At 38.6% G+C, this 288,358-nt stretch overlaps 2 protein-coding genes across 4 annotated transcripts; both read left to right on the top strand.

Annotated features, from left to right (window-relative positions):
* Positions 1-3,615: 3,615 nt before the first annotated feature.
* LOC149262326 (uncharacterized) lies at positions 3,616-9,239 on the top strand. The gene is made up of 2 exons (XM_089377308.1): positions 3,616-4,921; positions 5,134-9,239. Exons 1-2 carry the CDS (start codon positions 3,616-3,618, stop codon positions 9,237-9,239), a joined length of 5,412 nt encoding a protein of 1,803 aa, XP_089233434.1.
* Positions 9,240-136,032: 126,793 nt separating this feature from the next.
* On the top strand, positions 136,033-264,624 carry LOC149262325 (ultraviolet-B receptor UVR8-like). 3 transcript variants are annotated; one of them, XM_089384052.1, is made up of 4 exons: positions 136,033-136,281; positions 136,453-136,671; positions 264,165-264,223; positions 264,418-264,624. In XM_089384052.1, the coding sequence occupies exons 1-4, from the start codon at positions 136,191-136,193 to the stop codon at positions 264,607-264,609; spliced, it is 561 nt and encodes a 186-aa protein (XP_089240178.1). In that variant the 5' UTR covers positions 136,033-136,190; the 3' UTR covers positions 264,610-264,624. The 3 variants fall into 3 exon arrangements, with proteins under 3 accessions (XP_089240178.1, XP_089240188.1, XP_089240197.1); XM_089384062.1 differs by having other exon boundaries at positions 136,041-136,281; positions 264,165-264,200; positions 264,410-264,624; XM_089384071.1 differs by having other exon boundaries at positions 136,042-136,281; positions 264,165-264,200; positions 264,418-264,457.
* Positions 264,625-288,358: the final 23,734 nt, after the last annotated feature.

The following is a 288,358-nucleotide window of genomic DNA, read 5'->3' as shown; positions in this document are numbered from 1 at the left end:
TTAGGCATGGAAATTAAAAGAGATCGGACAAAGAGGAAGCTCTCGTTAAACCAAAGGAAGTATGTCGAGACAATATTGCAGAGGTTTAATACGCAGGATAGTAAACTAGTGAAGGTTCCTATTCCTGTGGGTGTAAAGTTATCTGTTGAACAGTGTCCCAAGACACAAGAAGAGGAAGAGGACATGTCCTGTGTTCCATATGCAAGTGCAGTCGGTAGCCTGATGTATGCAATGGTCTGTACTAGACCAGACATTGCACATGCAGTGGGAGTATTGAGTAGGTTTATGTCAAAACCAAGAAAGGAGCATTGGACAACAGTGAAGCGGGTTTTCAGGTATTTTCATGGCACTAATGATTATGGTTTGTGCTACCAAGGAAGACCAGGATTGGACAAAGTTTTTGATATCTGTGGCTTTTTTGATGCGGACTGGGCTGGAGATTTGGATCAAAGAAGATCTACAAGTGGGTATGTGTTTAACCTATTTGGAGGTGTAGTCAGTTGGATGAGTAAGAAATAATCTGTAGTGGCACTATCAAATACAGAGGTTGAATATATGGCAGCCACTCATGCAAGCAAGGAAGAAGTTTGGTTGTGGAGATTGTGTTTAAGTATGGGGTTAGTACAGGGAGCTATAAGGATAGATTGTGACAACCAAAGTGAAATTTTCTTGGCAAATAACCCTCCTTACCATTCAAAGACAAATCACATTGATGTTCAATATAACTTTGTGAGGGATATGACAGAAGAGAAAAAGGTGTTGCTGGTAAAGGTGGACACTTTGAAGAATATTGCATATGCATTGACAAAATATGTGATCTCTGAGAAGTTCTCTTGGTGTAGGGAAACAATGGGTGTTTCAGGACTAGATAAATGACTAAGCTCTCTTGTGGCCCCCTGTGGAAAGAAAACAACAAGTGGGAGAATGTTCGGTTGTGTTATATTCTTTCCATGACTAGCCCACATAGTTAATCGGGGGGTTAGAAGGGGGGTGGAGCCCCCCCTTCGTTGTGATGATTGCGTAGTAGGGGGAGTCACAGGGGGTTTTAGGGTTGCAAGTAACCCCACTTTATGGTGTCCGGGGCAGCGCCCCGGAAAATTTTGGTTTTGGAACCTATGTTAGGTTAGGTAGACCCACCTATGGTTTTGTGCATGATTTTTGCACATGTTTTTGGACGCGATGGTTTCGGTCCATGATTTTGGACGCAATAGTTTTTGGTCCATGGTATTGGATGCTTCGGAATGTATAAATATGTATTATAACATTGAAAGGAACATAATGAAAAATCAAGCTGGTAGTTCCGGTTTTGGGACCTAGGGGAAAATCTCTGTGTATATGTGTTTTATGTGTTATGCTCTCGCATTGTTTATTTTCTATGTTTTAGAATTTGTATGCAGGTAATTTCTATACGGGGTTAAAACCTATAAACTGTAACAAAGCCCTTTTGCTCTTTTTTCTTCCAATCGTTGTGGTGTCAACCTTGTAGGTTGTGGAAGGCTAGGGGCAACAACACTTCCATATTTATAATTATGAGTGGTAGGCTTCCTGGTTGCCATAATTTTGCTTTCCATTTTTCTTGCTAACCTGAATGCCTTCTCCAATGAATCAGGTTCCCAAAGGAAAACCTCATGTTGGATATTATCCTTTAAAGTCCCTATGAACACATCAATCCTATGCTCCTATAGAATATCTTTTACCCTTATGTTCAATTTTTGGAAGTCCTCAATGTGCTCCATCATTGAACCCTTGTGTTTGAGATTTATCAATTGGCTAAAAAAAGTGTTGTTTTTTGTATCCTCATAATGTGCTATCATTTCTTCCGTAAAAATTTCCCAAGTGACAATTTGTTTACGAGAGCAAAGTCATCGATACCATACAAACTGATTTGGTTCCAAATATAAAGTTGCAATGCGTACCTTTTGTGTGTTTTGCACATTATGGAGATCGAAAAATTGCTCCATTTGTAGTATCCATGTTCCAGGATCCTTGCCATCAAACTTCCTCATATCGATTTTTGGAACATGGTGGGTCTTCAATCCAACATTAGAGTATATGAAATCATGATTAACATTTCTTTTGTTCTCATCATGAGTTTCCTTTACTACCCTTTCACCATTAGCGACCATTTCTTGTAGAAACTTATTCAAATTTATCTTCAATTATTCCATATTATCGTCCATGCCATTCATCTTAGCGTCCATGTCATTCATCTTAGCTTCCATGCCATTCATCTTGGCTTCATTTACCTTTAGTGAGAGTGAAATTTGTTGTACTTGGTCTTGTAATTTTGATATATCATGTTGCATTACTTCCTCTTCTTCATGAGTCATGCTAGAGCTTTCAGGTTGCTTACTAGGTGTTTCCATTTTCTTTCTTCGGGGCATTAATTAATGCTAATAATTCTTCACTATTCCCTTTGAATTCCTTCAAACTGATTTTTCAAACCCATCTTATGCAAAATTTTAAAAAAACTACACACTTTTTTTTTGTAAGATCTCGATATTGAATCTGTTGTATCTCTGTAACTACGGATCTTGAATATCTGAAATCACATCTTGTGAAATCCCTTTGAGTCCTCTTTCAAACCCCGCAAATCTGATCAAGATTGGATTCTCCAAGGAAGCGTTATGCCAAATCTCCCACGGTGACTTGATTATAAACTAGTTCAGTAGAGAGAAATTGTACGACATGCCACATGTCACTGTTTTGACCTTAGTACCTGAACTTAATAAACAGAAACCTACAGGTTGTCCTCTCTTTGAAACTTCTTACGAAATTTCAATCTGATGCTCAAAACAAAAGTTATGACAATTTTCCGCAGGTCACCTGTTTGGAATGTAATTCAGGACTCTACAAAAACCCTAACTTCCTCATATCATATCTCCACAAATATAGAGAGACAAGCTTTGAAATTCATACCTGAAGTTTAAACGATTTCGGCTCAAATGGGTTTTTTTGTAGCTTCTGAAAGGTCGCAGAGAAAAAATTATAGCAAAAATCAATGATGACCTATTTGGAGCAGCAAAACCCTAGAATCCAAAGCTCTGATACCAAATGTTAGGTAACCAGCTCACAAAAAGATAGAAAAGATAGATCAACGCCTTAGAATTCAGCCTCTTCTATGGGGAAACCTCCTTTACATTACACAAATGAACAATTCTTGAATGATACAAATGACTAAACCTCCCTGCTATATATAGGAGTCTAAGGGGTCATAATATAATCAAGCTAACATAACGATAATAACATAAGGGAACAAAAATAACAATAGTGGGTTTCTATGGGGCATACTAATAAAAATATGGGGACAATATGGGCACAATAATAACAATAAGGGATACGGTGAAATTTGGAGCGCGCGCTGGAGAATGGAGCTCTCCCGCCCCTGGACGCCCTGATCGCCTTCGCCCAAGCTTGGCAGCCCTGCTGCCGGGCTTGCAGCCCCCGCTGCGGGCCTCCCCAGCTGTGCTTTTCCTTCCTGCTTCCTGGGCCTCCTGCCCCGTCTCTGGCTGTTCGTGCTGCCCCTGAGGGTAGCCCTCTGCTGCATTTCTTGTTCTCCCGGGCCTCCTGCCCCTCCTTCCCTTTCCTTGCCGCCCGTTGAGCGTCCCAGGCTCGATGGATCCTCCCGCTCCTGATCAGATCGATCTTGAGAAAGCCTTTGCTTCTCTCATCCCAGAGAATATCTCTGAAAGGATCCGACCTACTGCCTCAAAATTTATCAAAAAGCTTGATGAAATTCCGAAAATCCCTCTTCCCCCATCTCTTCCAAGGAGATCTGTTGTAGCCTTGGCTGAACGCGGCCTGGTTGGACAGTTCACGGGGCTATGGCCCTCCCCTCGAACTGTTCAACGTTGGGTGGAAAGAAACTGGAACGCCATGGTCCAGGGGAAAATTGCGATAAGGTTTTGTGGAAGAGGCTTCTTCACCTTCCTCTTCGAAACAGTGGAGGATCGCAATCTAATTTTCAGGAATGGGCCATACTTCATGGACACTAGAGGCCTTTATCTCAATCGTTGGACCCCGGACTTCGACCCTGAAATGGATGTACCCAACGCAGTTCCTGTTTGGGTTCGCCTTCCGCATCTTCCGCTTCACTGCTGGGCCGATGAATCTGTTCGAGCAATTGGAAATGCAATAGGTAAATATGTGGATAGATCAGAGCCAAAAGAAAATATGCATGCATGTGCGAGGATCTGTGTGGAGGTAGACTTGGGCAAAGGTCTACCAGAGGCAGTCAAGCTCAGAGTGGACCAGTGGACGCATATTCAACAGGTGGACTACGAGCAACTCCCCTTCAAGTGTAAGGTATGTCATGAGTACGGTCATTTTGCCAATAGGTGCTCTAAATCTAAACCAGAAGTCAATAATATTTCTGAAACCCCTGAGGAAGCATGGGAAATAGTAAGGAAAAAGAAGAAGTCAAACCCTCCCCCTGAGCCTGAGGTGCCTCACTCCGGAACCCCTCCCTTCCCCTCTTTCATCCCCTCATCCTCCAACCCCTTTGGATCCCTTGCTTCAGAGGATCTCCCATCTCCCCCTCCTTCCCCCAAAGGCCCCAGCATCTCCCCCTCTTCCCCCCTCCAAGCTTCCCCTCCTCACTCAGTGGAAAGGATCTTAACAAGAAACAAATCGAAGGAATCCTATGATGATCCTCAGCCTGATCAACCATCCTTGAATCGGATTGAGCCCCCCTTGATTTCTTCGACCCCATCTCAGCCCGTCATTGGACCTCCCCCCATCAGAACTACTAGAAGTTCCTCCAAGGACTTTGGAGCATCCGGTGATATCCACAAGAAACCTGGACCAGGCAAAAAGTCAGCCAAGCAGCATCGGGAAGAAAGCACGCAAAAGGACATAGCTCTAGGGATCCAAACTCCTATGGATTCTTTTATTACAGGTTCACAAGAGAAAGACACAGCAGGTAAAGAACTTGAGAGGCGAGCACCTCCTCGCTCGAATGCCTCATGATGAAGCTTTTATCCTGGAACAGCAGGGGTATGGGGCACCCCTCTAAATCAGCTGCCCTACGAGATCTTCTTCAAACAGAAAGACCCGAAATTGTTCTGATTCAAGAAACCAAGCAAAGTCAGAGCGAAATGCAAATAATCATAGAAGCCCAAAAAACTTTCTCAGGGGCCAGTAGCAATTCCAGAGGAGCCTCTGGAGGAATCACAACTATGTGGAATAAGCAGCAGTGGGATTGCAAATCCTCTGTCCTCAACCAAAACTGGATCAGGACCAACCTTGTCAACAAGGAAGAGAGCTGTGACTTAATCATTTACAATGTCTATATTCCCAACCATTTCCGGGAAAAGGAACAATGCTGGAAGGAATTGAAGGAAGAAATAGACAAGGAGCAGAATTCAAATGTTATTCTTGCTGGAGACCTCAATTTAATTCTTCATGCGAATGAGAAAAGGGGGGGAACCTTCAACCCCGATCCCTATAGAAGGCAGCTGGAAATGATAATGGTTGAGCATGAACTGATGGATATCATACCAAAAAATAGGAAATATACTTGGAACAATAGAAGAGTGGGACCAGGCAACATTATGGAAAGGTTGGACAGAATACTGATCAATGTTTCCCTTCTTTCGTCCTTTGCTGCAGGCCACACCAAAATTCTCAGCGCCACATCCTCAGATCACTTCCCCATTCTATTGACGTTGGACTCCCACGCTCATTTGGGACCAATTCCGTTCAGGTACAATCCCTTGTGGAGAGATAGCGCTGAGGCAGAGGCTATCATAGAAGAAACATGGAAGAAACACGTCGAAGGTTCCCCAAATCATATTTGGGAAACAAAACTTCGAAACACAAGGAAGGCACTCAAGGATTGGGCAAAAGCCAGCTACCAAGAGCCAGAAAAAATAAAGGAAAAAATGCAGCAGAAATTGGAAGAGATCCACAAACAAATAGAAGATCATGGATTCACTAATCAGCTGAAGAGTAAGGAATGGGAGGTTCAGGGACAGCTAACTCAAATAAAGAGAGCGGAAGAGATCAAATGGAGGCTCAAGTCAAGAGAATTATGGTTAAAGGAAGGTGATAAAAATACGGCATATTTCCATAAGCAGGCCACAGCAAAAAAAACGAGAAACAATGTTACCACTATTACTGATAGTCAAGGCAGCCAGCATAATGACCATGAATCTATTAAAAGAGCTGCCTTCCACCATTATAATTGCCTTCTCACTGAAAATCAAGGAGCCACGGACTACTCGGCTTTCCTTAAGTACCTTCCGGGGAAAATCTCTGCTGAGGAGAATGAGAGGTTAAACAGTGAAATAACAGAGGAAGAGATAAGAAAAGCCATCTGGACTTTACAGCCTGACAAGTCCCCAGGTCCAGACGGTTTCTCTATAAATTTTTACAGAGATCATTGGCACTTGATAAAAAAAGATCTTGTTAAAATGATGAAAGGAATCCAAAGGAAAAAGAAAATGGGGGGCTTCACAAATTCAACTTTTCTCGCCCTCATTCCTAAGGAAACCCGGCCCACTTCCTTCTCCAGATTTAGACCTATTTCTTTGTGTAACACTTCTTATAAGATCTTTGCAAAAATTATAGCAGCCAGGCTCCAGCCTCTACTCCCTTCCCTTATATCTGAAAATCAGGGAGGCTTCATGTCCAATAGGCAAATTCATGATTCCATCACCTTGGTTCAAGAAGCTATCCATTCCAGCACTTCTAGGCAAGAGAAAGGCTTCATTCTTAAGCTTGACTTAGCCAACGCTTTCGATCGAGTAAGACACTCCTTCTTGTTCGCTGTCTTGAGGAAAATGGGCTTTAATTTTGACTTCATTAGCACCATTGCTGCTTGCATCTCTGGACCCTGGATCTCGCCTCTCATAAACGGCCGCCCTTGTGAAGCTTTCCAATCCTCAAGAGGGCTAAGGCAAGGATGTCCTCTTTCCCCCTATCTATTCATCTTGATGGCTGAATCCTTCAGCAGCATCCTCGATCACAACAGAAGAGTTGGTCTCATCTCTGGTATCAAGTTTGGGAACGGAGTGAAAAATATCAATCATTCACAATTTGCTGATGACACTCTGCTTATTGGTGGGGCATCCACTACTATAGCAAGGCGCTTCAAAAGCCTCCTCGATCAATTTATGGCGTGCTCAGGAGGAGAAGTCAACTTTCAAAAAAGTTGCATCTATGGATGGAACATTTCCAATCAAACAGCCCACAGTATTGCTAACATTTTTGGAGTAGCCTTCAAAGCAACCTGGGACCACTTTACCTACCTTGGGATGCCGGTCACCTTGGGCTCTCTTAAAGCCACCACTTGGAATGAAATAATCGACAAAGTCAAAAGGAAGGTTCAGCAATGGGGAACTCAATGGCTTAACCCAGCTGGCAGATTAATTTTGCTCAAATCAGGTATTTCCTCCTTACCTTTATACCGATTCACTCTTTACCAAGCTCCTGCTTCTTTCCACTATAAGCTGGAAGTCGCTCTCCGCAATTTTTTATGGCAAGGAGGGAAAAAAGAAAAAAATAGATACAATTTGGTCAATTGGAAAAGTGTAATACAATCTCCAGACAGAGGTGGGTTGGGAATCAGAGCTCCTAAAATTCTAAATCTCGCTTTTGGGATTAAAATGGCTTGGAGACTAATTAATGAACCAAAAGCCTGGTGGAAACAGGTCATTGAATGCAAATACCTCTCGGACAATAGACAAAGACTTCTTGAATCTGATATTCCCAACAGAGACTCCACCAAAATCTGGCATCTCTGTAAGAAAGCAATCCCCATTCTCATTCAAAATACCTCAAAGATTCCGGGGGAAGGGAGCAGTATAAATTATGCCACTGATAAAATCATGGGTTACCAACCCCTAAACACTGTTGAAGAAGCCATTCCCTTCATCCTCTATCTTAACAGCAAAGGCATTCAGAGGATGGACCAAATTTCAAAATGGGATGCTGAGAATGGTGCTTGGACTAGCTGGGATTTTCCAGTTATTCCCCCACACTTGGATTCAAGCTACCAAGCCCTCCATAAAAATCTTCAAAACAGAGCCCCCATAAAAAAAGGAGCAGTAGATGGGTTTAGATGGGACCCCACGGGCTCATGTTACACCATTAAATCTGGCTATCAATTCATATGCAACAATACTTATCAGACCTCGGTCTGGAATCAATGGAGAATAATATGGAAGTCTGAGGCCATCCCCAAGGTCAAATTTTTCATTTGGCTGTTGTTAAAGGGCAGAATCCTCACTTCGGAAAACCTTAGAAAGAGAGGGGTACATGGACCTTCAATCTGTCCTAACTGCTGCTCCGAGGAGGAAACCATCCACCATTTATTTCTTGACTGCATCTTCGCGAAGAAATGCTGGACCATTATGGCCAACTTGGGCAATATAACATGGCAACCTCAGCAAAACATTGCAGAGACAATCCAAGATTGGACAAGGAATTGCCCTTGGAAAGATAAACGGAGCAAGATAGTCAAAAGAACATGGGATATCATTCCCCACAACCTTCTTTGGAAAATCTGGCTCACAAGAAACAAGAAAATATTTCAAAACAAAGAGGGCAATGTTTGGAAGACATGTAGCAGTGCTCACCTCTTGGCGCAGGAGACGATGGCAGTCAAATACTCAGGAACAATTAAAGCAACAGACTATTCAGTTGAGGAGAGGCTCTTGATCAAGCATATTCTAGGTCGCTCAGGTCAACAACAGAGTATTCGGAGAAATTATAGGCAGCATCAACATAAGACCAAGGATTGGGAAATTAGACTACCAACCCAGGAGTTCAAAAGGTGGATTCTGAGTAACAACTGCTCAACCTTATTCTTTGATGGCGCCTCAAAGTCCAACCCAGGACCAGCAGGCGCAGGAGGTGTTATCATTGATGAATTAGGAGAAGAAATCTGCAACTATGAATGGAGTTTAGGAGAAAAAACAAATAATAATGCAGAGGCTCTTGCTCTGTATCAAGGATTGTTGCAATTAAAAAGCATGGGAATTAGAAAAGCTCTTGTCCTAGGAGACTCCTCAATAATCATTGGCTTCATGAACCATTACAGGAGATCCCCAAACAGTAATCTTCAGCAACATATCCAACGCATCAATCTCCTCACCGAATACTTTGAAAAAATCCGATTCTGTCACATCCTCCGCACACACAATGGGGAAGCGGATAAACATGCAAATAATGCAGTTGGACAACCGGAAGGTGCATTGAGGCACAGTCACAGAGAATTTTTCCAGCCTTTGCCATGAAGCAGGCCGATCCTGACATTGCCCAGGCGCGTAAATCCAGCAAGCGTGTGACGGGCATGGTTACAACAGACTCAGGACAGTCGATTGAGAGTATGAAGTGCACAAACAGTCTCATTCAGGTCTTGATCCAAAGAATAGCTGACATCCCGAGGGAAAATAATCATCTCAGCGATGGACGGAAGAACGGTTTCACTGCTCCAGCGAATCGTCATAGAGATATAGGAAAATATCACAATAATGCAGAGGATCCGATCTCTGTTATGTATTCAGGCTACTGTTGGTCCCGATCCATAAATACGGGCACAGGAAGGCAAATATTTGTCATACACTGCTATGAACAAGAGCAGCCTCGCTGGAACGAAGAAGGCGCTCTTGTCCAGACTCGAAGACGAACTCCATCGCTGGTATCGATTCTTCTTGCTTTGTTTATCTATCCTCTAATCTATATCGTGGTTTTTTTCAGGGCTAGCTTCAGTGGGAAGTTGAGAGCTATAGCGCCTTTCTTTCAACAGTCTCTGCTCTATACTCTGAACCTTTGCTGGCCGTCCCCCATCCTTCCTTCTTGCCCCTTAAGTTCGCCCCTCTCTGGCTCATCCTCTCTAACTTCAAGTTTTTCCCCTTCAATCTTGAGCGCTATCAACCAGACCTCCTTTTATATCCCTGCTCTCATCCAGAAAGCGAGAACTGTAAGCTCGAAACCCTTCTGTTTATTTTCACTAACCTCCAGCTCTCTTCTTTCAACCCCTCGCTTCATCATCCGGCCCCTCTTTTTCTTCTCCCGCAGCAAGGAGGAGTCAGCTGACCATCTCAGTGGATTTGACCCTCATAGAACCCAAGCCCAAATAGTGATGGCTCGTTCTGAGCAATGCTTTCACTGCCGCGACCTTCAGGCCGAATTCGAAGAGGTCAGAGCTCAACAAAGAATACTGGAAGATCAAGTGCGAAATATGGAAGCCAGGCACGCTGAACAGATTCGGAGCCTGGAAGCCAAATTTGATGAGCAGTTCAGAAGTCTTCACGCCAAATACCGCACAGAAATGAACCTGTTTCTCCACCGGGTTCATTCACTTCATGAGCAGTTCAACGGACTCAACAATAGATGCATTCACGCTGAGGAATCGCTGACAATCCTAAGGGAAATCATGGAAGCAAAGCAGAAAGAAAAATCAACATCTTCAAGCGCAAAGCCAATGGAAGCAGATCAACGCCCAGAGGACTCCACAGCGAGAAATATCAGTCGTATTGACATTGATTAACTATGTGCTGTAAATGCAAGTTTTGGTGCCATCAGTATATCCGGATTTATAGTAGCAATAGATGTTTTATAGTCAGAAGTTACAGAAACCAATTCAAGGATAGGAACCTCATGCTCTCTCCTTGGATTTGTAGTGCTCTCGAAGCAACCTATGTATGGCTTCATGCCTTATTACTTTTTTCAATCAATATATAGCAACCGATCTTGTCAAAAAAAAAACAAAAACAAAAAAAAATAACAATAAGGGATACAATGACAATAGTAATGGGGGAATCACTAGTATTATAGGGGCCTAACAGTAGCTCTTCGAGGTACCAACAAAAATTCATCTTTAAACTGCTCTTCTTCCACCTTAGCTCTAATACCATGTTGAGAAATCATGTTTCTTGCATATTAGGGTTGATTTCTCTTACATGAAAATTGCTTGTGAATGTTTGTTGGCTCCTTATTAAAGTTTTATGTTCTTCATCAAGCAATTACCAAAATATAAAACATGAAGATCACAAGAAACAAAGAACACAATAAATTAGGCTCCAAGCCGAGGAAAAACCCCACAAGGGGGAAAACCCAAGAAAATACTCTTCTTATAGAATCAGATCAAAGTGAGATATCCAAGACCCAAGAACAAGACCAAAACAGTCACAAAGAACCCAATTCAACCCTCCTCCAAGTCTCTTCCACCAAATCAAAGTCATCAAAGTCAATGTTGGTCAAATCTTTGAATTTTGGTCATCCCTTAAAAATTTGGGCCCTAAAATTTTGACCATGTAACAGCGCTGAAAAACCACAGAGAATACTCACACATGTGGACAAATTAGTGCAAAAAACAAGACTTTTTTTCTCCTTAGACTTCACTCTCTTTCTCCGTTTACTTCGTTGAATTTTCTTCTTCTTTCTTTCACAAAAATCAAATTGGTAGCTAAAATGTGGAGCACAGTTTCCAATATAGAGTTGTTTGACTATATGAAGGAACACAACTTATGGGTTGGCCGACTTGTTCATCTAGAGGGCTGACTTGGTCTTATGGTGACAAAATTGACTCTTTTGAGCATAAAAAATTAAAAAATAAAAAATAAAAATTATATATATACATCTATATATATATATATATATATATATATATATATATACATATACATATACATATACATATACATATACATATATAATAAATCTTACAAATAGTCCAAATGGGACTTTGATTCATGACAAATTTTCTTGTTGACTCAATAAACCCTAGAAGTATGAAGAACATGTTTTGACTAAATAATAATAATAATAATAATTTATTTTTCTTGTTTTTGTTTTTACATGAAATACATATTGACACAAGTACAATGATAATTATGAAAATTGAACCTAGATACTTTTTTCAACAAGCATATACCCTTGTCCTTGAACATGATCCTCTTCTTTTGGTGGAGGGAGAAAAGGCATAGGTTATGGTAGAGGACATGCACTTCAACCTATAGCTATCCTACCTCTTCTTCATCTTATCTCTATATTTACTTGGCATGAAAAAAAGTATTTGATTTAAATAATTTACTTCTCTTTAATTTAAATAAATAGCAATAACATTAAAATGTGCAAAATAATGCATAGCTCTAAACCCTACCTTATTGAACATAGCTCTAATACCACATGGAACACCCTCCCTTGTGTTAACCTCTCCCATAAGACAATCTCGCAAAAAACATATAATATTTTAATTACACTGACAAAAAATATTGAAAATCATTTTTATCAATTACAAACAATTGTACAAAATTTTGAGTTTTGATATTTTATATATATATATATATATATATAGATATATATATATATATATATATATATATATATATAACATTAACATAAACTTTCTCCACGACACACCATATATTTCAATTTATATATTATAATAATATATTAATACTAATTTAAATATTAATATATTAAATTCCCACCATTATCTAATTACTCAATGTTCGTGTAACAAGAGTAAAGACGATATCTTGAGTGGTAGTTATGTAATTTATCATTTATTTATAGATCACATTGAAATCAAATGAAATTACAGCTTAAAAAGAAAGAAATGTTGATTTTATATTGATATATAAAGTTTAGTAAATGTTTCAAAATATATTAGGATACCCACGATAAAAATGAGGGAGAGAAATAGAGTCTCCATCCACATGAAAATAGAAATAGATAGTCTATATGGTTCCACCAACATCATATATAAAATCCACATTGCAAGACATATAACAAAATTTCCAAGATAGTGTGATATGTAGACACAATAATAACTAAAATGAGAGTTTAGTTGAGTGGAAACACGCCCACCTCTCATATTGTATCTTCCACATCAAAGCTATATCAAAGAACTCTCGATGTTACACATAAACCCTCTTTAGATAGACTATCTTCCACCATGTTCGCTTCCCAAAAGATATGTTGGAAATAAATGCACTAGAATGACTATTTTAGTAGTGTAATACGATCCAAGTAGCAGCTAGCTAACATTAAGGGGGGGCGGGGGGGGGGGGAGAATTGATCTGGCCCATAATGCCATCGATGAGAGCCTTCGAGTCTCCATTTATATAAATGTGATCCAACTGAATCTTCTTCGCAAACAATAGTAAACCGTAGTGTGTTAGGATTTTTGCTCTAATATTGGATCCCGTACCTCCATTCCACTAAAGCTTGTATTGTGAACGAGGGCATATCCTGATCCATGTCCCGCAACCACAGATACCACCCTGAGCAGCCCCATCAAACATCCATCCTAGAAAATGTGTTTTTGTATGATTTGATCGCGCACTAGTCCTTTTTTCAGCCAGAGTATTTCCCACCTGTGTACTCATCCATGCTAGAATGTTGGAACAAATACGAAAAACATTAAGGAATCCCTTCAAAAATGCAATAATTCCTTGCACGTGAGAGCTCCCATAAAATGAATAATGGTGCAGCCTTATGCAGCACATATCTAGATACCCACCATCTAAGACATATATCCACAGTGATAAGCATCCATAGATGCAAGGTCACAGAGAACTACAAAAAAGGATGTAGGATAGTTTCCAAGGATTTTTTGCAGAAAGGACACCAACCCGGTCCCTGATAACCTCTCTTGTTAAAATTATCCCAAGCCAGAATCTTGTTATGCTAGACCAACCAGATGAAAAGGATAATCTTCAACGGCACGTGCCATTTCCAAACTTTCTAAAACCAACAATTGGTTAGTCAAAGAGTAATATGAGCAAAGTATGTACCTGTAAACTTTCACGACCACCACAGAGCCAAGATGTAATTTCCCAAACTAAGTTATATAACCTCCCTTCTCATTCTTATGCACACTAGCCTGTCGAAGACCCTATAAGTAACATTTCCATACAACAGATTGGGGTCTAGCCAAGCCAATATCTAATCACTCCTTCCAAATAAGATAATGACCACTCCATTGTTTAATAACCTGATCCAAATATATGAGACCTCTAGAATGTAGAAAATCAATAATTTCTACTGATATGTTGATAGTGGGACAGACACCAATCAAATGATTGATACCAATCAGAATTTCATTTCCTTTACTAAAGTACCATCTCAGTAAGTGTACAAAAGAAAATTAACCTTGTGCAAGATTAACCAAATATTAAGTCTCAATCTGACACCAATGTTGCCCCTTTTGTACCATTCCATGATGCCCAGCCTCTTCAAGTATTTTACCTTAATAATATCTTGCCATAGTTTGTTGCCATAAAGAGCTCTCTAGAGGGATTTTATGAGAAGCGGTCACTCGAAAAACTGTGTGTCCAATAAGCCCTAGCCACCATACTTTTTAGGCTTAGCAATCGCTTCCCAACAAACCAAGTAAGATTTAAGGTTCTCTCCAGTACCTGGCCAGAGGAAACGAGTAACAATATATTATATCTTCTTGATAACAAACACTGAAAGTGAAAATAGATGAGTCCCATAAATTGATAATTGTTGCAGATGTATGAGAGTATATATCCCTCCTAATGAAATCCACTTGTGAGTCCATTTGTCCAATATGTTATTGAATTTATCCAGGAGCCAAGACCAATCCTGAATCCTATATTTATTCAGCTTCAATCTACATCCCAGGTAGGTCAAACCATCCTCCAACTTTTTGATCTCAACACCAAAAAAATTGGTTATGTATTCGATCTCATCCCTATCACCATTGGAAAATAGAAGGATCAAATTTCTACCATTAGAAACTAGACCTAAAACTTCGCCAAATCTCATAATAATAGAGTGTACTGCAACCTATTGTGTCCAAGAAACCAAACCAAAGGTGAGAACATCATCGACAAAAAACAAGTGTGTGATAGCCACACTGTTAGCCAAATTGAGAGCTTTGAATGTATCCATAGTCCTAGCCTCTGTAGTCTTCGGGATTAAACCATCTATAAAAAGAATGAAGAGAAGAGGTGAAAGAGAGCAGCCCTGAAGAAATTCAATGGGAAACCATTAATCAATATAGAAAAACTTACCATGGTTACACAAGCCATAATCCAATCCACATTGTGCACCGCAAGGGAAACCTTGGTTAATATAAGACCCAGGAAATCCCAATCAATGCAATCATAAGCCTTCCATAGGTCTAATTTCATAACCATGACCTCCAACTTCTTTGAGTGTATGGAATGTACAAACTCATGTGTCATAGCAATACCATTGTGAATCAACCGGTTTGTCAAAAATCCAATTTTTTCACGAGTAATGTGCTCAGAGAGAGTATCCTTGATACAACCTGCAATAACCTTGGAGATAAATTTATAGATAATGTTACAAATAGAAATGCGCCTATAATCCAAGAAGGTGTGAGGATGTGAAGCCTTTAGAATGAGTGCTAAAAAATTGAAATTTATGGCTCCTGAAATGTGTCAATAATTGTGGGATTCCTCAACATGATCCAGTAGATTTTGTCCCATTAGGTCGAAGAAAGGAAGGAACACTTCCATTGTCTAGCCATATGGACTAGGACTTTTGTCCTTCGCAAAGGATTTCAGAACTAGATGGATTTCCTCTAATATCACTGGGAAAAAAATGGCCTCATTATAAGCCTCATAAAACATGATGGGGTAGTCCTCAATCCCCCATAATTGATTTTCGATATTAAACCCAACACAAGCCGAGAAAATACCCTTGAAATATGAGACTGCCTCCCTCTCTATCCCGACAATAGAATATACTTTGTCCCCATTTGCTGCAACAATGGCCCATATAGTGTTAATATTCCTTTTGTTTTTCATGTACTCGTGAAAAAAGCTAGTATTCTAATCGCCCTCTTGAAGCCAAATTGCCCTGCACTTTAGGCACCAAGTGGTCTCTTGGATAGATAAAATTTTCCTATTTTTTTCCTCCAGCACCTTCAACCTCATCAGGGCTGATTGAGTAGGGTATGAATGATCCAATGACATGCCAAGGTTAGGTATCTCCTCTATAATCCCTTGTAGCTCCATTCCCATCTGTAATTTTTTATGATGTTACCAAGTCTTGACCCTACTCTTCAGAATATTAAGTTTCTTCGTAATCAAATCCATAACTGATGTTCCAGGTATAATAGCCACGATCCTCCAAGTAGTATGAGAAGGAGTAGTATTCATCTCTATGCCCTTTGATAGAACCCGCAGCTCCTTCTCATACTTAACACACTTGGAGAGTACCTGCACAAGTACAACAATAGAGAACCATCAAAGCATCGTGATCTATTACAACATAAACATTACAGAATCAGATATATAATGAACAAATGATAGCATCCACAAATGATAACATTCACAATTGCACAATCATATGGAAGAAAACTTAAAGAAATTTATTAATAGAAGGGAGAATTACAACCAAGTTGTCTGATCCAGCATCATCCTCCCAGCTTCAATCCCTCTTCACCTCATCAAATAGCAAGATCACACCAACAATACAATGCTCTTTCCTCAATTACAAACTATCAGCACTTCCTTGCAATTCACAACATTCCAACGTCTGGATCTCTTGGATGAGGGATCCATTTATAGATGTGCGCAAGGGTGTGAGTCATCTCTAGGGTTTTGATTAGTGTCATTCCACTTGTTACAATTGGTTCCACTTGGAGATTTCTTAGATCTCTTACTCATCCCTGGGCGAATTCAGAGAGGCAAGTGGCATAGGAGAAGTTTCTAGAAGATTCCATGAGCAACCACCTAGCAAACTATCTCGGACATTTGTCCATCCTCACCCATCACACCCTATAGAAGGCCCAAATAGTATGCATCGTACCCTGGCAGTGTACCACTCAGTATGCATTGCACTTTGCTAGTGGAGCAGTCAGTATGGTTCAATTTAGGCCATTTCTAGATGGTTTCTCAGGTGGAACTTTTTGGGAATGATGTAATCAGATGACTAAGCTCTTTTAGGGTATGAAACAACTCTTTTAGGGGTTGATGAGCCCTAGTTTATTGACATATAAGTTTGGGGTTGATGTGCCCAAATATGTCTATAACAGTTGCCCCATAAAGCATGAAGTCGTAAATCTTGATGTCGGGTGAAATGCTTTATCATGAGGATCCGAGGTTTTGAACTGGAAGGTGACCTACATAAGTTACAATACAATACACCATCATAATATAATTTTCATGATCTAGATGAGGTAGGCATTCCCATGCTAAGCTTTATAAATTCATTTCATGTACATAGATCAGATAGTAGTTTGTAGATGCAGATTGGTGATTCTTCAGATGTAGAGTCATCATCCGTGGTTAGGATGACCATCTATGTAGTGCCTTTGTACATTTGATGTTTTATATCCCTGAATATATAGCAGTTCAGATGGATGAAACTAGATTTTGGGTCTTCAAACTCGTTCAATCTTCGCCCGATGTACAAATCAATCCATGTGAAGAGATGTTCTGAAGTCGAACATGGAAAGGCATCGTCTGATTACCAGCCAATAATGTGAGCTATTAACAAACGCGAGAGGAATCACCGATAATGTTAATGACCCTCAAGGTACTACAGTAAAATTCACGTGGTGTGAATATATGATCTGATGTCGAACACCACGCAAAATCTTTTGGTCGAAGGCCGTTGATGTCAACCTGTCGCCGGAAGTGAGAAACTTGCCATTGATGTATGCAAGCTTCAAAGAACTGAAAGGGTTGTTTCTAAGTCAACTTCTTGGATAATGAACTGATGTCGATAAGAAGCGACTCGTCGTAGGAGGGCCTTAATGTATCCCACATCTACGACACGAAACGAAGCAAATGATTTCTAGAGGTGAAAATGAACTGACGACACAAGGTTCAGGAATGGCGGTCATGAAAAAAATGAAGGTTGGAGGTATTGTAGTGGATGAGACATTAACTGGATGGTGGTTTCTCAACTGAATGACTTCTCTTGAACATGTTGGCGACACTGAGATGAATTGGTAGCGTTAACCCCAAAAGATGGATGGTATGAAAGACCAATGGTGAGATTACAGGTGAACGGAATAACCCAACCCAAATCAATCATGGTGATGAAGTGAAAGTGTCATGTTCAAGAGCAACCTGCTACCATAAATTATTCAAGTTTTCTTCCCTTTTTCCCCAGTCATTGTTGACCAGTACCTCCTTATTTTTGTCAAGCTTGAGGAGGATAACGTATTCTTGTTCTATAATTTGCCCTTCGGGCAAACCTATCACTATGTTTTAACAAGTCTAGCGATAGTGAAACTCGGTCTCGTCTAGAATGGACAAGCTTGTCGCTATTGTTTTAACGAGTTTAACGACAAGGATAACTCAATCATTTTCATGTTTAGAGAGTTTGAAAAGGGACGAAAAGAAAACTCCATAAGTCCTTTTTCGTAAAATAATCCCTCGGGTCCAAAAAAGGATAAAATAATACCAAAGGGATGACTTTTCCAATCTCTTTAATGAGTTGAAAAAGATAAGCGCTCGACTTTTACGTAAGATAATCCCTCGGGTCTAAAAAAGTATAAAATCATACAGGAGGGATGACATTTCCAATCACTTTAACGAGCTAGAAAGGCCAATTGCTCGACAATCTTTTCATATTTAATGAGTCTGAAAATGGTTTAAAGGAGACTCAGTTTTGAGGAACGAGTGGTGTCTAGGGTAGCAACTGGTTCCAGTGAATTTGGAACTTCTCAAAACATGGTGAATTCTGTGAAGAGGCTAGCTAATAAGACCACTCATCGCAACTGTTCCTCAAAAGGGTAAAACAATCAAGTGAGAGTGTATGATCGGCCAAAGGGATGGTGGTGATGAGAGGTACACAACCAAGGCTCAAAAGGCTGATAGAATGGCAATCACAAAGGTTATTTAGTTGAAGGTGGGTTCATTTTTTTTGACAAGCTTGAACCATGGGGGAACTATGCTTGGTGGGTTCATTTTTTGACAAGCTTGAACCATGGGGGAACTATGCTTGGATTTAGTTTCATTTTTACACAAGCTAGAAATGACAAAACTAAAAATTAAAATGAAATTGAAAAATGGGAATAAAAATGGTTTGCATGCCCCCAGCATGATGAAAAGGAGAGTCTCCTGTAACCAGATGGAAATCACTGTGGTTAGGCAGGACGGTTTCGTCCAGAATAGACAAAACACCTCCTTGGCTTCGTCCAGAATAGACAAAGGTGAATGGTGTGTCAGACCAATCACATAACCTACAGGGAAACTTAACTTTGCAACTAGGTGCGTCCAGAATAGACAAGGGTGCATGCCCCCTAAGCTTTGTTACATTCACCGGACTACTCATGGCAATCGGGTGGATGGAATGAAGATTCAAGCGATATCGTTGATGTAAAAGGACCATTTAGCGATGATGAATGACTTGGAGCTATGCTTGGACCAGGAAATGAAAGTTGGTCAATGGTGACAATCTTGCCTTCATGCGGGAAATGCATCACTCGGAAGAGTGTTGAAACAATAGCTTCCATCTTATAAACATAACCACGCCCAAGAAGTAAATAATCTAACAGTCCTGGGACTATCATCACGTTCAGATGAACGATTTTCCTTCTCAAAGTGATCGGTAACTTAGGAAGGATCCCTAACGGTCGACTAGTTCCTTTGTTAAAACCTAACAGATTCTATGTAACAAGCAAAAGCGATGGTGAACCAAGCGCTTTCCAAGCAGTTAAGGAAAGGATACTCACTGATGCCCCTTCATCTATAATAGTGCCAGAAACGATCATTTTACGAATTTGTACTATGATCCGGAAAGGTACATAAGAAGGAAGGCGGTATCTTGCTAGTTGATTCCAATCAAAGTAAGTGACTAGACTACTTAGAGGGGGTACCGAAAAAACGGGAGAATTAACCCCTTGAGTTACGAGAGCTAGAGGGTTTTCCTCTTATCTAGATGGAACAGGTGGATTTCTCCCAAGTTCATCGGAATCTGAAGTAACAAAAATAATTTGAATGGTATTGTTCTCACTCTCCGGGAAGGGTACGATTATCTGAAGGGGAACTTGGGTCAACTGTCACCTCGACTTGTTGACTTTGGTCGGGTATAGACTCATAACACTCACTTTCAAAGAGAGTGGTTTCGACCGATGGTTGATTTAAATCAGTCGGTTTTTCAACTAGTAAAGGACTTGGGGAGAGTTTCCTGTAGCCAGATGGAAGTCGTTGCGGTGAAGCAGGATGGTTATCCAACACTCTTTTGGCTTCATCCAAAAAGGGACAAAGGTGAAGGGCATGGTTCCCTTCACATAACCTACATGGAAACATAACATTTCTCCTCTATCCATGAACTTTACTATCACTAGTTGAAGGTGTGTTACCAACATGATCTCCAGAAGTTGATGACATAGGATGGTGTGAACGGGGAGACCATTCTTTCAAGATCTGAGGAAAGCAAGGACAGTCTCGAGAAAAATGGTCACCTGCACAAATTATGCATGGAAATTTGGCTTTGGAAAGTTTAATGTGTGGGTTTTCACCAGATTATGCATTCAAATCAATGGTTTCTTGGTTGCCCCCTGTTGAATTGGCTTCTTCTTCTTCTCCTTTCCTTTCTTCTTCTTCTCAGCCACCTGGTTATTAGCATCACTACTTTCACCAAGCGAAGAGGAAGAAGGGGAGGGAGAAACAAATGAAGAAGAAGGCGAAGGGTCAACTTTAGTATCAACTGGAGGTCAATTCGATTGCGGAGGAATCGCGGCATTTTGAACCACAGAGGTTGAGAACAGCCATACTGGCAGGCCAATGGTAATTCCCGGAAGGGACAATGTAGCCATATAAGGAGCACCAATATTTCCCCAAGAAGAAAAAGGACTAGGATTCCCCTCAAAATGGATTCCTTGATTGGTGGATTCCAGATTTGTCTCCATATATCTCAACCTAAGATCAACTAAGGAATAGGGATGTTATTCCAAATTCAATTAATTTTAATGACGCTTTGACACAACTTTGCTTTTCCAGTTCTTAAAAGTCGAGAAAAAGCTAAAGATGACTCTAGTCTCCTTCGATTTTTAATGAGCCTGAAGTGACAGGTGCTCAGATGGACCTTTTCTTTTAAAGAGTCGAAAAGGAACGAAAGTGACTACTCTGAAAAATCTAGACAGAGGGATTACCAAACTAATCGCAAAACTACAAAATACACCTTGGTGATAAATTAAAGAGAAATTACCAAGGACTTATGTATGGCAGTCAATCTTTCTGAATGTTGTGTTCAGTGCATTGCGATCAATAAGGTGGCAGACTCAGCTTCCTATGGATAAAGGATATAATCCTATTGTGGTCTCCCATTATATACGCGACGGTACGGGGACCACAAGTCCATGCTAGCACTTGTCGTATCAAGGAGGAGGAATCACCCAACCTTCAATGAAGACGATAGTTACTAGTTTTAACGATGCCGAAACACGTCTCTAGCCTAGACCTCTAGATATGTTGCGTTAAGTTCCAAAGCGTTGTTATGTTCATTGAAATTTATTTAAATTTGATTTGTTTAAAATTTTCCTTTCAATGGTTCACTACGTGATGATGATTTGAAATTCCTAAAATGCAATCTACAATGATAAACAATCTTTGTTTATTTCGATCAATGAAAATCCTAGCTACTAGGGAAAGAAGATTACAATTCTTTCAACAAAGAGCAAAGAGCACACACTAGTGCATTTTCCTAAATCATTTTTTCGCACACAAACCAAAAATGCTAAATGCAAATGCATGTATTTGTTTTCGTTCTCCTTAATGTGAGAAATGCCAAAAAGGAAAACTAAATGCAGCAAAGATCTGAAATATTTCTTTCAAAATGACATTTTCAACAATTTTTTCTTCAAAAGAGAAAGGAAGACTCAACGACACTTTTCAATTTTGAATAAAAATGCTTTTGACACTTTGAATAAAAACAAATCAAATCAAATACATGAAGAAAAGTCCAATCGACTGTCAAGGGAAGGAAGAATCCACGACACTTCTCTTTTCGACACAAAATGACAATTACGACACTTCTTGTACCAAAGCGACAAATCAATTTAAACAACTTTTCGACAAAGGATTGTAAATGATGAACAAAAACACAAAAAAACATTTACTAATCCTATTCTAATGGAGGCTGATCTATGTGATGGAAGTAGGCTTTAGTAAGGAGGCATTGTTCATAAGCAATAAAACAACCAAACAAAACTGAAAACAAGGTCAAAACCCTCAATTTCTAGAATGGAAAAAGAGTTCACTCAATCATCACAGCTGGGCTTCACAGAATTTGATATTCATCACACCTACTGCACTCGGGACGTGCTATGCATACCGAGTCACAGTGGGAGACAGTGTGATGGTCCAGGGAGCGCAACTGAGATGGGTTTTGGCTCAAATGTGGAGTTGTTTTCAATGAGTTAAGGTGGGTTTTGATGAACAGTAAAGAGCAAAGTATGAAGGAATGTCTTGAGAGGTTACTAAGCTACCAAAAGGGCATCTAGATGTGCTTGCAAGTCAGATGTTCAATTCATAAACTAAACCAGAGATTGACTGAAGCAGCATTCATCTACTATGCAATTGCAAAGCAAGAGCAGTTCAAAGGCTATCTGGTTGACTTCAGGCTCTGTCTATAGCTTATCAAATTGAACATAAAACAAACAACAACAACAAACAAACATCTAATCATTCCCCAATGGAGTCGCCAATTTGTTTCTGGGAAAACTAGTGTCTTGTTGAACTACTAGCCCTCTAGGTTTGGCAGCTACCCTAGAAACAACAGTATAAAGAAATTCAACGATTTCCTCTATGTGTAACAGATAAGAGAAAGATAAAGGAACCAACCTGGAACTTCCGCTTAATCCCTTGCTTGATCTCTCTCCCCTTTGACAAAACCTGCAACTCCTCCCTGTACTTAACACGCTTGGAGAGTACCTGCACAAGTACAGCAACAAAGAACCGTCAAAGCATCATGATCTATTACAACATAAACATTACAGAATCAGATATATAATGAACAAATGATAGCATTCACAAATGATAACATTCACAATTGCACAATCATATGGAAGAAAACTTGAAGAATTTTATTAATATAAGGGAGAATTACAACCTAGTTGTCTGATCCAGCACCATCCTCCCAGCTTCAATCCCTCTTCACCTCATGAAATAGCAAGATCACACCAACAATACAATGCTCTTTCCTTAATTACAAACTATCAGCACTTCCTTGCAATTCACAACATTCCAGCCTCTGGATCTCTTGGATGAGGGATCCATTTATAGATGTGTGCAAGGGTGTGAGTCATCTCTGGGGTTTTGATTAGTGTCATTCCACTTGTTACAATTGGTTCCACTTGGAGATTTCTTGGATCTCTTACTCATCCTTGGGCAAATTCAGAGAGGCAAGTGGCATAGGAGAAGTTTCTAGAAGATTCCATGAGCAACCACCTAGCAAACTGTCTTGGACATTTGTCCATCCTTGCCCATTGCACCCTATAGAAGGCCCAAACAGTATGCATCGCACCCTGGCAGTGTACCACTCAGTATGCATCGCACTTTGCCAGTGGAGCAGTCAGTATGGTTCAGTTTAGGCCATTTCTGGATGGTTTCTCAGGTGGAACTTTTGGGGAATGATGTAATCAGATGACTAAGTTCTTTTAGGGTATGAAACAACTCTTTTAGGGGTTAATGAGTCCTAGTTTATCGACATATAAGTTTGGGGTTGATGTGCCCAATTATGTCTATAACACTTCCAGCTAGACCTAATTGAAGTTGAAAGGGATACCCAAATGTAGATCCTCCCTTCTCCATTAAAGCATTATCGAGATATGGTCTGATATATACATCCTATCCACCCAAGATCTCACATATCCCAAGAGCTCCATTATATTTTCTTGTGCCAAAAAATGGTCCAGTCGTTTACCAATATGTTCTTCCCCTTCTCTGTCATTACTCCAGGTAGGAGGAAGTGGACAAGGGCGAATATCCACAAGATGATTTTCCAAAAAGAGGTCATGAAGACGCCTTACCAATGGATCAGTGTGACTCTGAGTACCCAAACACTCTTCCATCGAAATAGTGGCGTTGAAATACCCCTCAATAATTAATGAGTCAATCTGCAAAATCCCACAGGCCTCCATCCGATCCCAAAAAACTTGTTTGTCTCTACATCGAGTGTATAAATTGAGGAGATGTATATGACTAGAAACACCTCGAATGTGACATGTCAACAGAATGTCTGCAAAAAAATTGTAGGCTACCAAATTAGCCCATCTAGGGTCCCATGGAGCCACAATTCCACCCAATAAACTACAAGAGTCAACTACCACAAGATTTCAATAACCAATGGCTCTTAATTTATGACAGATAGAAAGAAAATAATCGATGGCTCTTAATTTATGACAGAGAGAAATAAAATAATTGATGGCTCTTAATTTATGACAGATAGAAAGAAAATAATCAATGGCTCTTAATTTATTCATCATCGTCTCCTGTATGAGAATGATGAAAGGCCAGACTGATAGGATAAGATGTTTGAGGGATAGTATTTTAGTGGCATCCCCTAGGCCATTAATATTAAGTGAAAGTATATTCATTAGGGGACACCCTCCACAGGCACATCTTCCCTAAGGGCCCGTGAATTAGATGTCGAAATAATGGTAACATCTCTTGTCTCAGAATCTCTATGAAAATATAGAATTTTAGCCAACGGTTTACCCCTAAAATGATGACTTCCCTTCCCCCCCGCCCCACCTTATTCACAGAATAATGTTTAACTTCAATCTAGGGCTAATGCTTGGATTGGAGGAAGGATCCCTAGCCTTGTGAATGGATAAAGTCGACAAGTCCATAAACGGGTTCAACATCAAGAAATCTATGTCACTACCGACAGGGTTGTGGGGGGAGGATTCATGATTGTGATCAAGAAAAGAAGGAGGATAATTAAGGCTCATGGGTGAAATGGAAGTCCCAGTTTGTGTATGTTCCCACCCAAGATCATCGGGAGGAGGACAGTCAGCAAGTCGAGGGTCCACTTGGATACCCAGGAGAATTAGAGGAAGTAATGGAATCTTAGAAGAGGAAGCGGTAGTAGGAGGAAGAAGCGGTTCATGTGACAAAGCCCCGATACGCTGTGACTCACCACCCCCTAAGAACTCAGACCCCAAGACAGTCCCAACCAGTTGAATAGGATAATAGATAAGGGAAGAAGGGGGAGAGGATGAAAAAGAGGAAGGATGAAAAGAACCAAGTAAAGGATCATCATCATTCATAGGGTCAGTGCCTTTTTCATTATGATGCCGAGAAAAATCTGACATCTCTCATCCATGTCATCCCCTCCCACCCAGACGTCTCAAACCATCAGAGTGTGCACTCATTTGCAGAGGGCATCTTTCTAGAAGGTGTCTCGTTTGATGACAAACGAGGTAATGGAAATGAATTCCCCAATAGTCCAAGTGTTTTCTGAGCTTAATCGGTTCCCACTCCAAGTCAATATTTTTGGGAATGCCACCTGTTAGAGTGATCTCACCTAGAATCCATGTAAGACATTTATCTTGAGCACCCAAACAACGTGGGTCCAAATAAGAAAAACAATCAATAGTATTATCAATCTCCTCAAAATCGTGACGCATCCAAAATTCAAGTGGCGGTCCTAGAAGTTTCACCCAGATCAAATTATTGTGTGGGGTGTCCAGAAGAGGATTGAACCCAATATACCAGTGGTTGAGCAGAAGAAAATTGTGCCCTCTCACCCACGGGGTCTGGAGAATGTGCTCTTCATCATCCTTGTGTAAAAAAATAAATCATAACTAGGAATTCAACGACCTGTTGACCTTTGGAGAATAACCAAGAATGGGCGCCCACTTCGATTTAACCCACTCTTACATGTTGCCTTCCATGAGATCCATAAATTCCCAATGCCCTACCAACACTCTCTTCTAAAGACTAACCACGCAATCCCACAAAATGTCATGTCCAAAACTCAATAGTTTTGTTTCTGATGTCATCTTAATAGACTTACCATGATTCCTATAGGGGCGACAACTCTTTGTATGTCGAAAAGGTCGAAAAGTAGCATGATCTAAAAAATACTGGTCACGTGGTTGTTGTTCAAATGTTGGATTTCTCTCATGCAGATTCAATGGTCCCAACAAATCTGAAGGGAAGGAGATTTCGAATATGTCACCTCAACATACATCATGGATTTGATGAAAGCTTCATGTACAGATACATTAGCATCCAAGTTAGCCATCTCCATCCAACTCGATCTGATGCCCAATAAGTTAGAATATCCCAACCACCTACAAAGGGAATGTTGCAAATCTATCCCAAATCTGGCAAGAATAGATGGCAGCTCAAAATACCACCTACCCGGTTAGAATTATCCCAATTCCCAAAAATCCAATAAAGAGTGGAGATCGATCACATGCAACCATTAATCAGTTGTGTTACAATGCTTCGTCTATGTTGAATTAGTCCATACAATTGTTTTCTTAAGGCACCGACTCAAATTTCCATAAGAGGTCATATCTTATTGTTTTAAAATATTTCTAGAATTTTGTATTCATGAAAAATATGATTATTACAGTAACACACTCTCGTCATAATTGTTTGTTAGCAGCTTGAAACTTAGCTTCTATTACATCTTAATAATATTACATTCAAAGTATGAGGGAAGAATGAATTGAATTTTATTGGTGGTAGTTTATTATTTTATTCAACATTATTGGTGGTCAATTATTCCTTTATTCAACATTAATATTATCCCTCATCTAAAATAGATTATCCCTAACCTAAACTCTCTATCCAAACTCTCTATCCAGATAAGCCTTATTGGTAAAAGAATTAAGCACAAAGTGATATCTACAAGTTAATGTAGATATTAGTATTCAGGTTTTGTAAATTTTCTATGATTTTAGTTACAATATTATACTCATAAGAAAATAAATTTTCTTTATGTTATTTTTAATCAAAACCCAAATTTTAATGTCGTGTTAAGATTGTGGGATGTAGTTAGACCTAACATTTAAGATTTATTATGAAGATTAGTTATCAAGTTTCCTCTCTTTTCCTCAATCTTAAATCTTGATTTTCATAATACCATCATCTTCTACTTGACGAGAGCTTTCCAACAATATAAATTTCCACTCATTCTATGATCCAGGCATATTCTAATGGACCTTATTAGGGGTTTTACCCAAATGTAAAGGGATCCAATTGAAATAGTCATTGTAATACTTTCATTGTATATAAAACCTAAGGTGATGGTTATTAGTTATCAATAAAAAGTTGAAGGCATTGTTTTTTCAAAAAGGCAATGTACCTATTTTCCAAATTTAGGGAACACTGTAAAAAGTTCCCCAATTTTGGGAAAATGCCTAACTTGTGCATACCTTGTCAATTGCATCATACACTATCATGCTCAAGTTTTATAGAGAATACTACTCGATGGCACTGAATTTTCAATGGTTGGGAGATGTCAGATCTTTAATCATTGAGTGTGATCATTACTATTGATGTTGTGAGATTGTAGGTGGACATATATATATGATTATTGAAAAGAAAACATTTTATGTTTTTTTGTGTGATGGTTTCTCACAGTATCAATGATGATTGATGTCGACATTATGATTGTGGCATTCTAGGTTGATGTTTCATGTTGTATTTTGGTGCTTTGGAGCTTGGATGCTAGCCCATATAGATGAGAAAATATTTTTTCCAAAAAGAAAGAACTATTTTATTATGACCCAAAAAATTTGATTAATTAAATATCATTGTGAATTATAGAACATTTAACATTAAATCCTAAAGATTATTTGAAATTTAGATACTAATGGTTGTATTTTGGAAATGACCCCAAAATATGATAAAATAATTTTATACCAAAAAAAACTCAAAAGGAATGTCGCAAGTGCAAAGGAGGAGCGCAAATGAAACTAGGAAGGGGCGACATGATTAAAGAATGAACAGGTAGATAGGGAGGGACAGGTTGCGTTAATGCAGCATTAAAAACTGTAAATGCGCGAGGCCGAGTGGCGGTGGTAATGAGCCACGCGCCAAACCCTATAACCGCCCACGTACCATTCGAGCCATTAAACACCCAAATCCGGGATAAAATACTAGCTGTTAAAGTTTGTAGTCAAAAAAATGATAAAATAATTTTTTATGCAAAAGAAAAAAATTAAGTAAAACACAAAATAAACAAGGAAATCCATATTAAATACTTGATAATCAATGTAATTTTTTGAAAACTAAGAATCACCCCAAAGAAATCATTTTCTCTAATAATATATTTTCCATTTTAAAACACATAAACTACCACAGTATCGATAAATAAAAATCAATTTATTAAATAATTCTCATAAACCACTGCCTCGAAAAAAATAAAATGTAATTAATTATAAAATGTACCACATTTAAACAAGAATAAGAGATGAGATAAAATTTAATTAATTATAAAATGTACAACATTTAAACAAGAATAATGAGATGAGATAAATGTTGATCGATTGCTCAACAAACAAAGATTTGTGTGCCCCACCCTTCTATGTCGAAATATTTAAAAAATTAGCTTGCCATAAGAGATGCTCAAATCATACCATAATATATTCCTCAACGCACAAATTATTTATCGAGTAAAGGCACTTGAAATTTTTTCCTTAACAATAATAGTTGTTACAAAACATGAATTTACATTGTCAATGTAATATAAACACTATTGAAGAAAATTGCTTCGTGTTTAACATTTAATTAACTTTCTTTTGAATTCAATTCTAAGTGTTATGGTTAACTAGGGCCCACACAAATTGTAATCGAAGATGGATGCAATGAATTTTCTTCTAAATTTGGTACTTCTTCCAAATAGACTAGTTGTGTTGGCACTTGCAGGGTATTTCTAGTATTCCTTTGTGTTTATAAATGGACTATGTATACCTATACAATTTCTCCGTGTATACCATGTCTTTGTGTTTATAAATGGACCATGTATACCATTTATGATGAGGATATGAAAGGAAGGTAGTGATAATAAAGGTGAGGATGTGAAAGTAAGGTATTAATAATAATCATTTATCTTATAGTTATCATATCATTTGATAGGGTAGATAGTAAGTATTTTTTCATAAGTTTTATTTATTAATGAAATATTTGTTATTTTTATTTTTGAAATGTTTAAAGTGGTATAGTTTCTTTTATTTAATCACTATTGAGTTTTATAGTTTATTGAATGGTAAGTTTGTTTAGAAAAATCTTTGGCGAAATCACATAATTGATCATTTGTCGACGCGTTTCGAACCAACTAGTGTGGTTCAACTTGTCCTAACGATGAACCACACTAGTTGGTTCGAAACGCGTCGACAAATGATCAATTATGTGATTTCGCCAAAGATTTTTCTAAACAAACGTTATGGATCACAGAAGTCTAAATTCCTTGAATGGTAAGTTATTTAAATTTGAAGAAAAAAAATCATTAGTTGCTAAGACTCATAATTAGTGTTAAGAATTCACAATTAACGATTTAAAGAAATGTATAGATAGTTGTAACAAGCATTACAACCATTGTTAATCTTCATGAAATTTTATAGAGGTCAAGTTAGAAGAAAATTAATTAAAATTGCAATTTTTCCTCCACCCATTTACCATTAACACTTGTTTAGTAGTCATGGGAAATGCTAAGCAAAATGATATTGGTATCATTGTAAGTGTTGGGTATGTGTTGCACTCTTTGCACAACTACCCCCACACATTGCACTGTGTATAACGGGTGCCCCCCCAACACAGGTTTGTGGGAGGGGGTTGTAGGTGTGGCAAACACCATCCTACTCGGGGGTTTTGCATGGGTAAAGAGCCCCCCTACACAGGGGCTCAGTGGAAATGCCCTCAAAAAAAGAAATTGGGTGGTTTTTTTCATTCTTTTTTGGTGCTTTTCGGCACATGGTTTTTCTTTTAGCAGTTTTGTGGCACATGATGGTTCAGCTCATGGTTTTGTAATTCCAATTAAGGAACTACAGTTGTATTCTAATCCAAGCTAAATGGATTTATGTAAACACCTCACTTATCCTAATGAAGTGTCCATTGTGTTATCCAAAATTCTCTGAAACTGTTAGAGAAATGGGATAAATTTTATTTTTTTGGGTCAATTCCCCTTTCGATTTCTTAAAATTGTCTATGGATGTCTTCATTATATTTATTTCGACAATAATGGACTCCTAACTCTTGAGTTAGACTCCTAGCCATGTGGCACAGTAGCCTACTACTACTTGACAGAGTCTCTTGGGGGCTCAGGGACACATGTCATTGTGGCTCATTCCAAACAATAACCCTATTTATAGATGTGCATTATAGTTTGGTTTGTAACTATTTATTTATGTATATAGGTAGCTCTATGTATTTAATGTAACTTACAGGCTACCTTTCGTCCACTTTGATTTTTTCCTTTATGGCGTTGTGTCATATTATACACACACACTATCACCCTCCCTCATATGCAGTCACCACAGCTTGATTATATTAATCGACATGCGATGAAGTCAACTGGTGGAACATGAATTGTATATGTGTGTGTGTATGTACACTTCTCAAAGCATATACCGACATAGAGTACATACATTATGGGCTCACGATGGTTACACACCATATGTCAACAACTCCAACCCACCTAACACCTCAAACTAATCCCTTACGTGGATATGCTATATTATATAAAGCCTTCATATTATGTTTTTTCGACATGCGACATAAGTTAGCCCCAACATGCTTAGTTGTGGACACATATATGTTTCAAATGTGCATCGTTCAATATATATATATATATATATATATATATATATATATATATATATATATATATCTATATATATATATATATATATATATCAACCCAACATATATCATGTTTCGTGTTATATGGTTATATTTCCATGACGTTCATATATGACGGTCCCCACCATCCACACACCAACTATCCGACAGCCAGGAATTGAGGAATTAAATCGATGGTGAGTGGAAAAAGTGCCAGCACCCCCTCCTCCATGACGTCATTTGGGGGGGGGCTTCCATATATAATATATATTAAACCTATCTCACTATAAACCTTGCCAAGACGAGTCTCAATTTATGAATCAAATATATAGTTTATAGTCATAGGTCAGCCCTTACCTCAACTCACTCAATAGAGTTGGTCAATATCCCAATAAGGATGTTGAGACTCCCAAGGATGCTAACTTTAATTATCAACCCAGTGTTCGTACAAACTTAGAGGTGATAGTACTATATGCAAATGCGTCAAGTTTTACTCATGTCACCTTCAAGCAATGGATCAAATCAAGGCATACAGAGACCACTCCTTCAACTAGCTTAGAGAAAGAAATTGCATGAAAAGAGAGATTTCTACTCTATTTGCAGGAATGAAAAAATTATTCTAATTGCAAAAATGAAAGTGATATTCATCCAATTGTAAAGACTGACTCTAATTGTAGGAATGTAAAGACTATGCTAATTTCAAAAATGAAAATTGTTATTCTACTTGCAGAATGTAAATCAATACTCTATTTGCAAAATGTGGAAAGTTGCTTTGAAAAAGGAAATTTGATCTTGTAGAGCTGAGGCTTCTGTGATCCATAACAAGTTTGCGAGATATTTTTCAGCAAAAATTACATGAGAAACCATTTGTCGACGCGTTTCAACAACAATGTGTGTGACTAAAATCCTAAGAAAGCATAAACTCAAGAATCAGGTCTAATCTACTTTGCATTGGTGAAACACCCTTTTTATCATTGTGTTCAATGAAACTTAGACTTAGTACTAGAATCCATGTACATTTCATAAGAAACATTCATTGTTATTTAAATGTGGAAAATTTGTCTTCTAATTCTAATTGCATATTTGTACTTTCAATGAAGGAAATGTGGATCTAAAGTGGTCTTTGGTCCTCCCAAATATGGATTCAAAGCCTGGTGGTCATTATTCAATCCCAAGAGGCAAAAATCAAGCTCCTAGAGAAAATCTGGTCAATATTGGACAGTGCTACAGGATGCTACAGGATTGTTACATGATTACTACATGATGATACATGATTGCCATGTTTTTCTACAGGATTGGGTCCGTGAGCATCTTGAGGATAGAAAACGTGTTTGGAAGGTGGATAAATTTAGATGAAGGAGTATGAAAGCTATGTGTAGCATTTTCCAAACTTATCACCCCTAAGAGGCCCATCTTGCACAAAATCAACTGCTCACGGTGTCCTTTAATGACCTAGAAATGTGGTCTTGGTAGCAGAGTTTTGAGGGCGATGTGAGTGGTCAAGGAAGAAGTTGATGATGACAAAAGAGATTTAGGATGAGTATTCCAACCTTGCAAACCACTGATAGTACTTGCAAACCAACAATCAATCCCTTCTTGTTCTTGAAAAGAATGTCAAACTAATGATCAAATTGCAGCAGAACAAACTAAGCAAGAAAGGATGAGTCAAATTTTAGGAAATCAAACAAAGAAGGATTGTATTTTGTTAAGAACTAATTCACCTTACACATACATCTATCCTACATAAATGAAAGCTTGAGAAAGATTATTTTAACTCCTAGATTGCAGAAACAAAGTATGTAAGAGAAGAATGAGATAAAGCCTAGCAATCTGCAAAGGAAGGAAACCACATATTTTTGGCTTGTTGTTGTAGACTCCTCAACCACACTTCCCACAAGAGAGGTGGAAATCAGGTCTGCAACCACAATTTTTCTAGCAAGTAAATTTATACTCAAACAAAGAAGGAAATGTTGCTACTAAAATAATGCATAAATAAGATACATAAAGAGAGACTAGAGCCTTTGGGTTGGGTCCTAACCCAAGGGGGCTCATCCCTCTAAAACAAACTTAGATGTGAAACACCAATAGACCTTTCATTAACATAAAATAGAGTTCAAATACATCATGAAAATAAAAAGGAAATGATAGTCTTAAGCACTTGGCTCTTAGTATCTCTCCTAGCCCCAAAATTTTGAATCCTAGTGAGCCCTTGGGCTTGTTTATTTATACAAATATCATTGAGGGGTAGCCTCCTTGGGAAGAGGATTGCTTCCCTCCAAAATCTCAAGAAAAGTGGATCTAGCTCCCCTAAATCCTTGCAATTACTTGATTTCATCGATTGCTAGTAAACCTCAAGTTTTTTATGAGAGATTCTAGGGATCAAGTCGAGTTGAAGGAGAGAAAATGCAGGGGACAAGCCTCTTACATATCCTCTAGATGCCTCCAATGTGCCTCTACATAGTAAATGCACTCAAAATTGCTCGTTTTCCTACACATTAACCACATTAGGCCACAAAGTATGGCAAATACCCTTTAGTCTTCCTACTAAGCACATTATAACCAAAGAGATGTTCATTAATGTGAGAAAAGAAGAATTTATAGGTTGGAGGATGGAAAAATGTAGAAATTATGGTGTAGATTTGCAATTGTTCATGAAGTTTTAATCAAAATCACAAGACATAAACCTACTCTACTGCTTTTCGGAAGTTAATTCACAATTTAGAACAAAAAATCTCAGACATGCAATAAGAAATCACACACATGCAAATAGTATTTTTCCTGAGGAAAGCAAACTGCTAAAAACCCTAATGCATGCTTGCATTAATCTAATGAATAGAGATGTATTACAATTGTTTTTCTCAATTGAGCACAACCTTCAAGTGAATAACTTATATCTTTGCTCACTGAGAAGCTCTAAACCAAACTTAGTCAATTCTTGACTCTGCTTGAGCCCCTATTTGCTTGCACAATCCTGAGGAAATAAATCCCTATTACTTAGAATTTTCCTCCAAATTGCTTGCACAATTCCTTAGGGTTGATCACCTGATCAATGTAATATCTATACACTCAATCTAGTATATAATTAATTGTACACTACCTTGGAAACTCCACCACAATTGGGAAACTTGTATTCTTTGCACGAATCAGCTAATTATTAGTTGATTGATCAATTAACTGAATGATCTTCAAGTTAGAATGATGTCCCACTACTTAATTGACCATTAACTAGTTCTATTAATAGTGATAAATAGATTAACTGATTACAACTGAAATTAACTCAACCTGTGCTCCTAAAATTTAGGAATCACTACATACAACTGAACTTCATGCCCTTAACTCGAATTAATTGAGCTAAACTCCTATAAAATAGGAATCAGCATAAACAAATTGAACTTCAACTCATTAACTCTAATTGAGTGTTCTTAACTGAGTGAAAAGAGCCATGTCACCTCAGTTAACTCCTCCAAATTGTCTGCTGATGTGGAATTTCGAATTTTCTCAATTTAATCAATGCAAAATTAAATTGAGACTTTCTTGCTACATTTTTCAACCCTCCCTCTCAGCAAGAAAGGGATTATCAACCACCCATATCCCACACCTGTGAAATGTGCTACATGCAACACCTCTCATTGTTGTTGCTTCTACTACAACATCTGCAACTGAGAAGCATAAACAAAAACTAAATCAATTGCGTTTGCAACTATCTACTAGGAAAATTATGTTGTTGTAGACTCTACTACTGAGCCTCCTGCTTTGTTGTCAACACTCCTCTGCACTCCTAAGTATCTTACTAACACCGATCCTCCTGCTACGGAATAATGTGGGCCCCTATATTAAGGTAATGATCCATGAGAATGCCTCAATGGACCCTGCCCAAATTTCTGCACCCCTACGACTAGGGCTCTACATCGCCCCACCTCACACTAAGAGGTATAGTTGCATGAAAAATGAACTCTAATCTACTCATATTGTTGTTGCTACTGCTTTGCTGCTACTTCCGCGCTGTTGCTCCAACTACTGCAATAATGAGTCTGATCTCCCTATATCCTGAAGTACTAGCTTCCACAAGGATGCTCCCTCTGAAATTAGACTTGCTTTGAATCTCGATATCCCTGTGGTATATCTCTCTACTCCTCAATATACCAATGTCAATGATCACAACTCCTTTTTGTGTCACTAAACATTGGCTCACTGATCTTCCCACTAGCAACCTTCTAGATCCATTAAGAAATCTGCACATAAGGTCTTCTGGATCTGCCCTAAACTAGGGCTCCATAACTATGCCTACTAACATCTCATTAGTTTTCAATGATCATTGTACATGAGGACTTCAACGATTGGTTCTAATGTGAATCATGATACGATACCATGTAGAAATTATGGTGTAGATTTGCAACTGCTCATGAATTTTTAATAAAGATCACAAGACACAAACCTACTCTACTGCTTTAGGAAGTTAATTCATAATTTAGAACAAAAATCTCAGACATGCAATAAGAAATCACACACATGAAAATAGTATTTTTCCCAAGGAAAGCAAATTTCTAAAAAACCCAATGCCTACTTGCATTAATCTGGTGAATAAAGATGTATTACAATTTCTTTGCTCAACTGAGCACAACCTGCAAGTGAATAATCTATCTCTCTGCTCACTAAGAAGCTCTGACCCAGACTTAGTCAATTTCTACCTCTACTTGAGCCCCTATTTGCTTGCACAATTCCTGAGGAAATAGGTCCCTATTATTTAGGAATTTCCTCCAAAATTCTTGCGCAATTCCTCAGGGTTGATCACCTGACCAATACAATAGTTATACACTCAATCTAGTATATAATTAATTGTACACTACCTTGGAAACTCCACCACAACTAGGAAACTCATATTCTTTGCATGCATGAGCTAATTATTAGTTGATTGATCAATTAACTAGATGATCTCTGAGTTAGACTAATGTCCCACTACTTAACTAACCACCAACTAGTTCTATTAACAGTTAGAACTAGTTTAACTTATTACAATTGAAATTAACTCAACCTAGGCTCCTAAAATTTAGGAATCACTACATACAACTGAACTTCATGCCCTTAACTTGAATTAACTGAGCTAGACTCCTATAAAATAGGAATCAAAACATGCAAATTGAAATTCAACTCATTAACTTGAATTGAGTGTTCTTAATTGAGTGACAAGAGCCATGTCACCTCAGTTAACTCCTCCAAGTTGTCAGTTGATGTGGAATTTCGAATTTTCTCAATTTAATCAAGTAAAAATCAAATTGAGAATTTCTTGCTGCATTTTTCAACAAAAAATGGCCTTATAATATACCTATTGATGGTACCCATCAAGAGCCATAGGATCAAACCCAACCCGGACCTTGTTCATGAGGATTCTGTCATGCGCTTGGTCACGAAGGCTAATGAAAGGAGCTAGATAAGGATACAGCTCCATATAATGACTCATTTGTGTGTTATTTTCACACTATAACGAAATGTATTAAACTACAAATAGGAGGAGGAAATCCCCCCCTACACGCACATTTTTGTATACTTGGACTATACCATGATGGTTCTACCTAGGACTTCGGTTATATAGGCCACATAGATCCATTTATAGAGAAATCAACCATGGCTCTACAATGTTGGTTCTACAACAGTTTGGACCTGCGCCAAAGTACAACCCTTGCTCCTAAGGTTTTATGAGGCACACACAGGTTCTATCCCTCTTAATCTTATGACTAGATTACCATCCTTAGGTGCTTGATGGAAAAACGACAAGACATTGAATAGGGAGTTGTACATCCAAGCCAAAGACTTGTTTATTCAAAATAGGGACTTGTCCATTCAGGCCAGAGACTTGTCAATTCATCCCTTTAGAGTTCTGCAATCTCCCTTGATGATCAAATTGGCAAGGAAAAACTTATAAAAGGAGTCATATCATAGAAAGAATCCTAACCCATAGGGAATCTAGTTCGTGTCATAGCCACAACATAAAGATAGCATCGTGCCAAACCAAGAAGCATAAAACTAAGTCATCAAAACTCCTTTATGAAATTTCACCTATAACAAAGAATGAAAGGCCTTCTTAGACCTAAGCTTGGAGAAATTCAAAATACTGACCCAAGAACTTGGGTATACACTATTGGAAGGCTTAGAGCATTGTGTATATAAAAATAGACAGGAAAACATGGCCAACATGGAGAGGGGAACCTATATTCAGCTACTCCAAATTGTATGTAGCGTTGAAGCAAGCTTGTAGTCATAAAAAGTTCATGTCACTACAAATTATAAAGGATATTCCACACCAATCATTATCAAAAAATATCCAATATAATTACACACTTCCATAGTTCCATTCGAGCTGAATATCATGACTATATCCATTAATTCAAGCAAAGGTTTGACCCATTATTCTAGCACTAAGACAATTTAAAAATATATAACTCCCAACATTGAGAAAGTTGACATCGCTAGCTTTATAAAAAGGACACAACTAGGGTGTTAAATACAAGAATCATACAATCAATTAATTCAAGTTTATGAGGCAATGCCATTCACAACGCAAAAATATAAGGTCTATTTAGAGATGAGCTTTAACATATGGAAATACAAACTTAGAACCAGGGTATTCATCACCGAAGACTTGGAAATAATTATCCATGTAAAATAAATGGGTCAGTCAGAACTAGAAAGAAGGAAATCATCAGTATTACCCTTAAGGGACATGAATAGTGCTAGAAAAAATTTGCCATAAAAAATAAATTCAAATCACTGTAGTAATAAAAGACTCCCATACTAGTTATTTTTGAACCATAACCATTACAATCACATGCTATGTTCTAGCACCCTTGTAACAGTCACAACAACACATTAGTCACTCATATGGACATTAGATCATAGCCATTCCTCACACATTAATACTACCATTTCAGACCATAAACGTAACACACATTCATTATCATTAAGAATACATGAGGAACACTTATTGTTGGGTCTAAAATGCGAACGCAAATTAGAGTTTCATTTACTATCAATCCAGGTAAGTAAACTTCGAGGATCATCCAATATATATGGACTTAGAGACAAACTAAACTAAGCTAGGTGAAGAAATATTAAAGCCCCCTTACAGGAGACTGTTAATTAATATTTCTAATCAACTATTTAAACTAATGAAATTAAAGATCTTAAACATAGTTCTGATTGATTGCATGAAATATTAAAGCTCTCTTACAAGAGACTATTCGTTTATATATCAAGCATATAAATCAGAAACTTAAACTAATGAAATCAAACATTAAATAACAAATGAGATTCATTGAAGGAAACATTAATACTTTCTTACGAAAGGTCATTCATTAACATTTCAAACATATGAACCTAATAATTTAATCTAATGAAATTCACAAACATAAAATAAAAGCTTACCAAAACTAGTGTACTTGCTAGGCAATGGGGATCCTTCCAAGGATTCACAAGCACACCAAGAGAGAAGTCAAATGTAGAGGATCAAAGAAGCTCCATTTTATTCATCATAATTTTCAAAGTACAATGGCTATAAGCTCATATGATCCTAACCAAAACTATTCTAAATTCTATCTAGATTAACATTACTAGATTACAATGAAGGACTATGTTCGAAGATTCTAAAAATTAAGATTACAAAAAATGAAGATTACAAATGCAGGAGATAACACTCCTATTTATACAAAAGCTATGATAACAAACTCATAAATGTAGACCCACTATTCCCTCCTTTGATCCACATATTTCTCAACCAATGGTGACACATAACCCTATCCTCCATGATCTCCTCCATGAGGTCCATGATCTTCTATATGAGGTCCGTGATCTCCTCAAATTAGAATTTGAACATAGAGTGCCACATACGGATGCCTTGGAAGCTTCCTTTGTACCTACACATGTCAACAAACTCATTCTAATTGTTAGGTATAAGTATATGGATATTATTTTCTAAAGTTTAACCACAAATTCACTTAAAAATACTAAGAATTAATAATGTTTTGGAAAACACAATGGTATCCCATTTAATGATGAAAATGAAGCTGATGTGGTGACATAGTGGTGGAATAGAGGTGAGAAAATGTGTGAATGGAGTGAAAGTGGATGTATTTTAAGGATAATTCTTAGGCCCAACATACCCCCAAACTGAAGGTATTGCATGTCCTCATGTAATCTATTACATTACCTTTTGATACTTGAGCTTTGGCTTAAAATTTGCATGATATCTTTTACTTAACGTTTGCAAAGTGTTTTTGATGAATTGCAACTTGGTTGGTTCTTGTGTTTCAACCATATTTTGTTTGTTGCATACAATTTTAATGTATGAACTTTGCATAATGATAATTTGATTTTTATTGCAAAGTATTTTTGTTGGAATGCGTCATGGTTGGTTCTTGTGTAGCAATCATGATTGTGTTGCATCCAATTAGCTTTTTAAGTACTTTTTACAAAGCCATTTATATGTTCATGTAATAGTGAATATATTTTAAAGGTATACGGGTTTTAGAATGTGATATATGAATATGGAAATATATGAATGTGACAAAGTATGAATGTAAATGTATCCCCCCCAAAACTGATGGTTTTGGCAATTTTATGAAATGAGTAAAGGAAGTTTTTCCAAAAATTATCATTCTAGCCTTCAAGGAATTAAATGGTTAAAAGTTAGAAAATATCATACCTCAACTTACCCTTTCAAAAATGGATGAGAGTTGTGCATGTGTGGCTAAAAAATTCTGATCATAATCTACTTCACTTGGCTGTGAAAATGGTGGATGAAGTCGAAAAAGTGAATCTTTTATTGTTGTTGCATCTGCTGCTAAATCTGCTGCTGGATCTTCTGTTGAATGTTCAGAATTTGCTATTGAATGCGGTTGAAAATGTATAAGGCTTGGAAGGTTTACAAATTTTAGAATTTACACTTCCCCCCAGCCTTATTTATTGACATGTCCTCGAGTCATTTACATCAAAAACTGAAAAGCTTCCTCTTCTACAAAATGATGGATCTTCAAGTCTTCAACCCTTGTTGGCACAATTCTTGTCATGTTAATAAATGTTTCGGTGTCGAACATAACAAGAAATTGTTAACTTAGTGGCCATTAATGGATGCCACTAATCAACACGAGAGCTCCCATCTTTGGTGTGGATGAGAGTCAAGATGCCCCTAACACATCATTCTAAGTATGAATGAATTTGTTGTTGTCGAATACTTAGAAGTTCCGATGAACAAGGGATGTTGATGTATTCCCTTTGTTTATCGCCATGATAGCTTGCCCTTAAGGCATGCAAGCTTCAAGGTGTTTTTAGAAAAATATTTAGACTCAAGGACTATGGACTCAATGGTGTATGGAAGCAAGGTTTTATTTACAAGGGTAGAAAAAAGGATACCAGATAATGAGAAATGGATAATGACTCTTGCTAGCAAAAGTGAATTATGGCATGCAAATTCTCAAAAATTTCAATTCTGCTCCTTGATTCTGGAATTTCTGCTAAAATAGATGAGTTTGACTTGCGTTAACCAGTCTCCTGTAGACTTTGAATTCAAGAGTGGATATGTATTTCACCATCTTTGTTCATTTAGGAACAACTCTCAAGTCTTCGAATTTTTTAATCTGTCCTGCAACATATCGAACCATTAAACCTTTAAAGGAAGTTACAAGAACTTGTAATTTTTTGGAAATTTCGTTCTTATGAACATGGTCTTGTTATTTAGAATTTCTCATGAAAATATTCTTTTGAAGACCAATTTTCATCACAATTTAATCTCCTTAATGATCAGTTGATCTTCTGAAAACTGCTAAAAAACTTGGCATAAAGAACATAAGTTTGTTCAAGAAGATATGGCCATTCCCTTCTTGATTCTTACGCAAAAATTGTATGCCAAAATGAAATAGATTAAGGTATATCAAAAGCATAATTTTAGTCCAGTTCATGATGTTAATAATAATCTATTTTTAATCAAAATAACCATGAAAAGTAAATCAACTCCCTGTTTGCGTCCAATGACTCATAGAAGGTGCATGTAAAAGATTGGCATTATAGATTTGTTGTGTCTTGCAGATTAGTATGCTACATATAGCAGCCAAGTAATTAAATCCTAGTGTAAATGTGGAAATGTTTCAACCCTTACGCTTGATTTCGATTTAGATATAAACTCGCTGCTCATCGTTGGTCTTCGCTTTCTCTGAGTCTTGCATAGGTGGTGCAATTATATGATTATGAAATCCATCACTTAAGAGTAAAACTGACATACCAGTGCCTATGATTGTGAGTCTTTGGTTCCAATTTTCCCGCAATGAGTGTTGTCCAATATGAACCAGCTTGTTGAAACAAGACCCCAACATTGTTTGCATCACCATCAATGCAACTGAAAGCTACGGAAAATTGTGCTAACGGAATATCATCATCAATCATATAGACCTCGGATCTAGTGTAGATAGTTGGCTCTTTCTCTATAAGCTAAGTTGTAGTTACAGTATCTGTTGAAAGGTTTGTAAACAATTTCTTAGACAACTCCACTATATCCTTCTGCTTAACAGCACCAACTGCAGATACAACCTGTATTATTCATCACAAATAACATAATGGTCATTAAAATCTACCAAATTAATCAGCATGTGTAAATGATATCTTATGCTGCCCAAGACAACCAAGAATGCATATCTCATATGTGCTGCAATTTCACATTAATTAACATGATCATATACTTATGCAGCTACCTTACATTGAGAAAAAAAAATTACCTGATTTGATCCATCAATAAGAGTGAATATAAATATTATTATAGACACACATTTGGGTGAATGAAATGAAACCAACAAAAAAAACCATCCTTACCATTCTCGGGCCTGTATAGTGAGTGGAAATATACTGCTGCAAAGACCATCTTTACCATTCTTCTTCATGCAATGTTTCAACAACTCGCAGTACTTGTTTCTTTATTTTTCATCTCATTTTTATTGCTATTTGTTTTTTTATATAATAGATTTTAGGAATGTTTCGGAATATTACGACTATTTCAAGTTCAAATAATCATTTTACTTCGTTTCTTATCTATGTAATTCCAAAAATTCCCAAAATCTACAATAAAAACCAGCTAGGAAGACAATGACACCTCTTCATCGATCTATGTCATCAGATTTGACAAATCCATGGACAAAGTAGTGGATTCTGCCAAGCACTCTATTGTTTATGTAAAGCCTATTAGTGGTTCATTAATGGAATAGGTAAAGGCGACGACAGTGTCATTTGAAGAGAAAAATGTTAGAAGAAACCTGATAATACCACTTTCTGTTGACACAGTCAAACTGAAATGCTGACTTAACTGAAAGAAGAACGTTGTTTTGTTGTGCTTATCGAAGCTTCCAATAATGTCAAAAAATTAAAATTATTCATTATTGCCAGTAATATCATTTTTCTATTTGTTGAGAGGTCATCATGCCTATTTTTATCTCTTTGTCATCTATTTGATTCCTTATGGAGCCTATGCGATATGGTTTTATCCAGATCTTTTTTTAGGAACCCCTCTTATTAAAGTGTTGGTCTCCTCGCAAGCGTGGAATATTCTATTTCTCTTCATTCAGAATAAGTGATTTCAGGTTTTTTTCCACCAATATAAAATGCAATTTAGCACAAGCAATAACAATGACGAATCATGTTAATAATTTTCACTTAGAAAACATGTCCTCTAACTACTTCCAATTGTATCCCATCTCGTACCTGTAGCAATAAACATTGATCAAAATAAGCAATGATGAATAACTACTGAATAAGGAGTTTCATGACAGTAATAGTCGTCCATTTAACTCTCATTACTTGAACGTAAACACCTTGCCTGGTTACATAACATGGCGCCGCATGATGGTCTTTCTCTGAATTATGAAATAGAAACATTTTTTTCTTTTCGGCATAGAATATATCACAATGAGTTACACTCAACCTTTCATTCACTCTAACGCCTTCCCTTACAAATAGGTACTGGTGCAACACGTGGCCTTTGAGGCTTCAAGAAGATAAAGCCTAGTCCCGCTAGTTCGACGCAAATCTAACATGTCCCACTGGTTCGATGCAAATCGCTCAAATCGTGCCCCAAAATTTGCATGCTCAAATCGCTCAAATAGAATGTTGTAGGTTAGATTGATTCATGTAAGAGTGATTGTGCAAGCTGGGATAGCATGATGGAGAGAGTGCATCGAGGAAAGAACGATGTGAAAGAGTCGAGCTGGAACAAGTTGGGACAGTTACAAGCTCAAAGGTGTTGAGTTCATCGAATGGGGCTTGAAATCCTCATTAAAACACCTTTATTTCAAGATTCTGAATACAATATGGCATAAATAAACCATTAGCGGAAGGTTCAAGCTTCCTCTTGCGGCCTTGCTCCCTCAAAAGAATCGTTTTCTATGGAGAGTTCTTCAAGATTGGAAAAACGGCTAAGTACTGCGAGAGAAGGCACGTGAGTACTCAACCCACGAAGGGTAATTTTTTTCACAGAGCTCTTGTTAGAAAGACCTTTAAGTACATGAAGCTCTGTTGTGGAAAAATGCAGTTCTCGGCAAGAATTTAGCTCCAATTTCAACCTTGAGGGACAGTTATGAATTGTCACAATCCGCAACTTCGGACAATTCACTGTCAGTGTCAATGAGTTTTCATGGCGATTTCCCGAAAAATTGAAGTACTTGAGAGACGGAGCAGAAATTTTCAAATTATTCAGGGGCATAGAACACGATAGAACCCTCAATTTTTCAAGAAGAGGGCATTTTGTTGCAAGCTGCTCAAGCATATCATCAATAATATGGACATCAGTTAGAAAACAGGTTCTAAGGTATCTGAAACCAGAAAAGTATGAAGGTAATTTAAATTCAAAACGCGTGAGGTCCAAAAAAATGAGGCAGTCGCAGGAAAACAGAGAAGTTGGAATATGCAGAGAAATTGGAAGACTCAAAGTAATTTGTTTCACTCTCTTTACAGATGCAGCCAAAACCGATTTGCGTATTAACTTGTCATTCGGTGACCACTTTCCATATCTCAAATACCAATAGCTTACTGAAATTTCCAAACTTTCAAGATCTTCATTGTGAAAACGCATGATGTTAGTGACGTCGGCATTCAAAAACTTGAGATGGGGTAACAAAGTCCAGATTGATCGCCATCTGTGTGAAAGAATTGAGCATATCTAATCAAGCAAATACCCCACAAGCTTCTCATCATAATCTGATTGTGAGAGATCCATTTGTCTTGATTTTAATTGATCTCCCTAACACCAATCTTGGCTTTTTTTCAAAAAAAAAAAAACCAATCTGGGTCTTTGTTGTTTGATCTCATTCAGCATACCATTCTGCATAGCAAGAGATTCTTATTTAATTTTAAAAATAAATCAAGAGATTTTATGATCTTCCTGATCGCTCGAAGTGCAAGAAGAGAGCATACTAACCTATTGATTTTTTTATTTTTTTATTTTTTTGCAGGTTAGCATCGATGAAGTGGCTCTTACCTAAATTTATTCATGAGAAATGTGGATGATTTTTTTTTTGGCTATCTTTTGAAAACAAGACTAAAGGAAAACTTTATGAGATCTCATTTTATTTTTTCTAGTCTATTCTACCTTTAACTTGAAAGATTTTTTTTTATTATTTCCTAGGTAAAAGAATGCTTCCAGTGAAGCCATCTATGGACTAAAAATTCAAAAATGCTCACATCTAGATTTAAAGTTTTTACCTGATTATTTGCAAGCGTGTGAGTTACATGTCTTATTCTTGGAGTTGGCGCAAGGTTCTTTTGAAACCAATCTTCAATATTGTTCTTGCTCTCCAAGAAGTACATGTTCAACATTTTCAATTTTTTCATCCATAGATGGATTAGTAAGAAATGGGGGGTTTAAAACCTGAATTTGAAACTAACTAAGTACGAAAAAAAAAAAGGCTCAAACTTGAACTCCGTTATGAAGATCCTGTTGTCACCAGGTTTCACAAGTTAGTCCATAAAAAGAAATAAATTGCAATAAAAATAACTTCCTAAGTCTATCTCCAAATCGTCCTCCTCAGCAACGATGCCAAAATGTTCGATCTAAAATTTGGATGCAAATTAGAGTTTCATTTACCATCAACCCAGGTAAGTAAACTTCGAGGATCATCCAATATATATGGACTTAGAGACAAACTAAACTAAGCTAGGTGAAGAAATATTAAAGCTCCCTTATAGAAGACTATTCATTAATATTTCTAATCAACTATTTAAACTAATGAAATTAAAGATCTTAAACATAATTCTGATTGATTGCATGAAATATTAAAGCTCTCTTACAAGAGACTATTCGTTTATATATCAAGCATATAAATCAAAAACTTAAACTAATGAAATCAAACATTAAATAACAAATGAGATTCATTGAAGGAAACATTAATACTTTCTTACGAAAGGTCATTCATTAATATTTCAAACATATGAACCTAATAATTTAATCTAATGAAATTCACAAACATAAAATAAAATCTTACCAAAACAAAAGTGTACTTGCTAGGCAATGGGGATCCTTCCAAGGATTCATAAGCACACCAAGAGAGAAGTCAAATGTAGAGGATCAAAGAAGCCCCATTTTATTCATCATAATTTTTAAAGTACAATGGCTATAAGCTCATATGATCCTAACCAAAACTATTCTAAATTCTATCTAGATTAACATTACTAGATTACAATGAAGGACTAGGTTCTAAGATTCTAAAAATTAAGATTACAAATGAAGGAGATAACACTCCTATTTATACAAAAGTTATGATAACAAACTCATAAATGTAGACCCACTATTCCCTCCTTTGATCCGCATATTTCTCAACCAATGGTGACACATAACCCTATCCTCCATGAACTCCTCCATGAGGTCCATGATCTCCTCAAATTTGAATTTAAACATAGAGTGCCTCCATGAGGTCCATGATCTCCTCAAATTCGAATTTGAACATAGAGTGCCTCCATGAGGTCCATGATCTCCTCAAATTCGAATTTGAACATAGAGTGCCACATACAGATGCCTTGGAAGCTTCCTTTGTACCTACACATGTCAACAAGCTCATTCTAATTGTTAGGTATAAATATATGGATATTATTTTCTAAAGTTTAACCACAAATTCACTTAAAAATACTAAGAATTAATAATGTTTTGGAAAACACAATGGTAACCCATTTAATGATGAAAGTGAAGTTGATGTGGTGACATCGTGCTGGAATAGAGGTGATAAAATGTGTGAATGGAGTGAAATTGGATGTATTTTAAGGATAATTCTTAGGCCCAACACTTATTTTTAAAGATTTTAGGAAACTGATTTTGGGACAATGACTCTCCACCCAATCATAGATAGTTGATGCCAGCCATCACTTGCAGCTATCGCCCCTAAGCTAGATTTAAGAGACTAAGTGGTCTTTTACTCATGGATTTAAGCACAACTTCTAGTTGAACCAGGGATTCCTGATATTTTTCCACCTCCTCCCACCAATTGAGATGTAATCAACTAGTGCATAGGGAACGCAACTTGGGAACTCCAAAACCAAAACAAAATCAAACGTACAACGGGGAAGCCTTCAAAAATATTCCAAGAATTTTCCCAAGAGTAATTCCTCCACCCTAGTTCTCAAGCATTTCTAAGAAAAATTGTCTCCGCCCTCTAGTCCATGGAGATTCGGGAGGCAATTACTTACTCACCTAAAAGTGTTTTCTTCCTAACTTCTTGCCAATCAAAAGTTGTCCCTCTGCTCCCATTCAAATGTTGTTCTCCCTAGATCGAATTTCTCTATCTTCTCTTCATCAATTTGAATCTTAGTCTTCCTTATCAATAGTTTGAATTTATGTCTACACCTTAGCAGTTCGATACTCTCTTTTCCAGCTCGAATTTTCCTCTTTCTTCCCTTGTGCACCTCCTCGACAAATCAAAGTTTCTCCCTTAGTTTTTGTGGTTTCCCCCAGCAAAGAAAATTGGTTTTTCCTTATGTAACCTTCAGATAATGACCCTACCAACAAAATATTGTTAGACAATGACAACTGTGCCACTAGTCTATTTGTTCCTAGTTTGTTAAATGTTGTTTAATTTCCTGTAGTGGGTGACCAACACACCACACCAGTTGGAAACTCGCCCTTTTCCTTTTTAAAAAAATCATGTTATTATTTTTTATCCACTACTATAAAATCACAATAGATAATAAAATTCACATTTTCCCTTTTTTCCCAGTTATTACTTGTTATGTACTAGCTCAGAATTTTCTGATGTAAAGAACAATTTGGAATTTTCCCAGCAAGTAACCTCCCTATCCGAACCTGTTTCTTATTCCTCAACATTTTTTTTTGCAAAAAAAATTACATTACATATATGAGAGAAAAATGGTTGGGTTTGTCACAAACCCCTCCTCCTTGGGGGAACATTGTCTTCAATGTTCTCTATCCAAATGCAACACATAAAACATATAAAAAACAACACACTATTTTGTGGAGCTTTATATGTACAACTCTATAAATTATTTTCAAATTTATACACATTTGCTTCAACTAGAAAACAATAAAATATATATTGCCCTCATTGAATCAACCACTTCCCAAGTGGCTTCCGCGGGCCCAAAATCCCTCCATTTCACTTTGACTTGATTTGTTGCTCGATTTCAAAGCATGATGCTCCTTCAATCTAGGATGCATAGTGGCTCTGGTTGGAACTCTCATATGGTTCCACCTGTAGCATAGACCGATCAATCACGTGATTAGAATCCTCTACATATCTCTTAAGTAAAGAAACATGGAAAAAATCATGGACTTCTACTGATGGAGGTAAGGCCAGCTTATAGGCCACTAGTCCAATCCTTTCAAGGATCTCAAAAGTCCCACAATATCATGGTGTCAACTTCGCACATGACCCAATTTTCAAGGAAATTTTCTTGGGTCTAATTCTCAAGTAGACATGTTCCCCAACTTGGAACTCTTTATGCACCCTATGTTGATCCACATAGATTTTATGTTTGTCTTGTGCCACCTTCAAATTCTACTTGATGATTTGAATTTGTTGCTCCATGTCTTTGAACATATCAAGCGCAATGAGGACCCTATTCACTATGTCACTCCAGATGATAGGATCATTGCAACTCTTCCCATACAATACCTCAAATGGGCTCATATTTATAGATTCTTGGTACCCAATATTGTATTCAAACTCTACAAGTGGAAGATACTCGTCCCAGTTCTTGGGTTGGTGCATGACATACATCCTCAAAATGCCTTCGAGGATTCTGTTTATCCTCTCTGCTTTCCCATCCATCTTTGGATGAGTTATACTAAATGCCAATTTTGTCCCCAAAACTGAAAATAGTTCCTTCCAAAATTTTGGAGTGAACTTGGCATCTCTATTTGAGATGATTTTCTTGGGAATTCCATGCAACGTCACAATATCCTTTATGAAAATTTGAGCCACCTTGCTCAACTTGTCAATCACCACTATAATTGCATCATGTTGCCTGGAAGTTCTTAGCAAACCTATAATGAAATCCATGGATATCACCTCCCACTTCTATTATGGAACGAGAATGGATTTCAATAATCTTGTTGGATGTTTACATTCATTCTTCACTTGCTGAAATTCTATGCATTTAGCAACAAAATTAGCCAATTCTTTCTTCAAATTTGGCTAATAATAAAACTTTTTGAATGGTTGTGAAAGTCTTTTGGTATCCACGATGGTCAAAATATGGCTTGACATGGAACTCTCTCATTATGAGCCTCTTCAAATCATCATTATTTGGCACATATATTCACTTCTTCAATGCAATTAAACCCTCACTTTTGATATCATATTCCTCATTCTCAACATCTTCTTGTAGTTTTTCCTTCACTTGTTGATATTTTTCATCATGTTGTCTTGTGTTTTTTACCCTTTTCACCAGGTCCAATTCATAAGAGCTTATGGCTTCCAGGTGCTTCTGTTGAATACTTCTATTGAGTGCATCAACAACCATGTTCTATTTTCCTTTGATGTACTTAATCTCAAAGTCAAACTCACTAAGTTTGGATAGCCATCTAGCTTGTCTCGCATTCAACTTAAGTTTACCAGACAAATACTTGAGTCCACTATGATCTGTCATGAGTGTGAATCTCGAATTGAGGGGGTAATATCTCCACATTTTCAGTGCATGGATAATGGCAACTAACTCCAAATCATGAGTCATATCATTTGCCTCATGTTCATTTAATTTTCGAGACTCATATAAAACTACATGTCCTTCTTGCATCAAGACTTCACCGATTCCTTCTTTGCACGCATCCATACAAACCACAAAATCCTTGTCTGGATTTGTAATACTCAATATTGGTGCATTAGTTAGCAACTACTTCAACTGCTCGAAGCTTGTTGCACATTCAACTATCCATTCAAATTTATTTCCCTTTCTTTGCAACAATGTGATAGGGTGACCTATCTTAGAGAAGTTCTTGCTGAACCTCTTATAGTAACCTACCAATCCCATGAATTATCTAACCTCATTCACATTCTTCAGTGTTGGCCACTCCATTATGGCCTTGATCTTTTCTAGATCAATTGACATCCCCTCCTTGGAGACAATGTGCCCCAAATAATGTATATGTGACCAAAAGACGTCACACATGCTGAGATTTGCATAAAGCTTGTGTTCCCTCAGCAATTGTAGCACAGCAGCTAGGTGTTTTTCATTCTCTTCTTCATTCCTCGAGTACACCCATATGTCATCGATAAAGACAATCACAAATTTGTCCAAATAAGGACACAACACACTATTCCTTAAATTTGGTGGGGCATTAGTAAGCCCAAAAGGTACAACTACAAACTCATAGTGCATGTCTCTTATTTAGAATGCATTTCTATGGATATATTCTTCTTTGGTGTGCACTAGATGATACTCGGACCTCAAATCAATCTTGGATCAGACTGTTGCTCCTCTTAGATGATCGAACAAATCATAAATCTATGGTAACGGATATCGAGTTTTGAAGGTCACTTTATTTAATTTAATGTAATCAATAAAGATTTAGAGTGTACCATCCTTTTTCTTCACAAATAATACTAGAGCTTCCCACAGTGACACACTTGACCGAATATATCCTTTATCTAGAATCTCCTTAAGCTGTAATTATAGCTCGCCCAATTCAAGAGTACTCATCATGTAAGGTGCCTTTGACGTTGGTGTTGCTCCAGACACCAATTTGATGGGGATATTGACTTCCCTAAGAAGAGGTCAACCCAGGATGTCAGCTATAAATACATCATCATATTGTTGCAACACTGAATACTTCTTCAGCTTATCGATTTCCTCTTGACCAACATTGTCCCTAGCTTCCTTGTTGCTAGAAATTTGAACAATAAATAAGATACAACCCTTCTGATAATTGTGTTCAACTTGCATTGTTGTGATCAACCTCACTGAAATTGGCTTTCACTTTCCTTGCAATTTTTTCTTTCTCGAGCATCATCCAGGAATTCAATTGCTTTTGAAAAACAATGCACTTTAGTTTTGCGCATGTATATTCAACCCATGCCCAACAATATGTTGTACGCACCCAATGGCAGAAAAATTAAATGTGTTGTTGTGGGCACGTCATTGAGTTCATGTGCACACGATTCCACCCAATGAATAATTAATCTCTTTGTTCTTGTTTCTAATTGAACCAACCATGGATTTGTGTGTAATTTCTTGGAAAAGTTGAATTTTTCCATGAGCTTCGAACTAATATAGTTGCAATTAGAGTCGAGATTAATTAAAATGGAAACAAATTGATTGCACAACTTACCTTCCATCTCAATGATGGATGCTTGGTGGTCCGTTTGAAAATTGTCTGTGACTGTATAAATTTTGGGTAAACTCTAAGCCATATACCCTACAGTTTGATCTTCCTGGGCACTATAGATCTAATATTTTAATTGTTCGTTTGCCTTAGCTCTACGCTGTTCTATTTGCAGTTGATGTGCATTTATTTTAGGAGTTGGACTGATTTTCTAGTGATGTCAATTTATGTTCACTGCGTGCTTGCTTTCCTTTTTATCTGTGAATTTCTTAGTTCACTTTTTTTTCCAATGCCACTCTTTGCTTTCCAATCGGCTTTAATTTTTGTCTTGCACTTTGTTTGCTTGTAGCAGTGTTTAAGTTTCTTGATGGTATCATTTAATGTCCAAGGGTCCATAAATTTAAATCAATCTCTAAATGGCATAAGCAACCCAATGATAAACCTTTGGATTTTGGCCTTCTCATCTTGAGATATGGCACGTATCTTAGTAATTCTAGGAACTTGGTGACATAATCATCATTCTTAATTTGTCCCATATTGAGTTCATAGAACTATTTTTATTAGTATCATTCTGACAAATATTGAATTCTGAAGAACTTCTCAAATTCATTCCAAGTCAATTCTTCTTCAACAATGCCCCTGACATTCTTCGAATATTCCCACCATATGTTTTCTTTTCCCTTTAAACTATAGGTGGAAATCTTTGCCTTCATGTTCTTAGAATAATCATGGATTCTAAAAAAATTCTTCATGCCAAGTAACTAAGCTTTTTCATCTTCATATTTCTTCATGTCTCCATCAAATGTGGTAGCTTGGATTTCTTAAATTTCTCGGGCATATAGCCCTTTTCTCTCCTTCTCCGATGATGATGGTGATGGGAGTGATGATGGTGCCTCCTAGTAGTAGAGATAGCATACCTACTAGAATGATGTACATAAGTGTTTTTCTTTCCTTATGGGGTACTCAATGGTGCATTTTCTTTCATAGTTTCTTTACTCTCCTGCCTATGTCTTTTCCTAGAACTGCTACCATTTGCCCCATTTGTTCTCTCTTCTAAGTCTCGAAGGCTTATCCTGTCTCTATGACTAGTTCCTTGCTCATGTTGTCTTTGTCTCTGTAAGTCGAAGAGACTTTGCAAAATGATTGCATGTATCTCAGCTTGCCTCTTTTTAGATCTTACTATCTTTTTATTATCTTCCTTGAACCTTCTAACCTCAACCCTAGGCTTCTCAAGGTATCCATATAATCAGGAGAGTTTTCCCCTCCCCCTTGGCTAATCAATATTTCCTCTTCATTTGTCATGGCTTCTTCATTTCCATGTTGTGACTAATAAGAGTTATATTGCACCATTTTAGTCCTCATTCCTACATCTTTCACTATGTTTTGATACTTATGATATGTTGTCATTCACACACCACTGTTAGACACATAAAATATAATTAATTAACAAGAAATCCTTCCCATGATCCTTCTTTTGCAAAGTTTTTATGGAAAGCTTGGCTAAAACAAACAATCCATATCATCACACTAATATCAGTAATCAACAAATTACTAGCATCAATATATATAGTCCTGCATAGCCAACAACATACATGTCTGTTGGGATAGTTGTTAGCTTATCTATGGCAGATAAAACATATCAATTGCTAGTTCATGTTGCATAAACAAATCATAGAGTGATCACATCAGTTATGCATGCAATCAAATAATGTAGATCATATTTTAACACCTAAAAGTTTATTTATTTAATTCTCTAAAAATCAACATAAGATCCCTTTGCAGAAGCTTGCTACTACTTGCCCATGATAAAGCCCATCCAGTTCAAGTGTTGAACTTGGATGCCTTGACACCACTTGTAAACACCTCACTTATCCCAATGAAGATTCCGCTATGTTATACAAAATTTTCAGGTACTGTTAGAGAAATGAGATAAATTTTATTTTATTTTTCAATCCTCCTTTTGGTTATAGAAATTATGTTGTATATTTGTAACTTCTCATGAATTTTTAATCAAAATCACAAGACACAAACCTACTCTACTTCTCTATGGAAGTTAATTCCCAATCTATAAAAAAATTCAGACATGAAATAAGATATAACACACATGCACACAAATATGCTAAATACCCCAATGCTTGCTTACATTAGTCTGATGAATAGAGATGTATTACAATTGCTTTGCTCAACTGAGCACAACCTGCAAGTGCATAACCTATCTCTCTTCTCACTGAGAAGATCTGACCCAGACTTAGTCAAATTTTTCCTCTACTTGAGCCTTTATTTCCTTACGTAATTCCTTGAGAAATTAGGCCCCTGTTATTTAGGAATTTCTCCAAAATGGATTGCGCAATTCTCAAGGTTTATCATCTGACTGCATGCAACACCTATACACTCAAGACTAGTCTACAACTGATGTTACACTTCCTTGGAATCTCCACCACAGCTAAGGAAATCGAATTCTCTGCATGCACTAGCTATTTTGGGTTGATTGATTAGTTAACTGGATGAGCACTGAGTTTGACTGAAGTCCCACTACACAATTGACCTTCCACTAGTTCCTCCAACAGTTGGAACTAGTTTAAATGATTCCTACAAATTAGAAATCCCACATGATTAATTGAACTCTAACTCCTCCAATTCTAATTTACTGAGTAAACTGGGTAACACAACCCATGTCACACAAGTTGACTGCATCCAAGTTGTTTGCTAATGTGGAAATTCAAATTTTGTCAATTTAATCAAGGCAAAATCAAATTGAGAATTTCTTTCTGCATTTTTAAACATCGGTTTCTTCAAAATCTCTATGGATGTCTTGTTTATATTTATTTTGATAATAATTTCATCCATATGGACTCCCTCTTGAGTTACACTCTTTAAAAAAAATGTTTATTTAAAATTTAGCGTTTTCCTCTTTTTTCTGCCATGTGGCACCCATGTGGTCTCCACGTGGCACAGTAGCCTATTGTTGCTTGATAGAGTCTCTTGGGGGCTCAAGGACACATGTCGTTATGGCTTGTTTCAAAAAATACCCCTTTTTATACCTATGCATTATAGTTCGGTTCATAACTATTTATTTATGTATATATGTAGCTCTGTGTATTTAATGCAACTTATAGGCTACCTTTCATCAACTTTGATCTTTTCCTTTATGGAGTTGTGTCATATATATGCATGTATAAACATGGGTATTGCTTGGATATATATATATCTATATATATCTATATATATATATATATATTCAGTGTCCCTGGGGGGCTCAAGGACACATGTCATTATGTCTCATTCCAAACAATACCCATGTTTATACATGTGCATTATAGTTTGGTTCGTAATTATTTATTTATGTATTTAATGCAACTTACAGGCTACCTTTCATCCACTTTGATATTTTCCTTTATGGCGTTGTGTCACACACACACACACACACACTCCCTCATATACATTTACCGCAACTTGATTATATTAATCGACATGCAATGAAGTCAACCTGTGGAACATGAATTTATGTGTGTGTGTGTACACTTCTCGAAGCATATACCAACACAATGTGCATACATTATGGGCTCATGATGGTTTTACACCATTTGTAAACCACTCCAACTCGCTCGACACCTCGAACTAATCCATATTATGCATTCTCAATTTGCGACAGGCGTTAACTCAAACATGCTTAGTTGTGTACATATATATGTTTCAAATGCACATTGTTATATATATATATATATATATATATATATATATATATATATATATATATATATATATATATATATATAGATATAGATATATATCACCCCAACATATGTCATTTTTAGTGTTATATGGTTCTATTTCCATGATGTTCATATATAAAGAACCCCACTGTCCACACACCAACTATCTAATGGCCAGGAATTGGGGAATTAAATCGACAATGAATCAAATATATAGTTTATAGTTGGAGGTCGGAGTGACACTCTAGTAATAAATATCACTTCCATTGCGTTGGCCCAACCCCAACTTCCGCTCACTCATAAGGACATGAGGTCAGCCCTGACCTCAACTCACTCAACAGAGCCATAGAATCATCCCTGACCCCGACCTTGTTCATGAGGACTCAATAATGTGCCTAGTCATTAAGGTTAAGGGAAGGAGCTAGATAAGGATAAGGCTCCATATAATGACTCATTTGTGGATAATTTTCACACTGTAACGAAATGTATTTAATTGTGAATAGGATGAGGAAATCCCCCCTATGCGCATAATTTAGTATACCTGGATGTGACCATGATGGTTCTACCCGGTACTTGGGTTATATAGGCCACACAGAGCCATTTGTAGAGAACTCAAACTTGGCTCTACCACAGTGGTTCTATAACAGTTTGGATTTGCACTAAAGTTCAACCCTTGCCCCTAGGTTTTTGAGAAGCACGCACAGGTGTTATCCTACTTGTTTTTATGGCTATATTACCATACCTGAGTGTTCTATAGAAAAAATACAAGACACAAACAAAGAGTTTTCCATCCATGCCAAAGACTTGTCCATTCAGGATAGGGACTTGTCCATTCAGGCTAGGGACTTGTTGATTCAGCCCTTCAAAGGTATGTGGTCTCCCTTGATGATCAAATCAGCAAGCAAAAACCTATAAAGGAACCAAATCACATAAAGGAGTCTGGCCTATAAGGAAACTGGTTCTCGTCATGTCCACTGCATAAAGACAACATCATGTCAAACTAAGAAGCATAAAATTGAGTCATCAAAACTCCTTGAGGAAATTTCACCTACAACAAAGAACAAAATGCCTTCTTAGACCTAAGCTTGGATAAACTAAAAATACTGACCCAAGAACCTGGGTCTACACTACTAGAATGCTTGGAGAACTGTGTATATAAAAATAGATAGGTTAATAGGACCAACAAGGAGAGGGGAACCTATATTCGGCTACTCCAAACTGTATCTAGGGCTAAAGTGTGCTTGTAGTCAGAACAAGTTCATGTTACTGCAATTTATAAAGAAGATTCCACACCGATCATTATAAAAAAATATCCAATATAATTATACACTACCAGAGTGTCATTCAAGCTGAATATCATGACTATATCCAGTCATTCAAGTAGGGGTTTGACCCATTATTCCAGCAGCGAGACAATGTAAAAAAAAATAACTCCCAGCATTAAGTAATTTCACATCACTAGGTGTATAACAAGGACAAAACCAAAGTGTTAAATACAGGAATCATATGACTAGGTCATTCAAGTTTATGAGGCACTGCCAACCACAATGAAAAATTATAAGGTCTATTTAGATCTGAGCTTTAATTATATGGAAATTCATACCCATAACTAGGGTATTCATTATCGATGTAAAGCCCCACCTTAACAATCATCAATATAATAGAGATGTAAATGTCCCATTGAACAAAGGACTCCAAATACGATTTTTTTTTGTGGTTGTGCTTTCAATAATGTTTAATATTCAATACAAATGGTGTCAACAACAAAATTACATCAAAATCCTCCCATGGACTATTATGAGTAACCATGTGAACTAAAAGTTATACTTCAAGGATAAACCACAACCCTTTCACCAATGTTATCACAATACTTTAAGTTTTATTCCAAACAAAATTGATAAGCACTAAGTCAAATATTATGATGATTCTTATAACCAATATTTAAAATCAAGAGCTATTAGCCTTGGATCTGCAATTCATTTTATATGTATGAACTTCACATTAACCCTGGAGCCCGATTAACACTATACATATAGTCCCATTGTAACTTTTGTACAAATAGCCCTAGATTATTGGGTTATAATACCACAAATTTGAACTTCACTAGATTGATTTGAGCTTTTTAAACTATCCACGGAGCTATGGAAACAAATAAGATATCAAACCCCTTCCATGTATAGGCCAACAATCAACTTTTCATGGACTATTGTTCTCTAAATAGGATTGACTTCTCCTGACAATAAATTGAAAACAAACAAAATATTTCTCCTACATTCATTAATCTATAGATCATTCAAGTACTCCATGTTATCCCTTTCCTTGGAAACTATAACAATGTGAGGTCATAATGATTCAAACAAAACACAGGTATATACACATAAAGGTTATATTATATCAAAATAGAGTATGGGCTTCGTCTATATCCTTCATTATTTATTTAAAGTATCTATTTTAATTTGATATATCTGATAGACAAGTAAATAATATATATACCTGCCACAAACAAAGTTAATTTTTGTAGATATAGATAGTTCATGCAATAATTTCTCTTAACTGAAAACTTTGTGTCTTGATTCTCTTTATGTTATGTTTACATAAGTTAAAAAAAAAAAATATAAAGGTGGAATTCCAATAGGATTTAACCTTGTTGATCATTCAACCTTTAAATTCCATACATACATTGATTAGATTGATTCAACCAAGTTACACCACTGTAACACAACTTGGACAATATCAACAGACATTAATTCCATGCTTAAAACAAAGTATTATATCTACAAACATCTAATTTCATATTTAATCTAGAGATTAAATATACATTAGCATCTACATATGTAGAGTTGGAAGGAAATTGCCGCACATCAATTCCATTAAAAAAAAACTAAAAAAATAATACATAGAAAAATAATTTTGGCTAGTTGCACATTTTCTTTTACTACATAGCTCGAATACTCTTCTTGAATTATTTCCTCTCTATCTCACCCCTTCTCATACTCCAAGAATTACACTTTTATATAATTATACATTTGTACTCTTGAATTTATGAAATTTAAACAAACTCTTAATTTACCTACTTTATCTAACATACCCTCTCAAATATCATATTACTTAATTACATGGAAAAGAAATGTGGGAATGTTTGAGAGACATTAATAGCATCATAGTCCAAATTTATACAATGTGACAAAGAAGACTAATATCACAAGTCAACAGTGGGAAAAATATGTTTTAGCCATAGTAAATTACACACACAGAGATTGCATCAATTAAACAAATAAAAACATTATTACCATTGCAAGTTAAAAGTAGGAAAAAAAATTACCCATAGTAAATTAAACATGCCCAGATTGTACTAATTAAACAAATAAAAACATTAGTAATCATTGCAAGTCAACAGTAGGACAAATGCATTTTAACCATTGTAAATTAAACATTACCAACATACTAGTATTCCAAGAGTAAGTTGGTCTCAAATAAATATTTAGATCACGAATTATACCAATACTCTAGACATTAGCATTCATAATAACCAATAAAATTTTAGAATCTTGGCGTGAGACAAGACCACCAAGACGTTAAAATGTTATAGGTTAATATTATCTTATCGAGGCATTTTAACCATAACTACACCTCTCCATTCGATCCATCGTTCAACTTTCTAGAAAAATTTAAGCCATGTGTTGATCCGTTCACTAAGAATAAGGCTACAGGAAATATTCAAACATATTGTTAACACAATAATATGATAATTAGGCCGATAAGTCTTTATTTTGAATCAATTCACCTTAAGGTTTCATCTACTTTTTTCCTCAACATGTGACATGTGTGCACCACATGACCACGTTTATGTTTTTTCCTCAACATGTGACATGTGTGCACCACATGACCACATTTATGTCTCACATTTGTGCACCACAATGTCCTCCTCTTGTACAAAATCTTCATGTTGGGTCGTTGAACGCACATCCTCCCAAGCGTTTCCAACCCGCAACGGCTTTGAGATTTTCCAATATCTGGCACATTCTCCTCCACCGACATCTGGGGCCATGATCAAGTGGATTGGGTACGTGACGACCATCTTGGTGTAGGCCATTGTCGGGAACAATTACACCTTCTCTAACTATTTCATGGCGCTTAAATCAATTCTTGACCTAAACCAGGTTCAGTTGAATAACCTCAACATCGCCAAGGATGTCGGGAAGGCCTTCGGTCTTGTGGCACGGTTTGCTTTTGATTATTTAGCTGCTTATCTCATTTTTATCATCGATTCTCTCAAAGGGTTTCTAGGTTATGGTGCACAATGGCTTGTGCTCAGCCAGAGGATTTGACCCCTACCCTATTGGCAAGTGAGATTTCTTGATTTTCTTTTTCATTTAGGTTTTGTTCTTGGTTTTCTTGATTTCATTTCTCTTCATGTAAAGGATTGTTTCTTACTATAAATTTCATGTGGACATATGTGCATATTTCTATGCATGGATGAACACAACGTGCTTGTGACGTGCGTGAGGAATTTTTGCAGGAACATGGGCCCTGTTGTGGGAATACTCAAGTGTTACATCGGTCTCAACACCACCATTTTCACCACCCTCTTTGCTAGCATCCCATCTTCTTTCATGCTTATGCTCACCCTTATCCCAGGAATCATTTATATAATTTATTTATATTTCAACCTCTGAAATAGTGGGATTGCTTTTTCGTTGCAAGGATTATATCCATTTTTTTACAGTTGATACACCAATTATAGTTAAGAAATGTGTTCGACATCATATGCAATGTCATTTCATTAACCAGTAACACGAAATGATCGGATGGAACTTAATTAAACTGACGATGTAGATGGGCACAGTCAGATACTTGTAAGAATCAATGGGCACATGAAGTCAGATAATTTTATCACAATAATGGATTTCAACTACCAATTTGCGTGGAATAGTTTTTCTATCTTTGTCAATTTTACAATATTCCTTCCATCACAATCCAAATGGGGTTTGAAGTTTTGATTTCCATTCCTGAGTTCGATTCTCTGCCTAGTTTGATCCAATCCAGCTCTAGCTGCAAGTCGGGTGTTTCAGTTTGGATTTCTAGTGAGAATTCTAGCTTCCACTCTAAATTGGGTGTTAAGTTTGGATTTCCTCTAAGAATTATTTGTGGGAAACTCTGCTTGAAGAGTTGTGTTTTGGGGAAAATAATTTGGTGATGGGGAAAGGGAAGGGACCCAAGTGTGAGCTTTGCTGCAACGAGGCCACATTGCAATGTGAAGCAAATTCGGCAAATCTATGTTACAAATGCGATGCTAATGTCTATGGAGTTAATTTCTTGGGGCAATACAAGTTAGGGTGGTTTTATGCTCCAAATGTTATCAATACACTAAAAGAAATGTGTCTCGGCCCAAACATTGATCAGTCCTTTTGTTGTGCCTTTTGCAAGTCACAAGAAATTGAACAAACCTCACCCTATAATTCCACAGTGGAATCTACCTTTGCTAGGCCTATTTTTGTTGCATCTTCTAATCATAGTAAGGAACTTGATGTCGGTATTGATATCCTTGTCCATGGTTCCAAAATTACTTGTGCTTTTCTAGTTGTAAAGGATTTGATTAAATCTATTTTTTTGTAGTTTTCAAAATGGAAAAGTAGGCTAACAATTTGTTCGATGATCTCTTTGACCTCATATGCTAGATGAGCTCTCATTTGTTAAGATCCTTTACGTTTTCCCAACTACTGCCTACAATTACGGAAGTAAACTGCAGTCATTTCCTTAATTTCTAGAAACCAACTGCAGTAATTTCCTTAAATTACGGAAATCAACTGCAGTTAATTAATTTCTTGTTGGGAGCTTCTGGAGTGGTCCATTACTCCCTCTGGAGTTCTCTACCATGATCTGTGGAACACTTGACACATAGCCAACAGAAGCTTGATGGAAGTGTTGGCATTATGGCACAGGTTTGGAGCTATGGCACAGGTGTTGTCATTGATGGCAACTCTCTTTGGTAACAGATCTCAGTTTAGGCTTTCAGAATGAAGGAAAAGACATATACGCAGGTTCACCTAGACGAAGACGCGTATACACGTGGGTTAGTCGTTTCAAAGGCGCGTGTGCGTACACACGCACTTTCATGCAAGGAAAAGCACGTATATGTTGGAGAACTTACCTCTGGTCCGTGGTAGTTAGTCCTTGGTATTTGAACCTATGGTTTTGGACCATGGTACCTCGTCAGACGTGTTGATCCCAAGTATTGGGTCTGTGGTATTGGTTTATTATGGTTTTGGACCGTGGTATTGTGGAAGGCCTAAAACTATAAAAGAGGAAGGAGATCATGTGGCAAGGAATCATCTGAATTGTTATTGAATATCTGATAAAGTGCTAGATCTGGAATACTGGTAATTGGGTTATGGTGCAGATCTGGATCTGAATGAAGGAGGAACCTTAGCACAAAGAGATGGATAAGTTCCATTGATGGATCATAATCCTTAAGCTTGAATGATAGTATTTTTGTATGATTTTGATCTGTTATATGTGGCGCTTGCTTGATCTATAAAACTGATGATCTGGGTGAATTAGTGTTTGAATATCTAAAAGAGCGAATTATCCTTTATAGATCTGTACGCAGGTTCAGTGAAGCGAAGGCGCGTATACACGCTGGCTCAGTGAAGTAAAACAGCGTATACGCAGGTTGTTCCATACGCAGAAGCGTATGCACGCAGGTTTCAGGCTATTAAAGTAGCGTATATATTTTGAGTTGTGATTTTGCTGCTTTTGTTTATTGCTGCAGTGTTCTGGGTTCAGATTTGGTGTGTGGTTACTGTTACTATGATCTGGGTACAGTCGTCAGAAAAGTGGTTATTTTGATTCAGTTTTGATTGGTGAAAAGGTGATTGGTTGATGCAGAAATTCTTGATGTTTGATTGATGCTATTTGTGGATCCAGTCTGAAAATTCATGAAACGTGGTCCCTGAAAGAAAGAAAAGGTTGTAGCCTTCTGTAGGCCAGCACCTACGTACTAGTATCTTGGCTAGTGCAAGAGCTAAGGGGGTTGTAGCTCCCTTCCAGAAGAAGCTGGAAAACGAGAGAGGGTTGTAGCTCTCTACAGGTTGCAGCCTGCGTACTGGTAAAGGACTGCACCAGTACAATTGTAAAAAGAAGTTTCTAATTAAAGATAAGATAGAGACGAATTGCAGCAAGTGGTTTTCACCCACATTGGGTTTCCACCTTATATTTTGTGTTCTTGTGTGTGATTGTCTTTCTGCTCTGTTTTACTATTTCTGGTTACTGGTTATTTGATTCTCAAACACAGATTAATAATCAACATCAGGAAGATAAAGTCATTTAAAAGTTTGCATTGTATACGCGGGTTTCCTTCTCCATAGTTGCGTATATACGCGGGTTTAATTAATTGAAGTAGCGTATATCATTTGATTTTGAAAAAGGAATATTTGACTTGATAATACTGATTCACCCCCCCTCTCAGTGTTATTTCCAACAATTGGTATCAGAGCAGGTCCTTTAGAAGAAGCTTGATCTCTTGAAGGAAGATCGTTCATCATGAGCAACTATGAGAGGGAAGCATCAATCAGGCCACCGATTTTTGATGGGACAAACTTCGTATATTGGAAGGTAAGTGTTGCTGCCTATCTTCAATCTCTTGGTACAGAAGTCTGGGATATCATAGAAACAGGGTATACTTTTCCATCAGCAACTCCTACAGATCCGGCTGAGAAGAAGAAATATGAAACAAATGGAAAGGCGGTCAATACTCTATTAGGATGCCTATCTCAATCAGAATTTGTCAAGGTTATGCAGTTTAAATCCGCAAAATAAATATGGGACAAGATTGTACTGAGCTATGAAGGAGATGATTAGGTAAAACGAGCAAAACTACAAACCCTCAGAATTCAGTATGAAAATCTCAGAATGTACAATGATGAAAGTGTGGCTAACTATTTTCTTCGTGTAGATGATATTGTTAATTGTATGAAAAACTTGGGTGAAGAAATAAAAGAGGCTGTTGTGGTTGAAAAAGTTCTAAGATCTTTGTCACCTAGGTTTGAATCTAAAGTTTCTGCAATAGAAGAAAAAGAGAATCTACAAAACCTTAAAATGTCACAGCTGCATGGAATTCTAACTGCTTATGAAATGAGAAAAGGAGGTCCATCAGACAGGAGAGAAGTTGCCTTCAAGGCTTCTGGCAAAGGAGATTACTATGAGTCAGGACACGTGTCAGAAGAAGAAGAAGAATCAAATTTTGTCAAAAATCTTCAACGGGGTGCTGGACGATTCCGAGGTAAGTTACCTTTCAAATGCTTTGCTTGTGGAAGAGTCGGTCACTATGCTGCCAAATGTCCTCATAAGGATAAGATTGACAAGGGGAAGGAACCTATTAGATGGAACAAGAAACAGAATGCAAACAAGAAAAGCTATTACACTCATGAAGATAGTGATGGACTTTCAAATAGTGACGAAGATGAACGAGGTAATGATTATAAACTTTTAATGGCTTTTGAAGATGATGATTACATGGATGCTATAGATGAAGAAGGTTTTTATGAAGAGATTTCTAATCTCAAAATTTGCTTAGAAGAGAAAAATGTGATTATTGATTCTCTGCAATGTCAACTGGCTGAAAGGGAAAAACATCTTGAAAAATTGGAATGTGAAATTGTTGGTCTTAGAAAAGAGATTGAGAAAACAAAAGCTCTTAATCTCAAATTTGTTAAAGGATCTGAAACTTTGGATGAGATTATCAATGTGCTGCGTTCTCCACTAATCAAGACAGGTCTGGGATATAATGGAGAAGCATCTCAAGCATCCACCTCCAAAAGTTATCTTGATGCAGCAAGGAGGAGCGAGCAAAGGCCTAATAGAAATCATCAGGTAAATCAGGGACAGTTTACCTCAAGAACGAACAAAGACTATCAAGAAAATCGGGGGAAAACTACCTTAAGGACAAACAGAAGCTACAACCAGCCACAGGTAAAATCTTCCCAATTTGCCTCAAGAATGGATGTTGGTAGAAACTACAATCAGTTGGATGATAGATTTGATAAGCGCAAAAGTTTCTTCAATGGGATATGTTTCTCTTGCCATAACTTTGGTCACAAAGCAGCTCAATGCGTTGCCTATAAGACAATCATGACTAGAGAAGCTCAAAAACAAAGAAGTATGTCTGGAATCACAAAGAGGACCTATAACAATTTTTCCACCCTTGAAAGTGAAATTGAATGTTCTATTTGTAATAACTTCGGTCATGAAGAGTCTGAATGCAGGAGCAGGTTACGGAAGACAACTCAGAAGGAACAAACCCCGAATGCCAGAACATGGAGAATGAAGGAACCACAACCAGAAAGATGTGGGATAGCTTTTTATGCAAAAGGACAGGAAAATCTATGGTACATCGACAGTGGATGTTCGAAGCATATGACAGGTGATAAAGAAAAACTTGAATCATATAGTATTTTAGAAAATGGAAAGAAAGTCTCGTTTGGAAATGATACCCCTGCAGTCATAAAAGGAAAAGGCACTGCTCATTTGAAAGAAAGGGTCAAAGCTGGAAACGTTTTGTATGTTGATGGCTTGAAACATAATCTCCTGAGTGTCAGTCAGATGTGCGATCAAGGAACCGAGGTAATATTTTGATCAAATGGATGTAGTGTTCGTGATCTTGATATAGGAAAAACAGTGATCAAAGGCAGAAGAACTCCAAATAACTTATACATATTTGAAGAAGGAAAACAACTATGCTATTTGAGAAAGGATGATGAACACTGGTTATGGCACCAGAGGTTGGGGCATCTAAGCTTTTCAAAAATAAGGAAAGCATGCAAATATCAAGCAGTTCGTGGTCTCCCAGATATCAAAATTCCAGACAACACCATATGCAAATCATGTTAGTTTGGTAAGCAAACCAGAACCAACTTCCCTGAGAAGGAAGGCTCAGCCAGCAGGCCTCTTGAACTAGTCCATACAGATGTATGTGGTCCATTTAGGACAAGGTCACCTCGAGGAGAAGAATACTTTATATTATTCATTGACGACTTCTCCAGGATGGTTTGGTTAGGACTTATGAAACACAAGGACGAAGCATTCGAAAAATTCAAATCTTTCAAAGCCTTGGCTGAAAATGAATCAGATCACAAAATTAAGTGTCTCAGGTCTGACAGAGGTGGGGAGTTTACCTCAAATGAATTTTTCGATTTCTGTGAAGAACATGGAATAAGAAGGGAATTTTCTACGGCTAGGACTCCTCAGCAAAATGGAGTGGTGGAAAGGATGAACAGAACGGTCCAACAAATGGCTCGTGCTATGCTTGATGAATCTGGAACTCCCGCAACCTTCTGGGGTGAAGCTGCATTTGTTGCGGTTGTTATTCTCAACAAAACAAATGTTCGAGTGAACAGCACTCAAACTCCTCATGAGCTCTGGTATGGTGAGACTCCTTCGGTAAAGCATTTCAAAATTTTTGGAAGCAAATGCTATATTAAGAACAATGATGAATAGCTTGGAAAACTTGAACCTAGAGCAGATGAAGGCATTCTCCTTGGTTATTCTCCCCACAGCAAGGCATATAAGTGTTACAATAAAAGACTTGGAAGAATTGTTGACAGCATTGATGTAGTGGTTGATGAAAAAGGATACATTCCTAGGCAAGTAAATTATGAAAATATCGAAGAGGATGAAGACTACTCTCCAAATCAGACTGATAATGAAGAAGAACCTCAAGAGGCATCAGAGGAATAGATAAGGATAGAAGAAAAGACTCCATCCAGGTACGTTCAGAAGAATCATCCAGAATCTCAAATTTTGGGGCAGAAAGAGGCAGGTGTACAAACAAGAAGAACAATTGCAGAAGCCTCAAGCTATTTGGCATTGCTCTCCTCCACTGAGCCACAAAATGTAAAAGAGGCATGCAAAGATGAATGCTGGGTCAAGGCAATGGATGAATAACTTGAGCAGATCGAAAAGAACAACACTTGGGAGTTGGTTCCTAGACCAAAAGATAAGAATATCATAGGGACAAAATGGATCTTTAAAAATAAGTTGAATGAAAATGGAGAAGTAATAAGAAACAAGGCCAGACTTGTGTGTAAAGGGTATGCTCAACAAGAAGGAATAGACTTTGAAGAAACTTTTTCTCCTGTTGCAAGACTTGAGGCCATCTGAATGTTCCTTGCTCTCTCAAGCTTTCAGAAGTTCAAAGTATTTCAAATGGACATGAAATCAACCTTTCTGAATGGAGATTTAGAAGAAGAAGTATACATTGAGCAGCCAGATGGTTTCATTCTTGGGAATGATCCAAATCTTGTATGCAAACTGAAAAAGGCACTCTATGGTCTTAAACAGGCTCCAAGGGCTTGGTACTACCGTTTGGACAAATACCTTCATCAACAAGGTTTTTCAAAAGGATCAGCAGATAGCAATCTTTATATGAAAATTGAAAATGACAAATTGCTAATACTTGTTGTGTATGTAGATGATATTATCTTTGGCAGAAATGAAGAAGCTATGAGTCAAAGCTTTGCCTTGGTGATGCAGAAAGAATTCAAAATGTCTTTGCTTGGAGAACTAACATACTTTCTTGGATTGCAAATCCAACAAAATGAAGGCGGTATCTTCTTGTCTCAAACCAAGTACATCAAGCAGATTCTGAAGAAGTATGGCATGGAAGATTCGAAACCAGTATGTACTCCTATGGTTACAGGATGCAGTCTCAGTGCAAATGACGAATCAGCAGCAGTACATCAACCAACCTATAGATCTATGATTGGAAGTCTACTTTATTTGATAGGTACCCGACCAGACATCATGCATGTAGTGGGAATAGTTGGAAGATTTCAGGCAAATCCAAAGGAAACTCATCTTCAGGCAGTGAAGAGAATTTTCAAGTATCTTCAAGGAACTCAAAGCTATGGCTTATGGTATCCTAGAGATACTTATACAGATGCAGATTAGGCTGGAAGCGTGGATGATAGGAAGAGCACAAGTGGTGGTGCATTCTTTATGGGTTCCAGATTAGTATCTTGGTTCAGCAAGAAACAGAGTTCGATTGCTTTATCTACAGCTAAAGCGGAATATGTGGCTGCTGCATCTTGTTGCACTCAACTTCTTTGGATGATGCAAACCTTGCAGGAATTTCAAATCACTTGTACACCACCTATCTCCATCTTGTGTGATAATACAAGTGCAATCAACATTTCAAAGAACCCAACCATGCATTCAAAGACCAAGCACATACCGATCAAGTATCACTTTCTTCAGGAACAAGTGTTGGAACAAAAGGTCAAATTGGAGTATGTTCCTTCTAAGGAACAAGTTGTTGATATTCTCACCAAACCACTGCCCAGGGAGACATTTGAATACCTCAGACAGAAGCTGGGAGTAGTTGATGCATCATCTTGCTGTTAAAACTCATCTGTTTCAAAGAAAAATGGGTGTACGCGAGTTGCCTGAGGAGGATCCGCGTACATACGTCGGTTTGTGCAGAGACAGTCGCGTATATGGAGGTTTGATGGATATTAGTAGGGACAGGCTCTGGTTGAAGATATTCTGATATGGGTCTGACAAAGACCATCCGGCACAGGTTCAGGGGGAGCAGATAATCTTCTAATAATGCATTGTTGGCATTATCTTAGAAGCTTTTGGTTCTAGTTCACAGCTGTTGTTGGTTTCAGATGGAACAGAGGCAGAGGGAGAATAGAAGGAAATATTGATTGCTAATCTGAATGGTGAATGACAGATGTTGCTGCTATCAGTTATTGGTGACTTTCATAAGTCTTGTTCTAGATATTTGGTCTCTATGTTATGTATCTCTTTTGTCGTATCTCTTTTATGGTGTCAAGGTCATGTAACGACCTATTTTGGTTTCCCCACTATGCCTGGGATGAACATGTAATGAACTTGTTTGTCATATGTAAATTTCTGATGTATCCCCACTTGGTTGGGTGAATGATCCCCACTTGGTTGGGTGATGGATGTATGTATTGAGTCTTTTGGTGATAGGAAGGTCTTTTATGATGTATAAGTCATGGTTCTTCTTGAAGAACATCTTTTGCAGATCTTGCCTACAGTCAGGGGGAGCATGGTCAGCACAGCAGGGCAGAAATTTCAGCATGTACTCAAGGGGAGCACAACCCTTTGCCCTTGATGACAAAGGGGGAGAATGACTTTGAGGATTTTGGGTTGCCATCAAGTCCAAAGGGGGAGATTGTTGGCATTATGGCACAGGTTTGGAGCTATGGCACAGGTGTTGTCCTTGATGGCAACTCTCTTTGGTAACAGATCTCAGTTCAGGCTTTCAGAATGAAGGAAAAGACATATACGCAGGTTCATCTAGATGAAGACGCGTATACACACGGGTTAGTCGTTTCAAAGGCACGTGTGCATATACACGTACTTTCATGCAAGGAAAAGCGTGTATATGTTGGAGAACTTACCTCTGGTCCATGGTAGTTAATCCTTGGTATTTGAACCTATGGTTTTGGACCATGGTACCTCGTAAGACGTGTTGATCCCAAGTATTGGGTCCGTGGTATTGGTTTATTATGGTTTTGGACCGTGGTATTGTGGAAGACCTAAAACTATAAAAGAGGGAGGAGATCATGTGGCAAGGAATCATCTGAATTGTTTTTGAATATCTGATAAAGTGCTAGATCTGGAATACTGGTAATTGGGTTATGGTGCAGATCTGGATCTGAATGAAGGAGGAACCTTAGCGCAAAGAGATGGATAAGTTCCATTGATGGATCATAATCCTTAAGCTTGAATGATAGTATTTTTGTATGATTTTGATCTGTTATATGTGGCGCTTGCTTGATCTATAAAACTGATGATCTGGGTGAATTAGTGTTTGAATATCTGAAAGAGCGAATTATCCTTTATAGATTTGTACACAGGTTCAGTGAAGCGAAGGCGTGTATACACGCTGGCTCAGTGAAGTAAAACAGCGTATACGCAGGTTGTTCCATACGCAGAAGCGTATGCATGCAGGTTTCAAGCTATTAAAGTAGCGTATATATTTTGAGTTGTGATTTTGTTGCTCTGTTTATTGCTGCAATGTTCTGGGTTCAGATTTGGTGTGTGGTTGCTGTTACTGTGATCTGGGTACATTCGTCAGAAAAGTGGTTATTTTGATTCAGTTTTGATTGGTGAAAAGGTGATTGGTTGATGCAGAAATTCTTGATGTTAGATTGATGCTATTTGTGGATCCAGTCTGAAAATTCATGAAACGTGGTCCCTGAAAGAAAGAGAAGGTTGTAGCCTTCTGTAGGCTAGCACCTACGTACTAGTATCTTGGCTAGTGCAAGAGCTAAGGGGGTTGTAGCTCCCTTCCAGAAGAAGCTGGAAAACGAGAGAGGGTTGTAGCTCTCTGCAGGTTGCAGCCCGCGTACTGGTAAAGGACTGCACCAGTACAATTGTAAAAAGAAGTTTCTAATTAAAGAGAAGATAGAGACGAATTGCAGCAGGTGGTTTTCACCCACATTAGGTTTCCACCTTATATCTTGTGTTCTTGTGTGCAATTATCTTTATGCTCTGTTTTATTGTTTCTGGTTACTAGTTATTTGATTCTCAAACACAGATTAATAATCAACATCAGGAAGATAAAGTCATTTAAAAGTTTGCATTGTATACGCAGGTTTCCTTCTGCATAGTTGCGTATATACGTGCGTTTAATTAACTGAAGTAGCGTATATCATTTGATTTTGAAAAAGGAATATTTGACTTGATAATACTGATTCACCCCCCCTCTCAGTATTATTTCCAACAGGAAGGTTGGCTATATATACTTTTGTTTGGTCCCTAAGCTCACAAACTCAATCCCCTTTAGTCTTACACCATCTAGTTAGAGTTAGCAGAGCTTGGAAGAGCCAAACAAGATTTGGGAACAATTTGTTTAGTTCCTCTTTAATTTGCTTTCCTCACACCTTCGTCCGAATAATTCCATGCATTACAATAATGACAGGGACAGTCAGTTTTGAAGCTCCCGTAACTTTTCCTAAAGTCTTCCATTTGTAAAAGGGGTTGGACGACTCATAATATTACACCTTCACTGCGATTTATCAAATGACCTGCAGCTCATGTGGTGTTGTATAAGCTAATTCCTAGGATTTGTCTAGCCTACATGTGATACGCAGTGTGCCCAAGGCATAGAGCTCATGGGTATTGTGATGCATTAATATTTGAATGCAGCTCAGCAAGCAGTATCTAAAGTCGCATGCAGAAATTTAATTGACTCTTCGTCAATTTCCTCAAGCGCCAGGTGAAGGTCTGAGCAGTTTATTTCGGCATCCCGTATAGCAGCAAATTGGGAGTGTGAGCAAGCATCAATGGCTGGAGGTATTTCTTCTTGGGTATTAAAGTTTATTGTGATTCTTTTAAGTGTTTATTCCGCATTATAGAATCATATTTAAGCTTACATTTGGTATCAGAGCAATTTTTATCTCTGCCTTGGTGTTTATAGACATGCTCTATTTTGCTAATGCCATATTTAGAGAATTTTCTGAATTAAGGCATTTATTTGGAAATATGTTTAATTTTTGCTCAATTTTTATGCTTATAATATTGGTTTAATTATATGCAATTTGAATAATTATTGTGCAAAATTTATTAACTATGCTCGTTATTTAATTTGCATGAATTGATTATTTCTGTTTTAAATTAAAACATGTTGTTTTGGATGAGTATACGAGATCCATCATTAAATATTATGCATGAATTTTATAGTTTTGATTATGCAAATTATCATTATTTTCATATCAAGTTAATTTTTATGCATAAAAGAAATAATGTCTAGTGATCCATATAATTGTAATTGATTAGAGGATAGCCACAACGTCTCTAATTAAATAATATTATATATTATGATTGGTTAGGATCACATAAAGATTATTTAGACATTAAATTGTAATTAATTATAATAAATATAATAAATTTTATTCCACGAGAATTTTTATTATATTTATATAATTAATTAGGATAAAATATTCATAACTTACCCACAGGAATTATGAATTAATAGTTTTATCATAAAGTTCAAAACTAAGATAGAATTTATATCAAATTATAATCATAATATACCCTTAGAATTATGAATTAAGTGAATAATTTGATAAATTCTATTATAAAGAATAATTGAATCTGCTTGAATTGAAAATTTAGCCCACATGAAATTTTATGTCATTAGATTCAATTTTAAGCATGGTTTACATTGGTAAAGCATGAAATTTTATTTAGGCCTCAAATTTAACATAAGCATGTGATCTTTAATTTTATGCAGTTGTACAACTTGCAAATTTCTCTGAAATTCGTTGTGATATCCCTGAACTTAAGGGAGATAACTATAAGGTTTGGAAGGAGAGGGTTCTCCTTCATTTGGGGTGGATGGACATAGACTATGCTATTAGGAAAGATGAACCACCGGCACTCACTAATACCAGCACTGCAACGAACATCACGCTTTATGAACGATGGGAGCGATCCAATCGCCTAAGCACGATGTTCATTAAGACTAAAATTTCAGCTCGTATTTGTGGTTCTGTTGATCAGCATGAAAAGGTCTGAGACTTGCTGAAAGCCATTGATGATCAATTCGTCACTTCAGACAAGGCACTAGCAAGCACCCTAATCATGAAGTTCTCATCCCTAAGGCTCACCAGTGTGAAAGGTGTGCGCGAGCACATCATGCAAATGAGGGACACTGTGGCTCAATTGAAGAAACTCGAGGTTGAAATATTGGAGTCTTTCCTGGTGCACTACATCCTGAACACCCTTCCGCACCAATATGGACCCTTCAAAATCTCATACAACACACATAAGGATAAATGGTAAATTAATGAACTCGTGACCATGTGTGTTAAAGAGGAAGAGAGACTGGTGATGGAACTGGGAGAAAGTGCAATGCTAGCAACGCATGGAAAGGGAAAATCTCAAGCCAATCGGAAAGGGAAAGGTAAAGTACCTCCCCAAGCTGATATCAAGAAGGATTCCAAGTGTTTATTCTGTAAAAAGAAGGGACACATGAAGAAGGAATGCGCCAAATTTCAGAAATGGCTTGCGGACAAAGGTAATCCAACCTCGTTTGTTTGTTATGAATCTAATATGGTGGATGTCAATATTAACACATGGTGGATTGATTCTGGATCAACAATTCACATTTCAAATTTCTTGCAGGGTTTGAAAAACCTAAGGAAGCTAGTGGGAAGTGAGCAAAGCATCTTATTAGGAAACAAGATGGGCTTGCATGTGGAAGCTATAGGAACATACTATTTAACTTTAAATAGTGGCTTTGTTTTAGAACTAGAAAAGACCTTTTATGTTCCAAGTTTTTCTAGAAACTTGATTTCAGTTTCAAGGCTTGTACCTTTTGAATATTCCTTTAACTTTTCAGAAACATCCTTCAGTTTATTTTATAAATCTGATTATGTTGGGAATGGTATTTTGTCTAATGGTCTTCACTGCATTAATTTACAAAACAATGTCACTTATGATTCAATGCATGTTCACACTGGCACTAAAGGATGTGTTATTAATGAAGATTCCTCTAAATTATGGCACGAAGACTAGGTCATATCTCCATAGAAAGAATTAAAAGATTGGTAAATGAAGGGGTGCTTAATACTCTGGATTTTACTGATTTTGAGACTTGTGTGGACTGCATAAAGGGAAAGCAGACCAACAAGTCAAAGAAAGGTGCCAATAGGAGTTTGAACATATTAGAGATCATACATATTGATATATGTAGTCTAAACATGGACTGACATGGTCAGAGATACTTCATCTCCTTTATAGATGATTACTCACGATATATGTATCTCTACATGCTTCATAAAAAGAGTGAAGCATTAGATGCCTTTAAGATCTTTAAGGCTGAAGTAGAGAAACAATGCGGCAAGCAAATTAAGATTGTGAGATTAGATAGAGGTGGAGAATATTATGGTAGATACACAGAAGATGGACAAGCACCTGGGCCATTTGCAAAATTTCTTCAAGAGCATGGGATTGTTGCCCAATACACAATGCCTGGTTCACCAGACCAAAATGGTGTGGCAGAAAGAAGAAACCGAACATTACTGGACATGGTGCGGAGTATGCTTAGCAGCTCCAATCTTCCTAAATCCTTGTGGATTGAAACACTTAAGACGACAGTGTATATATTAAACCGAGTTCCAACCAAGGCTATTCCTAAAATTCCATTTGAATTATGGAAAGGTTGGAAACCAAGTTTGCGACATATGCGTGTTTGGGGATGCCCGTCTGAAGTGAGAATTTATAATCCACAAGAGAAGAAGCTAGACCCAAGGACCATTAGTGGGTATTTCATTGGATATGCTGAAAGGTCTAAAGGTTACAGATTTTATTGTCCATCTCACAGCACTAGGATTGAGGAATCAAGAAATGCAAAGTTTCTTGAAAATGACTTGATCAGTGGGAGCGATCAAACCAAAAACATAGTTTTTGAGAAGGATTATTCAGAATCTCAACCTTCTAACTCAAGTGATAGATTGGTTATTGTTCACAGCACCCCTCAAGTACAAACTGGTGTTGAACAACCAATTGTTGAAGTTCCACAAGCTGCTGATGACATTCCAGTAGATCAGGTAGTTCAAGAGTTTCCAAGAACTTTTGAACAACGAGTTGAACCACATACTTCTCAAGAAGATGATGGTACAACATTAAGAAGATCTACTAGACCAAAGAGATCAGCAATTCCCGATGATTATGTTGTGTATCTCCAAGAATCTGACTACAACATTAGAGCCGAAAATGATCCCGAGTCTTTTTCACAAGCCATGAGTTGCAAAGAATCAGAATTATGGTACGATGCCATGAAGGAAGAGATGAATTCTATAAAGAGTAACGAAGTCTGGGATCTTGTTGAGTTTCCTAATGGTGCAAAAGCCATTGGATGTAAATGGGTCTTTAAGACAAAGAAAGACTCATTAGGCAACATTGAGAGATACAAGGCAAGACTTGTTGCTAAGGGATTCACTTAGAAAGAAGGAATCGACTACACAAAGACTTTCTCTCCTGTATCTAAGAAAGATTCCTTGCGTGTTATTATGGCATTAGTAGCCCATTTTGACTTGGAGTTGCATCAAATGGATGTGAAAACGACATTTCTCAATGGAGATCTAGAGGAGGAGGTTTACATGAAACAACCTGAATGATTCCTCTCTAGTGATGGTGAGCAATTGGTTTGCAAGCTCAAGAAATCCTTATATGGTTTAAAACAAGCATCCCGCCAATGGTATTTGAAATTCCATAATGCAATTTCTTCATTCGGTTTTGTAGAAAATATTATGGATCAATGTATATACCTGAAAGTTAGTGGGAGTAAAATATGTTTTCTTGTTTTATATGTGGATGACATTTTGCTAGCAACCAATGATAAGGGTTTGCTGCATGAGGTGAAACAATTCCTCTCTAAAAATTTTGATATGAAGGATATGCGTGAGGCATATTATGTCATTGGCATTAAGATCCATAGAGACAGATTTCGAGGCGTCTTGGGTATGTCTCAGGAAACCTATATTAATAAAATTTTAGAGAGATTTTGGATGAAGGATTGTTCACCAAATGTAGCTCCCATTGTGAAGGGTGATAGGCTCAATTTGAACCAATGCCCGAAGAACAACTTTGAAAGAGAACAAATGAAGAACATTCCATATGCTTCTGCTGTCGGAAGCCTAATGTATTCTTAGGTATGCACAAGACCTGACATTGCATTTGTTGTGGGAATGTTGGGACGATATCAAAGTGATCCAGGTTTAGACCACTAGAGGGTTGCAAAGAAAGTAATGGGGTACCTTCAAGGAACCAAAAACTACATGCTTATGTATAAACAGACGAACAATTTGGAAGTAATTGGCTACTCAGATTCTGACTTTTCTAGATGTGTTGATTCACACAAATCAACATCAAGATACATTTTTATGATGGCCGGTGGAGCTGTATCATGGAGGAGTGCCAAGCAGACCTTGATTTCCACTTCCACTATGGAAGCCGAGTTCGTCTCCTGTTTTGAGGCTACTTTACATGGTGTATGGCTTAAGAATTATGGATTATATATCTAAGCCATTGAGAAATTATTGCGACAATTCAGCTGCTATTTTTATGGCTAAAAACAACAAAAGTGGGAGTCAAAATAAACACATTGACATTAAGTATTTAGCTATAAGGGAATGTGTTAAAGAAAAGACAGTGGTCATTGAGCACTTTAGCACTGAGTTGATGATCGTTGATCCTTTGACTAAGGGTATGCCACCGTTTAAATTCAAGGATCGTGTAGTGAATATGGGACTTGGTTCCATTATGTAGTTTCTCATTGTATGGACAATGTTATTTTAATGAAATTCTTAATTATTGTGATGTTTTTTCTCATATTTATGTGCACCTTAATTTGATTTGAGAAAATTCATCTGTGTAGGACCAAGAATAAACATAAGGTTTATTCATTAAGAAATTGTTGCTACATAAATTATAATAAGAATAAATACATAGTAATACATGGAAGATAATACTCGTCATTGGAGGACTTATAACCATGATTCATGTATCTATTACTTAATACAAATTACCAATGGGTTTTAAGATGAGACATTAAGATTGGAAGTATGGACCAAGTGGGAAAATGTTAAGCTCCTTTACGTTTTCCAACTACTGCCTACAATTACGGAAGTAAACTGCAGTCATTTCCTTAATTTATGGAAACCAACTGTAGTAATTTCCTTAAATTGCGGAAATCAACTGCAAGTTAATTAATTTCTTGTTGGGAGCTTCTGGAGTGGTCCATTACTCCCTCTGGAGTTCTCTACCATGATCTGTGGAACACTTGACACATAGCCAACAGAAGCTTGATGGAAGCTTGGCTATATATACTTCTGTTTGGTCCCCAAGCTCACTAACTCAATCCCCTTCAGTCTTACACCATCTAGTTAGAGTGAGCAGAGCTTGGAAGAGCCAAACAAGATCTAGGAACAATTTGTTTAGTTCCTCTTTTATTTGTTTTCCCCACACCTTCGTCCAAATAATTCCATGCATTACAATAGTGACAGGGACAGTCGGTTTTGAAGCTCCCGTAACTTTTCCTAAAGTCTTCCATTTGTAAAAAGGGTTGGACGACTCATAATATTACACCTTCACTGCGATTTATCAAAGGACCTGCAGCTCATGTGGTGTTGTATTAGCTAAGTCATAGGATTTGTCTAGCCTACATGTGATACGCAGTGTGCCCAAGGCATAGAGCTCATGGGTATTGTGATGTATTAATATTTTAATGCAGCTCAGCAGGCGGTATCTGAAGTCGCATGCAGAAATTTAATTGACTCTTCGTCAATTTCTTCAAGCGCCAGGTGAAGGTCTGAGCAGTTTATTTCGGCATCCTATACAGCAGCAAATTGGGAGTGTGAGCAAGCATCAATGGCTGGAGGTATTTCTTCTTGGGTATTAAAGTTTATTGTGATTCTTTTAAGTGTTTATTCCGCATTATAGAATCGTATTTAAGCTTACATCATCTTCTCATCATATATAGAGTAGTCCTTACCATTATTTTCACTTTCCAAATAAATAAGCAATTTAAAACAACGACCAAAGGAGGAGAGTGGACAATTTCATAAACAAAACTACAAATATATTTGTATACAAGGAAAACTGACAAATTAGAAAATTAAATTCACTATGATGCCAAGATAAATTTATCCATTAAATTACCATTTACCAGCTCATTTTTTTCTATCATAAGTTCAGTTAGTGGTGACTTGAAGGTCCGATCTCCAAAGGTTGTAACAAATTTCTTGCCAACCTCAATAGATACTTCATATCCAATAAGATCTTGCAATCTGCAGGTAATAAAATAAATCCATCTCACTCTGTCGTGCAAATAACAAGTTGCTCTATATGGTTAAAATATCCAGGTCATTGTTTTCTCATTGACATGGAACATTTTACTTTGCCAAAATATTTCTTACTCTAGATATGCACACAAGCACATGCTCTCAGAAGATACCTCAATGGACCCATTGGCATTCCAAAACTTGTGATGACTCTGTCTATTCTATAAATATCTACACCAAGATTTTCCAACATATGAGTTGATTGAGTGTATGGGAAGAACATTCGATTGACAGCAAAGCCGGTGCAATTTCCCACCACTACAAAGATCAAGTATGTTTAAGATATCTGGAGTTCATCTATTTTTATTTCACCATTAAAATATTCTTGTTCAGCTAAATGCAACTAGAAATTTAAAATCATTGCAAGCATAGAGCATTGGATTTTCATTGTTTCTACAAAAGTATGATGGTGGCGTCTTTAAATTTGTTTGCATATTTTTGGCATGGCAGAGCAAGAAATGGAGTACAAAGTTGAGCTTTTCAATAAGTACTTCATTATTCCTTACATTTCCTTTTAAATGCTTGTAGAGCAATAGATTTAAAATTGGACTCTAGATCAAATGGACATTTTCGAAAGTTAGTGCAATCCACAATCTCTCTAGGTGTTTAAGGAAAATTCTTCAGGCCACAATGGATATGGTGGGTCCACTAGAGGCTTGTTGGAACGTGCTTCTCCAAAGTGCCATTGAAGAATGATTAATGTGGAATTCATGAAAAAGGGTAGAGTCCTGGACCAATATTTGTTTTAATGGCCATGACATTGGAGTAGCTCAGTGTTTTGGATATGGAAATTTTGATTGGTTTACATATGTTGTTTTTCCAATAGTGTCGGGGGAATTGTTTCAAGGAAAAATTGAAACTTGAACATCGTCAAATTAGTTATTTCAATTTTTTTCCATATCCATTTATTGTTTGGGTGTGAGTTGGTAAAGCTCAGGGTTCAACAAATGTAACATTTTGTGTGATAGTTCTTGATCAGTTACACTCTGCATGTTTACGATTAGGTTCATAATGACCTAGTGACCTGGGCCTCTCTCCATGTAGTATGTTGTACTCCTAAATCCCTTTTAAGATCAATTACAGTTTGCACGTTTATGATAAAGTCATAGTGGCTTGGTCACCTGGGGTACTCTCGACCAAGTCACTGCCCCAAAGGATCCAACAAGGTTGTTGGGTTTAATGGTAAAATCTCACAATTCTATTCGGCACCTTCCCTTAGGGAAGGGTAGGCCTGCCTTACCTATATGGTTGTAGACAGTTGGCTTATTCTTACATTAGTTTTTTTATTAGTTGTTGGAAATCTTTCTTGGAGGAATTATTGGAATAGAGTTTAAGTTAGATTCTGAATGACAAGCAGAGAATTACTATATTACTTATTTATAATTTCATAGTTTCATTCACATTGAGGAAGAGCCAAATTCATTGTATCACTTTTGTTTTCCCTTCCCCACTTATATAGCCACATTGCAGCTCTGGATTTATTTTTTCCATTCTACTTTTTCTCTCTGAGATTGAATTTAAAGTCTCGAGTACTTAGCAAATCCTTTTTCTCTTTTGTCATAAGATGCATGTGTGTGTAAACCTATGTAGTTGATGAGATAAGTTTGAAGTGGATTGAAACATTGAAATTTTACTATGGTGGTGAGGAATCATTTTTTTTCAATTGAGCATAACATATCTATATAATATAATGTAGAAAAAATGAAAACGAAGTAACATTTATAAAAGTTGTATTGAGCTGCTTTCTTTTGGCTATTCATCTCCAATTGTGTTGAATGTTAGAAATAGGTTTCAACTGCAAAATGGTTTTTCTTTAATGAGATTGCAAAAATCAGTCTCCAAATGAATTGAAAATGTCCTGGTGCACTTTGGGTTATTCTACCACTAGTCTTACATGGGATGTTTGTATTCAGTTCATTCAATTTATTATTTTTTGAAGTTATTATGTGATGTCCAACTGTGTGGGACCTTCTATGAGGGTAAATTTCACTTGGGTATCATGGATAATTGAGTTCTCAATTATTTGTTGTGCTTTGCCTTTCACTACAGGGTCTTTAACATTCATTATTGTTTGATACACTGAGCATTTGATTCTCGTATATTTGATGGGTGATGGCACTAAGTTTTCTAATCTATTTCTTTTATTGAGATATATGTGTTTGATAGGCTGAGAAATGTGTGCTTCTGATCCAAGAGGTATTTTAAGGTGAATGGTATATGATTTTTTGCAAATTTGCCTTGACAAAGTAAGTGCTTCTCTTTGAAGATATGTGAAGGGCAGATGATATTTAATTTCCAATTGATTTTTTTATAAAAGAAAAAGTAAGTGTCTATTTAAAAGTTTGAAAAGAAAAAATTCATAGCAAAGTGTTGATTGCACTACAAATGCCATATCCTTTCCATATATAGTTTACAAAGAGGAAAAGTAGACAACTTGCTTGCCATTTTTCACTCACTTTTATATAGAATTTTATCTATAAACTTTTTTGAAAGTTGAAATAGCTAGAGGCAAAAAGAAAAAAAATTATGTGAATCACCACAGTTACATATTAAAAGATATAAATATATATTTAATTCTTTGAGAACACAAGTTTCAAAGTTGCATCGTATCACCCAAATGACTTTCTAGAAGTATCCCTGTCTAAAGGAAAATAAATAGCACAATGATATAGATCAAAAGAGAGGCTAGTCCTGGCCAAAGATTTCCAATTTATTGTGTTGAGAAACTTATATCTATATATATATATATATATATATATATATATATATATATATATATATAGATATATATATATATCTTTTCTTTTGTTTTTTTTTTCAACAATATTGATTGACATTGAAGGGTGCATTTTCTACAAGCAGATAGTACGTGATTGTTTGAAATATTATTGACCATGCTGAAACTTTTTCACTAGCAGTTTGCCTTAGGTTTTCTCATTGGTTGAATTTAAGATTCATCTAGAAAGAACATGACTGTGGGGAAGGGAATTGACAATTTCTGTCAACATAAATCATTACAACAGACAACCTTCCTGTTTGCAAGAATGACCTGCTAACCATAAAAATGTAAAGCCAAGATGGGCCAGATTTTATGAAGAAAGCCTTTTAACTTCTTTCAGAAGTGGGTATGGCCCCTCAAAGTTCAAAATACATGGGAAAGCTCATAAGAGAGAAAAGTGTTCACCTGGTCAAAAATGTCTAGACTGTCATTGATATTTGAATTATGAAAATTTATTGCTTGTTCTCAAATTATGAGTTATAGCTATTTGTATACTCAATTAAGTTAAATTTAAACTATATGATTTACTCTACATATTACATCACAGTGAAATTCATAAATCCCAATCTTTAAATTCATTTTATAAAGTAATTTATTTGTAATATAAATGCAATTTTAATTAAAGGAGTAAAATATATTTAATATAATAAGCTTTTGGTTCTTTATTTTTTACGAGTGAGAACTTAATTTTAACATATTCTCTATAATTATTTTAGTTATTTTTATAGTTTAACATTATTATGCATGTTTCATAAATATAATTTAATAGATTAAATTAATAGTTTTTCGTGAATCTATTTCTATGCAATAAATGGTTACTCTCTCTTTTTAATTTATCAGTGACAAGATACTTTGTAGAATTTTGCCAATTACAAAATCTGTTGTAATGACAAACTTAGTGACTAAATTTAACTGATGTGGCAAAACTTTTTGTTTGCTCAATAATTATAATCAATACATTGACACTTTCTTGGCAAACCAAATTAATATTGTATTAGATACCCATAAGATTATTAAACTCATGGATTGAATTTTTTGTGTTATTTTTCTACATAAATGAACTAGGGTTTGTAAAGAGCGCTTGGAGGGTTTGTAGGTGACAAGAAGATTTCATTTCTCATTAGTAAAAAAAGTTTGCATATGGCACCAAGCATGTTTGATACGTATAGACAAACTATGGGACTCCATGGAAATGGGGCAATGTATTGTTTATGAGTTACTCCACAAATGCATATGTAGAATGTTATGCATTATGAAAGAACATATGGCAACTGACTATGGTCCATTAAGCAAAGATCTATTTAAGCAAACAATGTCATCCAAACCTACCATTAAAGAAACCAATATACAACAATAGTAGGGTTCTTCTAATTTGTCATCCTTTGGGTCTAGTTCAACTTGATGCAGAGTAATAATACATTGTCTTGACCAACAAAAATTATAGATAATTTTCTAAATGAGATAATCATCAATAATAGAGAATACAAATGAGAATAAGAATACAACATACATTTTGAATGCCACCATATCAGACATAGGCAAAAAAAATATTAAATGCCCTTCATAAAACAACATAGAACGCCTAAAATGAGGCAAAAGTAATTTGTACTTCTTGTTTCCTCTTAGTAGAAATTGTCCATTCTAGAAAATCAATATTTCTTAACAATGGTTTTAAATATTTCATTTGTAAAATAAGTGGTAAATTATATCTCAAAGCAACTTTCATCATCTCAATATTTCAATTATTATTTTAATTGTGTATTACCAACTTAACACAAACACACTAAACAACCTAAATCTAATACAACAATTATTATTTCAAATCAAAGTACAACTTTTCCAATTCAACAATTCCAATTTAACAATCTTATTAGCCTCTCTGTACACCTTTTGGGGCAATTGCTAGTATAAATCATTGTCAAATTTAAGATATATTATTGTCATCTCCTGTAGAAAAAAATGTGAACATGAAATTCTATCGTAAAAATGGGAATGTGAAATTCTATCGTAAAAATAACTAATTACCCCAAAACATGAAGAATAGTAAATTTAGAAAATGTGGGAGATAGTGTTGAAATTTATATAAGGGGAAAAGGAAAAGGCAATAAAAATAGGCATATTAATAACTCTTGCAAAAGAGTTATGCTGACTCAATAATTCCTCCAGGTATGCTGCAAGTTAGCATTTTTTCACGCATAATTATTCATATATAATAAAAATAATAGCATTATTCATTCAAGAATTTTGCCAAACACTTTACAAATATACCCTGAAACCCTTTATAAAAATGCATCTATTTACCTATTTCAATTAAAATGAAACAAAACCATAAATTATGAGACTCTTACCCAATCACTTTGGTAATTCTCTATTGTAATTATTTTTAGCAGTATTTGGCTTTTCTTCCTTAATTTGCTACAATAACAAGGTTAGTACAATAAACTACACCAATAATTATTCCAACTTGAGGTCTAAAAATCCATACATATAGACTACTCTTAGTATGCACTATCAACTTAGCCAATAAGTTTTCAAATAACATAAGATTAAACCAAAATTACATGCATACAACAATTTAAATTTCTACAATACTTTATGCTAATACTATACTAAAATTTCAAGATGATTAAATTTATACCTGATGAGATATTCAACTCCAATAGCTGAAAATATGCTCCATCTCAGATTCCTTAACCAACTCATTTGAACCACCAATTTTCCACCCCATATCCAGGGAGAACTTCTGCCCTAGAACCCCCGAGCTCTAAGAGCTCACAAGCAGTACCAAGATATAGTAATAGAGAGATAACTCAGGTAAGGAAGACAAAATCTTAATACCACTCATGTATAACTCAACTAAGTAAGGCTACTTAGGAATTTAGTTCATTAAATTTTAGAGACATTTTAACATCATCTTATTGCTCTCCAGGTCTCCCCTACTATGGAAAAATACTTCAATATTTATAGGCACTGAGTGGGGTGACACATCACCCCTCTCATGCAAAATTAATTTATTTTTAATTTGTAAAATTTCCTATTATTCATCACCCTCCTCTGAGGTGGAAAACACTCAATTTTTTTAATTATTAATTACATTAATTATCTAATATTCATCACTCCATGTGTCCTTTCTAGGTAATTTGTTATTATCAATTTTTCCTAAATAAATAATCTTCCTTTTTATTAAAATAATATTTAACTTAAGATCCCATTAAAAGTGGGTAAATTTGGAATTAGATTAATTCAAGGATAATATAGGTAGGCTTACCCTGTTGATTTATGCCCATGAGTGGTATTTTTTCTACTAGAGGATAGGGATTCCACACCCCTATTGCATTCCTCTCCGAATTGATTATTACTACACACCCTTTTCCTTACACCTAGGACTTTGCACCCTCATCTATTTATTATATCTAAGACTCTACATCTTAATCTTTCAAAGATTTAGAACTTCACGCCCTAATCTTTTTCATAGATCCAAGACTCCATATCTTGATCTTCCATGGATTTAGGACTCCATGTCCTAACCTCTATGGCTTCTCATCTATTATCTTGAAACTCCACCTTCACCTCAAGGTACTGGTTGTGAGCTCATACCCATCTGATGGTTCATTAGCAAGGTCTTATGTCAAGGCCTGCACAAATCACAATTTTCATAGATTAAAAACATCTAATGAATTTCATAATGAAATTAACGTAATCACATTTTACTCAGAGGTGTACATGACTTCCATAGCCATTTTGATTTGAAGAAATGACTTCCACAGTCATCTTTGATTTGAGCATCCTCATTGGAAAGTGACCAAGTTCCCTGTCACATCCTTCTCATTACAAAGTTAAGCACACATAATCATACAAATTATGCATCATAAATAGAACTATAATCAACCATAGATCTATTTTTCACAATCATATATCATCATTCATGTCATGCACCAAAGTCAAAACTAGGATACTAAAAGAGAAACATTGATGATATGTACTTAACCAAAATCAGTCTTTTACACACAACCATAGATATTATCATAAGCATGCAGCAACCATGTGACCAAACTAGGTCTATAGCTTACAAACATATATATAAGATTGACATACATAATCTTTATATCATTCCATGAAAAACACCCTCTCCAAGTGTCACCAAAACTAACTAACCAAGAAGGGACACTACATACTCCCCCTCTTGGGCTAAACTTGGCCCGATGTTTTCCTACAGTCATAAGATACTTGGTTCTTTTGATTCTCTTATCAATAGGATGTTAACCTTATGTATATGTATTTGATATCTTTTTGTTCATGCCAATTCATAATTTAATGTTTTGCTAAAGTGAAAAAAATCTCCATAAAAACCAAAACATACAATTCTTAATCAAGTAGCAAATATATCCATACTATATTAGATATGTTTCAATATATAAAATGCCAAATATTTCTATATCAAAACTAGCCATACAATTTATAATACCATATCAAGATACTATTTTATGTAATTGATATGACATCTATGTAAGTTATCTATAATAACTTGACATTCCACATGTTTTTCTTCCCATAGTAGGCATTAATCCTTCATGTGTCACCTTTTTTGTTGTATAGTATATTTAGCTTGCCAAGCTATAAATAGCTCCCACATTAGTTGTATAACAATATTGATGGTCCATCCTATCATATAATCAAACTTACATGACAAGAGGTAGCAAATCATACATACACAATTGTTTGTCAATCTAGTTACCAAAACATGATGTAGTATTTATAAGTAATGACTTGTGTTTTCACACTCTAATTTTACCCTTTTCATTTCACAAGAAATATATGCAATCACAAATCTTAGGAACCAATTACTATTTTTACCAAAAGTTTAATCTTAAGAATAAAAACAATTTGAAGATCAAAGCACAATTATTTTAACTTATCAGGGTAAAGTGGTAAACACCTACTTTGTACCACTGACTTTTCCTTGAATTCCACAACCATTGATGTTATTCACTTTCATTACTTGAGAACCAATTCAATCTTGGTTTAGATGAATTTCATTCCAACATATCAATTTGCAATCTTCCAATCCAAGACAACTCATAAAGTAGGTTATCTATAACATTATATCAACACCCATTTCCCAATTACTCATGATTTCTATTCAATAACTAGGTAATTCATTTGGTTTCAGGCCTTATTTCTTAACATTAATACATATAAGAAAACCTTAAACAAGGCTATGAAAACCATACATTTCTCAAACTATGAATAATCCTATTGATTTTACATAATATTTACATTATCACAATGGCATATCTAGCCTAAAGCTAAGATTCATTTCATATATATATATATATATATATAAAGAATAATTACTACCCTCTCAAAAGATTACAACCTTTTGTAAGACTACTAACTACTCATACAACTATACATCCCAACACAAATTCCTAAATCCAACAATCTCTTCCATTCCACATACAATACAATCATCTTAGGTTTCTAAATCATGCATCAATTCCAATTCATCAAAATGTGATCTCACTCTTCTTCAAATTTTCCCTCAAAAATATCACAAGCACATATTCTTGTAAAATAAGTACTCAAATCAGCTTTTCATTAATCTCATACCTTATCCTTTAAGCTTAAATAAAACAAATTTCCAATCGCAGAAAAGATTTATCTCTAAACATGCTATTCTCTTAATAATTACGTGCTAATCAAATTTCAAGAAAGTAATTCATGAAGTTCATAAACAACAAGAATTTTAAATCTATCAACTAATAAAAATAGTTTTGAGAAGTTTGTGAGTTCAATCATCATAATTTCTCTAATTAATTTAGTTAAATACAATTCAATCAATATGCAATCCTTAAATTCATTAAGGAGACTATCATGGATTTCCTAGGCACAACAATATGAAATATTTTTTAAATATGCTAGAGTTAATTTGTCTTAAGCTAATAGAAAAAATATACATTCATATTATCACAATAATCTCTTTCTACATTTTCAAGCATTTAAAACTCAATTTAATTCTACCTCAATCAAGCACATACAAAAAGAATTATAATTGGAGTATAAATACGTAGTCCACATTTGACTACATATATCAAGTTCAACTATTACAAACATTCTAAACCACTTCATGGTGCACACTTTACCAATTTTCTTTTCTTCGTTTGTAATCAAAATAAAATAATGCATTTAAATCTCAAACAAATTCTTGTTACCAATATTTATTCCACTAAATTCAAAGTATGCATAATCAACCCTACTTAATCATGTGTATGATATTTCATCAAAATTAATTATTCCTTATATACACAAATAAATACTTACCTTATAGATATAAGTTAGTATATATTCTACGCTCATACATAACATAGCAATCACATCCTTCAACTTTCCCTAAAATGGTTTCCACAACCATTCACACCTGTTAGCGCTCGAATTTGCCTCAGGCTGAGGAAGGCAAAACTCAAGGCAACATCAAACCAAGCTCAGCCTCGTAGCTAGCCCTACGAGGACAGGAGAGGGCTCTCTCCGGGTCTATCTCGGCAAAAGGTCTTCAAAGGGGCTGAGATGACCGATATGAATACTGATTTTAGGCTAGTAAATTGATAAAAATAGTTTGATTTAAGATTTTTAGGGTTTTGTTGGAAAACAGGGAAAGGCAATTTTGGGTGCGGGGATGTGACACAGTTTTTGCAGAGGTCTTTTTGGGGCAAGGTAGGAGATTGTCATGATGCCTTTGATTTAATTGAATGGATAGGAATGACCAGTGAGGAGCTAAAGAGAGCAAGAAACCTTCAAGAGTTCTCTTTAGACAGACGAAAACATAGATATTAAGCAAACTTAAAGGCAGAGCATATAAATTATGAATTCTACCTTAACACTTCATTTACTTAATGTGGAGAAAAGAGGAGTAGGAAAATGATACACATAAACAAACTTACAAGTACATGAGAGAAACACACCATCAACACAAAACACCACAGGAATCCCAAATAGTGCTGCAAAACCCTGGTCTTTCCTTTGCCAAAATTGCAGAGATACAAAGAGTAAAACAGTCTAAGCTTATCCCTCAAGAGTCCAACCTCTCCAACCTCTGAAAATGATTGAGAAAATACATAATATAGACCATGCCAACCCATTCCCTAGCCTCTAGGGGTCGAGCTCATCCTTCTAGGAGTTGTTTCAACCAATTCTAAACTGAGCACTAAAATCTAGGCAGTCAAAACAACTTGCCTCTATAAGCTAGGAAACCAATTCAGTCATTAAATTTTTGACTTTTTATGAATGAATCTTCTAGGAGAGATAAATAAGTGCCATGACATCATAAAATTACATCAATTACATCAAGGAGGATGAAAAATCACTCCAAAAAGTCAAAACTAGTCAAATCTACGTTTTGCTGAGCTGTAGGTGAAAATCTGGCAAATTTCCCTGATGCGTAGCGCCCCAATTCTCAACGTGTAGCGAGCCTTTGAGCCAACTTTTGAGGCACTTCTCGGCATTCAAATGAGGCAAACGTAGGCTTGTTGGAAAGTTCTGGATGTCTACTTTCCAACCCAAGTGGAATTTCTCAATTTGGTGTCCATTTTCCCCTCCAAAATTGCAATCTCCCAAGACTGCTTCCTGTGTGTCCAAAAAGTGGCAGAAAGTCATTTTTTGCATGTTTTTTGACCTTCTGAGGGCTCAAAACCTGATGAAATGTCTTGGTAATTGCTGAGCAAGTGTAATTTGTCATGACAAATCCAAAAATGCGGAGTTTTTGAGAAATGGACTTGCCCATCTTTAGGGTAGCGCGCGGCGCGCTACGCGTTGAGGGCAAAAACCTGTTTTTTGACCAAAAAATTCAAAAATGACCAAAATTGGTCCAAATTCTCTGAAATTTGAGCTGAAGGTGTGTCATTTAGTACCATGCTCCTTCAAGGAAGCCTCAGCCAAAATATGAAGGGGATCGGGCCTTTTTCTCCGTTTTAGTGCCTTGACCAACCGTCCTTTGAGTATCTTCATTCTTGCTTTGCACACATGCATGCGAGCCTAATAATGATGTTTCAAGTGATTGGCCTTCGCCAACAACTTCTCTAAATGGATGTTGACCCTCTCAAGATTAGCTTCTCGATCCTTACTGACCTGTTGCTAATGAAATTGCTTCCGGTGTAAGAGTAACATTGACTCCAGCTAAGGTAACTTGGTCTCCATGTAAATGCAAGACAAAGAGACGAGCCAATTCATGATGAAACTGGACCTCCGTCACCTTTGTGATACCTCCTTGGCACACTTACCTCCGGTGTAGAATCACTATCAAAATCCTGCTCATAATCTGTTTCGGTTTCTGACATAGTTTTGAAGGCAAGATAGCTAAACTTTATATGTTGACTATGCACACAATTAACTGCTTTTTGACTTTTGCAAATGCTGTTACCAAAGGGACATAAATACAAGGGAATTGTTAGGGAAAGGGAACATGAGGGAATTAAGGGACAATAAAAATAAACAAGGAGTTTAGGGAGGGGAAAAACATATGAAATTATGATATTGTAGGGTTTTGAGATGAAGTAGGGTTTGGGAATTGAGTAGGGTTTGGGATTTTTGTAGAGTGATATTATAGGATTTTATGGGACATCTTTAGGAGAATGCTGGTGAATATGGGTAAAAAAAGAAGGATTAAAATGGTAAACCTTGGGCAGCATTCACTGTTTGAAACCCTAGTAGAAACTTGGACTTTAAATTTCTCACAGCAATTTAGGGTTTTTACTTTTAATTTGCATGGCATCTTTATCACATTTCTTTCATATTCATCTTGGAAAACTGAAACTGGCCATGGAAAGAAGCTTACTTGTATTGTCTTGAACTAAGAGAGGATTTTGAGAGCTTGCAGGCAGGTGACTGGGCGAAAAACCCAATGCGTAGCGTGCCTTGCCCAACGCGTAGCGCCCCTCTGATGCGTATCGCACTTGTAATTTTGCACTGAGAAATGTGCCCTGATGCGTAGCGCGCTCCTGATGCGTAGCGCGCCTGGTTCAACGCGTAGCGCGACTTTCAGATGACTTTTGGAGGCCTTCCCGGTGTCAAAATCGGGCGCAGGATAGCTCGTTGGAAAGGTATTTGAGCCTACTTTCCAACCCAACTAGAATTTTTCAATTTGGAGTTCATTTTCCTTGCCAAAAACCAAATCTCCCAAGACTGGTCAAAATGTGCCAAATGAGGCTGCCTCAAGGCAGAGTGTTGTTGCAGTCAACTTTTGAATGCCTTCCTCAACTCCAAATTGAGCTCATGATAGCTCATTGGAAAGCTATTTGTGTCTATTTATCATTTGACTCATCAAGAAAATCATTTGGCCAACCAAGCTAGGAGAAAACTTGATTTTCCCAAGGTCACTTCAAAGGTGCATTCGATTCTCCTGAGGCAATTGTATTTTTGACATTTCCCTAAAACCATGACACCTGTGTAAAAATTGAAGGATTTTTTTCTTCCTTGGCATGTTTTGGACAAAAAAAAAATTTAGTTTTCCCAAATTCATCTTTGATTGCTCAGAAACATCATTTGAGTAAAACTTACCCCGATGTGTGGAACAAGAGATTTTGTCGAAATGAAGCGAAATGAAGGGGATAAGGGGCTTCTAAATTCTTGGGGAAATTTTTGGAAGTAGGGAGGGATGTTTGGAAGTAGGGGAAAGTGGAATTTCAGATATTGAGTGAGGGGAAGGGGTCCAAAAAGGCAAAACACAGGCCAAACCTAGAAAATTGCCAGGTTGTAGCAAGAAACTAGGGTTTGTGAAAAAATGAGGAATTTGGGGGATATCAGTGATGGGAAGCATTTGATAAGGTACATGAAGGATAGCGGAAGGTGTATGAACATCTGGATACAAGTTTTTCTAATGATTTGGCCATCCAAGAGAAATTACCTCCAAAACCCTAGGAGAGGGAAATGGACCTTACCAAGGCACAACTGAAGCATGGATAAGCTGTAAAATGACCCTATGGAACTTGACATGATGATGACAACCCTCTGAATGATGATACACTCAGCTGAATGATGACATGGACTGCCATTTAGACAACTTTGAAAAGAGTGAAAACAAACCCTAGACCTAATGCCTAGTGACCAAATTTTGCTTGAAGACTCACTGAAATGACAAAATTTGACCTTGACACTCTGAGACCACTTTGTAAGAGCATATTTGATCACTGGAGGAAGGCTGGAAAGACTGACACTAACAACACCTACAAGTCTTTTGAATCCCTTCTTTATTAGGCATGACATACCTCAACCTAGTCTTAGACTAATTGCAATTTATCTCATGAAGAAAACCAACCCAAAATCCTCAATTAATAAGATCATAAAATTAGATAAAAGAAAACACAAAAATTTTGTTATTAACCATTAAAAAGGCCTTCATAAAACATATTTTAACTCTTTACTTTAATGTCTGTGCATTACTCGTGCACTTACATTCATAGTTAAAAATGACTAGTTGGAGATAACTTACATTGAGTTCTATTGAGCATAGATAATTTAAGAACCAAGATTAATATGATGAACTCAATCATTAAATTAATGACATTTCAGCCTCATACTTCACAATACCAATTCATACACACTAAGTCTTCATTCCATACTAAGCCATGGTTTTTCTTGGCATATGTGATTTCATTTGGAAAATATGGTTGTTTAAACCATACTATGTCGTTAACAACACATTAAGTACATAAGAAACACATACTCACACATTACATATACATCCATTGCGCATTCAAACCATTCACAAAAGTGTTTAATCCCAACTATTTAATCACAATCTTTCATAACACCTCTTAAATGTTTTAGCAATTTTTCACAATTGGATTTAACAAAAAAAACCAAGAATATAAGGAATTATTCCTTCTTTTCTCCGTCTCTCTTTTTCAAAGGAGCCTACTGTAGAAATTCCTTGTAGATTCAAACTACCAATTGTAATTTACTAAAATAATAGACTTGAATATACTCTACTCACCCGGATGCGGGTGATTACTCTGGTAATTAATATGATTAGACGGTCAGTCGGAGGACGGGATGGCCACATGGCCACCTGCATCATCCCCCATGCCAACCTCTGGCGCATTCAAACCACCTTGCAAGATCCATTAATTGTGTTCGAAGGCCGAGACACCTCCACAACCCTCATAGCTATGGAATCTATAGAGCATCATGCAATTCTTGCCCCCTTGCTCCACTGTGTTTTCCCTCCATAAGCCGCAGAACCCTGCTCTCGCACTGTGACAGGAAGCCGATGCTGGTTACTAAGTTGTCTTGATCTGGGCAATGGATTTCATTACTCTCATTCCAGTCTCTGCAACTTAAACCAGGCTCAAACCTCCCCTGTTCATTCTCTGCATCAAAATTCCACCAACCCCTCTGCTGCCAACCTTGCTCTCAACCCTGCCATGGCTCGCATCAGACATCGAATGCGAAGCAGACGTGGAGGCACTCGCAGAGGCATCATTCGCCCACCGGCATCGACTAGCTCTGCCACTGCCTCCCCTGACTCCTCCACTGATAATCCCAATCCTCTCAGCTCTCTCTATGGCCGTTACCCAGACACCCGAAGTGGAAGGGGACGCGCCAGGCTCCAAGGCACAGAAGGGAGGGACGTTGCAGTTCACTCAGCGGATTTCCCCCTTCCTCTGCATCCAGCTCCCCATGTCACTCAATTCCGTTTTTGCAACACCTTAACCCGGCCTGTAATCACTGCCACTGTGACCATTTCTTTCTCGGAAGAAATTGATCCGCAGGCACCTCCGCCTGAGCACAAGGACGAGCAGAACAGAGTGGCTCCAAGCAACCGCAGTATTAGCATCCCTGGTAATCAGCAGCATGACGATGGTAAAGCAGCCCTGCATGGCAAAGCGGTAGCTGGCAGTCAACCAGCTGCAGATAGCAAACATGGTGACATGAAGGCCTCGGGAAGCCAACAAGGCGACACGGCTACAATGCAGGTGGGCACAGGTAGCACTGAGGCCGTTCCTCCAGCTCAGGGACGTGGCATGCCTGACGAAGATGATGATTGGTACAAATACACGTGTCAGTTCGAGGAGGAACCGACCCCGGAGAATCTCTAGTATTGATGTGTGGCAGCCAAATACTCGTGGCAGCCAAATACTCCTTTTTTTGCCAGGTGGATGATTCTTACTTTGAATGGTTTTTTTTTTTTTCTTCGGCTAACTGTTTATGGTTCTAGCTATGCAATGTCTCTCTCTGTTTGTTTTTTTGGACAACACTGATAACCCCTGTGTGGGTTCTTCCTGGTTTCATGGACTGGTTTCCCCTATGTTGGGGCAGTAAAAAACAGACAGCTTTATTTTTTGGTGATGTTTGATGCTCAGTAATTTTGAGATCAAGCTTTTCTGTAACAACTTTTTTGTATCATATTAATAGAACAATATTACTTAGAAAAAAAAATCTACTCTACTCATTAGCGGAAACAATTAAACGATTGTGCAATCACGAAGCATATAAAAGAAAGAATTCAATCAACACATTACACAATGATTTCTTGAGGAAAGCCACAACTAAAAACCCCTATTATTTGTATATTGCATTAGTCAGAAAATATGAGAAGATTACAATGCTTTGCTCAAGCTCGAGCAACCTTTGCACTATCTCTATATGTCTCACAGCTTCCTAGACAAGCCTAGGCCAATACTTAACCAAATTCTTGATTTCCCAAGTCCCTATTTCCTTGCATTGTTTCCTTGGGAATTAGCCCCTATTAATTAGGGAAATTCCTCAATTGGAGTTGCGCAATCCTCATAGGCCTTCCTCTCGCTGAATGCACCACTTGTACAATTCAAATGATTATGCAACTAATAATACATTGTCCCTGAACTCCAACCTCAACTAGGTAATTCTCATATCTGACATGAAAGATTTATTTATGAGTGAATCATTAGTTAATTGGTTGACCACATGAAGCAACCACCCAATATTTGACCTCCTGCTAGTTCCTCCATCAGTTGGAACTAGTTTAACTTACTTTAACTCAGTTAAACTGAATTAATTAATTACAACTCAAAATAAACTCAACTAGGGCTCCTATAATGTATGAGACACTCCACATGACTCAAGTTAGACCCTCAAATCGAATTAACTAAGCCAACTAAGTCAAATTAACTTAGTTAACTAATATAAGTTGTCATGTGATGTGGAATTACAATTTTATTCCTAATTTAATTCAAGGAGAATTAAATTAGGATTTTTAGGTTGCATTTTCAACACTCCTTCTCAACAAGAAAGGGATTATCTACTACCTCGATCCTACCTCTATGAAACTCGAATTTGCATCTTGACAGTGCCTTTGCCAAAATATTTGCATCATGTTCCTCTGTAGGAATGCACTCCAACAACATGATTCTCCTCTACACACAATCTCGTAGATGGTGATACCAGATGTCGATATGCTTGGACTAATCATGAAAAATTGGATTCTCAGAGAGTTTGATACAACTTTGATTTTCACAATAAATCATAATATGATCCATTTGCTGACCAAATAACCCAACAAGGATCTTCCTCATCTAGATAGCCTCATAGTTTCTTGACTAGCAACCATGTATTATGTGTTTGTTGAAATGAGTGCAACTTATCTCTGCTTCTTTGTTGTTGTTTGGTAACTTAATTGACCTTAAATTACTTACATGAATTATCAACCAGGGCTAGTAAATTGATGCAGTGTATGTGCACTGTATGTGCTAGAAGTCTTTTATTACTCACACAAATTCTAAATTAAATTGAGTTATTGAGATGCGCGTGTCTTCTGTGAGTAAATTAGTTATTCCTAGAAAATAAGATTAACTCTACAATGATTATCACACTCTCTTGCTTTCAAGCAAAACTACTTTTGCTTATAAAATTCCACAATTTGCTTTGAAATAAAAACCTCACACTTTTGCATAAATATAAATCAATCCCATGCTTTGCATAAATGAAAATTATATACACACTCATTTGCAGAGGTGAAAATTACTCTTAATCTCATACTTGAAGAAAATCACACATCTCCATAACACACATGCATGAAAATAAAATGAAACAAACTCTTGCTTAAACACACTCACATCTGCTTAAATTAAAGATCACACATGTTGGAATTTAATAATTAATTCTGCAAATGAATCTACTATCTATAAGAAAGATGAAATTATGTCTATTTGGCTAAAATGTAAAACTATGTCACTATTGCTATGCTCTATCCATGTGCATTTGAAATCTGAACATTAGAAATGATTAGCAAAATGATCTTGACTCAAATCTAAAAGAAATCGAAAATGTAAATACTCAATTGAATAAACAAAAATCTATGAAGCTAATTACTAACTGCAAAAATGGAAATCCTTATTGTCTCGAGGGGGCCTTCCACGAGACGCAGGAAATCACTAGGTTATCAATCAAGAACTTAACCACACATGAATGTTTATTGAGAAAATGAAATGATTCTTTAAAAATAGATTATTAATAACATAATTTCAGTCTTGATGTTATGTCGTCACAACTATTTTCATTTCTGCCGAGAAGCATATTTATAGAGTTCATGGCAATTAATTGTTTAGATCTATATGCCTAATCCCTATCAACATAAACTAAATTTAACTTGAAAATATAACATCATATAATTCGTTCATGATTTTCTATCATCAAAGCAAATCATGAGGCACAAATCTCGTTCTCACTCGCCTGTTGCCGACTACAGAGGTTGAATTCACCTTTGACCGCATTACTAGGACCTGTTTCCATCGATCTGGCTCATGAGAGTAGGAGGAAATCATTGAGTGCATCAATTGCCACCTACCCATATATTTCACTTCCCAGCTGGCACCTTGGAACCTGTCAAACCACAGACTTGGCTGCAGAATCATGTATTAGCTACAAAATCATTGTAATTCGGTAGCTAAGGTAAACATTAAACTAAATAATAAAGAACATTATCATTTTATGAAATAAAAGACAATTGTATACCTGCCATGTCATAATTCCTGTAACTCGATGCCCAATGTGTTGTTATGAAGATAAAAATAAATAAATGGGGTGAAAAAGGATGTCAAAAAGAAGCAATTGTGAGGTTCAAAGTTGTACCAAGAAACTATTGGTTACCCAATACTGAATATTTCCCCTGATGTGCTCTTCCTGTCAGATGGATTCCCCGCCCAATCTGCATCTGTGAATCCTTGAAGCTTCACTCCCTCTATCTATTTGTACCAAATACCAAACTGAGTGATGCCTCTGAGGTATCTCAACACATGTTTAGTTGCCTTCCAATAAATTTTGGTTGGCTTAACCATTGCTTGAATAAGTTGGTTAATTGCAAAACAAATGTTCAGTCACGTTTTCACCAAATACATAAGTGAACCCACAAGCTTCCTTTAGATAGTAGCCTCCACTACTTCACCTGAAGTAGCATCTTCCTTCCTCCAATTCCTTGCTAGAAGAGTCTTCATGGGTTTGTTTCTCTCCATGTGGAACTTCTTCAGTATCTCATTGGAATACTTGTCATGGGAGACAAACAACTCCTCATATCCTTGCCATACTCCCAAACCAAGGAAATAATGTATGAAATTCTCAAACATTGTTACAGATAATGGATTCATACTCCTATACCATGGAACCAACCCATACTGGTTTCTGCACTTATTCCTCGAATGAGGATGGCTCAATCTCTACACTCTCGCTCATCAGAGCCATGTAACCAATGTACTGATCTAGTGATTTCCTCTGCCTGTGATGTGATGTGGGTGCTCCCACATTCTCTCTAGCATCATGCATCTTTTAGCCTCTCTGATGTGATTCCTTCCATCTTTGGAAGTCTCTGCATGAGTGGGTTCTTCCACTCCCTGCTCCTCTGCATATGGATGCTCCACATCATCCTGAGGTTCTTCCTTTGGAGCTAAAATCTCCTCATCTACATGTAATTGAAGCTCCCTCTCAAGGTAACATCTCATGGCCTTCTCTTCATCGAACTTCACATCTCTATGAACCATTGTCATCTTATGAGATGGCAAGTACACCCGATAGTTGTGAGGTGTATCAATATACCCCACAAATATGCCCAACTCAGCTATTGGATCTAGATTTTTCCTTGCATCCTTGGTAACATGACAGTAAACTAATGAAGCAAAGATCTTAAAGTGTGCCACATCTGGTTTCTTACCTGAAAAATCTTCTTCTGGTGTACTCATCCTGTGAATATGATGAGGCCTTATGTTCTGCACATATACAGGTTGTGTTCCATGCTTCAGCCCACAAATGCAATGGTAGGCCCTGATCATGTAACATTGTCCGTGCAGCTCCCATAATACTTACGTTCTTCCTTTTAGCCACCACATTCTGTTGTGGTTTATGGGGTGCTATTAATTCCTGTTGAATGCCTTATGAGGCACACAAGTAATTGAATTCATTCGACACATATTCTCTGCATGTATCGCTCCTGAGAGCCTTCACGTTTTTGCTAGTGCCTTTCTCAAGAAGTGCTTTAAATTCACAAAATTTAGAAAATGTTTGATCTTTCTTCTTCATGAAGAAAATCCAACACTTACGTGAGAAATCATCTACAAATATTAGATAATACGTGTTTGGCCGTGAAGAATATAGAAAACAGTCCACACACATCTGAGTGAACTCTTTCAAGGATCGCTTGCTCTCGATTGTCCTTATCATGAAAGATGGCTTTGGTGTACTTCCCCAATGTACACCCTTTGCATATATCTCTTTGCTTTAGTGTACCCTTGGGAAGTCTTGTAGAAATTTGATGCATGATATTCAAATCTTTGTGGTGCAAGTGACTCAATCTTCTATGCCACAACTCACCGATGTCTCGGCTTTGCACCTTCTCTTCTTTTGTGCTCAAGGCAACACAATCTTCTACATCCAATTTGTAGAGGTTCTTCACCCGAACCTTGATCTGCTTCACTTGTCCTAAGGTTATGTGACGAAGGAAATCCTTTCCTTTTCTAAATATCACATCGTATCCATGGTCCTCCAACATAGCAATTGAAACCAAATTCTTCTTCAAACCTGGAACATACATGACATCTTTTAATGTGAGAGGAGAACCATACTCCCTCTGAAAAGTAACAATATCGATGTCGGTCGTGTTATACCTTCCATCATCTCCCATTTTGATGTGCATCTAGAGGTTCTTCTCCTCCAAGTGACTGAATAATTATTTGTTGTCGATCATATGGAATGAGGCTCCACTATCCAGATACCACACACTACCCATCACCGTTGTCACCATGCAAGCAATGAGGGTGAAATCTAACTCGAATTTTGAAGCAAGAGCTTCACCTAGCGCTCCTCCTGAGGGCTTCTTGTCGACCTTCTTGTGCGGACACTTCGTGGCATAATGTCCCAGCTCATGACAATGAAAACATTTAAACTTCGACAAGTCCTTCTTCTTGCTACCTTGACTATAATCTAATTTTGAATGGGATGATTTCACTTTCCCTTTCTTTTCCTTTCTAGCTAAGGCATAGTTCTCCTCGTCATCATGCTCGTATGAGGATCCATCTCTAGTGTTCTCCTGAATCTATTCTTGCAAAGTCGAACCACAAATGCTCCCACTATGGTAGATTCTCCCTCCCATTAACTAAATCATGGTAGTTGTGCTAGCCCTTGGGAAGGCCTAGAAGTTCTAAGTTTACCAGATCATATTCAACAATTGTAACACTAACACTTCCAAGTTCATCTTGACATTGGGTGAACTTGGTTAAGTACTTTGGTATTTTTTCGCCCTTCTTCATCTTGATTTTTCTAAGCTTGTCCTTCAATGCCGGCATCTTGTGGTCACTACTGTTTTGAAACAGGTCTGTCAAGGCCTTCCACATTGCATATGGAGTCTCCTCACCTTGGAGGTTCGAGATAATTTGGTCTCAAACTCCTTCTAGGATAATCCTTCTTGCCTTTGCAACACACTTTATCCACTTTGCCAGATCTTGAGCATCAGTTGTTGGAGGCTTAGGAATGCCTTTGTCTATGAATTCCTTAAGCTCAATGTCTTCCAACACTACCTCCATCATGTCCTTCCAAGCAATATAGTTTGAACTACCCTCAAGGGCATATTCGAGTCTCAATCCGTAGAAGAACATCCTATTGGCTCTGAAGTGTGATATTTCAAATTCGATTTCACCTGTAAAAGACAAACTCGTATTCGCCTCTTCTAGAGTGATTTATGCTCTGATACCATGTATATATTCCTTGTAGATTTAAATTGATAATTGTAATTTACTAAAGCAATAGACTTGAATCTACTCTACTCATCAGCAAAAACAATTAAATGATTGCGGAATCATGAAGCATATAAGAGAAAAAATTCAATCAACATATTACACATGATTTTCTGGGGAAAGCCACGGCTAAAAACCCCTGCTATCTATATATTGCATTAGTCATAAAATATGAGAAGATTACAATGCGTTGCTCAAGCTCGAGCAATCTTTGTGTTATCTCTATTTGTCTCACAACTTCCTAGACAAGCCTAGATTAATACTTAACCAATTTCTCGCTTTCCCAAGTCCCTATTTCCTTTCATTGTTTCCCTACGAATTAGCCCCTATTAATTAGGGAAATTACTCAATTGGAATTGTGAAATCCTCATAGGCCTTCCTCTGACTACATGCACCACCTGTACAATTCAAATGATTATACAACTGATAGTACATTGTCTTTGAACTCCAATCTCAATCGGGTAACTCTCAGATATGACATGCATGAGTTATTTATGAGTGAATCATCATTTAACTGGTTGACCACATGAAGCAACACCCCATTGTTTGACCTCCTACTAGTTCCTCCATCAGTTGGAACTAGTTTAATTGACTTTAACCCAGTTAAAATGAATTAATTACTTACAACTCAAAATAAACTCAACAGGGTTCCTATAATGTAGGAGACACTCTACATGACTCAAGTTAGACCCTCATCTTGAATTCACTGAGCCAACTAAGTAAAATTAACTTAGTTAACTAATACAAGTTGTCATGTGATGTGGAATTACAATTTTATTCCTCATTTAATTCAAGGAAAAAAATTAAATTAGGGTTTTCTTGTTGCATTTTCAACAACTACAAATAGATAAGTCTAAAACAATTCATTTGCAACTAATCTCCTCGCAAATTCTGATAAAACCCCTCAAGAAGACTAGTATAAAAATAGGAAGTGAATTCTATGGTTTTCAATTTTTCTTTGAAAATAGCAAAAGAGCAATTTTCCAAAACTAGTTCAAATATAACTTCGAGATTATTAGTTTGAAGATTCCAAATTTGAACTCCATGTGAATTTGTAGAAATTATTCCAAAAAATTAATGTTAAACCAATAAGAAAACGAAAATGTTTTCCAATATAATTATCCACATTAATTCTCTGTAATAATTTCAATATTATGACTTTAATGCAGAAACTACAAGGAAAAAAATTGCATTTAGATTTGCTTGACTTTTTTTAGTAATAAACCAAAAGATACGGGATAAAAATTGAACTTGTACTAATAAAATTAAAATATGAAGTTGAAACCTAAAACAAATCTACCATAGTAATCTCAAAATTATAACTTTAATTGGAATAAGAAGAAAGGAAGAGAAACTCCAAACTTAGTTTCCTTGAATTTTACAAAATTATATCCTTAAACCAGAAAATAGGAAGATGAATTTCAAGCTAAATCTCCTTGCAAATTAAAACTTAACTACGAAAAGTATAGAAACATGAAGTGCAAGTTTTGTGCTAAAGTGTCATAATATTTTCAAAATTAAGGATAAGCTCTATGCTAAACTCTTGTAATATTTTTAAAATTACATTTTTTCAAAATTATATCCTTAAACCTGAAAATAAGAAGATGAATTCCAAACTAAATCTCCTTGCAAATTAAAATTTAACAATGAAAAGTATAGAAATATGAAGTACAATGAAGTACAAGATTTGTGCTAAAGTGTCGTAATATTTTCAAAATTACAGCCTTTAACTAGGATATAAATAAATTGGAGAGGATAATTAGTTTAGAAATTACCTATATATTTTCCAAAATTTTAACAAAAATAAACAAGAAAATGAACTTGGAGATTTGTGTCAATTTTTTTTGTCTTTTTCTCAAAATTTAGCCTCAACCCAAAAAGAGTTTACAAACAAAAAATAAACAAATAGATAAATTCAAAACTAAACAACAAAATGAAATTTTATCCTTAAACCTTCAAAAAAAAATAGTAATCCAAATTAAGCTTATTCCAAGAACAAACAATCAAATACACACATAATAATTAACATATATCCAAAATTGCCCACAGGGCTTTGGATTGATGGTGAATGGGTGCACTGTTAAGGCACTCCTTGCGATAGGTCACCGGTTCAAATCCCCCGTGGGTACTTAGGTTAGTCTTAACTAGAAAAAAAAAAAACATATATCCAAAATTAGCGTTCATATATTACTCTACCAATAACCATGTATGCCCATTAGGCGCTAGTGTTGTAGTTGGTTTTGATACCATGTGTAAAGTCTCACCTTACCAACCATCAATATAATAGAGATGTAAAGGTCCCATTGAACAAATGACTCCAAATATGATAATAATAATAATAAATGTCATGCTTTCAATAATGTTTAATATTCAATACAAATGGTGTCAACAACAATGTTTAATATCCAATAAAAATGATGTCAACAACAACATTATGTCAAAATCCTCCCATGAACTATTATGAGTAACCATGTGAACTAAAAGTTATAGGTTAAACCACAACCCCTTTCACCAATGCTATCACAATACTTTGAGTTTTATTCCAAACAAAATTTATAATCGCTAAGTCAAATACTATGATGATTCTTGTAACTAATATTTAAAATCAAGAGTTATTAGCTTTGGCTATGCAGTTCATTTTATATGTATGGACTTCACATTAACCTTGGTGATCCAGGTTCGGGTGTGACAAAGGACCCTTCCAAGACCTTTTACTTTCGTGATGTGTTAAATTTCATTTTTAAAAGAACATAAATGAATACATCAGCGTGTTGTAAAGAAGAGGAACATGACAATCATCAACACATGAAAACATAAGCTGTTGATAACGGAGTTCGTCCAAGAGGGACTATGTCTCTGGGCCCTGGTGTCAAGATGGTGTAGGCCGCTGCATTAAGTGTTGTTAATAGTGATGATGTACATAAGAGGTGATGTTTCTATCATACAAGGAAAATTCCCTCACACAGGAGTGGCTCCAAGAGATGTTCCGCTACATGAATTCTCAGTCAAAAGGACTCCTATTAGTATGACATAAACTCATGCATGATGAGCATCCCACCAACATGGCATAAAAGGAATCTCAATGCAAACATACATGACGACAACATGATTATCCCATCAACATACAACAAAGGGATCTCAAAACACAACATGATGAATCATGACAACAAGTACATCACACAGATGATTCTGCATCACATCACGCAGGAACCATGAAAACGAGTAAGAAACAAGATCCCACATCAAGCATCAAATAGCGGTATGTGTAGCACAATGCATAGCAAAAGAACTACATGAACACACTGCATATACCTCACATCCAGGGGCCATCTGAAGAAGAGGATGTCAAACTGCTGAAGTTGTCCGGGCCATTGATCTCACAGCATCAAATCACATGGAAATGATTGCTCGCACATGAATGCTGACACCTGCACTCCACTTAGAAAAGCTGCCAAAAAATAGAATGAGAAAATGGAAAATCTGTTCACACCATCAGATTTGTGGTGTCGAATAGTGCAAAATCAACTATCAAATTTATGAATTCTGAGAAAGTGAGAATCTGGGGCTCAAGGAATCTTTTAGATTCCCCTTGGATTCCTCAAAGATTCCCTCCTCCGGGTCCTCTGCAAATCTCTTGCTCAGATCAGGAAAACTGACTACGCCATCGAGTTCGTGTCGCTGAGAGGTGTAAGATTGACATAAAGTTTGTCCAATTTGGACACTACAAAAATTTCACCCTCTTGGAAATTTTGCTCAGTCATGGTTCTACCTGCATTAAAAATTAATTAAAAAATTATTGCCTCGAATTTTGTGCCCACTCCTAGTTCCTCCATTCCTGGGCGTACTATGAAAATGAAGGTTTATATTAAATTTTGAAGGTAGAATTTACAAAAAGGTCATTTGGACGATTGGTATGGAGTTCAATTAATAAGGAGGAGGTCGGGTGGTCAAACCCCAACCTCTCCATTTTAATATATTTATTGTTTTATAAACTGCATTGATTCGATTTGGGGGGGTCGGGTCCACATTGGGTGGCCCGCCCCATATCCTCCGTAACACCTCACAAAAGGGCACATTAATGTTTTTTTTTTTGGAGGCGCATTGAATGGATGGTCGTTGCGTTGGTTATGTTTGGAGGACGTTACGTGTGAGGGTACCCGGGAGGCAGGCTGGCCACACCGGCCAGGCGAGTTCGAGCCCCACCACCCTCGCTCTATCACATGGTAAGTGAGGTGGGGCATGGGTTGGGTCCACCGGAGGTGGCCCGCCCACCGCCCTTGTAATAAATGGTGCGTATATGGGAGGGCTCGGCAGGGTAATGGCCGCCAAGCCATATAATTAAACTTTTTTTGTTAACATCGTTTTGGGGATAGCGAGGGTGGTGGCCCGCCACCACTATATATATATATATATATATATATATATATATATATATATATATATATATATATATATATATATAGTGGTGATTTTCAAATCTTTAGAAAATAAGGGATATTGGGCAAATTAACGAGGCCACAATTTCGACCGCTTTCGGAGCTAGGTTTCATGCCCCGGCGTCAGTCAAATTGTAGGACACTTAAACCTGGCCCACGGCCCAACTTTGAACAGAACTTTTACTGGCTCGTTCTCCCTCATACGAGCTCGGATTGACGAACTGTTTGCATCACCACGATCAGGACGACGAGATCTACGCTCTGGTCCTGATTCGAAAGCATTCTGATCACTTTGATTTTCGAGCTTTCATAAGCCCTCTTTGTCTTGTGTGTGTCTCTGGAGTCACCTGGATCAATCCTCCCCATTGAGGAGTTTTTGCCCCTCCAAAAGCATGAAAAATAATCTGCAACTTCTCTGTACCTTGTTTGCATCACAAGCATCCTGAAAGGCCTCGCTTCCATCTCATTCACCTTTGTTCTTCAGAGCTTTAAGCAATGAGCCGACACCTGCAACCTCTGCAACCTGTAGTACATTGTTTCACAAATTACATGCTTGACTTTCATGACCAACTAATGACCCAAGCTTCCAATACTTGCCACGAGTTTATAACACATACTCGGTGGCCAAGTTCACATTAGGATGGGCACAATACCCCAGCTATGAAAACAAGGCCAACATATCATTGTTGCTTCAACAAGTGATGGAAAACACGTCATCACTGAAACACATGATTTACAACAATAAGGCCAATAACTATTTGCTTTGACAAGTGATGGAAACACAACATCACTTTCAGAGTGTGAAAATGCAACTCAAAATAAGACCAGACATCATGGTTGTTGAACAAGTGATGGAAAACACATCATCACTTTTACATTTTAAAATGCAACAAATGATTTACAAAAGCATGACCATGATTATTTAACATATCTAGAAACCATTTTTCACTTATCAATGTGAATGGGTCACCCCCTTGTGGCGCATTCGATGGTCGAACAACTGCTTCACCTGGTTCATGCACCGACACTTTGTCTTTAAGGCACTACTCTAGATGGAGCCTCCAACAAGTAGCTCTTTGATGGCCACTTCTGTTGTAACGATTGCAATACATCTTCTTCCTCCATATTTGCTTAACATGTTTCTTTACCTATTGTTGAGAGGGTCTTTCATGCCTCATCCTTTTGTGTGCTGCCATTCTTTTCCAACACTTAGAAAATGTATGGTTATGTAATCCACAAAAGGTACATGTTTTTCGATGACATGTCTTACGCTCATCATTAACAACATGATTATAGTCAAAATGAATATTCGAATATCAAAACTGGTTATACCTTTCCTTGCCATCTCTGGTGTAAGTATGGCGATGAGAGCTTGCCTCAGCTCTTTCCCTGCAATGGGCACTGCCATGGGATGATGGGGATGTGTTCCCATCATTCTCTTTCCTCGACGATTTCGATGATGTATCAGAAGAATTTGACACCTTTGAGCATTCTCCCTTGGTGTATCTCAAGCCTACAAATTGAGGTCTCTGCACAACCTCTAATGGTTGAGTTATGTCTTGGTTATTAACACCAAGTTCTTTTTCCTCCTCATGCCTCGTCTTGGTAAGGAGCCTCATGTTTGTCCCTATAATTGGGATCTCCACATCTCCAACAGAAATCATACTATGTGAAGACGAAACCGAAAGGAAATCAACATCTTTTACCTCTTCCATCGATTTGGAAAGAACTGATGAGGGCTGCTCATCATCTGTTGTTGGTGGTTCGCTAGTTGTCTCGGTGCATACCCCAACTTCCTTTCAGACATACCCAAGTCCTGCTTGACGGGGTAATTCTTCTACTTTGATGGGGTTTACAATGCCTTGGCCATTAACGTCCAAGCCTTTTCCTTCATACCCCATTCTCTTCAACAATTTGGAGCCAATTCCTGTGGTATGATTTTCAAAAATAGCAAAATCATCATCAGGAAACATACATGAAGATGGAGAACTACTTTTTACCTCACATGGGTCACGCTGCAGAGTTATGTCTTGGTTATTAACACCAAGTTCTTTTTCCTCCTCATGCCTCATCTTGGTAAGGAGCCTCATGTTTGTCCCTATAATTGGGATCTCCACATCTCCAACAGAAATCATACTATGTGAAGACGAAATCGAAAGGAAATCAACATCTTTTACCCCTTCCATCAATTTGGAAAGAACTGATGAGCGTTGCTCATCATCTGTTGTTGGTGGTTCGCTAGTTGTCTCGGTGCATACCCCAACTTCCTTTCTGACATACCCAAGTCCTGCTTGACGGGGTAATTCTTCTACTTTGATGGGGTTTACAATGCCTTGGCCATTAACGTCCAAGCCTTTTCCTCATACCCCATTCTCTTCAACAATTTGGAGCCAATTTCTGTGGTATGATTTTCAAAAATAGCGAAACCATCATCAGGAAACATACATGAAGATGGAGAACTACTTTTTACCTCACATGGGTCACGCTGCAGCTTTTCCAAGGCTTCATCCTTAGCTTGCAGCTGTCATAGCAAACTTTGTTTTTCCTTTTTCTCTTCTTGTAGACGCATCTTTAATTCAGCATTATTTGTTTGAAGACATTGGTTGTTGTGCTTTAGTTCTTCCCGGGCCTCTTCCGTGGCTCGCAACTGAAGCTGCAATCGCTCCTTTTCCTCTGTCTCTTTCTGTAGAGTTTCATACATTATCTCCACCCTTTTGGAAATTTTGAGCATGGTCTCGTACATCGCTTTCATCCTCTGTTGTTGCATGTTCCATTGTTCATGCTTGCAATTCACATTCACGCAAATACCACTTGATCCAGGTCTGGGTGTGACAAAGGACCCTTCCAAGACCTTTTACTTTCATGATGTGTTAAATTGCATTTTTAAAAGAACATAAATGAATACATCTGCATGTTGTAAAGAAGAGGAACATGACAATCATCAACACATGAAAACATAAGCCGTTGATAATGGAGTTCGTCCAGGAGGGACTACGTCTCCGGGCCCCGGTGTCAATATGGTGTAGGTCGCTGCATTAAGTGTTGTCAATAGTGATGATGTACATAAGAGGTGATGTTGCTACCATACAAGGAAAATGCCCTCACACAAGAGTGGCTCCAAGAGAGGTTTCGCTACATGAACTCTCAGTCAAAAGGACTCCTATTAGTATGACATAAACTCATGCATGATGAGCATCCTGCCAACATGGCATAAAAGGAATCTCAATGCAAACATACATGACGACAACATGAGTATCCCATCAACATACAACAAAGGGATCTCAAAACACAACATGACGAATCATGACAACAAGTACATCACACAGATGATTCCACATCACATCAAGCAGGAATCATGAAAATGAGTAAGAAACAAGATCCCACATCAAGCATTAAACAAGGATCTGTGCAGCACAATGCATAGCGAAAGAAGTACATGAACACACTGCATATACCTCACATCTAGGGGCCATCTGAAGAAGAGGATGTCAAACTATTGAAGTTGTTCGGACCATTGATCTCACGGCATCGAATCACATGGAAATGACTGCTCGCACATGAATGATGACACTTACACTCCACTTAGAAAAGTGGCCAAAAAATAGAATGAGCAAATGGAAAATATGAACACAAGATCTGTGGCATCGAGTAGTGCAAAATCGACTGTCAAAGTTCTAAATTCTGAGAAAGTGAGAATCTGGGGCTCAAGGAATATTTTAGATTCTCCTTAGATTCCTCAAAGATTCCCTCCTCCGGGTCCTTTGCAAATCTGCTGCTCAGATCAGGGAAACTGACTGCGCCATCGAGTTCATGTCACTGAGAGGTGTAAGATCGACATAAAGTTTGTCCAATTTGGACACTGCAAAAATTTCACCCTCTTGGAAATTTTGATCAGTCATGGTTCCACCTCCATTAAAAATTAATTAAAAAAATATTGCCTCAAATTCTGTGCCTGCTCCTGGTTCCTCCATGCCTGGGCACACTGTGCAAATGAAGGTTTATATTAAATTTTGAGGGCAGAATTTACAAAAAGGCCATTTGGAGGATTGGTATGAAGTTCAATTAATAAGGGGGAGGTTGGGTGGTCAAACCCTGACCTCTCCATTTTAATACATTTATTGTTTTATAAACTGCATTGATTCGATTTGGGGGGGTTGGGTCCGCATTGGGTGGCCCACCCCATATCCTCTGTAACACCTCACAAAAGGGCGCATTAATGTTTTTTTTTTTTTAGGCACATTGAATGGATGGCCATTACATTGGTTATGTTTGAAGGACGTTACATGTGAGGGTACCCGGGATGTCAGCTGGACGCAACGGCCAGGCAGGTTCGAGCCCCACCACCCTCGATCTATCACATGGTAAGTGAGGTGGGGCATGGGTCAGGTCCACTGGAGGTGGCTCGGCCAACGCCCTTGTAATAAATGGTGCGTATATGGGAGGGCTCAACGGGGTAATGGCCGCCAAGCCATATAATTAAACATTTTTTGTTAACATCGTTTTGGGGGTGGCGTGGGTGGTGGCCCGCCAACACAATATATATCTATATATATATATATATATATATATATATATATAGTGGTGATTTTCAAATCTTTAGAAAATAAGGGATATTGGGCAAATTAACAAGGCCACAATTTCGACCGCTTTCGGGAGCTAGGTTTCATGCCTCGGGGTTGGTCAAATTGTAGGACACTTAAACCTGGCCCACAACCCAACTTTGACCAGAACTTTGATTGGCTCATTCTCCCTCATACAAGCTCGGATTGACGAACCGTTCACACCACCGCGATCAGGATGACGAGATCTACGCTCTGGTCCTAATTCAAAATCATTCTGATCACTTTGATTTTCGAGCTTTCATAAGCCATCTTTGACCTATGTGTATCTCTAGAGTCACCTGGATCACTTAGAGCCCAATTAACACTATACATATAACCTCATTGTAACTTATGTACAAATAGCCCTAAATTATTGGGTTATAATACCACAAATTTGAACTTCACTAGATTGATTTGAGATTTTTAAACTATCCACAAAGTTATGGAAACAAACAAGATTTCAAACCCATTCCATCCAGAGGCCAACGAACAACTTTTCATGGACTATTGTTCTCTAAATAGGAATGACTTCTCATGGCAAGAAATTGAAAACAAACAAAATATTTCTCCTACATTCTTTAATCTACAAATCGATTCAAATACTCCATGCTATCCCTTTCCTTAGAAATTATAACAATGTGAGGTCATAATAATTCAAGCAAAACACGGGAATATACACAAAGGTTATATTAGATCAAAATAGGGTGTGGGCTCTAGCTATATCCTTCATTATTTATTTAAAGTATGTATTTTAATTTGATATATATACCAGTCACAATAAGTTAATTTCTCTAGATATAGATACTTCATGCATTAATTTCTCTTAACTGAAAATTCTATGTCTTGATTCTCTTGATGTTATGTGTACACAAGTTAAAAAAATATAAAGGTGGAATTCCAATAGGATTTAACCTTGTTGAGCATTCAACCATTAAATTACATATGTACATTGATTAGATTGATTCAACCAAGTTCCACAATTGTAACACAACTTGGACCATATTAGTAGACATTAATTTCATGCTTAAAATAAAGTATTATATATACAAACATATAATTTCATAATTACTCTAGAGATTAAATATACATTAGCGTCTACATATGCAGAGTTGGAAGGAAATGGTCCCACATCAATTCCATTAAAAAATAAAATAAAATAAAAATAATACATGCAATAATAATTTCAACACATTTTCTTTTAGCTCACATACTCTTCTTGAAATTATTTCCTCTCTATCTTACCCCTTTTCATACTCCAAGAATTACACTTTTATATAATTATACATTTGTGCTCTTGAATTAAAGGAAAAAACAAAAAAGCTCTTAATTTACCTACTTTGTCTAATGTGTTTTAACTATAGTAAATTAAACACATTGAGATTGCACCAATTAAACAAATAAAAACATTATTAACCATTACAAGTCAACATAAGGAAAATGATTTTTACCCATAATAAAGTAAACACATTGCACTAATTAAACAAATAAAAACATTACTAACATTGCAAATCCACGTTAAGAAAAAAGCATCTTAACCATTGTAAATTAAACATTACCAACATACCAGTATTCCAAAAATAAGTTGGTCTCAAATAAATATTTAGCTCACGAATTATATCAACACTGTGGACATTAGCACTCACAATAACCAATAAGAATTTAGAATCTTGGCATGGGACAAGACCACCAAGACGTTAAAACTTTATAGGTTAATATTATTTTATAGAAGCATTTTAACGATAACTACACCTCTCCATTGGATCTGTTGTTCAGCTCTGTTCATCTGCTCACCAAGCATAAGGCTAGAGAAAATATTCAAATATGTTGTTAACACACTAATATGGTAATATAAATCATTGTAAAATTAAAGATATATTGTTGCTATATATTGTAGTGAAAAATGTGAACGTGAAATTCTATTGTAAATATGGGAATGTGAAGTTATATCGTAAAAATAATTAATTTTTCAAGAACATCAAGAATAGTAAATTTAGAAAAGGTGCGAGATAGTGTAAAAGAGATAGGGAGAGAAGGGGAGAAGGAAAAGGCAAAAAAATGGATGGATTAATAACTCGTGCAAAAGAGTTATGCTGACTCAATAATTTCTCCAAGTATGCTGCAAGTTATCACAATTATTTATGTAAAATAAAAATAATAGCATTATTCATTCACTGATTTTTCCAACACTTTGCAGATATACCCTAAAACCCTTCCTAAAAATGCATCTATTTACCTATTTCAATTAAAATGAAACAAAACCATAAATTATGAGACTCTTACCCAAGAACTTTGGCAATTCTCTATTGTGATTATTGCTTTTATTCCTTAATTTGCTACAATAACAAGGTTAGGACAGTAAACTACACCAATAATTATTCCAACTTGAGGTCTATAAATCCATACATATAGACTACTCTCATTATGCATTATCAATTTAGCCAATAAGCTTTAATATAACATAAAATTAAACCAAAATTATATGCATAAAATAATTTAGATTTCTACAATACTTTATGTTAATACTATACTAAAATTTCAAGATGATTAAATTTATACCTGATGAGATATTCAACTCCAATAGTTGAAAATATGCTCCATCTTTGATTCCTTAACCAATTCATTTAAACCATCCGGTTTTCCACCCAACCATATCCACGGAGAACTTCTCCACAGGCCTAGAATTTGACGTCCTGTAGGATGTATTTTGCGTTCCGGGATGTATTTGACGGTCACTAAAAAAATTTCCACGTCAGGTTTGACGTGTCCTATACAGCTACAACCCGTCATTTTGATGTCTAATTTCAAAGTTAAACCGTCAAAAACTATGATACCTATATTGGGAGTAGGGGCTTGGTATGAGTACACAAGACAGTTCGAATTTAATGCTATTTAAATGCTCCATGCTCCAGCCTCTGACTGCCTCCTAGCATAGTACGTAATAGTAGTAACTCTCTCATCTACCATATGCTAGTACCTAATAGGAGTAACTCTCTCAGCTACCATCTGTAGCTCTGCCCAAATGAATGATATGTGTAAATTTAATCTAGAGCTACCATTACCATTTGCTATTGGTTTGTACTCAGTGAAGAGTAGTAAATGAATGTAGTTCTAAAGTTTGCTTTGACGCTACGCTAAACCTAACACGCGCAAATTTCAATCTTAACTATTTGTCACCCAGGTGCCAAGGACTGCGTGTCAGCAAGCTCATTTTCATTTTCATGAAAATGTTCACTATCCAGGCCATTGATAGCTCATTAGTGTCAACCATCTATGAACAACCTGCATGAATTTGAAGCTATCTGCATGATTGCGCAAGAAAATGGAATGGTGGCTTTGTTCCATGATCCATCCATTAGAATGGAGGAAGTACAATTACAGGCAAGGAAGAAATAGACAATGGGCATGTTCATGTGTCATCACTGAGGTAATACACTTTCATCCTTGCCTTGGCCATTACCCGAAGGCTTATTTTTGCAAGTTGTTGTCGTAATCTCACATAAGCGAAATCCTTGTATTCTGATTAGCTTGGATGTTTCTTTTTGGACATGCGGCTCTGGTGCTCCCTGGCAGATTGAAGATCTCAGGTTGTAATTTGATAGCAGGCCTGGATGCTCAACAAGGTTAATTTATTCGCCAATAACCCAACTCGCCATTTCAACTAGCTTTGTAAAAAACAATTCGATAAGTTTCTCAGGTCAAATGATAACACTAAATTGTTTTTTGAGTAGAGTTTAGTTCGAGTGTTTGATTATTGCATGAAGAACTTTATAATGATGTATAAATTTTATTACCTCACCAGAATCCTTCCTGATCATAAATATATAACATAGACTTGCAATCACATCTCTACAACAACCTAGAACCTGGGAACATGCTTCAGCACTGTGAGACAATGTAATACTTTGAGGTAGAGCTAAGTGAAAGATTTATGTCTTGGTCCTTAACCCTAGATAAATCTTCGACTAAATCACACCCATTTTCTATGAATATCAGGGATGTACAAGAATACCACTTAAAACATTTGGGTGGTTTTGAGAGAATAGGTTTCTCTCATCCAATGTTTTGCAAGCCTCGTCTATAAAACCACGGGTGATTCTTTTATGTCTGGAGTTTGTTAAAAGGTCCACTTGGTTTATTATTTTATTCTCAACTCGTTGAAAGGATCCCTACAATATAGCTGCATGCCACAAAGTGATCCACAACTCTTTAGGTTGCAGTAATTGTATTTAGCATGGTTTTATCTTTGACTGTAATGTAATGTTTTGAGCATGAAATCAATACATAAATTAGAGAGACTTGTGTTGAGCAAATGAATGTAAACCGTGTAATTTTTTTATTACAATCACATGAGTGGATTCTACCTGGTTTTCTTGATATTGTACAGAGTAAAATGAATAATAGTTTGTGTTTATATTTGGATTTGTTGTAGCCTTTTTGAGAGAGTATCTTAAGCATAAGAACAACCTGCAACGTGAACTCTTTTGACTGAATTGCAATTATTATTCGGCTTTGCTAATTGACGAATGAAGAGTTTCACCAAACCAGTTGTTTCTTTTAATATAAATATTTCAAAAATGGAAAATGTATGTACAATTTTTCATTATAAATGATTATGGAGAAAATTATCATCACCTCTCCAAGCTACGAAAACTCTGCCAACTCTTTCATCGTAAAGGATTATAATTGGTTTTCTTGATAAAGTTGTAGATTTTCTCACATAACAACAATGATTAAACACAGAGGTTAGCTACTTGAGCAAGGACCGAGTTTCAACAAACGAGTGTTTTTTTTCCCTTCAACTACATATATTTTTCAAAAATAAAAAACCATTGTACAATCGTTGAATATAAACTTTGACTCGGAAGGAAGTTGTGATCAGTTTTCCAACTGAAGAAAATTTTTCCAACCTTTCCAAATCATTATTATATTCCAGTAAATGTATAACTTGAATATAAACTTTGACTCGGAAGGAAGTTGTCACCATCCTTCGAGAGAAAATTCTGCCAACTTTTCCAAATCATTATTATACTCCAGTAAATGTATAACAACCAATGGAATGGATGGCAATGAAAATATCGTCAATGGCTTGCCTCGTAGACTGTCATGGTTGACTTTGTCAGAATCTCAATGAACATAATGATTCCAATACTAACTTTCTAACCTAATGGATGCTTGTCTTATTAGAGAAACAATAGGTTTAAAATCCTTAAATATGGGAAAACTTTGAAATGAATAGAGTCTAAGAATACTATACATTCATAGTTTAAATATTAGATTGTAGTGATAATAATATATTTCAATGAAAAACAAATTGTGATATTGCTTAATTACAGTTTGGAAAATAAATAAATAAAAAGTTGATTCTTTTTAAAATTATTAATCACTTAATTTTATTTTATTTTAAGTTATAATAAATATAAAAGAAATTTCAAATATTTATTTTGTTTTGTTTAATTTAATGAGATTGATTTTATCTTTTTAATTAATAATATAATTTTTCATAAAAATACAATGTTTGATTAAGATAGGAGCAGGCCAAGAATTTCAAATCAACCATAGAGGAGTCTATCGGGATCCCCATAAAATAGGGTTATTTCCACATTCATTTCGAGTAGTGAACTACTATGGTGATTATAGTTGTGGATAGAAATCCTGCCTTTTTGGATACGATAAATTTTCACATTCAGTTCTTCATTCGTCTGAGAAATGAATTATGGTGATTGTCGTTATGGATAGCAATCCTGCCCTTTTGGATACAATAAAAAATTGTGTTGAGAAAATGTGAGAAAGTGTACATAAAAATATTATAAAGAGATAAGTTATAATCTCCATTAGGGTGTGAATGTTTTCATGTAGTATGAGATAGATGAGTGTTTTATTCCTTAGTTGTTATATTTCTTTTTGTAAAAGAGGAGTTGTTATTTTGAGTACCTCAATTTCATGGAGTGGTGGTTGTTGACCTTTAATTCATTTCACTTTAATTTTTGCACCCCTCCCTTAGATTTTTTTCCTCATATATTGTACTTTTCAATTGTGAACAATCAAAATACACATTTTCCCGGTTATTGCTATCTAGCATGTAGAATTTGGCAAAGCCTTTGTTAAGATAAGAGTCTTCTTGTGTCACACACATGGAATTTTAAGATGGAGTTTGACAACCGTCATTTCCCAAAGAGGCTACAAAACTGTACTAAGGTATACATGGTGGATGGGAATTAGCTTCCTATCCTTCATCAAATTATTAAGCATCAACAAATATGATCCTCTTTTTTGAGTAAAATATAAATCCAATATTAAGATATGAATAATATCTCGAAACCCATGTTAATTTAGTAAAAAAAATAAAGCACCATTTTTTGAGGGAGATTAATGAAAGTAGAGATGCAAAAGTAGTAGAAAAAGAGTTTGTAGATAAGGGAGGTTGACACTCACAATTTTGAGTAGAATGTAAAATGAAGGGCATGAAAAATGTAAAAACGTCATGAAATTTTTGTTTGACGGACAAAGAAGATTTGAAATTCCAAGCCTGCTTCTCCACCTGGAACCCCCGAGTTGTAAGAGCTCACAAGCAGTACCTAGAAACATTAATATAGTGATAACTCAGACAAAGAAGACACAATCTCAATACCACTTATGTATAACTCAATTAAGGCTACTTAGGAACTTAGTTCATGAAATTTTAAAGACATTTTAGCAGCATCTTATTACTCTCCAAATCTCCCCTACTATGGAAAAATACTTTAATATTTATAGGCACTGAGTGAGGTGAGACATCACCCCTCATGCAAAATTAATTTATTTTTAATTTGTTAAATTTCCTATTATTCATCACCCTCCCCTAAGGTAGCAAACACTCAAATTTTCTTAATTATTAATTACATTGTTTATCTAATATTTATCACTCCATGTGTCCTTTCTAGGTAAATTGTTATTACCAAATTTTCCTAGATAAATATTTTTTCTTTTTATTAAAATAATATTTAAATTAAGAGCCCATTAAAAGTGGGTAAATTTGGAATTAGACCAATTCAAGTATAATCTATGTAGGCTTACCCTATTGATTTATGCCCATGATTGGTATTTTTCTATTGGAGGATACAGATTCCACACCCCTATTGCATTCCTCTCCAGATTTATTAGGGCTACATGCCCTTTTCCTTGCACCTAGGATTCCATGCCCTAGGATATTCAGGATTCTAGGCCTTGATGTATTCAACAAATCGAAGATTATGCATCTTGATCTTTCAAAGGTTTAGGACTCTGCGCCCTAATTTTTTTCATAGATCCAAGACTCCATGTCTTGATCTTCCATTGATTTAGGACTCCATGTCCTAACCTCCAGGGATTCTCATCTATTATTCTTGAAACTCAATGCTTCACCTCAAGGTACTGGTTGTGAGCTCATACCCATTTGATGATTCATTGGCAAGGTCTTATGCCAAGGCCTGCACAAATCACAATTTTCATAGATTAAAAGCATATAATGAATTTCATAATGTAATTAACGAAATCACTTTTGACTTAGAGCTGTACATAACTTCCGTAGCCATTTTGTTTTGAAGGAATGACTTCCACATACATATTTGATTTCAGCACCCTTATTGGAAAGTGACCAAGTTCCCTGTCACATCCTTCTCATTAAAAAGTTAATCACACATAATCATACAAATTATGCGTCATGAAAAGAATTATAATCAACCATAGATCTATTTTTCATAATCATATATCATCATTCATGACATGTACCAAAGTCAAAACTAGGATATTGAAAGAGAAACATTAATGATATGTACTTTAACCAAAATAAGTCTTTTACACACAACCATAGATATTATCATAAGCATGTAGCAACCATGTGACCAAACCAAGTCTATATCTTACAAACATATATATAAGACTCACATACATAATCTTTATATAATTCCATCAAAATCACCCTCTCCAAGTGTCACCAAAAGTAGTTAACCAAGAAGGGACACTACAACCGAATGTTAATTCGGCATCTTAGTGACAAATTCCAACCATGGGACGAGATTCCTATTTTCAAGAGGACCAATTTTAACTATTGAAGTGATCAATTTGGACAAGGGAAAGTGTATTTTTGAATTAAATCCCACATGTTCATATTTGATTAGGTCGGCCCTAGACACCAATAAATACAAGTGACATCAACCTCATTTGGACATGATCATGGAGAATTATTCTATTTTCTTCTTTGGTTTGGCTCGCACAGGTTTGAGGCAAGTTCACGGAGATTGGTTGGCACAAGTCCAAACTTACAAGGTTTGAAGCTCGCATCTATGTTTTTAGGGTTTTTGGCCTCAGTCGTAGGCATGTCATGGAGAAATTTAGACTACAATTGTAGGCATGTTATGGAGAAATTTTGATCGAAGCCTTTTAGCCGCATGCATGACATATCTTCCTTGTGAATGGAACCAAAAGGTTCAATTTTTTAGTTGACCAAAGATTTCACCAGTTGATCGCAAAGTTCAGCAGCTGACCACTGCCAGTAATAATTGATCACAGGTTTTTGAATCATTGGTTTGGATTATGGGCATGGTTAGGTTCATCTCATGGATATTGTCTAGTTGATTTTGTTGGATATGTTTATGATGAAAGATATGGATCATTGTACTCTCTCTTTATTGAATCATTTAATGACAATCTAATAAGAAGAAGATTTTGAAAGGGTTTTTCCCGTAATGGGTTTTTCCATGGTCTCTGACCAATCCTAGTGTCTCTATGTGTGAATGTTTTTATTCTATTGTTCCTTTTTGTTCCGTTACATTGATGATGATATTTTTCTTTCTACATAGTTGAATATATTGTTGAATAATGATGTAAATTTGAGTAATGATATGATTTTATGGGGTGAATAAAAAATGGAAATAATGAAATGCAATTATCAAAGCAAAGAACAATATAGCCCTAAGAAAAATTAACATAGTATCAAAGCTAGGTTGAAGAAAAGTCATTGAAGATCACCCCTATAAAGACACCATTGATGGAAGCAAGAGAATATGGTGGAGACTTAAAAGAATATTAGGGAATATGGAAATAATGAAATGTAATTATCAAAGCAAAGAAAAATATAGCCCTAAGAAAAATTAACATGGTATCAGAGCTAGGTTGAAGAAAAGTCATTGAATATCACCCCTATAAAGACACCATTGATGGAAGCAAGATAATATGGTGGAGACCTAAAATAATAGTAGGGTTTGAAGGAAACCCTAAGCAATTTGTGTATTAGGGTTTAATGGATATCATGAGGTTAGGGTTTGAAAGAAACCCTGGATTATGACAAATATTGGAGATATGCACTTTAGAAACCCTAGCATGATCAATGTGAAGATGTTCAAGCACTTGTGACAGATTTGTTGAAGCCCTAGATGGGATAGTCTCTATTAGGCATGGTTGTTGATAAAGTTGGTTGAAATATTGTCATATGGACAATGGACAGTGATGGCTCTTGAAGACTGGTTCAAGAGGGAGATTATCACCTCTCATTTAAGATAAGTACTTTTCGATTTATGGTGCTCCTTATGTCTTTGCTTTTGTTTAAATTTATTGATTTGATTATTGTTTTGATTATTACTTATACTTCCTGCATGTATATTTTATTATTTGGATGCTTCTAACCTCCTGATGAGTTGTGATAAGTGGATCATTCTTGAGGATCATGGCTAGTGCAAGAAGAGAAGAACTAGCATTGGAAAATGTAAAGAGACACTTGATAAAAAGTTGGCAAAGTGCTCCAAGCTGCCAATGTCAAGGCACACAAGTATATAAATACTACAAGGTATATATGATGCATTGTTTCAATGTTATGTTTCAGCTGCAAATATTGGATGGCAAGGTAAGCCTTAAGGTATGATGAATGAATCATGTTGTATTTGAAAGTAGGTTTGATTCATGGTACTTATGATGAGATGGTGCACTTGGTATTGAACAAGTATCTTACATTATATTAAGTCATGGTAAAGATATATAGAAACATTGATTTTTGATATATAGGTGCTCTTTATATTTGGCAAGCATATTTCATTTTTTAGACATGATGGATTTCCCAACCTCATAAAGAAGGCTATCACATCGACTCTTATATATGGTATCTTGATAGTATTGATAATGTTTGTGATAAGCATGATAACCAAGATGCTGGAAGTGTAACAATAATTATTGCTCAAGATCTCCTTGTTGACCATGGCTTAAGGATTATGACACATGATAAAATTGGATGCCTTGATTTGATGATTGAATAAATGTAAATAAAGTGATGAAGTGATCATGATCTTTAAAGTATGATGAATCTCTTAATAGTTTCCCTAATCATAAGACTCTAACCCTTGATGAAAGTTTGATGGCATAGTCATATGCGATGATGAAGTAGTTGATGCTAACATAATGAATATGTGTTTTATAACTTTATATAGTTTGATTTCATGATCTATTAGTTCTATTGATGCATGATAGTATTATTATAAACAGGTTGATGAAATCTAAAGTGGTTGCTCATTAAGAGAGAGACTCTTCATAAGATCCCTACACTTATTATCATTTGAATTAAATATATGGAAGATTCTTTACTATTGAAATAAGTTTTATGGACATAAATAGACAAATATATAACATTGTTGGTCTGCAGCAAGTTCTGGTCTGAGAAGAGAGGGTTTCCCTTAGTCTAAGCCCCAACTGCATGGAAGCAATCTTATCAGTGTGGTTATTATCACAATCGTATGAAAGGAGGTATATGGGTGTGGTTATGCCTGTAGGTAACAAAATATGAATCTTTATGAATAAAATCAGGAATGTACCAGGAATATGAAATTCCTACACATGTGGAGCATACATCATAATGTCCATTGAGCAGGAAATTTTAAATTTATGGCCTACTAAAGAGAATGAAAACGTGTTGACTAAACTTGTGTTTGTAGGGGGACCGAAATATGCATATTAGTATGTTATTTTGATTTGATCATTGAAGTTAGTATACGACAATATTTGATAACTATTGCAAGGGTTTGACAAGATTTGGCTTATTGATTTAACTTAGTTGGCTTGGATAATTGATGATGCCTTAGAAATTTGACATGATGCTTGATGGTTCATAAACATGTTTTGGCTTATGGATTGTTTGAATTCACAGTGATAACAAGTTAGAGTTTTGGATCTGATTTGATATTTGATGACTGATGATTTGCCTTGATGACAGTGCTATGTGGGCATAGTGACTTTTAGTGATTGATGTTGAAATTGATTTTGTATTGGCTTCATTGGATTTGGCACATTGGTTGAAGTATAAACAATTGTGACTTATCCTTGATATATGCATTCACATCTAGTGACAAAAATAATTCATATTATGATTATGTGGATGGCCTAATGGAATTTGACCTTGCTTAAATTTATTGACATGACAATAGATGAAGTCATGACTTGCTATTTGGATATGAGCTCTACCTGTCACCTGGTCCAAAGAGTTTATTACAGTGATATTGGTAGAAACTTTTATGATTTTGATATTAGTTTTGATCTATCATCTAAGGCTTGATAAGCTGACTTGGTTGGTTTGATTGCACAATATTGATTTGTGTAAGGCTAAACATATTGGTTTGGTCAAGTGTTATGTTTGTAGAAATCATTGTATGAAGCAAGCTCCCTATGTATGGTATGTCCGCATTGACAGTTATATGGTGAAGTGATCTGATTTAGAATATTAGTTTGCAGTGCTAAGATCTTCCTCAGACTATTAACAAAATGCTTTCATTGTGCCTAAGGATCAATGAATTTTTGCAAGTGAAATCAAGAGTTTTTATGTTAATTTTATGAGCAATTTAACATAAATCAGAAACTGAATAGTAGCATAAACATGTATATAACATCATCAAAAACACATTACAACAAGAACATGATAAAGGAGTTCACCCCTCCTGGGCTACGTCTCCTCGGTCCAACTTCCAATGGTTTGGGCCTCTCTATTATGCTCAAAAGTATAAAAATATGTGTTTATAATGCTCAAGTGCTTCTAAAACCTGCTCCAATGAGTCCAAAATACTCAAAAGATGGCTAACTAGCCTATTTTTGCCACCAATTTGGTGAAAAACTGAAGAAGTTATGACTTCCCCTTCTTTTCCCATTATTCGCTCCACAGATTGTCCACATCCGATAGGAACCCACAATTTCACTCCAAAAATCTATTAACAGAGCCAGAATTTTTCCGCGCGGCGGGCCATAATCCGTTGGCACTGATTGTCCATCGCAAATCACAATCGACGGAGTCCCGCGGTCTTATGGACTGTGAACCAAGCAGGAGATATGTGATTGCGCTTCTAGGGACCCGACGTAACTCTTAAATGGAGCTTATAAATGTATCGCGTTAGGGATCCTTTCGCAATCAGCGGATAAACCAATCCATGCTTCAAGCACTCTGCGATACGTCGGGCCCGTTGGGAGTATTAAACATAACATCTAAATTATCGCATCTGAGAACCCCATCACAAATTGCAATTGGTGCTTTCCATAGACGGATACCAAATCCCATACAACTACGGACCCGTCGGGATTATCAAAACTAGTCCATAAAATATTTGGTCAAGAGCCCCTCAGCGTATCAACCCAACTTGTGTTTTGTGATACACGGACCCGCCGGGATTATAAATCACAATGGATAAAATATTGGGTTCAGAACATTTTCGTAATCGTAACCGGGATTACTGTCGGGGCCACTTCGTAAACACTAGCCCCTCTGCGATTGTGATATGCAATACATCGCATCGCAACTTAGTACCTACCGTGGGCTGATTTTGTAACACCTCCCTTTGTCGATGTGCGATTTGCGAAATGCGGGGACCAATGGCGGCCTACCACTTGGCGCCTCTTGATTCGCTGATGGAACCTGCCATGTCATCAAATCCTGCCATGTGAGCAAGTCAAACCTAAATTTGATTTGCTCTAACTTCAGCATACGAGATCGGATTTGAGTGTCGTTCACATCGTTGGAATAAGAATGATGAGCTCTTCGATATGAAGCTAAGTTTAACAAGATTCTGACACTGATTTTTGAGCCTAATTTTGAGCACCTGATCACTCCTCCCACTGGAAGCCTTTTGAACCCCAAAATGATCACTTTCAATTATTCAGCAGGTGAGGGTACAGTTCCCTCACCTTTCCAACCTCCATCCATTTGGCTTTTGAAGGAATTGTACCCTTGAGCCCCACTCGAAGATAATTGATACTTCCCCTTTTTGTTGTCCTTGTTCTTCTGTCAAGTATAGTGTCTTGCTGAAGAACATCAAAGAATTCTGGAGAAAAGTCTTCAATATATGGAATTTTAATATTCTCTCCTTAATCTTCAATCAAAGGAGGATCATACAACCATAAATTCTCAACATTAACAACAACAAAAATTTGCATATATGAAAGCAAATCGAACTTGAAGGCATTGTTACCAATCTTTTTCAAAATTCCGAATGGACCATATCTAATTGGTTTGAGCTTTTTATCTTCTCCTTGGAGCCTCTCTTTAATAATGTGAAGCCAAACTTCATCACCAACTTGGAACTTGTGATCTTGACGATGCTTTTCGTGCCTTGCTTTGTACTTGCCTTGACTTTTCTCAAGTTGTTGTTGAACCTTTTGGTGCACTAATTGGATTTCTTCAATGAAATTTCTTGCTTTTCCTATGTCGCTATGACCTTCAATAGCAACATCTTTGCCAAAAATAAAATCCAAAGGAGATTTAGGCAAGTATCCCATGCGTGCCTCAAATGGCGAAGTTTGAGTAGAAGAATTCTTGGCTCAGTTGCAAGCATGCTGAATATAGTGCAACTGTTCATGCCACAACTTAGGATCCTTGCTATAATACCCACGCAGAAGATGTATCATTGTTCTGTTCACTACCTCTGTTTGACAATCTATTTGTGGATGAAAGGTTGTACTCTTTTTCAATTTGGTGTCCATGAATCCCCACGAGCTTGACCAAAAATTCCCAACAAAGCGAGAATCTCGATCACTAACAATGGATGTGGGAAATCCAAAATGCACCCAAACATTCTGAAAGAATAACTAGGCAATTTGTTCAGCTGTAACTTTCTTTTTACATGGCATTAAAATACACATTTTTTTGAACCTATCCATAACTACATACAAATAATCATGACTTCTTTTTGACAATGGAAGACCTCCTACGAAATCCATAGAAACACTCTCCCACGGTCGTGCAAGAATCAAAAGTGGTGTGTACAATCCTAACTTCCTATTGCTAGGCTTAATGATTGCACATAATGAACATCCTTTAATAAAACGAGACACACTTTCAAGAATATGAGGCCAATAACAATACCTCTATAGATGTGCCACCATCTTACTTACACTAAAATGACCAACAATTTAAGTATGTGCCTCTCTTATGATGTTAACTCTTTCTCCCTATGGAATACAAAGCTTGCCAAGATGGTACTACAAGTTATCATGCAAATGATAATCTAATTCATCCACTTGGTTACCCTAACTCAAGATTGCATAAACATCTTGAAAGTCATTATATGATGCATATTGCTCAATATAACTTTCATGTAAAACAAAATTGTGCTTGAGTAAAGTAGCTTCATTAACAATAGGCCTAGAAAGCATATCAACAACTTTATTGTAGATGCCTTTCTTATACTTGATTACCAAGTGGAATTGTTGAAAAAAAACCCATCCATCGGAAGTGCCTTGATTGCTGTAACTTTGATTGTGATTGCATGTATTGCAATGGTTGATGATTAGTGTGAATGACTATTTCCTTACCCATCAAATAGTGTTTCCATTTTTTCACACTTTGCATCAATGCATACAATTCCTTCTCATATGTAGGATAGTTAATCACTACACCATTAAAAGTTTCTGAATGAAAACAGATAGGCTTACCATGCTACATGAGGGCTGCACCCATATCGTAGTCACTAGCATCTATTTGAATCTCAAATGGTTGTCTCAAGTCTAGGAGTGCGAGTATGAGAGTTGTACTGATCTTTTCCTTCAACGCATCAAAGGCCTTTTGTTGTTTTCCTCCCCACTGAAAAACCTTTTTCACGCTTGTCAACGCATGCAAAGGAGTTGCTATAAGAGAGAGATTAGCAATGAATTTCCTCCAATAATGGGTTGCTCCCATAAAACTTCTTGTCTCTATAACTGTCTTGGGCCTTGGCCAATTTACAATGACATCAGCATTTGAGGGATCTATTTTCAACTCACCTCCTCCAACAATATGACCCAAGTAAACTAAAGAAGTCTTTCCAAACTCGCACTTTGACATCTTAAGATACAACTGTTCTTTTTTCAAGACATCAAGTACTTTTCTTACATGCATGACATGTTCATCACGAGATTTACTAAAAATTAAGATGTCATCTAAGTAGACTATGACAAATTCATCAAGAAATTGCCTCAACACATCATTCATCACACGCATGAATGTAGCAGGAGCATTACATAAACCAAACGGCATAACTAGCCATTCAAACAAACCCTGTTTTGTTTTGAACATTGTCTTCCAAATGTCTCCTTCAACTATTCTAATTTGATTGTGGCCACTTCTTAAGTCCAGCTAAGTAAACTACTTTGCATCTTTCAATTGATCCAGTAAATCATCTATTCGAGGCAATGGGTAATGATTTTTTACTATAATTTTGTTTAATGCACGAACGTCCACACACATGTGCCATGTTCCATTCTTCTTTGGCACCAAGATAATAGGTGAACCACAAGGTGAGGAAGATGGTCTGATGATCCCTTTATTCAACAACTCTTGGATTTGCATCTCAATTACTGCGCTTTCGATCACTGACATCCTGCACATGCCAATGTTAGGAAGAGGACAATCTTGCTGCAACTGTATCTCGTGTTGGATTCCTCTCTTGGGAGGTAATCCCTTTGGTTCCTAAAACATTTTGTCATATTGGTTAACTACGTCAACCAATTCAGATTTCAAATTCGAATCACAACCTTTAAAAGCTTCATTACCAACATCATTTTTGGCTTTGATCATGAGAAGCACAAAATTCTTGCTCGAATTCACCAGTCTTTTCATCTGCCCTGCATTAACAAGCGAAAGATTTGTTTTCTTGTTGTGAGCTCTCACAATATATTCTACTCCATTTTTTAATAAATGATATTTATTTTCATGTCGATGGAAGATAGATAATCTGTCATAAAGGTACGGGTTGCCCAAAACGGTGCCACAGATATCTAACGACACAACATCAAGCTCCATTCATCTATGAATTTTGCAGTGATAGCGAATTTCAGTTTACACTTTCTCGTAACTTGGAATTGCACATTGTCACATACCCATTCAAGTGGATATGGCTTATGATGTGGAATAGTTTCTAGATTTAAACTCTTGACAATGTTTTCAGAGATAAGATTGGTTTGAGAGCCTCTATTGAACAACGTATCAATCTTGTTATGTTTTGAGATCACCCTTATGTGAAACAGTTCTATTCTCTTCTTTTCATTTGGAGTTTCATTTTACGATTCTGAAGAACTAGTGTTGGCAATGGATTCTTTTCCTTTTAACCCTATGGCTATGATTTTAGTTTCATCACCCGAATCGGATCCCAAATCCTGTTGAGTGGTTGCAGTTGTCTTATGTTTTCCCTTGTTGTTGTTTTTTTTTTCGGTCTCATTTCGAGATGAAGCTTCCAACAGTGAGCTTCCTCATGACCCTCTCTGGAACAGTGTTTGCATGTAATTTTCTCTCCTTCTTTTTCGATAGACACACTTTTCTTTGCCTTCCCTTTGAAAGCCTTTTCTTTTCCTTTACTCTTAAATGGATTTTTACTACCTTCTTTTGGGGTGTTTTTCCCTCTTGCCTCAAGATGAGTGGCTTGCACACACACATCATCTAGATTATTGGGATTAAACATTAAGATAGTATGCCTAACTATGTAAACCCCCTATGTACTTCAACAAAGTGTCCTGTGATTGCAAATCTACACCTAACATCAAAGACCTTTTTTTTCTGAATTCTTGGGTGTAATATTGCACATTTTGATCTTTAAGTTGTCTAAAGTTATGCCAATTCATGATGGATTTCTGCATATAAGCTAGAGGGTAGAATTGTCTTTTAATTGCAGCAATGAAATCATTCCAAGAAATTGAGATCTTACCATGTTTTTTAATCTCCTCTTAGGTCTTTGATTCCCACCATAATAGTGTTGCACCCTCCATTCTCAAGGAAGCTAACTGAATCTTTATGTCATCCTCTTGAAGGTTTTGAATCCTGCAATAGACCTCCAATTGACGAATCCAATTATCAAGCTTCTCTGCATTCACTTCACCATTATACATGGGCAACTCGAATTTAACATCAAGTTTTAAAAAAGGTGATTTACCAGTTCCTTTTGAAGAATGATGATGAGTATGAGTAAGGGTTGTGTTAGTGGAAGAGGGTGAAGATGCTTGTGAAGAAGAAGATGAAGAAGATGGTGGAGAGGGTGGAGGTTTGTCTCCATTTCCATTACCTCCTTTTCCATTACCTCCTCCTGAAGAGCCTTCACTATTGGGAGGTTTGGAACTTTCTCCTTTCAACCTGGTATTCCTCTCTTCATAGAGGACCTTCACCATCTCTGTCATATCAAAGAAAGCCTTTCTGAAAGTCTTCTCATCTTCTGTCATGTTTGTAGGTTATCCTTCATGAGACATGATCTCTAGAGTCTCAACTGCAACTTGAGGCTGAACTAGTGTTGGAGATTGTGGCAACCTTGCTCTCCTTCCCCTTGACCCAACTTCAGGGCTTCCAACCAACTTTCCTTCACCTCTTTTGAGTTTTAACCTTGTAAGCATGACATAAACTTGCAAACAATTAAATCCTTCTTTCACAAAGAAAACCTAGTGCTCTGATACCAAATTGATCTGATTTAGAATATTAGTTTGCAGTGCTAAGATCTTCCTCAGATTATTAACAAAATGCTTTCATTGTGCTTAAGGATTCATGAATTTTTGCAAGTGAAATGAAGAGTTTTTATGTTAATTTTATGAGCAATTTAACATAAATAAGAAACTGAACAATAAAATAAACATGTACAAAACATCATCAAAAACACATTACAACAAGCACATGATAAAGGAGTTCACCCCTCCTGGGCTACATCTCTTTGGTCCAGCTTCCAATGGCTTGGGCCTCTCTATTATGCTCAAAAGTATAAAAATATGTGTTCACAATGCTCTAATGCTTCTAAAACCTGCTCCAATGAGTCAAGAATACTCAAAAAATGGTTATCTAGCCTATCTTTTCCACCAATTTGGTGGAAAACTGAAGAAGTTATGGCTTCCCCTTATTTTCCCATTATTCACTCCACAAATTTCTCCACATCCGACAGGAACCCACAATTTTGCTCCAAAAAATCGCTAACCGAGCGAGAATTTTGCCACATGGTGGGCCATAATCCGCCGGCACCGACTGTCCATCACAAATCACAATCGGTGGAGTCTCGCATTCTTATGGAATGTGAACCAGGCGGGTGATATGTGATTGCGATTCGATGGACCCGACGAAACTCTTAAATGGAGCTTATAAATGTATTACATTTAGGATCCTTTTGCAATCAGTGGATAAACCAACCCATGCTTCAAGTGCTCTGCTATACGGCGGAGCCGCCGGGAATATTAAACATAACATATAAATTATCGCATCCGGGAACCCCATCACAAATCGCAATGGGCGCTTTCCATCGGCGGATACCAAATCCCATACAACTGTGGACCTGCTGGGATTATCAAACCTAGTCCATAAAATATCAAGTCCGAAGCCCCATCAGCGTATCAACCCAACTTGTGTTCTGCGATAACACGAACTTGTTAGGATTCTAAATCACAATGGATAAAATATCGGGTCGAGAACCCTGTCGCAATTGCAACCGAGATTACTGCCGGGGCCACTTCATAAACACTAGCCCCTTTGCGATTGCGATATGTGATACATCACATCGCAACCTAGTACCTGTTGGGGGCCGATTATGTAACACCTCCCTTTGTTGATGTGCAATTTACGAAATGCGGGGACCAATGGCGGCTTGCCTCTTGGCGCCTCCCGATTCGCTGATGGAACCTGCGATGTTATCAAATCCTGCCATGTGAGCAAGTCAAACCTGAACTTTGACTTGCTCTAACTTCTACATACGAGCTCAGGTTTGAGTGTCATTCACACCATTGGAATCAGAATGACGAGCTCTTCAATCTTAAGCTAAGTTTAAAAAGATTCTAATACTTTGATTTTTGAGCACCCAATCATGAAGCCAGTAAGATGTGTTGATCTGAACATCTACTTCAAAAGAGGTCCAAGGTATGACTTTGATTTTGGTTTTATAACTGATAGTCTATTTTTGGCATGTAATGAGCCTCTGATGATAAAAGTAATAGGGAGTTGGCTTCTGAAGCTCGAAATAATGAATCATGGCATGATGAATCACTTTCTGAAGTTTGGAAAAGAAAGTCTATATCGTGAAGCTATTGAAGAGTTTTTTGAAAAGTGGAAATGAAAATCCTTGGACACTTTAATTGAATTTAAAGAAGTTATGAAGAGATATTGTTGAACCTGCCTTGGAAATCGACAATCGATTGAAGCATTGATGTTTCATGTGAACACCCATCCATATGTGTGTGTGTGCGTGTTTGTGTCTTGAATAGATCAACTTGAGTGTTCATGATTGAGCCTCTTCATACACATTGAGCTGTCGTCGAGCACATGTCGAGATATTTGCATGGGATGATCGATTTTGTTATGAGCCATTCTTCCTGTGATATGTGACTACATAGATATGTTGATGTTGTTTGGATCGTTATTAATGAGGTGAGAACATCTGGGTACTGCCTTAGTATGAGTGTTTCCATGATATTTTTGATGAGAAGTTTGTAGATTTAATCATGACTAAGGTTGAATATGATGTTGTTGGCATAGCTAGCTATGAGGCAGGTTGAAGAAGCTCTTTGGAGAGTTTTTTTAGCAGGTTTTGGATATGATAGGGATACACTATTATAATAATGAGTGGGATCCGAATGGCAGAGAATCTCGTATATAGTTAGGACTGAGATCTCTTCATATATTGCGACATCGTTGTTGTACGAGACAAGCTTAAACTTGTGGTTGCTTCCTCTATGAGAGGGAGGATGAATAAGTATCATTTTTGTGATATATATATGATTTGATTGTGACATGATGATTAAGCAGGTACCAGATATGAGCACAATGATCTGTTTTTGATCTACAAAGAGCAGGATTGATCAAGAAAACTGAGCCAACTCTTCCCCCTTGTTTGAGCTCCCAGGGTGATGAATTGAGATGGGGGGCTCCTGGGGTTAAGGGATCTCTGGACAATAGATGTTGATTCATTATCCTCCACCCATAGGGTGTGTGTGATCCTTGTCTGATTTAACAAGTCAGGTATCTCCCCCTATCTTGGTTTATGAAAAATATACCCCAGTTGGCATCATACCCACAAGTTGGTCTTGTTGGGATTGTCCCTCCCCATCTGGCCAATGGGTTAATGAGGTTTGGGGTTGTGTGATCCTTACCTTTGGTAAGTCGGGTATCTCACCCAAGCTCATATTATGATGTAGGTTTTCTACCACACGACAATCGAGTGTCATTATTGGGAAGACCAGTGGGAAATATGATGGGTTGAGATGTGCTCCCCTATATCACCTATTGCTCAATATGGGGTTGGATATATTTTTCTCCCCCATGAGATTTTGGGTTGAGACTAAGCTCCCCGATGTGATTTGAGGTTGATGCACTCGTTGATGTTGTTTTGAATTGAGCTAGGCTCTTCGATGTTGATGTGGGTCGTAGAATTGGCTCCATGCTGATGTTTCCTAAGTAGTAGCATTAGGCTCCCCGCTGGCAGTGATTCTGGGTGGTAGAGGTGGCTCCCTGATGAATAGAGGGTGGTAGCTTAGGCTCCCCTCCAATATCAAATTCTTTTTCTTTTAGATTCGAGAATGTTCAGCATATGAGCAGGGAAAATCAAGAGATAAGCAGGAATACGTAGAGATGAGCAGTGAGGACATTTGATGATGAGATACTTGAGATTGGATATGATTTGATGACAGGATTCTTGCGATTATTACATGAAGTAGTTGGATTTTTTCCCTAGCTGAGAGGGGGTGTTAATTTGACAGCTCAGTGACAAATTCCAACCATGGGATGAGATTCCTCTCTTTGAGAGGACCAATTTTGACTATTGAAGTGCTCAATTTGGATAAAGGAAAGTGTATTTTTGAATTAAATCCCACATGGGCATATTTGAATAGGTCGACCCTAAAACAAATTGGACACCTTTGGAAGGATATAGATACAAGTGAACTCAACCTCATTTGGACATGATCATGGAGAATTCTTCTATTCTCTTCTTTGGTCTGCCTCACATAGGTCTGAGGCAAGTTCGCGGAGATTGGTTGGCATAGGTCCGAAATTGGAGGGTCTGAAGCTCGCATCTCTATTTTTAGTGTTTTGGGTCTCAATTGCAAGCATGTCATAGATAAATTTCCACTACAATCATAGGCATGTCATGGAGAAATTTTTATCGAAGCCTTTCAACTGCATGCATGACATCTCTTCCTTGCGACTGGAACCTAAATGTTGAATTTTTCAGTTGACCGAAGATTTCACCAGTTGAGCAAAAAACTCGGCAGCTGGCCTCTGTCATTAACAATTGATCACATGCTTCTGAATTAGGGTTTTGGATTCTTGGCATGGTTGGGTTCATCTCATGGATATTGTCTAGTTGATTTTTCTGGATAGGCTTATGATGAAAGATATGGATCATTGTATTTTCTCTTTATTGAATCATTCAATGACAATCTAATAAGAAGAATTTGAAAGGGTTTTCCCATGGTCTCTGACCAATCTTGGTGTTTCTATGTGTGAACTATTTTCTTCTATTGTTCCTTTATGTTCCGCTACGTTGATGATGATATTGTTCTTTCTACATAGTTATGTATGTTATTGAATAATGATATGACGATATGGGGTGAATTTAAATATGAAAATAATGAAATGCAATTATCAAAGCAAAGAATAATATATCCTTAAGAAAAATTAACATCGAAGACTTGGAAAAAGTTATCGATGTAAAATAAACAGGTCAGTTAGAGCCAAAAAGAAGGAAATCATCAATATTACCCTTAAAGGATATGAACAGTGATAGAATTTTTTTGCCATCAAAATAAATTCAAACCATTGTAATAATAAAAGACTCCCATGCTAGTTATTTCTGATACATAGCCATTACGATCACAAGCTTCGTTCTAGTACCCTTGCAACAATTACAAAAGCGCATTAGTCACTCATGTAGACATTAGATCACAAGTATTCCTGACACAGTAATACCACCATTTCAGACCAAAAATGTAACACACATTCATTATCATTGAGAATACATGAGGAACACTTATCTTTAAAGATTTTGGGCAACTTATTGTAGGACAATGACTCTCCACCCAACCGTAGATAGTTGTAACCAATTCTCACTTGCAACTATCACCCTCAAGCTAGATTATGAAGACTAAGGGGTCTTTTTCTCGGGGATTTAATCACAATTACCAATTGAACCAGGGATTCTTGAGATTTTTCCACCTCCTCCCACCAATTGAGATGCAATCAACTAGTGCATAGGGACATTGTGAACAATGTAAACTTTGAAACGGGAACTGATACGATTACCCGTTTCGTAGAGGTAGCAAAAAAATGACCCGATTTTGAAAAGTGGTGATGCATAATACACTTATTTTTTTCGAAGTATATTTTTGACACTTTAAATAACTGATACGATTACCCATTTCGTAGAGGTAGCAAAAAAGTGACCCGATTTTGAAAAGTGGTGATGCAGAATACACTTCTTTTTTCTCGAAACATATTTTTAACACATAAATTTTCTTATGTATCAAATATAAATATTTGTTTTTAAATGTTAGTGATTTTCGTGCTGATTTTGAAACGTGTTGATGTAGCGTACTTTTTTTTTAGAGGGCTTATTTTTCACACTTTAAAATTTATTATGTCCAATTTTTTTGAAATCATGATTACAACGAATTTTCAAATTGTTGTTGTTGGTGTTTTTTTTTTTTAAATGTTGATTACTAAAAAAAATAAAATAAAAAAATAAAAAATCTTGTAAACCATAAAAGAATTTGGAAAAAAAACAGAAATTTAAAAAATACTATAAAATTAAGTAAATAAAAATAGAAAAAAAAAAAACAAACAAACAAACTAGATTTTAAAAAAAGAAGAAGAAAATTAGCCAAAAAAAAATTAAAAACATTTAAAAAAAAACTAAAAACACAAAAATATACTCAAATTAAATATATATATATATATATATATATATATATATATATTCAATTTAAAAAAAAAAAATCATAAAACATTTAAAATTTAAAAACAAATATCTATTTTTAATTGAAAAAAACATTTCATTTTTTTATTAAACCCTATATTTTTATTTAACAAAAAAATTTACAATTAAAACAAAAACCTACATATATATATATATATAATTTTTTTTAAACAAAAAAATTTAAATTAACACTTTTTGTTTCGAGGGTGTTTTTTGCACAAATTTTACCTTTGAAAAAAAATGTTATTCGAACATTAACACTTTTTGTTTTGAGGGTGTTTTTTGGACAATTTTTGCACAAAAAAATGGTTTTCACCGCCATTTTTAAAACATGTTGAAAATTTACCATAGAAAAAAAAAGTGTTATTCCAGCATCAACACTTTTCGTTTTAACACGGTTTTTCATGTTTTTCTGGGGTTTTTTGGCCAAAGTTCCCGTTTTGAGTTTATAGTTCATGTTTCAAAGTTTACATTGTTTGTGGTTCCACCCAACTTTGGGACACCATAACTAAAATAAAATCAAACATATAACAAGGAAGCCTTCATAAATATTCCAGGAATTTTCTGAGGAGTAATTCCTCCACCCCAACCCTTAGGGATTTTTGAGAAATACTGTCTCTACTCTCTGGTCCATGGGGATTCGAGAGGAAATTACTTCCTCACCTGGAATTGTTTTCTTCTTGACTTCTTTCCAACTGAAAAATGTTCCTCCGCTCCCATTCAAATGATGTTCTCCCCAGCTCAAATTTCTTTGTCTTCTCTTTAGTAGTTGAAATCCTAGTGTTCCTTCTTAGAAGTTCAAATTTCCATCTGCACCTTAGCAATTTGAGCCTCTTTTTTCTAGCTTGAATTTCCTCTTTCTTCCCCTACGTTGCTCCCAAGAAAATTGAAGTTTCTCCCTTGGTTGTTGCGTTTTCCCCAAACAAATCGAATTGTGTTTTCCTTGTGTAGCCTTCAGACAATGAACCTGTCAACAAAGTCTTCTTATCCAATGACATGTGTGCCACCTACTTGTCTGTTCCCAATTTGTTAAATGATGTTTAATTGGTTGTAATGGGTGGCTAGCACACCACACCAGCTAGAAAACTCAGCCTTTTCTTTTTAATTTTTTTTCCTTGGTTTCTTTTCCACTGCTATAAAAGCATAACCAATAAGAAAATTCACATTTTCCCTTTTTTCCTAGTTATCAGTTGTTATGTACCAACTCAAATTTACATTACATACATGAGAGAAAAATGGTTTCGTATTTTATGGATGTCACAAGAAATACATACTTTATTGTAATATCATAAAGGAAAAATATACTGAAAAACATTTCTAGATTTCCTAGTTTGAATTTCTACGGTAAAAAGCTTTGTGTTATTGTGTGTGTGTGTGTGTTTGTGTTCCATTGCACTTTTCTATTTTACTAAGAATATGTTTGCAACAATTAACTATATAGGGTGAAAACCTACACTTGGTATCAGAGCATTTTTTGCTTCAAGGGGATGCTTTTGTGGCCAAAGGGTTCGGCTTGAGCATGTGGTACACCACATTACAATGGGAGATACATAGAATTGATTCTTGTGGTGAAAGGAAATGGTGATTAATTTGAATATAAATATTGAGAAATTCAATGGGAAAAGTTTTGAGCTATGAAAGCTAAAAATGGAAGATCTATTGGTGGGCAAAGATCAGTGGATCATTCTAGATTGGGGTTCTACATCGATGAGGATGTCGATGGAAGACTAGAATAAGTTCGATCAAAAGGAAAAGAGCATAAGACAATTATGTATCTTATATTCATTATTACTAAATGTTTCAGAAGTAACTATAGTGAAGGCATTGTGGAACAAGTTAGATACTTTGTATCAATCTGTCCCCAGTGAACAAATTGTTCCTACATAAAAAGTTGTATAACCTAAGGATGAAGGATGGAAACTCAATGACAGAGCATTTGAACACCTTCAATACTATCATAAGTCAATTATTATCTATCAATATTAAGATTACATATGAAGATACATTTATCGGTTTGTTTTGTTCTTTACTAGACTCATTGGATAGTTTGGCCATTACCATTTGTAGTAATGTAACTAATTTAAGTTTTGACAGCCTTTATATCAATACCATTGAATGAATGGAAATTTTAATAAAGATATATAAATATTGTGCCTCAAAATCTTATGATCATGTCATGTGGCATACTAGAAATCAATAATACATAGTGGGAAAATGTTAGAACTGATGATGCTAACCAAATTTATGTATGAAGTAAGAGGCATCCGCACACGACAATGTGTCTAGATATCTAAGCCATGTGTTTTTGATACGATTATAGATCAATATTTGTTTTTGGGCTCACCTTCTGTGGAGCAATACAACTTACTCTTTTATGTTTGCATTTGCGCACATACTTTAGTTCTGCACGTCTTTGTTTGTAATAGATTTTAGTTATGCACCTCTTTGTTTCGTACAAACTAAATGCATACAAAGTCTAGCTAGAGTGATACAGTAATATTTCATGCTAGAGATTCATGCATTCTTAGGTAAATGCATTAGATATGGTAATATTTTTCAAAGTGGAAGACTTATGATGCGAGTCCAAGGAACAAACTAAAACTTTGTCGTAGAACAACAAATTTTATGTTTATCATGAGACTTTGCCATCTTTGGCTTCCCATCAACTAGGTCTCATTGTATTATTTTAAAGGTGTAAGTACTTATATGCACTAACGCAATGTGACATCAATATTTCTGTTAAATGACATAGAAATCTGCGCCTCGCAGCTTGGTCACATGGTCTCAAACTCCACGTTGGCACCAAGAGGTACCCTAGAACAATGCCAAACAAGAGGTATCCACACACAACAATGTGTTTAGATATTTGAACTACATTTTCCAATATGATTATAGATTCAATATTTGTTTTTGGGCTCACCTTCTACGAAGAAAAAAAACTTACCCTTTTATGTCTACACTTGCGCACATACTTTAGTTCCACATGTCTTAGTTTCCAACATATTTCAATTATGTCCCTCTTTGTTCCATACAGACAAATTGCATACAAAGTTTAGCTAGAGTGATATTGTAACCTTCTATGCTAAAGATTCATGCATTCTTAGGTAAGACTCGGTAAGATTCTTTGAAGCATAAGACTTACGGTGCAAGTCCGAGGAACACACTAAATATTTATCGTGAGACATCAAATTTTTCGTTATTGTGAGACTTCGTCGTCTTTGGCTTCTCGTCAGCGGCGACCCCCTGTATTACTCTAAAGGAGTAAGTACTTATATGTAATAGCATGGCGTAACATCAATCTTTCTGTTAAATGACATAGAAATCCATGCCTTGCAACTTGGTCATGTGTTCTCAAACTCCGCGTTAGCACTAGGAGGTGCCCTAGAATAGTGCCACTTGTCAATTGACATATTGATGTGTATCAATCACATTTAGTAATATAGCCAATAACATTATTAACAACAATAAAAATGGATAAATATTAAGTGTTGCAATGCATGTGCACACCAAGGAACACGATTTTTCTTCCGCACAAATGAAATTTGGCAAAGAACTCTTAATAGAGCAATCTCCATGGTCATGCACAAGGCATTTTCTAGGAGCTAACATCTACATGAGAATCCATGTGTGGAGGAAATGCATATGTGGACCAAGGAAGACAAACTTTCTTCCGAACAAATGAAATCTGCACTTGGAAACTATACAAGCACTTGGCATAGCAATTTCTCGAGTCAAGATGCACAAAATTCATCAAATTTTCTGCCATCATGAGAATTTACCATCTTTGACTTCCCATGAATTGTGACCCACTGTCTTACTCTAAAAAAATCACAAATAATTATAACCTGTCACTCATGCGTGTGACTTTCCTTGGATGTGGTAGGTTAATAAATAGAAACTTAATACCTTAACATTGTCATTTATGAGAGATATGGGCAATAAACCTTGAAGTTTTAAAACCATTTCGTCCATTTAATTGTTATCAGTATCGTTGAATGACAAACAAAGTTAATGACACAGGATAAATATTGTGCAACAAAACCTCGTAACCATGACAAGTGAGAATGTATGAGAAGTGACAAATGCAAAAAAATATAGTTGCACGAAACAAAAGGTTTGTGGTCATGTCCAGAATAGCAACTATGCACACGAGAACTTATGTAGAGACAATCTATATGCAGACCAAGCAACATAAACTTTCTTTCACACACATGAAATTTGTCTAAGTATAAAAATAATTAAGAACAATCCCAAACTTCAATCTTGAACATCATGCATTGTCTGAAACTAGATTTTATGAATATCATTTAAAAGAAAGAAAACCTCAGCGTAAAGAGTCCCTCATGGAAAATTACCAATAGTATGAAGCAAACACTTGATCAAGTTGCCAAAAGGCTCCCATATAGGAGGAGAAGCACATCCGTGTTTATAAATACACAAAACCTAAAAAATTGCCCCAGATAAAAGAAACCAACAACTATTACTAATTCTCGTGAATTAACAATGTAACATCCATAACCTCATGCAGTGTCTGAAACTAGATTTTATGGATATCATTTAAAAAAACAAAATCTCAATGTGAAAAGCCCCTCGTGGAAAATTACAAACAACATGAAGCAAACACTTGATCAAGTTTCTAGGACTCTCCCATATAGCAAGAGAAGCACATCCATGTTTATAAATACATACAAAACTTTAAAATTGCCTCTAATGAAAGAAATCAACCACTATTACTAATTTTCCTTTGAATTAACAATGTTACATCCACAAACTCTTTTGTTTTTTCTCTTATTTAGATTACATCTTCCTTTCTACTGAAAAAACAAGAGACAATTGTTGTTTTACAATTACTATAAACTGTCATCATCTTTATGCAATAACTATGCAATTTAATCAAACACAAATTCATCACACAAGCAACTCAAAAACTTGGTAGAAATGTTGTAAAGATAATCATCAAATTTACAAACTTGTTAAAATCATTATACAAATAAAACCTTAGCCTATCCACAATCCTTGCTATTAATCAGCAACAAACTTGGCAATTTGAAACAAGAAACCAAGTACAACGAATACTAATATATGTAATCTAACAAAGGATACAACGAAATGTAAAACAAGTAGACAATGATCTGAAATTAAAAAATTCCATATTCTGACCTCTGAAGCTTTACAAAAAACTATGGGACCAAGTAATGATATATTTAAAAAAGAACAAAGAACAATCTAAAACACTTCCAAAAATAATATAACAATGATAATTTCCATCTTCAAACTCTATCGACACTCACGTGAATACGACGAATTAGAAAAAGCAATTCGAATTTTATATCCACTTAAAAAATCTATATTAAATGATAACACTAGAGCTTGTATATATTCAATCAGTATCTGTCTCTACAAGTGAAACAATGACAAAGGCAATGCAACAATTAACAGATAATGAAACATCTGCATCCTTGTATATATTTTTCCATAGTTCACATACAATAAATTGAATCAATGAGTGTGCCTCTACATGTGAAATGATGACAAAGACAATGCAACACTTAACAATAAATGTCTTTATATGAACATGTCCCACTTACCAAATTGGTAGCCACACTTCAACATAATATATTTATTTGCTTAGCTCCTATATCAATGACATATCAAAATGTGCATTTCATTTGCCAAATTGAACCATTCAAGATTTGAAAAAGGGTACAACACATTTTGCTCAAGATTTGAAGAAGGGTACAACATAATATGTGTCACATTCAAAGAGGAAATGTGTGCGACATACATCGAACCAACTCTTTTCTTAAATGTGATACACATGAAACTGAAGTGTGCTTCTTGCACTTAATGTTATTATGATTATGACACAATGTTTCACACTCAAAATTAGTTTAATCATAACATATTAAGTCATATCTTATCGATGTGAGATATTACAATTTTTCAAACATTACTTCATCCCAACAAAGAAAATTTCTATTCTTTCCTTTTTTCATTACTGTCTTCTTAGACTACTAAACCAATTTAAAAAATAAAACATTTTAATGTTTTTCCCTCACGACACCTTATAAGCAATTACAAATATAATTTATTCCATATTATTCATTTTGACAATATATCATATAAAACTAAAATATATTTTATAATAAAAATAATTTCAAAAAAATCTCAAAATATACATTACTCACACAATTATGATGATATTTTAAAGTTACGTAATTAAAAATAGTCTTATGAGACCATTAGTTGGTGTAAATCTTTTTTTTATTGAAATTGATGATGAGGTGGCCCAACCTTCCAACAATCCCCTAGCTGAAAAAACAATACGAAAAAACTAATGCTAACATATTCCCATAACTTTATAGAAAAATAACTTTACAAAGCAAACTCTCACACCCTCTCTTTCCTCTATTCGGTAATCCCACTAAAAAGACAATGATAAGAAACCAGTACTCACCTATTCCCATAACTTTATAAAAAAATAACTTTATCCCAAAAGAACACCCTCATCACTTAGCCGAACCCTCTGCTCTTTCGTATCATTGGTCGATAAATGTGACTCGTGAAGTTCCCGTTTCTTATTAAAACTTCCTGTCATCTAAACTCTGTCTTGCTAAGACTTGGTGGTAGTAATTCAGTCGGGCATCTGCTTACAAAGATGGATGTTGTTGGAAGGACAGGAGCTGAACGTTCTGCTACGAAAGTTAAACAGATATCGGTGGGAGAATCTCACAATCTGGTACTAACTGGTACATCAATCTACCCCGTCAAAATCTATGTTTCTTTTTTTCAATGTAATGTTTTGTCAGATTGCTGCAATTCTAGAGGCGGGTCATTAAATTATCCGGGCGAATTCACTGGTTTGACACACACATGATAAAATTGTGATTTGGGTTGCTTTTTCTCATGTTGGGTGGCAGGGGATGGATGTGTTTATGCATGGGGAAAAGGTATGTTTGGGCGTCTAGGGACCGGTAGGGTTACAGATGAGCTTTTCCCTGTAAAGGTTCCTATAGAAATGGATGGAAGAGAGAAAGAAAATCCATCCGGCAATACAAATTTTGATAACGTAAAACAACATCAAGACGTGAAAATTACTGCAATTGCAGCTGGGGCGTACCACAACCTTGCATTGTCAGGTAGGACCTGTTTCCTCGCATGCATAAAATCTCGAGCTTCAGCTTTGTTGTGTTCTTATTTTGATTATGACTATAAATACATGTTGGTACGTACACATAGCCCTACGCATTGAGGCCGAGGTTCTCCATTTCAACGAGTATATATTTTATTTATTTTGAGTGGGTGAAGCTCAGGCATCAAACCCAACTCCCTGATTATTATTATTAGGTACCATATTCTCGCTGTGGGGTGCAAGCTTGTATGCCACATTATCATCTTACAGATTTTCAATCATCATGGTCTACCTTATTAGTCATAATAGTCAATACACTCTCCAAATCATCATATTTTATTTATTTTGAGTGGGGGAAGCTCAGGCATCAAACCCAACTCCCTGATTATTATTATTAGGTACCATATTCTCGCTGTGGGGTGCAAGCTTGTATGCCACATTATCATCTTACAGATTTTCAATCATCATGGTCTACCTTTTTAGTCATAATAGTCAATACACTCTCCAAATCATCTGTGGAGCCGAAAAGAGATGTGAGTAAAATGCTTTTATCACATCCACAGGGCTAAATGGCGTATGGCACCAATTGTATTTAGGCTAAAATGTTTGTCTATAAGAAAATCATAATTTAGATATAGATATGCAATTCAATGAAGGTGGATACCATGGCATTGGAATAATCAATAGTGACTCGATATGATATTTCAAAGTTCTGTTTAGCTTTCGTTCTACAATTGATGGTTGTAGTTTCTTTACCTTTACATGCATGTTTGCTTGTTTTAGTCTCTCAAGAATCATAGGCTTGACATAGTTTTTTATTCTATTCAGTTGCCGTCTGTTCCATCTTCCTACTTTATAATGAAGTTGGCAAGAACCTGTCTCTTTTGTTTCATTCTTTCTTGGCCATTTGTATAACACTACTTTGCAACAAATTCAATGAGATTTTGTTCTCATTTGTGTCATAGACTTGACATTTTTGGTCATTACTTTAGGGACAAGCAAAGTAGTTGGGTGTTTTGGCTTCTATAGAAATTTCAGATGCTTTACAATTAATGCAAATTCAGAAATTTCATCTCAAAATTGAGGTTTCCTAGATCTATTTTCTATGAACTTTCAACCTTATGACTGAATCTGAAATATTAATTTACAGTGGCAAATACTTCACTTCTATTCAACCAAATAAACAAGGCAGCCCAAGAAAGTGAACACCGAATAAGTGTACTTCATTGCAACAATGTTTGGAATATCTTTTAGGTATTTGGTACATGAGAGGGATAAGTTTTTACATCTGAGAGGGATGTGATGAATTCGAAGAGAAGGACCCTGGTTAGGGTTTCAAAGGAGCAACTCATTGGGAATGCCGAGGTCCTGTGGAAGGTGTACGAATGGCGGCCGTAGCCAGCCACCTAGTGCCTTTCTGAAACACTTGGACATTCCTCCCCTGCTTGGAGATCCTCGCTTTCTTGTTTTGCATATTCACTGCTTGCTCGACAGTTGTGGCATCTCCCTTCAAGGTTCTCGCGCACAGGCATCTTTCAATAGCAGTGAGTAGTTTAGTGGTTTTCCCGTTTACCCTTTCAGTTACTGTTACCATTTCAGTTACCGGACAAGCACTATGGTCAAACTTATGGAGTTTGTCAATCTGGAGGCGGAGGCAGAGGATATTCTAACAGTTTGGGGTCTGGAGCCAACTAAGCACAACCTGGCCAAGGTGTCTCTTCCAGCTAGATCTCTAGATGGCAAGAGGGGAGTCAAAAGGCTGTCGTGGAGTCCGATGGATGGATTTGGGTCTTTGGGCACTGTTGAGTCCAGTGGTTTTGGAGCGGTTTCTTGTGGTCCTGACATCAGCGTGTAGGAAGGCTTGAAGGTTGCTGATTTCGCAGCGGTTCAGACTGATGAGAGAACTGTGGTATCCCATATAAGTACTGCAAACTCTTTGCAAACCCATGCCTTTGGTTTCTTGTCGGGAGGGTTGGAGGACATTGTCTTCAGTAGTGGATTGGGAAAGAATGTAGGGTTGAAAGCTTGTTTGAATCATTGTGGGAGGTTGAACGAGTTGGTTATGGGGAAAAACTACAACTGTGCTTTTTCCAGCCAGGGTTTGGAATGCCATCCATCATCCTCGAGGTCTTTCGCTGAGCAAACACATGATTTGGAAGCATCACAAGGTGGAGCCTACCCTCAGGGAGAATGGTCTCAACAAGGAGGCATTACTAGTGTCTTGCCAAGTGTGGAAGAGGGGGAACAAAACAACTCGCATACAACCTTCAAAGGCTTCATTAACGAAATTCCTATTCAACTATCAGCCCAGGAGGTGGGGGTTTTCCTACAGGGCTTTGCCTTAGAGCCTGAGGAGCTTCTACAGGCACCTAGGGCTTCACCTATCGGTTAGGAACAGGTAGAGAAGAGGAGGAAGATCATGACCGGGAGGTGTTGTCCCTCACAAGCTCAGCAGAGAATGGACGACACCCGGGCATAAAGTGAAAGAAAAGTAAAATCATTAAAAAGAAATTAGAATGCCCAAATCTGGTACTAGGGGTAGACATTCAGATTGATCGGGCTATGGCGGCCTCCGAGTGCATTTTGGTGGGCAGAGCGCGAGGAAAATTCTTTTCAGCTCAATATATCTATGAATGGATTGAGAAATCATGGGGCGAGGCACTAGACAAAGAGGTGGAGGTGATCACTTTGACCAAGGGGTGGCTTATGGTCAGGTTTACCAATAGTGAGACCCTTAAATGGGTTTTAGCCCGAAATGGGGGATTTGGTATTGCGCTGATTCTCTTTAAGCGATGGACGCCCCTTTTTGACGACAACGTGAAAGGGTGGAAGAGATCCCGGTCTGGGTGCGATTTCCAGCATTACCTTCACATCTATGGACAAAGGATGTCTTCAGGGCTATCGGGGGCAACTTGGGTCTCTATTTGGAAGCGGACATGTCCTTTCAGGCAACAAAGTGCAAGAAAATGGCTCGTATCCTGGTACGTTTAGACCCAAGGGAAGGTTTGGTAGATAAAATTCAGTCGCAGATCGACATACACTCTTACTACCAGATTATTGATTATGAACACTTGCCCTTTAGGTGCCATAGATGCCACAAACATGGTAATCTGGCTAGAGATTGTCCTTTGGGCATTAAGAGGAGGCGTAGGCAAAGGGGAAACTTCAGGAATGAAGGCCAGACATAGTTTGAAGGGGAAGAACAGGTTCAAATGGAAGAGGCAGAGCTTAAGCAGGACGTGGCGCTGCTGCCGATGGAGGGGATCGTGGAACATATGCTCATCAGGAGCCCCACTAAGTGCCGGAGGTGATCCACTCTCAGGACCTTCAGGGATCTATGAATATTGCACCAGTCTTGGTGGGTACTGTTACTCGAGCCCCAACCTCTTTTCATGATTCTCTACATTTTTTATTAAATGCTATTCCTAAGCTTGGTCCCTCCAAGCCTCTTGTGAATGAGTCTGCTTGCTTAGACAATCTCTCCCTGGCAATGGACAACGTTATAACCTCCATCCCTGCCTTATCAATTGAAAAAATTCCCTACAACCTCCGTCTGAGGGACAAAAAGGCCCTGTCTGTCGAGCCCTTGGGTAGATTGGGATGTCTCCCTGAGCCTGACAGGCCTAGGAAAACTAGGGGAAGGAAGATTGATTTGTCAAAGGCCCAATTAAAAGCTAAGATAGACATAGCTCATGGGAAGCAATTATCCCTTAAAGGGGCGCTTAGAGCAGTGCAGATCCCTGCCACTGTTTCAAAATGATCTTGTTGTCCTCCAGTTGTCGAGGGTTTGCTAGCACCCATAGAAGCTAGCTCTAAAATCCCTTTTTCTTAAATACAAACCTGAAGTGATTATGCTCCAAGAGACATTGGGTCCGGGTGAACCTGTTATGAATTCTCTTAAGAAAATGCTGTCAGGTTGGACTTTTGTGACTGCCGATGCAAAAGGAAGATTAGAGGGTCTAGCACTGGGTCTCAAAGACATTGTCCTAAAATTGGATAATTCCTGGGGATCTGATCTGGTTTCAGGAGTTGAGGCGTTCTCGATTGAATTAGCTACTGATCTCACTCTTGTTAATATCTTTGGCTTGTCCCAGGAGAGGATACCTTTCTGGAATAATTTATTCTCTAAGTCTTTTATGCATGCCCCCAATTCGGTGGTGCGAGGTGATTTCAGCTTCTCTTTAGGCGTGTCTGAAACCTGGGGCCCCTTGGCTCAAGCAGACCCCCATGCTGACTTTTTAGTGAACAAACTTAGAGAAGGCCGCCTCATTGGTTCCAATTTAATAAAAAACTCCTCCACGTGGAGGAACAGGAGAGTAGGGGAGGCTAGGGTGGCCAAGGGACTGGACCAGTTTCTTCTGAATGAAGGTTTTGCAAGCCAAAACATAGGTTTTAGGCAATGGGTGGGTTATGGGGGAGATCAAATCGTTTCCCCATTTTAATGGAGTTGTTGGGACCCAACAGGAAGCCAGGATCCCCTTTCAAATTTAACCCTGGATGGCTTAAGGACCCTGGCTTTATTAGCTTAGTAAATGAAACCTGGAGACCACTGGATAGGACCGATTATTTCTCATATGCTCAGTCCCTTATGAATAATCTGAAAAGATCGAAAAAGGAGACCATTACCTGGGCCAAAGAGAAACAAATAAGGGAAGAAGCTGATCTCCGTGGGATTGGGGAGGAACTGGAAAGTTTGGAAAGTCCGGAAGAAGATGGTTATGAGACAGAGGAGAAGAGGGACAGGATAAAAATTATGGAAACTAGGAGGAGGGAGATTTTAAATGATATTGAAGAACAATGGAGAATAAAAAGCCGAGCCATTTGGCTCTCAGCCGGGGATGAAAACACTAAAGTTTTTCAAAACTATGCAAAGGGGAGAAAAAACTCAAATACCATTTGGAAATTGCCTAGGCCTGATGGGGGTATGGGTAAATCTTTTAATGAACTGGATGCTACGGGAAGGGATCATTTCAAAAACTTATTCAAAGTCCTGAGGATGCAACAATAGCTGAGGTGATCTAGGTGGCCCAACTCTATCCCAGATATGTTGAGGAGGAAGAAAATGAGAGGATAATGGCCCCTATTTCGAAATTTGAAGTTGAAAATGCTTTAAAGACTATGCAAAAAGATAAGAGTTCAGGGTCTGATGGTTGGACAGTGGAGTTCTTCCAACACTTTTTTGATCTGTTTGGGGAAGAGATAGTTGGGGTGGTGGAAGATTTCAAGGATCAGAGGTTTTATCCATGAACCTTTTAATACAACCTTTCTTGCTCTAATCCCAAAAGCAGACTCCCCAGCATCTTTTGAAGATTTCAGACCTATCTCCCTGTGCAACTGTATTTACAAAATCATAGCAAAAACTATTGCTATTAGGTTGAAACCTATACTCTCTAGCAACATCCCAAAAGAACAGTTTGGCTTTCTGGATGGCAGGCAAATTCATGAAGCTATTGGGGTGGCCCAAGAATCAATGCACGGTATAAAGAAGTCAAAGAAGAAAGGCATGATTGTAAAAATTGACTTGTCAAAAGCATATGATAGGATCAGTTGGATATACCTGAGACTCTTGTTAACACATCTGGGTTTCAATATTGGCTTTATCAACTGGATTATGGGCTGCATCTCTAATGTGTCCTTTGCTGTTCTCATCAATGGGGCGGCCTCTCCCTTTTTCCACAGTTAGAGAGGGCTTAGGCAAGGTTGTCCCCTATCCCCTCTCTTGTTCCTATTAGCTGCGGAAGGGCTAAGTCAGTTACTTATTTCGGCCAAGAGAAGAGGAGACCTCAAAGGAATTGAAATAGCAACAAACCTGTTCATCTCCCACTTGCTCTTTGTGGATGATATTCTTCTTTTCAGTAACGGGTCACGGGAAGATGTCCACTAGCTGAAGTGCTCTTTGGACCTGTTTCTAGAGGCTACTGGAATGAGCATAAACTCCCAAAAATCCTCAATAGCCTATGAAGGACTCTCAGGCACTGACTTGGAAAGAATCACTACCCTTCTCCCCTATGAAGTCCTTCCTAAGGGGGAAAATCTAAAATACTTTGGATTCTATCTGAAACCTGACTCCTACAAAAAACAGGACTGGAATTGGTTGTTGTCAAAAATTGAGAAACGTATTAATCTTTGGAGTTTCAAATGGTTGTCCAGAGAAGGAAGATCAAATCAGTCCTAATTGCCATCCCTGTGTACTGGATTGCTCTCACTTGGGCTCCTAAAGGCATCTTGTCCAACATTAGAAAACTTTGTAGCCGATTCCTCTGGGCAGGGTCAAAGGAGGATGTTGTCCTTCCATGGGTTGCATGGGACAGAATTGCTCGGCCAAAGGAGTGGGGGGGATGGGGTATAAAGGACCTACAACTTTTTGCTTCCTCCCTAGCAGCAAAATCCGGGTGGAGGCTCCTGACAGAATACAACCTATGGACAGTGGTGGTAAAAAGGAAATACATTGATCCGATCCCCTTGGATGAATGGATCCGTAGGCCTGGGAAAGACTTTTCAAAAGCATCTGCCATCTGGAAGGCAGCAATTGATTCCTTCAAGATTGTGGAAGAAGGTCTTGCTTGGCAGGTTGGCAACGGGGAAAAATGTAAAATCGGCATTGATCCATGGGTGGGGTGCAATGAGGCATATGCTCTCTCTAGAGGGATTATGGACTCTTTACATGCAAAAGGATTTGTCTTCATTAACCAGATATCAAAGATTGAGACAACTACAATTTGGCATCAGGGGTGGAAATTGGCTGAGGATATGCAAATTGAACCCCAATGGTGGCATGAGTGGCATAACTACTTACAGGAGCTCCACCATATAAATGTCAGGATTAAGGGCTGCCCAGACACCCTTCGATGGGTACATGCTCAGACAGGGTATTACTCCCCAAAGTTTGGCTATGACTTCTTGATGAATCGAAGGGGATGGGGGGCCCAGGATTGGTGGAGCAAGTCTCTCTGGAAACTGAATTGTCCAGCAAAAACCAGATTGTTTTTCTGGTGTATACGAAAGAACAAAGTGCCTACATGGGACAATTTACAAAGGAGGAATAAACATGGGCCTGGATGGTGTATCTTGTGCAAAGACTCTGAAGAATCTTCTTGCCACTTATTCCTCAAATGTCGTTTCTCTCTCAAAGTTTGGGAATTTACTCTGTCCCTATTAGGCATAAGAACAATATGGAATGGGGAAAGTTGCGGGGAAGCTTGGAAAAGTTGGTGGACTTCTGCTTCAGAGGAAAACATTAGGAACTTGCCCTTGATTATCTCTTGGGGGATCTGGCTAGCAAGGAATAAAGGTATTTTTAAGGAAGTATCCTCCTCCCCCTCTCTGATTGCTGCAAAATGTGCTTTGATCTACTCTCTTCTCCCCTCCTCTGATCACACTCAGACAATCAGAAACATCAATACTGAACAGATTAGACATGATATCCCATGGGCTTATTTTGACGGGGCCTTGCATGCACAGAACAGGTGTGGTTCAGGACTGGTTATCCATATAAACGACAACAGATCCTTAAAATCTTCAGTGGGCATTGGTTCTGGAACAAACAACTTTGCTGAGTTACTCTCACTAAAATATCTTTTATGCTGGCTCATTCACTTGGGAATTGGTTCAGTTCAAATTTTCGGTGACTCCATGAATGTCATTAACTGGTTCAACAACACTCAGAGATGTCGAAGTCATGTTTTGATCCCTATCCTAGAAGAAATTCAATTATTAAAATTATCATTTGTTCTTATTAATGTGTGCCATATCTACAGGGAACGGAACACTACAGCGGACCTCCTATCTAAGGAGGGCCTTCAGCAGGATCTGGACTCGTGGCGCATAACTGAGACAGAGGATGGTGCAGTCCGTGTGTTGGACAACAGGCCTTACAATTTATAAAATCTGCTTTTTCTTGACATCTTTTTGGTTTACTCCTCTTATATCAGCAGCTCATGTTGTACTTGGTATACTTTTGTTACTATCTGGTGATTATGCTCTGTATATGTTTATTTTTGAGACAGCCTTATAACTTTTGGCATATTATGGGCTGTTTTCTCCCTGCATGGGGAGGTCTTTGGTACTGGACACTCTATATTTTTGTGACTATGTCTGTGGCTGAATGCACAGGTTGCTTTTGGACAGTCTTGCCCTCATGGGTGATCTTTCTGCTTCTGGAATGCTTTATGCATATGCTATGTAACTTTTTATATACTTCATAAAAAGTTCGATTTTTCCTTTGGAAAAAAAATTGCAACAATGTTTCATTCCTTAGGGCATACTTCCCTATTAAATTACAGATCTGAAAATGACTTATAACAACAGATTATCGCAGCATTAAATCTGCTTGCTTAGCTTCTAGGTGTTTGTTAGTTTACTTACCAAATTCTGTTCAATTTTATGTCAAATCAGCAAAGAATAAAGAGCACTAGAAACTGTTTAATCATGAAGCTAATATAAGCTGAAATTCAAATCTGTAAGTACACAAAATTTGGACAGCTAGAACACTTTTATATATAGATAAGATGAAGTACAAGTACATACCATGTAACATACCCCACCACCCCCTTAACACTGTTGAGGTGGTAGAGTATCTAAATTGCTTCCACTAACTTAAAATTATGATCTCATATCATTCTGAAACGTAGCTAGTCAATGGTCATCAAATTGGCTTGAAATCAACATTCTAATGCTATGATACCAATTTCTTCGTTGCCCTGTCATTAATTTATGAATCCATGTAGACATAACAATGCAAGCTTGTGCATACACATTTAAATCATTCATAGTTATAGATGCAAGCTTAGGTGTGTAAATAGACTAAAATGTTTGTCTATAACAAAAGAATAATTTAAATCGTTCATATTTTCCTTGCCGTGCCCTCACTAACCCACAACCCTTGGTCTCTTCGCGGCTTGTCTAGTGACCAGATAGCCATTGCCACCACTTCGACTTGTGACAACTTGCGTTGCCTTGACGGATCCCCGTTTCACCTTCACCTTGTGGGTTGACTGTCTGGCAACGATGACTATGAGATTCTTTCGACGACTCTTGTTGCTCGCTTTGTTGTCCTTGTCGGCTAACTGCTTCAATTAGCGCTGTGCCCTGTCCTACCACTGAGCACTTGCTTTCGCTAATCACTTCTTTGACACTTGGCTGAAAAATTACTTGGCGGCCAGTTACTCGACCTGATCATTGATGGTTTCCCTAACAACCCTTACGATTGCCACCTGCTTCCTCACATTCACTTTTGGCTAGCCTGTGACTGACCTCACACTCGTGTTGTTCCCTCTTGTGGCAATGGCTTGGTTGTGTCCGTTGGTTTCTCCACCTCTACCTCTACCTGGAAACCCTGTCAGCCCCGACTCCTCTACGACCTCACCTATCGAGCCATAAACCTATGCTATGCCAACCTCCATGACACAACTCAGACTGCTTTTCGTTGTTGTCGGTTTCTCTGCTCCCTTTGTGGCTTGTTGCTCGATCTCTACCCTCGACGGCCTCTGCAATTATTGCCGATTGCTACTGGCTTGTCTGTTTGACTTTGGCGGCTGGTTGACTAGTAGCCGTTCCCCCTGCGGGTTGGTCGGTTTGGCAACTGTTGGTTACTTCGGTGGCTGGGTGGGTCGTTAGACCTATTGGCCCTCTCAGATCTCCTTTTTTTGTTTTTGTTTTTAAATTGTGCTAAAAAAATTTCGTACTGTAAAAAAAAATTTGCTCTCAACCATTCGACTGATTTACTTTGACCCTTAAATTTTTTTTCCTTCTTACAATTTTGGCTGAAATTGGCTCCGGTGATTCAATATGAACTGACATTTGTGATTCCAAGATCAATTTAGAGTTTCAACTCTGATACCATGTTATTTTTTCCAAAGCCCAACACTCGATATTTAATTCCCAGTAAAAGATCACTGAATAAACACATGGCTAGAATCTTAACAATTTTTTTTAGCAAAAGCAATTAACGATCTGAATCACATGAATCACAAACAAATTTCTGCCCAATAAATCAATTCATCATTAATAAAACTCGAAACCTACTTGGGCTCCCATCCTGGGTTAATGGCCCAACTGAGAAAATACAGATACAAAAATAACCCTTGATCTGATCCAACAGATCTACCCTAAATCAATGTTTATCTCCCTGCAGATCTAGATCTCTATCCTCTTTGTACTCTCTCGCACCCAACACACACTCACTAAGATGCTACTCTCAGTCTTGTACTGTTGTTGTATGTCTTCTCCCTCTCCTTGGCTTTTACTTTTAGAACTTTGCATTGAGCCAAAACCCTAACCCTAACCCTAATCTCAAAGTGATTGATGGTGGAGACTAGATCTCGCCTCACTTGAGATCAATGGCTAAGATTAAAACTTATTAAAGTAAATTACTTTACTTTTCCTTAGTTTTATTAGCTCAAGAAGCCAACATGTTTATTATGTCCTTTTTCCTAAGTTAAACTTAGGCTAAGCTACATGAGCAACTTGCTCAACCTAGAGCAAGTGTTTGAAGGAGATGTGGGCGAATTTTGCATGCCTATACACAAGCCCTGTGCAGAAGTACTTGCCCGAGCTACAAATTACAAACTCGAGATGTGTCAAAATATTTCCTTGATGAAGAGGGCTAGGCATATTTGGTCAGGATATTGGAAGAAGGTAGAGAGGAATCCTTCAAAATCTTTGTATAAGCAATGATATCATCTTCTGATATCATAGTATATGGGGCATCGAAAAATGAGGTGCATCTCGGTCTCTGGCTCTTGTACGTGGCACAACTAGAAGACCCTATCAGATCATGGTATATGGTGATCTATCTCCACTCAAAGTTGATGGGACCCAACTTGAAACTACCCCAGTGGCATCCTAAGTGAGTGCATCTAGGGCTTGCGAGTATAAGGGGGGCGAACGATGAGGCCAATCTTGCAGCTCCAAAAATTGCTATAGGTAGATGGACATCTTTGAGCCAAGGCTCACCAAGGGGGATGTCTAAGTGACTTGAATGTATAATTTATAGATATCCTCTCTGATGGCCTGATTCAGTGTTTTCCAAGTCAATAAGAGATGTGCTGGTCCGTCAAGGGAGAAACTAAATGGAGGAAGGTGCTCTGGGGAGATGGTTATTGATTGAAGGAGCTGAGATGCTTCTGCGAACCATCCATGAGCACAACCTGAGTGGGTAGCCAAAGTGATGGCCTCCAAAGTTCAAGATAGGGGTATCTCTCTCTCTTGGTGGTAGAATATCTGTAAGCCCTAACTTGATGGAGGAAAGAGACCAAGCGGAAAAGGACCTTAAGGCGAAATGGGTGGACATCGAACTTTGCCTGAGTAATGGGTTGCAGAACTCTGCATTTGAGCAGGGTTTGGATTGTCTCCATCGAGGCACAATCTGATTGTAGTAAACTGGGTCCCCAGAGCTCAAAGCCATAGAGGATCATGGGTCTAATAATGGCCTCCATGAGGTGGATCTTGGATGCGATGTCTTGGAACTGTGTTTTGAAGCATTGTCGCTTGATGAGGGCTAGGGCATTGTAACCTTTGCTAAGTCGAGGTCCAAGCGTGTGCTGCATTCCAAATCTGGGCCCTGTGAATAGTACCCCCAAGTAGGTGTAAGATGTGGTGATCTCAATCCCTGTCCTGCAACAATAAAAGTGTAGGTCTACAATAGAATTCTTTGAGGCATTGAAGATTAAAACCTTGGTTCTCCCAAATTGACCTTAAGTTGTTGAAGGTCACAGAAACTGGCCAACATGTCAATCTGTCTCTATAATCCTTTAGGAGTAAAGGCCAAAAAGACTAAGTCATTAGCGAAGAGGAGTAAGGAGATCGAAACATGGTGCAGTAGGTAGCCATCACCCTCCTGTATGTGCTCATGGAGGAAAGATTTAAGCTCATCAATATAAATCCCAAAGAGAGTTAGAGAGGGAATACCCCTGCTTCACTCTAATGGTACTTTGAATGAAGTTTTAGAGACCATGGGCCATCTTGAGTGGCCCCAACATTGACTCATAGAATCTCATGATAGTTGTTAAGAGTGTCTCTGATATGCCAATGTCGTGGAGTCTTTGGAATAATGCCTCCCTCAAAACTATGTCAAAAGCTTTATGAAAATCTACAAAGCAACTATAAACCCATGAAGAGTGATGACAGGCCTCCTCAATGATGGATCTGAGTGTGGAGATGTGTTCAATCGTATGCTAGTCTGGGCGAAAGTCTGCTTGTCCTCTAGCTCGAGATGTCGATTCTCTAGTTCCTCAGAAAGCCATTGGTGTAGAATTGTGGCATAAAGCTTGGAGAATGTGTGGTCCACCATGATAGTTATGTAGTTATTTGGATCAACATTGCTCCTAGATTTGTGGATCGGATGGATAATGTGTCTTGTCTAGGAGGGGATGAATCATGAACAAACCACATGGTTAAAAATATTTGCAATATATGAGTCAAGCGATTGAATGGCATGCTTGAGGAATTTGGCTTGAAACCCATCCTCGTCAACTGCTTTGCATTACTCAAAGCTCTAGTTGCTTTCCTAATTGCCATTTCAGAGAAGAGGTGGCATAAAGTGGAATGGGAGGGGATACAGGTGGGGGTTGTCAAGGGATATTGTAAAGGTAGGTGGTGTGGGAGAACATGGTATGGGGGTTAAGGGTGAGAGAGATGGCGTGATGTCTAGGAAAGAGGGCATGCCAAAAAGCTTTCGCAGTGTGGCAGAGAGTGTCACAAAGTTCCCGTCTTTCTTGGGGGAGGAATGTTTGTTTTGTGTGCCAAAGTAGTCTATGGTAAGCTTTGTGCAGGTTAGGGGAGGAAGATGGGTCATGCGTAAGCGTGAGGCATAGACGTTTATGCAAGATTTGCACTCATCATCAAACCAACGATTTACAAGTCTCGAGGGTAGTTTGAGGGCGAGACTTGTGAGTGGAATGGGAGTAGGAGTCGAGGGCTACTTCCATGAGGGCCTTGGAAAGTGTCGTATTTAGTTGTGGTTGTGTCTAAGGATCTAAAGTTAGAGATGGGAGGGAGGAACGCCTTGAGGTGAGTATTGTATGCATTCGCATAATCTCTATCAAAAAGGAAGGTGGTATGGTGGATAAAGGGGTGGGAGTGGTTACGAGGAGAGGAGAAGGGGATGTAGAGAGGGAGAAGGCGAGGAGAGTGTGGTTAGCCAAAGTGAGGCGGGAGACTAAGAAGTGTTGGATTTGGGGGAGGAGGTCTTGGTTGGCCAAGACATACTCAACTACACTAGCTCCACTGCTATGAGAAAAGCAGGGCAAATCACCTGAATCAGGGAAACAAGGAGCCCGTTCAAGATCAGTAGCCCATGAGATTCCCCTAGCTATAAGAAGTATCTCTCGTAACTTGTGAGGGGTCTATGTCTATCCTGCGAGCTCCTATGAACCTATAGAATTTCCACGAGATCCTAATCTACTAATAAGAACAATCTGAAAAACACTTTCTTTTCTTACAAACACAAAATTTTTCTACTCAATTTGCAGCGGAATTAGGAACATAAATAAAAGCATAGTCACACAATAAAACACATTGTATTTCTAGGGAACTCAACTGGGAAAATCCTTTGCTTGATGAGAATTTTATTGATAGCAAAAATTGAGCAATTGATCTCTTACAATACACTGTTTCAATAGAGAATACAACCTTCTCTCAGCCTTAAACTAGGCTTGAAAACATCTGCAAGAATACTGATCTCTGCTCCTCTATCAATCTTGTGCACAAGCTTCTCTTGCACACTCTTCCTCTCACAAGATCCACGCACAAACTTGTGCTTCCTATTGCTTGGTCTCACCAACTTGTGCTCACCAAAACAATGATTAAACTTGTGCCTTCATTCCTCCTTTTAAAGGCAATTTGAATGGTTAAAATTAGTGAGTTTTCTAATTAAGGAATAATTTTGTGATTAATTGAGTTAGCACGAGTTAATTGCTCATGCAACTCGTCCTATTTCAAGTCAACCACTTGAAACTCAACCACTTGTGTTTTTCCTCATTTAACTCACACTAGAAAATTAAGAACTTGACCTTCAATTTCAAACACATGATTTAAGTGCAACCTAAATTATCCTAATTTTTAGGGACACTCCTAAATTTTAGGAACTCGAGCATGCACAAAAAAGGAACTCGACTTTGACTCCTTGAATTAAGGCACAAATCAAGGAATCACTTTTCTTGCTAATTTCAACAGACCCACTGATGCTAGCTTCAACTCCTGAATGAAAAGTGCATCATTTGCTCTATCATGGATGGGTATCTACAAGTCTTTGGTGCGTGCGTTAAAATCTCCTAGAAGGATGATGTCTTCGAGAGAGGAGTAGTGGGAGATGTCTGCATTGAGGTCAAGGAAAGGTTATCCCTCAGTGTCCTAATGAGTTGTGAAGTGCGATGTGGCAGGTGGAAAGTAGCAAACTGCAATGTATTTGCCCAAGAGTAGGGGGTTTCTTTGATGGATCCACACCCATAGAAATCTGGCGTGGTCATTTGAAGAAACCAATGTGACTTGGCTCTAGAGGTAGTCTTGTTTAAAACACGTCACATCCCCCGAGCCTCTGACATTATTGGACCTTGTCTCCTGTCTGCAAGACCATGCCTAGTGGTACCCATGAATTAGGGGTGGGCTCTGCATAGTACTCGCATGTGTCTTTATCTGGAAAAGGAGGTCATGGGACCCGATCGCGTCATGAAGCATGCTTGGGGAAGACCAAAATACACCTTTACAATTCTAGCAACCAATGGAGTGTGAAATTTCCACGATTGCAATCACTTGGAATTTAATCTTCTATCTACTGGTGATTATTTGTCTTCTGTAATTTACTTTACGACAAATAATGATTTAATGAATATTGCAATCTTCACAAATGAAATACGCTGTGAAAGATAATATACGGAACAGAGAAAATAATGCACACGCACATAAAAATATGACATCGTTAATTTTGGACAATAGTCCTTGGAAAAACCTCGAAGGGAAAACCAGTGCAATAGATGAGGGTTTATTATTATTCAATAATTGAGGAGAATTACAACTAGTTGTCGTAGAATGGCAAACCTCTGAGAAATATTGATCTCCATTGGCAAAATAATTTGGAGATTAACTGTCTCCCTTTGCGACTCGATCCGGTCATCTCCAGGCAACTCACACTCCTCTAGGCTATTTGCATTGCCTTTGGGAAATGCACACTGCTACTCTCTGGAAATTCATCTAGCCTCGAAATCTTGTTACTGCAAGTTGTCCTGCCTCCCGGACTGCTCAAGGCCCTCTCGCTTTGCCTCCGAAGATGTACCTAGCTTTGCTTGGAAAGATGTACCTAGCTGAAGAGGATCCAATGGAGCCACTGGAGGGGGCAACCCATGTACTGTTAGATTAAGCTCTCGGGTATGACAGAGGCACTCCTTGTTCAATTTTGCTTGTACAACCCCCTCAACCATTGTGAGCTGGGGGTGGGGGGTTGTTCTCTTGTTTCTCTTTTACGAACAACTTCAACACAAGAGTTAAGTGCCGATGCTGTGTTTTTGCGTCCTGTTCAAAAAGTGTCTATTGTGACTGCATTTCATTTTGTAGGTTCTTGATGTGGGAGAGTCTATCAATGGGTTTTGTAAATGGATATTTTCGTTTTGTTTCATCTCAGAGACCAATTGTTTGAGGTCTACCACCTTGGCTCGGAGTTCTGTATTTTCATGCTCAAACAGGTCAACCCACTACAATAAATTTTTGACCTGGGACATCCAAAATGTGAAGTCCTTATCCATAGCTATAATTGCAAAGCTATACTTTGTTCTAGGTTATTATCACTTGTGGAGGAAAAATATGGAGCTCCAAAAAATATTTCTTTGCAATGATTAGCCGTCCCACTTGCAACTTTCAGTTCAAAATCCTTCAAAACCTTTCGTGGGTATGTTGAGAATGGCAAATTTTAGGCCAGAAAAACTCAGGTAAGAAAACCCTTTGCATAAATGGCAAACTTGGGCATAGAAAACCCCTTCGTGGAAATGTTGAGAAAGATAAAGGTCTGTAGAGTAGAGTCAATGGCCATGGCTTATTGCATGAAGCTCGAGATGCAAAGGATTGGGGCGTAGACACAGGGCTTAGGAGCTCAAGTTGCAAACGCCCAAGCTGCAGAGGCTTGAGAGCTCATGATGCTGGCACTCAAGATGCAAAGGCTTGGGAGCTTGGGGCGTGGCAGGGTTAGTTTATTGTATTGTAGCTTGCAAATGGCCCCAAGAGAATGATTTGTGGCCAAGTTACGTCGCGAGCAGAGATGGTTGTAACTCGCGGATTGAAAAAATTAGCGATAAATTGATCTTTTTTTTAAAAATCATAGTTTTTTCAGCAAAATGATGAATCCCCTCTTAAAAATCACGAATTTTTCCAATTTATCGCTACTTGATAGGAAAAATCACCATGTCGGCGTGAAGGGTGGATTAAAGAGCCCGATTTGTCTTTTCTCTCCTTCATTTTTTTCTAAGCTATTGGAGAAGGGAGGATAAGGGTTCGCGGGCATCCTTGTTGATTTTGGAGGAATCGAAGGAGTGAGCTTCATTTGCCAAAATTGTGGTGAAGTTTCCATTGACAAATATGCATCTAAACCTCACTATCTTAATGCTTTCTTTTCATCGATTTTTGTTTGCTTGCTTGCCTACATTTTGCCATGATTTTCATGCCCATAAAACAATGTAAGGGTTTTTAATTTTTTTATAGAAATGGGATAGCCAGCTTGAATCAATTTGTTTTCCACCCTCCTATTGTCATTTTTAGTTGTTAATGATCTAATATAATTTTCTAAATATTTGATAATTGATTTATTAAATCAATAGATTATTTTTTTTCTAGTGGGGGTTTAATGTCATTTTCTTGTGTTTGTTGTGCCTTAGGTTTGAATTTTGAAGTTATCCACTTCCATTGCAAATATGCCAAAGGCTTTGGACCCATTTTGGCTGGGGAACTTGTAGGTGACAATCGACAAAAACTACATTGCAAATTATGTGGCCAATACATGACAAGAGGGGTTTTGAGGTTGAAATTCCATTTAGCTAAAATCTATAGCAGAGAAGTTAGGATTTGTAAAAAATTTAGCCCAAAGATTATGAGAGTTGTACATGATGCAATTAATGCAAATGAAATAAAGAAAGCAAAGGCAGTTGCAAATAAGGCCAAACAAGCAGATAAATCTTCAGGGTTATCTACCATTGAGGGTAGTGGGAGGCGCTCCATGACTACCCTTGTCGAGAGGTCCTCATGTTTCTTGTTCCACGAACCGGAGTTGGAGCACAACCTTCCATCAAATTAGTGATAAAAAAGGGAGAAGCAAAAAACAGACAAGGTTATGGGGAGGTGTCTTTTTTGGAGTGACTTACCTCTCAACATCACAAGAAACAATCCATTTTGGCAGTCGATTTGTGATGCCATTGCTATTGTTGGCCCTGTTACCCACCAAAAGTGGGTGACCCTTAGGAGATTTTTTTTTCTTATTCTTCTCTTCCAGCTAGTAGCCAACAACTTCTGACAACCACCTTGTAGCTAATGTGATGTGCCATTCATGTCACTGCCACTTGCATCAATCATATTTCCCCTCACCCATTTGCCAAGAGCACATGTTGGAAGGTGGGCTTCTAATCAAAAGGTACTTTATTCATTTTGCAATCGGGTGCTTATGCTTGTTTGTATTTCGGCATTTTGACATGGATTATGGGGTAACTTGGAAGAAAGAAAGGTCTTGGTCATGATCTTGTTCTGTCACCTTAAATGGGGGGTTAATTTTCAATCCTAGTCCATTGGGACCTCCTTTAATGGCCTAATGGGTATAGGAGGGGCACTACATGGAAAGCCATGATTGAGATAGCATAGCCCCATCTCTCCCTATTCCATACTTATCGCTTTCCATCTTACATTACAAGCTCCCATTCCACCTCCCTTCTTCGGGTTCAACTGACCATTAGTTCTCTGGGATTTGGCACCCACACACCCTCATACCCGGATAGGGCCTAGAAATGCACCTTAGGAGGTTGATGCAACTAAAAGAAACTAAAAGAGCATATGATGGCCACAAGAAAAACAAAAGGAAAATCAAAATGCAAAAGATGGCTGGGACATACAAATTAGCACGTGGGAAAAAGCCAAGCATGAGCTATACCTCATTCATATGGCCATCACTCGATTCTTGGGCCAATGTTGCCCTATCTCATAGATGACAAGGAACCCTTGCAAGTCTCGACTCCTAATGGGTGATGAACTGCCCCATCCTTAAGTGGGTAATAACTGCTCTACATCATACAAAGCAAGTTCTCACTCCTTGAGCTACGAGTAGTAATACAAAGAAAAATCAAGAAAAAACAAAAGACATTTAGAGGGTTGGAAAGACAAAGGCCGAGGTAACTCATGCATCCATGATTGTTCCTTCCTCAAATCTAAATACCCAAGATGAGGAACTCCATCATAGCCAGTCCTTTTGACCATGGCACGTGGACATGAAGTCTTTTCCCTCTTTTCCATCATTATTTACATGGAACCTATCGATTGAAGGGTGGACCAAAGACATGTCATTTTCCCTTGGGGGTTGAGAACACCTAATAGGATCTTCTATTAACCACTCCTACCTAGGGAGCTTACACCATTACGTGACTAAGGCCCCAATTTTGGACGAGAAGTTTTATATGAAGTGTTAATTTTCCCATTTATTTCAAGCTTGGTTCACTTACATGCAATAATGATAAATGTACCTAATGGTGAAAGTTGTAGCACTAGATATTGTGTGTAATTGGTAGGTGGTTCCATCTATAGGTCTTAACAAGTTAACTGGGGTCCAGGTCCTCTAGAGGGACATATTGACACCCACATGTGATGTGTTGAGAGCCATGGGACTCCGGACAGTTGCAGAGCATCATTCATATCCATGGGCACCTTCAACACCCACAAAATTCTTGCTCTTTGCCCTATATCATTTATGGGATGATGCACCTGGACCATCATGCCCCCAACTGGCTTAACAATACTACAGGGTCAGGCAGTTGATCCAGGGCCCATATGAGGTTTGTCTCATGCCTTGAGACATGGGAGGGCCAACACCATCTTCAGTGCCCTCAACCTTGGAGAAAAATCAAGATTATTCACCACCTAAAGACCCATGAGACCCATGTTTGTGCCCCAAGCGCAAAACTGGGGACCACAGAGGATTTTACTAGAGATCTATGGGCCAACCCCTAGAGCACGATCTTAGAGGGCCTCTACATTTATCATGGCTCTCAAGACCCCCAACACAAGCCCTAGAATGGGAATTTGATAGCAGGACATCAAAAATTACGTCACTTTGGCTCACAAGTGTGGAGATATTTATGTTTTTATGAGATCTACAAGGTCAACTTGTGACCTTTCTTGTAGTTTGCCCATTGTTTTATTATTTTAGGGGCTTATAGGTTAAATAGGCCTTAGTAGAACACATATGAATAAGAGATCATGTCATTATGATCTCTCATCTTCCCATATTGGAATTTTGGCCTCCTTAGAGGAACTCGCACTTAATTTTTTTGTGAATGTTTGACGATATTTGGATGAATTTTGTTTTTTGGAGTTTATTTTGGATGTTCTTTGGAGCTATTCTTTGGTCTAATGGATGGAAATCTTGCATGTTATTTTGTAAGTGTAGTTTATTGTTGAATATCTATTTTTTGAATGTCTAATGTATGAAATTATTGATTCTAGGCTATGCTAAATTGTGCCCTAATTTGTTGAAGATAATTTTGAAATGTTATCTATGTGAAAATTCGGAATCCCTGAATCACTACTGCAGCAACTGATTATATTTCTCCTACTCACTCAAGTTATTTACAGTGTTATATGCTAAACGTCAAAATAAATGCAACTGCAACCTTCACAACTTAAATAATATGCGGAAACAAGAACCTAGCAAGAAAGAAATAACACACACAAGTGACATTGTTGTTTTTGGACAAATGTCCCCGAAAAAATCCAATGTGGGAAAATTGGTGGAACAATTGAGGGTTTATATTATTATGTAGTAATTTCTGAGTACAATTCTTTGGATGCCCAAACTGGCAATCCTATACAGAGATCTAACTGGACAAAAAGATAGTGAGATGATCTCACCTTGTCACTGGGAAATCCGACACTAATTTGCGTTGGAGATGAGCCTCTGCACTGCCTTTGCGTAGTACTGCATCACACCCACGTAGTTACTGTGTCACTTCTGATGGGACTGCGTTGCACCTCCTCTCGATCCTCTACACACTGGAAACTTCGGCCCTCTGGACTCCCAGTTTCACACCTCGGCTCTGGCACTAGATCCCGACTGTTCCCCAACAAAAATACAAACTCCCTCTGAAGCTCTGCGTTGCCACAGCGTAGCTCTATGTTGCCTCTGTGTGGCCCAGCGTTGCCTCTCCGAACTACTCTTTGCCCTCTCTGCGTTGCACTCTCCAGATTATGAAAACTTCCTTTGGAAAATTATTTCTGCCCCCCACTGCAAGAAATCTCCTCGATCACCTTCTCCGACAACTGCTGCGCTGCTCTCTTGAGAAAATCGATCTCTAATCTCTCACTCGATGTGTTTTCCAATTGCCCTTCGAAGTATTTATAATCTTCTCGTTGAGTAATCAACGGCCCAAATTATATTCTAATCAATGGATCATATCATTTTGACTTGATCCTCGTCTTCTTCTAGAAGTTTCATCCCCAGTTTAATTAATACCCTTTAATTATTTTAATTTCGTAAGTTTAGACTTAGGCATCCATTAAAAATAATTAATTATTTTAATAAAACTGTCTCCGGGTGGAATTTTCCAAAATGATTTCTGGGTATTCTGGAATACATGTGTCCTACTATCACTGCAAATTTTGAGGCTTAGAGCACATTCGATGCTACTAGAAATCAACACTCCCTCTTAGCGAGGAATGTGCTCTAGTAATGCAACTTGCTGAAGCATCACCCTGACTCTATAACATCTCCCTCTGCGCTGCTGATGTCTGACATCACTGCCCACCAACTACTGCGCAAATGCTGCATCTGTGCTGCTGCTGACTCTGCATGCTGCTGTCAACTGCATCTGCACTACAACTCTGCTGTTGTTGCAACAAAAAAACATCCAAAATACTGAACCAAAGGTGTTCAACATGATGCATCTGTTGTTGGAGTTCTGACTGCTGCTAGTCTCTACGCTGACCCGTTGAAGTCTCTGCGTCGCTGTTGACTCTGCACTGTACCAACTGCACTGCTGCCAACTCTGCCCTGCACTGCTTAGTCTTTGGTGCTCCTAGCCACTGTAACTGTCACTTCGACATCTTTTTCACCAACTGACATTGGTCCATCCTGCTACTTCTGTTATGGGCTCCCGTAGCAAGGTATTGATCCATGAGGTGGACTCCTCAATGGACCCTGCCCATCTGCAGTTCTTTCGAACTACAGTACTAGATCACCCCACCTCTCCCCTGGAGGTATCTGGGCAATCGTGGGAAACTCCTCCTCGATCTTTGTGGTTGCAGCCTGTGGATCATGTTTCTCGTCCTTGTCCTTCTTCTTGCGAGGACACTGCGTAGTGTAGTGACCAAATTCACCACACTAGAAACATTTGATCTTAGAAACATCCTTCTTCTTCCGCTGGTCCTGCTGCCCCTTTGATGCAAGGGTTGCGGAACATGTTTCTGTCCTCATCATTCTTCTTGCAAGGACACTGCATAGCGTAGTGACCAAATTCACCACACCATAAACATTTGATCTTAGAAATGTCCTTCTTCTTCTTCTTCCGCTGCTCCTGCTGTCCCTTTGATGCAAGGGCTGCATTCTCCTCCTCCTCTTTGGGCTTAGTCCCACTGTTGCTGTTGCCATCAAGTTTGCACTTGACTAAGTCTCGCCTCACCTCTTCCTGTTGAAGAGCGACCCACATTCCTTCCCAATCCAACAATTTCTCTCTGCTCAGGATACTTTGGACAAATACTTGCCATTCTTCAGAGATTGAATTCAGGGCTAACCTCACCATCTCTGTAGGCTGAGGTGATGATCCTACAACTGTCAACTGATCTTAGAATTCCTTAAGCTTTGATAGGAACAGATGAATGCGTTCCCCTTTCTGCATACTCGCTGATCTCATCTTCTCCTCTAGGTACATCTTCCATTGCTCAGAAGATCCTTGATATAACGTAGCCAAGGCATCCCACATCTCTTTGGCTGTCCCTTTGCCAACAATGTGACATACAACGTGATCCCTTACTCCGTCGAGCATCAACTGCTTGGCCTTCACCATCTTAGCCTTGTACTTCTTGAGCGGATTTGCAACAACGGGTACAACTACCACACTATCGACATACATCTTGAGATCATGCTCATCTAGAAGGCATGAGATCTTAGCCTTCCAGATAACATCGCTGGATGCTCCGTCCCACTGATCTTGATCTCTCAGCGCATTGGCTACCATTTCAGGCAACAAAAAGTCAAACTGCTCCCTCTCTCCTCTGCGTAGCTGCTAGGCTGGCCTACGCAGTCCCTGCTAGAGTTAGTAGATCTACTCCTCTCTACAGTTGCACAACAATTGAGAAATCGAATTCCCTGGCTAGCAATTCTTTGAGGAAGAAATTCCCTCAAAAAGTGTCTCCATCCTTCTTCTGACGTTTTTTCGTTGCAGCAACTACTGCAGAAAATTGCGTCTCACCTGAAGACTGCTCTGTGCTGAAGCTTCTGCTATGTTGCTCCCTCTGCCGCTGACAAACCTCGATCTGGAAATCTTACCTCTTTGTCAACTCACTCAAAGAGAGATCTTCCTTGAGAATCTTGCCCTCTTGGCCTGAACAGGGCAATCCCTCTCGAGATTTGATCTGTTGCCTACGCAGCACTTTGATCTCCCTCCTCTTCAATGCTCGACTCTTCCAGTCTGCTCTCTTGCTTCATCTGTGCTACGATACCATGTGAAAATTCAGAATCCTCGAATCACTACTGCAACAACTGATTATATTTCTCCTACTGACTCGAGTTATTTACAGTGTTATATGGTAAACATCGAAATAAATACACTTGCAACATTCACAACTTAAATAATATGCGGAAACAAGAACTGAGCAAGAAAGAAATAGCACACATAAGTGACACCATTGTTTTTGGACAAATGTCCCCAGAAAAACCCAATGTGGGAAAACTGGTGCAACAACTGAGGGTTTGTATTATTATGCAGTAATTTTTGAGTACAATTCTTCGGATGCCCAAACTGGCAATCCTATACAGAGATTTAACTGGACAAAAATATAGTGAGATGATCTCACGTGTCACTGGGAAATTCGACACTGATCTGCGCTGGATATGAACCTCTGCACTGTCTCTGCGCAGTATAGCGTCACTGCCGCTGAGACTGCGCTACACCTCCTCTCGATCCTCTGCTCGCTGGAATCTTCGGCCCTTTGGCCTCCCGGTCTTACACCTCGGCTCCGGCACTAGATCCTGACTGTTCCCCAACAAAAATACGGATTCCCTCTGAAGCTTTGTGTTGCCACAACGTAGCTCAACGCTGCCTTTGTGTGGCCCAGCGCTTCCTCTCCGGACTACTCTTTGCCCTCTCTGCTTTGCACTCTTCGGATCAGGAAAACTTCCTCTCGGAAATTATCTTTGCCCCCCCATTGCAAGAAATCTCCTCGATCACTTTCTCCGGCAACTGCTGGGCTGCTCTCTTGAGAAAATCGATCTCTGATCTCTCATTGGATGTGTTTTCCAAATGCCCTTCGAAGTCCTTATAATCTTCTTGTTGAGTAATCAATGACCTAGATTATGTTCTAATCAATGTCTCAGATCATTTTGACTTGATCCTCGTCTTCTTTTGGAAGTTTCACCCCCAGTTTAATTAATACCCTTTAATTATTTTAATTTCCTAAGTTTAGACTTAGGCATCCATTAAAAATAATTAAAGGCATCCATTAAAAATAATTAATTATTTTAATAAAACTGTCTTCGGGTGGAATTTCCCAAAACGATTTCTGGGTATTCTAGAATACATGTGTCCTAGCCTCCTTGCAAATTTTGAGGCTTAGAGCACATTTGATGCTACCAGAAATCAACAATCTAGATGAATGTTGCGTGCATTACTCATACATAACATGTGATGAATTGTCATAGTGGTGAACTCCTAGTAGCTCTCCCATAAAACTCCATTTTCCATTGAGTGGGTAAATGTTTGAAATTTGATTACTAGGGCATCAAATTTTGGCCTCCTTAGGAACAAATTGGGCTAATATTTATCATTCTTAAATTGTTGGTGATCATTCTTAAATTTTCTCCATATTTTCTCTCTCTCAAATTCAACCCTTTCAAGGCTAAGTTAGGAAACTAGGGCTTGGTGCGAATCCCTAGGAAAGAGGAATTTTGGTGTTTGGAGAGCCTAAACATCAAGAGGATAGTATTAGCCTCAAAATCTATCCTTTTAATGGGTATCCACTTCAATTTCATTCATAAATTTCCTTGCTCTAGTTGCTTGCCCAAGAGGGAAACCCTAGTTCTCCTTCCTTCAACTTAAGGGCTTCCTTGAAGGTTTCATGAGCCTTAGCATAACTAGTATACATTGTAAGAAACTTTTTCTCCTAGCCTTGACCTTTGGTTGCTCCAACACTTGTCAAATTTATCAAACCCTAGGTCTTGTGCCCTTATTTCTAGGTCTCTTCATAGAAAGCGAATTGCTTCCTTGTGAAGCCTTGAACCTAAATTGTCTTTCTTGAAGAGTTCCTAGTGAGATCATTTCACACATTAACCCTAGAATATCTATTATAAGTGATCTCTTTCCTATCGGGACTCCTCCCATCAGTGAAAGTCCGTAAAGAGCAGGGGGTTTTAGCTGTGGTGACAATGGGCCACTACCCCATTGTTGCTTCTTGGTCTAGTTTATACCTTGTAGGGTTTCCCTCTCCAAGGTCTGCTAGATTTTGTAGCAACATGGCCAAGGTATAAAAGCGCTACATATGATGAGTCGCAGGGGCCAATTCTCAAGTAGAAAAGAAGAACATCAACTCTAGATTGGTGGAGTTGAAGCAGTGATGGGAGTTCATTGGATGCATAGCCATGTCTGATGGATGGACAAATAGGAAGGGTAGGATTGTTCTAAATTTCTTGGTACATTGTCCCAAGGGTACTATGCCTATCAAATTTGTGGATGCATCTACTGATGTAAAAGATGCAACATTGCTATGTGAGTTGTTGAATGGGTCCCTCTAGGAGATCGATTTGTCCAATGTGGTGCAAATCATAACCGATGAAACTAATTATGTGGATGCTGGTAGGATGCATATGGATATGTATTGTTCAGTATTTTGGACTCCATGTGCTGCACATTGTATTGATTTGATGCTTGAGGATATGGCGAAACTTTCCTTCATCAAGGAGGTGAATGATTAGGTTAGGAGCATCCCCAAGTTCACATATAACCTTGCTTGCGTTCTTAGCCTCACGAGGAAATGCACCAGAACAGGGAGTTGCAGTGTCCTACAAACACACGCTTTGCAACCAATTTCCTTACTCTTCAGTCTTTGCTTCAAAGTCAGTTTGAGTTTAAGCAAATGTTTGTTTGTGATGAGTTCCATGCATGTACAAATAACATGAGAGATAATGGTAGAACCATTGCTAAATTGGTATACATTGACCACTTCTGGGAAGGAATGGAAGAAGTGTGCTCAGTTAGTGAACCTTTAGTAAAAGTTTTGAGATTGGTTGATGGTGACAAGCTTGCAATGGGCTATCTGTATGAATTCATTGATAGAGCCAAAGAAACTATAAGATCTTATTATGTGGGCAATGTTACCCATGGGTTTAATAGATAGATGATGTTGTGGGATTTGATGGATTAGGATGCTCCATCGACCCATTCATGCAACAACGCTTTTCCTCAACCCTACATTTTCCTACAAATGCAACTTTGATTTTGATGTCGAGGTGATGGAAGGGCTACATACTTGTCTTTATAGGATGGTACCTCATGTCGAGGTGCACATTTCAATAAATCACGAGATAAAAGGTATTGAGAGGGTACTGAACTATTTGGCTTTGATGATGCTATTAGTGGAAGAACCACTTTGATGCCATGTAAGTCATTAAAATTTAGAACTTTAGATTTTTAAAACTCACTTATGTTTTATTTGAAAGTTTAATTATGTTTTATTTATTTATTATTTTCCATGTTAATGAAATTTAATTCACTTTGCTTTCTTTCTTATTTGTTATAGATGTTTGGTGGTGAAACTATGGTACAAGGGCACCAAATTTACAGAAATTTGCCATTAGAATCCTCAGTCAAACCTGTAGAGCTTTGGGATGTGAGCACAATTGTAGTGTATTTGAAAAATAATACTCAAAGAAATGCAACAAGTTAGAACTCCGAATTTGAACAAAGCAATTACATTTATTGTAATTTATGACCCTCTAATATACTATAGTCTATGACCCTCAAGTCTCATTATATTTTTTATGACCCTCTTACAAGTTGGAGTTCTCGTGTCTCAATGATTTGGTGTATGTCCATTACAACCTCCTATTGATTTTTCATAGGTCTTTTATTTGATAATTATATTTAATGATATTCACTCTAGATTCTTTCATATTCACATTAATCATTAAGCAATTACACAGAGGATCTTCAACAATAGACATTAGGATCATAAAGGGACAACTAAATCAGGAACACAAGCATTTACCCAAGGAAAACCCACATGGCGGAAAAACCCAACAACCTTTTCCTTAGAGGAATTCTTCAATTCAACAAGAGACACACTTAGATCATCTAGTCAAACCTGGTCCGTTGTCTCTTATTCAAGTCATAAGTCTGCCTAACAATCTTTGATTGATCTGATCTGCTTGGGCATAAATTCGTTCTACTGCCTTTCCTCATAAATTTGTGCTTGTACCACCTCAAAAGTTCAGTTTGCTGTCTTTCCTTAGAAATTCGGTCTTGCACCTTCCTTAGAGATTCAGTGTTCTACTTCATCAAATAATCTTCTTCTTTGCCTTAGAATCGACTTCCTCTTTTGCCTCAGATTCGACGCTTTGATTTGTCTTAGAAGGTCCGAGTTGCTTGCTTGGAAAGGAGGTCAAATGCCTCATATATATAGTTAGATTGACTGATTGAATGGGTGCCTTTATGACTGGGCCACTTGACTAGTAGGAGGGCCGACTTGGCTTCTTTGGAGCCAAAATTCAAATATCAAAAAGTTCAATTTTTCTCTCTTAAAAACTGACATGAAGAACATGTCATATATTTTCTCTTATGACAAGGTCATGAAGAACATGCCTTATTTATCATTTCAAATACATCAAGAGTTAAAATATTAATTATGAAGACCGATTATACGTACAAAATTCAACACTCCCTCTTAGCTAGGGAGGTATTCATAATGATTATCTAGATGTTCACATGTTGGCAAATTTATCTAAGAAAAGGTTATAACATTTCATCAACATCAACATCATTCGATTACCATAATCTAGTCAACAATTGTGACACATGGTAAATCAACAACATCAATCGGTCATCGTAATCTAGTAGACACCTGTGACACATGGTAAACCAACAACATCAACAAGTTACCATAATCTGGTCAACAATTGTGACACATGGTACATCATTAACATCAACTAGTTGTTGATTTTTGTAGCTTGGGAGGTACTCCAAGCCTTGTGGATCGAGGGTTTGGAGGAAGGAGCTCCACAAGTGGCGTTGTGGGCTTGAAACCCAAGCTTGGGGTTTTGCACCCATCATGATTTGGGACAAACCATGAGCACATTTCGACATGTGATGGATGAGGATGATAGCTCTCGTCGAGACGAATCTAATGTAACGAAGATCATCCGATTCCGAGTTGTAGAAATGGAGATCTGAATTTTTGAAGTTATGGAGTGGGTTTGCACCAAATGAGTTAAGGTCGGCTTAAGTTTAGTAAGCCTCTTGATAGCTGGATAAGCCCATGGAGGACGTTGGAAGGAGCACTTCTTATGTGTATAAGAAGGTGATGGAGAGTCATTTCTCACATCCATTTGGTGCAACACATCACAAGCAAGAAGCTCGTTGAGGAGAAAGATATCCATGTTTTGGTCGCAACAAGAGGAGGGCAACCTGCGTGGAGGTGAAAGGGTTGTTTTAGGGCCTAATTCAGGTGGCCAAGTTGTTGTTAGGAGGGCCGAGGAGAATTGCTAGAAGGTTGAGGCAGGGAAGGACTGTTTGAGGGCCGTTTGAGGGTGGGCAAACCCTTAACAAGGCTGTGTGGAGGGTTGCTGTAGCATGCTGCAGGGAATTAAGGGCAGGCCGAGGAGGTTGTGAGAGCTAGAATAGCCCATCATCACAGCAAGGGGTCTAATCCCCTTAAGGAAGGGCAACCGTACTCCTTAAGTGCAATTCTGGGCAGAATTAAGGCTGGATAAGGGACTGTGTTTTGTGCCCTAACCAGGCCTAGATTGCAGCAGTGGAGCAGACCTCAAACAGTGAGCTTAAGGTATGTATTTCAGTGCATTCTTGTAGGTGTTGGATCCGTGTTTTGGATCAATTTGGATGGGATTAATTTGCAACCTGTAGTAGCCAAAGTGGAGGAGCAGACTTGGTGGTTAGATGCTCTAACCAGTGGCAGTTTCTACAGTGATTGTTCATCGATGTATTAGACACTTGGAGAAGTTTGTTAGTAACCATGTGTAAGGGTTTTCCTAGGTGTTGGATACCCTAACTAAGAGCTAATGCTACAATGAGGATTGGTCACTCGTGGTTTGTTGGAGGGCAGCATGAGTGGACCAAGTGTGGATAGTGATTGGGCATTTATGGTCTCCTGGAGGACAACATGATAGTGCCCAAGTTGGAATCCGATGTGCAACTCGTTGATGGACAAAAGTAGTTGCTAGAGTGGTAGTTGTTGAGCTCAAGGGTCTGATCAACCAGGAGCACTGTGTGGAGCCCTAGACTTGTGTGTGGAGGACTTCTACAACAGATGTTGTGCAGTCCTCCTAACCCATGTTCATTGTGGGAGATGGACATCTTGCAGTGATAGGTGGTAGCCCTCCGTGCCCTATGTTGGTCCTCATTGGAGCAACGCAGGAAGACCATAGTGGGCTGAAGTCCCTGAGTAGCTGAGGAGCAGTAGTGGGTAGATCGAGAGTTGTTTACAAGTGGAGCTGTGAAGAGTCTCGATGTGTTGTGGCCTTGATGGATGAAGGCACAACTAGAGAGCAGATTGGATAACCGAGATTTAGTGGCTAGATGGACTTGGAGCATTGATAGAGGCAGGAGTTGTGGATTGGGAGCTGAAGGACCGGGCAGGTACAGGGTACGACTGAGGGGAGTTGAGAGAGCACATGATAGCCAGATGGTCAAAGTATCTTGTTGAGGGTAGATTGGTCGTCGATGGACTGACACCAAGCCCCAGTTTGTATCTTGTACTAGTGGATGTATGCCATTATGCTTGGCACGAGAGCCCTAGACTGTTGTATTATATGTTGTTAATATAATGAAGTTGGGTTGAAAAATTAAAAAGTTGTCTACGTTTTGTGCATGTGTGATTTACTACTTTATATTTCCGCTATGCAAAGTAGTTTATGGTTGAGATTCTTGGTTTGGTAGCGAAAGTGATTTTAAGACTCTAACCTAGACCCAAAGTTGTGGAAATTCAACACTAGGCACCATGATTTTGGTCTGCACCTTTGACCCATGGTATATCGACTAGTCCTGGTTCACCATCATCCTGGTCAATCTCTTTGACACACTCAATCCATTTGAGTAATCCAATCCCAAATCCAAAGGCCTCATTATAAGCTATGATTCTAAACGAGCTCACTCACATATTTGGAGAGTAATCAGAGCTTGATGCTGAAAGGCACCCACTCAACTGATTGATCCTGGGCCTCTAAAACCATTCTTCCTAATTCTGGTCAACATACTTGACATAGGAAGAATGACTGTCCTTTGTCGGACCATTCTTCTTAATTCAGGTCAGTATACTTGACATAAGAAGAATGTCTGTCCATGATGCTATCAATACTTTGGACCATTTTCCCTAATCTAGTCATATTTGACACAGGGAGAATGACTGTCCTTGATGCTATAATTTCATTACTCCCTCATGCTGAGAGAGACATACTAAATCACTTCAAGCTTGACATCGAAGTATAAAGACTTCATCCTGGGATAGAGGCTTTGTCAACATCTGCTGGATTGTAGAATAATATTGGAGCCACACTGCTTCCTCCTGTACTTTTGCTTCGATTTGTCATCATGGTCGTCACCTGCACCTGATGAAGACAATCCTGCAAGTAGCCTCTGAAGGCATACTGCTTCTCAACTTGCAATATATTCGGCCTCTGAGTGCAACGGATGTCTACTCTTGCTTATCCAAGAAATCATCACGAAGCCCAAACTAAAGCAATATCTTGATGAACTCTTTTTGTCTTCTACACTCTCTGCCCAATTTGAATCTGTGTATCCCTGCAAGTGTACTTCACTGTTTGAAACATTCAAACCATAATTGAATGTGTTGTGACAAATTGTACCATGTTGAGCTTCATGCCTTAGTTCAACCATAAGTTGATCGACTACTTTCTAGTTACCCTCTGCCATTGTTGCTTTTTAGCATATCAGATATCTAGCCTGACAATGTCAATGATAGTCCATCAACTTGAACTCAGAGGTCAACTTCCTCTGAAGCTAAACAAGGGTTCTTAACTGCTCTCTCTAGAAGCAAATATTTCTGCCACAATTGCTCCCTTTGACACATGAATTCTTCTACTTCTGTCAAAGACAAATCATATAGGATCAACCAAGACTCATCAAATATTTGTCAATCAAGCCCAATGTGTCTGTGTATGATCGTACAAAGACATGTTCAATCATGAGACTTTTTCTTATGTACCTCAAAGCCCTGAGGTAGCTCTTATGTACACTTCTTCCTCATGTACTTTATTGAGAAAAACAATCTCTGCATCCTCCTGGTGCAACTTTGAAAGCAATGATAATACTTCTAACAGAGGTGTATTTGACAATTGGATCAAACATCTTGTCATGATCCTCTCCCTCTTTCTAGGAGAACCTTCTATTCTCAACTCTTGCTTTGTATTTGTCTATGCTTCCACCTGCTGTATGCTAGATCTTGTAGATCCATTTGGAAGTCACCATTGACTTCTCTTCGGCACAATCAAGGTATACTTCAAACTTGTTGATCTACTTACTCCCTCTGAGCTTAGATCTCATCTAGTACAATATTTCTCAACACAAATCATCGATTCTGGGAAAGTCCTCTTGTCACAAGCTTTGCTTCGTTCTTCCACTACTTCCATCTGTTGCCTTGACGACCTTCATTATGTACCTGCAATCCTCACTAGTAGGTCATAGAAGAATAATTATAACCAAGCAAAGGCTACAAGACACTAATTAATAGTAAAACAACAACAATAATAATAATTAAAGAGGAGATAATACTTATCTTTTGAGCATTCTAGGGAAATGTCAGCTCCCTCTTAGTCTTAGCCTTCTTGCATCCAACTTGCAAATTTATCAACCTCGTCCTCATCATTAGCATAATGTCATTCTGTTCTTGTATAGGCTGGGGTTTCTTCTTTAAGCGGAAACGTTAATCTAGGTTTTTATCAATAAACCCCAAGGCTTTCTTATTAAAAGCACCTTTTAGCTGGCTAGGGTTTTCAAACCCTAGATTTCCAATTTTCATATCCAAATGTCAAAAACCTAGAATTGATATGTTCTTTACATATGAGATGAACTTCATCACTGCCATCAATCAATCAAGGATGTTTCATCTAATGAATATCCTTGGTCTTTTCGGTTTCCTCAAAAACATTGCAATAACAATATTTTGTCTTTGATCTTCATTTCATTGTGAAAGGAATGTACTTCATCATTCTTAGCACCCAAACACCCATAGCAATGGATGCAAGATTTTCCATGGCAGTACAAATGGCATCAATACTATAGACATTTAGAACTTTGCAACAATAGGTTTGATCAAATACTTCAATCCAAAATGTCTTCAATCATTTACATTCTTGGCCTGCTTGTATTATATCTGTAAGATTTAAACTTTTCAATATAGCTTAGGTCTAAGCCTCTTTTTCACTGTGTGGTTTCTTCAAAGGCATACTAGTGACAATAATCCCTTTTTCTTTCTTGCCTGATGTGCGAAGAACATATTTCAAGATTGAGAGTCCATAAAAGATTTACATACCTTGTCAGCGTATGAAATGAGTCTTCTAGGACTTTTAAAAGGCTTGAAGTTTCAATATCCTGCTTTTGAGCACAATGCAACATCTTTCAAAAACACACAGGTCAGTTATTCTGTAATATCCCCAATTTCGATTTTCAGCGTTATAGATGAGTTTGGGGATATGATGCAATTTCGACACTGGGACTTAGGAGGAAAATATTGTGACTCTAGTGGGAAGTGGGGACCACAAGAAAGAGAAATTCGGCCCAAGGAGGGAACTCGAACTCTTGGAAGAGAGAGGAAGAGAAGGGAGTGTGAATTAGGAAGAGAGAGAGAGTGGGGACCACAAGGAGAGAAGGGGCCACAAATTATAAATAGAGCAAGAGGCACTCATTTTGGGCATTCATTCATCTATTCAGAAATTTTGTCTTTGACATAGCACGCTTGAGATGAAGCCAATTCTGCAGTGTTGTTTAGTACATGAGTGTCTCCGAGCAGAGATCTCAACCCTTGCTTTGGTGGACTTCGAGTGCTAGCCCAAGGAGGGAGTTTCACCTTGACTTTTTGCACTACTAGTAGGAGGGTCGATATTTTTAGGAGTATAGAGGGCAACTATAGACAAGAGGGCCATCCTACACGCAACTCTCATTTCATCACACGCAGGACTGTGTCATCTCCCCCATGACTGCGCAGTCATTGGAGTGAGACTCTTTGGGGTAGCACTATTCAGGGGAGTTTGGAACTATAGTATTGGGAGATCATTTGGGGGGCCATTTGAGGAGGATTGCTGGAGTTGGGATAACAGAGATTGACAGGGTCAGCGACAACAACAAAATTCGAAATTGGAGGAGGGCCAAGCTGTGAAGGGTCAATTTTTGAAGCTTGGAACTAAGGGAAACCCTTTTTGGGTTTTTTTTGGGTTTTGGGCAAGGATCATAATCCTAAATTCCTAGAATTTTCTGGGCAGCTTTGAGGGGTCAAATAGGGGTCCCAATTCGAAATAGAGCCAAATTTCTGAAGTCAAGCATTGGCCAATTCCTTCGTGGGTTTTTGTGGGTTATTGGTGGAGAGCCTGAGGTTAATTTCCCGGAATTTTCTGAGCACCCGAGGAGGCCCTAACAACAGTTCCATTTCAGCCAGTAGCGTATTTCTGGGCATTGGCAACGTAGTACTTGAGTAGCATAGAAGCAGATTGGAGGAGGGTGTCTTACTTGTCATTTTGGGCTTTGCTAGCTTGCCTTGAGCAAGCCCAGGTGCACTCATTCCAACACCTCATTGTACATCCATTTTCATTAATAAAGAGTACAACAGCGCAATTTTGGTGCCAATTTGTGGTCTAGTTGTTTGTTACTATTTTATGGTGTTTTTGTCATGGTTTGCTTGCATATTTACTGTTATTTTCCCTAAGGGATATTACATATTCATTATTGGCCTTATCTTGCACAGATTATGATGCTGTCATCAAGAATATTTTCGTATGACCGAAGACTATAAGTGAGTGAAGGAACTTCTTCAATCATAACTGTCCTTAGAGGTTTCTTCATGGATTCTTTACAGTCCCGTGACTAATTCACAATGAGTTTTTGATTATTGAGATTTAGCCTTATGAATAGTTCCAAAGAAAACTCTGATACAAGTCTTACTACAAACTTTCAACTAGACCTATACTTGGTCCTTATTGTTGACAAATGTTTTCAAGGGAACTTGATCTCAAAATTACTAAATGTAACTTGATGACACATACCTTTCATTGCAACATCAAATCACAAACTTATAGCTTTTCAAATCTCTTTACATGTCAGACTTGTCAGTCCTCTTACTCTTCTTTGATCATCACTGTAATGTGCTTATGGAAACAATGTTTTTAAATAGTATGAATTGTATCTTGTATTAGACCTGGTAGCCAGATGCATGAGTTATTTTACTAAAATATCAATCCTTCTTATACAATAGGTATTGTATCTTGTAGTCTTATCAGATCTTCAAGGGAAATGAGATTTATGAAACACTTTTAGAATTGTTATTAAGACACCAGTTCAGTCCCTTCTTTATTGCCTTCCATGACTCTAGGGATAGATGTTAGATAAAAATTAGTTAGTTAAGTAGTTATTAGGCAAAGGGCATGATCAAATATCATGCCCATTCACCAAGAGGCACCTAGGGCAGTATAAAGCTAGGGGCCTCCCACAAATTGTAATCATCTTCTATCTTTTAATAATAATAAATATGAATTTTCTGAGTATTTGAATGCGTTTGTGCCATTTGGTATCAGAGCGGGTTCATTCCTTCGCCCAGGGTCATCAAGATTGTGTTAATCGGTTCTGTGAAGTTGTCTTCTGCTTTTCCACTACACAGATCGTCGTCCCTCTCCGTTGTGCTCCGCCCTTGATTTCCGCCGCTGTCTTCCTCTCCGTTGGCTTACGGTGCCTCCTCGTTCGTGCTCCCTATCTCCGTCAACGCTTTCCCTTTCGTTATCCCCGCAACCACGACCACTCTACGTCCGCACCATCTCGCTCGTCCGCTGCAACCCCGTTGACAGCGAGCCCCCGGACTCGACTTTCACCCTCGTACTCCACCGCCCTCAACGTCCGTCGTCCATCCCCGCGTCCGTTTCCCACGCCATCTAGCCCCCGCACTCGACTTTCACTGTTGTACTCCACTGCCCTCGACATCTGCCGTCCATCCCCGCGTCCGTTTCCCATGCCACCGAGCCCCCGCACTCGACCTTCACCGACTCTACCAACTGCCACCGTTAACCTTTTTGCTTGCCGTCTGTTTTCGTCGTCTAGTCATAGAATTATATTAATATTTGTAATATTAATGTTTGGTTATATATACATATAGTTTTAAAAAATTAAAAATAATATAATAATAATAATTATTATTATTTAAAAAATAAAGAAATAATTATTATTTAAAAAATAAAATAAAATTAGTTCAAGTTAGGAAAGGAATTTTAAACTAGTGGACAAATATACACCCCCACAAACCCATTCAATGTCATCTATGACAATGACCGATTTCAACAAAAAACTGATTGATCTTGAGAATAGGATTACTAGCCACTCCGATGACTTCAACCAAAAATTAGTCGATCTTGAGAGTAAGGTTATTGGACATTCTGACGATAGCAAGCCCCGAAAGTGATGATTGAAAATTAAATCCCAAAAAAATGATATCTGATATCAAGAAGCTTCAGGATATGAGAAATCGGATAGAACTACAGCTCGGGTAGAACCATATCAAATCCGAAATGAATCATAATCAGACAATGTCATCACTGAGCATTTTGTGTGACACGATGAAGGTTACACCCAAGCAACTACACCAAGATGATGGAGGTAACCAACAACACAATTCGTCAGATTCAACAAATTCAGCAGATTCTCATGAAAAAGCGGAGTCTCCAAAAAAATCATCCATGCACTATCAAGGAAATAGTAATGTGACTTTGTCAAATAAGCAGCTTTGGAATACATTCAACAATTAATACCCTCTTTTCACTCCATCATTAGCGACGTATCAACGAAGAGCAAAAATCGAGCTACCCAAATTCGATGGTAACGAAAAATGCAGCGTTGTGTGGTTGAATAAAGATAAGAATATTTCGAGATTTACGATATTGACAATGATGATGAAAAGATTAGACACGTTTCCATGAAAATGGAAGGCGAAGCATATAATTGGTATATGTGGTGGAAGAAGACGACAATCGTGATTAGTTGGAGAAAATTTAAGGATGCATTCTTTAAAAGATTCCAAGGTGTAAAGGAAGAAGAGTCCTTTTCAACACTCATCAGATTGCGACAAAAAGGCAATGTGGATGAGTATACTCGAGAATGGGAGACCTTAGCAACATGAGTACCTAGGTTATCAAAATCTCATCTAATTCAATCATACATCTTCGGACTTAAAACTCATCTACGAGTAGAACTTGAGCTTTATGACATTACGTCAATAGAAGTAGCAAGACAAAAAGCAAAAGCCGCTGAAAAGAAATTTGAACAGATACTGTGGTCAAAACTGGAAAAAGTATATTCAAGACAAAGAATGCCCCAGTCTGTGAATATGGATAATACAAGATATGTTCCACCACATCTTCGCGAAGGTGAAAAATCTAACGTGGAAATGCAAAGGATAAAAGAAGGCAAATGCAAACGCTGTGGCGAGAAGTGGGACCCTAAACATAGGTGTGCTAAAGGAAAAAAATCAAAGAACCTATATAACTGTGAAGCAACTAATGATTCAAACAGTGATGAATCAGACATAGAAGGAATAGAAGATATCCCAGAATTCTCTCTAAAATTAGATGACGGAAGTATTCTGCAAGTGTCACTATCAGCTATGACAGGTATATCACAACCCCAGACTTTAAAATTAAAAGGACATATAAAGAAGAACAACGTAGTGGTTCTCATCGACTCTAGTAGCACCCACAATTTTTTAGATGCAACCATGGCAAAGAGACTCAACATTTTCTCATTCCCCTTGCCCAACATGAAGGTGATGGTAGCCGACGGTAAGAAGATTGAAAAGGTAGGGAAATGCCATAAGGTCAAATTGCAGATTCAAGACTTTAATTTAGAATCCCCGTTCTTCACGGTACCATTAGGAGGAGTAGATGTGGTCTTAGGTATCCAATGGCTACGAACCCTAGGCACTTACTCTGCCAACCATCAAGAGCAGTTCATAAGCTTTAACTAGGAAGGGCAGAGGTACAAGTTATACGGATTCCAAGCACCAGAGAATCAAATCGTGTCGTCATCCCAGATGATGAAGATGATTCGAAAAGGAGCACCAACTTATGTAGTACAATGTCACCAATTAGAAATGTTATCTGCAAACATGATCAACGAAGAGTCACCAGAAGTACAAGAGCTAATTCAGAAGCATGAAAAGGTATTCCAAGACTTGCCCATGAAAATGCCTCCTAATAGGGAAATTGAGCATACAATAGAAGTCAAAGCAGGATCAGAACCTGTCAACATCAAGCCGTATCGATATCCACATCACCAAAAGACTGAAATTGAGAGATTAATCCAAGACCTTTTAAAATGTGGGATCATCTCGAAAAGTAAGAGTCTGTATGTTGCTCCAGTGGTATTGGTAAGGAAGAAGGATGGATCATTCAGGCTATGCATTGATTATAGAGGATTAAACAAAATAACGATTAAAAACAAATTCCCAATTCCCTTTATCGACGAAATGTTGGATGAACTACATGGTGCAAAATACTTCTCAAAATTGGACTTAAGGTCAGGCTATTACCAAATCAGAATCAGGTTGGAAGACATACCAAAAACTGTGTTCCGAACACACGAAGGTCACTACGAATTTAAAGTAATGCCCTTTGGGTTAACCAATGCACCAACAACATTCCAAGCCACTATGAACGAGTTATTCCGTCCATATCTTAGGAAGTTTGTATTAGTATTCTTTGATGATATTTTAATTTACAGTAAAACTTGGAAGGAGCACCTACAACATCTGGATAAAGTTCTTACACTACTGAAAGAGCATCAGTTCTACGCCAAGAAATCCAAATGCACCTTTGGGAAGGAAGAAGTAGAATATCTCAGACACATAATATCCCATGAAGGAGTAAAAGTGGACCCTAATAAAATCAAAGCTATAAAGGAATGGACCAAACCAGTTAATATATCCAAGCTAAGAGGGTTCTTAGGATTGACTGGATATTACCGAAGATTTATTAAAAACTATGCACATATAACTGCACCTCTAACAAACCTTTTAAAGAAGAATTCATTTCAATGGAATGAGGAAGCAGGAAGGTGTTTTGAAGAATTGAAGGAAGTTATGTCTAACGCTAAGTTATTGGCAACTCCAGATTTCTCTTAACCAATTATCATTGAGTGTGATGCTTCCAGGTTTGGTATAGGTGCAGTGTTAATGCAAGAGGGGCATCCAATAGCTTTTGAAAGCAGGAAGCTCAATAAAAGAGAACGTCTTAAGTCCACATACAAGAAGGAAATGCTCGCTATTATGCACGCACTGGCTAAGTGGAGACAATATCTTTTGGGAAGTAAGTTCTCCATTCGAACAGACCATAACGGTGTCCAACACCTCCTTCAACAAAAAACACTTTCCAAAGAACAACAAAAATGGATTGAAAAAATTGCCGCCTTTTACATGGAGATACTACATAAAAGGGGAAAGACAATATAGTAGCAGATGCCCTGTCTAGGAAGGATGAAGAACCAACATTACTTGCAGTCTCGGTTGTTGTTCTTGAATGGCTTAATGAGATTTGAAGTGAGTATGCCAAGGATCCAGAAATAACTGCGATAATCAATAACCTTTCAGACAACTCAAAATTTGAATGGAAGAATGATATTCTATGGTACAAAGGAAGAATATATCTGAATTCAAACTCCAAGTTTAAATCCAAGATACTCAAGGAGTCACATGATTCATTGTCAGTCAGACATGTAGGATTCTTTAAAACTTACTAAAATGCACGACAATCATTCTTTTGGAAGGGGATGAGTCGCGATATTCATAAATATGTAGCAGAATGTGACAAATGTCGAAGAAATAAAAGTGAAAATATTACGACACCTGGATTACTTCACCCCTTAAACATTCCGAATCAGAAATGGAAAGAAATATCGATGGACTTTATTGAGGGATTACCTGTATCTGAAGGCAAGGATAAGTTTTTCGTAGTAGTCGATAGACTCACCAAATATGCTCAGTTTATTGCAATGAAGAAATCAGACTCAGCGAAACAAATCGCTGATATATTTTGCAAAAATATTTATAAATTACACGGTTTTCCGAAAGCCATTGTGAGTGATAGAGATGCCAAATTTAAGGGTAATTTTTGGAAGGAATTGTTCAACCATATAGGAACCTACCTAAATATGAGTTCCGCTTACCACCCTCAAACAGATGGACAAACAAAATTTGTCAATAAATGTTTGGAAGCCTACCTACGTTGTTATGCTACAGAAAAACAAAATAAGTGGGTTCAGTGGTTGCATCTCACTGAATGGTGGTATAATTTTACTTATCATATGTCAGTAAAAATGACTCCATTCCAAAATGGAAGGATCTAGCTACTGTATAGACAAATATACTAGCTGTTAAAAACCAACTAGAAGAAACCCAAAAAATCGTCCAAACCTAAAAGAAAATTTAAATAATGCAAGAAACGTATGAAACAACAAGCTGATCGAAACAGAACCGAGAGAGAATTTGAAGTTGGAGAATGGGTATTTGTCAAGCTCCAGCGATACAAACAATTGTCCTTGAAACAAAAAGGAAAAAATAAATTGGCACCAAAGTTCTATGGACCATACCAAATCAACAAAAAGATGAACCAAGTTGCATATAGTTTAAGCCTTATGGATAAAAGTCGTGTTCACAACGTCTTCCATGTATCCTACCTTAAAAGGGCACTGGGCGACCATCAATCAACACAAACAACGCTTCCATCCTTAGATGATGAAGGAAGGGTCATTTTAGAACCAGAAGGTATCATATCCACCAGAGAAAAGAAGCTTCGATTTCGTGTAATCAAGGAATACTTAATCAAGTGGAAGGACTTACCAGAAGAAGAAGCTTCTTGGGAGACTGAAGCATTTCGTCAACAACATCCGTCGTTATGTATGCTTTGAGGACAAAGCATTTTCTGGGAGGAAGGCAATGTTATATAAAAATTAGTTAGTTAAGTAGTTATTAGGCAAAGGGCATGATCAAAGATCATGCCCATTCACCAAGAGGCACCCAGGGCAGTATAAAGCCAGGGGCCTCCCACAATTGTAATCATCTTCTATCTTTTAATAATAATAAATATGAATTTGCTGAGTATCTGAGTGCGTTTGTGCCAATAGAAGTAAACAAGAGATGACTTTGCTGGCTTGTTCTCAGATCAGCTTGTCTCCTTAAGAAATCAAGTGGCTTGGCTTGAGTTATGTCTTTCAACAATCACTGTACCAACAATTTGTTATTCTTCAAGAGCTCACACAATAGAAGTGTAACCCTTTGTTGGAAATACTGAGAGGGGGGGTGAATCAGTATTCCTTAGCAATTAGCACTTTTAAATCTTTTCAGAGCATTAGTTAATCTTCAATTATTATTAATGTTTATGCAGTAATAATAGTAAATAAAAGAACACAGTAGGCACAAGAATTTTAGGTGGAAAACCCCCTTCGGGTCAAAAACCACCGAACGCTTTTCTAATAAATTCTTTAATCTTCAGCCTTAACTGAAATGAAAGCAACAACTTCCTAGAACTCTAGAAAAGCATTCTTCTCCAGCTCCCACTGGAAGTACACCCCAATGCTCTGGTTTCTTCAATTATCAACTGAATGGATGCCCCAACACCCTAGTGAGCCACAACTCGCCCTAGTAGCACCCTACCAGCACCTCCCTGCCACCCTATAATGACTGAAATAAGACAAGAATGTGGATTCCCAAACCAGGGACAACAATCCACGATACAATAAGATGTACAATGATTTTCGTGTACTTGACCAAATACCCAATCACTCTATGACCTGCAACCCAACCATGACATCATCCCAACAGAGACTCCTATACTTCCCAATAATGCCTTTTCGAATCTAGGCAGATTGACTCTTTTACAATAATGACTCTTCCAATGATGACACTTTTACAAATGACTCTTTTACAACTTTACAATGATGACTCTTTGCCTTGACACTTCTTCACAATGTACGGATGGCTATCATGTCTTCAAAGGATGTTTCGCTGCAATGCTTCCTTTGATTTGATACTTCTGTTCTTGAATTCTTGCTTGAAGTTGTACTTGAATCTTCTTCTACCTGCATGCAAAATTTTCTTGGCGAGACCAATCCCAAAACAAAACAAAATACCCTTCAACTTACCTTTGGCTGCAAAACACATGTAAGTGCATAGTAATGAATAAATACAAATTAAAATTACATTGCGTACCTAAAGTGTGCTTGTGACTTTTGTTGTTGACTTGTTGCAACAGTAGACAAAGACTCCCACTTTTGATATAGGCCTGGACTCCATGCAAGACTATATCGAAAACTGACCTAAAGATATATACTATAAAAACTGATGACAGACCCTAGACTTGTGAAGGACCAAGTTCTAAGTACAATAACAGAGACCATTCTATCAACTATGACAAGACGTTCTAAGTACAATAACAGAGACCATTCTATCAACTATGACAAGACAAGTAACATGAACTTACAACATCATATAGATTTAGCAAATTTGGTGTAGCATCAAGAATATGTAGCATAAAATGTGTAGTATCAAGAATAGGACATCCGAAAAACTAATTGTGACATATAGAGACAGAGATATAACCAAGACACTGTATATACTTACGTTGTCCTGCAAAAACATATGTCAGAGATGATACTCAAAATTCAAATGTAAACACTAATCATACATACCTTGCTGTAGGAGACTTACCCTTCACTGTTGATGTGTGGTCACTACAGTGATCCTTGAATGCATGCTGTTTCTTGCCTTCTAGGAGCTCAATATTGAATCTGTTGTATCTATGTAATGTTGGATTTCCAGGGTCTAAAATTTCGTCCTATGATAGCCTTCTGAGTCCTCTTTCCAACCCCACAGGTTTGATCAAGATTGGATTCTTCAAGAAAGAGTTATGCCCAATCTCCCATGATGACTTGATTATAGATTGGTTCAGTAGAGCGAACTTGTACGAAGTGCCACGTTTCACTGTTGCGACCTTCAGCCCTGAAAATGGTACTCAACAAACTACAGCCCTTCCTCTTTCTGTGACTATTTACGAAATTTGAATCAAATGCTTAGAGATATTCCCAATGTCACCTGTTTGACGTGGAATTCGGGAGCCTGCAAAAACCCTAACTTCTTCGGATCATATCTTCGAAAACATAGCGAACCAAGATCTGAAATTCGGTCACGAGGTTCATCAAGATTTCAGCTCAAATGGGTTTTAGTTTCAGCTTCTAAAGCTTTGCAGAAAAAAAATTTATAGCGAAAAGGTCATGATGACCTGTTTGAAGCCACAAAATCCCTACTAGAGGAGGATATGAGGGTCATTATTTGTTAATTTTAGGTATGTTCTATGCTAGAGCAATTTATTTCAATTTTCACAATTAGCTCAATATCTTTTCTAGATTAGCAATCACATCAACATTAAGGTAGACTGCAGATAGAACATAAATATAAATCGCAAAAGACAAGCCAAGACAAGAGGACACAAGATGTGGCGCTAGCCAGGGACAAACCCCAATGTGGGGAAACCCTTGATCAATTCTTCTTATATGTTCTTCAATTGTTCAGCAGAGAGAGAGAGAGATAGTACATTTACAATAGAAGTCAACACTTTGACTTATCTAGATAAGAGCATAGATCATCTCTTAGAAGATGAAGACATGCTGCTTTAACTAATTCTCCAAGGTGACTCCTTTACCTATTGTTGTGCTGCATTTCGTCATCATGTTGCACCTCACCGCGCTGCACCATGCTGCACCCATCATCACTATGCTGCATCTCATCTCGCTTCATTAATCATGACTGTACCAATCACTGTACTGCATTATGTGCCATTGCTGCACCATGTTGCCAACCTGACCTGTGTTGACTGCACCTTGCTTGCTTGTTGTCCCTAACATGCTTGTTGTCCTTAGCGTGCTAGTTGTCCCTTGCATGCTAGCTATAACATTGCATGCTTGGTGTATTTGCTGCTAAGTACCATACAATTGTCCCAATGTTAGTTAGCTGTCCCTTGCATGCTGCTCTCCTTCGGAGACAGATGCTCCGGCTGTTTTGGCAGTTCCCGGCAGTTCCGACTATTCCTGGCAGTTTCGGTTGTTCCTGGCAGTTTCGACCGTCCTGACTTTTCTGGCAGTTCCGGCTTTTCCGGCAGTTCCAACTTTTCCGGCAGTTCCGACATTTCCAGCAGTTCCGGTAGTTCCGACTTTTCTGGCATTTCTGACTTTTTCGGCAGTTTCGGCTTTTCTGGATTTTCTAGCAGTTTCGGCTTTTCCGGCAGTTCCGGCGTTTCCGGATTTTTGAGCAACGTAGAGTTTATTCTCCCATGACTGCATTTAGATCTAGGGCATGTTATCTAGAGCAGCGTATACCCTAGGGCACTCCCTCTAGCTCTCATCTTCATCAAACCCAAAACAGGATGAAGTGAGATCACAAGAGTGAGTGTGTGTGTGACAAATGACTTCAAGTCCTCTTTTATTTATACTAAAACGTAGAGGTTGAATAGACATAACTGTTGGGCTTCTGAGCCTACATAAGTTGCTGGCCGACTTGACAATTTGTCCATAATCAAAATAAATTCATATCTTCATAAATACTTATTGGAATCAGATGATCTTTAGATCAATCCTACACCTCTCAATGAGAGGGATCCAAGAAAAATATCAGCTGCCATAAATAAGATGATCCACATCGAGTTTGACCCTAGTTGCCAATTTTAACACTCCCTCTCAACTAGGGAGAACTCCATCCGCTGATCCATATGTCCGACTGTACTATCTCTGCTATTAGTGCCCTGCACTGCTCTGCTGTGCTCTGATCTGCTGAGCTGAGCTCTGATCTGCGCTGCTTTGCTTTGCTCTTCTCTGCTCTGTTGAACCATGAAGAAGAAGAATTGATCGAGAATGTCTCATACCATTCTCTACTGACCCGAAGTCAGTTTCATCTGAAGAGAGTGTGTCACATCACTCTTACTGACCCGAAGTTAGTTTCATCTGAAGCGAGTGTGTCACATCACTCTTACTGACCCGAAGTCAGTTTTATTGATCCCAGATCAATATCACAAGAGAGTGTCTCAAACCACTCATACTGATCCCAGATCAGTGTCATTGATCCCAGATCAATATCACAAGTGAGTGTCTCAAACCACTCATACTGATCCCAGATTAGTTTCATTGATCCCAGATCAATGGAGGTCATCCTAGAATACCTCGACAGGAGAATGAATCATCCTGTCCACAGGAGAACGAATCATCCTGTCAGTGGATGCCACGGAGAACAAATCATCCTGGCCCACAGTCGCCACAAAGAACGAATCATCTTGGCCCGCAGGAGAACGAATCATCCTGTTCCACAGTCGCCACAGAGAACGAATCATCCTGTTCCATCCTGGCCCACAGGAGAACGAATCATCCTGGCCCACAGGAGAACGAATCATCCTGTTCCACAGTCGCCACGGAGAACAAATCATCCTGGCCCATAGGAGAACGAATCATCTTGTTCCACAGTCGCCACGGAGAACGAATCATCCTGGCCCACAGGAGAACGAATCATCCTGTTCCACAGTGGCCACGGAGAACGAATCATCCTGGCCCACAGGAGAACGAATCATCCTGTTACACAGTCGCCACTGAGAACGAATCATCCTGGCCCATAGGAGAACGAATCATCCTATTCCACAGTCGACACGGAGAACGAATCATCCTGGCCCACAAGAGAACGAATCATCCTGTTCCACAGCACACCACCAGGGGAGGGTGAGTCGCCCTGTGGTCGTATGTTGCTCTAGTATGTTCTCCATCCCCCCAGAGCTCAATGCATGCAACATGTAGGACCCTTATAAGAAGGTCTCTCAATGACTCCAAGTTGTTCAGGAAAGTTACAGATTTGACCTTTCCTCGGGGCTTTGACAAAAAATGTCCGCAACCTGTACATCAGTCTCAATGTGATGGAGCCTCCTCGCTCATGGACTTACCATATCCTAGATAAGGCAGTATCTGATGTCTATCTGCTGGAGCAATCATCGAATACGGGATTCCTCAATAATCGAATCCCACCTCTGGTTGTCACAAAGAATCACAGTGGTATTCATCATGTGTACAAACAATTCACTTAAGAGCTTCTGCGACCATGCAGCTTCATACGAGATCATACTTGTAGCTGTGTATTCAGTCTCGGCGGTGCTTATAGCCACTGATTTTTGCTTCCTGCTCATCCATGATATCGAAGCAGAATCCAAAGAGAACCAGCTCTAAGAAGTGCTCTAGTGATCCTCCACACTGCCTGGCCACTCAGCATTTGAATAATCATGCAGTTTCATATTTTCGACAGTGTATCTCAATCCATGAGAGATTGTGCCCCGAAGGTATCTCAGAAGATTCTTGGCACCAATCCAGTGAGGCTCAAACAAATATGAGCTCACCATGCTAACTGCAAAACATATGTTCGGATGGAAGTTCACCAAGAATCAACGTGAATGAGTTTATGAAACTCAGAGGCATTTCCCAAATTTGGTCCGACATCACTACCATATAACTTCTGAAAGTTAATATCCTCGAGGTAGTCACAGGCTTGCAGTTAATCATTCCACATTCGGAAGCCAATTCCCTCTTACTTCTGCAAATGAGAGGGTCTGCACCTGTCACAAATAGGTCGTCCTCATAAGGTGCCGGTATGAGAGGTCTATCATCCACAACCTTCGGGTAATGGTTTGGATTGGTTTCACTCCTAGTGAATCTCAGCTTCATCTGACAGCTATCAATCCTCTCATACTATGCCCAGGGAGTTTTGCTTCAAGCCATAGAGGGCTTTCTTCCACCTGTATACATGAGATTCCCGATCATGAATCTCAAACTCCTCGGGTTGTTCCAAACCTGTGGACCTGCTACATGAGGGGAATGGTCCCCTTGTAAGATTTTCCTTTGGTACATCTCAGACATGTACTTTCATGCTCTTTTTGAATTCAGGCATCCCTGTCACCATCTGACTCACAGACCTTGGTGCCATGTGTCAATGGACATGGTCCCCGGTGGACTCCCTGCAATTTGATACAACCCTGAACTCAAAAACATCTTTGAAAATTCTATTTTCAAACACATACCGTTGCATCGATGAGTGCCACCCTGAAACCTTTGACTTCCATTGCTGAAATGGACACCAGGTTCTTCTTGCGATCAGGTACATAAAAGAGATTCTGTAAATGAATTGAGTTACCCTCATTCAGTTGAGGGATAAAATTCTCTACACCCTTTTCGGGATAGGTGGCATCGGCTCCAAGTATAATCCCACGATTGTTTCCATCTCTACCAAATTAGAGAGTGCACCCATCTATCCGATGAAGTGCCTTGAAGCACTACAATCAATAAGCCAGATTCCCAAAGAATCTGAAGGAGAGGGCCAATACAAGATAACGCTTCTTTATCTTATCAGAAACAACATTTGATTCTTCATACCTGGGGTTCCTTGCTTTCTTTGAAGAGTCGACCATTTCCTTGATGACCTGCATTACCTGTCATTCCTTTGATCATTGAAGATGTCCTTGGAATGATTGTTATCTTCATCAAGAGATGTGTCTCTGCCATTCGGACACTCCTTCGCATAATGGCCGAACTTATTGCAACCAAGGCATCCGCCTTTCCTTCCACCCTTAGATCCGAACTTCCCAATGAAGTGATCTTTAGGTAGGCCATCAAAAACTTCCGCTGCGCCATTCTGATAATATTCTCTGCTTCGACTTCACCCTCGGTGAATTTGAAGAGGGACGAGGAATCCACTGATTCTTTTGTCCTTTCCCGAATGTCTTCGGTGATTGCTCTTTCACTCTTGCTTGGGCATTGTCTTCACCTCAGCTCTGATACCATTTTAAGTTTAGGTATGTTCTATGCTAGAGCAATTTATTTCAATTTTCACAGTTAGCTCAATATCTTTTCTAGATTGGCAATCACATTAGCATTAAAGTAAACTGCAGATAGAACATAAATATAAATCGCAAAATACAAGCCAAGACAAGAGGACACAAGATGTGGCGCTAGCCAAGGACAAACCCCAATGTGGGGAAACCCTTGATCAATTCTTCTTATATGTTCTTCAATAGTTCAACAGAGAGAGAGAGAGATAGTACATTTACAACAAAAGTCAACACTTTGACTTATCTAGATAAGAGAATAGATCATCTCTAAGAAGATGATACATGAGATCAGTTGAAAGCATGCTGCTTCAACTAATTCTCCAAGGTGACTCCTTTACCTATCGTTGTGCTACATTTCGTCATCATGTTGCACCTCACCACGCTGCACCATGCTGCACCCATCATCACTATGCTGCATCTCATCACGCTTCATTAATCATGACTATACCCATCACTGTACTGCATTATGTGCCATCGCTGCACCATGTTGCCATCCTGACCTATGTGTTGGCTGCACCTTGCTTGCTTGTTGTCCCTAGCATGGTTGTTGTCCTTAGCATGCTAGTTGTCCCTTGCATGCTAGCTGTAACATTGCATGCTTGGTGTATTTGCTGCTAAGTACCATACAGTTGTCCCAATGTTAGTTAGCTGTCCCTTGCATGCTGCTCTCCTTCGAAGACGGATGCTCCGGTTATTTTGACAGTTCCTGACAGTTCTGGCAGTTCCAGCTTTTTCGGCATTTCTGGCATTTCCGACATTTCCAACAGTTCCGAGATTTCCGACATTTCCGACAGTTTCGACATTTTTGGCTTTTCTGATAGTTCCAGTAGTTTCGGCTTTTCCGACTTTTCTAGCAGTTCCAGCAGTTCCGGCTTTTCCGACTTTTTCGACAATTCCAGCTTTTTCCGGCAGTTCCAGCTTTTCCGGCTTTTCCGGCCTTTTGAGCGACATAGAGCTTATTCTCCCATGACTGCATTTAGATCTAGAGCATGTTATCTAGAGCAGCGTATACCCTAGGGCACCCCCTCTAGCACTCATTTTCATCAAACCCAAAACAGGATGAAGTGAGATCACAAGAGTGAGTGTGTGTGTGACAAATGACCTCAAGTTCTCTTCTATTTATACTAAAACGTAGAGGTTGAATAGACATGATTGTTGGGCTTTTGAGCTTACACAAGTTGCTGGTTGACTTGACAATCTGTCCATAATCAAAATAAATTCATATCTTCATAAATACTTATTGGAATCGGATATGATCTTTAGATCAATCCTACACCTCTCGATGAGAGGAATCCAAGAAAAATATCAGCTGCCATAAATAAGATGACCCACATGGAGTTTGGCCCTAGTTGCCAATTTTAACATTATTTATATGAATGTCTTGAGTTGAGAGGGTCCTCAACAGGTGAACATTGGAGGGATTTTAGGAGCAAAAATAAATTTATTAATTATTAACTATTCAATGACCACAACCAATTATGAGTGCCATGCCACAACCCCATAGGGTTTTAGCCCACTAACTAGGGTTACTAACTTCAAACATGAATATCTCTCAAACCGTGAAGAATTACTTGGCGTGCCATATATCAACGGAAACATCTCGACGAGTAGAATCCATCTAGAAGATCCTTGACTCAGAATAGAGTAAGTTGTCAAGTCAAAATGCCCATGCAAGATCGGGGTAGCCCCTAGTGCTGCTTGGGTTGACTTCAATGCCAACCACTGATCAACACCCTTTTCATGTCTGAGGCTTCTTTGGTGATTGAGGATGCTAGACTGAGGCTATTCTGCCTTCCTGTGGTTATCTTGAGGCATACTTGGCCTTCCTGAAATCATCCTAAGGCTTCCTCTGTTATAGTCCTATGGTCTTTTTGGACCTCTATCACAAATTTTGAGGCTTATAGACTGAGGTTTATTTCGGCCTAACTTCACTAAGATTTCGATCTTCCTCCAAGTATGCTTTGGCCTTCTCACAAGCTTAAGAATGGATCAGAATCGAGGCAAATATGAAATTCACAGTCTTATTAAATTCACATTGCAATATATAGACATCGACCCTTCTACTTAACCATCACAGAGATCCTTTGATCTTGTCTCAAGATATTTTAGGGCACAAACAGGTCTTGGTTTCCTCTAGGTATATTTGTGTTCTCCTTACAACCAGAGATGGACTAGGGCAAGAACAAACCATAAAGATTAACTTGAAACAATCTAGCTACCCTTCTAACCAATGCTCTAATACCATGTTGATTTTTCGTAGGTCTTCTATCTGATAATTACTTCTAATGATATTCACTTTAGGTTCTTTCATATTCATATTAATCATTAAGCAATTACATAGAAGATCTTCAACAATAGACATTAGGATCATAAAGAGACAACCAAATCAAGAACACAAGCATTTACCCTAGGAAAACCCACATGGGGAAAAATCCCAACAACCTTTTCCTTAGAGAAATTCTTCAATTCAACAAGAGACACATCTAAATCATCTAGTCAAACCTGGTCCATTGCCTCCTAGTCAAGTCATAAGTCCGCCCAACAATCTTTGACTGATTTGATCATCTAGGGCATCGTTCTGCTGCCTTTCCTCAGAAATCCGGTCTTGTACCACCTCAAAAGTTCGGTTTGCTGCCTTTCTTGAGAAATTCAGGCCTGCACCTTCCTTAGAGATTTGGTCTTCTTCTTCATCAGATAATCTTCTTCTCTGCCTTAGACCTGACTTCCTATTTTGCCTCAAATTTGGCCTTTTGATTTTCCTCAGAAGGTCTGAGTTGCTTACTTGGAAAGGAGGTCAAATGCCTCATATATATAGTAGATTGGCTGGCCAAATGGGCGCCTTTATGACTGGGCTAACTTGACTAGGAGGATGGCCAACTTGCCTTCTTTGGAGCCAAAAAATCATTTTTTCTCTCTTCAAAACCGACTTGAAGAACATGTCATATATTTTCTCTTTTGACAAGGTCATGAAGAACATGCCTTATTTATCATTTCAAATATATCAAGAGTTAAAATATTAATTATGAAGACTGACCATAGCTACAAAATTCAACACCTCCGACTACGGGTGAGGCAAATCAACAAAACATTGGATGTTGATGCTATTTCCTTAGACAATATTGATGTATTGTCTAGGTGGAGGGTGGAGTTTGAACAACCTATCGTGGAGGAGGCACTTGGATGGTTTGAGGAGGGACAAGCAAAACATGAGGAGGATGAGGAGGGGGAGGCATGGGAGGAGGATGAGCGAGAGGAGGATGTGGTAGTATCAACACCACCTTTTAGAGACACTGATGAGCCTAGTTCTACACCCACTAGTCACCATCAAACACTTGTTGCAATGCTAGGGCCTTCTGCTGTTAAGGGCAGGGTTGGCAAACAGTCCATCATCGTTTCCCATAAAAGAGGGAGAGGGCATTAGCTAACATCTAGTTTTGTTTTGTCATTGTACATCTACCTCATTATGATGAAATTCCTTTATATATGTCATGTCATTTTGTATTGGTTCTCTATTTTTGTGCCCTTGATTGGACAACTATTAGACCTTAGGATTCAATACCGACTATGATGGATCATTTTTGTTTTGGCATCCACTAGATATATATATATATATATATATATATATATCAATGCTTTTTCCACATTTATGTTCCAAGGTGTTTATCTGATGTTGTTGCTTCGTTATATGTTTACAATTTTTAAAAAATGAATATATTATGTATATATTTATTTATTTTTTTTTCGCCTTTTTTTTTCACAAAATTTTTGCCAATTTTTCCAAAACAATGTTTTTTCGACCTTCGTTGATATTTTGCTGATTCCGATTTTCAACATTGCCTAATACTAGTTCAAGGACATCCTTTTAGTTTCCCAATTTAGAATAACCCATTTGTTAAATATGTTCTCATTTGGTATTTTGTGAAGAAAAGGGGATAATTCCCTATATTCAAGGCAATGTTGTAGATATTGTGTCGACGAATAAATCATCGAGGGTTTAGAAAGAAACTTGTTAGCAACAATGTGGAAAATATTAACAAACTTAAAAAATATACAAATGTTAATTTTTTCAAACATTTAAAGCAATTCTCTCCCTTTGGCCCTTTTATGAGCAAATATAATAGTGAATACCCCTTTGTTCTTAATCCCTTGCTTTCCATCTTCCAAATGTGCCTAAAGTCCAAAAAAATTTAAAATCTATTGATTGACCTGATATTTACCAATTTCTCGATGATATTTTGTCAAATGTATCACAATATTTTCAAATTATCACGATATATTCAAAATTTGAAAAAATTGCAATTTTATTGCTGATAGTATCATTGAGTTGAGAGAGAATTGCAATATATCGCCAATATTTCCAACATTGGTTTGAGGTTCTTGACGACCTTGTTATGATTCATGGAAAAAATGAAATCTCCATCATGTCAAAAGGTTTCTCTTGAGAAACACTTTGATTTTGAACTAGGGATTGATGAACATTCACAAAGGTGTTCATAGGAAGCTCTAAATGTGTCATCTATACGGTGGAAGGTGAAACAACACCTCATCGACTTTCTGGGATTCGAGTGTATCAATGCACATCCCTACTCTTCTAGTAGCGGGTGGATCTTGAGAGACCTCACTCGGAAGGTCTATTAAGACTATGTTAGGAATATCAGAAGGCTGAGCTATATGGATCCTTGAATCTTGCTCAATGCTTACTTTTGAAGCACAATTCATAAAGAAACCAAAAATAGGAGATCCTCCACCACCATGGGTATGACAACCTAATCAACTAGAAACGAGTCAAACCTAGGTATGCATTGATATAAAGAGTTGATTTCTCCTTGATTAGTGGTCTCTAGTTTGTCATTATCAATCTCAGGGGATTGAGCATGGTGTAAGCTCCCATTTAGAGAACAAGCTGCAGTGCTCTCCTCCTCATTAGCTAAAGGAATGTATTCATGAATGTGACTCTTTCCATGAAATTCGCTATGCTTTGTATGTATTTACAAGTTACAACTCATATATGGGGTTTGAATTTGGAACAATCTGACCTGATCAAAGTTAACCTCACCAATGGAAGGGATCTAGGAGATGGGTTGTTAGGGAGGTCGTGCTCCCTCTTCTTTGTAGAGCCTCCATCACGTGCTATCCTAGACTCTTCCTTACTATCACTCTCTAGTACCTCGGTATCACGGTCTCTGCCATAGCTGTCGCTATCGCTAAATGGGCCTTGCTATCACAAATCTAGCACCTTAGTGCAAAGCCCTTCATAAGGGCTAAGACACATGTAACATCATAATTGCTACTGATGTCACCTCAATAATCACTTACCTCGTTTTAGTGAAGAATGAATTCAATACAAGGGAGGCTTCCTTAGTTCATTGAAAGCAATTTCTAGATTTGTATGAAGCATTCAACACAATTTATGATATCTATCAAGTTGAAATGATTGAAAATTTGAAAATTGGCAGCTCAGGGAGAAATTCGCTCCTTGGGGAAGCCCTTCTCACCCTAAGGTGACCCTACTAGCCCTCGAAAGAATTTAATTTGCACATGGGAAAATTATTATTTTAATGCTAGTCCTTGTCACATCAAAATGTACAAGTCGACCTAGAAGAGGAAATTTGACCCGCAAGACCACATATAAATGCACATCACTTGGCATCAATTGGAGGCATCACATCACTCATTCATTCATCTTCTATTGGTTTGATTTGGTCTGAAATTGCAAGGTCCAAGTTCACATGCGAAGGAGAGAGAGGGTAATTATGTTGACCAACATTGACTTTTGTTTTGGTACTGTTTCACTAGCGTTCACTTGGGGAAGTTTGACTTGGATTTGGACTTGTTTTGGAGGGCTGAGTTGACTGGGACTTTAACCGAATTTTTTTGGGCATCTTGACTGGCGTTGACTGTAGTTTTTGAGCTAGGGTTTTTGCATGTCAAACTTTGACTTTGACCAAATTTTGTGGGCATACTTTTGGGACCATTTTGACCGATTTTGACCAAGCAAGGAAGGTTGTATTCTTTGATAGGTTGATGAACTTTTTGGAGCAGATTTGACCATTGATTTTGGACTGGTTAGGGTTGTGTTGGTTGTTGTTGACTTTGACTGAAAATTGCATAATTGAAGATTGACCATATTTGACTTTTATGTTCAAAATTGATTGGATATTGGTTGTTTGACTTGGTTGGTCAAGGATTTGACCTTTGACTATTTGTTGATGTACTTGGACTATGTATCTCTCTGCTGAACATTTGATGACAAACTAATAGAAAAAGAATTTGGAAAGAGTTTTCCCCCTTGTGGGGTTTTCCCTTGGTCTTTGACCAAATCTCTGTGTCTCTATTGTTCTTGCATGTCTTCTATTGTGCATATGGTTTTATGTTCTATCCACAATTGCTTATTGTCATTGGGTGATTGAAAATATATTGGATGATTGACTGCTATTGGAAGAAGATTTGTTATAAGTGATTGTTACAGCATAGAACTTTGAAAAATTAATATGATATCAGAGCCGAGGTGAAGATAAGGTCAAGGAGACAAGAGTAACCTTCCTTTGAAGATATCTTATTAGCTGTTGAAGATCACTTGACTTGGTCAAGAATACTACTTCATACTTCAAAATCAAAGAGACGCTAAATGACTCATCTAACTACGCTGTTTGGAGAGCTAGAGTTGATTTGATTTTGGAGGAGAACGATGTTTTGGAATATGTTGAAGGAAAGGTACTTGAGCCTCCGGAGAATGCTTCTGTTGCTACCATGTCTAAGTACAAGAAAGGTGAGGTCAAAGCTAAGAAAATTATTATTTATTCTTTGGGAGACCATTTGATCACTTATGTTGCGGAATTGAAAAAGTCCAAGGAAATGTATGATAAGCTAGTTGGAATGTATGAAGTTGACAACTTGAATCATATTTTATCTTTGAAGAATCAACTCAAGGACATCAAAATGAATAAGGGGGAGATTGTGCAATCATACTTTATGAGGATATCCCAACTCAAGGATCAGTTGTTGTCTGCTGGAGAAATTACATCTGACGGAGAGCTAGTACTAATTGCACTTGGAGGTCTTCCTTTGATTTGGGAGACATTCTCTACAACTATTAGCAACAATGACAGGTTTCCTTGATTTGATGAGCCACTAGGCAAGTGCACTCAAGAGGAGACCGTGATGATTTCTAGAGGGAGAATTCAAAAGCATGAAGAAGGAGAACCCACTGCATTTGTTGCTCAAGACAAGAAGAGGAAAGGAAGAGGAGGACCATCTAATTCAAGGAAGCCTGCACCAACATCTAGAGATTCCAATAGAAGATTTAAAAGGGACAAAATTCAATGTTACAATTGCCACAAATATGGTCATTATGCTCAAGATTGCCCAAAGAATGGTAACGCTCAAGGAACTCAGGTTATGAAAATAATGCCTTTGCTACTCAATCTGAATAATTTTTTATTTTTTCTCTTTCTAGTGCCTCTCCTCTAGATTCGTTTGATAGTTGGTTGGTAGATAGTGGGGCTTTTATGTTGAAATTTCTAAGTCTAAACCGTTAGACATTTTCCTGCACTATCTGGTTTATTTCACTTGTTTAATTACTGAACAAGTTATTTAACCATATAAATACTGAAATAAACACAATGCAGTCTCAACCATCTACAGATCATCAACTGAAAGAAATAGACAAACACACAAGGGACACCGTTATTTTTGGACAATCGTCCCCGAAAAAGCGCAATTTGGGAAAACCGATGCAACAGTTCCAAGGGTTTTATTGTTAAGAAAATTTTGTTGAGTACAACTGGGTGCCAAACTGGCTCACCCTACAGAGAAATCTATCTGGTAGTAATACCTCTCTTCGAAAGCAGATATTCGGCAAGTTTGCTCCACGAAACTCTCTCCAACGCCTCTCTGGGGCTCTGCGTCAGCCCTCTTGGCCTCTGCGTTAGCCTAAAACCCTCTGCGTCAGCCTACAGATGCTCTGAGCTGCCTCTCTGGCCCTCTGTGCCACCCACGCAGGCCCTCTGGCCCTCTGCGCAATCACTCTGGCCCTCTGTGTGGCTTCTGCTGGCTTTGCATCTGCCTCTCTGCCTCTGCACTGGTCTTCCGAAACTATCTTTGCCTTTCTGCTATGCACTCACTGCCCCTTGCTGCAACTTTGATCACTGGTTCAATTTATCTCAGCAAACCTCGCTCCAGAAAATCGAACTGACTGATCAACTTGGTGTATCTCCAACTGACCCTCAAGCCTCCTCTTATACTTTTTCTGTTGAGTCTTCAACAACCGATATTAAATCTCTAATCAATGGCTAAGATTAGATTTGGCTTGATCCATGTCATTTAGAACCTTTTAACCTAGTTTTATATTAATACCCATTAATATTTTTATTTTCCTAAGTTTAGACTTAGGAACCCATTAAAAATATTAATTATTTTAATATTTCTCTCATCGGGTAGGATTTCCCCAAACCATTTCTGGGTCTTGGAGATTTCATGTGCTTTAGCCTCTTCACCAATTTTTACGGCTAGAGCACATCCGATGCTACCCCAAATCAACAGTTGAGACACTTCACTAGTTACCGTGAAGTCCTTTCAGACCTAGTTGAGAGGGAGACTAATTCGAAGATCATTCTTGGGGACAATTCTACTTATCCGGTGAAAGGGTTTGGTTGTATTTCATTTCATTTGGATTATGATCAAACTATACATCTACAGGATGTTCTATATGTGCCGAAATTGAAAAAGAATCTTGTGTCTAAATCTGCCTTGGAGGACAAAGGAATGAAAGTTGCTTTTATAATTAGAAAGGTCCTTACTTGGCTAATGGAATCTAGCTTGAGGGATGCCTTCACTTTGGAGTCAAGAATTGAAGGCCTTTATACGGCCAATGGAAGACTAATTTGAGCATTAGTTCATGATAGTAATCATCAATGTGAGCTGTGGCACCGAAGATTCGCTCACCTTCATTATGAAGCCTTGCATAAGGTGAGGAAGATGGTTGTTTCTAGAATGCTTGAGGTTCGAGTAAATCATAATGGAGTTTGTCCAGGATGTGCAAGTGGAAAGAAGGCGAAGGGACCATTCCCTTCAAGCAAAAGCAGGACCAATGGAATACTTCAACTAATTCATTCTGATCTATGTGGACCCATGTTGGTGACATCTCTTGGTGGCTACCTATACTATATAATCTTTGTGGATGACTTCTCCCACAATACGTGGATTTTCTTCTTGAAGCATAAGGACCAAGCATTTGACATGTTCAAGAACTTCAAGGCACTGATAGAAAATCAAACAAGAAAGAGGATAAAAATATTTAGGCTTGATAATGGAGGAGAATTCATTTCAAATGAGTTCATTGACTTTTGCAAGAAATCAAGAATCAAGAAGGAGACCATCGTACCTTATAACCTTGAGCAAAATGGAGTAGTTGAAAGGAAGAACAAGACTAATCATGGAAACTGCCCGAGCTATGTTGCATGATCAAAAGTTGCCGAAGTTTCTATGGGGAGAAGCCGCAAACACTACTGTTTATATTCAAAATAGGACTCCTCGTCAAGCCTTGGGTGACAAGACTCTCGAAGAAGTTTTCATAGGTGTTAGGCTTGATGTTGGACACTTGAGGATCTTTGGTTGCCTCGTCTACTTTCATGTGCCGAAGGACAAAACGAACAAGTGAGAAGCTACAGGAAAGAAAGGTATGTTTGTTGGCTACTTGTTAGAATATTTCGACACAGGAAATAGTTAAGTATAACTTGGGTCTTGTGTATAGTTAGGTAAGTGTGTTTCTTTAGTATGTACTTTCTGTAAGTTATAATCCAACGGGCATGATATGTTCTAGACATGAAGTGATCCGACGGTTCATTTTCTCCTCGGTATTACTAACACTTGATCTGTGGCTTAACACCCGATTGGTCCATGATCTCATTTAAAGAGCATGGAGGGTCATTTGTAAGGTGACCGTTCATGAGAGAAGCTTATGTAAATTTTCTTTCTTTTACATTAATAAATTGCTTGAAGTGGCCGCGTTGGCTCATGTTGTGGACTGTTTCCCTCTTTGAGAGTTTTAACCACGTCAAGAATACTGCTGTACTAATTTGTGATCTGTTTGTGAGCGGTGTCCTTTGGTGTTCTATCTGAGGAACTTACCCTGTAAATTCCTACATGGTATCAGAGCTATTTGAGGGTTGCATCCGTTGGTGATCCAAATCCGAAGTCGGTACAACTGCATTCGACTGTCGTTTCCTAAATCTACTGTTTCTGACTGCTTTCGGGCTGAGAGCACTGCTCTATTGTGTTAGGAGCATTTGTTTCAGTGAGGAACCCCTTTCATTTCACGCGAAAAGGTTTCAGTAGCCCTAGCTACGTCATTTTTAAGATCTGGAGGTATACAGTCTTTATTTGCAGTTTTAGTTATTTATCTCTCTGTTTATTTCGGTTTATTTATCTCTCTGTTTTTTATTACTGGATCCATACCTTTCATTTCTGCGTATGCTCTTTGCCTTGTGACTCTGTGCGATCTCGGCGAATCAGAAACAGAAAGGAAGGTTTTTCCTCATGCGTATGCTCTTTCCCGACGCACGTTAGTGTGATCTTGGAAAATCAGGAACATTGAGGAAAATATTTAGTTTTCGGCGAAATCTAACTTCAAGTCGTAAGGTTTGGTTTTTTTTGCATGTCCGTTTTGGGTTGTGTGGTTTTTTGGTTGGTAGGCAAAAATGGCTTTCTCAAGCAAGCACACACTCCAAAGCTTCAATGACTAAAAAAAAACCTTCCTCTTTTCCAAAAATTACTAACCTTTTAAATTAGCTCACTTGGTCCAAAGTTACTTTATAAGAATAGAGGTATTGGGTTCAAATCTTTCTTTTTGTTGAGTTACTTTTTCAAAAAGCACATGTAACTTATGTTTTAAAGTGATTTTATGTAAAAGTGTTCTCACCCATTATAAAAGGTAAGTCACTTATAATTCTAAAGTCTCTTTATTTTTTATTTAAGTTATAATTTAGTGGGTAGTTCATAAAGTACCATTGTAAAAATGACTAATTAGATTAAGTTTGGAGGGGGGGGGATTTAAAAAAAAATATGACATTATCATTCACTTCTGCACATTCACGTACTTTGTCAGCGTCTTTAACAACTTTTCTTCAAAAAGCCATAACTTCTTCGTTCGGAAGCCGTTTTTGGAGCTGTTTTTTTTGAATCGACCTAGTTTTCCGTGATCTTTCCATTCGATCACTTAGTTTCAACATCTACAACTTCAGTTTCTATTAAAATGGAAAGTCCATGCCAAATTATTCTTGACAACACCAAGTACTTCCAATGGTTGTCCTACATTGAGGATTTATATAGAAGTAAAGGTCTTTATAGAATAGTTCAGGCCAAGAGGCTAAACCTAAAGATGAAGATAAGCAAGCCAAATGGGAAAATAGGCAAGATCAAGCACGTGGGTTGATAAGAATGTCTATTTCTCTAGACCTTAGATTTCATATTGCAGAACTTGATACCCCTGATGAAGCAATGAAACAACACAATAAAGTTTTTGGAATTAAAAATGAAATTAGAGCCCATCAACTCAAAAATGAGTTGCGTACGTTGGACCCCAATAATTTTTCTTTCATTGAAGATTTTTTGTCCAAGTTCAAGACCCTTAGACTTCTCTTGGAAGGTGTTAAGGTTAAGAAAGAAGATGATAGCCTTATCTATTCCATTCTTACTAAGTTGGGACCAACTTTCACTTTCCATTCTACAAGAGAAACTTTATTTCTCAGGGACAAGACTACAAGTCTCCCTCTTTTGATGCCTTTTGTGATTCTTTAATAAGAGAATAAGAAAAACTCTTACATCTTAGTCTTCTTAATATTGGAAACTCTTTTAAGAAAGTCTTAGTAGCCCAACGACAACCAAATTCAAAGAATCCTAAGAAACAACATCCTAAAAAGAATGGTCCTAAACCAAACAAGGTCCGTATGCAATTTCAGTCTCAAAATGAAAAATTAGTTCAACAAAATGATAAGGCAAATAAAAACAAAGGGAAGAAGACTGATAGACATTGCAATTTTTGTAATCGTGATGGCCAATTAGAATCCAAATGCTTTAAAAAGATGGCAGCCTTGGAAGCAACAATGAAGAAATATAACATCCATTTGGAGCACTCTTCAACTTCAACTTCATCTTCAAGAATAGCACTTTCTGCATGTGGTTGAGAAACAATCTGAACATCAAATTCTTAAGCTAAGATCTGATAATGGCGGAGAATATGTTAACAACAAATTCATCAACTTTTGCGCTGAGCATGGAATTCAATTGTAACATACTGTTCCATATACTCCACAACAAAATGGTGTAGATGAAAGGAAGAATCGCACCTTAAAGGAAATGGCTAATTGTATGCTTCAACCTAAAGGGCTTAGTCTTAATTTTTGGGCAGAAGCAATTAACTGTGCAAATTACATAGTAAATCGCACTCCTACTAAGGTTTTAAATAATATCACTCCAGAAGAAGCATGGAGCTCAATTAAACCAGATTTAAGTCACTTTCGTTTTTTTGGATGTGAAGCATGGGTCCATATTCCTGATGAGAAACATAAAGCCTTAGAACCTAAGAGTGAAAAATGTATTTTTGTTGGATATTCTGAAGATGTCAAAGGATATAGACTTCTTCCACTTAAATCCAAAAATGTTATCATTAGAAGAGATGTAAAGTTTGCTGAAAATATATCGGCCTACTAGCCTGGTTCGACGGATGTGCCACCTCTCTTTATCCTTTCTACTTCTGAAAATATTTCTTCTTCAGATGATGACAACAAGGATGACAATCCTCGCCCACTTTCTCGGGATCCTCCTTTAGCTCCTCAACTTCCAAAATGGGTCCGTGCTACTCGGGATGCAACAGGTGCTCTTGCGGGTGATCCTATAGAGTAGCGACGTACACGTTCTCAGTTCGATAGAGCCTCTTCTTTCTTGGTTCAAGTTTCAACGAATTATGATCTTGACACCTTTGTAGAAGCTTCAGACCATCTAGATTGGGATGCAACTATGAATGAATAATATCGTTCATTATTGGCAAATGATACATGGGATCTTGTTCCTCTTCCAAAGGGACAAAAACTTGTTAGATGCAAATGGGTTTACAGAACCAAGTTTGGACCAAATGGAAAAGTTAATAAACATAAAGCTCGTCTTGTTGCTAAGGATTTTTCATAATTTGAAGGCATTGATTATACTGAAACCTTCTCCCCTGTTGCCAAAATGAACTCTATCCGACTTGTTCTTTCCTTTGCTACCTCTTTCAAATGGGAAGTCCATCAGATGGATGTTAAATCTGCCTTCTTGCATGGGGACTTGCATGAGGAAATCTGTATGGAACAACCTCCTGGCTTTATACAAACAGACTCCAGCCTTGTATGTCAGCATAAGAAATCCCTTTATGGTCTCAAGCAAGCCCCTCGGGCTTGATATGCCAAAATGGATAGCTTTCTTTTAGATACTGTCTTTTCTAGGTGTCATTTTGACAATATTGTCTACACCAAGAAAGTGGGTAAGTCTCTTATCATTCTTGTTCTTTATGTTGATGATCTTATCCTTACTAGTAGTGATCCCAACCTTATAAACTATGTGAAGTCTAGCCTTAAAAAGCAGTTTGAAATGATAGACTTAGGACACTTGCATTATTTTCTTGGTCTTCAAGCCTTGCAATCCAAGGAAGGTATTTCCCTTTCCCAGTCCAAGTATGCGTGTGATCTTCTACGCCACTTTCACATGGAAGACTGTAAGCCAGCCCCTTCTCCCTTTCAGTGTGGAGCCAAACTTTTAGTCACTTGTACTTCCCCTGAAGTTGATGCTACGTTATACCGTCAGCTTGTAGGAAAACTTTTGTATTTGACCTATACCCATCTTGACCTTTCCTTTGTTATTGGCCTTATTGCTTAGTTTATGCAAAACCCACATGAAAGTCATTGGAAAGCAGCTAAAAGAATACTTCGTTATGTTTGAGGTACAATTTAGTTTGGGATTCATTACAGTGCATAAGCATCTCCTCTATTGGTTGGTTTCACTGATTCCGATTGCGCTGGTGACCTTGATGATCGGAAGTCTACTATAGGTTATGTCTTTACTCTTGGTTCTGGACCTATTACATGGGCTTGCAAGAAACAAAGTGCCATTTCTCTTTCTTCAGCAGAAGCAGAGTATTGTGGCGCTGTAGAAGCTAGTAAGGAAGCCCTGTGGCTTCGTCAAATCCTGTCAGAGTTTGGCTTTCAACAACAGCATCCGACTACACTTTGGTGTGATAATCAAAGTGCCATTCAACTATGCAAAGATCTAGTCCAAAATCAACACAACAAACACATTGAACTACACATGCACTTCATCAGAAAGCTCATTCATGGCCATGTTCTTGAAGTGCAATATTGTTCAACCGATGATTAAGTTGTAGACATTTTTACAAAGGCTCTCATAGAGGCAATGTTTACCAAACTTCGATTTATGGTTGGAGTTCGGAAAGTCGTCACTAAGGGGGGATAGGCTCTAATGCCTCCTTCCTTCTCCTATTGTGTCATATTTGTACATCCTTCAATCCTATCCCAAGTTGTTCTTAAGGGGGGATGTTAGGATATTCCGACACATAGGAAATAGTTAAGTATAACTTGGTCTAATGTATAGTTAGCTAAAGTGTGTTTCTTCAGTATGTACTTTTGTAACTTACAATACGACAGTCACGATATGTTCTAGACATGAAGTGATTTGACGGTTCATTCTCTCCTCGGTATTACGAAACTTGATCCGTGACTTAACACCCGATTGGTCCATGATCTCTATTTAAAGAGCATAGAGGTTCATTTGTAAGGTGACCGTTCATGAGAGAAGCTTATGTAAATTTTATTTCTTTTACATTAATAAATTGCCTGAAGTGGCCGCGTTGGCTCAGGCCGTGGATTGTTTCCCTCTTTGAGGGTTTAGCCACGTCAAGAATACTGGTGTATTGATCTGTGATCTGTTTGTGAGCGACGTCCTTTGGTGTTCTATCTGAGGAACTTACCCTATAAATTCCTACACTATTGTGAAAATTCTAAAGCTTGTAAAATATATGTACGTGGTCAAAGGAATACAGAGTTTAGTAGGGATGTGACATTTGACGAAGATGTTGCCCTTGGGAAAGCAAGGGACACTCCTCCCCCTGCCAATGTTGGAAGAAGGGATGATGACTTGGATGTACAAGAAGACTCTCCCATCCCTGAGCCAAAGATTGATGTTGCTGATGATTCCATGGAACTCATGGACCCATTGGATCCCCCTTCGTGTGATCCTCCTACCAGGGAGTGACCACTATGGCTTCGTGACACTTTATAGGATGTTGAAAGGCATGTTGCTGCTAGTGGAACCTTCAGCGAAAGCAAGAAGCCATGCCGATATTAGGGATATGTTGTAGCAATGAGCAACATTATACAGGCTGAACCACACACTTTTGAAGAAGCAATGAAAGAACAAGTATGGAAGGATGCTATGGCCGAGGAATATGAGTCCATTATGAAGAAAGATATGTGGGAAGTGGTTTTGCGACTCGAAGGAAAGTCTATTCTAACTTCTAAATGGTTGTACAAAATTAAGCATGGTGTGGATGGATGTATCGAGAAATACAAGGTGAGATTCATGTTTAGAGGTTTCTCCTAGAATGAAGGGGAGGACTATGATGAAATTTTTGCATCGGTTGCTCGCTATACTACCAATCAATCTATTGTTGCTCTTGTTGCTAGTCAGGGATGGACACTTCACACCAGGTGGATGTGAAGATTGTGTTTCTACATGGCATTTTTAAGGAAGAATTATATGTTGAGCAACCACAGGGCTTTGGAGCACGATAGGAAGACTCATGTGTGCCGACTGAAGAAAGCACTTTATGGATTGAAGTAGGCCCCCAAGGCTTTGTATGCTTGCGTTGATAGCTACCTAATGAAGCTTGCATTTACGGGAAACAATGCCAATCCAAATCTCTATTTCAAAGTCTTCCAAGGTATGCCCTTGATTTTGGTATTATATGTTGATGATTTATTCTTGACAGGTGGAGAGCCTCTTCTTCTCGAGTGTAAGAGGGAGATGGCCTCTAAGTTCGAAATGAAAGACCTTGGTTTGATGCACTACTTCTTGGGTTTAGAGGTGTGGTAGAGACCTGATAGGATTATCCTTTCTCAAAAAAATATGTTGTCAAAATATTGGAGAGATTTGGAATGGTGGAATGCAAGTCCATGGCCACATCGATGTAGATGAACTTTAAAAAGTTAGATGGAGAAGCTGCGGGACCTGATCAACCAAATCCCTCTGAGTAGGACAGTTGATTGGGGCACTAATGTTCTTAGTGAACTCTAGACCGGACATATGTTTTGCTATCAACACTTTGAGTCAATTTATGACTGAGCCTCTACATGCACACTGGGTCGCTGCTAAGCATGTGCTGAGATACCTACATGGGACTATCAATCTTGGACTGAGATATATTGTTGGAGATGTGAGACTACATGGATACACTGATGCTGACTGGGTTGAAAATGTTGTTGACAGGAAGAACACATCAGGGTGCTGTTTTAGTTTGGGGTCTACCATTATATCTTGGATGAGCAGGAAGCAAAAGTTCATTGCTCTTAGCATGGCTTAGGCTGACTATATTGCTGCTAGCATGGCTAGCTCTGAGGCAGTATGGGAGGAAGTTCTTTGGAGAGCTATTTGTATAGGTACCGAATATGACTGTGATATACTGCGACAACAAGAGTGGGATTTGACTTTCAGAGAATCTCGTGTTCCACAAGAGGTCCTGTTGATTTGGGGTAGCATCGGATGTGCTCTAGGCCTCAAAAATTGCAAGAACGCTTAGACACATGCATTCTCCAATACCCAGAAATCGTTTTGGGAAATTCCACCCAGAGATAGTTTTATTAAAATAATTAATTATTTTTAATGGGTCCCTAAGTCTAAACTTGGGAAATTAAAATAATTAATGGGTATTAATCTAAATTGTGGGTAAAACTTTTAGAAGGAGGCAGAGATCAAGTCAAATGATTCTAACCATTGATTAGAATCTAATCTGGGTCGTTGATTGATCAACGAGAGGATTATAAGAGGTGACTTGATGGGCACTTGGAGAACACACTAGAGGCAGATACTCAGTTACCCGAGTAAGATAGTTTTCTCACTGGTCGAAGTTCGGCAAGAGAAAATCGAATCAGAGGGAGAGTTGTAGGTGAGAAAGGAAGAGAGAGCATCAACACATTCAAAGAGTGCAAGGCAGCAAGATGCAGAGCAGGAAGAGGGTGACACAGAAAGAGGCAGCGTAGAGGTAGATTGACACAGAGCCTACGTGGGCAGCTTGACGCTGAGCATGGGTGAGAAGTTTGATGGAGAGAGACACAAAAGGATTTTGGGGAAGAAGAAGTTATTCATCCGAGGTAGAACCTTGTCAAGAAGTGTCTGTAAAATTTCTCATTCCTATTTCGCTGGTTGTAATTTGTACAGGAGAATTTGCTGAAGAATAATAAAACCCTCATCTGTTGCACCGGTTTTCCCACATTGGGTTTTTCTGAGGATGATTGTCCAAACATAATTGTGTCATTGTGATTGTATTTGTGTCAGTATTTTCCTTACATTTACTTTCTACAATGTTTTAATTGTGAAGGCTTCAGTAGAATATATTCGATATTTGTTGTAAGAATACCGTGAATAATTTATTTATGAGATAATAAGTGGAAGAAATAATATTAATCACTGCAGTAGGATTTCTATTTAGAAATTTTCATAGGTCCAAGCATATTGAGATCAAATATCACTATATCCAAGATATGGTGCAGAGAGGAGCCATAAGACTACATCACATTTCAATTGATGAGCAAATAGTAGACATTCTTACCAAGCCTTTGTCGAAAGGAAAGTTCTTGGTTTTCAGAGAGCAGCTTGGATTGGTGGATGTGACCCTCTCGGGAAAGGGTCACGACTGCTCGAGGACACCAAGCTATGCTCTTCTCCCCTATTTGAGCTTGCATTCAGAGAGCTCTTGGGGTTGAGGGAACTTTGGACAATATGATAGACTGTGATCCTTACCTCCCGTGGTAAGTAGTATCTTGCCTATTGTCACTGTAGGGTGTCTGTGATCCTTGTCACTTATGGCAAGTAGAGGTATCCTCCCCTACCATCAAGTTTGGGACTTGACTATGTATACCCCAGTATGCATCCTACCCACAAGTTGGGCTTGTTGGGATTGCCACCCATCTGGCCAATGGGTGAGGAGAGACTTGGGTGTGTGTGATCCTTACCATTGGTAAGTAGAGGTATCCTCCCCAAGTTAAAGGATGCAGGTGTTCTACCACTTGACTCTTTAGGGTCAAGGTGGGAAGATCAATGGACAATAGGGTAGACTATGATCCTTACTTTTCATGGTAAGTGGTATCTTGCTTATTGTCATTGGATATAGGGTGGCAAATTTATCTCCACTATGATGATTCTTCTTCTTTAGATCGAGAGTATTCAACAGATGAGCAAAGATGAGCAGGGATGAGACATAATATGATACAACGATGGTGATGACGAGACATGTAGTCGAAATTCCTCCCTAGCTGAGAGGGAGTGTTGAAAATTGGCAGCTCAAGGAAAAATTTCCTCCTTGGGGAAGCCCTTCTCACCCTAAGGAGACCCTACTAGCCCTTGGAAGAATTTAATTTGCACATGGGAAAATTATTATTTTAACGCTGGTCCATGTCACATCAAAAAAGTGCAAGTCGGCCTGGAAGAGGAAATTCGACCTCCAAGACCACATATAAATGCACATCACTTGGCATAATTTGGAGGCATCACATTACTCATTCATTCATCTTCTATTGGTTCGATTTGGTCTGAAATTTCAGGGTTCGAGTTCACATGTGTAAAGGAGAGAGGGGGTAATTATGTTGACCAATGTTGACTTCTGTTTTGGCACTGTTTGTCTAGTGTTGACTTGGGGAAGTTTGACTTCATTTGACTTGGATTTGGATATATTTTGGAGGGCCGAGTTGACTGGGACTTTGATTGAATTTTTTTGGGCATCTTGACCAATGTTCGCTGTAGTTTCTAAGCTAGGATTTTCGCAAGTCAAACTTTGACTAGATTTTGTGGGCAGAGTTTTGAGACAGTTTTGACCGATTTTGACCAAGCAAGGAAGGTCACATTCTTTAACAAGTTGACTGAAATTTTTGGAGCAGATTTGACCATTAACTTTGGACCTTGTAGGGTTGTGTTAATTGCTGTTGAGCTTGACTGAAAATTGCAGAATTGAAGTTTGACCATATTTGACTTTATGCTCAAAATTGATTGGATATTGGTTGGTTGACTTGGTTGATCAAGGCTTTGACCTTTGACTAGTTGTTGATGTACTTGGACTATGTATTTATCTGCTAAACATTTGATGACAATCTAATAAAAGAAGAATTTGGAAAGAGTTTTCCCCCTTGTGGGGTTTTTCCCTGGTCTTTAACCAAATCTCTGTGTCTCTATTGTTCTTGGCTGTCTTCTATTGTGCATATAGTTTTATGTTCTATCTACAATTGCTTATTGTAATTGGGTGATTGAAAATATACTGGATGATTGATTGCTATTGGAAGGAGATTTGTTATAAGTGATTGTTACATTGAAAAATTAACCAAATAGGTCAAGAGGGTACCCCAAACACTACAAATAAAAGAAAAGTCTATGGCTGTTGTGAAATTGGTGTAAAAGATGATAAAGTTCAATAATATATTGAGTTGCAACAACATTAAATAATTCAGCCCTTGAACAAGTTAATAAGCAATGAAAGTTAGGGCTGAAAATGCAAGTTAAACTTGGGTTTATGCAACAAGTTACTAAATATTAAATGATATATAACAACCTTAGATGAAAGACATCCAACCCTAGAAAGGTTGGGAAACAAATCAACCATGCGATTAATTAAAAATAAGGTGAATTTTTAATCATATAAAATGGTCAATAACCCTAAATGTCTCGCTATCTATGGCTAGAAATGCATATTTTTCTATTACAAACCGTAATTTAACCCTAAAACATAAAAGACAAAGTAAAATGTTTTAAATGATTAACTATTTAGGAGTTAGACTAGTGCCTACTATTTTTTGGGCTAATGAAGTCAAAACCATGGACTTTCTTGAAGGTCATGGATGGATATTGAGGTTGTCCACTACTAACCTTAGGAAATCCTCCTATAGGGTGATATCTAGGGTTGTGCACTACTAACCCTAGAAGATACTCCTATCTTCTTGTTATAGCAAAATCGTGCACCTTAGTGCAAAGTCTCACTAGGTGACCAAGACAATGAGCAACATGGGAGATTCACCATTGTTACCTTAGTAACTAATGTTGAGCTATGGTAGCTTGGGAGGTGTTCTTCACTAGCTCGTGGAGAACATTAATCAACGTTGTGGATGCTTACGTATGTGGAGTAAGTTATTATTAAGCTCCTTCCTAAATTTTAACTTGGAAAAGTACATTTGATGTGTTATATTCTTTTGTTGACTTATTGGGCCAAAGTCTAAGGTTATGGAGATAAATAATTCAAGTGACCCAGATCTAATCTGATTAAATGTACTCAAGAGAGAGATGAAAGATGATCTCCACCCTCCATCTCTTTGGAGTGTTAGGGTTTGATTAGGAGGCTCAAAGGAGTTTGATATAAGTGATACCGATGAGGTGAAGGCACAATTTTGAGACGAAGCTATTTGGGTAGATCGATTTGCTAAGAGAGTGACTTGTTGGTGGAAGATGGAGGAATTTATTGGGAGAAGTATCAGCAGCCAAGCCAAGTGAATCAAAGGTGCATCAACGGGTTGTCTTAGGCCGCACAAATAGTGATGCAGGCATTGCGAGTTGGGTGATGCAGGCATTGTGAGCTGAGTGATGCAGGCTGCACGCATAGGCTGAAGCAGACCACGTGCGGGGTGATGCAGGCATTGCGAGTTGGGTGATGCAGGCATTGTGAGTTGAGTGATGCAGGCTGCACGCATAGGTTGAAGCAGACCACGTGTGGGGTGATGCAGGGACTGTATAAGGTTCAATTTTTGTAGGGTTTGGTGAGGTCATATCGACTTTGTATTTGCTATTGGAGTTTCTCTCATGAAGCGTTGTATTTTTGTAAGAAAATTCCATATCTTCCTGAGCCAATAAGAACAAACTCATTGTTGGTTTTCCCCTTTGTGGGTTTCCAAGGTAAAATTGTGTCAATTGTGTGATTGTTGTTCCTATTGTTTCTGCTGTGCATTTTATTTGTAAAGAGCCTAGTAGTGGTTAGTTTACAAATTCAAAGTTATTGATGGTTGCAATTTATTTTTGGGTATAATTTTTCTTGAGAACTAATTCTTATGCTGGGCCTAAGGAAATTTACATGGTATCAGAGAGTCCTTGAAGAGGATGGAACAAATTTATCGCATTATTTAGAGGTTAGCTTGTTTTTGTGCAACACAATGATCTATAGTTAGTGCATAGGTTAAGTGAAGAAGAGATTTTTAGTCATGGCCATAAGGTTGCGCTTTGATGACAGTCTAGAGTGTGCATCGAACTCCACAACTTGGAGAGAGCACATTGCTCTCGTGTTGGAGGAGAACGAGATCTGGGATCTTGTTGACTAGTGCAAAATCTTCTGGTTGATCCAACATAGCTTGTCGTGTACAAGAAACGAGATGTGAAGGCTAGGTGCATCATCTTGGACAGGTTGAAGAACCATATAATCCCTCACCTTTCCGGGAAGAAGTTTGCTAGAGAAATGTGGGAGTTTCTCACAAAGCTCTATTAGAGTGACAACTAGAGAAAAAGATGGTACTCCGAGAGAAATTGAGGAGTACCAAGATGGCCAGGGCAGAAGGAGTTGCTTCATTCCTCACTTGTCTTACTCAGATAAGGGACGATCTTGCAGCCTTGGGAAAGACCGTACAAGACCTAGAATTGGGGCACATAATATTTGTTAAAATTGGCAGCGAGGGCCAAATTCCCCTTTAGACAACACATTTGATGAAGATGATTATTGCATTAAATTACTCTTTTCGAGATGACCAAAATTGACCTAAAGATCATCAAATTTGGACAAGCAGAAATGTGTTTTTGATTTTATGCCCACACGTGTAAATTGTTTAGGTCGGCCACATCATCATGTAGGCTCATGAAGCCCAAGAGACGTCACTTCACCATCAACGACTTGTATAAATACAAGTGCCTCTCACCTCATTTGGCATCATCATCACTCACACGTTCTTCTCTCTCCTTCTCTCATTGGTTCGTACAACTATTGGGCATTCTCTTTCTCACACATATGTGGCAAGGAGGACGAATTTTAGATTGAAGTATAGGGCCAAAAGTTTTAGGAGTTGACTGAAGTTTGACAAGTGTTAACCAGGGACTGTTTGACCAAAGTTTGACTATGATATTGGAGGGTTTGACTCTGTTTGACTAGGCTGCATTGATTGGCTCAGAAATCAAGATTTTTTTAGCTATTTGACCTGTGTTGACCATAGGGTTGACCAAGTTTGACCATAGATTTTATCACTGTTTTGGGTTGACTTTGACCACTGATGGAGGCCGAGTTTGACTTCCTTTGACCGAACTTCAAAGGGGAAGTTTTGCTGTTGTGTTGACCATCTTTAACTTTTTGGGTAGGGCTGAATTTCACTGCAGATTTGACAGGGCTATTTTGAGTTTGATTTGGCAAGTCTACTTTGACTTTTTGTACTCTCTCTCTCTTTGTTGAACATTTGATATAATAATAAGAAGAATTTATCAAAGGGTTTTCCCCGCATTGGGGTTTTTCCTTGGCATCCGCCAAATCTAGTGTCCTCTTGTCTTGTCTTGTCTTCTACATTTTATTTTATGTTCTATCTACAATTACTGTCAATGTGATTTATGGTTAATGTGATTGCTATTGGAAACTAAATTGGAAATTGTCATTGGGCTATTAAAGGAACATTGAAGTAATTGCACTAAGCATAGAACATACCATTGTTAACAAAATTTAACATGATATCAGAGCATAGGTGAGACAAAGCCCAAACAAGAAAGGTGAGGTCAAAGCTAAAAGAATTATCATAGAATCCATTCAAAAGCATTTGGTTGCCTATATTTTTGATTTGAGAACATCTAAGGAGATGTATGTTAAGCTGGTTGGAATGTACAAAGTAAATAATACAAATCAAATCCTCTTTCTTAAGAACAAGTTGAAGGACCGATGGATAAAGGGGAGTCTATCCAATCCTACTTTATGAGAATAACACAAATCAAGAATGACTTACTATCTTAGATATTGTTTTTTTGGGATTCAACTGCGTTAAGTAAGTCATTAATGTATGACCATTTCCATGAGAGGTAGCCGTAACTGACTAACTTCTCATGATTTTTGAATTGTTCACTTAGCACTCATTGCATCGGGTGATGCTCACAGGGGTGAAGAAGTGGGATTGAAACTAGTGAAATGAATCACATAGCGTCAATCGTCACTTCCGGGGCTTGCACTCGGTAACCAGGACTTCCCGGGAGGTCACCCATCCCAGATCTCCTCTGGCTCAAGCGCGCTTAACTGTGGAGTTTTCCCCACAATCAAGCCTGTTAGCGTTTGAATTTGGCCTCAGGCTGAAAAAGACAAAATCCAAGGCAACATCAAACCACTTAGCCTCGTAGCTAGCCCTACGGGGCAGGAGAGGGCTCTCTCCGGGTCTATCTCGACAAAATATCTTCAAAGGGCGGAGATGACCAATAAGAACACTGATTTTAGGCTAGTAAACTGATTGAGAAGGTTTGATTTCAGATTTTTAGGGTTTTGGTGGAAAACAGGGGGAGAGCAATTTTGGGTGCGGGGATGGGACACAGCTTTTGCAGAGGTCTTTTTGGGGCAAGGTAGGAGATTGTCTTGATGCCTTTGATTTAAGTGAATGGATAGGAATGACCGGTGAGGAGCTAAAGAGAGCAAGAAACCATCGAGAGTTCTCTTTAGACAGAGGAAAACATAGATATTAAGCAAACTTAAAGGCAGAGCATATAAATTATGAATTCTACCTTAACACTTCATTTACTTAATGTGCAGAAAAGAGAAATAGGAAATTGATACACATAACAAATCTTACAAGTACATGAGAGAACACAGCATCAACACAAATAACCACAGGAATCCCAAATAGTGCTGCAAAACCCTGGTCTTTCCTTTGCCAAAATTGCAGAGATACAAAGTGTAATACAATAGAAGCTAATCCCTCCAGAGTCCAACCATGAAAATGACTAAGAAAATACATAATATAGGCAAGCTAACACCTTTCCTTGCCTCTAGGGGTCGAGCTCATCATCCTAGGAGCTGTTTCAACCAATTCTAAACTGAGCACTACAATCTAGGCAATCAAAATAACTTGCCTCTATAAGCTAGGAAACCAATTCATTCATTAAATTTTTGACTTTTTATTAATGAATCTTCTAGAAGAGATAAATAAGTGCCATGACATCATAAAATTACATCAATTACATCAAGGAGGATGAAAAACCACTCCAAAAAGTCAAAACTAGTCAAATCTGTGTTTTGCTGAGCTGTAGGTGAAAATCTGGCAAACTTCCCTGATGCGTAGCGCCCCAATCCTCAACGCGTAGCGCGCCTTTGAGCCAACTTTTGAGGCACTTCCCGGCATCCAAATGAGGCAAAAGTAGGCTTGTTGGAAAGGTCTGGATGTCTACTTTCCAGCCCAAGTGGAATTTCTCAATTTGGTGGTCATTTGCCCCTCCAAAATTGCAATCTCCCAAGACTGCTCCCTGTGTGTCCAAAAAGTGGCAGAAAGTCATTTTTTGCATGTTTTTTGACCTTCCGAGGGCTCAAAACCTGATGAAATGTCTTGGTAATTGCTGAGCAAGTGTAATTTGTCATGACAAATCTAAAAATGCTGAGTTTTTGAGGAATGGACTTGCCCATCTTCAGGGTAGCGCGCCGCGCGCTACGCGTTGAGAGCAAAAACCTGTGTGGGGCACAAAAAAGTCAAAATTGACCAAAATTGCTCAAAATTCTCTGAAATTTGAGCTGAGGGTGTATCATTGAGTGCCATGCTCCTTCAAGGAGGCTTCAGCCAAAATATGAAGTGGATCGGGCCTTTTCCTCCATTTTAGTGCCTTGGCCAACCGTCCTTTGAGTACCTTCATTCTTGCTTTACACACATGCATTCGAGCCCAATAGTGATTCTTCATGTGTCGGAGCATGTCTTTGTCCCTGTTTGCCTTTGCTATCAACCTCTCTAGATGTGTGTTCACTTGAATGAGCATGGAGCTTTGCTCCTTAGGTGTCAAATCACCGGGTCTCTTGCGAGCCAATTTCCGGTCCTCTCGGATCCTTCGCAACTCATCAAGAGAGTGTTCATCCTCTAATTGCTTGTTGCGCTGCTCCAAATAAGTAATTGTCCAATTTGCCATCTCCAATTTTTGCTGCAACAAGTCATTTTTAGCTCTTAGCTGCTGGATGAACTCCTTTGACTCTAGGCTAGGAGAAATGATATCAAGGTCAACGACATCTATGCCTGGAACACCTGATGGCCCCTCATCAATCTTGGGCTGCTTGCCTCTCTCTGGTACCTGTGCTGCTGTCGAAAGCGAGGCCCCTTCCACCTGATGTGGAGATAACACTCGCTGTGCTGATGAAGAAGGCGAGACCCCTTCCACCTGATGTGGAGATAATACTCGCCGTGCAGATGCAAATAAGACCCTGTGGCCTCTCTGATATGTAACATAAGGAGGAGTGCTGACATGCTCGGGCTCTGGAATATCAAACTGATGTGAAGGCCCTCCCTCATCACGGACAACCTCAGGAGGTGGCTGTGGCACTGTGAACAAGTCACGAGAAATGAAATCCTCCCATGGAATACCCTGTTGTGCCAACTGATGCATGACCACAATCTTGATCAGTGCATAATGATAGATGCTCTTGTGTTGCTGTGCTGGGCTCTTTCTTTGCACCAAGGGCACCATCCTCTCTATATTTCGGCACATGAAGAATGGAATGTTTATCATTCGTACCTGTGTGAAATGCATCAACAAACGGATATGGTACGAATACAAACGTGAAAATCTGCCCTCACAAGTGAAATAGCGAATGATGATCCTCATCAAAGGTGCATACTCGTCTCTTAAGAATCTGAAGGGAAAAACACCAGTTAGGTACCTCATATATGCAGGTTTGATATATGGATCATAATGAAATCTGTCCAACTGCTGGCGCTTGTTCCATTCTTCTCCAATATTGGGTATCCCTGTTGCTTGAGCAACAATCTCAGGTGACAATGTGAAGTCAACTCCTGCAAGATTCACATGCCCATTGTGCAAATGTAGGACAAACAAGCGGGCCAATTCCTTGTGGTGTTGAATTTGGGAGATTCTCTCACAATATTCATAGCATGATAGATATCGGAAACATGACACTGCAAGTGGACAAGCTTGTATATAAGCCAAAGAGGTGGGTTCCTCCCTGACATGCTGACCACCCTTACCACCCCTGTGATGCCTCCTTGGCACCTCTACCTCTGGCGTTGATTCACGGTCATCACTTTGCTCATAATCTGTTTCGGTTTCTGACATGGTTTTGGAGGCAAGTGACTGAAAAATAATGCTGACTGTGCACAAAATGAACTGCTGTTTTGACTTGTTTAAATGCTGTTACCAAGGGGACAAACACACATGGGAAATGTTAGGGAAAAGGGAAAATTGAGGGGATTAGGGAAAACAAATGTGAAAGGAAATTTTAGGAAAGGAACATGGAACATATACAATCATAATTTGTAGGATTGTAATGGGAAGTGGGGTTTAGGAAATTTACATAGGATTTTAGGAATTAGTAGGGTTCGAGGATTTTAATGATTTTTAGTAGGGAAATTATATGATTTGCATGGAAAATGTCAAGGAAAATGGTGAGAAAAATATGGGGAAAGAGGAATGGGAAAATGGGTAACCTTGGGCAGCAAATTTCAATGAAACCCTAGCACATTTGCAATTTTAATATTTGATACAGCAAGGTAGGGTTTTACTCCATATTAGCATGGCATTTTTGCATTTTCATCGCTCATTCATCTTAGCCAAACCAAAACCACCATGGATTAGAGGCCTACCTGAAAAAATTTGGAGAGAGAAGCAGCTTTGATGGCTTGCTGGCGATTTCCTGAGCAAAAAACCTAACGCGTAGCGCACCCAGCCTGATGCATAGCGTGCCTTCAATGCGTAGCGCCTGAGTTAATTTGAACTGGAAAATGCGCGCTGATGCGTAGCGCGCCTCCTCTGATGCGTAGCGCGCCTCCTCTGATGTGTAGCGCGCTGCTGCAACTGCTCAATTCGCCCAATGAACTTTGAAATCGACTTGACAACTATTCTCTTGGAGTGTCGAGAGGCAAATGAATTACCAATGAGGGATGGCATGCTTTTATAGGCTTCCTTTTAATTTTTTACTTGCCCAAAACCCACTTTGTAATGTTTGAATGTTGACACTTTTTGCTTTAATTGGCTCTGACCTTTAATTTCATTTCTTTGAAAAATTGGTTGAAATGATGATTTCTTCTGAAAATTTTTGCAGGGATAGCTTCTGGGATGCTCTGGCAAAGGAGACCAAGGCTGCACTTCGACATTTGAAGAATTTGAAATTTTGATAATTTTTACAAAAATGAGATAATGACCTTGTTTTCAAAAACAGAGTTTTTGAGAACAAGGTAAAAATTTAGCTGTACAATGATGAGAAATGTTTAATGAAGGACATCCCTCTAGCCTGCTGGTCCTTGATGACCTCTCAAGACAAAATTAGGCTCAACCCTAGACCTAAAACCTAAAAACTTAAAGCAAAATGAATGACCCTTTGAGGACTTTATTTATTTGAACAAACCTGAACCAGCAGTGCCAAACAAGAGGGGAATAACGACATAAACTCCTTCCACCGAGATTATGGCATGCCTAACCGAATGCAACATGATCACACTGATGAGACACCTAACTATGAAATGCAAAGAGCTTTTGATCTCTGGTGGAGGGCTACTAGACCGACTCTAACAAAGCCCACTTAGCTTGCTACCCCATTTGCAAAACCTTAGCAAGTATTGTGCCTCATGAACCATTCAAGTAGAGATCCCTTCACTCTTTTTGAATTTAAGTATTAGGGGTTTACGCAGTGCATTATATTAGATATCGTTTTTTTGCACTTACTATCTGTTGGAGAAGTTATTCCTGACAGCGAGCTCATTCTCATTGCACTTGGAGGTCTTTCAAGAGCATGGGATGTGTTTAACACCACCATTCTCAACAATGACAAGATTCCTAGTTTCGATGAATTATTGGCTAGATGCACTCAAGAAGAGACAAGGATGATGGAGAGAGACAAGCCTTAAAATATAAATGAACCTACTACTTTCTCCGTTCATGCTAAGAAGAAAAATAATGTTGGTCCAAGAAGACAGGGTCAAGGATTCAAGCAGGGATTCAAAGAAGGAAGAAAAGGAAGGTGCTACAATTGTAACAGGTTCGACCACTATGCTAGAGAGTGTCCTCACAAGAATAATTCTCCAAGGGATGACGACAACAACAACAACAATTTCAAAGGCAATGGCAATCAAAGGAACAACAGGTTCAACAATAAAGGAAAGAGGAATGCTCCCGTTGCTCGATATGGAAATGGTCGACCTCCCAAAAGGACGAGAAATTCCAGGTATGAGGAAAGTAATGTTGTAGAAAAACAAAATGAGTTTTATCTTATTTCCGCTCTATCTACTGCCTCTCCTCCAGATACCTTGGATCATTGGTTGATTGATAGTAGAGCCTTAAGGCACTTCACTAGGTACAAGGAAACCCTCTCAAAATTGGTTGAAAAGAAATCATACTTGGAGACAATGCCACCTACCCCATGAAGGGGATAGGTACTGTCACTCTTCACTTGAATCAAGGTTAAACCATTAATCTACAAGAAGTATTGTATGTGCCCGATTTGAAGAAGAACCTGGTGTCTATTTTTACGATGGAAGATAAAGGCTTCAAGGTAGCATTCATTGATGGAAAGGTACGTATTTGGAAAAGAAACCCTAAAGATGCATTTACACTTGGATTTAGGGTTGGTGGTCTCTATGAAGTTGGAGGAAGTCCTTTTGGAGCCTTCACTTGTGATACTTTTCTTCAATCTGAATTATGGCATCGGAGATTTGCCCACCTTCATTACAAAGCCTTACTTGGGGTAAGGAAGATGGTCACAGGTATGCCCGAGTTCAACATAAACCATGAAGGAGTTTGATAGGGTTGTGCAATTGGGAAACTTACAAGGGGACCATTCCCTTTTAGTGAAATTCAAACTATCAATATTCTTCAATTAGTCCATTCTGACCTATTTGGTATGTTGCCTATAACATCATTGGGAGGATACTTATACTATGCAATCTTTGTAGATGACTCTTCATGCAAAACATGGATCTATTTCTTGAAGAAGAAGGATGAAGTGTTCAAATGGTTTTGTTCTTTCAAAACATTGGTGGAAAATCAAACAGGGAATAAAATCAAGATATTGAGGAACGACAATGAAACCAAATATTAATCAAATGGATTCAATGACTTTCGTAGAGAGGCTGGCATTAAGGGCGAGACAACTGTTCCATACACTCCTGAGCAAAATGGTGTTGCTAAAAGGAAGAACCGAACAATCATGAAAGCCACTCGTGCCATGCTCCATGATTAAGGCTTACCGAAATTCTTATGGGGAGAAGCCACTAACACTGCCGTGTATGTTCAAAATAGGAACCCGCATCAAGATTTGGATTTCAAGCCTCCCAAGGATGTCTTCATTGGTAAAAAACATGATGTTTCTCATTTTAAAATTTTTTGTTGTCCTGTGTATTTTCATGTGCATAAAGAGAAAAGAAACAAGTTGGAAGCATTTGGGAAGAAAGGTATATTTGTGGGCTATAGTGAAAATTCAAAGGCATATAGAATCTATGTGCTTGGTCAAAGAAATGTGGAAGTAAACCATGGTGTCACCTTCGATGAAGACACAACCCTTGGGAAAGCCAGAGATCTCCCTATCCCTAGGAAGGACAATGATGATGTTGCGGAAAAACAAGATGAAACTCCAATAGATGAGCCTATGCTTAATGTTGAAGGCCCAATGGATCCCATTGATCCACCTCCTGGTGATCCCTCTACCTCAAGGAAAAGACCTTTGTGGCTCAAAGATACTTTCGAAGATGCTGAAAGACATATTGCTCCAAGAGGGACATTTAGCGAATGTAAGAAGCCAAACAGGTATCAAGGGTACTTAAATGCTATGAGTACTATTGTTCAAACTAAGCCATGTACGTTCGAAGAAGCTGTAAAGCACCAAGTTTGGAAGGATGCGATGAATGAGGAATATGAATCTATCATGAAAAATGATGTCTGGGATGTGGTGCCTAGACCGAAAGACAAGTTCGTAGTCACCTCAAAATGGCTATACAAAATTAAACATGGCACTGATGAGAGTGCTAAAAAATATAAGGCCAGGTTCGTTGCTTGAGGCATCTCTCAAAAGGAAGGAGTGGACTATGACGATATATTTGCATCGATGGCCTGATATACCACTATCCAATCTATTATTGCTCTCACTGCCTCTCAAGGATGGAGCCTACATCAAATGGATGTTAAGACTGCTTTCTTGCATGGCTCGCTTAAGGAGGAAGTCTACTTGGAACAACCTCAGGGGTTCAAAGTACAAGATCGAAGGACACACATATGCAGGTTGAAGAAAGCCCTCTATGGGTTGAAGCAAGCCCTTAGGGCTTGGTATGAGAGGATTGATAGCTATCTTATGAAGCTGAGATTTACAAGGAGCGATGCTGATCCTAATCTATACTTCAAGGTTGAAAAGGACATGCCTCTCATTTTGGTCCTTTATGTAGATGATCTCTTTCTGACAGGTGCAGACCCTCTCATTTATCAATGCAAGATAGAATTGGCTTCCGAGTTCGAGATGAAGGACCTAGGATTGATGCACTACTTCCTAGGCCTGGAGGTCTAGCAAAAGCCAGGTGAGATTTTCCTTTCTCAAGGAAAATACATTGTGAAGCTGCTCGAGAGATGTGGGATGGTGGATTGCAAGTCTGTGTCTACTCCGATGGAACTCAACTTCAAGAAGCTATGTGGTAGTGCTGCTGGGCCCAAATTGGCAAACCCTTCTGAATATAGACAACTTGTGGGGGCCCTGATGTTCTTGGTAAACTCCTGTCTGGACATATGCTTCACTGTGAATACATTGAGTCAATTTATGGTTGAGCCTCATCACATACATTGGATTGCTGCTAAGAATCTCTTGAGATATCTCTGTGGCACAATCAACTATGGACTAAGATACACTACCAACAATTTGAGGCTACATGGATATACTGATGTTCACTCGGCTGGTAGTGTAGTGGATCGAAAAAGCATGTTTGGATGTTGCTTCTCATTGGGGTTTGCTTCAATTTCTTGGATGAGCTAGAAGCAAAAATAGGTTGTTCTAAGAATCGCTGAGGCCAAATACATTGTAGCTAATATGACTTGTTGTGAGGTTGTTTGGTTGAGGAAGCTCTTTAGTGAGCTATTTGAGCATGTGCTGGATACCACTGTGATCTTTTGCGACAACCAGGTTGGGATTCGCCTTTCAGAGAATCTCGTGTTCCATGACGGCTCCAGGCACATTGATATTATGTATCACTTTATTTGGGATATGGTACAATGGGTAGCAATAAAGCTCCAACACATTAGGACTAATGAGTAGGTCATAGACATCCTCACGAAGCCCTTAGGGAAGGTCAAATTCTTAGCCTTCTGAGAAAGACTTGGAGTCATGGAAAGGCCCTCCCATGAGGGTTCTGCTTGAGTTAGACATTAAGCTCTAGGAGCTCCTGGGGGCTTGGGGTACTTCTTGGAGCTATGATCAACCATAGGGTGATTGGTTCACCTTCCCCTATTGGTGAGTTGTGTACAGGGTGAGTGGTTCACCTTCCCCTATGATACCCCATGATGGTTGACATGTGTGTAGGGTGAGTGGCTCACCTTCCCCTACAATTGACATATGCATAGTATGAGTGGTTCACCTTCTCCTATGGCATATGAGCAGGATGAGTGGTTTACCTTCTCTTGCTGATGTTCCAACATACATTCTACCCATGTAGTCCGAGACTCATGGGAAGTGCTTCTCATTTGGCCAATGAGTTGGGAAATGTGGATAGGGACCATAACACTACTTATGGACGCATCGTGTACTACCGTACTCCCTATGTGTAGGATGCATGGTGTTGAACAACTTGATCTTGGATCAAGTTTGATTGAGGTTCTACCTCTGGACTGACTTTTGTTAGTGGAGAGTGGTAAGGTCTTGTGACTCACTCTCGATTGATTCTTCTTCATTATTCATATCAGTTTTCAGCAGAGTAGAGATGAGATGAGATACAAAGATGGTACATGATGACAAGATGGCATGATGATCGATGATGATGGATGGATTGGTAGGTGGAATTCTCCCTAGTTGAGAGGGAGTGTTAAAATTGGAAACTAGGGCCAAATTCCACTTTAGACAACTCATTTGATGGAGATGATTATTGCATTAAATTCCTCTTTTCGAGAGGACCAAAATTGATCTAAAGATCATCAAATTTGGACAAGCAGAAATGTGTTTTTGAATTTATGCCCACACGTGTAAATTGTTCAAGTCGACCACATCATCATGTAGGCTCATGAAGCCCAAGAGACATGTCACTTCACCCTCAATGACTTGTATAAATACAAGTGACCTCTCACCTCATTTGGCATCATCATCACTCACATTCTTCTCTCTCCTTCTCTCATTGGTTCATACAACTATTGGGAATTCTCTTTCTCTCACACGTGGCAAGGAGGATGAATTTCAGACTGAAGTACAGGGCCGAAAATTTCAGGAGTTGGCTGAAGTTTGACAAGCGTTGACCAAGGACTGTTTGACCAAGTTTGATTGCGATTTTGGAGGGTTTCACTCTATTTGACTAGGATGCATTGATTGGCACAAAAACCAAGATTTTCTAAGCTGTTTGACCTGTGTTGACCACAGGGTTGACTTCAGGTTGACCAAGTTTGGCCACAGATTTTATGACTGTTTTGCGCTGGTTTTGACCACTGCTCGAGGCCGAGTTTGACTGCCTTTGATTGAGCTTGAAAGGGGAAGTTTTGTTGCTGCGTTAACCATCCTTGACTTTCTGGTTAGGGTTGAATTTCACTACAGATTTGACAGGGCTATTTTGACTTTGATTTGGCAAATCTACTTTGACTTTTTGTACTCTCTGTGTTGAACATTTGATATAATAATAAGAAGAATTGATCAAAGGGTTTTCCCCACATTGGGGTTTTTCCCTGGCATCTGCCAAATCTGGTGTCCTCTTGTCTTGGTTTGTCTTCTACATTTTATTTTATGTTCTATCTACAGTTACTGTGAATGTGATTTATGGTTAATGTGATTGCTATCGGAAAACTAAATTGGAAATTGTCATTGGGCTACTAAAGGAACATTGAAGTAATTGCACTAAGCATAGAAGATACTATTATTAACAAAATTTAACAGCATTGCATGCATTCAAGAAGCAGTGGGATGTTTTTGTGAAGGGGATTGTGACGAGAGAGCATGTCCCTAACTTGGAGCAGTTGTGGGATGACTTCATCCAAGAAGAAACAAGAGTGGGAGCTTAGTAGAGTATTCCATCTAAGAATGAGGATGAGGAGAACTTGGTGCTTGTAGGTAATGGCAAGAGTAAGTCGAAGAAGGACTCCAACAATAGTGGAGTGGACTCCAAGGGAAAGAAGGATGTGGACTTCAGTAAAGTGAAGTGCTTTACACTATCACAAGGTGGGACATTTTGCGAGTCAATGTCCCAAGAAGAAGAAGAAGAAGAAGAAGACCAAGTCACAGGTGGTGGCCTCAACAAAGATTGAGGTGTTCTTGAGCATATTTGAGGAAGACTTCAGCCTCATTGCATGTCTATCGAGCTTGGTGACTACATGAGTGTGGTACATAGATAGTGGCGCCTCATGCCATATGACAAGGGTGCGTGAGTTCTTTAGCAGGTTGCGGGAGGAGGACATTGATCTCCACATCGAATTGGGTAATGATGCTAAGTACAAGGTAGCATGCCATGGTACTATCATGTTTCAAAGGGAGTCTGGCAAACCCCTCAAAGTGACAGAGGTGCTCCATGTTCCAGGATTAACCTGGAATCTCTTGTTATTATCAACCTTGGAGGACAAAGAGTATGTGGTGACTTTCTATCAAGGGAAAGTCTACATTCCACTGAAGGGCGTGAAGGGCAAGTGCGCAAGGGAACACTGTACATATTGCAGCTTGAGCTAGCGAGAACATTGGTAAGCACAAGTTGTGATTTGGGGGGAGTTATGGCACAGGGGAATGGCACATCTTCATCATGGAGAGCTTAATGTGCTCAAACATACGGTCATAGGGTTACTAGAGTTTAATGTGGAGAAGCATGACCCATGCAAAGGTTGCGCTATGGGAAAATATGCCAAGACAGTTTTCCCACCCAGTGACAACAAATCCAAGGGCATGTTGGATCTTATACATTTGGACGTATGTTGGCCTATGTCTTTTGTATCCCTCAGCAGATGCAGTTACTACATCACATTTATTGATGACTACTCCAAGAAGACCTAGATTTATTTTCTCAAAACGAAGGACGAAGACTTTGGCAAATTCCAAGATTTGATAGCTCTTGTGGAGAATTAGATGGGGAGAAATATTTGGGTGTTCTGATTAGACAATGGGGGCGAGTACACCTCAAATGCCTTCATTGAGTTTTATGTGAATGTGGGGATTAAAAAAGAGCTGTTTGTTCCTTATTATCCTTAATAGAACATAGTAGCGGAGAGGAAGAATAGGGCTATTGTTGGGTTGCGTAGGCTGTTGCATGATCGGGGGCTTCCCATGTTTTTTGTGGGCTGAGGCTTGCAATACCAGTGTACATTCAAAGCAAGAGTCCCCATAAGGTTTTGGGGAGGATGACTCCTAAGGAGGCATACTCGGGCAATAAACCGGATGTGGGGTAGTTCAGGATATTTGGGTGTCTAGTGTACTGTCACGTTCCTTTTGAGAAAAGAACAAAATTGGAATCAATTGCAGAGAAGGGGATTTTTGTTGGTTATAGCGAGACTTCCAAAGCTTACCATGTATACATACTAGCGCTTAGGAAGATAATGGTGCGCAGGGATGTGCAGTTTGAGGAAGAGAGGGCTTTAAGAAAATCCACATAAGGTGGTGTTCCAACACATGCAAGAGGTCAAGACTCGCAGTGACAAAAGGAGGAGGGGAGACATGATCCAAATCCATAGGTATATGGTATGGGTACTAATACACAGGCTATTCAGGAGGATGAGGAAGAGTAGGCATATCCTGTTCCATAGGACAAGCCTTCTGCATCAGGCAGGGAGCCTAGGTGGGTTGTGCAAACACTTAGAGATGCTAGGGATGTGGGACATGTTACCCACCAAATGTGGGTACCCCTAGGAGAGCGTTTCTCCATTAATCTTCTTCCAGCTGGCAGCTAGTAGCCCTTCATAGCCACCTTGTAGCCGATGTGATGTGCTACTTTATCTCCACTCCCTGCATTAGTTGTATGTTTCCTCGCCCATTTGTCGAGAGGATACGTTAGAAGGTGGGCAATCCGACCCAAAAGGTTGTGCAATCAAGTGCTTATGCTTGTTTTTCATTTGGGTATTTTGGTCATGGATTATCAGGTGGCTTGGAAGAAGGAAGGGCTTTGACAATGGTTTTGTTCCCTCACCTTAAACGGGGGGTTAATCCTCAATCCTAGTTCCGTGGGATCTCCCCTATTGACCTATGGCTTTAGGAAGTGCACTACTTGGGAAATCCCGATTTTGGTAGCATGGTCCCGTTTTCCCATTTCCCATTTTTCATTCCCTTTCCAACATTACGAGTCTTATTTCATGTTTTTATTTCTCTGGATCCACATGACCACCGATTCCATATGGCACTGGCAATCCCCCAACCCTTGTCCACATATCTGGGTCGGGCCTGGTAACGATGCCCTCGAGGTTGATGCAACTAAAAGAAAGTTAAAAGCATATCATGGCCACAGGCAAGAAACAAAAAAAAAAAGAAAATCACAAAATGCAAAGGGTGACTGGGATATTTAATAATCAAACATGGGAAAAAGCCAAACATGAGCTCTGTCCCTTATCATTATGGCTATCACCTTGGTTTTTATGGCCCATGAGTACCCCTACCATCATTAAAGGAACCCAAGCATGTCCCAACCTTTGGTGGGCGAAGACTTGCCCCACCTCAAGGAGGTAATAATTGCTTTACATCATTCACAACATGCTCTCATTTCTTGGAGCCCCGAGCAGTAATAGAAAGAAAAATCAAGAAAGGGAAATAGGCAAATAAAGAGGGGTGGAAAAGTGTAATGTCCCTTCCTAAATTAAATTTATCTTAAGTTTAATTCCACAATTTTGGCATTTTTGGTGACCATGGGACCCACAAATTTTTGGAAAAAGAATTAGGAGAAAAAGGGAGCCTGAAATGTTTTGCTAGTGGAGCGTGGGGGCCATACGCATGGGGAAAACGCACTTGCTAAGGAAGGAATTCGAATAGCCAAGGAAAGGGGGTTGAAGAGCTTGTTGGAGGGGCCCACGTGGGAGAAGAGAACTCACAAATTATAAATAGGAGAAGCTCAACCACATTTGGGGTCTTTTGCTAATCGAACTTTCTATTGTTGCTCGAGCTACTTAGCTGGGTCACATTGCTATTCAACACCGAGTTTTCCAAGCGGAGAGCTCACCCTATCTTCCGGGGACTTTGAGTACCACCCTAGGGAGGTCAGATCATACCAATTTGGAGAGGAGTTTGGAGGGATTCAAAGGTAAACACAGACACTCACTCAACTAGTGCATATTCTAGGAGGACGCAAGAGGGGATAACACTTGACTCATTTCAGCTGTCTTCTGGGTAGTGTTTGCCGGGAGAAATTTGGCATAGGAGCTTCAGGGAGAGATCAGCCTAATTGAGGAGTTTTGGGGCAGGAGGTTGCTGATTGAAGGCAACACGAATTGGTGCATCTAGGGCCAACACAGAAGCTATTTTTTGGGCACACGTGGGAGTTTGTGGGAAGAGTTTTGGAGCTGGGTTTTGTTGGGAGAAATAAGGAGAACTTTGGGGTAGTGAGACTCAACATTTTGGGAGTGATTGGAGGGCTTTTTCAGGGAGTTTGTAGGCAGGCCATATTTCCCAGCTGTTGGAGGAGGACGTGGTAATTGGGGCCGAATTTCGGGGGTCAGAACCAGACCAAACCCTTTCTGGGTTTTGGTGGGTTATTTGTGAGGAGCTTGGGGCTAATTTTATAGAATTTTCTAAGCATTGGAGGTGGGGTTTCTAGCAATATCTTTCCAGCAGACAATGTAGTTTTATGGGGCAGTGCAGGGCATCATTGGAGCAACTCGTTCTTTCATTTGGGCTTTCTATTTTATCACTTGGGTCTTGTCAAGCTTGCCATTAAGGCAAGCCCAGGTGAACTCCGTCCACACCATTGTACTCTTGCCCCAATTATTTAATAAAATGCTCAAATGGTTGACATTTTTGGAGTTTTCATGGGTGTTCACTGAATGTCTGAAATTTTGTGTTGCATGTATTGTTTTCCTTTGCATATCACTATTTTTCCTAATTAGGAACATTACAGTGGTATCAAAGCTTCGATATTGGCTCAGCTGTGGGGGAACTTTCCTGTGAACAAGAAGGTTAGGCAGAACGTGACATACCGAAGATAGAGGTACCAGAGCAGGGAGAGGGAGTTGGAGGTTACACCTGATACTGGGACACGTGGGAAGGCAATAGTAGTATCAAATATGGGGGAGCCAAAGAGTAAGGAGGAAGCAACATTTGATAACCTTTTTAAGGCCCTGAATGATTTGGCTAAGGGGCATAAGGAGATGGTGGAGGAGATCAAGCAGCAAAATAGGGACAAGAGCATCCATCGTGAGTTCTATTTGGATAGACTTCAGGGGCCTCACGACAATACAACCACCCTTCACCAACCACTAACCCACCAGCTTTCAGTGGGCCAAACAGGACCTCGCTACCTACTTTTCTACCATCAACACCTAGTGAGCAAGGTGGGTCGGATGACTAGATGCCCATGGGAGATTATTTTAGGGAGTGGTAATCCATGGGTGAAGATTTCAAGGCAGCCTTGTCCTTTAGAGATTATTGCCAGCTCAAATAGAATAAGAAGGGCAGGTACAATGAGGGACCGAGCACACAGAGTTTAGAGCTGCAATGTACTATTGGGAGGATGTATTTCCCCACATACGATGGCTCCACCAAGTGCACAACTCGAGATTGGGTGGAGAAGTTGGATACCTATTTCCAGCTTAATCGAATGACAGAGGTGGAAGTCATCAAAATGGCTACCTTGTACCTGGAGGGGGAGGCACATGATTGGTGGTTTCATGGCTTGTCCACACTAGGGCATGCTAGCGTGACCTCCTATGAGGACTTCACACGGAGAGTGGTGGAGCATTGTCATAGGAGGGACCCAGAGGCTCACTTCAGGGAGTTGACCCAACTCAGGCAAACTGGTCACCTAGAGCATTACATATCGGAATTTTTGAGGGTTTTAGTCATGGTGCCAGACTTGTTCGATGCTAGGAGAGTGTACACATTTATAGAGGTGTTACTTGAGCTGTTGCGTGGAATGGTGAAGTCTCGCAGACCCACTACCTTGCAAGAGGCTGTGACTTGTGCCAGGGATTTACAGGGGGCAATCCCCAAGACTAGAGCACCCATTCCATCACGGACTCCCTACCCACAGAAGGGGAATGACACTAGGCCCCCACCACAATGAGTAGTCCAGGGCGTGGGCAGTTAGATGAGGAGACCAGGAGAGATCTCCGAAGGAGGAAACTATATTTTACTTGTCGGGAGCCATGGGTACCAGGCCACTGGTGCACAACGGGCAAGGCCCACTACATCGAGGTCTTCTCGAATAGTGACCAGGAGGATGATGTGGAGTTGGAGATTGGCGAGGGAGATAGCGAGGGTCAGGCAGAGTGGGGACTGCCACCACCACCACCACCACCCAGGGGAGCACCTTTCGCATCATCTGGGGGAGTCCTCGCTTCTTTGCGTGGAATTGCCAAATTTTTGACCTTGAAGATCTGAGGTACAATGCAGGGACAACGTGTCTCAGTTTTGGTAAATAGTGAGGCCACCCACAATTTCATTGATGCCCAGATGGTTCAGAGGCGGGGTATCACTACAGAGGAGTTTGAGGGGTTCTCAGTTCTGGTGTTGGGGGACAGGACTATGCAGTGCACCCGATATGTTCCCGCTTTGACAGTGACCATGGGGAACTACTCAGTGATAGATCATTTCTTTGTTGTGGATGTGTTAGACACCAACGTGGTGATGGGTGTCCAGTGGCTCTACTCCCTTGCCCGGGTCACTACGGATTAGAGGATACTGGAGATGGAGTTTATCGGGCCAGATGGCAAGCTAGTGGTTCTTTGAGGCATCCATTCATTTCGTCCATAGACAGTTTCAGCGCACAGGATGGAGGCTGACTTGAGGCATGGGGACATAGCATGGGCAGTGGAGTTGAGGATTTTGGAGGTTGGGGGATAGCCCAAGCCACCACACCAAGACAAATATGCCATTTTAGACAGGTACCCGTGAGTGTTTGGGGACATACCACCAAGGCAGCCACTTGATAGAGGATTTAAGCACACGATTGAGTTGGAGCATGGGGTGTAGACAATTATCGCCACTCCTCATAGGCATCCCAAGGTCTACAAGGATGAGATTGAGCGTGCCATTAAGGAGTTGTTGGCGTTGGGGCACATTAGGCCGAGCTCTAGTCCCTTCGCTTCATCAGTTGTTCTAGTGAAGAAGAAGGATGGGACTTTGCGCATGTGCATTGATCATAGGGCGCTCAACAAGAAGACTTTGAAGAACTGCTACCTCATTGTACACATTGATGAGTTGATGGATGAGCTTAGAGGAGCCAAGTACTTCTCCAAGATAGATTTGTGCTCGGGGTACCACCAGATCAGGACATCTCCAAGACGACTTTCAGGTGCCACTATGGGCATTTTGAGTTTTTGGTCATGCCCTTTGGGCTGACCAACACACCTGCCACTTTTCAGTTGTGCATGAATCATGTATTCTGTGGGCAGTTGTGAAAGTTTGTATTGGTGTTCTTTGAGGATATTTTGATTTATAACCGGACGTGGGAGGAGCATTTGCAGCACCTGGAGATGGTGTTGTGCATCTTAGAGGAGCAATAGTTTTATGCCAAGTTGTCCAAGTGTGAGTTTGGGCTGACAAAGATGCTCTACTTGGGGCACATCATTGGTGCAGATGGAGTGAGGGTGCATGAGGAGAAGATTAGGGCCATCCAGGATTGGCCAGAGCCCCGGAATATGACCGAGTTAAGGGGATTTATAGGCATATGCACTTATTATAGGAAGTTCATGAAGGGCTTCTCACAACAAGCAACTACCTTCACAGGTCTGACGAAGAAGGGGGCTTTTGCATGGACAGATAGAGCGCAGTCGACATTTGATTGCCTCAAGGAGGCGATGAGTAGTTGCCCAGTTTTGGCACACTCCTGGATTTTACTCAGCCGTTCACCTTGGAGTGCGATGCATCAAGTGAGGGGGTTGGTGCAATTTTATCTCAAGAGCGACACCCCATCGCTTTTGAGAGCTGGAAGCTCCTTCCGCAGAGACGTATTCTATTTATGACAAGGAGATGTTGGTCATCATGCATGCGTTGGCCAAATTCTGACAGTATCTGGTGGGCAACAGATTTCGGGTGAAGACTGATCACAATAGTCTTTGCCATTTTATGGGGCAGCAGGGCCTCAGTGATAGGCAGTAGAGGTGGGTCAGCAAGGTGCAGGTCTATGACTTTGATATTGAGTATGTCAAGGGAAAACACAATGTGGTAGCAGATGCATTATCCAAAAGGCTCACGATGCTTTCACTCATGAGCATTTGCCATGATTGGAAGGCGCAGTTGTTGGTGGAGTACTCCAAGGATTGGCGGGCATGTGAGATTCTAGAGGGTATTCACACTGATGAGCGTTACAGGGTGATGGCTGACGTCATATACTACAAAGGGCACATATTTTTGGTGTCGGGTTCACAGTTGAGGGAGAGGATTCTCCACGCAGCTCATGACTCTCCACTATCAGGGCACCAGGGGTTCCACAAGACATATATGATGGTTAGAGAGCGGTTCACATGGAAATGCCTCAAGGGGGATGTATTGAGATATTTGCAGGAGTGTGAGGCTTGCCAAAGGAATAAGGGGGAGTTGACCCATCCAGTTGGGTTGTTGTAGCCACTTCCCATCCCCGAGGGGAAATGGGAGAGTATCTCCATGGATTTTATCACTGGGATCCCTACAGTGTAGGGCAAAGGTTGTATTTATGTGGTGGTGGATCGGTTGACCAAAAATGCTCACTTCTTCGCCATTCTCACACAGTACTCAACATCACAGGTGTCCGAGTTGTTCTTTAGGGAGGTCTTTCTCTTGCATGGACTTTCTAAGACCATAGTTAGTAACAGAGATAGTTGGTTCATAGGGGCATTCTGGCAGGAGCTTTTCAGATTAGTGGGTAATGAACTTACCCCTAACACTAGTTATCACCTGCAGACCAACAATCAAACTGAGAGGGTCAACAAATGGTTGGAGGGTTATCTTCGGAACTATGTGACCGGGCAACAAAGAGCATGGATTCGGTGGTTACATTTGGGCGAGTATTGCTACAACACCACCCATCACATGTCCATTGGTATGTCACCTTTCCGTGCCTTGTATGGTTATGATGCTTTGTCTTTTGCTGACATTGTTTTTGGAGACAACCGGGCCCCAAAGGCCAAAGATTGGATCCAAGAGAGCCAAGATATCCTCAAGGCTCTCAAGGATAACTTATTGACAACCTAGAATCAATAGAAGATGTATGCAAATAAACACAGGATTGAGAGGAAGTTTGAGGAGGGGGACTTGGTCTTCCTGTAGCTACAACGATATCGCTAGTCTACATTGAAGCAGAAGGGGGACGAGAAGTTACAACCACATTTTTATGGGCCATACAGGGTGACTAGGAGAGTTGGGGAGGTGGCCTATGAGTTGGAGCTTCCGCCAGGGAGCAAGATTCACAACGTCTTTCATGTCTCATGCCTCAAAAAGGTGTTGGGGCAGCAGGTGACAACAACTATGAAGTTGCCTCCACTTGATGATGAGGGGCATCTGGTTCTAGAGCCGGAAACCATTTTGGAGACTAGGGAGAGGAAGTTGAGGAGAAAAACTATTAGGGAGTACATAGTATGCTGGAGGAGCTTGTCGGATGAGGATGCCAATTGGGAAGGTGAGCACATACTTGAGCATCCAATGCTGAAGTTGCTTCGGGATTGTTGACCACTACGTGTCAACGACCCATGGGAGTACACCCCCTTTTTCACAAAAGGGATAGCGCCCGATCGATGTGTCCTTGCTGTTCAACTATCATCATCAGCCTGATCATCATGTTATAATGTAAACCCATTCTGCATATATATGATGTAAATAATCTCAGCAGAACCATGTCATGTATGTAATGGCCTAGGTAAACCTACTTTTCTGGTGACGATCTACATTTTGGGAGGTTTTTTGTCTCGCTGATCCATTCTCGGATGGTCGGCAGAGTTTTCTTTTAGTCTCACCCCAAAGCCAGAATGTATTTTGTCACTGGGATCTTAGGGGAGTCCTAGTGTTATAGATCGAGTCTATGTAAAAGTGATTTGGGAATAATCCAAACTATTTGGTTAGGGTATTTGATTACAAATTGCTTGCTCTGCTAGATTATATTTGTGTCGCAGAAATGGGTAGTCTGTGAAGGTCTATTACAGATGGGTTTTCCCCCTTATGATGTAAAAAATATGAAAATTATGATGTTGAGTGTTTTGAGAGTTGGAAAAATAATTTATCCCCTCATAGGTTAATTAATTAATTTTTTTGGCCAAAAATTAATTAAATCCTAAGCCATAAATTTAATTAATTCTAGGTCCTAGGTAAATTTAAATTCTCCAAAGGAAAAATTCGTGGGTCCTTAAAAATCAAATTTTAAAAAGTCCCGGGACTAAGGTAAATTAATTATTTTGCTAAATTTTAAGCCTTTGGTCCCTGGGGGTTAAGTGAAAGTCAAAATTTTGAGGAAATTAATTCAATTTTTTTATTTTTTATTTTTATTTTTTGAGTTAATTAAAATGCATTTAATTGAAAAATTCAAATTTCCTCAATAATTTAATATTTTGACGGATAAGATTAAAAGAAATTTTAATTCTCATCAATGGTCAAGATTGTTTTGACGAGGATCACTCGAACTAGCGGTTGGAGGATTTATCTTTAAATAGGAAGTCATTTGTCAATTGATCCATTCGATCTTTGAGTTGTGTGCTATAAACGAAAAGCGCGTGTAATCTTTTTCCGAATAATAAAGAAAGACTTTGGGGTTAATTTTCGCTGGTGTTACTCTTCATAGAAACACTGTAAGATGTGTCATTTTCATGCGTAATTTTTTTTTTAGCCATTGATGATAGCTTTTGAAAGAGTGATTTGAGTACAGGTATCTTACTCAGTCACTAGGGTTTAAATGATAATTTCAATTTTGAATGTAATAGCAGGTATCTCTATTTATTGGAATTTTATTATTGTTTTCTCGCTCTATTTTGATGGCTGAATTGAGTTTTCAGTTGGACCAGCCAACTCCCAATCCTTGTTTTCTGAAGAACCCAGCTAAATTTAATCCTGGGCTTATCATACGATTTTTATTGGTGATGCATGAAGGGTTTCAAGCTAAACGCCTTTAAAATTTAATTTTTATGTACAAAATTGATAAATCTGGCTGTTGAGAGCCTTAGATTATCAGATCTGGGAGCAGAGTTGGACTCACACTCCTCAGATTTGATAGATCTGTAATTTTTTTTTGGGTTTTCTGACATGGGTTTCTTGGATTTTATTTATTTTTTGTATATCTATGTTCTAGGTGTCTTTGTTTTCAGGTGCAAGTTGCATATCTGAAGGTGAAGTTTGATTCGAAGCCAAATCTAGGCCCTGGAGGGTAATATTTGGCCTCAAAATCATTTTTTGCAGGAGCATTATTTTTGCAGTCCAAGGGTTTTATTTATTTTTTAAAGATGGAAATAATTTTACAGGGGTTTCAGTGATAAATCTGAAGCATTAAAAAACATTGGTGTGAAATTCGTTTTTCTGGGTTTATCTTGAGTTTGGGCTACAGTTCTCTGTTGCTTGGGGTTTTTTGACAGAAAATTTTGAATTTGTTTTTACTGTCTACATCTCGGGGTTTTCTGGAAATTTTAGATTTCTTGTTCCTTGTCCTCACTGTCCTCCATTATACTAAATCCTTAATGCGTTTTCTCTTGGTTGCATCCTCCTATCCTCTTCTCCATACGCTGCCCACTGTCTTCCTTCATTAACCCGCAGTTGCAAACCCTGTGATTTCCTGTCACCTCTCCCTTCCACTCAAATATGCCAGCCCCACTTCTCTCTTCTCAAGTTTCGAGCTTGAAGCTCTTTCCACCATCGCAACTTAATTTTCGCTGTTCCGCAGTCTTTAGATCTCCTTCCTCGAGCTCTTTCCACGCTGTCCCTTCCGTCGTTGCTGCGATACCCCTGCAAACAATTCCGCTTCCTCTCCTGTTGCCATTTCCCCTCAGCCCTGCATTCCTCATTGCTGTCGTAACCCTCTATTCGGAGCTGCCTCATTTGTGTTAAAATTGGCAACTAGGGTCAAACTCCATGCGGGTCTTCTTATTCATGGCTGATAATATTTTTATTAGATTCTTTTCATTGAGAGGTGTAGGATTTATCTAAATATCATCCGATTCTGATAAGTATTTATGGAGATATGAATTTATTTTGATTATGGAATTATTATCAAGCCTACCAACAACTCATGTAGGCTCAGAAGCCCAATAGTCGCATCTATTCAAATGTCATCAGATGTGTATAAATACAGGAGGACTTTTCCTCATTTGGACTCACTCAACTCATCACATCTCTCTCTCTCTCCAGTGCAGTAAAGAGTCTCTTCTCTCCTGCGCAGTAGGTGACTCTCTCTCACATAGGTGGAAGGAAGGATGCATAATTTAGTGCTGCAACTGCAGAACCAAAGTTTGACCAGCGTTGACCTGAAGATCCCCTCCTTAGAACTGCGCTGTAGGTCCAGGTGGAAGGAAGGACGTAGAATTTAGTGTTGCAACTGCAGAACCAAAGTTTGACCAGCGTTGACCTGAAGATCCCCTCCTCAGAACTGCGCTGTAGGTCCATTTGGACCTCCTCTGAAGGCCACATTTTTTGGTGGTGGAATCAAGCCGATCTGACGGTCGGTTTGCGAGATATCGACTGCCCTAGTTTTGATGATGAAGCCGCTAATGCTGATGCTGCTGATCTAGGGTTTGCTACTACTGATACAAATTAGATTTTTGTACTATTTCTCTCTACTGAATTATTGAAGATAAAAGAAGATTTGATCAAAGGGTTTCCCCATATTGGGGTTTGTCCCTGGCTAGCCACCACATCTTGTGTCTCTTGTCTTGGCTTGTTTTCTGTTGATCGTTTAATGTTCTATCTGCACTTTACTTATGCACATGTGATTGCTAATCTGTGAATAATAATAAGAAAGAGAAGTAAATTGCTCTAAGCATAGAACATTATCATAAATTAACAATTTGGCTGCCCTATACGCAAGCTCCTTAGCCAACGCCATTCCAACCTGCAAACACAACATAACGTTCGACCTTTTTTTTGTTGAGGTTTCTTTTGTTTATATTTTTTAGTGTTCATGGTTAAGGTTTAGGTTAGTTTTCCTTTTTATATATATAATCCGATTTCTTTTGAAATGTTTTTTTTTTCCACTGGAAAAATCCGTAACTTTCATTATATAGAAAATTACATATTGAAGATGCTATGCGCATATGCCTGAGGTCACTATACACAGTGTGCCTGTTAGTTACAAAAAGGATTCTGTTCATATATATCAGATCAGATGTACCTCGCAGGGTCATCTTCCAATATTCTATAAAATACCTGTTTACAAAAATGCCTTCCGGCTTGCCTAGCTGTTCAAAACATGTTTAAATATTAACAAAAAACTGTTTCTGATATGTACAAAAATTCATCAGATGATTTATTGCTCAGGTGCATGCTGATATCTCGGATCAATGTATGGACGATGGTAGTATTTGTACTCCTGTTGGCCTTGAACCTCTGTGATCTCCCATACTCCTCTGTCCATCATCGAGGCCTCCTTGGATAGTTTGTCAGCACTCTCGTTATGTTCCCTGTAGATGTGTGAACATGTGATGTTGTTAAAAGCTGCTTTGAGTTCAAGAACTTCATTCAATATAATGCTGAGTGTGTGAATGTGACAAATAGATATGTTGTTGAACCAATTTATGATGATTTTTGAATCCCCGAAGATGTTTATGCAAGAGATATGATGACTCAAAGCAAAATGAAGTAAATGACGGAGGGTAATGAGCTCTGCAAAATTGTTTGTTCCCATTCCCAGGCCTGCTTTTATTCTGTAATAATGTTGTTCGGATTTGTATATGATGAATCCGCCCCCACAACTCTGCTGGTTTGCGGCCCCATCAAAATATGCCCACGGGGTGTTTTGATCTATTCGGGGAGGTGGGTGAGGGTGACGCACTTGCGGGGGCGGGGGTTCTGGTAGTTCACTATAAGCAGCGATAATGCCGGCCTCCACCAATTGCCAGAAAACAGGTTGGTCATTGAAGATGATTCGGTTTCGTGCTTTCCAAATGTGCCAATTTACAAGAATAGGAAGGTTAACAGTCTTAGTTCCCTTGTGTCGCGATGCCCAGTCTGTCCAAGCCTCAGATAGATTAGTGCCCGTCCAGTTGCCAGAGTAAGAAATGGTGTTTTTGATAGCTGACCACAGTTCTTGTATCAACCTGCATCGCAAGAAAAGATGTTCTGTGGTTTCGGATGCTTCTTTGCATATCGCACACCAGGTAGGTCCGTGGTAAGCTCTGTGCGATAGATTTTCTCCGGTGGGCACCTTGTTCCTTAGAACACACCAGAAGAAGAGCTTGGATCGCGGGGATGCGGTGAGCTTCCAGATGCTGTGCCACCAGTTCGATATAACCTCTGGCTTTTTGTGACTAATAAGTAGGGTGTAACCAGCCTTTGGAGTGTAAAAACCGCTCTCAGACTGGCTCCAAATTAGTTCATCCGGCCCCTCAATGATTCTGATGTGTGATTCAATCAGGGCCTCCCTGTAAGTCTGCCATGCCTGATGCCATCTAGGAGGGAGGTTTAGTTGTTGTGCTGTCCTCCAGGCCTGATGAAAAATATCAGAGGTTTCCCTGTCTGCAATCTGGGCAATCACTTTGATATTGCGAGCAAGTAAGTGTTCAACCAAGTCTTGTGGCAGAGTGTGCCTACCTCCACTGCCAGCCCATGGGTCGATGCCAATCCTAGCCAGGGTCCCGTCTCTAATTTTCCAGGCCAAGTTGTCTCTGATCATAGGCATTGAGTGTAGTAGTGCTTTCCAAATTGAAGATACACCTGTTCTGTTCCAATTAGGGAGTCTGATCCAATCCAGTGTGCCAAGGGGCCATATATATTTGTGGTAAGAGAGGCGGGTCCATAAGTTCTGGCTATTTATCAATGCCCAGCTCATTTTTGCTGCCAATGCTTGTGCGAACAGTGGAAGGTCTTTTAGACCCCATCCTCCCCACTTCTTTGGGAGGGCGATCTTCTGCCAGCCTATCCACGCAAAAATGCGTTTGTCTTGGCTTCCTGCCCAGAGATATCTGTTGCAGATTTGCTGGAGGCGTGCCAGAGTGTGTCTAGGTATCCATGCTAGAGCCATCCAAAAAACCGGGGTTGCTTCCAGCACTGATTTGATGAGGATTAATCGGCCTGCCCTGGAGAGGTATCTGTGGCTCCAACAGGAGAGCCTTTTTTCCAATTTAGATACCAGCCAAGTCCAATCTGCAATCTTCTGGCAAGTGGGTTTTAACCAGAAACCTAGATACTTTAGACCCCTGTCCAATGGATGTATGATGTAAGGGAAAGCCTGCAGAGCGAATTGAGATTCATTGACTGTGGTACGGGCCAGTGATATGGTAGATTTCTCTCTGTTTACCTGCATACCCGTGGCCTGTGAGAAGAGCTGTAGTATGCGAGAAAAAGTCAGTGAGTCTCTAATGCTACCATCCAATAGTATGAGTACATCGTCCACGAACAACAGGTGTGTGAGGTAGCATTCTTCCGTGATCTTGAGGCCCTTTAAAGTCCCTTCCCTTGTAGCAGAGATGATTAAGCGGCTCAGTCCTTCCATGACCAAAAGAAATAGAAGAGGTGATAGGGGACAACCCTGCCGAAGCCCCCTTTCAGAGTGAAAGAAATGGGAGGCTGATCCATTGATCAGGATGCTGAACGTAGGAGTGGTGATACAGGCCATGATCCAGTTTATGAAAGGGAGAGGGAAGCCCAGGTGAATAAGGAGCATCTTAATGTAAAGCCAGCTGACCCGGTCGAAAGCTTTAGATAGATCGATTTTCAAGAGAGTGCACTTGAGATGTTTAGACCAGATGGAGTGCAGGGCTTCCTGGGCGGACCCAATTGCTTCATGAATCTGCCTATCCTCAAGGAAAGCAAATTGCTGGGGAGCAATGTGAGTTGATAGGATAGGTTTAAGCCGGTTTGCAATAATCTTAGATATAATCTTGTAGAGTACATTGCAGAGTGAGATGGGACGGAAATCATCAAATGAAGATGGGGAGTCAGACTTGGGGATGAGAGCAATGAATGTAGAGTTTATAGCATGATATAAACACCCAGATGATCTGCTTTCCTCTATCACACTTAGCAGGTCTTGTCCCAGCAGGTCATAGAAGGCAAGGTAAAATTCGATGGACCAACCGTCAGGGCCGGGGCTCTTGTCTCTCTTGAACCACTTGAGTGTGCTTTCCAGCTCCTCCAATGTTACCGGGGCCGTGAGTTCAGCCGAGTCATCCTCGTTTACAAATCTTGGGAAATGTGAGGCCACATCAATGATCTCTGCCAAGTTTATACCAGGAGGGCTTCTATACAGGCTTCTAAAGTGTGAAGTACCCAGCTGGGAGAGTTTATTGAAAGTGTCTGCAAGGCCCCCTTCTGGTAGGGGAAGATTCCAAATAGTGTTGGCCACTTTCCTTCCTTTAGCATAGTTGTGGAAAAATCTAGAGTTTTCGTCCCCTGCTTTCAGCCAAATAGCTCTGCTACGTAATCTGAGGGATTCCTCCCTTTGTCTAAGCAAAGTAGACCGCTGATTTTCCAGCTCAATCAGTCGAGTCTTGTCCACTGCCGAGGTGAATCCTAGGTTTCGCTCATCTAGCAGGGTACTCAACTCTTCTTCAACAGATGTGAGCTGGGCAGATTCCTTTCTGTTCTTCTCCTTGGCCCAATTTATGACAATATGCTTTAGCTCCGAGAGGTTCTTACAGAAACCCTTTGACAATGAAGCTTCTCTGTTTATGGGATGTGCCTTCCAGTAATCAGAGACCAATTTTATGAAGTCTTGATCTTGGAGCCAGATATGGTTGAATTTGAAAGGGGCTTTTGGCTTATGATGAGGCCCTAGGATTTCCAGAAAGATGGGGGAGTGATCTGATAAACCCCCAGATCCAACCCATTGTTTGAAGTGGTGAAGTTGCTGAATCAGGGGTCCTTTAAGAAGGAATCTGTCTAGTCTTCGAGCCAAAGCAGCATCTCCCACCCTTCTGTTCCTCCACGTAGGCATAGGCTTCTGCATGGGGATATCAACAAAATCTGTCTGTTCTAGGGTATTCCTCATGAAATCTGTGATGGAATCCACTTGTGCCATGGATCCCCAAGATTCTCGGAAGCCCAGAGAAAAATTTAGGTCGCCCCCCAGAATGGTATGGTCCGCTGCTAATAAGGTAAGATTTAGCAGGTGCCCCCAGAATGGCTCCCTGAGGTGGCAAGGTCCATATACATTCACAATACGGAATGCTTGTCCAAGATCTGCAGCGAAAATGTCCACACCCATGAATCCTTGTCCACCCCAGGATGAATCGATTCTGATTGACCTAGGGTTATATCCGAGCGCCAGACCCCCCGATCGACCCGAGGCATCCGTGGCCAAGAACTTCCATCTCGGAGCCAGAGTGTTTAAGCAATGAGAGATGTCCTCTGCCGGGCCCAGAGTCTCTTGAAGGAGGATGATGTCAGGTTGCTCAATCTCAAAGAGTCTCTGGATGGCTAGTTTTTTGGGGGCACTAGCCAAGCCCCTGCAATTGAATGATAAGCACTTCATGGAGGACCGCCCCGGGGGGTAGTGGCTGCTCTAAGGACCCCATCAATAGTGGACTGCCGGCCTGATGCGACCTCCGCACCGGCCCTCCATATGGCTTTGGAGAGATCAGATTTTCTACCTCTGGAAGTCAGAGGTCCCATACCCAGAGGGACAATGCCCAGGCCTCCCTGAGAGCCCGGTAGCTGAGGACGAGGGCGAAGAGAATATGGGTGGGAGGATGTCCGCGAGGAGGATGACAGAGATGATGAGGAGGGGAAGGGAGGCACGGATGGTGGAGCAGTAGAGGCACACAGAGGAGGAGACGATAGCGGGCAATGAGCCATAGTGCAAGGTGCAGATGATGAAACAAATGCAGATGAGCTACCAAGAGATAAGGAGGAAGGGATTAGAACAGTACCCGAGGCCTGTGCGGCAGCTGCAGCGGCCCGAGCCCTAGTCATAGGGGGCGATGACGGTCCTGGCCCCTTCGTCCCAGTCTTCACTGGCGAGCCCTGTACAGATGCCTCCCCCTGAGATGGGCGAAAGATGATCGGGGATGCCTCTCGAGCTGAAATGGGAGAGATCTTTGGGGACGCCTCTGGACTCTTGTTCAGCGGACAATCCTTAAATAGGTGTCCCACTTGATGACAGCGGTTGCAGCGGAATGGAACTCCTTCGTAGTCGAGAATTTGTGTCCTGCTGTATTTTCCCCATTGCAGTGTGATCTTCTCCTCTAATCCTTCACGCGTGTCCAGGTGAACCAGCACACGAGCTAGGGTTCGCTTCTTGGATTCAACATACGTGCGATCATGATCCAGATACGTGCCCAGTGCATTTCCTATCTTGATGAGTGCTTCCTCGCTCCAATACTGTAATGGTAATCCGGGCAATCGTACCCACAGGGGGCCTGCACCGATCTGTTCACGTTCTGGGTCAAAGAGGGGACTCCACCTCTTTAACAGGACAGGTGCAGTTTCAATGTGCCAATATTTTGCCAAAACTAAATCCGTGTAGTCCTCCTTTGTGAAATGGAGGGAGAACCACCCACGAGGGAGAACATGTACCTCCGGGAGTTCTTTGAGCAGGGCACCCCAGATTTCCTTAACCCATTGAGTCAGTCGACTTGCTGTGTAGGCGCGTCCCCGCACATGTCCAACCAAAACCGTTCGGGCCATGGGCACCGCTTCCCCGATAGCCGATGGATCGCCAAAGGGGATAGTGATATCTTTGTTCGTCGCCTTAATACACCTGGATTTCCTCTTCTTTGTGCGAGGTGCAGAAGGGTGGTCGACAAAGGGGTTTGCTACACCTTCAGGGGGGATGGGCTTCGAGGGTTTAACATTTACCGCCGGGGTGCTAAAACATCCGGAGGGCCGAATCCCTGAGGTGGGAAGGGTTTGAGGTCCCGTAACCGGGGAGTCCACGGCAGGAGTCGGAAGATCCGAGGGTAGAAACGGAGGCTGATCGAAAGACAGGATCTGTGGTGAGAGTGTAGCGAGGAGCTGTTCCGTACCGGGCGATAGAGGGGGGGCTTCAAGGCCAGGGGGGAAACCGGGGTGAATTCAGGGATGGAGCGGTTAGTGAGCGAACTTGAGTGCGCGACCACAGGCGAGGTAACCGGAGAGCAGTGAGCAGAGGCGGTTTGTGAGGCTATAACCGGAGCGGCGAAATTAGGGTTATCGAAGATGATGCGGTCTTCAAATGGATCCGCGGAATAATCCACAAGGTCCGTCTCCATGTGGCCTTCCATGACGGTAACAGGCGAGACAGACAGTAAAGCGGCTGTGGAAACGGCGTAGGACGACTCCGTTGGGCCGGTTGAGAAAAAACGGGTGTCCGGAGACCGCGACTGCCTGCGGCTGTCAGCAAACCCTAGTGAGCTAACCTAGACCCGCGCGCTCCTGTAGCTCCATCGCCAGATCCTTCGATCATATATGCTTAACATACATCTAAGTAATGATTAACAATCATAATACATATCAATAACTAATGATGCCCATCTTTCTTTTGAAATGTTAGTTAGATTCATTTTGTTTTAATTTCTATTTTCTGTTTTGACTTTTATTTTTAATTTGTTATTTGATTTGATTTTCTCACTTTTATTTTTTGACTTATGATTTATTTATTTTTTAATTTTATATTTTATATTTTCCATCAAAAAAATTCATTAAAAAACATGAATTTTTTTCTAAAATTTAAAAATCTAAAAAAATAAAACAAAATCTAAAAATTGAGAATAAAATAAACTTAAAAGGGATTTACGCTTTCATAATTAAAAATTTTAATGTGGCCTATGGCCCATTAAAATTTTAATTTATTAACCCTTTGATTTGTTTTACTTCTTCATTTCTCGTATTAACGCAGTTGCCTAAGGAATAATTGAAATGCTAATTTAAAGTTCCTTGGTGACTTTGGTGACTAAGTGCAAAATCTTAAATTTTCATGATTTTTCTATGGTCAAAGTGCGATAAATGTTTTAAATCATATTGACTGTTGGAGAAAGATTATTTTGCTAGATTATCTTGTATGCTAAAGTTTTGGGCATTTTACAATTAATTGTTCATGATTGTCGCTTTGCCACATTTATAAGTTTTCTCTCGATAACTTATTTTATTTAGTCTATGGTTAATTCAAATGTTAAAGGCACTAGTCTGTAGTCATTTATATCTTGTGATTATGTCTTATTTTAATCAATCTATTTTAATTGACCGAGACTTGCTTTAAATTCATCAAGTTGTGCATCCTTAAAATGTCTTAGAGCTTGTGTTCCACAGGCTATTCTCATCCATTCACCTTAGAGACTGCCCCCCTTGACTTGTCTAGGAGAGAGTCTAAACAGAGTGAGTAAGGATTAGAGTGACAACCCTTACTCTAAGCGTTGTCGCAGTGCCTAAACACTTTGTGCGACAACAGGGACAAGCAACATTTGGGAGGGGAGGATTTATATGTCCCTTCCCAAATTAATTTATCTTAAGTTTAATTCCATAATTTTGGCATTTTTGGTGACCATGGGACCCACAAATTTTTGGAAAAAGACTTGGGAGATAAAGGGAGGCTGAAATGTTTTGCTAGTGGAGTGTGGGGGCCACACGCATGGGGAAAATGCACTTGCCAAGGAAGGAATTCAAATAGCCAAGGAAAGGCGGTCGAAGAGCTTGTAAGAGGGGCCCACGTGGGAGAAGGGAACTCACAAATTATAAATATGAGAAGCTCAACCACATTTGGGTTTTTGGACAATTGAACTTTCTATTATTGCTCGAGCTGCTTAGCTGGGCCACATTGTTGTTCAACACAGAGTTTTCCAAGCGAAGAGCTCACCCTTTCTTTGGGGGACTTCGAGTGCCACCCTAGGGAGGTCAAATTGTACCAATTTGGAGAGTTTGGAGGGATTCAAAGCTAAACACACAATCACTCACTCAACTAGTGGGTATTCCAGGAGGACACAGGAGGGGATAACACTTGACTCATTTTAGCTGTCTTCCAGGTAGTGTTTGCCGGGAGAAATTTGGCATATGAACTTCAGGGAGAGGTCAACCTAATTGAGGAGTTTTGGGGTAGGAAGTTGCTGATTGAAGGCAACACGAATTGGTCATCCAGGGCCAGTGCAGAAGCTATTTTTTGGGCACACGTGGGAGTTTGTGGGAAGAGTTTTGTGTGAAAATTTGGAATCCCAAATTTCTACTGCAACAGCTGATTAAGTTCCTTCTATTTGTTAATTACTGAACGAATTATTTACTGCTTCCTATAGCAAATACCAAAACTAATACACTGTAGCCTTTACCAATTAAAATTATATGCGGAAACAAGTGAGCGAGAAAGAAATACACAACACATTACATTGTTATTTTTGGACAAATGTCCCCAAAAAAACCCAACACGGGAAAACCGGTGCAACAACTGAGGGTTTGTATTATTAAGCAATAGTTTTTTGAATACAATCTTTGGATGCCTTACTGGCTATCCAATACAAAGAATATGACTGACAGAGAGATGAGTGAGATATACCTCACACTATCACTAGTGCTCCTGACTGATCTAGCCACAGAATGGCTAGCCCCCTGCTGCCTCTGTGCAGCCTCTACGCAATCACTGCGTAGGCCTTGCGTCATAGCTTCTGGGGATTGTGTCACTCCTTCTGTTGATCGTTTTGCTTCTGGAACTTCGACTTCTGCTCTCCTGGTCTCACACCCCAGCTTTCGAGTTCAGAACTCGACCTCTCCAGCGAGGATCTCCTCTTTGGCTTTGTGCTGCTTTTGCGTTAGCCTTCGCTACCTAGCGTAGCCTCTGTACTGCCTCTTCTGGATCTCTCTCTGCCTCCTCTGCGATGTATTCCCGAATCAAGAAACTCTCCAACCGAAACTATCCCTGCCCCTCATTGCAAGAAATCTCCTTAATTGATTCTCTAGCAACTGTTGCATTGCCCTCTCTAAGAAATTCGATCTCTTGGTCTGTCACTGATGTGTTTTCCAAATGCCCATTAAGCCTCTTATAATCCTTCAGTTGAGAACCAACGGGCCATATTAGATTCTAATCAATGGCTCAGATCATTTTGGCTTGATCTTTGTCTTCTTCTAGAAGTGTCACCCACATTTTGATTAATACCCTTTAATTATTTTAATTTCCTAAGTTTAGACTTAGGCACCAATTAAAAATAATTAATTATTTTAATAAAACTGCCTTTGGGTGGAATTTCCCAAAACGATTTCTGGGTATTTTGCAATACATGTGTTCAAGCCTTTCTGCAAATTTTGAGGCTTATAGCACATCCAATGCTACCAAAAATCAACACTCCCTCTTAGCGAGGAATGTGCTCTAGTAATGCAACCTGCTGAAGCATCACCCTTCTCTATAACATCTCCCTCTGCACTGCTGATGTCTGACATCGCTGCCCACCAACTACTGTGCAAATGCTACATCTGTACTGCTGCTGACCCTGCCACTGCCAACACTGCATCTGTACTGCAACCCTCATAATTTTTGCATCTGTGCTGCTGCTAGCACTGCCACTGCCAACACTGCATCTGCACTGCAACCTTCTCCAACTGTTGCTGCTACTGCATCAACAACGGAAAAGCATCCAAAATTACTGAACAAGTGTTCAACATGATGCATCTGTTGCTAGAGTCCTGATTACTGCCAGCCTCTGCGCTGACCCTCTGAAGCCTTTGCGTTGTTGCTGACTCTGCACTGTGCCAATTGCACTGCTGCTAACTATGCTCTGCTAACTCTGCACTGTTCCAATTGTACTGCTGCTAACTATGCTCTGCGTTCCTCGGTTTCTGGCGATCCTAGCCATTGCAACTATCACTCCCAGACTCCTCTGCACCAACTGACACTGATCCATCCTGCTACTTCTGATCTGGGTTCCGGTAGCAAGATATTGATTTGAGAGGCAGATTCCTCAAGGATCCTGCCCATCTGCAGTTCTTTCGAACTTCAGTACTAGATCACCCCACCTCTCCCCTGGAGGTATTTGGGCAACCATGGCAAACTCCTCCTCCTCGATCTTTATGGATGCAACCTTCGGATCATGCTTCTCGTCCTTGTCCTTCTTCTTGAGAGGACACTGTGTAGCGTAGTGACCAAGTTCACCACATCGGAAGCACTTGATCTTTGAAACATCTTTTTTTTCTTTTGTTGCTCCTGCTGCCCCTTAGATGCAAGGGCTACATTCTCTTCCTCCTCCTTTGGCTTCGTCCCACTGCTGCTGCTGCTACTATCAAGTTTGCACTTGACTAAGTCTCTCCTCATCTCTTCTTGCTGAAGAGTGGCCCACATTCCTTCCCAATCTGGCAATCTCTCTCTGCCCAAGATACTCTGGACAAACACTTGCCACTCTTTTGAGACTGAATTCAGGGCCAACCTCACTATCTTGGTAGGCTGAGGTGTTGACCCTACAACTGCCGACGAGTCTCGGATCTCCTGAAGCTTCGTTAGGAACGGATCAATGCGTTCCCCCTTCTGCATCTGCGTGGATCTCATCTTCTACTCCAAGTACATCTTCTGCTGCTCGGAAGAACCTTCATATAGCGTTGCCAATGCTTCCCACATTTGCGGGCATTATCCTTGTCGGCAATGTGATAGACTACGCGATCTCTCACTTTGTCGAGGATCAACTGTTTGGCCTTCGCCATTTCATCCTTGTACTTCTTGAGCAGATCTGAATACGTGGATACAGCTACCACACTGTCGACATAGGTTTTGAGATCGTGCTCATCCTGAAGGCATGAGATCCTTGCCTTCCAGATCACATAGTTGGATGCACCCTCCAACCGATTCTGATCTCGCAACCCATGAGCTGCCATCTCTGCCAGTGAAATGTCGAACTGCCTCCTCTCTCCTCTACGCAACACTAGGCTAGCCTACGCACTCCCTACTGGAGTTAGTAGATTTTCTCCTCTCTGCTGCTGCTCAAAAATAGAGAAATCGAATTCCCTGGCTATGAATTCTCTGAGGAAGAAATTCTCTCAATAGTGTCTCCTTCCTTTTGGCGCTTTTCTACCCTAGCAACTGCTGCCGAAAATTGTCTCACCAGAAAACTGCTTTGTGCTGATGCTTCTGCGCTGCTCCCTCTGACACTGGCAAACTTTGATCTGGAACTCTCTCTCTGTTGACTCACTCAGAGAGAGATTTTACCACGAGAATTTTGCCCTCCTGGCCTGGACTATGCAATCCCTTTGGGAATTCAATTTGCTGTCTATGCAACACTTCGACCCTCCTTCTCTTCAGCGCTGGGCTTTTCCGGCTTTGCTCTTTTGCTTCACCTGCAACTCTGATACTATGTGAAAATTTGGAAGCCCAAATTTCTACTGCAACAATTGATTAAGTTCCTTCTATTTGTTAATTATTGAACAAATTATTTACTGCTTCCTACAACAAATACCGAAACTAACACACTGCAACTTTCACCAATTAAAAGTATATGCGGAAACAAGAAATTGAGCAAGAAAGAAATACACAACACATTACACCATTATTTTTGGACAAATGTTCCGGAAAAACCCAATGCGGGAAAACTGGTACAACAACTGAGGTAAGCAGTTATGACTACAATCTTTGGATGCCTTGTTGGCTATCCAATACAAAGAATATGACTGACAGAGAGATGAGTGAGATATACCTCACACTATCATTGGTGATCCTGACTAAGCCAACAATAGAATGACTAGTCCCTTGCTGCCTTTGCGAAGCCTCTGCGCAATCACTGCATGGCCCTGCGTCACTCCTCCTACTGATCGTTTTGCTTCTGGAACTTTGACTTCTGCCCTCCCGGTCTCACACCTCGACATCCGACTTCAAAACTCGACCTCTACAGCAAAATATGGATCTCCTCTCCGGCTTTGCGTTGCTTCTAGGTCAGCCTATGCTGCCCAACGTAGCCTCTACGCTACCTCTTTTGGATCTCTCTCTGCCTCCTCTGCGATGTATTCCCGGATCAGGAAACTCTCCAACTGAAACTATCCATGCCTCGCACTGCAAGAAATATCTTCAATCGATTCTCTAGCAACTGCTGCGCTGCCCTCTCTGAGAAATTCGATTTCTTGATCTCCCACTGATGTATTTTCCAAATGCCCATCAAGCCTCCTCTTATAATCCTTCAATTGAGAACTAACGACCCAGATTAAATTCTAATCAATGGCTTATATCATTTTGGCTTGATCCTCGTCTTCTTCTAGAAGTTTCATGCACAATTTGATTAATACCCTTTAATTATTTTAATTTCCCAAGTTTAGACTTAGGCATCCATTAAAAATAATTAATTATTTTAATAAAACTGTCTGTGTGTGGAATATCCCAAAACAATTTTTGGGTATTGTGGAATACATGGGTCCAAGCCTCCGTGCAAATTTTGAGGCTTAGAGCACATCCGATGCTACCAGAAATCAACATTTTGGAGATGGGTTTTGCGGGGAGAAATAAGAACTTTGGGGTAGTGAGACTCGACATTTTGGGAGTGATTGGAGGGCTTTTTCAGGGAGTTTGTAGGTAGTCCGTATTTCCCAGTTGTTGGAGGACATGGTAATTGGGTCCGAATATCGGGGATCAGAACCAGACCAAACCCTTTCTGGGTTTTGGTGGGTTATTGGTGAGGAGCTTGGGGCTAATTTTATAGAATTTTCTGAGCACAAGAGGTGGGGTTTCCAGCAGTATCTTTCCAGTAGACAGTGTAGTTTTTTGGGGCAACGTAGGGCATCGTTGGAGCAACTTATTATTTCATCTGGGCTTTCTGTTTTATCACCTGGGTCTTGTCAAGCTTTCAATTGAGGCAAGCTCAAGTGCACTCCTTCCACACCATTGTACTCTTGCTCCAATTATTTAATAAAATGGTTCAGTTGGTTGATATTTTTGGAGTTTTTATGGGTGTTCACTGAATGTTCTGAAATTATGTGTTGCATGTATTGTTTTGCTTTGCATATCGCTGTTTTTCCTAATTAGGAACATTACAAAAAGCAATGGTTGGGGTAACTCATGTATCCACGATTTCTCCCTCCTACATCTATGTACCCAATATGTGGACATCCCTCATCATTGGTACCCTTGTACGTGTTGACCCTGCCGCCTACACCTACCTACAAGTCAGTGAGAAAAGCCTTCAACCCCACAAGGTGTGGTTGGTGGCAGGGAACTCAGAGAAGGGGTTGTCACACTAAATCCCCTCTCCCTTCGTTTAAGCTATCTCCTAGGTTAGCTAAGGGGGGTGGTCCCTAATGAAAAGTTAAGTTAAAGAGATGTGAGTTTCTAGGAGAATTGTTAGAGTTAAACAGATTATTTCTTTAAGATTTATAAGCAAAAAGCTGATATGAGCAATAACCATCAATACACAAGATAAGCCTGAAATACATAAACGACCAGTGCCTTCAAAGTATTGCTCTTTAAGAAATGAAATTGTATTTGCTTAAAATGAAGTGAAATGCTTTCAAATGGAAAGCCAAAATAATCTTGAAAAGAAGACAAAGATGACATGAAAGAGTCAAAATGATAATCTACAATTAGTGTACAAGAACTAGATCAAGACATGCAAGTAGAACTCCATATTTGTCTAGTTAAAACCATTCTAAGCAAATTCATATATTGATGATCTTAGTAGGCTAGAGGAAAGGAAACTCCCTCTTTCAAAATCGTTTGATGAGATCCTTGAGGCAAACCGATTGGGTCCTTATATTCTTGATCTTGGCAGTTATTTCGTCTATTGGAGAGTTACACCACGCCCAAGTAAATCCTTCAACCAAATCTAAAGATCTCTACACACTTGGAAAAAGATGTCAGCAATCATAAGGGATTAGATTATACAATGGAGGAGAAGGCTAGAGATTTCACCAAAAATCTTCTAGTGCTCCTCTTCCTAGAATATTTCTCTAAATACAAGATAGCTTGCATATGTTAATCAAACAAGTAGCAAAATGATAACTAGCATAATCCAACATATATGTATAATGTAAAGCACAACAATTGAAATAACATCACCTCAAGAAATGGAAGGAGAACAACAACACAACAGTACCCTAAAGTCTCTTTTATTATATGAAAGATGAATACAAAATCCAACAGAGTCTCCGCAAGCCCAACAACTCCTTCTAAAGATACCATATGAGAGCTCAAGACTCATATAAATAAGAAAATGGGAGATGATCCCAAGGAAAATTCCAATGACAAGTGTAGATGGATTGACAATCCCAATGTGTTTCCAAACTGCTGTAGGTGGCATAAAAAATGGGCAGCGTATCCCTTTGCTGGCCTATGTGTGCATCTTATTTTTGCCAAGTGTGAAATCTGTGGAAATGAATGGGAGTAATATCCCACTAAATTAGCCATAAATCAAATACAACGATCATGTGCCCCACGTGTACCAAATTACCTTTTCAATGGACTACCAATTTAGTGGAGTTTAGTGGGGAACAAGTGGGAGACAAGGTCTGTCCAATGTGGCAGTCTTGTCCCCACTTTCCTTTTACAAATCCATAAACTGATTTTAAGTGCCTTTTTGATGATTCGTGGGCCTCCTTGACTGATTTGTTGACTTGAGCTCCAATGTGGCTGCCATGTCACACCTTTTGTCCCCCACTAACTTTGTTAAAGTTTCAACTTTATAATATGCCTTGCACTTTAATTCCACCATGTTTAAATTAAATCCAAAGTAAATTTTTAGCCATACGTAGCATTTCATGCAACCAACGTGATACTTTAGACTTGCTTTTGACTTGGCATATTGACTTTGACTTGTACTTTATGTGGTGGGCCCCACATGGTTGCCACATCATCCCTTGCTTCTCCACATAGTTTCCATGTCAAAATTTGACTTATTTTGACTTTGGAAAAATTTATAAATTTCTTCAATATTCATTTTTTGAATTTTTTCCTCATTTTTGCTACTGTCATTTGAAAAATCGGCTTTTGAGGGACTATAAGTCATTTTTTACCCCCAAAGTGGGTTCTAGGATAATGCTGGGCCTCTAAGGATGAATTTTGAGTAGTCACACGCTCAAACATTTCCTAAGGCCACTTATTTATACCATTACATAGGAAATAATTAAAAAATCTTGTTTTGCGGGAAATTTTTAATTATTAAAAAATCCGACTTAGACCTAGCCAAATTCCATGAAACTTTTTGTGTGATTTAGTATGGTAATATACATCGACTCTAGACACTAAGGTGTGTTAGTGGCTCAACCTTCAAACTGTCACCCTGGCTTTGGGGTAAAAAGTGAATGAAAAAACTCAAAAAATTATCCGCCTCTGAAAAAGAAAGGATAATTAACTGGATAAAAAAAACACTCCAAGGTGTACTTGTTCGCTGATCGAGTCCCAACATCCTAGGCCTGTTACAGACTCAAAAACTCATCATTACTAGTATCACTTATTACAATTCCCCGTAGGGTGTGGAATCTGGGTACAAGAAAGATGATGAGAAGATAGAAGTAGAGTTAAAAAACTCTGTTGACTGATGATATCTGATGGTACAAGTGTCCTATGGATCATCCTTGGGCATGGAGTCTTCATATATCATTAGGTACCACTCCAGTGACCCTGAGACCCTTGTTTCCCATCCATTTCATCATCATTCATATGCGACCTATTAATTGAACGATGTAGCAAGAATCTGTTTTTCACTCTAGGGGTTGGGAATACCTAATAGGATCGTTTATTAAGCACTCCTACCTAGGGAGGTAACACTACTTTGAGATCAAAGCCCAACCCCATATGAAGTCTCAATATGCCCTTGACTAACAAGCTTGGTTCACTTAGATGCACTAATGACTAATTGTACCTCATGGTAAAGATGCAACACCAGACATTATGTGTGATTGGCAGGTGGTTTCATCATGGGTTGGGCAGTGTAATTGGGGCCTAAGTCCACTAGAGGAGCATATGACAGCCTACAAATGAAGCATTGAGAGCCGTGGGACTCTTATCACTTGTAGAGCATCATTCCATTCCATGGGCACCTTTAGTGCCACAACAGTCTGGGCTTTGCCGCACATTATTCATGAGATGATGCACTTGGACCAATTTGCCCCAACTGACTTAACAGTGATCACATGGTTTGGTGGTTGATCCAAGGCCCAAATGAGGCTTGTCTCACCCTTTGAGACGTGGGAGGGCTAACACCATTCTCTGAGCCGTCAACAATGGAGTAGATTTAAGCTATTCAATCATCAAGAGACCCATGAGACCCATTTTGTGCCCCAAGCAGAAAATTAGGGCCCACATGATGAGTTGCATGGATATCTAGGGGCCAACCCCAAGAGGACGATTTTTGGAGCCCTCTTCCTTCAGTTTGGCTCCAAGAAAGCTCAACGAATGCCTCCAATAGGCCTACGCAGGGATGATGTCAACATTTCGACCCTCTTGTGGTTTTATTTTTATGATTTTACATTAGCTATGTGGTTGGCTTGTAACCACACTTAGTTTTTTCCCTCCATTTGACAACTAAGAGGGGATTTAGGCTAAAATTAGACTTGATTAGACATGTATAAATAGAAGATACCTCATTTGAGTCTTTGATCATCATCACACTTGAGATTAGTCTTCTTGGGATAAATTCACACTTGTTTCTTTGGCTATTGGAGATCTTGTGGATGCATTTCGATGTATGGAAGCTAGTTCATATTTCTTCTTTGGAGCTATTTCTTGGATATTGGATGGATATATTGTTGAGAAATCTAGGGGGAAACAAGTGTAGGTGATTTCTCTTACTTTGATAACTGCTTGTGATGTATTTTTACTTTACTTGATTAACTTCTTCTTTCCTTTATTATTATTAGTGTTCTCTATCATCAAACAACTACTAAATCATAAAGAACAATGAGACAATAGGACACAAGATATAGGCGATCAGCCAGGGCCAAAACCTCTCCAACTGAGAGGAAAACCCATCAAAATCCTTCTCTTCTTATAGAACTTCAATTGATGAATTCCAAGACCTATGACCCTTGACCAAGACCCTCCAAGACCAAGTCATCCTTCTTGATGAACTTTCTTTACACAACGTCCAACAACAAACTTCGACCTTCCAACAACTTCGACCCCAACAACAATTTTTGCAACTTCGACCTAGTAGCTTCAACAACTTTGACCTAGTAGCTTCAACAACTTTGACCTAGCACCTTCATAGCTTCGAGCTTGATGCAGCTTCAACAACTTCGACCTAACAACTTCACAACTTCGATCTAGAGGCAACTTCACAACTTCGACCTTGCAACTTCAAAATTTCGTCTAGCCCAGAAACTGTAGAAACCCTAATGAAAGAGAGAGAGGGCCAAAAAAATCGATCTTGATCTTCTTCTTCTTCTTCATCCTTTTCCAGCTTCTATATTGAGGAGATCGAACTTCTTTGAGTGAGTGTGCAAATGAGGTTGAATTCCTTCTTATTTATAGGCTTGTGAGGGGTACGAATTGCTATCTTGAGGCCAACTTGATCTTTGTGCCATGACGAGGTCTTGGGGGGTCTTTTGACTCTATTTTGAATCAATAATTTTTTCTTTACAATATGTAACATGCCCAAATGGGTCTTCAATACACGACAATGACTTAATTGACTTTATGACAAACCTAGAAGCACTCAATGGGTGCTTGATCTAAAAATACATTTCCCTTGAGCATGAAACTCATGCCTCAACAACACAAATAATAAATTTATTTTCTCTTTTCATTAAATACATAAAATCACGATTACATATGCCATTATGAAGACTGGATCTAGTTACATATTTCGACACTCCCTCTTAACTAGGGAGGTATTCATAATCCATACAAGGTACTTGGACATTCTCAATTTGTAGAATTCTCATAAGAAGAGTGGGATTGGTAACCCATCTATGTAGCATCATATCTTCCAACATTGTCGCATAGCAAGGCCTTGACTAACAAATCTATCTCTCCACAAGATCATAGCACATTGTTGGTGAGATCAATGGTTTATAGACACCCTCATCATTGTCTCTCTCGGAACATAACCCACTCGGGTTCTCTCAAAGTATGTGCCACCAAGACTATTCTTACTTGAATTCCCAGTGCTCAAAGAAGATTGGTCCTCTACGACTACTCTTATCTTGGATGCCCTACCACCTCCTCAAAGAGTATCAGATGCCAAATGCTTACCCAATCCTTCATTCTATCTTCCCAGGTGAAGACAAGAATGACATGTCTATCCCTCCCTCTCAATTAGGGAGGATATGCCCATTCCAGTGAAGGAATGTACCTATTCCTATAAGAGGAATGTACCCAAGCTCCCTCTTAATCAGGGACTTGAGCAAGCTCCTTCTTGACCAGGGACTTGCTTCTAGCAGCTCTTTAGGTGGAGATCATGGGACAACCCATCGCTTTAAGAGCTCCTCCTTTCAATGTCATGAACTTCTTTTTCTTTATTCAAGAGTCTTCATCCTTTTGGGACTTCTTCATAGGGCATCGACCATCCATCACTTTCATTCATGAATCATGTCAGTGATGTCATCCTTTCTTTCATTGGAAAGTGATCCATTAGTTCATATATGGCCTTTCCTTCATGCCTTGCTACCTTCTTCGCATCATGTTTCCTTCAGGATCTTTCATCCTACCACATGAGTGTCGATTGTGGATGACATCTACAACTCTTCCTTTGGTAGCCCTGCATTAGCGCATCCAAATATTATTCAAAAAATATAAAATGAACATTAAATCAAAAATACCTTTGTGATGGTCTTTCATCATGACATCTCCTTGTTTGCTTCAACATCTTTCATATATATTGACACATCTCCAAAAAGATATACAACGTCAAGGGTCTCTTTCTTTTTCAGACTTTATCAGGATCTTCATATCTTTCCCATGGAGATATCATAGTCAAATCTTCTAGTCCTTGGATGTTGATTGCCTTCTCCATAGTTGCATTTTTCATGATCTCTTCGTTTCTTTATTCAAATAATTCCTCCTAGGAACTTCCAATCATAGTTCCTTTCAACTTTGTCAACCACCTCATATGAGGAGATATTATGTCGATTTCATCTAGTCAATGCGTGAACCATGCCTTCATGCATCCTTTCACAAGAGGAGATCCTTTCTTTTGGTCATGCTCTTGAGGTAGAGCACTCATTCATGATATCTGCAACCACATGACATGACTATTTTATCAAGTACAAGCATACATACCTCATCTCTTTCTTTTGGTCATATAGTCTTCCTTCGATAGATTCCTTGATTGAAAGAACTTCAATCCCTTGACTTGCTTCACTTCTTTTGACATCATGCTATCATCCCATGAATCCCATACAAGTTGGACTTCCCGGCAAGATACTTTCTTCTTCCAGAAGGTGAACCTTCCAATGAAGGTTCCAATGGAGGATCTTGATCATCCTCATCCTGCAAATGCTCCTTTTGAATGATGTATAATGAGCTCTATACTAGATGACTTTCATTTTCCCATAAGTACTATTGATGCTTCTAACGAGGTTACGAAGAGCTACATCCTTCTATAGGTGACAACCATAGACTTCTATTTAAGCTATCTTTCATGTTTCTTTATGATGATGTCACGAGCTCTTGCTTTCCACTGTATATTTCTATGATGCCATCTCCTAACATGATGCATCCTATCATGCTTCTAATGATTCCTACCATGATAGTTATACTTCACAACAAAAAATTTGAAATAAAAACATGAAAAGAACTAGGTGAGGAAGACTATCTCAATCATAGTAGAGATCTTTTACTTCCTCTTTCTTTGATTTCTTCTTTTCAACTTCTTCCACTTCTTTAGTGATATGGGCTTCTTCCCTTCCTCTTTTGTTGTTGTCCTTCTTGAGCTTTGGACAATCTCTCTTGTAGTGCCCATATTCATGACAACCATGGCATTGAACATTCAACATGTTCTTCCCCTTTTTCTGAGGTCAAGCTTCCCCAACTTTACTTTTCTTCTAGCCATGACAGCAAATGCTTGAGCTTGCTCGCTTGATCCTACATCAGTTTTTTCCTTCAACCTAGTTTCTTCGATTTTGCACAATGACCATAGTTCATTGAATGGAGTAGCTTCCTTCTTCCCATAGATGCTTGATGTGAAGTTTCCCCATTCCTCTGGTAGTGCATTGAGCACTATGGTAGTCATTTCCTTGTCAAACATTATTTCTCCCAACTCTTGGAGTTGGTCTCTTATTTCTGACACCCTCATAAAGTATGAGGCTATTCCTTCTTCTTTTGATATCTTCATCTTGTAGAGCTTGAGCTTCTTCTTTCAGTGGTTCGACAATTAAACCCTTAACATGACCAATGACTTCATTTTCTATGAGGATCAAATCTATCCTCTTCTTCCATGTAAGAAAGTTTGATGACCCAACCAATTTGTTGCTCTCCTTGCAATATGAAGTCATTTTGACATATTCAAATATAGATATAAAAATACTTGTCAAGTGAAGATACTCCTAGATGATGAAATCTTCAACTTGATGCCTTCTTGATTTTGATGATGATGTAGATAATAGAAGATGTCTTCTTGGTGAAGATGTCTTTCTTCAAAAGTGATCCTTGGCTCAAAGGGAGATCACATTGATTCCTTGATGATGATGACAATGCTTTTTCCTTCTTTTCTTCCTTCAAGACAACTCTATTTAAACTTGTTTCATAACCTCAAATTTTGGCCCTTCTTCAGGATTTTGGCTTGTTGTAGTAGTTCTGCAATTTCAACCTTTTCTGCAATAACCCTAGTTCATAGGTGTGGCTAGAAGATGGAAAAATATGCCTCCTTTCTACTTTGCTTGACTTGACTTGACTTATTTTTCTTGTTATTTTGGCTTGCAAGGAGACCTTTCTTGGCACAAAACTTGATCCTTAATGGTGGCTGCAATTCGATACTTGTTGATGCAGCAGGATGTCTTAATACTTCGACGTGTGGAGAATATAGCCCAGGAAAACATACCCAAAAGTGCTTCGCTCTTCCTTCCTCATGATAATGATTGTAGAATGTGTGAGTTTCCCAAGAACGCTTCAAGTGTGGAACCCTTCTTTGGATGAGCTAGGGTTTTGAGGTCTTCTTTGATGCGCTTAATTATTCCCTTTCAATATGATGAGAGGGTTAGTCCTTCTTTATGATTGATGCTCTTGATGTTTCCAAGATGATATCTTTATACTTCGGCCCTAGAGTATCCTTCTTCGTGTTGCCCTTCGTTGAGGTAGTCACCTTAACTCTGAAACCATGTTGAGAAATCTAGGGGGGCAACAAGTGTAGGTGATTTTTCTTACTGTGATCACTGCTTGTGCTGTATTTTTACTTTACTTGATTAACTTCTTTCCATTATTATTATTAGTGTTCTCTATCATCAAACAACTACCAGATCATAAAGAACAATGATACAATAGGACACAAGATATAGGCGATCAGCCAGGGCCAAAACCTCTCCAACTGAGAGAAAAACCCATCAGAATCCTTCTCTTCTTATAGAACGCTTCAAGTGTGGAGCCCTTCTTTGGATGAGCTAGGGTTTTGAGGTCTTCTTTGATGCTCTTAATTATTACCTTTCAATATGATGAGAGGGTTAGTCCTTCTTAATGATTGATGCTCTTGATGTTTCCAAGATGATCTCTTTATACTTCTACCTTAGAGTATCCTTCTTCGTGTTGCCCTTCCTTGAGGTAGTCACCTTAGCTCTGAAACCATGTTGAGAAATCTAGGGGGCAACAAGTGTAGGTGATTTTTCTACTTTGATAACTGCTTGTGATGTATTTTTACTTTACTTGATTAAATTCTTCTTTCCTTTATTATTATCAGTATTCTCTATCATCAAACAACTACCAAACCATAAAGAACAATGATACAATATGACACAAGATATAGGCGATCAGCCAGGGCCAAAACTTCTCCAACTGAGAGGAAAACCCATCAGAATCCTTCTCTTCTTATAGAACTTCAATTGACGAATTTCAAGACCTATGACCCTTGACCAAGACCCTCCAAGACCAGGTCATCCTTCCTTCTTGATGAACTTTCTTTACGCAGCGTCCAGCAACAAACTTCGACCTTCTAGCAACTTCGACCCCAACAACAATTTTTGCAACTTCGACCTAGCAGCTTCAACAACTTTGACCTAGCAGCTTCAACAACTTCGACCTAGCAGCGTCACAACTTCGACCTAGCAGCGTCACAACTTCGACCTTGATGCTACTTCAACAACTTCGACCTAACAACTTCACAACTTCAATTTAGAGGTAGCTTCACAACTTTGACCTTGCAGCATTAGAATTTCATCTAGCCCATAAAATTTAGAAATCCTAATGAAAGAGAGAGAGAGAGAGTCCCAAAAACTTTGTTCTTGATATTCTTCTTCTTATTCGTCCTTTTCTAGCTTCTATCTTGAGGAGATCGATCTTCCTAGATTGAGTGTGCAAATGAGGTCAAATTCCTTCTTATTTGTAGGCTTGTGAGGGGTAGGAATTGCTATCTTGAGGCCGACTTGTCCCTTCATGTAGGCCGACTTGATCTTTGTGCCATGACGAAGTCGTGGAGGGTCTTTTGACTCTATTTTGACACAATAACTTTTTCTTTACAATATGTAACATGCACAAATGGGTCTTCAATACATGACAATGACTTAATTGACTTTATGACAAACCTAATAGCACTCAATGGGTGCTTGACCTAAAAATAAATTTCCCTTGAGCATGAAACCCATGCCTCAAGAACACAAATAATAAATTTATTTTTCTCTTCTCATTAAATACATAAAATCACGATTACATATGACATTATGAAGACCGAACCTAGTTACATATTTCAACATATATTACATGTCATCTTGTAAGTGCCTTATTTTGATGAAATTTTTATCTTGAATTTGTTTGATGTATGGAATTGTTGCTTCTAGAATATGCTAAATTGTGCCCTAATTGTTGAAAATTGATTTTGGAAGACTTTCTAGTTGAGTATTGGATATGTTGTTCAATGTATGACATGTAATGAATGTTCCTAGTGGAGGAAAGTCCTTGAACTCTCCATGAAACTCCATTATCTCTTGAAGTGGGTAAATGTTTAGAATTGATTCTCTGGTCATCGATTCTAGGCCTCCTTAGAGATGTTTTTGTTGGAAACACTGAGAGGGGGGGTGAATCAGTATTTCTTTTCAATTGTTACTTTTACCATTTATATCACTTATATTTAGAACACAAAATGAAGAATAAGAATAAATGATTTTATTAATTTCTTCAATAAATCAAGTACAATATATGTAGGGCTCCAACCCGAGGTGAAGACACTGATCTTCAATCTCCCAGGCTCCAACCTGTATTTGCCAAGCACTGACTTGGACTTCCAAGGCTCCAACCTTGTCAATTTTGAGGCACCAACCTCAAGGGCTCCAACCCTATATCTGGTTTAGACTCCGACCTGGTTCTTGAGGACTTCGATCCTCTAGGGCTCCAACCTTGTCTTTTCGAGGCTCCAACCTCTTGGGCTTCAACCCTATCTTATCCAAGGCACCAACCTTGAGTTTAGGAGCACCAACTCCAAGGACACCAATCCTATAGCTTCACTTTGTCAAGATATGTTTGGTTTCACGGCTCCCAAAGTCTTCTTCACCGAGCCCTGTCAATCTTCAGTTATCCCTTCACTTAATCTCCATGTCACGTCATGAATGACAACCTTGTCAATTAGAAGGTATTGCCACTGCACTTCATTGTACCCAAGATAAATCTTCAAGTTAACTCATGATGACATCAGTGATGCATCATGGTCTTCAATGTTATCTTCAAGATAACTCACCAAATACCCACTACAGGTTTGCACAATTCTATAAGGTTCTTCCATGGGTTACTGCATGCACAGGTCTGCAATCTTAGTTCCACATTCACTGTATAGGTCTGTCCGAGGGTATAAGTGTTAAGCCTTTGTAGCCTTCTTTCCAACCCAAATCACTGTCAACAGAACCACAAACTTGTTCTTGAGGTCCAACACTACTTCCACTCGTTTCTGTAGCTCTTAACAAAAGTTTGAGCCACCACAAGTTCAATATTTGTGTGCCACGGGTCCAAATGTCATAATGGATTAGCTACATGACCAAACTATATTCTGCACTTAAATGTCATCACAGGTTCGATAATGTATGCACAGGCTCCTAAAATTCTGCTCACATGTTAAGAACAGGTCTGAGCTACCAGGATACAGGCACAGGTGTGATTTTGTCTCTCCACAAGTTCGTAATGAAAGAATCGTTACTACAGGTCCGCAAGGAATATTTCCACAATTCTGGAGTGCTCAGAAATTACACTCGGGATATATCAGTGAGGAATTCTGCAGATTTGATCTTCTAAGAACCCCAAAATTTCCAAACAAAAAATCATTTCACTATTTCGCTGCTCCCTTTTTGAGATTGCTTTGACCGAGATGGATCTCTTCAAAATGCTACTGCATAGAGACCTCGCTGTCTCAAAAGTCTTGCCCAGAAGGATTTGTTGATGTAGGAATACAGAATGATTTGCTGTTCAGAAAATCATCCCAGAAACTTGTTTCTATAAAAGAAGTTGACAGGAAACTTTCACAGAATGGTTGGTCATCTCAGGATACCCTGCATAAAAGACTTGCTACAATAAAGATGAATACGTTGCTTTAGAAATTTAACACGCTGTCTGTGAAATTTAACTTGCTGTCGCGGAATTAATTACGCAGTCTTAGAAATTTAACTTCACTGAAATGCTACAGGTCACAGCTTCGAGGTGTATGATGAGTTTGCAATAGTCCGTAAAAAAAACTTTAGATATATTCCTCGAAATTCGAACTGTCTTCACCTTTATTTTTACCGAATTCTGCTTCCTTAATCGAATACAATCTTGGACGGTGATGACTCGTATGTATATATAATGTTCAAGAATCACAACCGTTGACTTCAACAAGGACCGACATATTGGCCAACAAGCATCAATTATATAATATTTTTATAATACGTGAGAAACTGCGTCCAGTATGCAACACCAAGTTCTAAATACATTCAATGTTTCATTTTTTTGTGTATGTGGGGTCAAGGATTTTAAATATGAAACGTTGTGTAAATACTTTTAACTATTCACTTAATATGTAATATGTTTGTGAACATTTACTAGGATTAGAGTTATAACCCTAAGTGATGAGGGTGTCATTAGGATTAGGGTTTTGTTATAATATTAGAGTTCGAGTTTTAAACAAAATCGGGGTTAGGGTTTTATCAAGGTGACAACACAAAAGGTAAGGTTTCTATAGGGTTAGGGTTTCATCGTTTAGGATTTCATTATCTAGGATTTCATCGTCTTTATGCTCCCAGGGTAGTGTTAAATATTTGGCATATGCATTTCAGGCTTAGGATAGCAAGCTTAGGTTTTCAATAAAGCTAGGGTTATCGTTGTCATGGAATTATCAGGATTAGGCCATCAAGTTGATTAGGATTAGGGCTTCCTTAAAGGTATCATGGGTATCAACAAGACTTGCATCAATATGTTAGGGCTAAGGCATCTTCAAGAGTATTTTACATCTCGGCTACTGACATCAATGATTGACATCAACTATTGACATCAATGCCAACCTAGATTAATAGTTTTAACTCATCTTGAACATCGTAAGACTCCATATGCCGAAAGGACAAGGCACTAGTCCAAGTCTTTGGTGGTTAAACTCAATTCTTCTCCATAAATTCTCCTCCTTAAATTTCAGACCTCTTAAGGTAGGACGACTATCTAGGGGTTAGAGCGAATTGCATAGGAGGAGGTTTGGTGGGATTCCAAGAGCCTGAAAATCAAGCCTAGGGTCTTGACTACTTGATCCTAAAGTTTAGTGGGCATTCACTTGGATTTCATCCATAAAATCTCTTGTCCTAGGCATTGTCCTAAGAGGGAATCCCTAGCTAGTTTTTCCTCAACCTGGGGACTTCTTTGAGGGTTGTATGAGCTTAGTACTTGAAGTATATCATAAGAAGCCCTTTCTCATTATTGCCAGGATTTGGAGTACCTTCATCCACAATTATCCACAAAATCGTAGGTCTTGCGCAACTCATCTCTAGGGCTCTTATAGGGAGCGAAGAAACTTTTGAAGCGTTATATCATAATCTTGAGCTTACCTTGAGAGGTCTTAATCTATCATCTTGCACCCTAAACCCTTGAATATTTATTAAAGGTGATTATTATCTTATCGAGACTCCTCCCATTATTGAAAGTTCGTAAAGAAGGGGACCTTGGCTGTGGTGATAGTGGGCCATTGTCCCATTATTAGCACTTAGTTTAGCTCTTTGTCTTGTAGGGTTTCCCTCTCCATGGTTTGCTAGATTTTGTGGTAACATTTTTGGTGTTTTTGCCAGGGAAGAAGCGTGTCTACCTTTATGAAATATTTACCTTCTTCCCTAGCGATAATATTAACCATTATTTGGTGACTCCATTGGAAGAACAAAGCCCTTGTTCTTCATTGAAACTCAAGGTCAATGCTTGTAGGGTGAAGCAAGCATCTCTCAAGGCATTTTAAATTCACCTTGGTGACTCCCCTTTTGGTTGTTATGTGAAACTCAAGGAGATGACTCCTTGGGACCTGCATGATGTTTGACATTTTTGGATTTCTACATATAGAAGAAGGCAAGTGGGATATTGGTCATTGTTTTGACAATGATCCAATATATGACATTGATGATGACATTATCCTTCCCTCATCTTCTTCATCATATCACTCCCACAATATTTCTAAAGACAATGATGAGAATGATATGCCCAAGGAGGCTCTTGAAAGGGAGTTCATGCACTTGATCGTTGGATCCTCCATTCTTTGTTTACAAGAAAGAATTCGATGGTGTAGGTTGGATTCATTCCTTCATCCACAACTCCCTTCCACAATGAATGGTTTTCTTATTTTCCCACCACCCACCCTTGTGATCCTTCCTAAGTTTTAACTTAGGAAAAATACATTTAATGTAATATATTCTTTTGTTGACTTGTTGGGCCAAAGTCTAAGGTTAAGGAGATAAACAATTTAAGTGACCAATATTTAATTCGATCCATTGATCTCAAGAGATGAGATGAGGGATGATCTTAGCTCTCCATCTCTTTGGAACGCTAGGGTTTGATTTGGAGGCTCAAGGGAGTTTAATATAAGTTATATCCATGAGGTGAAGGCACACTTTGGAGACAGAGCGAATTGGGTAGATCGATTTGCTGAGAGAGAGAGTGACTTGTTGATGGAAGACGGGGAATTTACCAGGAGAATTATCAACAACCAAACCAAGTGAATTAGGGCCACATCAGCAGGGTGACGCAACCCGCATGAACAACGTGTTGAAAAGTGTAACTAGGTTTGGTCTTCATAATGACATGTAATTGTGATTTTTGTAAATGATGAAAAGAAGAAAACAAAATTATTTTTGTAATGCTTGCTTCATGGGTTTCATGAGCAAGAGATTTTATTTTAGATGGCTCCCATTGAGAGCCTTTAGGATTTGTCATAAAAATCATATAGAGTCAATGTCATGTATGAAGAATGTATATAAAAGTGTCTAGAAGCCCTCCAACAACAAGCACTAGTCCTCCTCTTCCTCCGTCGACCTCAAGATGAAGCAAAACTCATGTCGGCTCATCTTATGAAAGACACACCTATTCGAAAATATAGGTTGCCAGGGTCCTCGCATTAGGACAGTCCAAAACTTCGGATATCTCTGAGATTTTTAGATATCAATTACAGAGTTTGGATAAGAGAAGCGTAGGGACTCGGATTAGGACACATAAGTGGAGATTGGGTGTTGTCAAGGGAATTTGGATCCCTCTTAAGTTCGTATCGCAGTGGCAACTAAAAAATAGAAGAGACAAGTTCAAACAACATTACAATCATGAATTTCAGTGCTATGAAGGAAGCCTCAAATTCGTTGCTATCTCAGAAGATATGTTTCGGTCCTCACAGTGATTATAGGTTCAGTGCTATCTCAGTCTTGATGTTATTACAGTATTGTAAGCTCGGTGCTTCTACAGTGTTAAGGGTTCAATATACTTACAGTAAGAAGGATGCCATTACAATTAGAAGTAATGGATCCATCACAATTTGAGGGATGACCATCACAGAAGTAAGTTCTCCAGAATATGACAGCAAGAAGATCTCACAATAAAGTAGATCTCGATGTGGAGATAGTGATAAGATCTTGATGATAACTATGTCTTGATGCAAAGAAGGTCGAAGAGGAAGAGGAGTCAAGAAGAAGAGAAGACAGTCAAGAGAACTAGTGTCTTGGTCTTGGAGTGGCTAATAGGTCAAGGGTCTTGGTCTTAGTATTCATCAATTGGAATCTCTATAAGAAGAATTTGTGCGGGTTTTCCTCTCAAAGAGTGAGAGGTTTTGGCCCTGTCTGATAGCCTACATTCTGTGTCTCTTGTCTATTTATGTTCATGCATTGGTAGCTATTTGATGAAGAAGAACACTAATAACTTAAGCAACAAGAAGATCCTAATCTAATGAAGTAAAAGGTACTCACAAGCAGTTACTAATTAAGAGAAATCACCTAACTAATGATGCCCTAGATTTCTCAACATGGTATCGGAGCTAAGGTGATAGTTAAGGAAGGGCATCTAATCAAAGAGACACTCAAGGATCAGATTTCAAGAATGGCATCAAAGCAAGTCAAAGGATATCAAAGCGAAAGTTCAAAGATCTACATTGAAGAATCAAACCCTAGATCAAAGAAGAAAGTTTACTTCAAAAGAAGTCTTGGGATCATCAATCAAATATTCAAGGCCAAAGCCTTATTTCTACTCAAGGCGAATAGATCTACAAATCAAGGCAACTAGAAGTCTACACCAGCAAAAGTGTTGGATCCTCTAGTCATGGTCAAAGGACCACAAAAATCCTCATCAAGTTGAAGAGATCTACAATGCAAGGTAGCACAAAGCGTAGACATCCAAGAGAAGCATTTCAGATCTACACTCATTCACTACCAAGAAAGTCAAAGTATCTTGAAGGCATTGTCATCATCTTGAAAAGCTATAAAGCAAGTTCCCCCTCATTGAAGCAAGGATACCCTCCTTATCCTTGAAGAAGATCATCCGGGGAAGGATCAAAGCATCCTCATCAATCACCATCAATGAAGGAAGCTAAATCTAAAGGCATTTTCATCATAAAAGGAGCAATCTCCTTTTATCGAAAAAGGGATTTTCATTTGAAAGAAGATCATCCGAAAGGGGCACTAATACATCTTCTTCAACCACCATCAAAGTGATCAAGTTGAAGATTTCATCTTCACTTGTCAAGTAAGTATCTTTCATTCTATAATCTAATATAGTAAAATGACTTCATTTTGCAAGGAGATCTATAAGCTGGTTGGGTCATCGAACTTCCTTGCATGGAAAAGGAGGATAGACATAGTCCTCGAAGAAAGTGAAGTCATTTCAATGGAAAAGTCTCCAAACCATCTGAAGGTCATGCATTATCTGAATACATGGAAAGGGATCAAAGGGCTCAATGGATTCTTATGAAATCAGTCAAAGGTCCCCCATTCCCTATATGGAAAGATTGGAGACATCAAAGAGATATATGATAAGAACCATTCTCTGAAGATACGATAAAGAAGGTCATATCACTTAGATCTGATCTACACAAATTGAAGGTATCAAAGGATAAAAATGTTATCTTCATAAGATCTAAATTGCAAGATCTGGGATGAGATAATCTTCATTGTTCTAAATGCACTAACTGTTGAGCAAGGTAACAAATTTCTATAAGGAAAAGAAGGCTATCCCATTCAACAACTTGTGGTTTATATGCAAGATAGAAGAAGATTGGTTGAGCACAAAAAGTATTTAGACATTTGTCAAAAGGAGAGAAGATCATAGCTAAGACTCAATGCTATGAGCATTACAGGAAAGATTGTCCTAAGCTCAAAAGGGGCAATAACAAGGAAGATAGAGAAGAAGTCCATTTCACCGAAGAAGTGGATGAAGCTTTAAGAGGAAAAGCATTAGAAGCAAGAGATCGTGACATCACCATAAGGAAACATGAAGGATAGCTGGAACAAAACCTATGGCAGTCAAATATGAAGGATATGGCTCTTGGGTACCTCATTGGAAACTTAAAAGAGAAGAAGTCATCTAGGACAAGTCTCATCATACATCAAGTCAAAAGGAAACATCTGCTGGATAGGGACGTGCAAGATCCTCAAGATTCTCTGATGAAATACTCATTGGAGGATTCACTGATCTAGAGAGGAAGCAAGTGTTTCATCAGGAACTCCAGCTTGTGGAATTCATGGGATGATAGTATGATGACATAAGAGATGAAGCAGATCAAAGGATTGAAGCTCTTTTCAATCAAGGAAGCTGTTGAAATAAGCCTAGATGTCCTAAATTTAAATGAGGTATGTATGCTTGTATTCAATAATACAATGTCATGTTGGATTGTTGCAGGTAACATGGATCACTGCTCTATCTTCAGAAGCATGATCAAAGTAAAGGAATCTTCTCCTATGAAGGGATGCCGAAAGGCATGGGTCACACTAGATGAAATCAACATAATATATGAAGTATGAGGTGGTTGATTACAATTAAGGAACTCTGATTGGAAGCTCATGGGAATGAAATATGTGAAGAAAGAAAGGAAGAGACCATAGACAATGCAACCATGGAAGAAGGCATTCAACACCTGAAACCAAGAAGATTTGACTAAGAGATCTCCCGGAAAGATACGAAGACTCTGATGGAGGTCTGGAAAAGATGGAGACCCTTGACAATAGATATCTTTGGAGATATGTCAACATGTATGCAGGATGTTGATGCACACTGGAAGATGTCATGATGAAAGAACATCACAAAGGTAATTTTGATTTAAGTGTTCATTTCTTATTTTTGAACAAATATTATGGGTTTATGTAGGTCTGCCAAGGGAAGAACTGCGGATGTCTTCCAAGAGGACCATATAGAAGGATGTAAGATCCTTTTGGAAAATATGGCATGAAGAAGGCAACATTACATGAAGCAAGGTCAGATGTAGACTAATGAATCACTTTCTGATGAAAGGTATGATGACATGACTAACTCATGAATGAAAGTGATGGATGGCCTGTGCCCTATGAAGAAGCCCCAAAAGATGAAGACTCCTTAACAAAAGAAATTCATGACATCGAAGGAAGGAGCTCTTCAAGCAGCTAGATGAAGAGCTGCTATAGGTCCCTAATTAAGAGGGAGCTTGAAATCAAGTTTCTTACTTGGAAGAAACTTGGAAATCCCTAAGCCAAGAGGGAGCTTAGGTACATTCTTTCCGTAGGAATGAGTACATTCCGTTATTGGAATTAATATGTCTTCCTAACTGGGAGGGAGAGATAGACACATCATTCTGGTCTTCACTCGGGAAGACAAAATGGAGGATTGGGTAAACATCTGGCACCCAATGCTCTTTGAGGATGATATAGGTCATCCAAGATAAGAGTAGTCGTAGAGGACCGATATTCTTTGGGGACTAGCTATCCAAGATAAGATTAGTCCAAAGTAGGTCATACTCTGTGAACACCCGGGTGGAGTATGTACCTTGAGAGACAATGTTGGTTAAATCATGACGATAGACAGATGGGTTACCAATTCGACTCTTCTTATGAGAAATTCTTCAGATTGAGGATGACCAAGTATCATTATGAATACCTCCCTAATTAAGAGGGAGTGTTGAAAAGTGTAACTAGGTTCGGTCTTCATAATGCCATGTAATTGTGATTTTTGTAAATGATGAAAAGAAGAAAATAAAATTATTTTTGTAATGCCTTCATGGGTTTCATGAGCAAGAGATTTTATTTTAGATGGCTCCCATTGAGAGCCTTTAGGATTTGTCATAAAAATCATATAGAGTCAATGTCATGTATGAAGAATGTATATAAAAGTGTCTAGAAGCCCTCCAACGACAAGCACTAGTCCTCCTCTTCCTCTGTTGGCCTCAAGATGAAACATAACTCATGTCAGCTCACCTTATGAAAGACACACCTATTCGAAAATATAGGTTGACTTATTTATATGGATCAACAACTATAAATAGGCGTGAAGGGTCCTTGCATTAGGACAGTCCAAAACTTCGAATATCTCTGAGATTTTCGGATATCAATTACAGAGTTTAGATAAGAGTATAGTAGGAGCTCGGACTAGGGTACAGAAGTGGAGATTGGGTGTTTTCAAGGGAATTCGGATCCCTCTGAAGTTCGTATCACAGTGGCAATGGAAAAAGTACAAGATACGAGTTCGGATAGCATTACAGTCATGAATTTCGGTGCTATGAAGGAAGCCTCAGATTCAGTGCTATCTCAGAAGATATGTTTCGGTCCTCACAGTGATTATAGGTTCGGTGCTATCTCAGTCTTGATGTTATTACAGTATTGTAAGCTCGGTGCTTCTACAATTTTAAGGGTTCGATATACTTACAGTAAGAAGGATTCCATTACAATTAGAAGTAATGGATCCATCACAATTCGAAGGATGACCATCACAGAAGTAAGTTCTCCAGAATATGACAGTGAGAAGGTCTCACAGTAAAGGAGATCTCGATGTGGAGACAGTGATAAGATCTTGATGATAACTATGTCTTGATGCAAAGAAGGTCGAAGCGGAAGAGGAGTCAAGAAGAAGAGAAGACAGTCAAGAGAACTAATGTCTTGGTCTTGGAGTGGCTAATAGGTCAAGGGTCTTGGTCTTGGTATTCGTCAATTGGAATCTCTATAAGAAGAATTTGTGTGGGTTTTCCTCTCAAAGAGAGAGAGGTTTTGGCCCTGGCGGATAACCTACATTTTGTGTCTCTTGTCTATTTATGTTCATGCATTGGTAGCTGTTTGATGAAGAAGAACACTAATAACTTAAGCAACAAGAAGATCCTAATCTAATGAAGTAAAGGTACTCACAAGCAGTTACTAATTAAGAGAAATCACCTAACTAATGATGCCCATAGATTTCTCAACACAATGACGCGGGCCGCATGTGCAGTCTGACGCAGACACTGCATAGGGTGATGTAGGCACTGCATAGGGTTCGATTTTTGCAGGGTTTGGTGAGGCCTTATTGGATGTGTATTTGCTGTGGGAATTTCTCCCGTGAAGTGTTGTAATCTTTGGTAAGAAAATTCTATATCTTCCTAAGCCAATAAGAACAAACTCATTGCTGGTTTTCCCCTTCGTGGGTTTCCATGGTAAAGTTGTGTTGATTGTGTGATTGCTGTTCCTATTGTTTCTGCTGTGCAATTTTTTTGTGAAGAGCTCAATAGTGGTTAGTTTACAAATCATAATTTATTGGTTGCTGCAATTTATTTATGGGTATAAAATTTTATTAAGAACTAATTCTTGGGCTGGGCTTAGGGAAATTTACAACTACCCCCTCGTTTTAGTGATGAACACAATCCAACACAAGGGAGGCTTCCATCGTAGATCTTACGGATCTAATGGTCCAATCAAACCAAGAGCCCCCTAAGGCTTCTACTTCGTTATCTGACTTCGACCCATGATCCTTATTATATGGCAAATACATTAAATGTAAACACTTTGTATGAAACAATGGCTAAAATACTTTGTGTGTTGAGTTACCATCATCAATCGAGTGGAGTGATTAGGGGAGTGAGCTTAGCATGATATTTAAGAGGCATATGCAGGGTGCTGTATGTGGAGAATGCTAGTCATCATTACTGGGATCACTGCCTAAAATGTGGATCATCAAAGAAAAATGTCCTCCAGTTACCCCTAGGTGAGAGGGCATAGCAGAACATTCACCATCATGCATGGCTCCTTCATCCAACCCCATGTTCTCGGCTGCTTGGATTTATGAGAGCTTTGTGTCTACTCAGTCCAACCCCCTTGAAGCAATAGTGCAATGACGTGAAACAGGAGCCTGGATTGAAATACTTGCAAGTTTTGTAATGTATTCTGTTGCATGGATGACCTACTATGGTAAAATCAGAATACTGTCATTGGTGAATTTGTGTGGTTGTGAAGTGCCCTGCTTCTTTGTCAGAAGAGAGGGAGTCAGGTCCATTACACTTAAGAGCATGTTCTCACCTTACTGTAACATGTTTTTGGATATATACTCTAACTGGCACTTCCATTATGTGACTCGGCACTTATTTGGAATCTCTCCAGTCCTCATGTGTTTGCAATGTTATGTTGTGTTCTGTTATTCTTAGGTCACTTGTTTAACAATACTTGGTATTCAACACCATGCTTTAGCAGTTGAGTTTCTCTTCCTTGGTATTCAACACCTCACTTTAGCAGTTGAGTTTTTCTTCCACGACGCATCTTGCACATTTATAACATTGGAATTCCATGCAATCCTTGGTTTGCCTCCAGGCCTAATCCTGGGAACTCGGATCATTTGTTCACCAAGGAAAATCATTTGTATTACTTGAGGTAATATTGATGTGGTACTCATGATTTTCTGGTGGTTGTCTTTATTACATTACTCTGGTTGCTGTCTCTCTTCTGCTGGAAATATTCTCGTTGTTACTATGATTTTGATGCTTTCATGAGATCATTCTGTTGCAACTTGTATCTTGAACGTTATTGGCTTGTAAAGAGTTTGTTGTGTGAGATAGATCTGAATTTAAATTTGAATTTCAAAAATGCATTTGCTTGGACAATAGATTTATTCTTGTTTGTCTATAAAATGTTTACATTTGGGTCCTTTCTTATGCTGTTTTGTTTTCATACATATATTTGTATTTTGAAGCTGAAATCTTGATAAAACAGAGTCGATAGTATAACCTTTCCACAAGTGAATTGTAGCAAGTTTTATCAAGTGTAGTAGGTCCGCTGGAGTTTTGCTTTATTGTGCACTGGAATTATTTTTTGACTTGTTTGCTACTAGAACGTGGACACATGTTAATCATAATGATGTAACTAGGAAGAAAATTTTCTTTCATAGAGCAATTTTCTTGTCTTGTATGGAGCTCTGTAGAGTAATCCGATGTTTTGTGCTTTGCAGATGACGGGTCAGTTTGGTCATGGGGCTACAATGCCTGTATCCTAGTGTGCAAATATGCTGTTTGTTTTTCTTTCTGTGCCCCATGATTTCATTTTTAGAAGTTAAAATGTTATACAGTTTTGTTTTTTTGAAAATTTCTTTTAGACAGTTGATGCATGATAGATGTAGGAGGTTGAAGCATCTCCCTTAAAGTTTTGCAGTCCACATCAAGCATTTATTTGCCTTTTTCCTTGATACTTGAATGGATGGTCAGCTTGGTCGTGAGGATGAAATGACTTCAGTTCCATGTCTTATTGAGGATTTCCTTGAAGATGGGTCAATAGGAACTTCGATGTATGAAATAAATACAGGCAAGGGCAAGAGGGCTTTCGAGGTAAGCTATGATGAACTCAAAACTTTATGCAGTTTAATGGAATGGATTTCTGGTCAGAAACCTAATGCCTAACGTTGGTGAATATAGCCAATTACGTGGATAAACAAGGCAGGGAGACCTTGAAATTCAGAATACATTTGAAATACTGGATCAGGAACTTGCTATGACTATTTATTTGTCTGCAAACTAGTTCCTACTTATAGATTAAGCTGACGATAAGGTGTCTTTCCTATAGACTACCATTATATTTATTCTAACTTTTGATCCTATCTAACATGCTAGCATTTAGAAACATTGTACTACTTAGTGCTTCTACCTGCTAACAGTGACATGTTGAAATATTGTATTTTAGACAATAAGATGAATTCAAGCAGAACTACCTGTTATGCCTTATACTAGCAGGAGTTCCTATACCGTCATGCAACATTTTTTTGCACACCATTGCATACCCGAGGTCACAGGTTAAAGCCATGTAACAACCATGTGAGGCCCTGTATCAGGGATCTTAGACCTTGTTGGTTGGACCATGGATGGTCCCTTTGAGTTCATCTTTGTTTCTTTTGTCTTGGATATGATTGGAGGACCTTTGATAGGCTTAGACGAGGACTCGTGGTTTTAGAGGATCCTTGCTTTTGCAGGGGTGATTACTGATTTAGGAGTGAATCCAGCCCATGTTGGGTGCACCTACATCTTTTTACATTGTTGTGAATCTATAGAGTTTGTTGGTGGACTTGGATTTGTTGTAGTACCTCTCAAATGTTTCTCAGATATGGCATTCTCATAGTTAGTGACATTTCACGCTTCCCCAAGCAGTTCATGTTTCCCATTGCAAAGTGGTCCTAGATGTCAAAAAGATAATAGGGTCTTAGATTCTAGAGCTTGATGAGAAGGTGACATGCCATGTGAATTTTTCTTGTTTGGTGAAGACATGCTCAAGATATGATTGGTTAATGTTGATCAATAGATATTGCTGGTTTCTAATAGGCAAAATAGGTGGAACGTTAGCTTGACTTGGACATGCATTATGACCAAAGTGGTCTACTCAGCGGGAAGAACAAAACCCATGTCATGGTTTTTACATATCCTCAAGAACTCTGCCATCTTTTGAAAGAACCTGTCGTCTCCACAAGTTGTCGTCGAGTCATTTATCTCGCTACTTGCCATCGAGTCTGCCATCTATGCAAGTTACCGTCAAGTCTGTCATCTCATGAGCCATTGTCGAGTCTTTACTTGTAGCCATCTCCGCAACAAGTAATTTCATGAGCCATAACTCCAAGAGATGTCGAGCAGGGGATTCAACCGTTGAGCAAGCGGAACAACTATTGACCAGTGAACTTTAGAAATTGTCAAATAGGGATTTTAGGCAATAGTTGTCAAGGAGGGATTTCGGGTAGTAGTCATCGAGCAGGGTAGATTGAAGGTGAGGTCGATTAATGGAGTGGTGCTCTCCATCAACCCTTAGTGACTAGTGGCAAATATATATCCCCATAGTTGTTGGAAAATCAGAAAGGTAGAAAGATTTTCTTTAAGTTGATAATTACTTGTGAGATTCTTATGTTCTTAATAACTTTCTTGTGTTTATCTTAGTTCATCAAGCAATTACTAAAACCGTAACACGAAGATCAAAGACCCCAGATGTAGGCGGACAACCAGGGAAAAACCCCAATCTAGGGGAAAACCTAGTCAACAACTCTTCCTTCAATAGTTCAACGAGATTATCTAAGACTCTTGAATTAGACACAAACTTCCTCCAATCACCAACTCAACCCTTCCCTTCTTCTGCAAATGATAACCTTCCAGCAACAACTTCGACCTAGAACTTCGGCCTTGCAGCAATAACTGAACTTTGACCTAGATGTAGTACTTCGACCTAGAAGCAACACTTCGATCTAGAAGCAGTAACAAAACTTTGCCCAGTAGAAGTAGCATAAACTTCGACCTCTCCAACAGAAATTCGATCTCTCCAACAACAGATCTTTGACCCCAACAGTAACCCAGTAACTTCGTATGAATGAGAGAGAGATAGCCCAAAACTTCGATGTTTTTTTTTTCCTCTAGCACTTCTCCTTCCCCTCTTGGAATTTTGCACTTTTTTTGCTTCTTCTACTAGTGTATTGAACTTGTGAGTGGATGTCCAAATGAATCGAACTGCACTGTATATATAGCCTCTCCTGGAGTTCGAATTACCCTCATGTAGGCCGACTTGGTGTGAACGTGACAAATGACTTATTTTACTTAATAATAATTCTTTTTACATGATTCAAAAGGCCAAGAAGGGTCTCATTAAATGTACAATGACTCTAATGACTTGATATAGAGCCCAGAAGTCCTTAATGGGGACTTTGACCTAAAACATGATGACCCAAGCATGAAACCCAAGCTTTAATAAGTCATAATAATAATAATAATAATAATTTCTTTTCTTTCTTTTGATAAATACATTTCATTATGACTCAAGTACAATTATGAAGACCGAACCTAGTTACATTCTTCAACACTCCCTCTTTAACTAGGGAGGTATTCATAATTACACATATGTATACAAGTACAAGGAAAATCTCAAAACACATGAACCATGAAAAGTTTAGGCACACACGGTGCCATAGACTAGATTTTTGACCAGGGCAATCTATCCGGGTGGGACTAAGATGGACTAAAGCTTTCAACCTCTCTAGGTACCATCAGGGTTACTTGCTAACCATCAACCCAGGGAACTAGGTGTGTAATGCAAGGTCAGAGCTCTATGACCAACGCCACCCTCCCTACTTTGGGAACTAGACATCAACACACAGGCCGACCAGATGTCCTCCCAGGCATACACAATGCCTCAACACATCAAATCTCTCCCGATCAAACAAATTGGTAACATCAAACATGATTCCAAAACTTCAAGAGATTTACCTGAACAATCACGACCCCAATCAGTAACAAGCTTTCAAATACATAAGTAAACACAAACCTTCAGGGTCTTCAGACATCTTGACGCTGCCTTGATTGTCTCAATTTATCATAGTAGGACTTAGAGACTTCCCAAACGAATCTTGATAGAAGTTTCCTTCCTTTCCTTCTTCACATGCAACAACATATTCTACAATCGGATCCTACTTTCCTTCTTTCAGCAACACCTCAATATTCATTCTCCAATTTCTTCTTCAAGGTATCCATCATGACTATAATATGCCCTCCCTCTCAACTTGGGAGATATACTCTTTCCTTTATCCAGGCTCCCTCTTAACTTAGGGAGATCAACTTCTTTTCCATAGCATTGGAGGACCTTTTATGGCTTCAATTCTTCTTATTAAAGTTATCTTGATCATCATCATTCATATAACTTCCTTCATCATGCTTATCAAATCAACTTTACTTACGAATATCTTCAACCTCTTGAAGATTATGTACCTGCACAACTTAAACTGCAAGTACAACCAAATACATATATAGAAGCATGAAGTTAACTATATCAAAATCATACAATAATGGAAGCATTAGGCATCAAATACCTAAACTTAGTTAGGTTCATAATTAGCAAGAAACACATACTTCCATACTTCAACCTCTAGCTCGGGTTTTTGTCACAAACCCTAGATCACATCAGTGACTCAATCACGATATCAGTCTCATTATATCAAAGGCCTCAATATTTCTATCAGAGATATGATAGACTCTTCTATGACATATTGCAAACCCTAGAAGCAATTCAAACAAGTATAGTTCTACAATGCATCCAACAACTTTAGAATTCATATGTTAGACTTCTACTAGGATTTAATGGAAACCCTAGATTCCAGCTTTGAGACACTCAACCTTCGATGTCAACAAATAAAACCGATCACAAAACAGTCTAAGATGATCAACTTCTACTAGGGTTTGTTGTAAACCCTAGATTTGATCATCATAATGGAAACAATATCACCATATCCTGAATATCAAACTTCTACTAGGGATTAGTTACAAACCCTAGAATTTACACACTATGAGCATCAACAAATACATATCTAGGATTTCATGCACAAGTATATCACTATCCATATGGTAAGCTCAAGACACAAATATCAATACACTTAAAGTTAGACATATAACAATCTTGATTAGGCTAGGGTTTTGATCAAACATACATACACCTAGGGTTTCATTCCTAATTTACCAAAGCCTCAAGGTCTAGGAATATATTACCATCCAACCCTAAAGGACTATGGTTTCCATAACAATACTAAAACTCCAAACATGACATTACCATCAAAACCCCAAACATTAAAAGAATAGTATTTTTCTAGATTTCATTAGTAACCCTAAGTAGACTAGGGTTTTTCACATTAGCATTGACATACCCTTAGGTTAGGGTTTTATAGAAAACCTTTTAGGGTTCCACAAACATGATGATTTTAATGAGGGTAGATTCAATCTAATGATTAATCACCCAAATAAGAATCTTTATGATTCAAAGGTCCTAGACATAACACTTGTTAGTAATGTAAAGCAGATTTATTAGAATGAATGAATATACCTTTATCATGAAGAGAACAAAGCTTATAGTCTAAGACATACCTTTGAGTTGTTTAGACAAACCTTACAAGACATAAATTCCAATAGAACTTCTATCATGCTTTGTCTTGTGAGAATTTCTCCATAGCCTTTGAGCATATCAGCAAGCTTTTCCTAAACAAGGAAAATATGAAAAGAAATGTTATTAACATCTAATGCAAACACATCTAGATAAGAAAATGAAAACCAAATAAAAGATAATACAAGGGGCAAGATACTTATCTTTGGAAAAATGGTGAGGGCTCCTTATTGATCTAATCTTGAGGGATACCTATAGCTTTAACAAAATAATTCAAAAATGTTTTTCCAAAGCATGTTCAACCTATAATTACTAGAAATCAAAGTATAAAGGAAAATAATTCAAAAACCTTAGAGTAGAAGGGTATATAAGGGGGATAGAGTCCTAAGAGTCCCTGGCAAATATGTCTTTGACTTTGGATTCTTCCATCTTGTTCTTCTTTGGTGAACCTTCATTGGCAATGTTTGCTTGATCCCTATCTCTTCTTGGATTCTCAGGACAATTACTTCTATAGTGACCCATCTTGTGACAATTGTAACATTCTTTCTTGGATAGGTCTACCTTCTTCCTTGGCCCTTTGGACTTCTTGAAGGTTCTTTTATTATTTTGATGAGCATAATAAGCATTCAAGATTTTCTCTTCTTCACTCCCCTTATTGCTTACTAAAGATATTCTGACTTCTTCTTGACTGCATGCATCCTCGAATGTAGGAGTATCCTTCGAAATCTCTTGAGTGGAATCTATGTTGGATATATGAGTTTATCGTTTATTCCATCCACTATTAGGTTCATGGTCAAAATCTCTGTGTCTCTAAACTTTGCTTTCACTGCTTCACTTGATTCATTTGTAGGCTTCTTTAGTTTTCCTTTGACTAGATCCAAGACTTTATTCTTCTTGAGGATGAGATCTATCCTCTTTTTCCATGCCCTGTAATTGGATGCTCTTTCTAATTTGTTTTCCCCCTTCATTGAGTTAGACATTGTTCTTGAAGATGGTAGGCTTGATTTCTTATATGATCCTTTTCCTTGATGACCCTTATTTAAACTTCTTTAAACTCCTTATTCTCCTTTCAATAGATCTTCAGGTTGCCTTTTTCCTCCTCCTTCACCTTAGCTTTGATACCCTGTTGGAAAATCTGAAAGGCATAATTTTTTTCTTTAAGTTGATAATTACTTGTGACCTCACCAAATCTCAACAGGCAGAACTCAAGCTGTCTAGGGATTAAGTCATAGTTGTTCAAAAGGAAGGAAAGTGGTTAGTAATCTGAGATCTCAAAGCCATCATCCATGATTTGGATCCTCTTTGATACTCTTTCCCACCATATCCATTGGTTGTTGGAATTGTGATTGTGCATTTTGGTCTTCTCTTAGTACACTTCGTGACGCGGTCGGGGCTTTTGGCCTCCTTTTCCTCACAGAGATGTGTTCGAGCCCCATGCGGACACCACTCACGGTCCATGGATATCAGTGGGTGTGGGCTTGCCGGTAGGAGACAAGATCCAACAACATTGGAGGATCCAGGTGGGTTGCTTACCTTATATGGGAATCTCTCCAGAGCAGGGTCACCTTGTTGTCTTTAGATGAGCATGCCAGATTTTTGTGGGTCCAATTTTGTCAGCACAATTCCCGTCTACGAGACAACTAAATTGTAATTTTCTACTTTACCCCAGCCTCGTCACATTTTGCACTTCACACAAAGTCTGAGGGTGATCCTTTTCTTGATCTTTATGTTGACATCTCCCACTACTCCACTCTTGGCGATATCCTTCTTGTTGATGACTTCAACGCTCATATTAGAAACCTTCAGGTTTCCTTACATATCATAGAAAAGGTCACTCTTTACCTCTGAGTTTGAATCATAATCTGTGGACCTTCATAGAAGTTCGCAAGACCAGATGGGCCCCTCACATTTTATGGGAGACACCCCTTTCATATAGGTGAATCCCATGGCATATTGATCCTCTGGGATTCCTTGCTTATCAGGTTTTGGTGACTTTACTTGCTTCCCCCATAGATGGGGGGAGGGGAGGGGAGGGGAGGGCAAGGACAACATTGTTGACAATGTCTTAGCTAACCAAGATGTTCTCCACATATCCAACACTTCTTAGTCCCTTGTCTCCCCATGGAAAACCATGCTCTACTCTCCACCCTCGCTACCTCCTCTCCCTCTCTTTCCACCCCCTTGTCCACCCCGCCAACCCCTCATACTACCTTCCTTTTTCAGACCTAATTGAAAGGATCTTTGTGTTGACGTTTTAGGGTTGGCTTGGCACTTGCTATAGAGAATGCATGAAGTTTTGCAACTGCTAATATGAACAATCTGAAACTAATTTATTTTCATATAGACACAAAATTTCTCTGCTTAATTTGCAACGGAATAGGAACATAAATAAATACACAATCACACAATTCAATAACATAATTTTTTTTAGGGAACCCAACTGGGAAAACCCTCTGTTTGATTGAGAATCTTATTGAAGAAGAATGAGCTATAGATCTCCTACAATACAATATAGTTTCAATAGAAATCAATATGATTTCTCTGCTAGTACCAAGCTTGAAACCCTTGCAAGACCCCTGATCCTTATGCCTTCTTGCTTTGCTTGGATGATCTCCTCAATCCTTAGGCAAATCCTAGGAAATAAGCCCCTATTTCCTAGTGCATGGGTTTCTCCTATTTCTTAGGAATTAGCCCCTATTTCCTAGCGCATTCCCAAGGCAATTCTTCCTCTATCGAATCTTACGCACAAGCTCCTTCTTGCTCTTGTCACTCGTACAAGCTCACACACAATACTCGTACTCAAGAAGAATGATACAATGAGTGCCTTCCTCCTCCATATAAGCAATTCACATGGCTAAATTTGGCAAATTATATTTTAGGAATTGATTTTGTGATTGGTGAGTTAACTGAGTTAACTAACTCATGCAACTCATCTCATCTCAATTCTAGAACTGGAGAATCAATCATTTGTCCTTTTCCCAAATTAACTCACACTAGAATGTTGAAGAATCTAGGGCAAATAGGTGTAGTGTGATTCTTTGTTACTTGATAACAATTTGTGGAGCCTTTTTACCTTTTCTTGTTAGCTTAATCTTCTTCTTCTTCTTATTAATGCATGTGTGTGTGCTTCATCAAACTGCTACCAAAACATAAGAACAAGAACACAAGATGTTGGCTCTCTGCCAGGGCCAAAACCTCTCTTCTCTTGAGAGGAAAACCCTTTCATGAATTTCTCTTATTGAAGCTTCTATTGATCAATGCCAAACCCTAGACCCTTGACAAGAATATCCTCCAAGCACAAGTCAAGTCCTTCCTTCTTCCAGCACTTTGTTTCCCAGCACTTCGTCCTCCTTCTTTCGTTACTTTGTTCTTCGGCAACTGGTGATAGTCCTTGTTATGCTAGGAAGAGATACATATCTTTGATACTTAGTAACGTCTTTCATCTATAAGGATACCTTCCTTCTCTTGTCCAACTGCGCTCCTTCTTGATGTGTAGTTGCGGACTTGTTATGACTGGTCACTGTAGTGTAGCTCTAGTTTCTCGCACGTGTGGAAGGATTCCTTCTAGATTCTTATGATAGAGTCTTCCTTTCTTCCTCGCTTGAGTGAGCCTCTTCTTCGCTTGAGAGAGACGCCTTATAGTCCTACTTTGATAGCCCAAACAATGAGAGATATGTGATTGCGATAATGTTGCTGTAATGACTGCAGATAGTGCTCCTTTTCTCGTACGTGTGGCTGTAATAAGCCCTAGAACAAACCTTTATGGCTCGGTGTTTCTTCCTTCTTCCTTGCTATCCTTGGAGACCATTTTTCTCGTCCTTTGATTACCCTTTACTTGCCTCCTTACTTCGTTGATTTCAGAGCTCCTTGATTACGTTGTATTGGAGTGGACAACCTCTATTTATAGAGGTTTGTCCCTCCTTTTAAGCCGACTTGTAGGCCAACTTGTTTAACTGTTTGTAGGCCGAATTTTTGAGTAGACTTTGTATGGTTTCTATGCTTGAAGGAGTTTCTTTGATGGTGCCTTTGCATAGGAGAAGACTTGACTTTGCTTGGAGGTATTCTCTTTACTTTATTACATATTCATACATGGTGTAACATGCCCTTAAGGCCTTCAACATTTTCTTTTGACTATTTGACTCACCTATAGCACTTAACATGTGCTAGACCTATTTCAATGAGCAAGAAACTCATTGACATATTATAAAAATAATATTTAATTTTTTGAATAAATACAAATATCAAAAGTACATTTATGAAGATCGAACCTAGTTACATTTCCTTCAACACTTCCTCTTAACTAGGGAGGTATTCATACAACATTACAAGGTGTTTGGCTATTATCAATCTTGAAGAATTCACATAAGAGAAATTGGATTTGCAATCCATCTGTTATAGCATCATATCCATCAGCGTTATCATAGTGCAAGGCCGCGACTAACAACTCCATCTCTTCATGAGATCATGAGCTACAATGTTGGTGAGACCAATGATTTATAGACACCTTCATCATTGTCTCTCAAGGTACATACCCACCCGAGTGTTCTCTGAGTATGACCTTCTAGGATTATTCTTGTCTTGGGTTTCAGCCTTCAAAGAATATATGTCCTCTTGCTTACTCTTGTCTGGGATGCCCTACACATCCTCAAAGAGTATTGGATGCCAGATGATTACCCAATCCTCCCATTATTTCTTCCCAAGTGAAGACAAGAATGTTATGTCTACCTTGTGTCTACATTTCCATTCATGGCCTTCATCTAGACTTACAGCTGTTAGTCCTGGTCTAGTGCATGACACATGAAATGGAAAAACACAATTGTCATTCCTTTGTAATTAGGGGTGATCCAAAACTCCCTTTTTATCAGGGACTTGTCAGAGCTCCCTTTTAACTAGGGACTCTTTCATTCATCAGCAACTTCTTCTTCATGGGTTCTTCAGCTGCTTGATCTTCTTCCTTTCTTTGATGTCATGAAGTCTTTGTTCGAACTTCTCTTAGGTAGGGCACCATCCATCGATCACTTTCCTTCCTGGTTTGTCATGACATTGCTTCCTTCGTGGAAAGTGGATTTCTTGTCATACATCAGGTTTTCTTGTCATCTGGCTACTCCTTTGTCATCTTGTCCATGCTTCAGAATACTCTTCTCATGGATGCTTCATTGTACTTGTTTGTTTACATGCTTTGACCTAGTAGCCCATCATGACTTTATCCTGATATTGCTTCAACATTGCCTTTTCTTTTGCTGGATGGTTTCTTCATCACAACATATTTGTAGAGTAGAATTAGTTATCTGCATCTTTCATATCTTCACAGCCTTTATAGGTGTCAAGGGTCCTTCGTCCCTTTGTTAGAGTTGTCCTGCCTTCTTTCGGGAGATATCTTCAAAATATCTTGTCAGTGATTCTTGGTGATCATGTTGTTCTTCACATGCTTGATCTCTTTCTTCATTTGCTTCTTCTTAGATAGATAAGTCAACCATCTTATGCTTCTTGTGAGAGCATTTCTTCATTGCTTGCTTCTTGGACTAGTCAACATTTCTTCTTGCTTCGTAGTCAGCAACCTTATACTCCTTATGTGAGCATATTCTTTTGTTGACCTTCATTGCAATGTAGTACATGCCTTCGAGCATGTCCTTAGTGAAAGAGATTCTTTCATACTTGATCATGTTTATAGAACTATTCCCATGACTCAATAATACACAAAAGATAACATGACTAAACTTTGATGCATACATACCTCATCTTGATTCTCCTTTGATCATCTTAGCTTCATTTGGTTGTCCTTGGTGTGGCCCTTCTTGCTTCATCTTAGCTTGCCTGCATATCATCCTTTTCTTGAATCCCATGAATGAGATTCCCAATGAGACATCTGCTTTGGTTCATGAACCTTCTTTTGTAGATTCCATCATTGGATCTTAAAGACCCTTTCCTTGCAAATGTTTCTTTTGTTTTGATGATGGAGGTCTTCGAAGATTTCTTAATCATGATCGATTTTGTTTCATTGTGGATGATGTCCTATACTAGGTATGCTCCTTCTACATGAATATCTTGAGCTATATCTACCAAGCTCCTATATTCTAGAAGATGATTCTAACCATGCATTTTGTTCTTATTTATAAATGCTTCTTCTACATGAGTATTTTGAACTCTTATGTACATCATGCTTCTAGATTCTAGAGGATGTTTCTAGCCATGCAATTTTATTCTATTCCTACATGCTCCTATACTAAAAAACTTGAAAGAAGACTTGAAGTAAATAGTTTGACTTAGTCATAGTAGAGATCTGGAGGATCTTCCTTCTTTTGCTTCTTGTTTTCTTCTTTCATTTCTTGAGTCACATGAGCTTCTTCCCTTTTCCTCTTGTTGTTGTTGTCCTTCTTAAGCTTAGGACAATTCCTTTTGTAGTGTCCATATTCTTGGCATCCAAAACATTGGATTTTGGACATGTCTTTATTGTTTGTTCTTCGTGGACCAAATTTGCCAAATTTACCCTTTCTTTTGGCCATGGTAGCGAATGATTGCTCCTTTGATCCCACATCTTCCTTTGCTTTAAGTCTGGTTTCGTCTGTCTTGCATAGAGACCACATTTCACTGAGTGTGCTTGCTTCCTTCTTGGCATATATGCTTGAGGTGAAGTTACCCCAATCCTTAGGTAGAGCATTGAGTACTATAGTTGTCATCTCTCTGTCAGACATGACTTCCCCAAGCTCTTGAAATTGATCTCTCATTTCAGAGATTTTCATGAAGTAGGGAGCTATTCCTTCCTTTGTTATCTTCATCTTGTACAATTCATTCCTTAGAGATATTACTTCTCCGGTTGTGGATACCGAGAATAGCTCTACTAGCTTATCATAAATTTCTTTTGATGTTTCAAATTTGGAGACATAAGGAATGAGAGAGTCTTTGATTCATTCTATTAGAATTCTTTGTGCTTTTGTCTCATCCTTATTGTACTTAGCTAAGGCTTGAGTTCGTTCCGTAGCAGGGATAGTGATATTCCCTTTGAGATGTTCTAAAAGTTCATTCTCCTTGAGAAGTAGATCAGTCCTCTTCTTCCATGCAAGAAAGTTATTGGTACCTACCAATTTGTTGTTTTCCTTGCAAAAAGACATTGATGTATATTCAGAAGGGGACATATACTTGATAGATTTTTGAGATGTAATGGATTTGCTTCCTCCTTGAAGACTTGATGGCTTACCTTCCTTGGATCTTGATGTTCTTCAAGTTCCCTTCTCCAAGTGGACTTGCTTGATGATGAAATTTGCTTGATGACTCGTAGCTTGATGTAGGTCCTGCTTCGATCTGATCTTCTTTGTAGGTGCCTTTATGTAAGGCTCTTCTTCTTGCTATGTAGACTTCCTTGATGAATGATGGATTGGAGACCTTCTTGTCCTTGAAGTGATTGAGACTTCTAGGCTTGATGTTTCAACCTTGTAGATGTCCTTCCTTGATAAGTGTTCTTGAGTTGCCCTTTCCTTGATGTGTCGCCTTTGCTCCGATACCACGTTGAAGAATCTAGGGCAAATTAGGTGTAGTGATTCTTTGTTACTTGATAACAATTTGTGGAGCCTTTTTTACCTTTTCTTGTTAGCTTAATCTTCTTCTTCTTCTTATTAATGCATGTGTGTGTGCTTCATCAAAATGCTACCAAAACATAAGAACAAGAACACAAGATGTTGGCTCTCTGCCAGGGCCAAAACCTCTCTTCTCTTGAGAGGAAAACCTTTTCGTGAATTTCTCTTATTGAAGTTTCTATTGGTCAATGCCAAACCCTAGAACGTTCACAAGAATATCCTCCAAGCACAAAGTCAAGTCCTTCCTTCTTCTGGCACTTTGTTCCCCGACACTTCGTCCTCCTTCTTTCGGCACTTCGTTCTTCCGACAACTGGTGATAGTCCTTGTTATGCTAGCTCTAGAAGAGATACATATCTTTGATACTTAGTGAAGTCTTTCATCTATAAGGATACCTTCCTTCTCTTGTCCAACCGAGCTCCTTCTAGATGTGTAGTTGCGGACTTGTTATGACTGTAATGCAGCGCTAGTTTCTCGCACGTGTGGGAGGATTCCTTCTAGATTCTTATGATAGAGTCTTCCTTTCTTCCTCGCTTGAGTGAGCCTCTTCTTTGCTTGAGAGAGAGGCCTTATAGGCCTACTTTGATAGCCCAAACAATGAGAGATATGTGATTGTGATAGTGCTGCTATAATGACCGCAGATAGCCCTTCTTTTCTTGCACGCGTGACTGTAATAAGCCCTAGAACAGGCCTCTAAGGCTCGATGTTTCTTCCTTCTTCCTCGCTATCCTTGGAGACCCTTTTTCTCGTCCTTTTATTTCCCTTTACTTGCCTTCTTACTTTGCTGATTTTAGAGCTCCTTGATTGCATTGTATTGGAGTGGGCAACCTTTATTTATAGAGGACTGTCTCTCCTTTTAGGCCGACTTGTTGAGTAGACTTTGGATGGTTTCTATGCTTGAAGGAGCTTCTTTGATGGTGCCTTTGCATAGGAGGAGACTTGACTTTGCTTGGAGGTATTCTCTTGACTTTAATACATATTCATACATGGTGTAACATGCCCTTAAGGCCTTCAACATTTCCTTTTGACTATTTGACTCACCTATAGCACTTAACATGTGCTAGACCTATTTTAATGAGCAAAAAACTCATTGACATATATTAGAAAAATAATATTTCTTTTCTTGAATAAATACAAATATCAAAATTACATTTATGAAGACTGAACCTAGTTACATTTCCTTCAACATAGAAGATAATAAACTCGGCCTTCCACTTTCATACATTAGTTAACTGCCTCATAACTCGTCCTAAAGTTTAGGAACGAATCCTGAATTATAGGAACTCATCCTAATTTGTAGGGACTCATCCTAAATCTTAGGAATTCGTCCTAACCTCTAGGAATTAGCTCCTAACTTATAGGAAACTCGAGCATGCTAAGGAGAAAATTGTTGTGGCTCCTTGAATTAAGGCTCTAGTTATCATTTTCAACACTTGGGGGAGGTCATCTTGCTGTTTAGTATTTGTTGTCAAAGATATGCTATTTTGATTGATGTACAAATTGGATTGAATTGAACATTCTTTCATAAGGCAAGATTTGCTGGGTTTTCCCCTTGTGGGTTTTACCCTGGTCATTAACCAAATTTTTGTTGTCTCTTCTCTCATTGTTTTTGTTTACTGTGATCTCTATTTTGCTCTATTGAAGAATTTAATGGTTGAAATTTTTCATGTATAATTGTTTAATGATTGGAATGCTTTAAAGAAGTCAAATTTTATGATTAGAAGTAGTTATCAGTTTGAAAAATTGTCTAGTCTTGCTTGCACTAGAAAATCAACATCTTTTATTCTCGAAAGAGGATATATAACACATTGTGTAGGAATTTACAGGGTAAGTTCCTCAGATAGAACACCAAAGGACACTGCTCACAAACAAATCACAGATAAATACACCAGTATTATTGACGTGGTTAAAACCCTCAAAGAGGGAAACAATACACAGCTTGAGCCAACGCGACCACTTTAGGCAATTTACTAATGTAAAAGAAAGAAAATTTACATAATCTTCTCTCATGAACGGTCCAGATTGAAAGGGAGAAGGGGATGGCTTACAGTCTTTCATGTGAAAGTGGTGTGGAAGATCACATGCATACTTGGATTGGGAAAGCGAAATACCTTCCTTGGATTGCAAGCCTTGAAGACCAAGAAAATAATGCAAGTGTCCTAAGTTTGTCATTTCAAAATGCTTTTTAAGGTTGGACTTCACATGGTTTATAAGGTTGTGATCTCTACCAGTTTGGATAAGATCATCAACATAAAGAACAAGAATGATAAGAGACTTAACCACTTTCTTGGTGTAGACAGTATTGTCAAAATGACACCTAGAAAAGCCAATATCTAAAAGAAAGCTATCCATTTTGTCATAACAAGCCCGAGGGGCTTGCTTGAGACCATAAAGGGATTTCTTACTCTGACATACAAGGCTGGAGTCTGTGTGTATAAAGCCAGGAGGTTGTTCCATATAGATTTCTTCATGCAAGTCCCCATGCAAGAAGACAAATTTAACATCCATTTGATGGACTTCCCATTTGAAAGAGGCAACAAGGGAAAGAACAAGGCAGATAGAGTTCATTTTGGCAACAAGGGATAAGGTTTCAGTATAGTCAATGCCTTCAACTTGTGAAAAACCCTTAGCAACAATACGAGCTTTATGTTTATCAACTTTTCCATCTGGTCCAAACTTGGTTTTGTAAACCCATTTGCATCTAACAAGTTTTCGTTCCTTTGGAAGAGGAACTAGGTCCCATGTATCATTTGCCAAAAATGAACGATATTCTTCATTCATAGCTGCGTCCTAATCTGGATGGTTTGAAGCTTTTGCAAAGGTGTCAAGTTCATAATTCGTTGAAGCTTGAGCCAGTAAAGAAGAGGCTTTATCGAACTGAGAATGTGTACATCGCTGATCTGTAGGATCACCTGCTAGGACCCATTGTGGAAGTTGAAGAGCTGAAGGAGGATCCCAAGAAGGTGGGCAAGGATTGTCATCCTCCCTGTCATCATCTGAAGAAGAAATATTTTCAGAAGTAGAAGGGATAGACAGAGGTGGCACATCCGCTGAACTAGGCTCGTAGGTCGATATATTTTCAACAAACTTTACATCTCTCCTTTGACATCTTCAGAATATCCAACAAAAATACATTTTTCACTCTTAGGTTCTAAGGCTTTATGTTTCTCATCGAGAATATGGGCCCATGCTTCACTTCCAAAAACACGAAAGTGACTTACATATGGTTTAATTGAGCTCCATGCTTCTTCTGGAGTGATATTCTTTAAAACCTTAGTACGAGTGTTATTTACTATGTAATTTGCACAGTTAATTGCTTCTGCCCAAAAATTAAGACTAAGCCCTTTAGATTGAAGCATGCAATTAGCCATTTCCTTTAAGGTGTGATTCTTCCTTTTAGGTACACCATTTTGTTGTGGAGTATATGGAATAGTATGTTGCAATTGAATTCCATGCTCAGTGAAAAAGTTGATGAATTTGTTGTTAACATATTCTCTACCATTATCAGATCTTAGCTTAAGAATCTGATGTCTAGATTGTTTCTCAACAAAGACCTTAAAGGCCAACGACATGTTAAAGACTTCACTCTTGAGTTTTAAGAAGTATACCCAAGTGCGTTTGGAGAAATCATCAATGAAAGTTAAGAAATACTTGTAGCCAGAGAATGAAACGACCGGAGGTGGACCACATAAATCACTGTGCACAAGCTGTAAAGGGGCTGAGGCGTGCCAAGAGGCACGTTTTTCAAAACTATCCCAATGGAAGACCTATCATCATATTTTCCTTACATATATTTTGAAGGGAACGATAGTTTAAGTGACCAAATCGCTCATGCCAAAGTTTGCTCACTTCATCATTATGAGCAACAAATACCGAGGGAAGAGTTGATGACCCAAAGTTGTTAAACTTATACAACCTTGTAGAATCATCAGCGATGCCAGTAGCTAAAATCTGTCTAGGATCTCTTAGGTCCTTAATTACAACATAATGAGGTGCAAATTCAACGATTTTACCTTCACCTGAATTAGTTATCTGATATACAGATAGAAGGTTGCAGGATAAGGTAGGAACACATAATACATCATTAAATTGACCATTGTCTAGACGAATAGTTCTAGTGGCTACAACACTAAGAGATCTATCATCACCAACATATATATTTTTGGTGTTACAATCATTTAAAGAAGAAAACATGGCTTTGTTTTTGGCTATGTGGTAAGAAGCTCCAGAATCAATGAGCCACTCATGAGAATGGGAAGAAGAAGATACATTTAGTGCATAACCAGACCGAGATGTTTGACAACCACATGCAGAAAGTGCTATTCCTGAAGATGAAGTTGAAGAGTGCTCCAAATGGATGTCATGCTTCTTCATTGTTGTTTCCAAGGCTTCCATCTTTTTAAAGCATTTGGATTCCAAGTGGCCATCACAATTACAAAAGTTGCAATGTGTATCAGTCTTCTTCCCTTTGTTTTTACTTGCCTTATCATTTTGTTGAATTGATTTTTCATTTTGAGACTAAAATTGCTTAGGACCCTTGTCTGGTTTAGGATCATTCTTTTTAGGGTGCTGCTTCTTAGGATTCTTTGAATTTGGTTGCTGCTGGGCTACTAAGACTTTCTTAGAAGAGTTTCCAATATTAAGAAGATCAAGATGTAAGAGGTTTTCTTGTTCTTTTATTAAAGAATCACAAAAGACATCAAAAGAGGGGGACTTGTAGTCTTGTCCTTGATAAATAAAGACTTCTTTTGTAAAATGGAAGGCGGAAATAAACACAGAGTAGGCCGAAGAAGTACGTGAATGTGCGGAAGTGAACGATAATGTTATATTTAAACCCCCCCGCCCCTCCAAACTTAATCTAATTAGTTCTCTCTTAAAAAAAAGATATTATGTGACCCATTTTTATAAATAAGTGAAAGTCACTTTTACAAGGGTACTTTGTGAGCTACCACTAAATTGTAACTTAAATAAAAGATAAAGAGACTTTAGAATTATAAGTGACTCACATTTTATAATGGGTGCGAACACTTTTACATAAAGTAACTTTAAAACATAAGTTACATGTGCTTTTTGAAAAAGTAATTCAACAAAAAGAAAGACTTGAACCCTAGACTTCTATTCTCATAAAGTAGCTTTGGACCAAGTGAACTAGTTTACAAGGTTAGTAATTTTTCGGAAAGATGAGGGTTTTATTTTTATTTTTATTTTTTTAAATTTGGTATCTTTCTTCTAGTCACTGAAGCTTCAGAGTGCGTGCGTACTTGAGAAAACCCTTTTTGTCTAAAAAACAAAAAACCACACAACCCAAAACGGACATGCAAAAAAAACCAAACCCTACGGCTTGAAGTTAGATTTCGTCGGAAACTAAATATTTTCCTTAATGTTTTTGATTTTCCGAGATTACACTAAGGCGCCGCAGAAAAGAGCATACACTTGAGAAAAATCTTTCTTTTCTCTTTGTGATTTGCTCAGATTGCACAGAGTCGCGGGGCAAAGAGCATATGCAGAAATGAAAGGTATAGGTCCGGTAATAAAAAACAGAGAGATAAATAACTAAAACTGCAAATAAACACTGTATACCTCCAGATCTTAAAAATGATGTAGCTAGGGCTACTGGAAACTTTTTCGCATGAAACGAAAGGGATTCTTCCTTGGAACATATGCTCCAAACACAATAGAGCAATCCTCTTAGCCCGAAAAGCGGTCAGAAACAATGGATCTAGGAAACGACAGTCGGATGCAGTTGTACCGGCTTCGGATTTGGATCACCAATGGATGCGGCCCTCAAATATCTCCGATACCATGTAGGAATTTACATATCACAAGTCAATACACCAATATTCTTGACGTGGTTAAAACCCTCAAAGAGGGAAACAGTCCACGACGTGAGCCAACGCGACCACTTTAGGCAATTTATTAATGTAAAAGAAGAAAATTTACATAAGCTTCTCTCATGAACGGTCACCTTACAAATGACCCTCCATGCACTTTAAATAGAGATCATGGACCAATCGGGTGTTAAGCCACAGATCAAGTATCGGTGATGCCGAGGAGTGAATGAACCGTTGGATCACTTCATGTTTAGAACATATCATGACCGTCGGATCGTAAGTTACAAAAAGTACATACTAGAGAAACACACTTTACCTAACTATACACTAGACCAAGTTATACATAACTATTTCCTATGTGTTGGAATATCCTAACACATTGTTCTTCCCTTTCTTATAGATTATTTCAAAAATGAAACCCTTGCATTTTTGCTACCCATTTTTGTTGTTCTTATGATGACAATATTTGCTCCAAAAAGTACTTTAGGTTATCATGTCTTGAATTTAAAGTGTCTCTCAATGAGATACTATCACCATTCTTTTTTATTGCATGTAGAATTGCTTCCATTTCTTTTTCATATGTTGATTTCACCAAATCTATTCCCTTGAATTGTTTGCTTTCAAAAGCCATTGGTCTCTTTTCTTGCATCAACACTGCTCCAATTCCTTGTCCTGATGCATCACATTCTACTATGGATGTTTTCCCAAAATCACATGTTACCAATACTGGTGTAGAAGACATGACATCCTTTAAGAGAGAGTGCCCAAGTAGCCTCATCATTCCATACAAATGAATTGTTCTTTAAGAGAGATGTGAGTGGGCTTGCAATACGTGTACATTTCTTAACAAATTTTCGACAATATCTTATAAGTCCCAAAACTCCTTTAAGAATCTTGATGTTCTTAGGAATAGGCCATTTTGTAGTAGCTTGGATCTTTTGAGTGTCCACCTTAACTCCTTCCTTTGAAACAATATGACCCAAATACTCTACTTGTTTCCCAAAAGAAGATTTGGATCTTTTTACATATAATCAAAATTTTCTCAAGAATTTTTAGAACTTTATCAACATGTTTAATGTGCTCCTCCCATGATTTTCTATATATAAGAATATCATCAAAGGAAACCAACACAAATTTTCTAAGATGGGGTCAAAATATCTTGTTCATAAGGCTTTGAAAAGTAGGAGCATTAGTCAACCCAAAAGGCATGAACAAGAACTCATAGTGCCCTTCATGTGTTCTAAAAGCTATTTTGGGAATGTCTTCTTTCCTTAGTCTAATATGGTGGTATCTTGATTTAAGATCAAGCTTTGTAAAATAAGCCACTCCATGAACTCATAGTACCCTTCATGTATTCTAAAAGCTATTTTGGGAATGTCTTCTTTCCTTAGTCTAATATGGTGGTATCCTGATTTAAGATCAAGCTTTGTAAAATAAGCCACTCCATGAAGCTTATCTAATAGCTCATCAATATTTGGGATAGGGAATTTATCCTAATGGTGATTTTGTTTAGATCTCTATAATTAGGACACATCCTCCAAGAATTGACTTTTTTTTCTCACCATCACTATTGAGTTGAAATGAACTCCTATTATGTTGAATAATACTTGAATCGAGCATGTCTTGTACCATTTTCTCAATCTCTCCTTTTTGCTAATCAGGATATATATAAGGTCTTTTATTAGGATGAGTACTTCCAAATATTAATTCAGTTTGATGTTCATGATCTCTAGATGGAGGTATACCTTTGGGAATTTCTTGGAAGACCCTATAGTGCTTTTCCAAGGTGCATTTTAATTCCTCGAGAATATTTTCATCTTCTTGCTTAGCTTCCATAGAATACAGATTGACCACAACTCCATTGCTACCCTATTTTAGCAGTTCTCACATTCTATGAGAGCTAATGATTTGAGAAGGACCACATTTTAAACTTTGAGATCATGTTGAATTCCTTCCAATTCAAATCTCATGAATAATTCATTATAGTTTGTAGAAATTGTACCCAATATTCTCAACCATTGAATCCCTAGAACAACATCTACACCTCCAATTGGAATGGCATACATTGGCTTTACAAATTATATTCTCCCATACTCATTTTAATGTTGTGGCATTTTCCCACACAATCAATACTTCCTCCATTGACAACTAAAACTTGAAAATTTGTCACTGGATGTACAAAACGATTGAGACTCTATTAATCTTTTATCAATGAAGTTATGGGTACTACCTGAGTCAATAAGCACTATGACCCTTTTTCTTCTTAATGTAACCAACAATCTTCAGGGTTTGAGGAACTGACAAACCTGCCAATGCATTAATAGACACTTCACACTTGTTTGAAATTTGAATCAATGTTGTGTACAATTTCTATCTCTATTTCTTGCTCTTTTAAGTTGAAAAGTTCTTCCTCATTTCTTTGTGTAGATGCCTCTATTTCCTCTTCATCATTATTTTCCAAGGTGAACAATTTTGTTTCTTGACATTTATGCCCTTTTGACCATTTGTTGTTACAACCAAAGCATAGTCCTTTTTCTCTTCTTTCCTCCATTTCCTTCTGTGATATTTGAGTAGGTTGAGGTAGGGTTGTCTTATGAACCCCAAAATGATCTTTGCTTCCTGTGTATGCTCCCATGGCAGACTTGTGTGTAGCCTTATTTTTGGCTTGAATATGACAAGAAAATTGCATAACTTCCATAATATTTTCCAGATGTTTTAGGAAAAGCTCATGTTTAATGTCTTCTTTTAATCCACCCATGTAAGATTCCAACAAATGTTCATCACTTATGTTATCCACCCTTGTGGCCAAAAAACCCAAAATTCTGAATTATAATCTTTAATATCACCAAACTGCTTGATTCTTGTTAATTGATTGAAGTAGTCTTGTTCCCAAGCTTTGCCATATTGTGCTTCTAAGTCTCTTGTAAATAAATCTCAAGTATAATGATAAGAATGGGGCTTCCTTTTAACTACCCATTGATGCCATTGAAAGGTCTCTCTCAAAGTTCAAAGTTGCTATGTGAACCCTTCGCTTTTCATCCATAATATCATGCAATTCAAATTATTGCACTATTTGGTGACTCAGGTAAAGACCTCTGTTCCATCAAATTTCTTTAATTCAACCTTGCGAAGGTTCACTCCTTTAGGAAACCATTCATGAGTAGCTCCACAACTGTAGTTAGGACCACTTGAAAAATTCTTGTTATTGGCAAGTCGTTCAACTTGAATGCTACCTTTATTTTCATGAGTTTCTTTAGACACATTGTCAATTTTAAGGAGCCTCCCATTTACAGCTTCTATAGTATTTTGTTCCATTTGTTTCATCTTCTTATCCATTTATTCTTTATTTTCATCTATATCACTTTAATTGATTTGTGACAACTGACTTTCCAACTTGGATACCCAGTGTTGGACATCTTCTATTTCTTCATGAGTCGTTGATGAGCCTGTTGGAGGTTTAATTGTAGTAGTTTTTGGATCTTTCTTTGTAGGAATATGAGAAAAATAATAACGACACTCTTGTTTACCACACTTTTCAGTCACTAAAAGAATGGATCTTCGAACCAAAAGTGATGTCACTTGTAAGTTACATACCTTTAAGACCTTACTTTGGAGACTACCTAGATGTCTAACCTATCTCTTGGTATATCTTTGTGATTTGAGCCCTCATGAATTTGAAAGTTTTCCCATAGTACTTTGATATTTCTTCTCTACAGTTCCACAAGTTTGACAAAAACTTGATGTGTTAAGTGAAAGTTATGGTAACTTTCTCAAAACTCGCTACATTTTGACCTCTTCCCAATAGCAAACTTGTAAAGTGTGCCACATGTCCTTTTTTTTCAAATCAGATTATGAAATTTTTACTTGAGGCACTTTAGTATGTCTTTTAGATCTTTGAAAAATTCAGTCTAAGATGTCATAGAAAAAAGTTCTAGTGAAAATGCCAAGATCACTCGTTTGAAACTGATTTCAGGGCCATACACAAACCATAACGTCCACAAGGTATATTTAAAAAATGATAGCTAACCAAAATATGAAACTTTTACCAGATGTACCCCAATATGTTCCCTTAATATGCTCAAAAATTTCACATTTTGAAGTGTCACAAAAAAAAAGTTATAGTGAAAATGCCAAGATTAGTCGTTTGACATTTGATTCAAGGACCATTCAAAAATTCTAACTTCCATAGGATATATTTTTGAAAGTATAGCGAATCTAAATCTGAAATTTTTACAAGATATTCTTCGAGATCTCTTATTAGCATGCTCAAAATTTCACCGTTCTAAATTTCCTAGAAAAAGTGAAAATGCCAAGATGACTATTTTGAAGCAGCAAAACCCTAGGTTCTCTAGTACCAATTGTTATGAGGGATGCACATTAAAAATGATAAGAAGCCACTAATCACAATCCATTTTGAGAGGGATACCTCCTTTTACAATGAATAAATGTATAAGGCAAGATTTGATGATATTAAGACTAGTTCTCCTTGGTATATATATATATATATACACACACACACACACCAAGGGTCCCAAGGCGACAGCTCAATTAGGAGACGAAGGTACAATTAAAATGAAAGAGTACAATGAAAGGTACTAAAAAACTCCTAATGTAACAAACAAACTAATAATGAATGCTTATTAAGGTCTTAATATAGGGTCCCAAGGGAGGTCCTGGACTGTGGCCTTATTGCCAACACTAAGAATACCTTTAGAGAGGAAAGGTTTCTTGAGGAGCCGCAGAGTAGAGAAAGGAAATGCCTTCTGGTGCACTTCAGGAAATATTTAGCAAATAAAACATATATTCCTGTTGTTGTGTTGGGCTTGAATAGGGAGGTGTCTAGAGGGTTGACCCAATATTGGGGAGGTGGTTGGATGATGTGTGGAAACGTTGGCTAGACCTTTTAACTCTATGGTGGAATACATGACATAAGAATATGGTATTCTTGAATCAATGCAAAGATGCATTGAGTAGATGTGCATGGAAAAATTATGTAAGTGTGCAAGTTGTGGTTATGCAAACATACATGTTGGCACATATGCTTGAATGCATTGTGTGAATACATGCATGCGTTATGTTTCATTATAATTAATATGATTATAGTTGAAATGATGCAATTATTGATAAATTCATGAATTTTGAGGTAATTTCAGGAGCTACTGTGATGTTACAATGAAAGAGTGTATCCAAAATAGTAATATTTGGATGGACTACATGAAAGCTTTGTTAGGAGAACAAAATTATGGAAAATCATGACTGCTAAAAGATGGAAAGTCGGGAAGCAGGCCATTATGATGACACTGGAATGGTATTATTGGCACAGGGTATTAATTGATACAGGTTTTTCTTGCGCTTGAAAAAGATGGATTGCCCAAGGGACTATTTGGCAGAGAGGCAACTTGAATTTGTGTTGAGAGATTCATGTGACATGATAGCTAGAATCAAGGAGGGCATATTAGAAAGGAAAGTGAGTTGAACTATTTCCTATAACAACCCTATGAAGCAAAAGAATATGCCTATAGATAAGTATGGGTTAAATTTTGTTAAAATTGGCAACTAGGGCCAAACTCCATGTGGGTCATCTTATTAATGGCCGCGATATTTTTCTTGGATCCCTCTCATCGAGAGGTGTAGGATTGATCTAAAGATCATCCGATTCCGATAAGTATTCATCGAGATATGAATTTATTTGTGTTATGGGACAATTCGTCAAGGTCGGCCAGTAACCAAATATACCCTGTTGACTTTGCCGCCTACACCTACCTACAAGTCAGTGAGAAAAGCCTTGAACCCCACAAGGTGTGGTTGGTGGCAGGGAACTCAGAGAAGGGGCGGTCACACTAATCCTGACTCTTTCTGT

Source organism: Pinus tabuliformis, chromosome 6, assembly GCF_031772625.1.
Source record: "Pinus tabuliformis cultivar Carrire ecotype Pingquan chromosome 6, CPIR1, whole genome shotgun sequence".
Lineage (NCBI taxonomy): Eukaryota > Viridiplantae > Streptophyta > Pinopsida > Pinales > Pinaceae > Pinus > Pinus tabuliformis.
Note: the sequence above shows the minus strand (reverse complement) of the source record. Positions and strands in the feature narration are given on the sequence as shown.

Excerpts from the sequence above, each read along its gene's own strand:
- LOC149262326 (XM_089377308.1), top strand. The coding sequence starts at position 3,616 with ATGGATCCTCCCGCTCCTGATCAGATCGATCTTGAGAAAGCCTTTGCT. Across the intron at positions 4,922-5,133 it reads ACAAGAGAAAGACACAGCAG|GGGCCAGTAGCAATTCCAGA; the intron begins GTAAAGAACTTG and ends AAACTTTCTCAG.
- LOC149262325 (XM_089384052.1), top strand. The coding sequence starts at position 136,191 with ATGGATGTTGTTGGAAGGACAGGAGCTGAACGTTCTGCTACGAAAGTT. Across the intron at positions 136,672-264,164 it reads CCACAACCTTGCATTGTCAG|ATGACGGGTCAGTTTGGTCA; the intron begins GTAGGACCTGTT and ends TGTGCTTTGCAG. Across the intron at positions 264,224-264,417 it reads TCCTAGTGTGCAAATATGCT|CTTGGTCGTGAGGATGAAAT; the intron begins GTTTGTTTTTCT and ends ATGGATGGTCAG.